Below are 286,071 nucleotides of genomic sequence, written 5' to 3'. Positions count from 1 at the left end.
CTAACTACCATAAGAATGGCACATCAGACTATCACTTGGATGAGCGCCTTCCTCTGCCTCGCGCAAGTTTTCTCGATGCCCATGCCTTGCAAGCTACAACGACATCTTGTGGGAACAACCTACATTCTACTGAGAGACATGGTAGATTTTATAAATTACTTTTGACTTGAGATGTATTATCCAACTATGTTTAACTGAATAGCTCAACGTGAAAAATGTGTTTTCTCCTTCTTTCAGGGGGGTCATTTTCCTCTGGAGTGCCTGCAGGAGAATGTCTTCATGGCATTCCCAGCCACTGCTTTCGCATCCTCCGGGGCGCCACAGGTAAGCGCATGGGCGCATATCCAAGTGTCCTTTACAGCATGAAATAGTATTGGCAACTGTTAGGATTAGAAAGTAGACAGACAACTTTACGATGCCATTTATGTTATTTGAAATTATTGTTGTCCGTTTCAGTTGAGCAGCAGTGCAGCTAAGTCTATATATGAAACATTGAAGAACATCGACACATTGTTTGGAACTGACGAACTGCCGACAATGTGGGACCAACAGAAGTTGGAGTATTTTCAGAACATTATCTACCGTCAGATTGAAGAGAGCGAGTGTGTGAGTACCTACCTAGGCCAATACAGATAGCTTAACTGTTTAAGTGTGTTACATTTGAATTATTTTCTTCTTGTGTCAGATGATGGGGAGTGTGGACACACGTGATTATCTAATCAGGGCAAAGATGCTGAATAACTACTTTAGGAACATCGCGGAAGTCCTAAAAGAAAAAGTAGGGTACAAGCAAATACACTATAATGGAAAACAATGTTTAGATACTATCTCTATGTAAAAAAAAACGACATTTCCTTAACAGTACATTTTTATTTTCACAGAATTTCACTTACTGCGCCTGGGAAGTGGTTCGAAAAGAACTCCTGTACACCCTAGAATTCATTCTGATACACCACTCTGACAGCCTTCTGTGGTCCAACAGAACATGAATTTGAACTTGCAGAACTGATTTATATACTGTACTTGATTCTGATAGTCTACCATTCTACAATTATGTAATGTGCCATGTCAAACTGCAATATAAGACATGTATTTATGTGTCTTTTTAGGTTATATATTTATTTACATATTTATTTATTTGACAATCGTGCCTACTGTTGCTGAAAGGCTGGTCATGGCTCACATCAACACCATTATCCCAGAACCCACTTCAATTTTCATACCGCCCCAACAGATCCACAGATGAGGCAGTCTCTATTGCACTCCACACTGCCCTTTCCCACATGGACAAAAGGAACACCTATGTGAGAAACACCTGTACTCCCTGTTCACTTATGGCTGCACGGCCAGGCACGACTCCAACACCATCATTACATTTGCCGATGACACAACAGTGGTAGGCCTGATCACCAACAACAGCGAGACAGCCTATAGGGAGGAGGTCAGAGACCTGGCCGTGTGGTGCCAGGACAACAACCTCTCCCTCAACATGATCAAGACAAAGGAGATGATTGTGGGCTACAGGAAAAAGAGGACTGAGCACGCCCCCATTCTCATCAACGGAGCTGCAGTGGAGCAGGTTGAGAGCTTCAAGTTTGTTGTTGTCCACATCACCAACGAACTAACATGGACCAAGCACACCATGACAGTTGTGAAGCGGGCAAGACAAAACCTATTCCCCCTCAGGACACTGAAAATATTTTGCATGGGTCCTCAGATCCTCAAAAGGTTCTACAGCTGCACCATCGAGAGCACTGGTTGCATCACTGCCTGGTATGGAAACTGCTCGGCCTCCGACCGTAATGCACTACAGAGGGTAGTGCGAATGGCCCAGTACATCACTGGGGCCAAGCTTCCTGCCATCGACCTCTAGTCATAGACTGTTCTCTCTGCTACCACACGGCAAGCGGTACCGGAGCGCCAAGTCTAGATCCAAGAGGCTTTTAAACAGCTTCTACCCCCAAGCCATAAGACTCCTGAACATCTAGTCAAATGGCTACCCAGACTATTCACATTGCCCCTCCCCTCTCCACACCACTGCCACTCTCTGTTGTCATCTATGCATAGTCACTTTAATTAACTCTAGCTACATATACATACTACCTCAACTAACCGGTGCCCCCGCACATTGACTCTGTACCGGCACCCCACTGTATATATTATTATGTTTTACTGCTCCTCTTTAATTACTTGTTACTTTTATCTCTTATTCTTATCCATATTTATTTTAACTGCACTGTCTGTTAAGGGCTCGTAAGTAAGCATTTCACTGTAAGGTCTACACCTGTTGTATTCGGTGCATGTGACTAATCAAATTTAATTTGATTTGATTTGGATGAGCAATGGCTGAGCGGCATAGGTAAGATGCAATAGATGGTGTAAAATACAGTATATACATATGATATGAGTAATGTAAGATATGTAAACATTATTAAAGTTACATTTTTTTAAAAGTGACTAGTGGTCCATTTATTAATAAAGTGGCTAACGATTTGAGTCTGTATGTAGGCAGCAGCCTCTCTGTGCTAGTGATGGCTGTTTAACAGTCTGATGGCCTTGAGATAGAAGCTGTTTTTCAGTCTCTCGGTCCCAGCTTTGATGCACCTGTACTGACCTCATCTCCTGGATGGTAGCCCCTGGTGATGCGTTGTGCGGACCGCACCACCCACTGGAGAGCCTTGCGGTTGAGGGCGGTGCAGTTGCCGTACCATGCAGTGATACAGCCAACAGGATGCTCTTGATTGTGCATCTGTAGAAGTTTGTGAGGCTTTTAAGTGACAAGCCAAATTTCTTCAACCTCCTGAAGTTGAAGAGGCACTGTTGCGCCTTCTTCACCACACTGTCTGTGTGGGTGGACCATTTCAGTTTGTCAGTGATGTGTACACCGAGGAACTTAAAATGTTCCACCTTCTCCACTACTGTCCCGTCGATGTGGATAGGGGGGTGCTCCCTCTGCTGTTTTCTGAAGTCCATGATCATCTCCTTTGTTTTGCTGACGTTAAGTGAGAGGATGTTTTCCTGACACCACACTCCGAGTGCCCTCACCTCCTCCCTGTAGGCTGTCTCGTCGTTGTTGGTAATCACGCCCACTACTGTTGTGTCGTCTGCAAACTTGGATGAGTTTGAGGCGTGCAAGGCCACGCAGTCACGGGTGAACAGGGAGTAGAGGAGGGGGCTGAGCACGTGCACTTGTGGGGCACCAGTGTTGAGGATCAGCGAAGTCGGGATGTTGTTTCCTACCTTCACCACCTGGGGGTGGTCAGTCAGAAAGTCCAGGGGTTCTCATTTATCAACGTTGCGTAGAAAAGCTTCTAAATTAATTTACATTTTCGCAAATACAAAAAAGTTGGTGTTTATCAATTGCTCATACGCTTGATTTACACACACGTGTAAGTATTTTGCCTTGATAAATCAGACACATTCTAAAATACTGTGCTAGTGCACATGAAGTCTCAATTACATAAAGAACCACCCTAAATGACAATTTATGGTCACAAACCTTCCCCTTAAAGCTGCCAAAAATAAATAAATTGGGAGCAGGTTAGAGCTGTGGTAAATTCTGCCTCATCTGAGTGCAGAACAGTTAATGAAATGAAAAAGAAATGGCTTGATTTGAAATCATAGGGCAGAGTGACTCTTCACTGTTTGCTATGGACCAGCGCATTTACAGCATAATTGGAGAGACCTCAGTGTCTGGCATCATTTTTGATGGTGACACTAAGGACCCTCTCCCAGACCCTGAATACCAGACACACCAACTGATGGTGAGGCAATCTTTATTTTCGCAACCATATTCAGACATGGACCACATCTAAAAAAAATAATAATAATCTTGACAATAAATAACAAATATATGACAAAATAAATGTAACAAAATTAATAAAAATTAAAACATGAAGTCGTCACAGATTTGGGTGATTTGCCTGGCCCCTCAGCCATCCCCAGGCCTTATCAGAGATGAAGGTAAGACCCAGATGCAGACCACGTCGGATAACCAATAGTTTAATAATCCCAGAGGGGCAGGCAAATAGACAGGTCAAGGGTCAATAGTCCAGAGAAGTGGGGGAAAGGCACAGGACGGCTCAGGTAGAGGTCAGTAATCCAGAGGTATGGCAAAGGTACAGGACGGCTCAGGTAGAGGTCAGTAATCCAGAGGTATGGCAAAGGTACAGGACGGCAGATAGGCTCAGGCAGTGTGGTCAGGGCAGGCGGGCCCAGAGATAGGAAATGCAAGGGTGAAAACCAGGAGGGCGAGAAAAGATTGACTGGGAGGAAAAGCAGGAGCTGAGACAAACTGCTGGTAGGCTTGAACAAAGAAGACGATCTGGCACAGATAGACAGAAAACACAGGTATAAATACACAGGGGATAATTGGGAAGATGGGCGACACCTGGAGGGGGGTGGAGACAATCACAAAGACAGCTGAAACAGATCAGGGTGTGACAGGACATACCAGAAGGGTGTCCTGGTTGGTCGAGCGCTTCAGCTGCGCTGCATATTTTGACTGACGCAGTCATGAAATAGCAAGAAGAGATCAATACATCAATTCTTGGACCGAAAAAGCATCTGGAGGATGTATGCAACGGCCTGAGAGAGATAAATCAATCATTGAAAGAACTTGTTGATTGTGTCAAACATGTGAGACGATAAAATCTGGTGCCATGTAAATGTGTTTTCCTTGTCGACTTGATTACAATATTTGGAAGAACAGATACTTAAAACCGTTGTATGATATTGACTGGTCCTCCGTGCCAGGGCTACGGGTGGTGGGAAACACTCCCTGTCAGGCATGGGCTCATCGGGTCTGGGTGGATCATTCAGTGGAATGTCATTTTTGATTGCAACGTTGTGGTGCCTTCACAATGTAGCAAACCTAAAAAGGAATTTTCACATTGTATTACATTCATGTAATGGCATTTGAAGGAATGTCATTTCAGAGGCAAACCTTGCTATTGATTTCAGTGTGCTTCGTGTCCCAGACAAGCACAGCCAACGCCCTTTTCAGCAGGCCTATGGTGTGCTCCACTGGGGTTCTTGTGCGTGCGTGCGTGCGTGGGCTTGGTTGTACCTTGAGGGGTTTGTGAGGGGAGCCTTCAGCCATGTTTTTAATGGGTAGCCCCGGTCTCCTGCAGTCTCGAACCCCTTCATTTTTAGAGTGTACTTATTGACTCAAGACATTTTAGCTTTTCATTTTTTATTAATTTGTAAAAAATGTGAAAAACATAATCTACTTTGACATTATGGGGTATTGTGTGTAGGCCAGTGACAAACAAAACATCTAAATGTAATCAATTCAGGCTGTAACACAACAAAATGTGGAATAAGTCAAGGGGTGTGAATACTTCCTGAAGGCACTGTACATGCATGTAACCTATTGCTGTAGTGTTTATGTCAGGTTACAGCTAGGTGTAGTCTGATCAAATGGTGAGGTTTGACTGAGGGCCCGTTGAGCTTATTGAGAATCAAAGGATTTATGTCTAGTGGAACCAGACGGGTAAACAGAATGACACACCGTGCACCGCTCATTATGTAAACCTGAAATAGAAACATGGAGGTGAATCATATTTTATAGTATATGATTCACTGACTTGAGATTGAAACAGACCTATATCAAAACACCACGGTTAATCAACAGGTGCCAAGGTGTTGAAGTGTTATGATTCACCACATAGACGTACATTATCACAGGTCTGATTGTTAAGCACTGCTGGCTAAAACAGAAATATCTCATCTGATTCACAGGGGATTATTACTGTAGAAGTTCATGAAGGGGCTATACATGCTGTGGTACATCTGTATGAGAACTACACCCTTAGAATATGACAAGTTGGATGATGAGAAAAAACATTTAAGAACTTTTGTTTTTGTGATCAGCAATATTCTGTCAAATGTTGACATTTGGCCCTAATTCAGTGTCAGACCCATCCAACTTGTCATATTCTAAGGGTGTAGTTCTCATACAGATGTACCACAGCATGTATAGCCCCTTCATCGGCTCATCGGCTTTTTCTCATCATCACTTACCATTACATTTTGATTGACCATTAAAGATTACATTTAAATTAATAGTCTTGCGCTATTGCAATAGTAACGTTTTAATTTCTTTTTTTAAGTCAAAGTTATGGATTAACCTTAGCACAGCTCATTTGACTCAATCATTCAAATGCTAAAATATATGATTGAGGTGGAAAAACGTTCACAAGGTCAGGAAACAGCATCTGGTTTTGTAAACCTCAGTCTCTTATAGGGGATTTATTCATCTTCTTCTGAGGTCAAGTATTACTCATCATCCTTGGCCCAATAATTATCTTTAAAATTCAACCAGTCTGCCACGTCCACAGAACGTGTGTTATTAGTCGCTATTTAGCAGAACTAGTGCTATGAAGGTAGGTGTGAGCTGTGAAGTGACTCATGGCTTCAGCCCACACCTGTGACACCAACAAGGTAACCCTGGAAGATACCACAGACCTGTGGCTTTAGGCAGCTGACAATAAACCACTTATTTTCTAATCCTCAAATCAAAAAGGTGTTGGCCAATACTATTGTCACCCTTGATAAAATTGAGCAAAAAAGACTGCATATAAAATACAGTAAATAATATAAATACTGAGCTACAGTGTGCTGTATGCGAAAAGAAAAACGTGGAAATTATATTGTTTTATACTCATACAATTGCTCAGAGAAAGAGATCTGAGAATACGTTGCGAGGGATCTTAGATCATTCCAGACCCTTGATCTCCTTTGTCTGCTCTGATGGACTGCCGCCTCAGGTTTGAGGTATAATGTAGGTATGAGGTACTTTTCTACATATGCTTCCATTTTTCGGTGCCAAAGAGCTCTATTTTTATGTCATCTGACCATCTGGAGTTTTATAAACGGCATTGACACTTTGATTGGAACCGGTGCTATGGTCAGATGACAATAACATTTGAGCTCTTTGACCTTGAAAATGACCTTACCTCCCGGGTGGCGCAGTGGTTAAGGGCGCTGTACGGCAGCGGCAAATGTGCCATCAGAGACTCTGGGTTCGCGCCCAGGCTCTGTGGTAACCGGCCGCGACCGGGAGGTCCGTGGGGCGACGCACAATTGGGTTAGGGAGGGTTTGGCCGGTAGGGAATTCCTTGTCTCATCGCACACCAGCGACTCCCGTGGCGGGCTGGGCGCAGTGCGCGCAAACCAAGGTTGCCAGGTGCACAGTGTTTCCTCCGACACATTGGTGCTTCTGGGTTGGATGGCGCTGTGTTAAGAAGCAGTGCGGCTTGGTTGGGTTGTGTATCAGAGGATGCATGACTTTCAACCTTCGTCTCTCCGGAGCCCGTACGGGAGTTGTAGCGATGAGACAAGATAGTAGCTACTAAAACAATTGGATACCATGAAATTGGGGAGAAAAAGGGGTAAAGAAAACCTTTTTTTTTAAAGAAAATTACCTTATACCTACACTAAAATATGGTGGTGGATCTTTGATGTTATTTGGATTCCACTGGTCCTGGAGCCCTTGTTAATTGACCACAAAATCAACATTTTGCAATGCCCATCTCAGTCTCTGTACTTGAACCCCATTGAAAACTTGTGATTTGAATTGAAGATGGCAGTCCATTCTGAGCAGAAGAAGGAAAGATCTGGAAAGATTTTGTGTGGAGGAATAGTCTAAGCTCCCTCCCAACATCCAATCTCATAAAACATGTAACCAAAAAGGCTCACTGTTGTTATCCTAGAGTATTGAAAACAGTGCCAATAATGTTAACCCCCCCCCCCCATCTTCAACAAAGACAAACGCTACTTGTTAAACAAAATCTGTTTCTCTGAGCAATTGTATTAGTATAAAATTATATAATTTCCCATTTTATTTCTGAGCACACAACATAAGCTCAGTATTTTTATACAGTATTTTTGCTCATGTCTATCAAGGGTATCAATAACTATGAACCTGACTGTAAGTCTTCTCCCAAACCATCCATGGTTGTCTGGTTATTCTTCATCATACCCGTGTGGTTAAGTCTGAAGTCTAATGCTGACTAATATAGATTACTGTAAACTTTACAGACAACAGATTGAAACTCCAACTTTTGACACATCCCTCCCATATTGGGCTGCCAAAATGGGTGGATGGTTGCCTGGTTACATCTCCTCATTGGATTCCAATACTAGGGCTATTGCTCATCATACCGGAGTGTGGAAAAGCTATGATACAAGTCTAATGCTGACTAACACACATTCCTGTACACTTCATGCCAACAAATTGAAACGTTCTATACCTGGTGTTTGGCTGTCAATCACTAAAACCTGCTAATCAGGAGGGAAAACGTACTACTACTGGATGTGGCACTGACTGCACTTCGTTGTAATTCAAGACCAAAACCATGACAACTTCAAAAAAAAATGTTTACACTTTCATCCAACAGTAACAGACGGTAAAATGACAGATCCGCCACAGTGACTTCCAGTCAAACAGTCTGCCGTGCACTCATACACTTCTGATGACGCAGAGGCAGATTAGAATAGGGAGGGGTTTGGTATCCATGGCTGCAGATGTTTAGATTAGAAAACGAATACCAATGAAAGGAAAAAAACTAAATGAAAGAAGAAAACTCCCTTTGATACATTGTGATATGATCTCGTGGCATGGCATACAGGAAATAGTGCTGGTGAGACTGGGGGGGAGGGGGGTCACACACACACGAGCCAATGCTCAGTGCCTGCTGGCGGATTGTGACTCCTTTACTGCCTCATTGTCATAAATCATCCACTTAGATGATTAAGCACATTTTACCACAAAACATAAACACACTGACTGGCTGCTCTAGTTCTCTCTCTCTCTCTCTAAGAGACACAAACACTTGAACATAATAAAAGGAAAGAACCACTTGTGCTTTCAATAAGACATTGAATTGTCTAAAGTTCATAAACATTTACAGAATTTCAAAAGCATGTTATATGCAGTAGTAGTACGTCAAGATATACCGTTTTACAAAACATTCCATACAATTTTTCCAGGTACATTCTTTAAAAAGTAACAGGAAATGTCAAGTTGTTGTTTGGCACCAACTTGAACACAGTAAGTGCAGGTGAACACAGGTGAATTGTCTCCAGGTACATGCCACATGTTGACACTGAGTTCCCACGGTATATCCTCATTTTCCTCCTGGCCGTCAGGGTCAAATTGACTCCAGGGTATGTCATTCACCTGACAAAGAAATAAAAAGAAAAGATGTTGATTCCTGAGATCAGATTTGATTTAGATTTCATTAACGCTTGAGTTCAACAAGGCTGCGTTATGCAGAATACACAATAACATAAGCAGTCACATAAAGTCATAAAGTAGAATACTAAAGTTAATATTACATACATTTTACACCAGTGACTGTCCAGTGAAGTTGCCAATAATGTAAACTGCACTGGCAATTTTTGTAAATACTACAATGGCCAAAATACATAGACTAAGCAACCCATGTGGGTAGAAAACATTTAAAAGAATACAATGGCAATCGAATGTGTGGAATGATTGCTGTAAGAGAACAGTGTGGTACGAGTTCTTCCAGATCATCATCCTGTAGGACATAATCTCACTCCATCCTGTAGTTTCCAACTACAACTTTCCCATTGCCTGGAAGATAGATTTTTTTGTGTGATTACATTTGTATTCCCTTATGGCAGAGAATATCCCTGCCTATGCCTCTACTGTGCACCTAGAAGACATGAAAATATGCTGAGCTGATATCTTCAAAATGATTCCAATGATAAGTTCACTTAGAGTTCAGGGCCTTGTTTCCCAGAGCCTTTGTAGCGTTAAATCCTTTTTTAGAACCATCTTTAGTAGCCAATCTGTTTCACCAGAGCCTTCGTTAGTAACGATCTTATTAAAAACCAGACCACCTGATCCAGACCACTCGTAGAGTAGCCAAAGTGCATCGTTAGATGTTTTTTGCCCTTCCACGTCACTTTATTCACAGAAGATCTCTGCTAAACATAGAATCAAGATGCTGAGGCTAGTCATCTGTCTGACATTGACCACCAATCACTTCAGAATGAAGTTAACTACAAATACAAAGTTGCCAAAGTATTTCCAATTGAAAGATAAAACCATCGACAGGGCTGTAGTGGAGCGGGTCGGGAGTTTCAAATTCCTTGGTGTCCACATCACCAACGAACTATCATGGTCCAAACATACCAAGACAGTCGTGAAGTGGGCACGACAAAACCTTTACCCCCTCAGGAGACTGAAAAGATTTGGCATGGGTCCCGAGATGCTCCGGCATCTGACAGTAAGGCGCTACAGAGGTTAGCGTGAACGGTCCAGTACATCACTGGGGCCAAGCTTCTGGCCATGCAGGACCTATATCATAGGCGGTGTCAGAGGAAAGCCCATAAAATTGTCAGAGACTCCAGTCACCCAAGTTAGACTTTTTTCTCTGCTACCGCACAGCAAGCGATTCCGGAGCACCAGGTCTAGGACCAAAAGGCTCCTCAACAGCTTCCACCCCCAAGCCATAAGACTGCAGAACAATTAATTAAATCGCCACCGGACAATTTACATTGACGACTTCCCCCCTTCGTTTTGTACACTGCTGCATGTTTGTTACCTATGCATAGTCATTTTCCCCCCACCTACATGTACAGATTACCTCAACTAGTCTGTACCCCTGCACACTGACTCGGTACCGGTGCCCCCAGTATATAGCCTCGTTATTGTTATTCTTTTTGTGTTACTTTTTATTATAACTTTTTATTTTAGTCTACTTGGTAAATATTTTATTCATCTTGAACTGCACTGTTGGTTAAGCGCTTGTAAGTAAACATTTCGCGGTGAAGTCTACACTTGTTGTATTTGGAGCATGTGACAAATAAAGTTTGATTTGAAAACCGAGATGACTGCATTAAAAGTTAAATAGGCTTCATGGGTAGGGTTGGGTATGGTTAAGATTTTAACTACTCTTACCGATACTGCTTATCGATCCGGTACTTTTAACAGTATTCTTATCGATTCTTTTATTTTTTATTAAAAAAAGGAAACAAATTATGAACAAAGTTAACATTGCTTTATTTTCTGAAAAGTTAAATAAATAAAATTAACAATTTACAGTAAAAGAAACAGCATTGTTTTGAACAAATCACTATTATAGACTAATGTTGTGATGGAAATGTAAAACAAATGAAATAAACTATTTTCCTGCAGAAGACAATACAGTGGTATAGAGCAACACGGGTGGGGCCTGCAGGTGGGCTGCAGAAGACAATCCAGTGGTATAGAGCAACACGGATGGGGCCTGCAGGTGGGCTGCAGAAGACAATACAGTGGTATAGAGCAACACGGGTGGGGCCTGCAGGTGGGCTGCAGAAGACAATACAGTGGTATAGAGCAACACGGATGGGGCCTGCAGGTAGGCTGCAGAAGACAATACAGTGGTATAGAGCAACACGGGTGGGGCCAGCAGGTAGGCTGCAGAAGACAATACAGTGGTATAGAGCAACACGGGTGGGGCCAGCAGGTGGGCTGCAGAAGACAATACAGTGGTATAGAGCAACACGGGTGGGGCCTGCAGGTGGGCTGCAGAAGACAATACAGTGGTATAGAGCAACACGGGTGGGGCCTGCAGGTGGGCTGCAGAAGACAATACAGTGGTATAGAGCAACACGGGTGGGGCATGCAGGTGTGCTGCAGAAGACAATACAGTGGTATAGAGCAACACGGGTGGGGCATGCAGGTGGGCTGCAGAAGACAATACAGTGGTATAGAGCAACACGGGTGGGGCCTGCAGGTGGGCTGCAGAAGACAATACAGTGGTATAGAGCAACACAGGTGGGGCATGCAGGTGGGCTGCAGAAGACAATACAGTGGTATAGAGCAACACAGGTGGGGCCTGCAGGTGGGCTGCAGAAGACAATACAGTGGTATAGAGCAACACGGGTGGGGGATGCAGGTGGGCTGCAGAAGACAATACAGTGGTATAGAGCAACACGGGTGGGGATGCAGGTGGGCTGCAGAAGACAATACAGTGGTATAGAGCAACACAGGTGGGGCATGCAGGTGGGCTGCAGAAGACAATACAGTGGAATAGAGCAACACGGGGGGGGATGCAGGTGGGCTGCAGAAGACAATACAGTGGTATAGAGCAACACGGGTGGGGGATGCAGGTGGGCTGCAGAAGACAATACAGTGGTATAGAGCAACACAGGTGGGGCATGCAGGTGGGCTGCAGAAGACAATACAGTGGAATAGAGCAACACGGGTGGGGCATGCAGGTGGGCTGCAGAAGACAATACAGTGGTATAGAGCAACACGGGTGGGGGGCCTGCAGAAGACAATACAGTGGTATAGAGCAACACGGGTGGGGCCAGGTGGGATGCAGAAGACAATACAGTGGTATAGAGCAACACGGGTGGGACATGCAGGTGGGCTGCAGAAGACAATACAGTGGTATAGAGCAACACGGGTGGGGCCTGCAGGTGGGCTGCAGAAGACAATACAGTGGTATAGAGCAACACAGGTGGGGCCTGGGCATGCAGGTGGGCTGCAGAAGACAATACAGTGGTATAGAGCAACACGGGTGGGAATGCCTGGGCTGCAGAAGACAATACAGTGGTATAGAGCAACACGGGTGGGGCCTGCAGGTGGGCTGCAGAAGACAATACAGTGGTATAGAGCAACACAGGTGGGGCATGCAGGTGGGCTGCAGAAGACAATACAGTGGTATAGAGCAACACGGGTGGGGAATGCAGGTGGGCTGCAGAAGACAATACAGTGGTATAGAGCAACACGGGTGGGGCATGCAGGTGGGCTGCAGAAGACAATACAGTGGTATAGAGCAACACGGGTGGGGCATGCAGGTGGGCTGCAGAAGACAATACAGTGGTATAGAGCAACACGGGTGGGGCCTGCAGGTGGGCTGCAGAAGACAATACAGTGGTATAGAGCAACATGGGTGGGGCATGCAGGTGGGCTGCAGAAGACAATACAGTGGTATAGAGCAACACGGGTGGGGCATGCAGGTGGGATGCAGAAGACAATACAGTGGTATAGAGCAACACGGGTGGGGCCTGCAGGTGGGCTGCAGAAGACAATACAGTGGTATAGAGCAACATGGGTGGGGCATGCAGGTGGGCTGCAGAAGACAATACAGTGGTATAGAGCAACACAGGTGGGGCATGCAGGTAGGCTGCAGAAGACAATACAGTGGTATAGAGCAACACAGGTGGGGGATGCAGGTGGGCTGCAGAAGACAATACAGTGGTATAGAGCAACACGGGTGGGGCATGCAGGTAGGCTGCAGAAGACAATACAGTGGTATAGAGCAACACGGGTGGGGCATGCAGGTAGGCTGCAGAAGGACTAACAGTTCTTAGCAGTTCTTCTGGAGAAAGTTCAACATATTTACCTTCTCTGGCAGAAGTCAGGACCTCTCCTGGCTTATTGTGTTCCCTGCAGTCGAAAATACCCTCTCACTAGGGGTGGTGGAGACTTGAGCACAGAGGTAGCTTGCTGCAATGTTCGTGAGGAGGGGCAGAGTAGCTCTTTTCTCCCACCACCACATCACAGGATCTTCAGCCATGGGGATGGGAGGCAGGCATTTGTAGAGCTTGACCTCTAGCCCAACATGCTCGCTGAGGGACGAGGTGTCCTGTTAGATTGTCAACCTCAACTCCCTCTCAACTCTGAGAACATCTCCTCCAAGACACTGGTTGTTTTGTACAATGGAGGGACTGTCTCCTCCATTTCCTCTCCTTCAGACTCCTCCTCCTGTTGCTGGTGCTCTGTTTTTATCTGATCCGGCTCCTCTGACAGCCCTGGTGTTGCTCCTGTCACATTGGCCTCAACAGTTGCCTTCCTCAACCTGTCCCAGGTGGCGTGACTCACCGGCCTACCTTTAAATCTGGGGACCATTGCTGTGGCCTCATGCAGGAAGGCTTGAATGTCCTCATCCTGATAGCGCTCGGAGAGATTCTCCCACACCTTCTGTTTGATAGTTGCCACAAACGTTGTATCTTCATGCTTCACAGGGAAGTGCTCTTCCAGTTTTTAGAGGATGGGTTTGATCTGTCCACAGGTGGTATTCTTTTCACATGACACAGTGTAGACGTGTAGAGGATTCTCATGAGCTGGACAAACTACTCAGCCTTATGGAAGTCCTCGTCCTTCAGACGGTCCAGGTTGTCCTTGGTCATTGCTGTTCGCAGTCGTGGGTCCAAGGCTGCTGCTTGGTTCTCTGAATACTGCTCCATGAATCTCTCATTACATAGTGAGTTCCATTTGGTCTTGACATCAGGGCTGCTGCTTGGTTCTCTGAATACTGCTCCATGAATCTCTCATTACATAGTGAGTTCCATTTGGTCTTGACATCAGGGCTGCTGCTTGGTTCTCTGAATACTGCTCCATGAGTCGCTCATTAGATAGAGTTCCATCTGGTCTTGACATCAAGGATGAGTGAATGTTGCACAAGGCCTGAAACAACATATATTACCGCACACAATTACCGCACACATGAATATTGAATTAAATAGTTAAACGTGGGAATTTCTAAATAATACTTTAATAGATTGAACTGGCTTCTTACCAAGGAGATGCTGCTTTTCCTTCTAGACTGTTTTGGACATCAAGGATGTCTTGAACCACACGATCACTGCTCTGATTCGGGCTGCCCATTTATCAATGGAAGTCATTTTGTAGATTTTCTGTGCTGCCAGATTCAATTATTCAATTATTATTTTTAGGATGCGTAGCCTCTTGATGGCAACATCCAGATTGCCAGCATTATCAACAGTCATAGCTACAATCTTGGTCGGCTATATCTCCTCTGCCTCTACTCAACCAGTTTACGATTTGTACACTGCCCTGGTGTGGAGGACCTTCTGTTTTACACTGCCCTGGTGTGGAGGACCTTCTGTTTTACACTGCCCTGGTGTGGAGGACCTTCTGTTTTACACTGCCCTGGTGTGGAGGAGCCTTCTGTTTTACACTGCCCTGGTGTGGAGGACCTTCTGTTTTACACTGCCCTGGTGTGGAGGACCTTCTGTTTTACACTGCCCTGGTGTGGAGGACCTTCTGTTTTACACTGCCCTGGTGTGGTGGACCTTCTGTTTTACACTGCCCTGGCTTGTGTAGTGCACTGTAACAGTGAGATAGTGGTCCTGACAGAGGCTGGTACACCCATCTCATGTGATTGCCAGCTTTGGCACGTCCTTCAGCTCAGTGATCACATTGGCCTTTTCTACACCATACTAGGTAGGAATTAATGTGTCACTGAGGTAACTCCTGGAGGGAGGACTGTTGAGTGCCTTGCTCATCTCCCTACAGTAAAGAAAATATAGTTTTCATGCGTTGAATTATCATGATTGAATTAGTGTTGTTGTGTATTGTATTGTGGAGAGATGGGACTAACATGCAACCCTTTTATACTACTATATCCTAAAAAGTAATACAACTCAATATATATACTGACAGACTGTTACCTAAAGCCCTTGGACTCCACTGTTGCAAAGGGGTGTAGGCCTTTCACTATGAACTTGGTCATGGCTAGGTGGCACTCATTCACCCTCTCCTCAGTCATCCTCCCACTAGCTGACAGCGTGAAGGGGCTTTGGGCTTGTCTTTGCCTTGGACCAGTGGTATTAGAGGGAGGAGTGGGATGGATCATTGCAACTGCAACTTTAACAAAAAAGTTGCAAAATCTTTACATGGGTGATTAAATTTATGAACGCACCCATAGCTAAACAATCAGCTGGCTAATGGTTACTTTTGATCATGAACCCATGTTCGCATAAATGTTTTTAACTCCGTGTGTGGGCTCTAGGCTGCTAGCATACATACATAACGTAGACCGGGAAACGAGAGATGAACTACGAGCTAGGCAGTCGAAATAGTGCATTTCTCTGTCTGTACATGGACAGATTGCTTGTAAGGGCGGAAACACGAGCAAAAGTCTTGTTGCACTTGTGGCAACGAGCATTGTCAGCATCGTCTCTGGTGAAGTGTAACCACACTTTAACGTGTAGCTCTCTCCACCATCGTCACTGATTAAGAGCAGCGTGCTGTGACGTGTGAGAGACGCGTAAGAGTGAGCTCTCTTCTGGGTTGGGAATAGCGAAAATGCATCATAGACGAATGTCTTAATTTTATTGCAAATTAGAAACGGTTGGTGAGATACAATGTGCAAGATAACGTTTATGTAGCAATAAGAAATGGGAAATGTATTTTCTTAATGTATCCAGTACCGAAAGCAGAACCGATAACGTCGAAGCTTATCGATACTACACGGCCTTTCATAATTTAGCCCCGGGGCCCGTTTAATACCTGGTTTCGGTGTCATCCCTATTCCCGAACCTATATATTGAAATCATATTGAGTGTTATTTTGCCACTAGAATATGATCACATTTTTGCCTCAATGTGTCACGAATGACACGATGTGCCCAATCGGCCGTATGGGAAAATACTCAAGTGGTGGTGGGACCTTGGACTATCGTTTTTTACAAAAAATAATTAAAATGTCTTGCTCACACAAAGCTAACTAGCTGGCTACACCCACCTAACCAAACACATATTGTATCTGTTGTATCATAATATAACATTGTATTGGAACATAAAAGAGATCAATCTGGGGGCATTGCTGCTCCTTACTGTAACAATGTGGGTGCGCCATCCATTAAATCCCATGAAGTGATTGGCAAAGTCCTGACACTTGCTATGGCTCAGTGGCTTGGAGTTGTGAAGGAAGTTTGGGTACTGCTTTGTGCTCAGCTTTACCTGGAGAACAGACAGGGAATGTACAATCAGTTGTAAATGTCAATCATTACAATGGTTATAACTTCACCGTGAACAGTGTTTAGGGCAGAAAGTGCAGCAGAGCAGAGTCAACCAGCAAGAGGCCGGTCTACAAATCATCATGGAGTGGTAAAACATTGCCATCTACAGGTCAAGGTCTGGTATTAGTTATTGGTCAAGTGTTAATGTGATGGTTCACAGCAGTTTATGAGAAAAAGTCTACTCAGGGGCCTCGAAGTTGTTTTAAAATGGGGAAAAAAGTGCTTGGTTGAAAATATACACATATGTCACATAACAATGGTCTTATGAAATAACACAATTTAATCAAATCAATTTGGAGAGTATTTTGATATCTCTTTGGAATTTATGTTTGATAATCCGTGCTTCTACACCTGCATTGCTTGCTGTTTGGGGTTTTAGGCTGTGTTTCTGTACAGCACTTTGAGATATCAGCTGATGTAAGAAGGGCAATATAAATAAATTTGATTTGATGAGAACTACAAGCACTAAATTGTACAATAGAGTACCGCAGTATGAGTCAATACTCATGACACAAAGTGGTAAACAAGGAATCGTTTTCCCACCAATTTCTCCCATATGGGAGAAATATGGGATTTTAGAAACACTTCAAATAAGGGCTGTTTCGTGTAAGCTTACCCTGGCAAGACAATTTGATAACCGTGTCAATCTCTCTAGGACAAGGTGACTTTTATCAATATACCTGCCTGTATTTAACCCCCCAAAATGAAATGCTAATTAGCTGCTAATGTGGCTATCATAAAGAACTACAAATGATCTGGACAAGACTGACTTATTTTAAGGGTTTCTAAAATCCACTATGGGAAAAACGAACAGTGGAGAAACCATTTTCCCGTTTGACCGCTAGGTTTTATGGGTATTATGACACCTCCATTGTGGGGCTGTATAGTCTACAGCATGTGAGTAAGTTTCTCTTGGTTCCTTTACCTTCAAAGGAGAGCTCTGTAAAAAGCCTCTTCCGTGTGTGGCTCTCTGTGCTTTAGATGCCTGGGCTGCAGAAAAGTACTTGACTGGAGCATAAAACCCTGGCTCGACCAAGGCAGCATTGGGACACACTTTACCAGATACAGTGGTCCAAAGTTACAGAAGATGCATATAACGCACCCACAAGCTACAGGTGGCTGAAAACACAACCATAGAACGAGTGACAAATTTCCGGCCAAGGGTGGTCCGTTTAAAAAAACATTCCTTCCTCCCTCGCGCTTTTGTTTTTTATTTGTATTTTTTTATTCATAATACATAAATCAACAACTTACATTGCTACAACAAACATGTCTAACAAAACAAAACACAGGTATTAACAAGAAACAAATATCAATAAAATAATTTCTATAAAATTTAAAATTCTAGTTGTATTCACTGTAAAAAAAATCTCATTATAATGATTCAGGAAGATGTTATTCTTGTTTTTGTTCATTAGGGATAGTGTCTTAACAAGATCATTAAATTCGATCAAAAATTTGTAATTTTGGTATAGAATTCTGGAATTTTTGTTTGTGTATAAAGTATTTGGCAACAAGAATAAAATCACAATCATTTTAATGGTGTTGTTATCATTGCAAAAGTAACATTATATCCTTCATGTCAAAAACATGGGTAATGTTCATTATGGTAAATTCTGCTCCCTGGTCCGGGTGATTCCGTGATCATAGCTAATACAATTGTTAACAATTGTTTAAAAAAAAAATGTAGTAACTACACACAACATACATTAGCCCAGATCAGTGGGCAAATAAAGGCACAACAGTCACTGTATTGACGTCTTTAGTGAGGCTTGGATATTCCGCCTACTGTTGTCTTTCTGTCGTGTTCTTTCCATTCAACTTGACAAAAACAAACTCTAAACTTGTTCTATGTCGCTAACACAAGTCGTTAGTTTCTTTCAACATTGATAGCCAATATTAGACTGTTAACCACCTAACCTTCAATGTTGCTTTGACGAGCGAGAAAACACTCCCTCACAGCAACGCCATCTTGGCTCCCCTCCCTCGCCCCTTGCCCTGCAAGTGTATACTCGTCAGACGTCATGAAACGTCAACAGAAGTGTCCACTTAATTTGAGGCCTGAGAGTGTGTCTTTTAAGTGTTTGGACCGCATCCCTAGGTATTCTACCTTGCTCTCCTATCAAAGATGTTGTATCAAAGTTGCATTAGTGTTCTGCAAGTTAATTGTAAAATGGAGATGTGTCCAAAACAACGTCTTAGATTGCTTTAATGTCACTGTATGTAATGATGACAAATGAAACACTCGTCTCATTCGTTTTTTTTCTGAATTAAAAGTGTGGCGATTCTCAAAAGTCATCAACTAAGCTAGATAACTACTGTATTAATCACTAGCAATTCATCAATGAGACTTACGTAAATAAAAGCTTCTGAAAATGTGGATAGAATATTCCAGACAAAAGTGTTTTGATATTTTCAATAGGTACCCTGAACTCTTACGTCCATCTCGAGCGCCATTGCAGTAGTGAATTCTGGCTAGAGCAACATTACTGTAGGCTACTACTATTCTCTGCCAACAGTGTTGCACGAAATGTTGCAGGTTGGTGTTAATACCCCCCAAGTCAAGTCTTTTCGGGAGGATATTATGAATCAATCTATTGCAGACGCTTTGATATGACGTTCATGTTTACGATGACTTCAGCACAAGAGCCTCTGATTTCCCCGCGCTGAAAACGTAATTTGTTACGCAGTAGATTTTCTTCTTCTTCTATGCTATTATGGCGGTCCGCAAACACACAGTAGAGGTGCATGCCGCCACCCACTGTATGGGGTGAAAACTGGGGAACTTTTATGCAGCAAATGAAAGGTAGAAAAAAAACAATGTTTCCGCCGTGAAGTCCTGAAGATCCAATAACCTTTTTGCCGCTTTCACAATGATATCCAGTTTCTTCTATTTTTTTATTAGTTTGTCCTGTACAATTAATCACCTGCACAATGAATGGAACAAAAATCCACCTTCTTCACCATTAGTATTTCAGGATCTTTTATCTGATGAATGATATCAACAGGCCATCCACTGCCAAAGCTTCATCATCTCTACTCTCTCCTTCAACAATGTTCACTGTTTCCACATAGGAGACCTGATTGACAGCCTTGAGCCTCGCTACTTTGACCTCCTTCACCCTAACAGGGCACTCAGGGAACTCTGGAAAATGCTTTCCATCACATTTGCAGCATTGTGTATCCCCAGACTCTTCAACACTTATATTCCATCTGCAAATACTTGACACGTGGCCAAAGATTTGCATGCATGACATTGCTGTTACTTTTGTACATACATTGGCACCGCACATCTCATGTATCACAGCTTTACATGGGTCAGGAGAGACTCTTCATCGAACAGACTTCTCCTCCTTCTTTCCTTTCACAATAAGGGTTAAGTGATGTGAAGCCTCGATATCCAGCGAGATGACACCTTTCTTCGGTGCCCTTCTCTTGAAAATCACAACTCTCCACTTCGTATGTTGACAGTTTATAGAGCCACAGAGCTGTCTCCCTTTTGCTGTTTTGATACACATGAAATCACCATCATACCGCTCCTGGTCACTCTGACTGACTCCGCCTTTCTCAATTTGTCCTTTACCATCTTCGTAATCGCAAACAGGTCTCCCAAAAATAGACATTATTATTCATGAATGGTACTCCAACCAGAAACTGCTGTTCATTTTTCAGCTTTAGCTCTTTTAGCTCAATTCTTCTTTATTACCGTGGTCCAGTCATTCTTACCAACCTTACTCGCGCCAACAGAATCAAACATTGCATCAGCTTCTGCCCTTGCACGACCTGTCACCACCGGGCCAGATTCAAGTTTGTCCATCCACCTTCCATATTCCTCTACTCCGGAAACCCTCATCCTTCTCGTCCTCTCGTTGTATCTATCTAGCATCTCCATTCCGTCCAATATTGTCCTCACTTGGAGCATCCAACAAAATAGTTTGACCACCGAACAGTTGATATAGCTGTAAATGTCAATGTTAAACAACAGTTTACTAATTGAAGAATTTGAGAAAGCTCTGACTTTACTCCTACAGCAGATTTTCTGTACCCAACACGACCAATGAGCTCGAGCACGGGGCAGTGCTTACAGCTGCGTAACCAATGAAATTGCGAATGCTGGGACACACCTTCATCTGGTTAAAGTTTGTTGGGGCCACCAAAGGGTTTGGAGTTGCCCATGATCGAAGACCTGAGGAAAGTAAAATAATCGAATCGTTTTAGCTCACAATTGAAGTCCCTTAAATACCTGTAGGACCATAATTGACTCAATATATTCAGAGGTTGGTAGGCTAATTGTCTGTTGGCAACAAGGTCAAATGTTCCTGTGGTAAAAATGTTAACATTAGCATCGCATTCTATTTCCCGCCCCCTGGCTTTGCAATTGGTCTTGCTCGTACCTTGCAGGGGAGCCTCGTGAATCCACTGTACGCCACTGTTCATGGCATTGACGTTAACGATGAATGGTAAATTATAACACAGCTACTAGTACTGAAGGTAAGTCCATAGATTTAGTTATGGTGGGAGTTGATGTGAGGTGGTGTGGTGCTTTTGTAAATATAAGATTCTGGTACTACTAAGACTCAACTCACTTCATATAACACTGAAATGTTCATTATGTTTAATGCATGGAACTTGTTATTCATGATGCACCGACGCTATCCCTCTGACATCCTCAGCGCGCAAAACTCCATTGCCAAAACCTGAAAGCTAGGTTCACATCCACTGTGTGTCATGAATGTTGAATAAAATTCCATTTGAACTTACTCTGACAATTGTCCATGGGTTTGGTTTTTGTATAGCGTGGAATTTGAGACAAAATATCTGAAGGAACATGTCAATAAAGAGGTCTGCTGCAATACCCATCTTCCTCTCTGTCAAAATAAGTCTGGCACAAGTTATCGCTTGCTTGCACTTGCAGGACTTTTGTTTTGACATGAGGTGTTTTGACATGAGGTGTTTTGACATATTAGGCACCTGCAGGAGACCAGCCTTTGTATGTATGTTCCTTTGGATATCTTTTCTCAAATTCCCGAGCTATATAACAACCAACTCTATGGACAATCAGCAGACAAAGTTCAAATTGAGCTTTATTCAACATTCGCAACAGACAGGGGATATTGATGTACAATACGAATGTACGTGACTATGGGCTGTTTTCAATCTGTATTGCCGAAGAACAGCGTAACATCTTTAAGGTCATTTCCCGAACGAGCCTGACATATGCAGCGTTTACGGTGAATGCCGTCTCCACGAACGCAGGGAACATTGCCTTTACATTTCAATGGAGCGTCTGCGATACGAATTGAATCCAGCCTTAAGTTGTCCAAGGGACACAATAGGAATGCTGGGGCTAGAAACTTGTAAAAAAAAAATTGATTTGAAAGATAGCAAATAGTAGCCAAGAGATCATGTACCGCAGAGAAGTTTATTGAAAACAAATCACTATTCGTTTCCAACAGTAAGATAAAGGAATGAAAATACTTCAAGGAAATGACTCTAAAATATATTATCCATCTGTGGACATACCTAAAGATTGGAGCTCTACATGTTCCCATTTCACCCCTAAATATTAATGTATACATAAATGGCACCACCACCTTGAATCATATATCTAAATAAGACATATTTATAAACCGTTTCTATAAATGTACTAATCTAAAATGTCCATGGATCAGTGGTAGCTCCGAGTAATGGAGTGAATATCATAGAAAGTTGATTTCAGAGAACAAAATGCAAAATGCTTGAAAACCCCTGGAGCCAGGCTCTACCAGATCCAAATGAAATCTACTCTAGACTAAAAAAACATGCCTAATAGAGAATCTCAATTGAACATGCTCTTCAGTGCAGGGCAAGGTCTCATCTGTATCTGGGGAACCGAACCCTGGAGACAGGCTCTTGCTGGCTGCCGCTCCGGCCCACGTTTACAGAGTGCAGTTGGCCTCCAGTGACTTCCTGCACTTAGCGACGGTCAGGTAGGTCTCAACCTTGGGACAAGAAGAATAGGTTATAGTGACACATTTTAATGTGCATGTTCTAAGTCACCAGGACTTTCTCGAGACCAGTCTTGATCAATAAACAATAATAGTAATAACATATGGGTTGAAGACCCAAAGATACTTCACAATAGAGATTACAAAAAAAACAATGCACCGTAGAAAATATAGGAAGGCACATGCAATTGAAGGCAACATGATCTTCCACCTTATGCATGTCCTTCTTGAAGCAGGCCAACAGTTCGTAGTTCCTCCTGACGTTGCCGTCGCCCCCCAGGTTCTGGTAGTAGTTCCCGTAGGGGGGCAGATGCAGAGAGTCATTGTCATCCAGGCTCAGTACGCCATCCTGGCTCCCCTGTGGGAGACAGAGAGAGATGCATGGTGGGGTGGATGTGTGCATATCAATACTCGTTTATTTGGCCATTCTACAAGCACATATAGCAAAAGACACATGCATAAATGTCATTGAATGGGCCAATATTCAGTCATTGAATGGGGTGTTACTGATATAGTCACTATTAGTGATGATCAATGAGGTGAGTTACCCCATCACAATGTAAAGCGCTGAAAGATCTGCTGAGAAGAGGCATACGTGGTCCTACACTATGCTTTCTAACTAGGAAAGCATAGTTGTATTTCACTTTCATGTCAGTGGAAGTTAATAACCACATTGTAAACCCCAATGTGCTGTCATTACTCAAAACTTTTGAGGAAACCGTTGCACTTAATATACAGAATCTGACTACAGTCATTTAAAGTGATTTTTATAGTCATTACTCAAACCTATAGAGTCGCCCTGTAGAGGGTTGAGATTTGAGTGGTATCAGCTTGACATTTTTTAGTAATGCCCCCACTAAGCCATGTCTCCAATATAATTTCCAAGTGTGCCTTGCCTTTTGAGTGAATTGTAGAGTTATCATGTTTGTTGTCATTAATTTTCAGTCCTGTGGCCTTCAAGTGATTTTCCAGGCAAATATTATCATTATAGTTAAACTCTTTATAACAATATATTACATATCTTATAAGGCCTTCTTTTGAGGTGTAGCTTTACCCAAATACAGTGGCCTGAAACTCATGGTTTACAGGCCACATCAGGCCTGCAAGTAGGTTTGCAAAATTCCGGTACCTTGTATGTTATTTATCTTTGTGAAAATGTAGAAAAATGTACGTTATATATCTGTGTGTAGCATAAGATCAATCAATCACTCAATGTACTGTACATGCAAAAACACAGATATTAAAAACAATTCCAAAAAATCTACCTGTAGTAGAGCATGCTGGGTAAAAAGTTCATTTGTTATAACTTTAAAAAATTGCATTGATGTGACTCATTTAGATTTGAGCCAGTACCACATAGACATTTGAAGTAATAATGACTTTTCATTGACTGACTTCAACTTACTAGAAGTATTTGAGTTAAAAATGCACAAAGTGCGGCACCACAAATGGTAATTGACCATTACCTTGATGAGCAGGTTGATGCCCACTTTGAGGTCGCTGAGCTTCTCGGAGATCTGGTTGTAGTTTCTGACCATTAGGCTGTTGGAGATGGTCAGGGTCTGGCTAGGGTACTCCCAGGATTCAATCAGGCGGAAAGAGATATGGAGCAGCTTCAGGACCTGTGTGTGTAGATGTAGAGAAACCACAGATGATTAGAAAATGAAGTTGAGTTGTAATTGTACAGCTTGAGATGCCATATCATTTACATGATACATTGCTGGAGAATGTAGACGTAGAGAAACCGCCGATTAGAGAGTGATGGGTTTTACTTACAAGGACTGTGATATGTGGTTGTTTTTACCTACCTTAGTTGAAGGCACTGAGGTATAGCAACATTTTACTGCTGATTTTAAGTGTACAATTTAAAACTTCCTGTCATGGCTAGATTTAATTTCCACCATGCAAGATGCTGGTTCTGCTTATCTACAGTATATATTTACCCATGGAGTTTAGACAATCGGGGATCTGCTTGCCCAATAACTAATGACTTGTTCAAATTGAGATGCCCTATTATTCATGTTGGAATTGTGCATCATGGAGGATTGTCTCAGCCAGGTAACTTACTGAACTCTTCTGAGTCTCCTGCTTGTCGATTGGGCTCACGATGGAGTCAGAGTTACAGAAGTCCACCAGGAATATCTTGTTCAGCTGTCTGCGTTCATCAGACAACAGGGTGCCTTCCTGCACAAAATCACAAAGACAGGAGAGAGAATGTTTTGCCGCTCGGTTTGCGTGAAGAGGACACTTGTCTACAAAGAAGAGGAACCACCTCTGAAACATTATCCGCTGTGTCAAAAGAAGATTCAAAAGCTGTCTTACAAAGTCGTTGAACATTTTCTGAGCCAAAAGGTGGAGGTGTTGCACCCGGTTGACCGCGATGTTGAAGAGCCGTTGGTTTTCCATCGCCGCCCCTTGACTCAGGAAACAACTGACCAGTAAGACTGGCATCAGCAGAAACACTAAAAGAGAGATGAAAGAAAATAAGAAATGTATAAAAACGAGTAAGTCAAATTATGTTGCGACATGTTAGTAAGATATTCTCAATAGTAAGATATTCTCAATTTGCTATCTTTCTCAATAGCCTAGCGATTAAGAGCGTTGGAGAGCTGAGCTGACTAGGTGAAAAATCTGTTGATGTGCCCTTGAGCTAGGCACTTAACCCTAATTGCTCCTGGAAGTCGCTCTGGATAAGAGTCTCTGCTAAATAACTCAAATGTAAAACTAATAGATCATCTGGTTAGGTTGTTAAAGGAAGTGGTTCTGTGTAAGTAGATTATACCCTCATGGCAGTACATTACTTGTTCACTCTTTCTCTGCCTTCTTGGCCCCTGCCTCAGTAACTAAATGTTAAAGTTAAATGGTATTAAATGGTACACTGACTTCCCACTTAAAAAAATAAAATAAAAGCTGGTTTACCTTGTCCCATTTCTTCTCTTAATTGCCAAGGATGATTACTTCACTTGAAAGTGTGGTGGTCGGTTCAGTATGTTGCCGCTTGTTTGGGGCCCCTGTTTTTATAGATGGAGAACACATGTTTTAATGTATCAACAGGAGGAAACATGAGATTTTCTCCATGTACCACCTCTCGCCGATGGGACCGGTTTTTGTATGTGACGATGGAACAATCAGTATGATGTGTCAAATCAATCATTCATTTTTCCATGAGTTCGGGAAGAGGTGACTCCTAAAAACAAAAACGTACCCGATGACATGACAAATGAGGGTCAAAACACATACGTCACAAACCTCTGTTGTCTAGGACATAATGAATGAACAAAAGTTACACTCAGTCACACAGAGAGACACAACCCCTGTAACTTGACAACAACGCCGGTTATTCTGCCATCCCGCTGTGGTACTGTAGATAACAGGCATTATTTGACAAATATATTATATTGCTTCTTTATTAGCAACAATATTTGATTGTTTAATGTCAATTGAATGTCCTATGGTATTAGCACAGACCTCAAGGTAGACACACAGAGAAGGACCTATCAAGGACTTGAGACGCACATCTTACAAAGTATGTCTTTTGTTCGTTTACATAACATAAACAGCCACTTGATCAATACCCGCTTTGTCTTTTTGTGTGAGAGCCTTTGTTATACCCGACGAAGCCCAATAAAAGCGATCTGTTGGAGCAAGTGTGTAGGCCCTACTTCATTGATTGATTGATTGATTTTGGGGTAAAAAAAATCGATGTGCCTTTAATGATTTTTTTTAAGTACACATCTCAGTGGATAACACGTGAATGCTTGCAGCCTAGCAGCATGTGCGCTTGACTACACAATGCTACTAGCCCAAAGCCTTCACTCTGTTTGTGCCGCACAACCTTGCTGTGTTGAGTTGATGCAACACAGGTAGGTGTAGGTGTACTGTGTCTTGACACCTACAAAGGTTACCTGGTCAATAGTCATGACAGTAATGAGATCATGGTTGATGCGTGTCATTGTGGCATACGGGGAGAAGACTGATCCGGTGTGAACATATTCAACAGACGTTGTGAACGAGGTCCATATTCAGTGTTCAGGACACGGAGACGTGTTGAATGTCAGGCTAGGCCCAGCACTGTCCTAATCCCTTCCTGGCGAAAAACAGAAATCGATCTGTTAACCTGCATCACTTTGGAAGGGCGGCTGCGAGTGTATTTACTGTCCACATTACCTTGTTGAATATGTGATAGCTGGCATTCAAAAGAGCATTATACAATGGGTAGTTTTGGCCATGCTATTTGACTGGATGTAGTGATGACTTGTTTTTGATAGTCCAGCAAATCAAAAATACTGTATGTACAGCATGTATCAATAAAGATTTTATTCCATCAACCAACATCTCATCATCTGGCCCCGTTGTGGGATATGTATTGCCTGTAGCAAAATGTCAGAAATCACTCAAAATGTTCAGTTGTTGTTTAGGTTTAGTCATACTGCATCATAGTGGTTCCTAAACTTCTCTTTCCTTCATACCCTTATTGACCCTTATGCAACATCCACACGGGGCGGCAGGGCAGCCTAGTAACCTGAAGTTGCAAGTTCAAACCCCCGAGCTGACAAGGTACAAATCTGTCGTTCTGCCCCTGAACAGGCAGTTAACCCACTGTTCCTAGGCCGTCATTGAAAATAAGAATTTGGTCTTAACTGACTTGCCTGCTTAAATAAAGGTAAAATAAAAAATGTAATCCCTTGCGAAGTGTTCCAAAAACACATGTGATCACATGATCTTATGGGAAGTTAATGTGATAACACGCGACAGCATGTAAAGTAATATGTGTGAAGTGTTCCAAAAACATATGATTTATTTTCAACGTGTGAAATCACGTGTTCTTTCTCTAAGGGGAGCCTCACCAACTCTCTCCGTTATGTTATTTTACTCAGTCGGCTGTATGGCCTCATACCCATTTATGTTTTAACATGTTTCAAATGATCTGGAAATTATTCTTGAACGTTATTATCACGCTATAGAAGAAAGATACTCTATATTCCAGAAAATGTCCTGCATGTGTAATGTGTGATACTGTTTTGAGCAATACATACAGTTGAAGTCGGAAGTTTATATACACTTAGGTTGGAGTCATTAAAACTTGTTTTTTCAACCACTCCACAAATTTCTTGTTAACAAACTATAGTTTTGGCAAGTCAGTTTGGACATCTACTTTGTGCATGACACAAGTCATTTTTCCAACAATTGTTAACAGACAGATTATTCCACTCATAATTCCAGTGGGTCAGAAGTTTACACACACTAAGTTGACTGTGCTTTTAAACAGCTTGAAAAATTCCAGAAAATGACGTCATGGCTTTAGAAGCTTCTGATAGGCTAATTGACATAATTTGAGTCAATTGGAGGTGTATCTGTGAATGTATTTCAAGGCCTACCTTCAAACTCAGTGCATCTTTGCTTGACATCATGGGAAAATCAAACAAAATTGTAGACCTCCACAAGTCTGGTTCATCCTTAGGAGGAATTTCCAAACGCCTGAAGGTACCATGTTCATCTGTACATACCATAGTACGCAAGTATACACACCATGGGACCAGGCAGCCGTCATACCGCTCAGGAAGGAGACGCGTTCTGTCTCCTAGAGATGAACGTACTTTGGTACGAAAAGTACAAATCAATCCCAGAACAACAGCAAAGGACTTTGTGAAGATGCTGGAGGAAACAGGTACAAACGTATCTATATCCACAGTAAAAATGAGTCCTATATCGACATAACCTGAAGACCGCTCAGCAAGGAAGAAGCCACTGCTCCAAAACCGTTTGGCCATAACGACCATCATCATGTTTGGAGGAAAAAGGGGGAGACTTGCAAACCGAAGAACACCATCCCAACTGTGATGCACGGGAGTGGCAGCATCATGTTGTGGGGGTGCTTTGCTGCAGGAGGGTCTGAGGCACTTCACAAATAGATGGCATCATGGGGCAGGAAAATGATGTGGATATATTGAAGCAACGTCTCAAGACATCAGTCAGGAAGTTAAAGCTTGGTCGCAAATGGGTCTTCCAAATGGACAATGACCCCAAACATACTTCCAAATTTGTGGCAAAATGGCTTAAGGACAACAAAGTCAAGGTATTGAAGTGGCCATCACAAAGCCCTGACCTCAATCCTATAGAACATTTGAGGTCAGAACTGAAAAAGCGTGTGTGGGCAAGGAGGCCTACAAACCTAACTCAGTTACACCAGCTCTGTCAGGAGGAATGGGCAAAAATTCACCTAACTTATTGTGGGAAGCTTGTGGAAGGCTACCTGAAAAGTTGGCACAAGTTAAACAATTTAAAGGCAATGCTACCAAATACTAATTGAGTGCATGTAAACTTCTGACCCACTGGGAATGTGATGAAAGAAATAAAAGCTGAAATAAATAATTCTCTCTACTATTATTCTGATATTTCACATTCTTAAAATAAAGTGGTGATCCTAACTGACCTGAGACAGTGAACTTTTACTATGATTGAAATGTTAGGAATTGTGGAAAAACTGAGTTTAAATGTATTTGGCTAAGGTGTATGTAAACTTCCGACTTCAACTGTATATTATTGATTTACGTCTATAACACAACATGTAGGGAAGTGTTCTACCCATCAAGGTTCCCTTGGCTTAAACCTACCAAATTCTTTGAACACGTGTGTCATGACTGAGTGTTAATTTTCATGTTAAATGAGTGTGTGCTCCTTTAAGAGTGCACAATATTTATAGGCTAAGGGAGAGATAACCAGAGCAAGAAATGGAACATACAATGTGAGACTATGGGACAGAATGTAAATAAACAAGCCCAGGATTCACATATTCCTCACACTGGATTCCCCTCTTATTACTAAGAACAGCTACACTAAGTGCAGTGTGTCTATGTACAGCAGCATGTGCTTATGGGGTTATCACAAATCACAGGTGTGATGTGGTTGTAACTCACTCCAACTCTGCCTGGGCCTCTGTGCCACATCACACTGACCTTATAAGTAGGAAGTGTAATGGCACACTATAATACCTCTCTGTGAAATGAAATTACGCTGAACCAACCTGAACTAGAAGTTGAACTGACGTCTGTGCCCACTGGGTTGTCTTGTTACACTTACCGAGATATAGCGCTTGTATTTAATCAAGGGGATAGAGGTGAGCTACCTCTACACTGTTCTATGGAATAAAACTGCAGCCAGGTGCCAGTGGGTGATTATATCACTCAGTTCAGCCTCAGCTGCTCAACACCAATGAGCGAGGTACACGACCCACCGCCACTCTGTGTCAAACAAGCCTGAGACCCTGAAGCAATCAAAGGTGATATGCACATCCGAAACTTGAACCTCAAACCCTGACAATGACTTGGAGCGGAAAAGCCCATGGCCCCCGTAGCAAACACCAATACTCCCCCACCCTCGCATCCCTTGGCAAAGAGCGGTCCTCCCTGGCCCCTAGAGTCTCTCAGTGTTTGGTTCCAGGCCAAGATGTCTTCATGCCTTCTATGCTATTCAGTCCCCTGTGCCAGAGACTGTAGCAGGAGCTACATGAAGGAGAGAGAGAGAGGATAAGTGCATGGTCAGCAGGCAGGGTTTTGCCTTGTGAGTACTCTTATGTAAATCAAATGTCAGCTCCTGATATTGATTTGTAGTTTCTGTTCTTGACATATTGAGTTGTTCAGTATTTGTATACACTACATGGCCTAAAGTATGGGAACACCTGCTCGTCGAGCATCTCACTACAGAATCATATGGAGTTGGTCCTCTCTTTGCTACTATAACAGCCTCCACTCTTCTGGGAAGGCTTTCCATTAGATGTTGGAACATTGCTGCAGGGACTTGCTTCCATTCAGCCACAAGAGCATTAATCGGTCACTGATGTTGGGCGATTAGGCCTGGCTCACAGTCGGCGTTCCAATAAATCCCAAAGGTGTTAATTGGGGTTGAGGTCAGGTCTCTGTGTAGGCCAGTCAAGTTCTTCCTGACCGATCTCGACAAAAAATGTCTGTACATTCCTCGCCTTGTGCACAGGGGCATTGCCATGCTGAAACAGGAAAGGGCCTTCCACAAACTGTTGCAACAAAGTTGGAAGCACAGAATCGTCTAGAATGTCATTGTATACTGTAGCGTTAAGATTTCCCTTCATTGGAACTAAGGGGCCTAGCCGGAACCATGAAAAACAGCCCCAGACCATTATTCCTCCTCCACCAAACTTTACAGATGGAACTATGCTTTGGGGCATGTAGCGTTCTCCAAACCCAGATTTGTCCGCCGGACTGCCAGATTAGGGAAGCATGATTCATCACTCCACAGAACATATTTCTATTGATCCAATGGCGGCTTGCTTTACACCACTTCAGCTAATACTTAGCATTGTGCATGGTGATTTTAGGCTTGTGTGTGGCTGCTCGGCCATGGAAGCCTACCACTTCGCGGCTGATCCGTTGTTGCTCCTAGAGGTTTCCACTTCACAATAACAGCATTTACAGTTGACTGGGGCAGCTCTAGCAGGGCGGAAATTTGACAAACTGACTTATTGGAAAGGTGGCATCCTATGACAGTGCCACGTTGAAAGTCACTGAGCTCTTCAGTACAGGCCATTCTAATGCCGATGTTTGTCTATGGAGATTGCATGGCGGTGTGCTCGACTTTATACGCATGCAACGGGTGTGGCTGAACTAGCCTAATCCACTAACTTGAAGGGGTGTCCACATACTTTTGACCATCTATTAGCCTAAATCATAAGATTTGTTTTCATCCTGATCAAATGTAGCCTATTAAACATTCTAATCCAAAGAGTGAATGTCAAAGATAATGTCCAACCTGAATATAGATTCTTCACAACAGTGGTGATTTTAGCATGTAAATCTTGGTGGGGCAAACACCTTTTTTGGGAGGGGGGGGGCAAAGCCATTATACAACACAACACTAAACAATACATTAATTGCACTATATTTTCTCAATGTACAATTCTGAGTTGGAGGAAAGTTCAAAACATATTTTACTGTTGTAGCTCGTTTTTCCCGAGTTCCCAGTTGTCTTGAACTCACTCAAGTCAGATTTTGCAGTTCCAAGTTAACAGTTATTCTGAGAGCGGTACAAATCATGCTTCATTGACAGCATGGACAATGTTGATTGTTTATCATTTTAAGGAAGGAGACCCTTAATCTTAGATCTGGGACCACACAGCCACTCCACTGAATAGCAGGCTAATGATTGCTTTACAATGCTTGCAGTTAGCCACTGATTCCTTCTGTCACGTTCTGACCTTAGTTCCTTTTTTATGTCTCTGTTTTAGTTTGGTCAGGGCGTGAGTTGGGGTGGGCATTCTATGTTTTTGTTCTAGGTTATGTATTTCTGTGTTTGGCCTGGTTCCCAATCAGAGGCAGCTGTCGATCGTTGTCTCTGATTGAGAACCATATTTAGGCAGCCTGTTTTCCCACTATGATTTGTGGGTAGTTGTTTTCTGTTGTGTGTCTGCTCCAGCCAGAACTGTTTTGGTTGTTCTCTTTGTTATTGCTGTGTTCATTAAATAAATATGGACACATACCCCGCTGCACCTTGGTCCCCTCCTTCTTCCACCTACGACGATCGTTACAGAACTACCCACCACCAAAGGACCAAGCAGCGTGAGAAGGAGGAGAAGCGCTATCTGGAGGAACAGACATGGGAGGAGATTTTGGACGGGAAGGGACCCTGGGCACAGGCTGGGAAGAGCTGGAGGCAGTTAAAGCCGAGTGGCGGCGATATGAGGAGTTAGCACGGCAGCGCAACAGGCACGAGAGGCAGCCCCAAAGATTTCTTGGGGGGTGGCACACAGGGAGTGTGGCTAAGTCAGGTAGAAGACCTGAGCCAACTCCCCGTGCTTACCGTGGCGAGGTTGACAGCATGGCAGCGTGTTATGCGGTGAGGCGCACTGTGTCCCCAGTGTGCACGCATAGCCCGGTGCGCTCCATCGCCGCTCCTCGAATCGGCCGGGCTAGAGTGGGCATCGAGCCAACAGGAATGAAGCCGGCTCAGCGCATCTGGTCTCCTCGGCCCGGGTTATATGGCACCAGCCCTACGCACGGTGTCCCTGGTTCGCCAGCACAGCCCAGTGCGGTCTTTCCCACCCCGCCGCACTTGCCGGGCTACAGGGGGTATCCAGCCAGGACAGGTTGTGCAGGCTTGGTACTCGAGACCGCCAGTGCGCCTCCACGGCCCGGTGTATCCGGTGCCTCCTCCACGCACCAGGCTGTCTCTCCATCTCCTTCCTCCAGAGCCTCCCTCCTGTCCGGCGGTTCCAGAGCCTCCCTCCTGTCCGGCGGTTCCGGAGCCTCCCTCCTGTCCGGCGGTTCCGGAGCCTCCCTCCTGTCCGGCGCTTCCGGAGCCTCCCGCCTGTCCGGGGCTGCCGGAGTCTCCCGTCTATTCGGGGCCCACTGCAAGGTTCCCCAGTCCGAGGTCGGCGGCGAGAGTCGCTGCTCCAAAGGCGCCACTTAAGTGGGCCAAGACTAAGGTGGAGTGGGGTCCCCGTCCCGCGCCAGAGCCGCCACCGCGGACAGATGCCCACCCAGACCCTCCCCTATGGGTTTAGGTTTTGGGGTGGGCATTCTATGTTTTTGTTCTAGGTTTTGTATTTCTGTGTTTGGCCTGGTATGGTTCCCAATCAGAGGCAGCTGTCGATCGTTGTCTCTGATTGAGAACCATACTTAGGTAGCCTGTTTTCCCACTATGATTTGCGGGTAGTTGTTTTCTGTGTCTGCACCAGCCAGAACTGTTTCGGTCATTCTCTTTGTTATTTTTGTTGTTGTGTTCATGAAATAAATATGGACACATACCCCACTGCACCTTGGTCCTCTCCTTCCAACAGCTGTTACACCTTCCAAACCACTCATTGTTGAATTTGCGATTTCCAACTTCTTGTAATGTTAATGGCCAATGAGCACTGATACGTTTTATAAGTGTTTTTTCTCCATTATTTCTCTTCATATGACAATGATTAAAAAGGATTTTCCAGTAGATTGTCAACTTGATTCATGATGTCCAATCAAAGCTATTGTTGACATAATTTTATGTATTTTTATCTGTGGCCAATGACCTTGAGCCTTCTTGGATGGGTACTTCTAATGTAACTCTATGCAGCACCCAAGGGGCTTGAATTTTCTAGCTCTAGCCTTAGACTTGGCGGTGACGTAGTGTCCTCATGAGTGACAGAACACTGAGCCAATCACGGCGCAACGCTCTGTATTTTCTGGTGACTTGCCCTACCACCACAGAAAGCACTGAGCTAGGCTGAAACACCTACATTTTGGAGCTGCCTTAAGAAAACAAAAAAAGAGGCCATGTTTGTATGCGGTACAATGATATATAAAACAATTTTACATTGTTTGCAAACTGATATGTGACACGTATTAATGCCAAACATAACATGAAAAATACGCAAGCCCCCAAAATTGCTAAAAATACGGGGCTCAAAACAGGTGAGGCTTTGTACCACCTGACCTGACGGGTCGCCACTGCTTCACAACCACTATCACCACCTTACGTCTTGAACTTTGATTAAGATCTTTCAGCAGAATAGAATATGAGGATGTGATACTATAGAATCCCCTATCGAAATCTAGACAGAGAGCTGAGGAGCAGCAAGTCAAGCAGTAGGTCATTAAAATTACAAGATCTATATAGAGACGCCTGTCAGAGAATATGCTTCCGCTGCTCAGTGCTCACTGTCACCCTCTGCATCCTAAGCGAGGATACCATTCAAGGGCGTATTTAAGTTTGGGAAGACTACCAGGCTTCGGTATTTGCTGGCACATGTCCAATGTCTTCCAGAGTGTTCTGCAGGTCCCAGTGAATGTGCTGTGATACCCTGCGAGGTCTCCTGTCCCCATACTCTGTTATCCAATCAATAAACATGTTGGTTGGTTGATGGACAGGAACGCTACCAGGACTGGGCTTTTGGGGCTTTAGCCCTGAATTATTTTTAGTCCGTCCCAAATCTTTTGCGCTGCTGCTGAAAAAAAAATATATATATATTTACTGAATGTGTTGCTTAGTTCATAGAACCATGGTTACGTGAAACTCCCAAAGTCATCCAATCGTTATAATAAATGTAAAGCAATTGCCGTGTGTGGTCAACTAGATGGTAAGTAGATGGTTTGATTGAGACAAGCATGGGAGTTCGCCTTTATAAATCAATCAAAGACAACAACAACAAAAAATCACTGAATCTCCGTTTGGATATTTGGTTAGAGTTAGGCCGGGAAATGTTAGCTAAGTTGAGTACTCATGGTCATTCGTCTAGCAAATAGAAAGTAATGCAGCTCTTCTCTACACACACAATTAGGCCTATATAGCCTACTTGATGAGCTTCCCTAATGTTTTCCTGAACATTCCAATATTTTTCTGATGCATTTCAGTCACAGCCAGTTTCGAAAACACATTTGTACACTTTTCCCATTGGCTATTCAAGTCATTTGTCATCTTTTCTTATTAGCCTTAGGAACATAGCAACCAGTGGTGTAAAGTACTTAAGTAAAACATACTTTTCATTACTACTTAAGTGTTTTGGGGGGGTATCTGTACTTTACTTTACTATTTATATTTTTGGCAACTTTTACTTTTACTCCACTACATTCCTAAATATAGTAATGTACTTTTTACTCCTTGCATTTTCCCTGAGACACAAAAGTACTCATTACATTTAGAATGCTCAAGCAGGACAAAAATATGGCACCTGTCAGTATAACACTTATCCCTACTGCCTCTGATCTGGCAGAGTCACAAAACACAACTACTGAGTTTGGAAATTATGTCTAAGTGTTGGAGTGTGCCCCTTTCTGTCCATAATTAAAAAAATAATACAAAATAGTGCTCTCTAGTTTGCTTAATATAAGGAATTTGATGTATATTATTTACTTTTACTTTGTATGACAATTTAGTACATTTTCTACCACTGTACTTAAGTACATTTAAAACCAGATACTTTTAGACTTTAACTCAAGTAGTATTTTACTGGGTAACTTTTACTTTTATTTTCTGTTAATTAAGATATGTTTACTTTTACTCAAGTATGAAAATTGAGTACTTTTCCCACCACTGATAGAAACTGTGTTACCATGGTTAAAAAGTTCATAAGGCCTACATCGTTTCTATAACGATATAGCCGAAGCCACTATTGGCTCAACAGGAAAAAACAGTGATTAGATAAAAACATTTGTTCATTTATTTACTGAAATTGTAGGCTGCTTGCTGATAGACTATTTTAAATATTATTGTAACAGTACTGTAGGTCCGCCTATGCAATAACCTCATATTTCGTTACTGACCACAATCCATTGAATTAATACCAAGTGCTGAGTATTTTGCATTGGGTAGTGTTACATCTGCGCCTGCCACGCCCTCTACTGCTCATCCTGTGTCTCCCTAACCTGCTGCCACTCCCCCATTGTGTGTGTGTGTGTGTGTGGATGGAGACAGGAGTGCTGGAGGCAGAGCAGATCCCCACCAGCTGCAACCTGTTCTATAATCAAGACCTCTACAAATACTCAGCCCTGCCACTTCCACGCTGCCAGATCGTAACCTCTGCTCAGTCAGTCTCCGGTTTTAGCCATTTGCTCCTGCATAGATTCGGTTTTCTTGGTGTGCCTGTTTTCCCTTGCCTGACGCTGTTTTCCTCTCCGGATTCCTCTCCAGACCTGCTTTCCCAGCCCCAACTCCCCTCACTCCAGCCTCAGCCTCAGCCTCAGCACCTGGCTCCCTGTAACCCGCCCAAGCTTTCCCTGGCCTGCACCCCATCTTCCCCCTGTTTTTCAATAAATACCGTGGTTACCTTATCCCAGTCTCCTTGTCTGAGTCTGCTCTTGGGTTCACCTGCTCCGCACCTCGTAACAGGTAGAGAACAACGCATGGAAGAAAACATATCTGTGGTAAGGGGTTCTAGAAGTGCTGCAGATACATTATATAAATGTTCCTAATTATATAATTACTCCTGTCTGTACAGAAATAAATGAAATCATTTAAAACACTACACCAAAGAGCATAATTTAGCCACATATGATCAATAACTTTTTTTTTCAAATGCTGTTGATTGTGTTTTGTTTTATCATCAGCGCATAAAAGCCTACAGTTGGGAATCCAGCAATTAGGCAGCCTGCGGGAAATATCAAACACCTGATTGTTGATTTGTGGCTGTCAATGTGACTGTCAATGAACAGAAGGCAGCAGTTAAAAGGTCTTTCACAATATTTCAAAAACTGTATGAGTGAGTGCCACTGGAAAGTTGGTGGACTATAATTTCCTCATATTGTACAATCTGTGCCTCTATTTTCCCTTCGCCTATATGCTATTGGTTGCATTTAAGACAGGGCTGTTCGTTTTATTGATCTCAGTATGTCAGAGTGGCCTGTCATTTTGATCATTTGTGTGATATTTAAAAACACACTTTTAATGTCTCCATGTCATGTAAAATGATGTAGAATTGCATGAAATTATTTTAAAAAATGCAATTTTTCTCGAACCTGCAAATACAATGATATGCAAGGACTGAGCCCCGAATGTTATGAAACTCTGACGCCACTGTTGGTGGAGCTGGGTGTGAGTCAGTCACGTGGTAGAGTAGGAAGCTAGCTAGATAATCACCCAGGCATTTCCTTAACAAGTAATGGGGATTGCAAAGCAGCGGGAAGAGTTCAGTGTCATTCCACGTTAATGAATGGTTATGTTTCCCTTACCACACCACAGGGGTGCGTTTTTCTAACTCATTCTATGAATAGGAAAGGGGGGCGTGGGGAGGGGTAGAGTTGAATGATCCCGATTCCAGTTGTCTCTATTACATGCACCATCACCCACCCATCTGCCCACCTTCTCCTGAAAGTGCAAAGTTAATGTATAGTGCCATGTCGTGTCCTTTTTAGAAGTGACTCCAATAACTATTTTAGACAACTATCAAGTATCTCTCCTATTAACATTTGAGACTGTTAATTTCACTCCTGCTGCTCCTGACATCTGAACAAAAAAAACCATAACAATTCGGGGTTGATGTTGGAAAAAGGAAATGGCGTCTGGTGTTGTCTATCAGCAAACAGATCTTAGTTTGCCATCCAGTGTCACTTCTGGAAAGGTTTCATCTGCTCCCGGTGGACCATACATATCCAAAGCTGCCGCAAATAGGCCTAGGATATACAGATATTATGAATTAGATCAACATAAAAAGTTAGTTGTTACTTAAAGTTGTTTTCTTAAACAACCTCTTAAGGATCGGACCATTTCTTTCAATTTTTCCCTAAAATGACATACCCAAATCTAACTGCCTGTAGCTCAGGACCTGAAGCAAGGATATGCTTGATACCATTTGAAAGGAAACACTTTGAAGTTTGTGGAAATGTGAAATTAATGTAGGAGAACATAACACATTAAATCTGGTAAAAGATAATACAAACCAAAAAAACATGTGTTTTCACATTTTTTTCATCATCTTTGAAATGCAAAAGAAAGGCCATAATATATTGCAGTTTAGGCGCAATTTAGTTTCCGGCCACTAGATGGTAGCAGTGTGTGTGCAAAGTTTCAGATTGATCCAGTGAAGCGTTGCAATACTGGACAACATTTTGTATCAGGTCTGCCCAAATGTGCCGAATTGGTCAATTTATACATTTTCAAGTAAATATAGAGAACAATTTTTTTTTATATGGTAATACAAAATTTAAGTTTACACACTCCCAGGAATGTCATATATGATGGATCATTAGCTTATACACTAACTTTCACACATCTAGATGGCCGGGCAGGGTGGGTGTGGAGCCAGAGACAGCAGGGGTTCAAACTGTAGATCCCAGTTCCTACATTTGTAAATAAAAATGGATTTTTTCAAACAAAACTATGCTACATTTTATCTCTGGGACCCTCAGGATGACAAGTCAGAGCAAGATTACTGAATGTAAGTACATTATTTACCTCAGAGGTGAATGTATCAAACCAGTTGCCATGATAAAAGTGTTTTGTTGTTGTCTCCTCAAACAATAGCCTGGTAGTTTTTCACTGTAATAGCTACAGTAAATTGGACAGTGCAGTTAGATTAACAAGAATTTGATTTTTTTGCCAATATAAGACATGTCTATGTCCTGGAAAGTTTGCTGATACTTACAACGTCATGCTAATCACATTAGTGCACATTAGCTCAACCGGCCCGGTAGAGGGACACAGACCCGTAGAGGTTTTAAGCTAAAACATTTTGAAGTAGCTTACATTTTTGCTACATTTGTAACATCTGTCCCCTACACTAGAACAAGTTGTGACTCGAGAAACCCTGGAGATCCTCAATGAATCTCTGGAGTTCGTAAAGGAACCATTGTTAGTAAATGGTTCATATTTGCGCCTTTGTTTAGTTGAGGGGTTCTTGGGAGGAACCTTTAATGGTTCAATGTAACAATGGGTGTCTGGAGGAACCCTGGAGTGGGGGAGTGGCTTAGTAAGGGTGTGGATTTTTGGGGGGGAGCACCCGTTAGAGTAAATGTCATTTCTGTTCATCTGTTCAGTTGTATTGTCATCACATGTTAAGGTTGAACACTGACAACTTTGTAGCTTCAATAAGTTCCTCAAGAGCCAATGCAAATCCCAAAGTTGTAATAGTTACCACTTTATTACTGTATGCAATCATCAATGTTAATATTATTCATGTTATATCACAATATGTAACATGCATAAATATTCAAGGAACATTTACATTTGCAGTGTACAAACTTAATATGATGAACAGGAATGACATTTACGCGGGCGATGATAAATAATTATCTGAAAGCCCGCCTCCAATCTGATAAGAGGCCACCTCTACAATAAATGATTAAAAAGGAAAACATTTTTACCCCTCCCATCACTAAACCCAAAAGTTTCTTCCAGGCACTTTTACTTCTAAGAGTGAGTGTAAGGTATTTCATAGCTTCACTCCACAAAGTCAATTGTTACTGCACTGTAAGTATTTTATACTTTCTATATATTTTTTATATTTGCCCCTAATTCGTAGTAGACATGTGGTTGGGTTTTAAATGGTGTCATGTTTTATGGCTGCCATTTTTACGTCTCATCAGAGCGGCGGAATGGTACCTACAGTGTGTACCATGCACTAGCTGGTTGACTTCTGACCCTAATTGCCATCGGAGATCTAGGACTGGGCACCAGCTGGTCCCAGAGGGGACATACCCTCGTACCCTCTCACCCCTCCTCACTAACACCCCCCCCCACCCTCTCTCTCTCTCTCCCTCCTGACTATAACTCACATTAGAACGCTTGATCCCTTTCTCTTTCCCTCTCCACACGCTAACCTTCCTCCCACTGGTCTGCCCCCTTCCTCGTTCCCTCCCCCTCAGTCTTACATCAAAACACCTGTCTCCTCTCATGTTGCGACTCCCAGGAAGCTGCTGGGACTCTGGTTTGAAGAAGATTCCACGTGTTGACAGGACAAGCCCTGCCAGTGCTTCACTAGTCTCACTACATTGGGCGAAATCCACGGCACTCTCTGGCTATCCTACCCCCCCCCAATCACACACACACAAGCATGTATGCACACTTACACACACACACACACACACTTACACGTCAGCGTAACGCTATAAAAACGTAAAGTACATTGGTGGGGCCGTGCTCCCACCCATCCAGGAGATCTACTAAAACAGTGCCATAGGAAGTCCCGCAGCATCATCAAGGACCCCACACACCCCAACCACAAGCTGTTCACTCCCTTATCCTCAGGGAGATGGTATCAGAGCATGAGGTCTGATACCGACAGGCTTAGAGACATTTTTATCCACAAGCCATCAGACTGTTGAACACTTGAACTGACCATCTGTACTCACTCTCCGCACCCTTAGCACACAATGCAATAACTCGCACACGCATCACAATTGTGGTTACCAACCTCTTCTATTGCACAGACTCAGATTTAATACTGCACAATTTAAACATTTCCCCCCCAAATCCCTTCCTTCTCTCATACATGTGTAAATATTGTACTGTAATTTGTGCATTCCTGTATTATACTTACGCTAAAATATTTATTATTTTCTACTGAGCCATTTACTTTATGTTCGTATTCTTGTCTTTTATTATTTCTTATTCTTGTTACATTGTCAAGAAGGAACCTGGCCATAAGCATTTCGTTGGATGGTGTATACCATGTTTATTCTGCACAAACCACTAATAAAACTTGAAACTAAGCCTTGTCCTAAGTGAGTGTAAGGAAGAGTCTCACAGCTCAGTGACTGTGAAGTGAAAACATGTAGACTACACAAACAAAAGTTACACTGAAATGGCTTTCTCTAACCCTTTATAGAGCACTTATACATGACATATCTTGCAATAGATTCTTTAAATTAAATGATAACATGATAATGGCACCATTTTTTTGAATTTTGAAACACATTTATGACACTATCAGATAGTTAGACTAGTAAGTTATATTAGCTGGCAGGTGTGATGTGATAGAATTTGAGTGAGCCTCTATTTTGCTCATTATGGTCACCACACCCAAGCCCCTTCCCTCCAGTCATCACAAGCATGTAGATAACATCTGTAGCTAATCTCTTTGACCTCCTGGTCAGTCATAGGGCCAAGCTCGGCATGTGTACCAGGGATTGGTCGGCCAGTGTGAGGAGTGAATGGGTGTAACATTATAGTCGTGGTCCCACTCCTGGTCTTGCAAACTAAAGAGAGACATGTGGAACACACAGACCCTCGCTGTCTTAAGGTCGTTACGCACCGATGACCCCTGACTTGTGCTGTATGCTTGGAACTCGGAGAGGAATAGTCCGGCAGACACTTCCAGCCAGAGGCCCCATTGCCCCCACCAGTCTCCTAAAGAAAGGGCCTGGTTAGAGAGAGAGACCAAAAGAGAGAGTGTGTGTGTGTGTTTGTGCGCTTGTACATGTGTCTGGGGAAGAGGGGAGGGCAACTGCTCCAAACCCAACGGGTTCTGATTACAGTACTGCTGCTGCTGCAGTCATATGCCTGCTGGGTGAGACGTCCTGAAGGCACGGCTTAATGTTTTTCATGTGAAGTGAACACAACCAGAGATCAGCACTTGGAACACAGAGTTCTATTTTGTTTTTGAAACGTAATGCTGCATTGATAGTGTTGGCAGGAAACCACATTCATTATACATTCATCATATGCATAAGGGATTTTTACAACATTTAGTGCATCCCGTATACTGTAAGTCTTTTACAATGACAGATAAAGCTATGGTATGGCTGTGAGAACTATCTAATCAATGTCTTTGAGGCACGATAATAAGGTGAGAGTATTTATGGACTGTATACTGTAAGTCTTTTACAACACTATAGGTTTAAATAGATATCTGACTGCTGGTTAAGCACTGCCCACAGGAAATAGAGAAATTAACTAAATCTACAATTACATATATTCTTGTACTCCAGAGGAAAAACGTCACATCTGGAAATTGCTACTGATCGTAACCGGGAACAAAGATGTCGTGACTCGTAAAAGTGAGATAACTGAAAGCTACTCATGTCATGCAGTCAAGTTGTGACATGCATAGCTCTCCAGCAGATGGCATATACAGTGTGCCTGTGAACAAAGACATCATTAAGATCCCTCCCAAAATATTTTAGAAATACAATGCAAGTGGCAGAGCACCCAAACCCATATTTCTTTTTTTATTTGAAATGTATTAGAATTGTTAGAAAGTAAAGCTTTAAAGCACAATATGTACCGCTGTGTATTTGCATTTATAGTTTATCATTACATGAATTAAATGCTCTTTATGTCGATAATACAATCTACAAAAAACTCCACAATTGAGCATTGAACATACAATATTTACAGGCAACGCTGACAGCACGCATTCAGCCTCAGGAAGAAAAAAATACAATATGACATCCTTCTCTATTTCTTTCACACAGTATTAGTTTTTGTAAACAATGGTGCATGATATATATGTCATTTACATTTCACAATTCCAAGGTCCTCTGCTTGAATGTTCACACTGTGCATAGAACCTGATTTAGAGGCAAACCCCTCTCACCTGTGGATGAACTGCTGTTGTAGGTAGCACTGACATATAGGCACACTTGGCTTAACAAACATGGAAGAGCTTGTACAAAATGTAAGCAGTTGCTAACTTAGTATGTGTCCTTAATTCAAACTCAAGACCCCCTTGTAATGAAGTGCTAATTGGTTAGAATTATTGGATCACTGAAATAAATAGAACATGTATATATGTGATCTAAATTGTCCTCCACACGCTGTTTTCAAAACGCAAACGGACACACATTTGATGGTGCAGTTAGGAATTGTAGTACTAAATCAAGCTGGTTCCATGCATGTGTAATTCATCCATGTGTTTCTCATACAAGTCTCCAAAGAAATCGCAGTGTGCTTGATTGCGCTAATCGGAGTGTATTAGTATCAATAGTCAAATGTGCCTCTCCGAACAGAGATTGTGTAAGATACTGTACACACATTTAGGTGAGATTGATATTAAAATATCATTAAAAAGTAGTTAACATGACACTTTTTAATGAATAAACTGCATTCCTAACAAGGCTTCATTCTATAGTACAAATGATGTTGCAAGGTGCTGTCCTACTGCATTCCCATGATTAAGACATTTCTGTGTTAAGACTTGTATGGTCATTTTAGCTGAAGATTTTATCCGGAGCGACTCAGTTAACACATATGGTATGTGCCCCTTGTGAAAATCAAAACAACAACTCTGGTGTTACAAAGCCCCATGTTCCAATAAACAGACCAGTACATTTTCAGCATGTGCACCTATTGTGAAGATATGTAATTATTCATTTCTATCATCATACTGCTTAATACCATAAATAATTGCAGATTAAAAATCAAACACTGTTAGTAGTACTTGTGTTAGGTTACTTGTGTTACTACAATGAGAAAAAATAAAGTAAATTACCTTAAAAATCAAATCAAAGGAAATATACAGAAAATTAAGAAATTCGACAATAAAAGAAAAATGACCTTGTAAAAATCTGACAAATGAAGTGTTATTCAGCAGAATTAGTTGATTATTGCAAATGCTAATTATTTCTCCATCTGTTTTCTAAACCTTCATTAATTAAAGTGTTTTCTCATTTAATATGTTAAAGGCACAGGTCATATTTATTATTAAATATATTTTGGGTAAAAAAAAATATAAAATACTTTGTATATACTGTACATCCCAGTGTGAGTATTTGCTTTAATACCTTAAAATTAACACACAAAAGTGTTGGCCAAATACTTCAAACCAAACAAATAATAACTTTTGAAAATACAATTGTATTCACTGAAAAATATATATTTAACATTTTTATTTGACATTCTTGTACAGGTATTTGGGAAATGATAGGGCAGAAATAAAAGTTTCGGTTAAAATGACAGAGGTACCAAAAGTCATAATTTCATATGAAAAAACTACAATACATTTTGAGAATCCTGTTTTTGGAGTCATATTTCAACTTTGAAGATACAGCTGAGAACATTGTTCGCCTTTTTCTGTTGCAATTGAACACTGCAAAGTGCAGATTTGATTGGAAGAATACATCTTGAATTAAAAAAAGGCATTAAAATACGAAAAGGAACATATTTATGAAATTACTTTCAGGGGACTGAAAGGTATATTTTTGCGAGACGGAGTTTTATTGACTTATTGTTATCTTACACATTGCTACCTATCTCTTAGGCTATTTCATTCTCAATTGATCTCAACTATATATTACAAGGGGTCTGCTTCCACAACTGGGCTTACATCCATAAATGGGCCCAAAACCTTCAGCTCAGGCTTTGGTGATTGTCTTGCCAACAATAGCTATGCTTTCTCAGTCAACACATTCCAGGTTATCATCATCAACATCAATTAAATTGACTGCTATATTCGTTCTATCGTCATCTCTTTGATTCAGTGGGCTGGGCTCAATGTGTCCCTCAGAGTCTTAGTTAGCGAGAACCCTGTCTCTGACCCAAGCCAAACATACCAAAGTTGGACTTTGGAGATGAACAAGCAGTCTCATCGTCAAAGACAGAAGACCACGATGATGCAGTGTTTATCGATTGGTTGCACTAGCTATTCAAACATCGGACTCTTTCAGCTGTGAGATACGGATTGAGGCCGGGATGACAAAGGGGGCAGAGTGCAAGATGATCTCGTTCTGAAGCTCCACAGGCAGTGGCTCTTCAGTAGTCTCCACAGGAGGTTGTGTCTCTGTCAGTTCTTTGCTCTCCCGTTTTTCATGAGAATCCATATCTACAACTGTTTCATCCACTCCGAGTGATTGTTGGCTTCCATACAGTTTGTTCATCCTGATGGCAATCATTCCCTCCGTCTCTGGCGGCGCTTCGTCCTCTTTGGTTAACGCTTTCTTCTCGCGGTACTTGTAGGAAGCGAGTTTCAATGAACGTCTCAGCAGATGCTTACGATAGGCTCTCTGAATAACAACAGCTGCTACCTCCTCCTGCTTTCGCCTCAGGGTGGTGGTGATTGGCTCGTATGACACTTTAGAGGGGTTGTTGGCCATGAACTTCTCCTCCATGCTTTCTTTCATGGCATCCATCTCCGCTGACTCTCCCAGCACCTCTGTGGTCAGCGCCAGCAGGATGTCCAGACAGTGGATCTTATCCCCAGGGACAATGGGAAGGTCCATGGTGATCAGCTTGATTGCGTTGGGTTTGGGGATCCTGAGCGGGTCTTTAAGCGTGTCACAGAACTCCGACAAAATGTCGTAGGCGATGAATTGTGACGCGTCAGGGTCGAACTTCTCCCAGGTCTCGTAGAACATCTCGAAGTCTTCCTCACACAGAGGGTCACCACTCTCCTCTGTGGCCACATTGAAGTTCTCGAGGATAATGGCAATGTACATGTTGACCACAACAAGGAAACACATGATGATGTAGCTGCAGAAAAAACAAATTCCCAAACCAGGGCTGCCGCAGTTGCCTCTTACATCTGTGCCGGGATTTTCCACATCCGGGTCACAGTCCGGAGCTCTACTATTTAGAATGGGTGAGAGGAGACCATCCCAACCGGCTGAGGTTGTGATCATGAACAGACAAATTATACTGTTGCCAAAAGTTTCAAAATTGAACATATCGTCTATTCCGGCCTCCTTCTTGACATACGCAAAGTTGGACATTCCGAAAATGGAGAAGATAAACATGATAAGGAAGAGCAGGAGCCCAATGTTGAAGAGAGCAGGAAGTGACATCATCAGGGCAAACAACAGTGTCCGGATGCCTTTAGCTCCTCGGATGAGTCTCAGAACTCGACCAATCCTGGCCAGTCTTATGACACGGAAAAGGGTAGGTGAGACAAAATACTTCTCTATGAGGTCCGCCAGCAGTAAACCTGGAACGGAAAGGAAATAACAACATTTTAGTTTTCACTGTAATTACTATGTTCTTCAATCATGTTTCGTTTCAGAAAAAAATAAAGAATTCTGTAGCTACATGACTAATGAATACAATCATTTCTTCATATTTACCAACAATGGAGAGAATGACGACGACAAAATCAAAAATATTCCATCCGACAGAAAAAAAATATTGTCGCAGTCCAATCAACTTAAGGATACACTCTGTGGTGAAGACGATGATAAACACCAGGTTGATGAGGAAGAGTATATCCTCCTTCTCCTTGCTCTGGCCGTCCGTCTCCACCATCATCGTTACCATGTTGAGGCAGATCAGCACCATGATGAAGATGTCGAAGAATTGTTGGGTGATCAGGTCGAAAATAAGGCCTGCAAATTTGTTCTTCAACCACCAATCAATAGAGATCAAGTGAAGGAGAGGGTAAAACAGACTGAATTAGAGGTATGTTAGGTCAATGACATGCACATGAAAATAACAGTATGTCTCTATACTTTGGAAGGAAAGATATTGTCATGGGGGAGGAACAGAAGCGGACAAGAGCAGACAGTGATCAAGTCTGGGCAATACCTTCTCACTGTATTTAGCTGAATGTTGTCCTCTTCAACATTGGTGATGATACACTTGTATTTGAACTAAGAATACTGTCAATGAAATGATGTGTAGGGGCGGGTCACGTACAGTAGTACAGTAGATGCTATGGAATATACATGATTTTGTTCTTAAGGCAATTAGCCAGTAGCCCAAGCAGGTGCTTACCTGGGGTCTAGGAATGGGTTTCTGTGGCTTCTTGGAACCAAGCTTTTTCATGGCATTGTAGTATTTCTTCTGTTCCTCTGTCATGAAAATGTCTTTCCCTCCAAAGTATAGAGACATACAGTTATTTTCATGTGCATGTCATTGACCTAAAATATTAGTGATTTATACGTGCATCGTATTGTTGTGGTAATGTGTTTTAGAAATGTATTTCATGCTGCGTTTGGTATTTAGTGATATTAGGCTGTAGGACAGCTACTTATCTTCTTTTTTTGTTGGTTGAAGTTGTCGATAATGACACCAATGAAGAGATTCAGTGTGAAGAAGGACCCAAAGATGATGAATATGACAAAGTAGATGTACATGTAAACATTATCCTCATATATGGGCTGGTCTTCCACCTTGTTGGAACAGAGAGTATACAATCATAATAAATTAGTTGGTTTTCATACTCCTTTCAAAGTGTATAATTATTATTACAGGATTAAGAAGGAAGTGTCTTACAAAACGTGAATCCACAGCGCCATACATTATATCCATCCATCCTTTAAACGTTGCCTGGACATGGGAAAAAAATGTATGCTGTAAGAAACCGAGGTGGTGTAAAGTACTTTAGTAAAAATACTTGAAAGTACTACTTAAGTCATTTTTTGGGGTATCTGTACTTTACTCTACTATTTATATTTTTGACAACTTTTACTTCTACTTCACTACATTCCTAAAGAAAAGTATGTACTTTTTACTCCATACATTTTCCATGACACCCAAATGTACTTGTTACATTTTGAATACTTAGCAGGACAGGACAACGGTTCAATTTGTGCACTTATCAAGAGAACATCCCTGGTCATCCCTACCGCCTCTGATCTGGCAGACTCACTAAACACAAATGCATCTTTTATAAATGATGTCTGAGTGTTAGAGTGTGCCCCTGGCTATCTGTAATTTTAAAAAACAAGAAAATGGTGCAGACTGCTTTGCTTAATATAAGGAATTTGAAATGATTTATACTTTGACTTTTGATACTTCAGTATATTTAGAACCAAATACTTTTAGACTTTTACTCAAGTAGTATTTTACTGGGTGACAGCAGCTTTTACTTGAGTAACGTTCTATTAAGGCATCTATACTTTTACTCAAGTATGAGAATTGGGTACCTTTTCCACCACTGAGAAACAGTAGGTTATGTACAGTGAGGGAAAAAAAGTTGATCCCCTGCTGATTTTGTACGTTTGCCCACTGACAAAGAAATGATCCATTTATAATTTTAATGGTAGGTTTATTTGAACAGTGAGAGACAGAATAACAACAAAAAATCAAGAAAAAACGCATGTCAAAAATGTTATAAATTCATTTGCATTTTAATGAAGGAAATACGTATTTGACCCCTCTGCAAAACATGACTTAGTCTTGGTGGCAAAACCCTTGTTGGCAATCACAGAGGTCAGACGTTTCTTGTAGTTGGCCACCAGGTTTGCACACATCTCAGGAGGGATTTTGTCCTTACTCCTCTTTGCAGATCTTCTCCAAGTCATTAAGGTTTCGAGGCTGATGTTTGTCAACTCGAACCTTCAGCTCCCTCCACAGATTTTCTATGGGATTAAGGTCTGGAGACTGGCTAGGCCACTCCAGGACCTTAATGTGCTTCTTCTTGAGCCACTCCTTTGTTGCCGTGTGTTTTGGGTCATTGTCATGCTGAAATACCCATCCACAACCCATTTTCAATGCCCTGGCTGAGGGAAGGAGGTTCTCACCTCCGGACTGTTTGGGTCCTGTGTTTGGGCCGGTCAGTTTTATGCACCTAGTGTATTGGCGTGACTGTTTGTACCGGAATAAAATACGATGGAACGGCGGCTGGGTGCCAGGGGTTCCTACTATAGCTGGAGCTGTACCTGGCTACCGTTTGTCCGACTCCCTCGGGGGAGGAGAGCATGAGCCCTGGAGTGGGCCAACGCAGTGTGGAATGGCCCAGAGTTCTCCCGCCAGTTCCAGGCCGCGTTCGACCACCCACCGGAAGGCCGAGTGGCGGGTGAACGGCTGTTTCACCTGCGACAGGAGACGAGGAGCGCACAGGACTTTGCACTGGAGTTCCGGACCTTGGCCGCCGGGGCGGGTTGGAACCACAGGGCCCTGATGGACCACTATCGCTGTAGCCTCAGGGAGGATGTCCGCAGGGAGCTAGCTTGTTGGGACACCACCCTCTCCTTCGACGAACGTATTGACATGTCCATCCGACTGGACAACCTACTGGCTGCCCGTGGGCATCCAGAACGGGCCCTGTTGGTTCCACATCCAGGCCCTCCCGTGCCAATCCCCATGGAGTTAGGGGGGGGCCGCATCAAGGGGGACCTGAGGAGGAGGCTCCTCCTGCACCAGGTGTGGTCAGAGAGGACACACTGCCGATCGTTGCTGGAGGAGCTCGTCTGGGAATCGGGATGGTAGGCAGAGCACTCCTCGTTCACCCCAGGTGAGTCAGCACCAGACTCACCCAGAGCTCCCTGTTGGTCATATGTTCTTACTCATTTATTTTTCTCCCTCTCTACAGCATAAGGCGCTAGTCGATTCAGGCGCAGCTGGGAACTTTATGGATTGTGTGCTCGCGTTAAGGCTTGAGATTCCCCTGGTGTCGTTAGACCAACCTTTCCCTGTGCACTCCTAAGATAGCTGACCATTAGGGTCAGGACTGGTCGGGGAGGCCACGGTTCCACTGGACATGGTAACGCAGGGGGTTCATAAGGAGCGGATTAGTCTCTTCCTTATTGAATCACCTGCGTTTCCAGTGGTGTTGGGGATTCCCTGGCTGGCTAATCACAATCCTGAGATTTCTTGAATTTCCTGGCGTGCTAATCACAATCCTGAGATTTCATTGGCTCTCCGAGGGTGGTCAGAGGAGTGTTCAGGCAGGTGCATAGGAGTTTCCATCGGTGCGACGACGGTGGAGAGTCCAGACCAGGTTTCCACTGTGCACATTCCCTCTGAATATGCCGATTTGGCTATCACCTTCTGTAAGAAGAGGGCACCCCAATTACCACCTCATCAACGAGGGGATTGCGAGATAAACCTCCTGGTAAACGCTGCACTTCCCAGGAGTCACGTGTACCCGTTGTCCCAGGAGGAGACAGTGGCTATGGAGACATACGTCACTGAATCTCTGGGACAGGGGTACATTCAGCACTCCACGTCACCCGTCTCCTCGAGCTTCTTTTTTGTGAAGAAAAAGGAGGGAGGTCTGCGTCCGTGCATTGATTATAGAGGTCTAAATTCCTTCCCAGTGGGGTTTAGTTTCCCGCTACCTCTCATCGCCACGGCGGTGGAATCATTTCACGGGGCGCGTTTCTTCGCAAAACTGGACCTTAGGAGTACGTATAATTTGGTGCGTATCCGGGAGGGAGATGAGTGGAAGACTGCGTTTAGTACCACATCTGGCTATTATGAGTACCATGTCATGCCGTATGGGTTGAAGAATGCTCCAGCCATTTTCAAATCTTTCTTAGACGAGATTCTCAGAGACCTGCACGGGCAGGGTGTGGTAGTGTATATACTGATCTACACTGCCACACGCGCTGCGCACGTGTCTCTGGTGCGTAGGGTACTGGGGCGACTGCTGGAGCATGACCTGTACGTCAAGGTTGAGAAATGTATGTTCTCCAAACAAGCCTTTTCCTTCCTGGGTTATCACATTTCCACCTCTGGGGTGGTGATGGAGTGTGACCGTATAGCCGTGCGTAATTGGCCGACTCCGACCACGGTAAAGGAGGTGCAGCGGTTTTTAGGGTTTGCCAATTGCTACCGGAGGTTTATCCAGAGTTTTGGTCAGGTGGCTGCTCCCATTAGCTCACTGCTGAAGGGGGGGCTGGCACGCTTGCGCTGGTCAACAGAGGCGGGCAGAGCTTTCAGTCGCCTGAAGGAGCTGTTCACCGACGTTCCCGTGCTGGCTCATCTGGACCCCTTTTTGGCGTTTTACGATTTCCTATCGACCAGGCTCCCTCAATACGAAGGCCGACCCGCTGTCCCGCCTATATGACACCGAGGAGCGGCCCTTCGATCCGACTCCCATCCTCCCAGCTTCATGTCTGGTAGCACCGGTGGTATGGGAGGTGGACGCGGTGTCACACCCTGGCCATAGAGAGGCTTTTTATTCTTTTTTTCTGGTTAGGCCAGGGTGTGACTAGGGTGGACGTTCTATGTTCTTTTTTCTATGTTTTTGTATTTCTTTGTTTTTGGCCAGGTATGGTTCTCAATCAGGGACAGCTGTCTGTCGTTGTCTCTGATTGAGAACCATACTTAGGTAGCTCTTGCCCACATGGGTTTGGTGGGTAGTTGTTTTCTGTTTTGTTTTGCTGCACCTTTCAGGACTGTTTCGTTTTTTTTATTGTTTCTGTTCCTAATAAATAACATGAGCACTTACCACGCTGCGCGTTGGTCCGATCCTCGTCAGAAGAGGAGGAAAATCGTTAAACGCGGAGATCGAGCGGGTGTTACGGTTGGAACCTGCACCTCCTCAGTGTCCAGCAGGTGTTCAGTACATGCCGCTTGGTGTCCGTGATCGGTTGATTCGATGGGCCCATACACTACCCTCTTTGGGTCAATTTGGTATTGAGAGGACAGTGCGGAGTCTTAGGGGGAGGTACTGGTGGCCCACTTTGGTCAAGGATGTGAGGTTTGATGTCTCCTCCTGCTCGGTGTGCGCTCAGCAAAGCTCCTCGACACCTGCCTAGAGGGAAGTTACAGCCCTTCCCCGTTCCACAACGGCCGGGGTCGCATTTGTCGGTGGATTTTTCTCACCGACCTTCCCCCGTCTCAGGGAAACACCACGATCCTGGTTGTTGTGGATCGGTTTTCTGCCATCTCATCCCATTGCCCGGTCTCCCTATGGCCCTACAGACTGCGGAGGCTCTGTTTTCCCATGTCTTCCAGCACTACGGGTTGCCTAAGGACATTGTTTCTGATCGGTGTCCCCAGTTCACGTCCAGAGTTTGGAGGGCGTTCATGGAATGGCTGGGGGTCTCGGTCAGCCTGACCTCGGGTTGGTAGGTTTCTGCGGTCGTATTGCCGGGACCGGCCTGGTGAATGGGCGAGGTACGTCCCATGGGCGGAGGTGGCTCAGAATTCCCTCCGCCACTCCTCTACTAACATGTCACCGTTCCAGTGCATGTGGCATCAGAGCCGGATCGAGGCTCCTGCGGTGGAGGAATGCGTGCAGCGCTCGAAGGACACCTGGAGAGCCGTCCAGGAATCATTAAAACAAGCTAGTGGAAGGCAGAAGAGGAGCGCTGACCAGCACCGCAGTGAGGCCCCCGTGTTCACACCGGGGGACCGGGTCTGGCACTCGACCCGAAACCTGCCCCGCCGCCTGCCCTGCCGGATGCTGGGGCCGCAGTGTGTGGGGCCATGTAAAGTCCTGAGGAGGATAAACGAGGTGTGTTATAGGTTACAGCTTCCTCCTTACTATCGTATTAACCCCTCGTTTCATGTGTCTCTCCTCAGGCCGGTGGTGGCTGGTCTCCTGCAGGAAGGTGAGATGCCGGAGGTCCCTCCGCCCCCTCTGAACATCGAGGGGTCCTTCCTGTTGGAGAGGCACTCGGCGCTCGTCGTCGCCGGTCTACTAGCCGCCACCGATCCCTTTTTCCTTTTCTGTTTGTTTGGTTGCACCTGTCTCTTATTTTGTTTCTTGATTTACGTCTATTTAAACCTGTTAGGCCCGACCTATGTTTGTGCGGGATTGTTCCTCTGTTAGTTTGTGGATGTGTATTTGTATTTTATTTTCTCCGGACTGTTGGGGTCCTGTGTTTGGGCCGGTTAGTTTTATGCGCCTAGTGTTTTGGCGTGATCGTTTGTACCGGAATAAAATATGATTGTCCGAACCCTCTGCTCTCTGCGCCTGACTCCAACCCACTACTCCTAGAAGACGTGACAGCTGCCTTGAGATCATTGACAAGATCCTCCCGTGTATTTCTGGGCTGATTCTTCACAGCTCTCATGATCATTGCAACTCCACGAGGTGAGATCTTGCATGGAGCCCCAGGCCGAGGGAGATTGACAGTTCTTTTGTGTTTCTTCCATTTGCGAATAATCGCACCAACTGTTGTCACCTTCTCACCAAGCTGCTTGGCGATGGGCTTGTAGCCCATTCCAGCCTAGTGTAGGTCTACAATCTTGTCCCTGACATCCTTGGAGAGCTCTTTGGTCTTGGCCATGGTGGAGAGTTTGGAATGTGATTGACTGATTGCTTCTGTGGACAGGTGTATTTTATACAGGTAACAAACTGAGATTAGGAGCACTCCCTTTAAGAGTGTGCTCCTAATCTCAGCTCGTTACTTGTATAAAAGACACCTGGGAGCCAGAAATCTTTCTGATTGAGAGGGGGTCAAATACTTATTTCCCTCATTAAAATGCAAATCAATTTATACAAATTTTGACATGCGTTTTTCTGGATTTTTGTTGTTGTTATTCTGTCTCTCACTGTTCAAATAAACCTACCATTAAAATTATAGACTGATCATTTCTTTGTCAGTGGGCAAATGTACAAAATCAGCAGGGGATCAAATACTTATTTTCCCTCACTGTACATGTAAACACAGGCCAACACCTGTGTTACCACTTTAAACAACTTCAACTATAGAACGGTAGCAACCTGTTTTGAAACTCACTATTTGCAGGAGGGAGAGGTAGCCCATGGCCACGTTGTCATAGTTGACCTTTGCATTCATCCAGCGCACGTCATCATTACCCTCCATTAGTTGATAGCATTCGGTCTTGTTATTCACAACGTCAGCAGAGAACCTCTCCTCAGACGTGGTGTTGAAGCAGTAGTAGTACTTCCCAGCAAACAGGTTTACACCCATGATGCTGAAGATGAGCCAGAAGATGAGGCACACTAGAAGCACGTTGAAGATGGAAGGAATAGCCCCTACCAGAGCATTCACCACCACCTGTGGAAAGGGTTAGGGTTCATTTTAGAAAACCTACACATTTGAGGAAACCTACAAGTCAAATCCCTAGTAAAAGAAGAGCTTGTACAGTATGTGAAAGGGGATTCATGTTGAACGGATGAGACCCATTGGAGTGAAATACTCTTTGGATTGTTGATCCATTCTCGAAAATGTATCAGCAAATGCATTTCATTTCTAGGGCCACAGATTTACATGTTTGGGACTCGTCAAATACACCAGCTCTCTTGTTTCGGTTTTCTCGACTTAGGAAAGACTACTCACTCACCCTCATTCCCTCAAATCTGGACAGGGCGCGGAGGGGCCGCAAGGCCCTTAAAGTTCGAAGAGATTTGATTGGTCCAAGTTCAGAATAGCCCAGGATGTTAGCCGTTAAGCTAATCAAAGACACCTAGGAGATTTGGGACGCGACAACAACATGTGAAGATTAGCTTTCTCAAATGAACTGAAATATTGCTCATTTATATTGATTAAATATGACATATACATGTTGATAAAAATAAAATATAGCTTATTATGACGAGGATGCACTACACAGATGGGCTGGGGTTAATACTTTGACTTACATCCACAATGAGGAAGTCCAGCCAGCACCATGCGTTTGTGAAGTAGGCCTGGAATCCGTAAGCCACCCACTTCAGGAGCATCTCAATAATGAACACGTAGGTGAAGACTTGATCAGCATATTCCAGGATGATTTTTATGGTCCTGCGCTGCTCAATGTATATGTCTTCAAAAGCCTGTGGAGCAAAAGATTATGGACAGCTGTTTCAAAATACCGTATGTCGGTTATTTGCGTTGCACTGATAGAAGGCATCACAAGATCTCACCAAAGCACCGCTGCTCATCAGGATCATGAAGATGATGAAGGTCTCAAAGTAGTTGTGCTCCACAATGAGGAAGCATGTCTTCCTGAAGTTCCACCAAGTCTTTCCTTTGCCCGAGGTGATGTCAAAATCAAGGCACGGGCATCGTCCAATGCATTCTACCAGAGATTTGAGGAAGGAGAACATATTAGTAAGAATAGGCAAAACAATCCTCGCACCCCATCTACCAGTACTATCCACATTGGTCAAGTCAGGGATTTCAGAACTACAATCAGTGCAGGTGAAAAAACACATTTAATTAAAGGAGATGAGTGGGGTGCTAATGAATTCATATTCACTTCAAGTATTTTCTACCATTTGAACCATACAGGGAACCTCCATTTAAATAGGCAGTATAGCCATTGTCATATCAACCAGGGAAACGCAACATGACTCAAACAAATCTACACTAAGTAAGCGAGCCCTGCTCTCTCTCCCTCCCTCCTCCTGAACAACTAAGTCAATCATTGGAGGCTGATGTAGCTGAACTACAGTATGTTGAACAAAAATAGAAACGTAACATGGAACAATTTCTAAGATTTTACTGAGTTACAGTTCATATAAGATTAACGGCACGGCAATGGGCCTCAGGATCTCGTCACGGTGTCTCTGTGCATTAAATTGCCATCGATAAAATGCAATTGTGTTCGTTGCCGTAGTTTATGCCTGCCCATACCATAACCCCACCGCCACCATGGGGCACTCTGTTCACAACGTTGACATCAGAAAACCGCTCGCCCACATTATGCCATACACGTGGTCTGCGGTTGTGAGGCCAGTTGGACAATTTCTCTAAAATGACATTGGAGGCAGTTTATGGCAGAGAAATTAACATTCAGTTCTCTGGTAACAGCTCTGGTAGACAGTCCTGGAGCCAGTATGCCAATTGAAAGCTCCCTCAAAACTTGAGACATCTGTGGCATTGTGTTGTGCGACAAAACTGCACACTTTAGAGTGGCCTTTTATTGTCCATGTATTGTCCACAGCATAAGGTGCATCTGTGTAATGATCATGCTGTTTAATCAGCTTCTTTATATGCCACACCTGTCAGGTGGATGGATTATCTTGGAAAATGAGAAATACTCACTAACAGGGACATAAACAAATTTATGCACAACATTTTAGAGAAATGTGTTTTTTTTGCATATGGAACATTTCTGGGATCTTTTATTTCAGCTCATGGAACATGGGAACAACACTTTACATGTTGCGTTTATATTTTTGTTCAGTGGATATTGACTCCCATGGCAGCATCAAGCCTGTAAGAGGGAGATACTCTTACTCTCGGTCCAGCAGTTCTCAGGGTTGGTGGTGTCTGCCTCTTCTTCCTCCTCTTCTTCCACTTCAGGGGGATTGTCCACTGTGCTGCATATTGAAGAGGCATTGTCCGGTGCAATAGGTTTCTTTAACTGTAGTGGGAGAGACATCTGTATTAGATAATATGCGATATCCCATATGTAGCTAATCTTATAGCAAAAAAATAAATAAAAAACATAAAATGTGAACAATCCGTTTAAATAAATTGTGTCTTGAAATCCGAGGTTAATCATGCCCACTGGGTTGGATTGAGAGACATGAAATGTAATTCTATATCATCAACTTAGTAAGTGACCTTTATGACCTTTAGTTACTGTTTTGAGCAGATTGTATAAAGATCGAGACGCTTTTGCTGAGGCACAGCACAAAATGATTTGGTTTAGTAAGAGGAGGAATGACTTAAGTTACCTATGTGTCTATAACTCTTTGCCCAGTCACAGATTCATATGGTATCTCTCTTTCACATACAGTGCCGCTTGTCACATTAGACTAATGAGTAAACACACTGTGGGAAAGAAGTAGGACATAGCAACTGTCGCCCTACAGTCTCTTTAAAGTTTGTAAACATGTCAGCTCCAAAGAATTATTCAACCCCTGCACTTGAGAACATAAAATGTAACTCAAAACGGAAAAAAGACTGGCTTTGTTTATTTATACCGTGCGTCAATATGCACTGTCTGATAATTTGACAGGATGTGGTGTCTTATTTCATGTTTTGTTTATGTGATCAAACGATTTATTTACCCTTTTATAATTTATTTACACCATATTCTGAGAAATGGGTCTCAGCTGGGGTAGCTAAAGCAGAGGTCAGAGTTGAAATGCCATGGGTTTAGCCGTAAGCGGAGCTGTCATGTGAAACATGTCATTTGATCCATTTTAGAGGCACGCCAAAGGTATGCATTACTCAATCGTTCAGGCTTTAGCTCCTGAATGAAACAAATGTTATATGATTTGGCCTGCTGAGGAACTGACAAAGGCATGCTCTGTATTTACAAGACACTAAAACAAATATATGAGGTATATATATATATATATATATATATATATATATATTTACCTCATATAATTATATACAGTACCAGTCAAAAGTTTGGACACACCTACTCATTCAAGGGTTTTTCTTTATTTTTACTATTTTCTACATTGTAGAATTATAGTGAAGAAATCAAAACTATGAAATAACACATATGGAATCAAATACAGTACATTATATATTTGAGATTTTTCAAATTAGCCACCCTTTGCCTTGATGACAGCTTTGCACACTCTTGGCATTCTCTCAACAAACTTCATGAGGAATGCTTTTCCAACAGTCTTGAAGGAGTTCCCACATATGCTGAGCACTTGTTGGCTGCTTTTCCTTCACTCTGCGGTCCAACTCATCCCAAACCATCTCAATTGGATTGCGATCATGTGATTGTGGAGGCCAGGTCATCTGATGCAGCACTCCATCACTCTCCTTGGTCAAATAGCCCTTACACAGGCTGGAGGTGTGATTTGGGTTATTGTCCTGTTGAAAAACATATGATAATCCCACTAAACCCAAACCAGATGGGATGACGTATCACTGCAGAATGCTGTGGTAGCCATGCTGGTTAAGTGTGCCTTGAATTCTAAATACATCACCGACAGTGTCACCAGCAAAGCACCCCCACACCATCACCCCTCCTCCTCCATGCTATCATGTGGGAACCACACATGCGGAGATCATCCGTTCACCTACTCTGCGTCTCACAAAGACACGGCGGTTGGAACAAAAAATCTCAGATTTGGACTCATCCGACTAAAGGACAGATTTTCACCGGGTTACTGTACATTGCTCGTGTTTCTTGACCCCAGGAAGTCTCTTCTACCTATTGTTGTCCTTTAGGTTTCTTTGCAGCAATTAGACCATGAAGGCCTGATTCCCGCAGTCTCCTCTGAACAGTTGATGTTGAGATGTGTCTGTTACTTGAACTCTGTGAAGCATTTATTTGGGCTGCAATCTTAGGTACAGTAAACTCCAATGAACTTATCCTCTGCAGCAGAGGTAACTCTTGGTCTTCCATTCCTGTGGCGGTCTTCATGAGAGACAGTTTCATCATAGCGCTTGATGGTTTTTGCGACTGCACTTGAAGAAACGTTCAAAGTTATTGAAATGTCTTAAAGTAATGATGGACTGTCATTTCTCTTTGCTTAAGTCATATCAACTCCACCTTACATCATATCACCTCCACCTTACCGGCCACCCTAGACCCACTTCAATTTGCATGCTGCCCAAACAGGTCCACAGACTATGCAATCGCCATCACACTGCACACTGCCCTATCCTATCTGTACAAGAGGAATACCTATGTAAGAATGCTGTTCATTGACTATAGCTCAGCATTTTATTCTTTATTTTTTCACCTTTATTTAACCAGGTAGGCTAGTTGAGAACAAGTTCTCATTTGCAACTGCGACCTGGCCAAGATAAAGCGTAGAAATTCGACACATACAACAACACAGAGTTACACATGGAATAAACAAAACATACAGTCAATAATACAGTAGAACAAAAGAAAACGTCTATAAAAGTATATATACAGTGAGTGCAAATGAGGTAAGTTAAGGCAAAAAATAGCCCATGGTGGCGAAGTAATTACAATATAGCAATTAAACACTGGAATGGTAGATATGCAGAAGATGAATGTGCAAGTAGAGATACTGGGGTGCAAAGGAGCAAGATAAATAAATAAATACAGTATAGGGATGAGGTAGGTAGATAGATGGGCTGTTTACAGATGGGCTATGTACAGGTGCAGTGATCTGTGAGCTGCTCTGACAGCTGGTGCTTAAAGCTAGTAAGGGAGATTTGAGTCTCCAGCTTCAGAGATTTTTGCAGTTCGTTCCAGGTATTGGCAGCAGAGAACTGTAAGGAAAGATGACCAAAGGAGGAATTGGCTTTGGGGGTGACCAGTGACAGATACCTGCTGGAGTGTGTGCTACAAGTGGGTGCTGCTATGGTGAGCAGTGAGCTGAGATAAGGCGGGGCTCTACCTAGCAGAGATGTGTAGATAACCTGTAGCCAGTGGGATTGGTGAAGAGTATGAAGCGAGGGCCAACCAACGAGAGCGTACAGGTCGCAATGGTGGGTAGTGTATGGGGCTTTGGTGACAAAACAGATGGCACTGTGATAGACTGCATCCAGTTTGTTGAGTAGAGTGTTGGAGGCTATTTTATAGATGACGTCACCGAAGTCGAGGATCGGTAGGATGATCAGTTTTACGAGGGTATGTTTGACAGCATGAGTGAAGGATGCTTTGTTGCGATATATAAGAAGCCGATTCTAGATTTAATTTTGGATTGGAGCTGCTTAATGTGAGTCTGGAAGGAGAGTTTACAGTCTAACCAGACACCCAGGTAGTTGTCCACATATTCTAAGTCAGAGCCGTCCAGAGTAGTGATGCTGGACGGGCGAGTAGGTGTGGGCAGTGATCGATTGAATAGCATGCATTTAGTTTTACTTGCGTTTAAGAGCAGTTGGAGGCCACGGAAGGAGAGTTGTATGGCATTGAAGCTCGTCTGGAGGTTAGTTAACAGTGTCCAAAGAGGGGCCAGAAGTATACAGAATGGTGTCGTCTGCGTAGAGGTGGATCAGGGAATCACCAGCAGCAAGAGCAACATCATTGATGTATACAGAGAAGAGAGTCGGCCCGAGAATTGAACCCTGTGGCACACCCATAGAGACTGTCAGAGGTCCGGACAACAGGCCCTCCGATTTGACACACTGAACTCTATCAGAGAAGTAGTTGGTAAACCAGGCGAGGCAATCATTTGAGAAACCAAGGCTGTCGAGTCTGCCAATAAGAATGTGGTGATTGACAGAGTCGAAAGCCTTGGCCAGGTCGATGAATATGGCTGCACAGTAATGTCTCTTATCGATGGCGGTTATGATGACGTTTAGGACCTTGAGCGTGGCTGAGGTGCACCCATGACCAGCCCTGAAAGCAGATTGGATAGCGGAGAAGGTACGGTGGGATTCGAAATGGTCAGTAATCTGTTTGTTACTTGGCTTTCGAAGACCTTAGAAAGACAGAGTAGGATAGATATAGGTCTGTAGCAGTTTGGGTCTAGAGTGTCACCCCCTTTGAAGAGGGGGATGCCGCGGCAGCTTTCCAATCTTTGGGAATCTCAGACGATGCGAAAGAGAATTTGAACAGGCTAGTAATAGGGGTTGAAACAATTTTGGTAGATAATTTTAGAAAGAGAGGGTCCAGATTGTCTAGCCCGGCTGATTTGTATGGGTCCAGATTTAGCTCTTTCAGAACATCAGGTATCTGGATTTGGGTGAAGGAGAAATGGTGGGGGCTTGGGCGGGTTGCTGTGGAGGGTGCAGGGCAGTAGGGGTAGCCAGGTGGAAAGCATGGCCAGCCGTAGAGAAATGCTTATTGATATTCTCAATTATAGTGGATTTATCGGTGTTAACAGGGTTTCCTAGCCTCAGAGCAGTGGGCAGCTGGGAGGTGTTCTTATTCTCCATGGACACTTTACCAGAACTTTTTTTGAGTTAGTACTACACGATGCAAATTTCTGTTTGAAAAAGCTAGCCTTAGCTTTTCTAACTGCCTGTGTATTTGTTCCTAACTTCCCTGAAAAGTTGCATATCACCACAGTACCCTCCAAGCTCATCATCAAGCTGGAGGTCCTGGGCATCAACCCCGCCCTGTGCAATTAGTTCCTAGACTTCCTGATGGACCGCCCCCAGGTAGGAAACAACATCTCCCCCTCGCTGAGCTTTAACACTGGGGCCCCACAAGGGTGAGTGTTCAGCCCCCTCCTGTACTCCCTGTTCACCCACGACTGAGTGGCCATGCACGCTCCAACTCAATCATCAAGTTTGCAGACGACACAACAGTAGTGGGCTTGATTAACAACGACAAGACAGCCTACAGGGAGGAGGTGAGGGCACTCGGAGTGTTGTGTCCTCAAAACAACCTCTCACTCAACGTCAAAAAAACAAAGGAGAATGATCGTGGACTTCATGAAACAGCAGAGAGAACACACCCCTATCTACATTGAAGGGACAGCAGTGGAGAAAGTGGAAAGTTCTTAGTTCCTCGGCGTTAACATCAACAACAAACTGAAATGGTCCACCCATACAGACAGTGTGGTGAAGAAGGCGCAACAGTGCCTCTTCAATCTCAGGAGGCTGAAGAAATGTGGCTTGTCACCCAAAACCCTGACTAACTTTTACAGATCCACAATCGAGAGCATCCTGTCGGGCTGTATCACAGCCTGGTATGGCAACTCATCCGCCCTCAACCGCAAGGCTCTCCAGAGGGTGGTGCGGTCTGCACAACGCATCACTGGGGGCAAATGTCCTGCCCTCCATGACACCTACCTCACCCGATGTCAGAGGCAGGCAAAAAAAGATAATGAAAGACAACAACCACCCGAGCCCCTGCCTGTTCACACCGCTATCATCCAGAAGGTGAGGTCAGTACAGGTGCATCAAAGCTGGGAAGAAGAACAGCTTCTATCTCAAGGCCATCAGACTGCTAAACAGCCATCACTAACTAGAGAGGCTGCTGCCTACATGGAGAACAAATCACTGGCCACTTTAACAAATGGATCACTAGTCACTTTAAACAACATCACTTTAAATAATGCCACTTTAATAATGTTTACATATCTTATATTACTCATATCATATGTACAGTATATACCTGTCACGTCCTGACCTTAGTTCCTTTTTTTATGTCTCTATTTTAGATTGGTAAGGGCGTGAGTTGGGGTGGGCATTCTATGTTTTGTTCTTGTGTTTATCTTGTGTTTCTATGTGTTTGGCCTGGTATGGTTCCCAATCAGAGGCAGCTGTCTATCGTTGTCTCTGATTGAGAACCATACTTAGGCAGCCTGTTTTCGCCTTTGAGTTGTGGGTAGTTGTTTTCTGTTTCGTATCTGTACCAGACAGAACTGTTTCAGTTTTGTTTGTTCACGTTGTTGTTTTTGTATTTTTCAGTGTTCTATTAAAATAATTATGAACACGTACCACGCTGCACCTTGGTCCTCACCTTCTTCCACCAACAACAACCGTTATAATACTGTATTTTCTACCATCTATTGCACCTTGCCTATGCCGCTCGGCTATCGCTCACCCATATATTTCTATGTACATGTTCTCATTCACCTCTTTTAGATGTGTGTGTATTATGTAGTTCTTGGGGAATTGTTAGATTACTTGTTAGATATTACTGCACTGTCCGAACCAGAAGCACCTGCATTAAGCTACACTCGCATTAACATTTGCTAACCATGTGTTTGTGACCAATAACATTTGATTTGATTTGAGCTGTTCTTGCCATAATATGGACTTGGTATTTTACCAAATAGGGCTATCTTCTGTATACCACCGCTATCTTGTCACAACACAACTGATTGGTTTAAACGCATTAAGATGGAAAGAGATTCCACAAATGAACTTTTAACAAGGCACACCTGTTGACTACCTCATGAAGCTAGTTGAAAGAATGCCAAAAGTGTGCAAAGCTGTCATCAAAGCTACTATGAAGAATCTCAAATCTCAAATATACACTGCTCAAAAAAATAAAGGGAACACTTAAACAACACAATGTAACTCCAAGTCAATCACACTTCTGTGAAATCAAACTGTCCACTTAGGAAGCAACACTGATTGACAATAAATTTCACATGCTGTTGTGCAAATGGAATAGACACCAGGTGGAAATTATAGGCAATTAGCAAGACACCCCCAATAAAGGAGTGGTTCTGCAGGTGGTGACCACAGACTACTTCTCAGTTCCTATGCTTCCTGGCTGATGTTTTGGTCACTTTTGAATGCTGGCGGTGCTTTCACTCTAGTGGTAGCATGACGTTTGGCATTTGCCAGAGAACACCAAGATTGGCAAATTCGCCACTGGCGCCCTGTGCTCTTCACAGATGAAAGCAGGTTCACACTGAGCATGTGACAGAGTCTGGAGACGCCGTGGAGAACGTTCTGCTGCCTGCAACATCCTCCAGCATGACCGGTTTGGCGGTGGGTCAGTCATGGTGTGGGGTGGCATTTCTTTGGGGGGCCGCACAGCCCTCCATGTGCTCGCCAGACGTAGCCTGACTGCCATTAGGTACCAAGATGAGATCCTCAGACCCCTTGTGAGACCATATGCTGGTGCGGTTGGCCCTGGGTTCCTCCTAATGCAAGACAATGCTAGACCTCATGTGGCTGGAGTGTGTCAGCAGTTCCTGCAAGAGGAAGGCATTGATGCTATGTACTGGCCCGCCCGTTCCCCAGACCTGAATCCAATTGAGCACATCTGGGACATCATGTCTCACTCCATCCACCATCCATTGCACCACAGACTGTCCAGGAGTTGGCGGATGCTTTAGTCCAGGTCTGGGAGGAGATCCCTCAGGAGACCATCCGCCACCTCATCAGAAGCATGCCCAGGCGTTGTAGGGAGGTCATACAGGCACGTGGAGGCCACACACACTACTGAGCCTCATTTTGACTTGTTTTAAGGACATTACATTACATTACAAGGACATTTAAGGACATCAAAGTTGGATCAGCCTGTAGTGTGGTTTTCCACTTTAATTGTGAGTGTGACTCCAAATCCAGACCTCCATGGGTTGATAAATTTGATTTCCATTGATAATTTTTGTGTGATTTTTGTTGTCAGCACCTTCAACTATGTAAAGAAAAAGGATTTTAATTTTGAATAAGAATATTTCATTCATACAGATATAGGATGTGTTATTTTAGTGTTCCCTTTATTTTTTTGAGCAGTGTATTTTGATTTGTTCAACACTTTTTTGGTTACTACATGATTCAATATGTGTTATTTCATAGTTTGGATTTCTTCACTACTATTCTACAATATAGAAAAAATAAAGAAAAACCCTGGAATGAGTAGGTGTGTCCAAACTTTTGACTGGTACTGCATATACAAGCATAAAAATATCTAGCTTTCACGGATTTTTATTTGTACCCCGACACAGTAAGAGTATGAGTGGTGTGAAGTGTTTCCTTTAGGAGTGTGTGTGAGTATGCAGGTAGCTGTGTGTGTGTCAGGTTTGCTAAACATGCTGCGCTGGTCTTCTTTCCCACGCTCCGTCTTACAGTCACATGGTCTCTCCTCTCTTTGCAACCAGACGATCAGAGATAGATGTTCTCTCTGTAGCAGAGGCAGTATGTGATCTTTATGAGCTTCTATCTGGGTCTGATGACACTGATCCCAGTAAATTGTTTTGCAGTCTTTACAGCAGTATTCACTGAAGTGTTTTTGTGGAGCAAAGTCTGCTGAAACTATACAGTGAATACTGTAGTGTATGCAGTTAACTATAGTATAATTAATGTAGTTAAAGAAAACTGTAGTATATAGTATAGTAATTTAATGTAGTGTTTTTGCGGATTGTAGTATACTGTAGTATTTACCGTAGTGTTTTTGATGACTGTAGTATACTGTAATATTTACTGTAGTGTTTTACATTTATCTTTAACATAGAAGTGAAGGCTTTCTCCTTGAGGAAACCTACTGGAGAAATACTAAAAGAGCTAATTTTCCATAACCTGCAGGTAGGACTGGGGTCTGAATGGATAGTTCAGAGCTTCTGCTCTTTTCTATAACTTATAGGGAACATAATATATGACCTATACTTGGCATGTAGGTTTCTCACTTGTCACAAATTGGGATATGGGGGAGGGGAATGGGTAGGGTATATGCAAATTAAATACTGTAGTATTTACAATAGTCGTGTTTTTGCGGACTGTACTGTTTTTGAGAACATGACTGGAGTATTTACTATTTGGGATCCACGGTATATCGGTGAACATATCGGAATCGGACGATATTAGCTAAAAATGCCAACATCGGTATCGGCTGTTGTCTAGTTCAACGGCAAAGTTAGAAACCTATGTCAAAGCTACCATGCATTCCTATATGACGTAGATACATGACGTAATAACGCCACATAGAATTTGGCGCTACACATGCAACACAGCATTCCTAACCTAGCCCACACAATGCCTGCTGTGCGGATCGAGCAGTCAACAAGCGAGACAAGTCAAAGGCGAAATCCATTAAAGATAAGATAATGGAATTCATTGCCCTTGAACGGCAACCATTCTCTGTCGTGGGTGATGTTGGCTTTCGCCGACTGGTCGAGCACCGGTACACAGTACCAAGTGCGCTATTTTTTAAATGTTGCCGTATCGGAGTTTCACAATAATAGCGTCACTGCTATTAGCTTCACGACATACATACTATGGAATGCCGTTTGGGTCTTTGCATGTCAAACAAAATACAGTAGCACTGTCAAAGCTGTACAAAAAAAGTCTGCAAACAATCAAACACCGGCCACGAACAATGTGTTTACAATACCGCTTTGGTAATAAAGCATCATTTGTTCGACCGCAACTTCTGGGGTACCTAGCTTTAGCTTGGTACCTAGCTAGCACTAATACAACCAGCCTGAAAACAATGACCAGTAGAAACTGCAGTCATTTTGATTATTCTTAGCAATGATTTAGGAATCTTTGTGAGTAATATTAGCTAGGTTGCCACTTGTTGTTCGCCTATTGAAATTGAACTTCAGTTCATGAAAATAAATTGCTAGCCAGCTACTTAACCGACGCTAACATTATAAGCAGCCAGCTAGCTTCATCTGGCTAGTGAGGCTCAACCAGACAGGGTTATGTGTTGTGAAGCTAGCCGCAATAATGATTAGGCACAGAGTGGAATTTGCAGTTTGCCTTCAAAATGAAAGAATGTCATTGACAGTGATGCAAATAAATACAAATAGTAGAATTATGCCATACTTTTATTTTGAAGGCTAATAGATGGGACCGACCACCATTAATCAAATAAGAACTGTCTTATAAATTAGGGTTATTTTAGATGATGACACATATCTATATAGTTAGCTAGCTAACTAAAGCTACTGAAACAGATGCCGTGTCATTTGACAAGTCAAAAACTGTTATTTAACGTGTATCTTTTTTGACACGGAAAGACCCAAACGGCGTTCCATAGAAATCCTGGTTGAGAATGAAAAGACTGAACAAATGAACAATGAAGCAGCACAGCAAGTAAGTGAAAGAAATTGGTTTTGATTATGTTTTACTGGTAATGGGGAAACACGCAAATGCCTCAAAAATATCTTCTTGGTCATGTGGTGTGTGCGTGTATGTGTGTGTGTGTGTGACCTTTATTTAACTAGTCAAGTCAGTTAAGAACAAATTATTATTTACAATGACAGCAGGACGATGCTGGGCCAAATGTGCGCCGCCCTATGGGACTCCCAATCACAGCCGAATGTGAAACAGCCTGGATTCGAAACAGGGACTGTAGTGACGCCTCTTGCACTGAGATGCAGAGCCTTATACTGCTGCGTCCATGTGTGTGTTAACTATTTCACTGTACTAGAATGCTTAAAAGGCCGCAAAAATTTTAAATATCGGTTATCGTAATCGTTTTTTTTTTGGCAAGGCAAATATTGGATTTCGGTATCGGCCAAAAATGTCATATCGGTGCATCGCTATTTACTATAGTATTTTTTGGTGGATAATATTGTAGTATTTACTATAGTATTCTACAGTATACAGTGCCACAACATTCTATAGTAAGTACTACACATGATCGAGGGATACTACAGTGTGCAGTACAGTATTCAACAGTATAATACATATTACTACATAATTCTATAGTAAGTACTGTAGTATTATATAGTAAACTGTAGGATTTTTTTATGTGGGTAGTCTACCCTGCATGTCAGCAGCAGACAGAATTATTTTGATTGTCACAGCAGAACAAAAATACTGTAGTTTGCTTAAGTGGTTTGGCTATAAGAAACCAAAGACCCCATAAAACGTACCAAAAGGAAAATGTTCTTTATCTTATCCGCATTACAATAATACTGATATTGAATAGAATAATACTAGTACTAATAAAATTGGCAATTGATAACAATATATGATGTGCATGTGCTTGTATATTGGTTATTTCTCTTGTCAGTATGAAGCCTTAGTCTTGATAACTCTCTATATTGCTTGTAATAAACGCTCAAAATATAACCCCACTGGGCACAGACATCAATTCAACATCTATTCCACGTTGGATCAACGGAATTTCATTGAATGGACATGGAAACAATGTTGATTCAACCAGTGTGTGTCCAGTGGGAACGGATGTCTGTGTCATGTTTTACTCATCAATAATGCCAAGGTCTTACCTCAGTATCCTCTTTAGCATCTCCATTTGCACCTTCTCCTTCTTCCTCTTCAGAGATGTCATCCTCATCATCATCCGACTCCATTTTGGCAATAGGTACATCCAGGGTCAAATTGTCATTTGTAAGAAATCCACTTGGGTTGACATCGTCTATCCAAACGTCAAGCATTGCGAGCTCCAAATCAGTCTTTGGGTTGTCACTGGAGATTATATTTTTCAAAGCCAAGCTGCCCTTTGGGAGGCCGTCCACATCCCCATTACTACCCCCATTACCGTCAGCCCCGTCTCCATCCTCCTTAGGCTGCTTCCCTATGATAATGCAGAACTGCTGGATGATGTAGGCCTTGGCCCAGTCGATGCCTCTGGTGATCCTGCCGGTGGCGATCTGCAGGTTGTTCATCTCCCCGTCCTCCTCTGGAGCCGCCAGGTTGTCACCGCTGAATGAGCTCAGCAGCAAGGCCAAGAAGAGGTTCAACACCTGGATGGATAGTTAGAACAACTGGATTTTTTAGCACACAGTATTTGTTATTATTGTCCCCCAAACCAGGGTAGTGAAATGATAATTTACCAAATTCTTTTCTGGTTAATATTGTCAAAAGTTTTCTAAAACGTTTTCCAGAATTCAGTCAGACAGTGACTGTGTAACTTTACCTCTCAATAGTATCTAACAGTGGTATTGGACTGACCTCAAACGCCTGTTACATCATCAGTAGACTTAAGGCTGCCCCCTCCATGATTCCTGTAAGCCCTCTGCTATTTTCTCTATGCCACCTGCCCCAGTGGATCCCCAAACACCCCAAGGTCAGAACTGCTGGCGAATATCATGGAGCTAATAATAGCCCCTCCATTGAGTGAATGGTGTGTATCCTATTCGATGCCCCTGTTAGTCTATGGGATTCTCCCGGGAGTTCAGACAGAAAGCCCTGTTTGTCTTTGGCACATCGTTTGTTGTCAGGCTTTCGCTACCTCAACTGACATAGCTATTTCCTCTCTTTGTCCTATGAATAACCAAAGAGGAAACACAACCAGTTTCGTTTACAGTGAAGTACCGCCTGGTATCCATCAAAAGAATGGAGCTGGCATAATCGACTCAACATCTCACAGCAACATAAGCGCTGCATCTGTGGTATGTGCACTGTACGCATGGAGCGCTCCACCGAACACGCTCCCTGATCTCTCATTGTGTGTATATTACACCTTTTGAGAAATCCATGAATTAACTAAACACCAAAATAGTTCAATGCCCACCCTCCAGTGCCCACATCCCATGGTTCAATGCATCACTCACCACTAGGTTACCGATGACCATGACCATCATGAAGACAACGAGACACATGCCCTGTCCGGCCACCTCCATGCACTCCCACATGGTCTCGATCCACTCTCCGCACAGCACCCGGAAGATGATGAGAAAAGCATGAAAGAAGTCATGCATGTGCCAGCGGGGCAGCTCGCAGTCCAAGGAGATCTTGCAGACACACTCTTTGTAGCTCTTGCCGAAGAGCTGCATGCCCACCACGGCGAAGATGAAGACGATGATGGCCAGAACCAGGGTGAGGTTACCCAGTGCGCCCACTGAATTACCGATGATCTTGATTAGCATGTTGAGTGTGGGCCAGGATTTGGCCAGCTTGAAAACACGCATCTGCCCCCAAAACAATCAGAGACATTATTAGGTTACATCGGGCTGGTTTCCCAGAAACTTGATTTTCCATTGAGCTGTGTCCAGAAAACTGGCCAATAATTAGGTTTGTAGAGTTAGTATCACTGCCTAATGTGATGTTAATCTTGCATAGGGTTGCAAAAGGGAGGGCATATTACGGGTCACTTTTAAAGTTTACCAGTAAACGACCAACGTTTTTTGTAACTTTCTAGTTGAATTTTTTTTTTTTAAATCACATGACATCTAGTGATCTTTTTGGGTACTTCAGATTATCACAGATGTCTGGAATTATCTATGGCCCTCTGTGTGCCTTTATCACATGTAAACTATTTACTGAACAAAAATATAAACGCAACATGTAGTGTCGGTCCCATGTTTCATAAGATCATATAAAAGATCCCAGAAATGTTCCATACGCACAGATTTTGTGCACAAACTTGTTTACATTCCTTTTAGAGAGTGTTACTCCTTTGGCAAGATAATCCAACAACCTGGCAGGTGTGGCACATCAAGAAGCTGATTAAACAGCATTATCATTACACAGGTGCACATTGTGCTGAGGACAATAAAAAGCCACTCTAAAATGTGCAGTTTGGTCACACAACACAACGTCACAGATGTCTCAAGTTTTGACGGAGCATGCACTTGGCATGCTGACTGCAGGAAAGTCCGCCAGAGCTGTTGCCAGAGAATTTCTCAACCATAAACCACCTCCGATGTCGTTTTAGAGAATTTGTCAGTACCACCAACCAGCCTCACAACCGCAGACCACGTGTAACCATGCCAGCCCAGGAGCTCAACATCCTTCATTCTTCCTCTGTGAGATGGTCTGAGACCAGCTACCTGGAGAGCTGATTAAACTGAGAAGTATTTCTGTCTGTATGTAATAAAGCCCTTTTGTGGGTAAAACCTCATTCTGATTGGCTGGCCTGGCTCCCCAGTGGGTAGGCCTATGGCCTTCCAGGCCCACCGATGGATGCGCCCCTGCCCAGTCAATGTGAAATCCATAGATTAGGGCCTAATTAATTAATTTAAATTGAATGATTTCCTTATATGAACTGTAATTCAGTAAAATCATTGAAATTGTTGCATGTTGCATTTATATATATATATATATATTTTTTTTTTACAGAATATTTAAAACATGCAATATACCTGCAATGAAGCCTCTCAACAACTACATCACATTAGTAATCTAACAGACTCACATCCAGAGCGACACACAGAAGCAACCAGGGTCAACTCCCTGCTCAAGGGCACGTCGACAGATCTCCCAAAAGGTCAAAAACGGGCACCCGAACCAGCGATCCATCAGCAACCAGCCCAAGCTCCCAACCGCCAAGGTCACCAGCCCGTTCATATATTTTTTAGTATATATAAAATAATAAATAAGATGCTTTATAAAATAAAAAATGTAATGACAAAGTTGCAAAACATTATCCTAAATATAAACCATCAACTTAGTGAATGCAACTGGTGTTTGATATGAGTGTCACGAACCTCGCCGAAGATGGTGCCTCTTCCTGTTCGGGCGGTGCTCGGCGGTCGTCGTCACCGGCCTATTAGCTGCCATCGATTCCCTTTCCGTTTGTTTTTGGTTATTGGGTAATTGGGTACACCTGTTTTGTATTAGGGTTTGTTTGTAGGTTATTTAAGGGCACTAGGCCCGCTGGGTATTTGTGGGGGCTTGTTTCTTGTTACTCTGTGTTTGATGGTGTTATTTGTTCGTGTCTTTATTCTCCAGACTATTTTTGTCCTGTTGTTTGGACTGGCAACTTGTATACGCCCTGTGTGTTGGCGTGACCGTTTTGTTGCGCTGGTGAATAAATTTGACAAACGACTGAACCCTGCTCTCTGCGCCTTATTCCACCCACCACTCCTAGTTTACCGTAACAATGAGGGTGTCAATATGTTTACAAAAAGATTTTCACACCTATTTATTTGACTATGTCAATACATAGTGTTTTACTATGTCTTTATTGTAAATGTTGTAGCGTCAAACTGATGGCAGTTGTGAAAAAAAGGTCAATAGTTGGAAGTGTTGCAGAGTTGACAAAAAATAATGCCATTGTTAATTAGACGCTTCTTTCATTAATTAGGCTCTTTTCTATTCAACCATATAGTCTATCCACTAGACATTCATGGACAGTATGGACACAGATATACAAAATGAGTCATATGAATACATAATATACATGCTATTCAAGTATAAATGACCCAAGTTACCACAGATTGCCATAGATGACCCAAATTATTATTAAATTACCCAAATTACAGAAGATTCCCGTAACTATGGTAAATTACCCAGCAGTTTGCAACCCTACTCTTGCAACTATTTTATGAAAATGCTTTGATCTATCGGGATCCATTCTCACTGCACAGTTACACTGAGAGAGTATGTTCTAAACTTTGGGTGGAGTTACTCTCACCAGACGGAAGGAACGTAGCACGGATAGACCTTCGACGTTGGCCAGCCCCAGCTCCACCAGGCTCATTGTCACAATGATGCTGTCGAAGATGTTCCACCCGACCTGGAAGTAGTAGTACGGATCCATGGCGATGAGCTTCAGCACCATCTCTGCTGTGAAGATTCCTGTGAAGACCTGTACAAGAGATGAGAGAGGGGAGCCTCGTGACCTATATTGAAAACTGTGCCATGTGTAGATATGCAGATTCTGCACTGTGAACCTGCATTTTTAACATGATCATTTTGAGCGAGAGATATCTAAGGTATCCCTGTCATGGCTTCAGAAGAGGTGAAGTGGAAGAGCATCATTAAGGAAGGTGACTCACCAAGTTCCCCACACTCAGCACTTCTTCAAACTCTGGCGTCATGGGGTAGTGCTCCATGGCCATGAACATGGTGTTGAGTACAATGCAGATGGTGATACCCAAGTCCACGAATGGGTCCATCACTATGAAGTACATCCACTTCTTGAAAGTCACCCAGGGCACACAGCAGTTCCATTTCAGGAAGATGTCTGAACACTTGTACCAGCAAGGCGGACAAGGTCTCAGTTCCTCCTCTAAATCTGTTGGAATGAGGGTAAAGGAGGAGGGTGTTAGTTATTTTGTACACAACCCTTCACGATAAGGATTTTTTTAATGGGTTCATGATTTGTTTTCAACCTTTATTTATTGTTTGCAGCACCTAAAGTTAAAAAATATTATTAAAGTCTATGTAGGTCTTGAAAGGTATTACTTATCTTGAGCACCTAAAGTTAAAACGTGTAAGGCCTTGGGTTGTAGGACTTATAGCTGAAGAAGCTGACACAATACGCCATCAGTGCATTAGATGGGAAACTTTGATGCTGAAACTCTGCATAACTCATAAAATAATATAAAAGAAGCCCTTGCTCTAACACAGTGGCCAATTGGAACATGGGTGTTGGTGGATATCACAGTCCTATACATCACATTCCAGTCCCACACAAGGATTCCTTAGGACATTTCATTTCTCGTATACAGATCCATTGCCATTTGTGACAGTTACCGTCCATGTCATCTTGGCTGTAGACACTGGATGAACTGGGTGTCTTCTTCTGCAGGCCTACTACTTCCAGCTGGTCCTTACTCCCCTTGGGTCCACTGGCCCTCTTCAACACAACAGCAGACTGTAGAACAAAGAGAAACAAGACACACTTATCCATCAGGCGCATAGCAACACACTTAAAAAAAAATATCTGTGTTTTACCCCCTTTTTCCCCCCACAATTTCAACCTTGTCTCATCGCTGCAACTCCTCAACAGGCTTGGGAGGCGAAGGTTGCGTCATGCGTCCTCCGAAACATGACAAACCACGCTTCTTAACACTCGCCCGCTTAACCCGGAAGCCGGCCGCACAAATGTGTCGGAGGACCTGACGACCGAGGTCAGCTTGCAGGCACCCGGCCCGCCCCAAGGAGTCTTTAGAGCGCAATGAGCCAAGAAAGCCCCCCCGGCCGAACCCTCCCCTAACCCGGATGACGCTGGGCCAATTGTGCACCGCCCTATGGGACTCCCGATCACGGCCGGTTGTGATACACCCCGGGATCGAACACGATACAGTGCCTTAGACACTGCTGTGCCACTCGGGAGGCCAGCAACCCACTTTTTCAGAGCCAAACCGAACCTCACCAAACCAAACTGTACTGAGTTGGTTACGCATTCATTGATTATGCATTCATCATTGTTCCTGAAACCGCCCTGAAAAGGAAAATGTGAATAAACAATATCCGAGCCAGCGCAGTTTGGTTCAGGTCGGCACATTAGTGTGAAAAAGGTCATAACATCAAGAGCACAGCAACCCATCTGAGCCATGCAGCTCACCTCCTGGTCTGTCAGGACCTTGTTGGCGTTGGCACTGATCATGAGGCCTCCATTGGAGTCCTTTATAGCCTCGCTATAAAGGCTGGAGGACGTACACGCCTCATCATCAGCAACCTCTTCATCTGCCTTTTCACCTTTCTCTTTCTTAGATGTTCTACTGGACAGTGACGTCTGACTGCCAGCAATTTCAGCGTGTTCATGGTGTTCATGATGCCTGTCATGTCTCTGTCAGTCAAATAACCAGAATCAAACAAACCAAGGACGAGAACGACCAACATGAGCAATAATCTGCCAATTAACACTTAGTATGATTACTAGGTATTTTTTGAATTCATCAAGTTCGTCAGACATTTGAATTGACTAACGAAATCTTTCTCTATCAACCGTCATCTGATCAAAGAGTGCAATTTATTGTTTGTTGATTGGATTTATATATAGGGCCTTTTCTTCCCAGATGCTCAAAGCACTTTACATACATAGTAAGTTGATCACACCTCTTTGACCTCTGCTTCTCTCCTTTCCTTCAGCTGCACCATGATCATGGCATACTCCTCCTCCTTCTCCTTGGCCTCGGCCATGGTGGCCTCGTTCTGCTCGGCATACGCCATGGCCACCACAGCCAGGATCAGGTTGATCAGGTAGAACGAGCCCAGGAAGATCACCACCACAAAGAAAATCATATAGGTTTTCCCTGCTGAGCGAAGAGTCTATGGGTAAGGGGGGGAGGGGGGGGGGACGGCCAGTTAACTCAACAGGAAACCGAGTGAGTACTCTTTCTGTATCAATATCCCTGATGACACATAAGATTGCAATCTCTCAAATTCAATCCTGGTCTACCGGCTGATGTTACAGATGTAATTTTCAGGAAATGTCAGGAGCAAATACAGCTCTATGTCGTTGTCATCGAAGCACATGACGTATACGCACCAGCTGGAATAGATTTTCCCAGAAGTCCTGTGTCATGAGCCGAAATAGGGCAAGATAGGCCCATCCAAAACTGTCGTAGCTTGTGTAGCCATAGTTGGGATTCCCTCCGGCCTTCATACACGTGTATCCTTCAGGGCAATTTCTGTCAAAATGCCAAGGAAGTGGCACAACAAATTGAATGGGACTTATGATCTTCAGCATTCAAAGATATGTTATATTTGAACTATGTTGAAATAATTTGCACCATATATTGCATTATCAATATAGAGACAAGGCAAGACTATAAAGCTACCCATATGCTCAACTCTGATATCCCAAAAAACCTACCCAGCATCAGAAGCGTTTCCACAAAGAAGAGGGTCTAACATTCCAGGAAGGAAGTAATGGTTCACTGGGGTAAAACAGAGAAGGGACCTCCATTAGAAAGTGCACCAAGTTGATATACAGTGCATTCGGAAAGTATTCAGCCTCTTTGACTTTTTCCACATTTTGTTAATTAACTTACAGCCTTATTCTAAAATTGATTAAATAGTTTTTTCCCTCATCAATCTACACACAATATCCCATAATGATGAAGCAAAAACAGATTTTTAGATTTTTTTGCTAATTTATACAAATTTAAAAAATAGATCACATTTACATAAGTATTCAGACCCTTTACTTTGTTGAAGGCCCTTTAGCAGCAATCACAGCCCTGAGTCTACTTGGGTATGATGCTACAAGCTTGGCACACCTGTATTTGGGGAGTTTCTCCCATTCTTCTCTGCAGATCCTCTCTAGCTCTGTCAGGTTGGATGGGCAGCGTTAAATGCACAGCTATTTTCAGGTCTCTCCAGAGATGTTCGATCGGGTTCAAGTCCGGGCTCTGGCTGGGCCACTCAAGGACATTCAGAGACTGGTCCCGAAGCCACTCCTGCGTTGTCTTGGCTGTGTGCTTAGGGTCGTTGTTCTGTTGGAAGGTGAACCTTCGCTCCAGTCTGAGGTTCTGAGCACTCTGGAGCAGGTTTTCATCAAGGATCTCTCTGTACTTTGCTCAGTTCATCTCTGCCTCGATTCTGACTAATCTCCCAGTCCCTGCCGCTGAAAAACATCCCCACAGTATGATGCTGCCACCACCATGCTTCACCGTAGGGATGGTGCCAAGTTTACTCCAGACATGATGCTTGGCATTCAGGCCAAAGAGTTTAATCTTGGTTTCATCAGACCAGAGAATCTTGTTTCTCATGGTCTGACAGTCTTTAGGTGCCCTTTGGCAAACTCCAAGCGGGCTGTCATGTGTCTTCTACTGAGGAGTGGCTTCCGTCTGGCTACTCTAGCATAAAGGCCTGATTGGTGGAGTGCTGCAGAGATGGTTGTCCTTCTTACAGTTTCTCCCATCTCCACATAGGAACTCTGGAGCTCTGTCAGAGTGATCATCGGGTTATTGATCACCTCCCTGACCAAAGCTCTTCTCCCCCAATTGCTCAGTTTGGCCGGGCGGCCAGCTCTAGCAAGAGTCTTGGTGATTCCAAACTTCTTCCATTTAAGAATGATGGAGGCCACTGTGTTCTTGGGGACCTTGAATACAGCATAAAGGTTTTGGTACACTTCCCCAGATCTGTGCCTCGGCACAATCCTGTCTCGGAGCTCTACACACAATTCCTTCGACCTCATGGCTTGGTTTTTGCTCTGACATGCACTGTCAACTGTGGGACCTTATATAGACAGGTGTGTGACTTTCCAAATCATGTAATCATGTAATCAAATCATCAGAGCAGCTCACAGATCACTGGACCTGTACATAGCCCATCTGTAAATAGCACATCCAATTACCTCATCCCCATACTGTATTTCTTATTCAAATGTGTATACTACTTATAGAAATATATATACTTATACAGATTTACATACTTATTTAAAACTATCATACAGTAAGTGCCATGATAAAATTCCCAATTAATATAATGTAATGGTTCATTAGGCCACTATCAACTCCCCTTCCACACATCAATGTGCCATCAAAAACCTGTCAATACCTTTATCGTCGATGTATGCCTTGAAGTCCCACGTACTGTTGCTGCTGTTTGTGCCATTGTAGTCCATAACGTCATTAAAACCACTGGTGTCGTTGAAGGCCATAGTGATGTTGTCCATGTTGGTAGAGTTTAAACGCCATTCCACAGGGGGCCAGTAAACACACTTCTGCTTCAGGTTTCCCATGAACAGTTGAAGGCCGACCAGAGCGAACACAGCCAGGCAGAACACTGTTAGGATCATCACATCAGCCAGCTTCTTCACTGACTGGATCAAAGCGCCCACAATGGTTTTCAGACCTTAAAATAACCCCAAAAAAGCATTCAAATAATCTGTGATCTGAAAACTATTTGTCGAAGAATGAATAACATATCGTTGAGAATATTTGATTGTGCTTGATATCCTTGTTCTCTGTATGGTGTCATTAATAACCCATTTTTTATTGTGTAGCTTGCAGAGCATTGTGCTTATAATATAATAATAACAGATGCAATTTAGCAGATGCCTTTTTTCAAGGTGACTTACAGTACAAAACAGTGCGGGAATACAACCCAAAACAACCCTAGGGTTGCTAGCACCACACACTTACCAACTGAGCTACACAGGACCCAAAGCAGGTGTTCAAAAGCAGGTGGTGCAGTAAACAAACACACCCCAGTGGGATTTTGGACCTTCTTATGTGACACGTACCGGGAATTACAGTGATTGTTTTAAGGGCTCGGAGCACACGGAACGTCCTGAGGGCAGACACGTTGCCCAGGTCAACGAACTCTGTGAGGTACCTGCCGAGCACAAGACATGACAACACAACCAGCACATTAGAATAGAGGAGTTGACAGTTGATGTGTCAGTTGAACAAAAAAATCTGTTCAGATTCATGGACTTTAAATGTACATTTAATTCAATACCATTGGCTCAGTTGTTATTCTAACATAGAGGATCAGAGGGTTGCTATGGTAAAAGATATGGTGTAGCGGAGGATATGTTTAGCTCGGGGTAACTGTCCACTTCTAGAGCCAAATGGCAGTGTTATCTGTAAACTGACTGCAGAAGGCAGGCGTGCGACTAGACCAGTAAGACACCACATGGAGATTTAGTTATGAAGTGGCATACGTCATGATGTGGCTGGGACTCACCAGCAAAAGTTTCAATGTTTGAAGAAGGATGACACTTACAAAAATACATTTGAAAGAAACTAGATCACATTGGGCTCCAGAGAAACAAGCTCTGTTTCAGATTTTGATAGCAGGATCCTTAACCCACTTCTATGTACGGTAACTCAAATATTTGTAATCTTTATTTACATGATTGAAACTAGCTGGATGAACTGTATGGTGTTACTTTTCATCGGGGCTCCAAGGCCATATATAGTACAGTCACAGTGCAGCATTTTGGACCGCCACAGAACTTCAGCCATTTGGTACTGGGACAAACAAAGCCCGGGAAGGAGGTGAACACCTATAAATAGACCCAGAGTGTGGTGTGTGACCGTCCTTTGCAAGTGGACAAATATTTTCATTCATTTGGGGCTCCATGATAAAGCGAGGCAAGTGGTGTAGAAGGGCATTATGGAGAGAGAAAGGGGTGGAGAGATATATTTTATATTTATATTTGAGTCATTTTGCAGACGGTCTTATCCAGAGCCATTTATAATTAGAACTCCTTAGCCAAACAAAATGAAAACTTAGCTGCTTCAAAGAAAAGGAAATACATGCACGCTTTTTACTGTTTACAAAAGACTAGTCGATCTGAGTCACAGAGTTCACACTTTTAGCAAACTTCTGACCCTGGACGAGACACGGGGCAGGGAACATGTCCACAATAATGACAGGGAAGTGTCATGGTGGCAGAGAGTTCCATTTCAGTCCAGTCAATTCAGGAAATGGATTGACATTCCCGTCATGAATTAAACGTTTCCCAATATTTCAACTTTGGTGAATAATGAATTTCACCTCACATTCTGAATCGACTGAGTTGAAATAGGACTCGACCTAAGGTGAGTGTACAGGTGTGAGGATCGGAGGCAGGGGGGACTAGCCCTTTCTAGGTGGTTTTGAGCGAATAAAGTTGTATTCTAGGTGGTTTTGACCAGGTCGTGGACGTGGAAGTCATCATCGTCGTATTTGATGTGGTAGACAGAGGGTTTAGAGAGGGAGTGAATGGGGAGAGAGAAAGAGTACATGGGGTGCTGGGTCCTGGGGGGAGGAGAGATAAGGAAGCAGACAAGGCCAAGGTCAAACTCATTAAGCCATTGGAGATGTCCTTTGACCTTCCTGACCTTTGACCTTACTCCTTCACTCATGCACACAAAGAAACACAAATACACACACACTCTAACACCTACCCCCGTGTCTAATGGTACTGCACTGACGACTGACGGCAATCACTCTCCAAATACTCACGCCATGCTGATCACCATAAAATCCAGCCAGTTCCATGGATCTCGAAGGAATGTGAAATCTCCAACACAGAAGCCTCTGGACAACACTTTAATTGTTGCCTCAAAGGTATAGATACCAGTGAAAACATATCTGTAATGCAAAAAAAAGGGGAAGAGAGAGAAGCTTTATAAAATAGCCTTTGGTGAAACTTTGTAGTGGTCAAAATGGCTCTCAATAATGTTATGACCAACCTTTTAAATAATTACAAAAAATCACTGATATTTATATTAACATTTACATGTTTTTTTTTTTAAGTGCCCCCACCCCAAAACATGAATAATCTTCTACGTAGGTTTGAAACTTACTCAACAGTTTTACTCCATGCCGGAGGGTCACTCATCGTCATGAACACACAGTTGGACATGATTGTTAACATGATGAACATGCTAAATAATGTACCCATATTAAGGAAATAACATGGCATTATAATGGTATTCAAATCTAATTCTATGGACCAATTTAATTAGTACATTTTTTAATAACAATTTTTATTTGATTTACATCTTTGATTCATATGAATATAGTAATCGGTAGTCGCTAATGGGTGACATACTGGATTGTAAAAATCTTTAATATTACTAAAATCACATTATAAAATCACTACCATTTCCCATTGAATGGCAGCTTCTTATACCAGTAGGGGGAGAGGTATGTTTCCTCATCAACAATTCACGGTGTTCCCGAAATTGAAAGCATCTCGAGCTCCTGTTCACCGGACCGGTAGTTTCTGATGCTAAAACTCATTCTAATTAGAACAATTAGGTGTGTTGCAACTGTTGCCAAATAATGACATTAACATATATTGCTAAGGACGTGTGAGTAGGGTGACTTGCCTAGGTCTCAAACCCAAGCCACCAGCGCCAATGACGAACACCCTAACCACTGTCCCAAGAAGGGATATCTCTAAGGCATGTGCTTATTGGGCCAGTATAGTTAGGCCCTGTCCAGAACAAACCCTAACCCCTCCTCCCTACGTAGATCTGAAAGAACTTAATATGCATAAATAATAAGGTGAATGCACTTTGAAGTAAATCTCATCTCTGTTAAAAGTACACCCAAGACAAACTTTCATTGATCCTAGTGATTCCAGAGTATCCTTAAAACAGGTCAATATTCCCCACCAACATCAGACAGCTATGCAGAAAACCCTTACATTTTGAAATAAGTCAATCAAATCAATAATGAGAGAATAGTCAAATTAACTGATAACTGACACAGACATGATGGTGTAGCAGGAATATCTGAATGCCGTGAACCATGAGGTTATGAGTTCAAATTCCAGGTGTTGAATAATAATTACTGTATACACTGAGTGTACAAAACATTATGGACACCTGCTCTTTCCATGACATAGTCTGTCCAGGTGAAAGCTATGATCACTTATTGATGTCACTAGTTAAATCCCCTTCAATCAGTGTAGATTAAGCGGAGGAGACAGGTTAAAGGAGTTTTAAGCCTTGACAATTGCGACATGGATTGTGTATGTGTGCCATTCAGACAGTGAATGGGCAAGACAAAATATTTAAGTGACATTGAACAGGATATGGTAGTAGGTGCCAGGCACACCAGCTTGTGTCAAGAACTGCAACGCTGCTGGGTTTTTCACACTCACACTTTCCTGTGTGTATCAAGAATGGTCCAGCACCCAACATACATCCAGCCAACTTGACACTGGGACAATTGTGGGAAGCATTGGAGTCAACATGGGCCAGCATCGATGTTGAATGCTTTGGACACCCTGTAGAGCCCATGCCCTGATGAATTGAGGCTGTTCTGAGGGCAAAGGGGCATTCCCATGAAACGTGTCTAGAACATTAATATTGTATATACCATGGCATTGTTCAATACTCCTTTCTGGTTGGCTTGAAGGACATTCTAGAGCATTTATTATTTCCCTATAACGCACTGTATATTTGCACGGTAGAATTCAATGGCTATAGTTCATTCTTACATGTTCTATTTTTGAGCTGCTTTTGAAAGCAAAAGTCAAACTGAAAACTGTATTGGTATTGTTGAATTAGATGTTCATAATAATAAGCTAGGACTGATTGTTTGGTTAGCTAAACTAGCAAGTCTGTTCGGTTACCACGCAACAATTGCAGCTATCTAGTTGACTTGCTAGCTACTTCAGTGAATGTTGAACACATTTCCAGTGGCAAATCTGTTCAAATATAGCCAGGGTATAAAAGGGATAATCAACTCGGGGCTTGATGCATTGTCTAGAAAATAATGTAACTCCGTGGAGTATGTTTTGTGTGACATTGATGGAAAATTCTCCCAACCCTCAGAAAACTGGACACTCAAACACTATGGGAACATTAAGGGTAACATTTCAAACACGGTCTTTCTCCCTAGTATTGTAAACTGGGATGTAAATCAAAAATATCTATGATAAGTACAAAGCCATCCCCCTTCCCCACTTCAGCCAATTAGATCACGTCTCTCTGTTCCTACTCCCTGACCTACAAGCAGCAACTCAAGAGGGAGATACCAACACAGAGAATAGTGGGGCACTGGACAGTAGAGGCAGACTCAATGCTGCAGGACTGTTTTGAGAATGCTGATTAGAATATATTCAAAGATTCATCCACTCAGGACTCATCCACTGACATTGAGGAATATACACTGCCTACTCAGTCAAGGGTTTTTCATTATTTTTACTATTTTCTACATTGTAGAATAATAGTGAAGACATCAAAACTATTAAATAACACATATGGAATCATGTAGTAACCAAAAAAGTGTTAAACAAATCAAAATATATTTTATATTTGAGATTCTTCAAATAGCCACTCTTTGCCTTGATGGCAAATTTGCACACTCTTGACATTCTCTCAACCAGCTTTATGAGATAGTCACCTGTAACGCATTTCAATTAACAGATGTGCCTTCTTAAAAGTTCATTTGAGGAATTTCTTTCCTTCTTAATGTGTTCGAGCAATCAGTTGTGTTGTGACAAAGTAGGGAGGTATACAGAAGATAGCCCTATTTGGTAAAAGTTCATATTATGGCAAGAAAAGCTCAAATAAGCAAAGAGAAATTACAGTCCATCATTGCTTTAAGACATGAAGGTCACTCAATCCAGAAAATGTAAAGAACTTTGAACGTTTCTTCAAGTGCAGTCGCAAAAACCATCAAGCGCTATGATGAAACTGGCTCTCATGAAGACCGCCACAGGAATGGAAGTTCCCTCTGGCGAAGATGATAAGTTCATTAGAGTTACCAGCCTCAGAAATTGCAGCCCAAATAAATGCTTCACAGAGTTCAAGTAACAAACACATCTCAACGTCAACTGTTCAAAGGAGACTGCGTGAATCAGGCATTCATGGTCAAATTGCTGCAAAGAAACCACTACTAAAAGACACCAATAAGAAGAAGAGACTTGCTTGGGCCTAGAAACACGAGCAATGGACATTAGACCAGTGGAAATCTGTCCTTTCGTCTGGGGTCAAAATCTGAGATTCTTTGTTCCAACTTATGTGTCTTTGTGAGATGTGGTGTGGGTTTATGAATGATCTCCGCATATATATATTTCCCACCGTAAAGCATGGAGGAGGAGGTGTGATGGTGTGGGGGTGCTTTGCTCGTGACACTCTCTGTGATTTATTTAGAATTCAAGGCACACTTAACCAGCATGACTACCACACCATTCTGCAGCGATATGCCATCCCATCTGGTTTGGGCTTAGTGGGACTATCATTTGTTTTTCAATAGGACAATGAGCCAACACACCTCCAGGCTGTGTAAGGGCTATTTTATCAAGAAGGAGAGTGATGGAGTGCTGCATCAGATGACATAGCCTCCTCAATCCCCCGCCGTCAGAGTGAAGGAAAAGCAGCCAATAAGTGCTCAGCATATGTGGGAACTCCTTCAAGACTGTTGGAAAAGCATTCCAGGTGAAGCTTGTTGAGAGAATGCCAAGAGTGTGCAAAGCTGTCATCAAGGCAAAGGGTGGCTATTTGAAGAATCTCAAATAGTTTTGATGTCGTCAGTATTATTCTACAATGTAGAAAATAGTAAAAATAAAGAAAAACCATTGAATGAGTAGGCAGTGTATATTCCTCAATGTCAGTGGATGAGTCCTGAGTGGATGAATCTTTGAATATATTCTAATCAGCATTCTCAAAACAGTCCTGCAGCATTGAGTCTGCATCTACTGTCTACTGAGTGTCCGTACTGCAGAATTCAATGTCAGCAGAACAAACCCAGATGACTTGGTGGCTTTCGACACGTACAAGGCAAGAAGATAAGAGCTCCGCAAATCCATTAGGGAAGCAAAATAGACAATACAGAATCAAAATGGAATTGATGCTTGACAACTCAGACTCGTGAAACATGTGACAAGGACTAGACTATCACGGACTACAAAGGCAAATCCAGCAGTGTGGTGCCCACCGAAGCCTTCCTCCCAGATGAGATGAACACATTCTATGCTTGCTTTGAGACAGACAATACCGATCCATCCAGGAAGAGTCTAGCTGCTCCGGACGACCAGGTGCTTTTGCTCTCCGAGGCTGACGTGAGGAAAACTCTCAAAAGAGTGAATATTCTGGCCCAGATGGCATTCCTGGGAGTGTGTGCTGACCAGTTGGTGGGTGTCTTTTCTGACATCTTTAATCTGTCCCTGTCCCAGGCTGTAGTCCCCACCTGCTTCAAAGATAATTCCATCATCCCAGTGCCCAAGAAAAACAAGATAAAATGCCCAAATGACTATAGCCCCATCAGGCTCACCCCGGTCGTCATGAAGTGCTTCGAGAGGCTGGTCATGGACCGCATCAAGGCCAGCATGCTAGGCACAGTGGGCCCACTCCAATTTGCCTACCGTTCCAACAGATCAACAGAAGATGCCATTTCCATAGCTATTCACACGGCCTTAACACATCTGAACAAAAGGAACACCTATGTGAGGATGCTGTTCATTGACTACAGTTCAGCATTCAACACTGTTGTTCCATCCAAACTTAACACCAACCTCAAAACTCTGCGTCTGGATACCACTCTCTGCACTGGATGCTGGACTTCCTGACGGGCAGACCACAGACTGTGAGGATTGGCAACAACACCTCCTCCACACTGACTCTTAACACAGGGGCCCCCCAGGGGTGTGTCCTCAGCCCTCTGCTGTACTCCCTGTTCACACACGACTGTGTGGCTTTGTACGACACTCCATCATCAAGGTTGTAAGCCTGAACCAACAACGACAAGTCAGCATATAGGGAGGAGGTAAGTGAACTGGCATTGCGGTGCCAGGACAACAACCACTGCCTCAAAGTCAGTAAAACAAAATAGTTGATTATTGACTTCAGGAAGCAGAGGAGTGAACATGTCCGATCCACATCAACAGGACTGCAGTAGAGAGACTCAGCAGTTTTCAGTTCCTCAGTGTTCACATCACCAAAGACATGACATGGACCAACAACCCCACCACTCTTGTCAAGAGGGCGCAACAGTCTCTCTACTTCCTAAGGTGGCTGAAGAAATTCACAATGCCACCCGGGTCCTCTTCCTATACTACTGCTACACCATCGAGAGCATCCTGACTAGTTGCATCACGGCCTGATACAGGAATTGCTCCATCCATGACTGCAAGGCCCTCCAGTGAGTGGTGAAGATGGCTCAGTGCCCCCACACATCCAGGACATCTACTCAAAATGGTGAAGAGGCCAGCAGCATCATCAAGGACCCCACACACCCCAGCTTCGAGCTGTTCACTCCCTTACTGTCGGGCACATGGTATCGGATCATGAGGTCTGATAACAACAGGCTCAGAGACAGTTTCTATCTACAGGACATCAGACTGCTGAACACTGCTGAACTGGACTAACTACCTGCTCTGACTCTCAACACCTTTGCACACATGCACACACACACACACACACACACACACACACACACACACCGTAGCACATTTCTTGGACTCTGAACATTCAGCAGGATCCTAAGTTATATTTATGTATAATGTAGATCAGTGAGATATTTGTATTGAAAGGATATGAATGTATGAGAATTTTGATGGATCCTCTCCTGAGAATACTGAAGGGTGTTAGAATATAGCAGGCAGGCTCAGCATTGAACCTGAAGATTGTATTCCCTTTGGTGATGACGATAAAGGTCTGAAAAACAAGAAGTAAAGATCAGTGAAGAAATATTTGAAGTCCAATATTATCTGTACTTTAATCGAATGTATTGATGTTTGTCTCAAGGATATTAGCAAAATAGAGTGTGTAGTAATTGTTGTAAATCAGAGGGCATTTACCCTCTGAAAAATAACAATATAGTAATATTACTTGGAATGTGTAAATCCACCTCTGATTTGAGCTTAGTGTAAAGGAAATTACTTTGTGATGATGTCTGGTTATGTGGACACTCAGCCCTCAGGCCACTAAGGGACATGGGCTGCAGTGCTCACTTTGTGTGATTTGTAGAAAGGATCCAGTTCCTCCAGAGGCGTGTTGAACAGCTCAGGTGGCGGGTCTCCGTAGATGAATGGCAGGGCCTTGCCGGCCTCCAGGTCGACGGCTGGCTTTGGCAGGTCCTCCTCTGCCACCTCCGGAAAGGTTTGAAATAAAAATGAATACAAACACTTTACCATTTCTTACGAGCACTGATTTTGCGGATAGCTGCTATTTTGAAAGCAAGTTTAACTTGCAATGGCTTGACTGTGATATATGGACATTTGAATTACCTTACTTAAATCCACCGATTGTGAAGTCAACTCTGGAATCTGGATAAGTGTCTGCAAAATGACTGAAATGTTAAATGTACCTCAATGTTCAGGGCCTTTTTTCTCTCCTGCTCCTCTGCTTCCTCGGCCATCCGCCTCTCGATCTCCGCCAGCGACTCAAGGGTGAAGCGGCGAAACACTTCGGTGCCTGTGGGAGGGAGCAGGGCGACCATCTTGGCATTCTGCTGGGCGAGAAATGCAACCACACCGGGGTCTCTCAGCAGGTTTTTTTAAAATTAAATGTAACCTTTATTTAACTAATGTGCTGTGAGTTGGAGGGATGGATCAGGAAGATGAAAAGATATTAGGCATGAAAATGGAAGGTGAAAAAATACATCTTTAAAATGCATTATTTAAAACATGTTTTGGCATATTGTTTCATTAGGGTATTTCATGGAGAGGGACAGGTACAAAGAGAAAAGACTGGGTGAGGACACTGTGCGGCAGCTTCAGCTGAAATGTGAACTCAGACATGTGGGTCCTTTTCTGTGTTTTTGAGCAGCCAAGCCTTCATCTGCACTTTTTACAACAATCCGTAGCCTTGAAACCACTTTACAGAATCCTCTTCCCTTTCGTCAACGGAAACTCCTTTACAATGACAAGACAACTTCTAAATAATATTATTTTGACCGTACCAAGGCAGTGTGGCTGGTGGCTCCACAGGCATGCATGCCAGCGGTAACCAGTCATTCAGGGCAGGACGGGCTTTGAGTCCCATGTTTTTTGCTAAATGTTTCCCCCCCCAAAAAATATAGACATTCTTTTTTGGGGGGGGCTTGCCTGTTTTGCATGTTATTTTGGCATTCATCCGTGTCAAATATCAGTTTGCAAACAATGTAAAAGATATATACAGTGGGGCAAAAAAGTATTTAGTCAGCCACCAATTGTGCAAGTTCTCTCACTTAAAAAGATGAGAGAGGCCTGTAATTTTCATCATAGGTACACTTCAACTATGACAGACAAAATGAGAAAAAAAATTCCAGAAAATCATATTGTAGGATTTTTTATGAATTTATTTGCAAATTATGGTGGAAAATAAGTATTTGGTCAAAAACAAAAGTTTATCTCAATACTTTGTTATATACCCTTTGTTGGCAATGACAGAGGTCAAACGTTTTCTGTAAGTCTTCACAAGGTTTTCACACACTGTTGCTGGTATTTTGGCCCATTCCGCCATGCAGATCTCCTCTAGAGCAGTGATGTTTTGGGGCTGTTGCTGGGCAACTTTCAACTCCATACAAAGAATTTCTATGGGGTTGAGATCTGGAGACTGGCTAGGCCACTACAGGACCTTGAAAAGCTTCTTGCGAAGCCACTCCTTCGTTGCCCGGGCGGTGTGTTTGGGATCAATGTCATGCTGAAAGACCAAGCCATGTTTCATCTTCAATGGCCTTGCTGATGGAAGGAGGTTTTCACTCAAAATCTCATGATACATGGCCATTCATTCTTTCCTTTACACGGATCAGTTGTCCTGGTCCCTTTGCAGAAAAACAGCCCCAAAGCATGATGTTTCCACCCCCATGCTTCACAGTAGGTATGGTTTTCTTTGGATGCAACTCAGCCTTCTTTGTCCTCCAAACACGACGAGTTGAGTTTTTACCAAAAAGTTATATTTTGGTTTCATCTGACCATATGAGATTCTCCCAATCTTCTTCTGGATCATCCAAATGCTCTCTAGCAAACTTCAGACGGGCCTGGACATGTACTGACTTAAGTAGGGGGACACGTCTGGCACTGCAGGATTTGAGTCCCTGGCGGCGTAGTGTGTTACTGATGGTAGGCTTTGTTACTTTGGTCCCAGCTCTCTGCAGGTCATTCACTAGGTCCCCCCATGTGGTTCTGGGATTTTTGCTCACCGTTCTTGTGATCATTTTGACCCCACGGGTGAGATCTTGCGTGGAGCCCCAGATCGAGGGAGATTATCAGTGGTCTTGTATGTCTTCCATTTCCTAATAATTGCTCCCACAGTTGATTTCTTCAAACCAAGCTGCTTACCTATTGCAGATTTCGTCTTCCAAGCCTAGTGCAGGTCTACAATTTTGTTTCTGGTGTCCTTTGACAGCTCTTTGGTCTTGGACATAGTGGAGTCTGGAGTGTGACTGTTTGAGGTTGTGGACAGGTGTCTTTTATACTGATAACAAGTTCAAACAGGTGCCATTAATACATGTAATGAGTGGAGGACAGATGAGCCTCTTAAAGAAGAATTTACAGGTCTGTGAGAGCCAGAAATCTTGCTTGTTTGTAGGTGACCAATTATTTTCCACCATAATTTGCAAATAAAAAAATAAAAAATCCTACAATGTGATTTTCTGGATTTTTCCCCCTCATTTTGTCTGACATAGTTGAAGTGTACCTATGATGAAAATTACAGGCCTCTCTCATCTTTTTAAGTAGGAGAACTTGCACAATTGTTGGCTGACCAAATACTTTTTTGCCCCATTGTATATGCAGTGCCTTGCGAAAGTATTCGGCCCCCTTGAACTTTGCGACCTTTTGCCACATTTCAGTCTTCAAAGATAAAGATATAAAACTGTATTTTTTTGTGAAGAATCAACAACAAGTGGGACACAATCATGAAGTGGAACGACATTTATTGGATATTTCAAACTTTTTTAACAAATCAAAAACTGAAAAATTGGGCGTGCAAAATTATTCAGCCCCTTTACTTTCAGTGCAGCAAACTCTCTCCAGAAGTTCAGTGAGGATCTCTGAATGATCCAATGTTGACCTAAATGACTAATGATGATAAATACAATCCACCTGTGTGTAATCAAGTCTCCGTATAAATGCACCTGCACTGTGATAGTCTCAGAGGTCCGTTAAAAGCGCAGAGAGCATCATGAAGAACAAGGAACACACCAGGCAGGTCCGAAATACTGTTGTGAAGAAGTTTAAAGCCGGATTTGGATACAAAAAGATTTCCCAAGCTTTAAACATCCCAAGGAGCACTGTGCAAGCGATAATATTGAAATGGAAGGAGTATCAGACCACTGCAAATCTACCAAGACCTGGCCGTCCCTCTAAACTTTCAGCTCATACAAGGAGAAGACTGATCAGAGATGCAGCCAAGAGGCCCATGATCACTCTGGATGAACTGCAGAGATCTACAGCTAAGGTGGGAGACTCTGTCCATAGGACAACAATCAGTCTTATATTGCACAAATCTGGCCTTTATGGAAGAGTGGCAAGAAGAAAGCCATTTCTTAAAGATATCCATAAAAAGTGTTGTTTAAAGTTTGCCACAAGCCACCTGGGAGACACACCAAACATGTGGAAGAAGGTGCTCTGGTCAGATGAAACCAAAATTGAACTTTTTGGCAACAATGCAAAACGTTATGTTTGGCGTAAAAGCAACACAGCTCATCACCCTGGACACCATCCCCACTGTCAAACATGGTGGTGGCAGCATCATGGTTTGGGCCTGCTTTTCTTCAGCAGGGACAGGGAAGATGGTTAAAATTGATGGGAAGATGGATGGAGCCAAATACAGGACCATTCTGGAAGAAAACCTGATGGAGTCTGCAAAAGACCTGAGACTGGGACGGAGATTTGTCTTCCAACAAGACAATGATCCAAAACATAAAGCAAAATCTACAATGGAATGGTTCAAAAATAAACATATCCAGGTGTTAGAATGGCCAAGTCAAAGTCCAGACCTGAATCCAATCGAGAATCTGTGGAAAGAATTGAAAACTGCTGTTCACAAATGCTCTCCATCCAACCTCACTGAGATCGAGCTGTTTTGCAAGGAGGAATGGGGAAAAATTTCAGTCTCTCGATGTGCAAAACTAATAGAGACATACCCCAAGCGACTTACAGCTGTAATCGCAGCAAAAGGTGGCGCTACAAAGTATTAACTTAAGGGGGCTGAATAATTTTGCACACCCAATTTTTCAGTTTTTGATTTGTTAAAAAAGTTTGAAATATCCAATAAATGTCTTTCCACTTCATGATTGTGTCCCACTTGTTGTTGATTCTTCACAAAAAAATACAGTTTTATATCTTTATGTTTGAAGCCTGAAATGTGGCAAAAGGTCGCAAAGTTCAAGGAGGCCGAATACTTTCGCAAGGCACTGTATATATATATATATATCATTGAGTTAATAAAGCCGCATACCAACATGGTCTCTTTTTTGTTTTCTTGAGTAAGGCAGCTCCAAAATGCAGGTTTCAGCCTAGCTCAGTGCTTTCTGTGGTGGTGGGGCAAGCCAGCAGAAAACATGGAGCGTTTTTGGCTCAGTGTTCTGTCACTCATGGAGATACTACGTCACTGCCAGGTCTAAGGGTAGACCTAGAAAATTAAAGCCACTTGGGTTCTGCCATAGAGTTACTTTAGAAGTGCCAATCCAAGAAGGCTCAAAGTCATTGGCCACAGATAAAATGACGTCAAATCACATTACATGTACAGTAGCTTTGATTGGACTGATCATGTCAACATCATACTTTCAAAATCTTAGCTATCACTCATCATTATGAATCAAGTTGACAATCTACTGGCAAATCCTTTTTATTCCTTGTCATATGAAGATAAATAATTAAGAGAAATTATAGATAAAACATATCGGTGCTCATCGGCCATTGGGCATAAACACTGCACAACAACTCGGAAATCTCTAATTCAACAATGAGTGGTTTGGAAGGAATCAGTGACAGTGGCTAATTCGGCAAGTATTGCAAAGTAATCACTAGCCTGCAATGCAGTGGAGTGGCTGTGTGGTCCCAAATCTGGGATTAAGGGGCTCTTTTCCAAGTTTAAAATTATAAACATTTAACATTGTTTAACAACTGTTAACACGGAACTGCGAAAACTTGACTTCAGTGAGTTCAAGACAAATGACAAGTCAGGAATAAACAAGCTCCGACTGGGAAAATACGTTTTGAACGGTCATCCAACTCGAAATTGTAAATCTGGCATCTTTCTAGAGCTACAACCTGAAGATCAATGACGTCATCATGATTGGCCCTTGTTTTTTTCAGAGTTCCCAGTTGTTTTGAAACCACCGTAAATCCAGAGAATGATAGACTTTAATGACAAAATTTGCCCACGAAGGACCGCCACGAAGGTGACTCCAAAAATGTATTGTATGCTGCTGAATAAATTATGTAATATACCAGGGAGATATGTATACTGTAGCCAAGAAAGTAATACTAGGTGTATGTGTAGTACGCTGTTAGTAGCCCATGTGCCTCACCCTAATAATTTGGTCTATTTTCACCTTTTATTTTGCCTACTGTTTTGACTTGGTGGTGCACATGTAGCCTATAACCTGTTTTAGAGAAATATAATCATTGAATATTGTAAGAGCTTTCATAGTCTGTTTATATGCCCCCTTTATTTATCCTACAGTTCTGACTTGTACAGGGAGAACACTGTAAGAACAGCCCATGTTCTGAATTCTGTCGCTGTACAGTTCAAAAGTGCTAAACAAATAGTTATATATTGTCCGTCCTAGCTCGCTCATTAATGTCTTAATCGAAATGATGGATTTCCTCTTATTCGCTTGTTGTCCCGTTATGCCATAGTTTGTACATCTCAATTGTCATTAGAAACCACATTTGTTTAAACAAGTCAGCCATACCTGCAATGTTTTTTTAAAAGGCAGTAAATGTGGCTGAATGAAGTGTTTCGCTGCCAGACAAGGCTCCGCTGATAGCCAGGTTTAACAGTAGTGAGATGTTGGGACTGCTGTTGGGACACCTTTATGTAGGCCCTAGCTGTTTGTGGGTATTGTTTGTCACTGTTATAGTGCCATTAATGTATTGATTAGTCTTGTGTTGTGGCTTTGCTGGCATGCATCCCACTTTTATTTTTTATTATTTGCTCCACCAAGATTTACAGTTGAAGTCGGAAGTTTACTTACACCTTAGCCAAAACATTTAAACTCAGTTTTTCACAATTCCTGACATTTAATCATAGTAAAAAATTCAGTCTTTGGTCAGTTAGGATCACCACTTTATTTTAATAATGTGAAATGTCAGAATAATAGTAGAGAGAATGATTTATTTCAGCTTTGAATTCTTTCATCACATTCCCAGTGGGTCAGAAGTTTAAATACACTCAATTACTATTTGGTAGCATTGCTTTTAAATGGTTTGACTTGGGTCAAATGTTTCGGGTAGCCTTCCACAAGCTTCCCACAAAAAGTTGGGTACATTTTGGCCAGTTCCTCCTGACAGAGCTGGTGTAACTGAGTCAGGTTTGTAGGCCTCCTTGCTCGCACACACTTTTTCAGTTCTGCCCACAAAGTTTCAATGGGTTTGAGGTCTAGGCTTGGTGATGGCCACTCCAATACCTTGACTTTGTTGTCCTTAAGCCATTTTGCCACAACTTTGGAAGTATGCTTGGAGTCATTGTCCCTTTGGAAGACCCATTTGTGACCAAGCTTTAACTTCTTGACTGATGTCTTGAGATGTTGCTTCAATATATCCACATCATTTTCCTTCTTATTTTGTGCACCAGTCCCTTCTGCAGCAAAGCAACCCCACAACATGATGCTGCCACCCCCATGCTTCAGAGTTGGGATGGTGTTCTTCGGATTGCAAGCCTCCCCATTTTAACTCCAAACACAAAGATGGTCATTATGGCCAAACAGTTCTATTTTTGTTTCATTAGACCAGAGGACATTTCTCAAAAAAGTATGATCCTTGTCCCCACGTGCGGTTGCAAACCGAAGTCTGTCTTTTTTTTGGGGATGAGTGGCTTCTTCCTTGCCGAGCGGCCTTTCAGGTTATGTCAATATAGGACTCGTTTTACTGTGAATATAGATACGTTTGTACCTGTTTCCTCCAGCATCTTCACAAGGTCCTTTGTTGTTGTTCTGGGATTGACTTGCACTTTTCGCACCAAAGTACATTCACCTCTAGAAGAAAGAAGGCGTCTCCTTCCTGAGCGGGATGACAGCTGCGTGGTCCCATGGTGTTTATACTTGCGTACTATTGTTTGTACAGATGAACGTGGTACATTCAGGCGTTTGGAAATTGCTCCCAAGATTGAACCAGACTCTTGGCGGTATACAATACTTTTTCTGAGGTCTTGGCTGATTTCTTTAGATTTTCCCATGATGTCAATCAAAGAGGCACTGACTGTGAAGGTAGGCCTTGAAATACATCCACAGCTACAGCTCCAATTGACTCTAAGGATGTCAATTAGCATATCAGAAGCTTCTAAAGCCATGACATCATTTTCTGCAATTTTCCAAGCTGTTTAAAGGCACAGTCAACTTAGTGTATGTGAATTTCTGACCCACTGGAATTGTGATACATTGAATTATAAGTGAAATAATCTGTCTGTAAACAATTGTTGAAAAAATTACTTGTGTCATGCACAAAGAAGATGTCCTAACCGACTTGTCAAAACTATAGTTTGTTAACAATACATTTGTGGAGTAGTTTAAAAACTAGTTTTAATGACTCCAAGTGTATGTAAACTTCCAACTTCAACTGTACATGCTAAAATCTCCACTGATGCACGCACACACACAGACGTCACGCTAGGTTACTGAACAACTAATTTAAAAAAATTAAAAAGTTATGTTCCAGTTGATTAATCAAGGAAATACAAATTTGTATCATATAATTTCTCAAAATTCCAGTTGCAATAATTGTAAAATAATGAGTTAAAGATTGTAAAATAATGTGTTAAAGATGGTAGAATAATGTGTTAAAGATGGTAAAATAATGTGTTAAAGATGGTAGAATAATGTGTTAAAGATTGTAAAATAATGTGTTAAAGATGGTAGAATAATGTGTTAAAGATGGTAAAATAATGTGTTAAAGATGGTAGAATAATGTGTTAAAGATTGTAGAATAATGTGTTAAAGATTGTAGAATAATGTGTTAAAGATTGTAAAATAATGTGTTAATTAAAGATGGTAGAATAATGTGTTAAAGATTGTAAAATAATGTGTTAAAGATTGTAAAATAATGTGTTAAAGATGGTAGAATAATGTGTTAAAGATTGTAAAATAATGTGTTAAAGATTGTAAAATAATGTGTTAAAGATGGTAGAATAATGTGTTAAAGATTGTAAAATAATGTGTTAAAGATGGTAGAATAATGTGTTAAAGATTGTAAAATAATGTGTTAAAGATGGTAGAATAATGTGTTAAAGATGGTAAAATAATGTGTTAAAGATGGTAGAATAATGTGTTAAAGATTGTAGAATAATGTGTTAAAGATTGTAAAATAATGTGTTAAAGATGGTAGAATAATGTGTTAAAGATGGTAAAATAATGTGTTAAAGATTGTAAAATAATGTGTTAAAGATGGTAGAATAATGTGTTAAAGATGGTAAAATAATGTGTTAAAGATGGTAGAATAATGTGTTAAAGATTGTAGAATAATGTGTTAAAGATTGTAAAATAATGTGTTAAAGATGGTAAAATAATGTGTTAAAGATGGTAGAATAATGTGTTAAAGATTGTAGAATAATGTGTTAAAGATTGTAAAATAATGTGTTAAAGATGGTAGAATAATGTGTTAAAGATGGTAAAATAATGTGTTAAAGATGGTAGAATAATGTGTTAAAGATTGTAGAATAATGTGTTAAAGATTGTAAAATAATGTGTTAAAGATGGTAGAATAATGTGTTAAAGATTGTAAAATAATGTGTTAAAGATGGTAGAATAATGTGTTAAAGATGGTAGAATAATGTGTTAAAGATTGTAAAATAATGTGTTAAAGATGGTAAAAAAAATGTGTTAAAGATTGTAAAATAATGTGTTAAAGATTGTAAAATAATGTGTTAAAGATGGTAGAATAATGTGTTAAAGATTGTAAAATAATGTGTTAAAGATGGTAAAATAATGTGTTAAAATTGTAAAATAATGCGTTGAATATCTGCTTTGCTGTACTCATCACAAAATATTGACAAAATCCAGGATAAAATCATCACAATAGAATATATGTAGATAAAATGTTACGTAGTACAACAAAACCTGTCGACTTTGGCTGAGAATCAAACCCATTCCCTCTTGCATACAACGACCAATGTGGTTCATTCAATTTAGGACATTATTATTTTATTAAAGTTATTTTCTGAGTGTACCAACCATGTCGATAATCGAGCACTGACTACCATCACATCTTTAAGGACAAACAGAGAACTTCTAACTCGCAACCTAACATTGAGACTGTGGATCCCCAATCACCACCCTCCTCCTTAAAAGTGAATATCCACAAGGGCATCTTTCAGGTCTTTAGCTTTCTTCCTCAGAAAGGTCCTGTGCCTCTCCCAGGCTTCCAGTAGTGTTACCTTTCGGGACAGCATGACTGCAGAGCCCTCCGCTATACGTTCACTCTATGGTTGTGCCTTTCTTTACACATAGACCGGTTCTGAAGGAACCCCTTTTTAGACTGCTGGACATTTTGCTGGATTAAGACAAAAGTTCCACCTCCAGCCCCATGCAGGTCGGAAAAAAAGTTCACATTCTTGTTGCACACCCGCCCCCATAGTCTAACTTCTCTACCCGTGTGGATGTGTCGTAGCAGGGGGCACAGGGACATTGTTCTACTGAATGGAGCCACTTCATGATGGGTAGTTCTTAGAGAAATCAAGGCCAGTGGATCACTGGGTTCCATTCAAGTCACTGAACAGACACGGTCTGGAATGTAAAGAGTGAATTGTTGCAGAAAGCTTCCTATATTATGGCTAGTTAAGTTGTCTTTGATGTTTATTACTGCAATTACTATTTATGTTAATTGCAGCTGCAAGACTTATTGGACATGGCAACAAAATGTGTATAAAATCTCAATATTATCTAGTTCAAGGGAAACTACATGTTCACGACCGCAGCACTTCGAGGTGACTGTATGAGAAGTAATTACAGAGCTGTCAGACTGTCCCATATTGTCCACAACTCGAGGACAGTGATTTTGTCCTTACTTGGACTGTCCCTAATACTTCCTATCGACTTCACAAGTACGTGATTCTATCCACACAAGGGCTGTGCTCAGTGTAAAAGCCTGCTCTGCGCCAAGCTCAGCTTTGGATCACAGGAGGATCAGAGATCAGAATTGCAACACTATTGGACATGAGGGATTGCCTCGATGAGTTAAATCAGTCAGGTAATTATTTTATGCAGTTTGCATAGCTATAATGACGGATGATGAGCTTGTTCTACATCATTATTCTAATAGTTGTTACATGTATAATCTTTAGACTACAGACTGATCATTTGATTATCTCCCCAAATCTATTTACCAGTAAGCATGTTAGGAAGATAACAATTGTGTGAGGTTAAATCCAAAGCCCCAAGTCTTTGCAGAAAACCTCAATAATAAGATTCTGTCCCTCTGCAACAGGGAGGCTCATGGTTCTCCCCCCTCCATCGATTTACACAGTAATTATTAAAACCTTCCCGGAGGACGTCCAGCAACCTATCAGAGCTTTTACAGGATGAACTGACATGTTATCCACCCAATCAAAGGATCAGAGAATGTCTAGTACTGACAGCATAAGATAAAGCTAGCTAGTACTGCAATGCATAACATGTTGTGAGTAGTTGACTCAAACAGAGAGAAAGACAATAGTTTTGAACAAATTCATTTCTTCCAAAATTAAGGTGAAGCAAAAGAGAGAGAGATAGAGAGCTAGCTATATTTCGTAGTATATATACACTACCGGTCAAAAATTTTAGAACACCTACTCATTCAAAGGTTTTTCTTCTACATTGTAGAATAATAGTGAAGACCTCAAAACTATGAAATAACACACATGGAATCATGTAGTAACCAAAAAAGTGCTAAACAAATCAAAATATATTTTACATTTGAGGTTCTTCAAATATCTAGCCTTTGCCTTGATGACAACTTTGCTTACACTTGGCATTCTCTCAACCAGCTTCACCTGGAATGCATTTCAATTAACAGGTGTCCCTTCTTAAAAGTACATTTGTGGATTTTCTTTCCTTCTTAATGCGTTTCAGCCAATCAGTTGTGTTGTGACAAGGTGGGGGTGATAGAGAAGGTAGTCCTATTTGGTAAAATACCAAGTTCATATTATGGCAAGAAAGGCTCAAATACACAAAGAGAAACGACAGTCCATCATTACTTTAAGACATGAAGGTCAGTCAATACGGAACATTTCAAGAACTTTGAAAGTTTCTTCAAATGCAGTTGCAAGAACCATCAAGCGAGATGATAAAACTGGTTCTCATGAGGACCGCCACAGGAAAGGAAGACCCAGAGTTACCTCTGCTGCAGAGGATAAGTTCATTAGAGTTACCAGCCACAGAAATTGCAGCCCAAATAAATGCTTCACAAAGTTCAAGTAACAGACACATCTCAACATCAACTGTTCAGAGGAGACTGTGTCAATCAGGCCTTCATGGTCAAATTGCAGCAAAGAAACCACTACTACAGGACACCAATAAGTAGAAGAGACTTGCTTGGGCTAAAAAAACATGAGCAATGGACATTAGACCTGTGTAAATTTGTCCTTTGTTCTGGAGTCCATATTGGAGATTTTTGGTTCCAATGGGAAAATTCAAGCATTGAGCTGGGTGAATGCAATATGAATGACAGTCATCCAATATGCTGTAATAGAAACAGCACGGACCACCAATGGTTGGGATGTTGTCATGATGAGGGTGAGTGACTATCCAGATTTGCATGATTTTTTACCCCTGAGGTCAACGTAGGGACCTCACGTTAGAGGATGGAGTGGGCCTGCCTGGATCATATCATGGCTGGCCTAGGAAAGTAAATGGTTCCAGGGGAGTGTGGTTCTTGTACCAGTACCCCTCTCTACATGGTGGCTGCCCAGCTGCTACAGACAATCATGGTAAGGCGTCGGGTTACAGTACCGGCGATGACTCTGCTCATTCCTAGCTCCTCACCCGCTAGCCCTCCGCTCCCTCCCTGCCTTACATCGTGCCGATAAACAGGCCGTTGGCATTCCGGCTCAGAGCTTTCTGACAGCTCAGAACTCTGCCACATTCTATTTTGCATGGGGTTAAAATCCTATCCACTCTGTTTACACGTTCTAGCCCCCTCCACCCCCCATTTACCCCTGCCCCTCTCCTAGCACTTGACTGCTTCCTTCAACACACACACATGCCAACCCCTCCCTCCTTAATGTATGTGCCCGGCCTGTGACAACCCCTCTATCCTCCCCTCCCCTCCTCCTTCCAACATGTCGCTCCCAGTTTGTCTTGCGTTTATCCTGGCAGAGATGGATGGCTGCCTCTGGTTTCCCACAACTATTAGGCTACACTCTCCATTCTGGTCCTGGTCTACTGCTATGAAACAGGCCACTTCCAGATCATTCACTCCTGTGAAGTCTGCAGCACGCACCCAGCACAACAACAAGACATTTAACATAATCAAATCAAACATGCTTTCTAAAAGAGTCCTATTGGTCTGTGGTTCTGTCTGTCTGCTTGCCACCCTGTCTGTCTCTGTTTGATTCTGTCTGTCTGTCGTTCTTCCTTTCTGTCTGTCATTCTATGGAGCCTACAACACACACTCTGCACCCAACCAGACCTTTAAATAATTCAAATTCTGTTTGCTTAAAGAGGTCTGTCTGTCCACCTGCCTGTCTGTCTGTCCGTCTGTTCATCTGAGAATGAGCAGTGCTGATGTAAATCGTGTGAATGTTTTCCCAGTCCCACGAATACCGCAACGATGCACCTATGCAAAGCCCTCACTCTGTCACTCAGATACGTATTCCAGTGTCTGCCTGCCAGCTGAAAATCTTTTCCAGCATGTGTGATTGTGTAGGCTACCTGCACCTCCCAACCTCTCTCGCTCTCTTCCCACCCACCAAAGTTCAGCCGCATCTGCGCCCTGCACTTTCTTTCCAAAGCATGTGAACATCTATAGCTTGCAAGCTCCATAGCAAGCTGCTCGAAGTAATTCATTGTCAAGCTAAATGTAAAACAAAAAAAAAGTTTAAAAAGGAACAGAGAGGAACAATATAAACCATAACTTTTTTTTGGTTTGAACCAGTTCAGAACTTCTTTTTACTGGTCGGAACATCGAAACAAAAAATATATATAATTTTGGTTCCAACCCCTACTACAAAGTATTACTTTTGACCAGAGCCCTATGAGCCCTTTCTGTGTCAGGAGGCCTCCTTCGCGGAGTTGTTAACATGTGTAACTACCCTTTAGTTGTAAAGCCCTGGGCCCCAATGTGTGACCTGCAGCCCAGAGTGCCAGGGGAAGGGGTGGGGGGCAGCAGATGAAACTGAAGTCATCCAAACTGGGCACTATTTGATACCACAACATTTGATACTGTATATGTAACAGCCGAGCAACAGGCAATAAGACAAACAGTGCAAAAACGTCTCTGCCGGGCAGCATCAGTTATCTGGGGCCGTCAGCATATGCTATAACAGGAAGAACAGGCACCTTATCGAGAGCTTAGACTTTGTGTTCTACAGGGTGGTATTTATGCTTGAGTCAGCCCAGTACTCCAGAGATGCGCTTGTATGAAGTGTTGTGTCTCACTTGTTGTGAGGAGTGTTTTGTCCTATATTTATATATATATATTTTTTTTTTTTTAAATCTCCTGCGGAGAATTTGTTCTTAACTGACTTGCCTAGTTAAATAAAGGTTAAATAAATAAAATGAATTAAGGGAGATGTTTACACCGTTAGCCAAACGCTTGCATGCTCTCCATATAGTCCTTCAAATAGACTCAAGATTACAGAAACCAATTTTCCATCCAACTATTTAATGCGATCAAATTACCTGACGCATGAAAAAAGTCATGACCGGGCCGAAGAAACTATTTTATAAATGCTGACAGACAATTTGTTCCTTCGACATGGTGGGATCTTTTTGTGTCGGTAAAATGTATTACACGAGAAATGGCGTGGAAACACCTTTCTACGCAAATATTGATATAATAACCATCAGAGTCACGCGATGATATGTTGTGTGGTCCTCCCACTACGGCTCGGGAAACCATGCAGTTTATTAGGATACAGATTAAATAAGTTATGATGCACTTCATAGGGTGGTGAATGTGCAAAGTGATGAGCTTAATGCTCCTTTCCAATAAATATCGAGGGTCATATTCTGCTGACATGACGATGGACGCTTGGCTGCCATTTGACAAATAAAAATAATATTGCTTTTATCCATAATAATCTCATAATGTACATAGCCTACTCGCACTGTATCTGCGAGCTGTTGGCTAGAGCACATGTGGCAAGTCCAGAGTGGGCACGTTTGCTATATAACGCAATAGTGTTGGTAGTTTACTGGTAAACGTCAACGGTTTCCAGTAATATACCCTCCCTTTGCAACCCTAGCTGCATACAATGTGGCCTATAAACTACTTTCAAGCTAAGAAAATGTACGTAAATGTGTAATTTGAATATCACCCCTTTAAGATAAACTGTCTAAACGTCATCTCAAGCATGGGCTAAGCACGGAAGTTTGCCTAAGCTATTATATAAACTTCATCTCAAGCATGGGGCTAAGCAGTAAGCACGGAAGTGCTCTATACGTTGTGCATGTCAACATGCCGCGGTCTACAGGACTATTCTGACAAGAGACATACCAGAGGGATAGAAGCGGGTGGAAGACAGGATACAGAGACCCGATGTGTGTTACACTAGCCAGCCAGGGAATGCAGAGTGATGGTATTCCTATCCGGAAACTAAGTTACACAGCTTTAGGCTTCTGGCTCCTGCGCAAAGATAATTTGGTAGACATTAAAGGCTGCCGGCGCTGACATGCAAGAGCGACAGGGGTGGGGGAGAGTGGGGGAGGCGCTCTGGAAGGACTGGGTACATATCCATGTTTCTGAGGCACGGGAATCAGGGTCAACTTCAACCATGTCCAGAAATATCATCCACCAGCCAAAAAAGTGTGATGTTTTCCTCAGGAGCAGCGCCAGTGACTGACCCCTTTACCCCCTTGGACCAAATGCATAAGACACTCTCCTAGATTTTGTTTGTCCCTCCTACCTGTCAAGCGCCAAGTCATCTCATGGCACCCACTCCAGACCCACAAGCCCTCGCCACGCCAGATAACGCATGTGAACTCCATGAGATCATGTCGTCCCCGTTGTTCCACCGCGTGATATGAAATACAGCAGGACCGTCATCTCCCAGGGAGCCACTCGTCACCGACATGTCAGAAATCCACTTATCGCTGCGATAAGGGACGCCACACACCATGCCGGGGAGCGTGTCGTGTCGGCCCAGGCTGTAAAGGACACAAACACTGGGAACTATGTTCCTTCTCTCTGTCCCCATGGCTGGCTGGCAGTACTCCCCCCAGAGGGTACACAGCACAGGGGTGGCGTTTCCTGATTCCCCCCCCATCCTGTGAGTTTCTCTTTCTTTTCTCCTGCTCTCATGGGGAGCCATATCTCATACCTCTCGTCCCTCTCTTCAACGCCCTGTCACCCACTAGTCAACCCCACTCAGCCTCCTCACCCAGCAGAATGTGTTCATCTAGACTAGATGTAGCTGAACTACCAGCTCCAGCACACTCAGGCCAGAGGACACTGAGGCAGCTGCGTGCATTCTCGAAGCCCTTGCCTACCAGGGATTTTAAGTCCCTTCTGGCCACTTTAATAATGCTGTACTGTACTGTATAGTAATACCTGAACTGTTCTGTGCTGGTTCAGACATTATCTTTTCACATTTGCCTTTCCAGCCCGTTTCCAGCAAATCTGACGCCTGTAAAAATGTGTAATAACATAACCCTCAAACAGGTATCACAGTCATAAACAGAACATACACACATCAAAAAGAATAATGAGAATAGCACATGGTTGAGTTTGCAAAGTAGAGCCATGATGTGTGTGTAGTGCACATTATACTGAAGGAGGAGCCATTCATAAATAGGTACAGTAGGTGTGAGGTTTAGACCTCATCTTCAGTTGGTAAACCAATTCTCAGATTCCCCTTTTTCTATGGGGAGCTGACCAGAAGAGAAAACTGATTCCCTAACAAACTCACACACACTCTGGGTCCAAGTGTACATGAGGCATCTGCCACTCTCCATGGCGCCTGCCTGCCTCTCCCGTTACCCCCTCTGACCCTCATCCTCCACCCAGGGGACACACCCTGTTCCCACTACTGAGCTGAGCCAAACCAAGCTGTACTGCACCAGCCTGGTTATGCATCTACCATAGTTGCTGGAACCATGCTGGAAAGGACAATGTGAAAGAAAATATAATCAAGCCAGCACAGTATTGGTTTGGATTGCCATTGAAAGCACGAATTGCGTAAGTATCTTTTCTACTCTATCCCACAACAGAGATCAACAGCTATAGGAACCTTAGAAACACATCAGGTTATCCCCAAAACCCAAGTACCCCATATCAGGTTATCCCCAAAACCCAAGTACCCCATACCAGCACAAGTCAGATGGCCTTCTTTAACTGTCACACACAGCCCACACTCAACAGAGAACAAAAAAGTCCCCCTTGGCCCTCCTCGACTCCACAAGTGCCAAATAGTTTTCCCTTACAAACTGACCAAAAACGGATCCTCTAGTCTCCGCCAGTGACCTCCAACAGGAAAGCCGCCAAATGACAAAACTATGTGTTTTTGCCAACATCGTCCCCTGGAGGGAAGGCGAACAGGAGGATGGCGCAACACAAGAGGCAAGGCCGTAGGACAAGGCCCAAGGCCTCTCCACCAGCAATGTGACTTCAACGGAGGGGACTGTGCTGACAGTTAATAATACAGAAAAAGAGTTACAACCTGATCTACTGTACATGTCTAATGAGGGCAATCGAGGAGCAGCGCAAGGCCCCCGGAGACGTGCCTCCTCTGTCTGTCTTGGACGCCAGAGGCTCCGATTTGCATGGTTTGGCATAGAGGGCTGGAGGAGCAGCGGTCAAAGCTTAGACACACGTATGCAGCATCTCTTCACCCCCCTCCCCTTGTGGCTGGAAATGAAGCCATCATCTCTATAAATAAGACAACTGGGCCTAGAGGGGCAGGTGAGACAGGAGCCAAGCTGGGGGAGACAGGTGCAGGTGTCCTCTAGGCCCCCCCAACCCCCTCAACACCTCCTCCTCTCCATCACATGTACCTGTTTGTGGGGGCATCCCGCCAAGCACCAGAGACTTCTGAGAAGATCTTACTCACCCATACCAACTTTTGACACTGTCATACTCACTCATACCGCACGCAGACATTTTGTGCGTTTTCATCTTTGAACAGACACACACACGCTCATGCATGCACACACACACACACACACACACACACACACACACACACACACACACACACACACACACACACAGACAGACAGACAGACAGACAGACAGACAGACAGACAGACAGACAGACAGACAGACAGACAGACAGACAGACAGACAGACAGACAGACAGACAGACAGACAGACAGACAGACAGACAGACAGACAGACAGACAGACAGACAGACAGACAGACAGACAGACAGACAGACAGACAGACAGACAGACAGACAGACAGACAGACAGACAGACAGACTCTAGCCCCATACGCTTAACTTTCACATCTAACTCTTCTAACCTGTTGCACTGGCAAAGAATCACTCTCAATTTCACTTGCTGTTATCACTCTAAGCCATTGCTGTCAAAATCACTCAAACCCCCACACATATCTTCTGCCTGTAACAGAAGTACTGCACAGCACTAACACACAAACACAGTCTAATATGTGCCTCCCTCTGACACCGATGCGATGCACCAGCACGGCAGCACGGTGGGCCGCAACACAAAACCAAACCACAGAATGCCCGGCAAACAAAGCCAGCTGAGAGGCATTTCCCCTGATGCAAATAGCACCACTGAGATGGACAGAGATTGGATACAGGGTTGTCAGGATATAATGGTATCATTATCAAAGGGAATTCCCCTCCAACCACACACACACACAGTGAGATCCTCCAGCGAGATGAGATACAGTGTTCTGTGCTTTTAGTGCGCTCCTCTCCCTTCTAATCTGAGAACACACATACACACACACACACACACACACAGACAGACAGACAGACAGACAGACAGACAGACAGACAGACAGACAGACAGACAGACAGACAGACAGACAGACAGACAGACAGACAGACAGACAGACAGACAGACAGACAGACAGACAGACAGAGCCGGACATGTCTCCTTCTCCTCCAGTCTGAGATAAAAATAATAATAATAATAAATCTGATGGAGCACCTACGCAAATAAAGCCCAGCTAGCTGCCTACTGCAATAGGATGAGGTGTTAAAGACTTCAAACGACGGACTCTGTGTTCTAATGTTCAGCTTCTGATTCCATCTTTCACATTGCAGAAAGAAACGCGCATGTGACAAATTGGGATTATGCTGTGTCCTTTGACTCCTGACCTGTGAATTTGATAAGACCTTGATTGTTTTGATAGAGGCTCCCGGCCTGGGATGTGTCATTGAATTCAAGTAGAGGAGATTGAAAAGGAAGTAGACATTTTACATCCATTTTGATGATCTATACCAGGGGTATACCCTATGAGGCCCGGAGCCTGCTAGTCTTCCGCTGATAATTAATTGCACCCACCTGGCGTCCCAAGTCTAAATCTGTCCCTGATTAGAGGGGAACAATGACAAAAATGAGTTGGAACTGGCTTCGAGGTCCAGAGTTGAGTTTGAGGGATCTATACTATACTGGAAGTTCCGAATCACAATGTGGCATGCACTCATCCATCATCTATGACGTACTCTGTAAAACAAAGGTGAAAACCTAACAAACGGTACGTGCTCACCATATGCAAGTTAAGATGCGCTCTAAATTGAGCACGGCTGGCCAGACAAGTTTCCACCATTGCCTGCTCTACATCACGTTAAAGGGAAAGTTCTGGTTATTCACTGACGCCAATCTTGATGCTTTTCACACACATACCAGTAGTAAACGCCTAATTCATTTTCTGTAAGGGACATACACAGTTGTCCCCTGTGTCACAGCAGTGGCTATTGCGTAAACGCCGTGCTATGTCCATGGCATGTTAACCTGCTGAGCATGCCATTTCTACAAATCACATCTCACAGCAGCCAGTACAGTACTTGTGTTATGGTATCGATACTTTGATCCAAGTTAAGACGTCCCCCATGAGTGTGAGTGTGTGTGTTGCTGTATGTTTACATCCAAAGGGAGATTTGTCTTCCTGGTAAATGAGAGAAACTGCAACAGATTCTCAAATAACGGATGACTTACGGAACTGACAGAGAAAGATGGTTCGTTCATGCAATTACCAGCAATTGTAGGCTATTGCTGGAAATTCTTGGCTAAATCCAAAAACCTCTGAACGTTGTGCCATTTGGCTTATAGAGAGAACTGTGTGTTGTATTTTTGAGAACACAGTCAACTATGACACATGTTGAGAGAAAAAAACACGATCAAGGATATATCATACTCTTAATCTTTGTTGATATCCACGCAAGTGGGGTCAGACCAAAAATGTCCATATATCCAGTGTACAAATCGGTGTTGGGAGGACCTCCTGATGACAGCTGAAATACTATGAAATACATCAGAAGACTATGAAATGACATCACAGAGCAAACTTATACTCCATAAAGTCCAATAGTGTTTCAACCCATGCTTATAAACTTGTGTTCACGATATCCCATAATTAACCAGCAACTGCAGCAACATGGTTAGGCTGCATCTGGGAAAGTAATGACCCGTGGATGACTCCTAACGTCTTTAGGAAGCTTAATAATATACATTTTCTATATAAATGACCAATGTGTCAGTACTTTAAATCATGATATCATAGAACTGGATCACAAGACGAGTAAACTAATCGACTGTAGCCTTTCTTGGGTGAGACAGGTGTAGGCTTGGTTATGTAGGAAACCGGCAATAGCCAAGGCACTACACTTGTTTCTATAGATAGGCTATAAAAATAACTTCAAGATGTCAGTGATTCAATTATTTACTTGGCAGGAATAAATTCAATCTTGTAAAGCCACCGGCCATGTTGTCATGATCGCACCACACTGTAAACATAGCAAGAAGATTATGTGAAGTTCAAAGCCCCAACTGACAGACTGACTTCAAAAAGTCCAACGCAAACGAACCGCTCAAGTGCCCCACCGCGGCGCTAAAAGATTACGGACAGCTCGGTGTTTTTGTTTACCCAACCTGGTTTACCTTGTCCTGTCAACAACAACAACAAAAAAAAATGTATTCCCACAAAAGCCAAGTAACCCGGTGGTAAGTCTTCTTTCAAGCCTTCGCTGATAACCTTTCCTCCTTCTCAGAGACCGTCCACGCTGCAGGACAGCTGTTGCTGACGCATGGTGTGTCTTGAATGAAACCCGAGAGTTCGTTCAGGTAGGATCATCACTTAGTCCAAACTTCTCACACTTTTTAACCGCGGCTCGTTTCTCGTGCTTTAGTAAAGATAGGCTAATGCACTACGAAACGTTAATTTTAGTAATTTTATATACAATTGAGGACATGACAGCAACATTTACTACAGGAATAGTGAAATAGTAATGCAGTCATGACTTGAGGAGTGTTTTAGCCCGCTCTTCCAAAACGTTGTGGGATGCAAGAGAACATTCAAGACTATCCATTTCTGAGGTCGTCATTTAAATATACTTTTAAAAAAAAACTCTACAGGCGAGGAATATGCTGCTGCCTACCACTCTGACTGGCCTGTTCTGCTTTTCCTCTAGAGTGGCCTAGATAGATTGTCAATGCCAGTTTTCAAGTGGTAGTCTTTCTAACGCTCTTTTTTATTTAATTTAAATGGTGTTATACAATTTAAGGGTAATTTGAGTGCCTGGCACTTGAGTTAATGCAATGTTATAACCTACACATGCATGCATATAGGCTACCTGCACTCTAACATATAAAAAATAGCACATGCAGTCAATCACTGCATCCCACATTACACAAATATTATAGAGATTTCGTAAAATGTTATTCATTTTAAGAAGGCATTATATAACTTTGAGAACGGTGTAAGAACTAAAACTCTTCAAACGAGGGAGCACTTGTACAGGCATCTCCCCGTAGTTGCTATCTGAAAGAACGACTGTCTTGTTGTGAAGTGTGTCTGCCTGGCTGGGTGCACAGTTGGAGTATAAGCCAGGCCTAAATTAATACAACTTTACACTCTGAACTTGCTTCAGATGGCTTTCATTAAATCTGAAGGATAGCTTTAGTTCCCAGGTTTTGTATAGCACACATTTTGAGTAATCATCTTAAATTGTAGTTAATTATATCAATTACTGCATGTCACATTGTGCATAAACACATGTTTGACTGTATGAATTTACATAAAGTTGCTCTATAAATGTACTCAAAATGTCATCAAAGTCTTGATGAATTATTATTATTTATTTTTTTGTCTATTGCACAAGCATGTTTTTCCATATTGCTAGCATGGTAAATGAGTAGTTTGAAGATGCAGTCTTTTTCTGTGCAAACAGATAGTATTTAATCTCGCGACAAGACAAAGTCACATTGTAACATAGCAATTATCACCAAGCGATCCAAAAATTATGACATAATAATCTTAAACCAGAAATCTAAGCACAATATTTATTTGGATCGAGTTGATTTATAAGGAGTCTATTTGTGGATATGTTATTTGGCTTACATAAATCCTTCTGGTTTGTCAATAACCAACAACTATTCCCTTGGTCAGTACAACTCCAGTAATATGATCTACCAACATTCGGGTGAGAACATACCCAGTTTCTCACCCAAGAGCAAGACAGAACAAAACCAATGGACCAAGGTCAATGGACCTTATAAAAGAAAGCAGTCCAGATACATAAACATCAATGACACATTTTTATTCCATTTAGTAATGGGTCATGACTGTCCATATTTGCCCTTAACGTGTACTGTGTCAGTACTGCGCCAGTATTCATCCCATTATCATTCTCCTTGTGGATAAAAACAGGAATGAGACAATTAGTATGAGAGAATAGGGTGCATTGTAAATGGACTGAATGAATTCCTTCACACGGATAACATGTATAACCCATGTATCATGCATCGAATCAGAACAGGGTGCCTCATCTTGTTTTCTCTTCCAACTGAAAAGTCTTTGAAGGTCAAATGTTTTCTGCATCTCACTATCTTTTAATGTAATTCTCTCTCTCTCTCTCTCTCTCTCTCTCTCTCTCTCTCTCTCTGTCTCTGTCTCTCTCTCTCTCTCTCTCTCTCTCTCTCTCTCTCTCTCTCTCTCTCTCTCTGTCTCTCTCTCTCTCTCTCTCTCTCTCTCTCTCTCTCTCTCTCTCTCTCTCTCAGAATCTTTGAGAGTGCCAGAATCTTCCCCGGCTCCTGCTACAGATAAAGCAGCTGAGCAGAAACGTAATCCTGCCCACCATCTCTCCACATCTGATAATGTTGCCATATCGTAACATAATGAGCACACATATTCTCAGAAGGCCTGGAGCGTTCCTGCATTGACACTTGCTCCTGAAAAGACAGACTCTCTGTGTGTGTGTGTGTGTGTGTGTGTGTGTGTGTGTGTGTGTGTGTGTGTGTGTGTGTGTGTGTGTGTGTGTGTGTGTGTGTGTGTGTGTGTGTGTGTGTGTGCGTGTGTGCGTGTGCGGGTGTGTGTGTGTGTGTGTCTGCTGACTCTCTGCCTCTCTCTGGTTGCACAAAGCTGCTGCAGGCATCATGTTCCGAAGAGTAACCGTCTGGCGTCGTGTTGGATACAGACCCATGTATTAGATACAGGCAGACATGTCCACAGGAATTGTGAAGCTGTCACACTACTAGCTGAGGGGTGGTGATTGCAGAGATTTATAGAAAACAATTTTAAATATTATGCCTATTGCTTTAAGTTAGGAACATGACTAACAAGTCAATCTGGTTATGCTACATGTGTGTTAATCTCATTCAAAGTTGCATCATTGCAATAGGGAAACTTGTTAGAGCAGTTTACAGCACAGACAGAGCATACTCAAAATAGCACAACTCACTGGTGACATTGTAAAGTGCCCTCAGAAAATATTCCTATCAAAGCAGAGAGAAGATTTTTCTCCCTATAAATTTCAAAGTCTCGAACTTTCAGTTGCATCAGATCCAATAGCTTAGTCATACAGATATTTTCTGACTCACTATTACAGGTAATAGATTTAAGCCTTTACATTTAAACCTGATTTCCTACCTCCTGTTCATAGCATATATTTCTTTCTGGTTTAGAAAGTAATTTAAGTCATATAAAAGTCATTGTATACATCCCTTTCCTGCTGTCGATCGCCCTCTAGTGGCCTCATAGGTGGAATGTTATTCATATTTTTCAGAATTAATAAACTATGTCGAACTGTTGTGTTATATTTCAGTCTTCTGGGATGTATATAAAGTATACTTTTGGGATGCAAACTCAACATTTAATACATTTCAACTCTATATCTGACATGGTACAGGTGTCTTCTTGTTTTAAACCCATAACCATGTGTGTGAGATGTATACTTTTGTTTCAAAGTAGATTTGCTTAAGACTACCAAGGAACACTCTGTATGACCCTGATTTAGCCCACTGCAGTAAAAGGTTTAACCAACTTTAATCCATTAACTCTGATGGAACAAACATGTCGCCCGGATAAACACTGGCCCATGGTGGGTTGAAGCATGGGGCTGGGCCCGGTGGGAGATTTATGGAAATTTACGGTGAATCACATTGCTTGGTGTCTCCTGGGATGGCCCGACACGTCCGCCCCGTTACTGGCCTGTTACCTGGAGCTGATCCCAGAACCAGCTGGAGGGCCAGATCTGACACAGAGCCCACATGCCAGGACCCCAGGAGCCAAACAGAGGCTGAGTCTCAAATAGCACACTATTCCCTACATAGTGAACTAAAAGTAGTGCACTATATAGGGAATAGGGTGCCATTTGGGATTCACAGAGAGTGGCAACTGGTGCACCCCGACCCTGCAAGCCGGATAAACAGATGGCTGGATCTCTCACACCTTCCATCCCAGCGGGTCAAGCAGACACGCACACAACCTTTAAAGAGAGCAGAGAGCGGAGATCAGCTCTGTCCCAAACATCATGCAATGAGAGGAAACCATTTAAGAGTATTGGCAGGATGGTAGTCATAGTTTATAACGATCATGTAAGATATTTAGGAGCCACGAATGGAACAAATTCCATATTGAGTGTAGTATCCCTTACGGGAAAACCACATGAATTTCACGTGATCACATGACAACATGTAAAAGCACATGTGAAAGTGCAAATTCGATTTTCACGTGATCGTTTTTCACAGAGGAAAATGCAATTCCACAGGAGAGTTAGGTTTTCACGTGAAAGTTCAATATTTAAATTCAATATTCATGTGAAAATTGTTCACGTGACACTGCAAATTCCATGTGAGTCTGCAATTCATGTGAGGTGAAAACATGTTATTCTTCTCACATGAAAATTGTGGTGTTAACATGTGAACTCTAGATTGAATACATGTCAGGGTTTACCAGAATTGGACCCAGAAGCAGACCAGGACAAGGTGAGTAAGAAGATGGTGTGTATTTATTAATTAATGAGAACGTGGAGGTAGATAGTTCCGGGTGGAGGAGCGGGCAGCGGAGGTGGGTTGATGGGAGTGGGTAGGCAGATCCAATGGATAACAACACACTGGCGACGAGCAGACATGGATGGGGTATGGGTTCCGGGTGAATGGCTGTAGACAAAACAAACGGCGGTAAGTTAAAGGCAAGCAAGACGTACAAAACAATAAAACAAAACAAACTCTATAAACTGGAGGCTGGTTCGTGGGCACAACATACTGTTCATGGCTAACGATCCGGCAGGGAATGGATGTCAGGTCAGAGCTTTTGAAGGGGAGAGGTGATGATCAGGACAGGTGTGCAGATTACTGATGGGATACAGGTGCGGGTGAACATGATCTCCCAACAAGCTAATTCGCCCGGCAACCAGACAGGGTGCGTTCCAGGACACCGGAAACACACTCCAGGACAGAAACACAGGCAAACACAGACTCAGGAAGCGGGATTCGTGACAATACATGTGAACACGGTTTAACATGTGTAAAGATATAATGGCGCCAGAGGGGATGGCTGCCGATTTATGGGCTCTTAAACAACCGTGCTATTTTGTTTGTTTTTTCACATTGTTTGTAACTTATTTTGTAGATAATGTTGCTGCTACCGTCTCTTATGACTGAAAACAGCTTCTGAACATCAGAACAGCGACTACTCACCTTGAATTGGAGGAAGAATTTTGATTTAATGAGTCGGAAGAGAGGGATTTACTCCAGACACCCGACGAGGCCCTCATCCCCAGCATTCGCAGGAGAAAAATACGGAGATATCGCGGAAGGAGATCGGGGTGCCTTGTAAGGATCCGGCAACGAGTGGCTAATCTGCCTTCGCCATCAGTACTATTTGCCAACATACAATCGCTGGTTAATAAAGTGGACGAACTACAAGCACGTATATCCTACCAACGGGACATTAAAACGTTAATATCTTATGTTTCACCGAGTCGTGGCTAAACGACGACATGAATAACATACAGCTGGCGGGTTACACGCTGTATCGGCAGGATATATCTAAGGAAGTCTCAAGGTTTTGCTCGCCTGAGGTAGAGTATCTCATGATAAACAGTAGACCACACTAATCTACCAAGAAAGTTTTCATCTGCAGTTGAAGTCGGAAGTTTACATACACTTAGGTTGGAGTCATTAAAACTTGTTTTTCAACAACTCCACAAATGTCTTGTGAACAAACTATAGTTTTGGCAAGTCGGTTAGGACATGTACATTGTGTATGACACAAGTCATTTTTCCAACATTGTTTACAGACAAAAGTCAGCAAAGACCTCAGAAAAATAATTGTCGACCTCCATAGGTCTGGTTCATCCTTGGGAGCAATTTCAAAACACCTGAAGGTACCACGTTCATCTGTACACACAATAGTACGCAAGTATAAATACCATGGGACCACGCAGCCGTCAATCAATCCCAGAACAACAGCAAAGGACCTTGTGAAGATGCTGGAGGAAACAGGTACTATATCGACATAACCTGAAAGGCCGCTCAGCAAGGAGGAAGCCACTGCTCCAAAACTGCCATAAAAAGCCAGACTACGGTTTGCAACTGCACATGGGGACAAAGATCATACTTTTTGGACAAATGTCCTCTGGTCTGATGAAACAAAAATAGAACTGTTTGGCCATAATAACCATCGCTATGTTTGGAGGAAAAAGGGGGAGGCTTGCAAGCCGAAGAACACCATCCCAACCGTGAAGCACGGGGGTGGCAGCATCATGTTGTGGGGTTGCTTTGCTGCAGGAGGGACTGGTGCACTTCACAAAATAGACGGCATCATGAGGCAGGAAAATTATGTGGATATATTGAAGCAACATCTCAACACATCAGTCAGGAAGTTAAAGCATGGTCGCAAATAGGTCTTCCAAATGGACAATGACTCCAAGCATACTTCCAAAGTTATGGCAAAATGCCTTAAGGACAACAAAGTCAGGGTATTGAATTGACCATCACAAAGCCCTGACGTCAATCCTATAGAAAATTTGTGGCCATAACTGAAAAAGTGTGTGTGAGCAAGGAGGCCTACAAACCTGACTCAGTTACACCAGCTCTGTCAGGAGGAATGGGCCAAAATTCACCCAACTTATTGTGTGAAGCTTGTGGAAGGCTACCCAAAACATTTCACCCAAGTTAAACAATTTAAAGGCAATGCTACCAAATACTAATTGAGTGTATGTAAAGTTCTGACCCACTGGGAATGTGATGAAAGAAATAAAAGCTGAAATAAATAATTCTCTCTACTATTATTCTGACTTTTCACATTCTTAAATAAAGTGGTGATCCTAACTGACAGGTTTTTTACTAGGATTAAATGTCAGGAATTGTGAAAACTGAGTTTAAATGTATTTGGCTAAGGTATATGTATACGGTATACGCTCAAGGTCCTAAACAATATCTTAACTGCCATCAATAAGAAACATTACTGTGCAGCCGTATTCATTGATCTGGCCAAGGCTTTCGACTCTGTCAATCATCACATCCTCATCGGCAGACTCGACAGCCTTGGTTTCTCAAATGATTGCTTCGCCTGGTTCACCAACTACTTCTCTGATAGAGTTCAGTGTGTCAAATCGGAGGGTCTGCTGTCCGGACCTCTGGCAGTCTCTATGGGGGTGCCACAGGGTTCAATTCTTGGACCGACTCTCTTCTATGTATACATCAATGAGGTCGCTCTTGCTGCTGGTGAGTCTCTGATCCACCTCTACGCAGACGACACCATTCTGTATACTTCTGGCCCTTCTCTGGACACTGTGTTAACAACCCTCCAGGCAAGCTTCAATGTCATACAACTCTCCTTCCGTGGCCTCCAATTGCTCTTAAATACAAGTAAAACTAAATGCATGCTCTTCAACCGATCGCTACCTGCACCTGCCCGCCTGTCCAACATCACTACTCTGGACGGCTCTGACTTAGAATACGTGGACAACTACAAATACTTAGGTGTCTGGTTAGACTGTAAACTCTCCTTCCAGACCCATATCAAACATCTCCAATCCAAAGTTAAATCTAGAATTGGCTTCCTATTTCGCAACAAAGCATCCTTCACTCATGCTGCCAAACATACCCTTGTAAAACTGACCATCCTACCAATCCTCGACTTTGGCGATGTCATTTACAAAATAGCCTCCAATACCCTACTCAACAAATTGGATGCAGTCTATCACAGTGCAATCCGTTTTGTCACCAAAGCCCCATATACTACCCACCATTGCGACCTGTACGCTCTCATTTCCTGGCCCTCGCTTCGTACTCATCGCCAAACCCACTGGCTCCATGTCATCTACAAGACCCTGCTAGGTAAAGTCCCCCCTTATCTCAGCTCGCTGGTCACCATAGCATCTCCCACCTGTAGCACACGCTCCAGCAGGTATATCTCTCTAGTCACCCCCAAAACCAATTCTTTCTTTGGCCGCCTCTCCTTCCAGTTCTCTGCTGCCAATGACTGGAACGAACTACAAAAATCTCTGAAACTGGAAACACTTATCTCCCTCACTAGCTTTAAGCACCAACTGTCAGAGCAGCTCACAGATTACTGCACCTGTACATTGCCCACCTATAATTTAGCCCAAACAACTACCTCTTTCCCTACTGTATTTAAATTATTTATTTATTTTGCTCCTTTGCACCCCATTATTTTTATTTCTACTTTGCACATTCTTCCATTGCAAATCTACCATTCCAGTGTTTTACTTGCTATATTGTATTTACTTTGCCACCATGGCCTTTTTTTGCCTTTACCTCCCTTATCTCAACTCATTTGCTCACATCGTATATAGACTTGTTTATACTGTATTATTGACTGTATGTTTGTTTTACTCCATGTGTAACTCTGTGTCGTTGTATGCGTCGAACTGCTTTGCTTTATCTTGGCCAGGTCGCAATTGTAAATGAGAACTTGTTCTCAACTTGCCTACCTGGTTAAATAAAGGTGAAATAAAATAAATAAATAAATGTAAACTCAACTGTATTCTTCATTGCTGTCTATTTACCACCACAAACCGAAGCTGACACTAAGACCGCACTCAATGAGCTGTATACGGCCATATGAAAACAGGAAAACGCTCATCCAGAGGCGGCACTCCTTGTGGCCGGGGACTTTAATGCAGGGAAACTTAAATCCGTTTTACCTCATTTCCACCAGCATGTGAAATGTGCGACATTAAGGGAAAAATGCTCTCCCTCGCCCTCCATTTGGAAAATCTTACCATAATTCTATCCTCCTGATTCCCGCTGACAAGCCAAAACTAGAGCTAGAGTGACTCAATCGATAAAAAACTGGTCAGATGAAGCAGATGCTAAACTACAGGACTGTTTTGCTAGCACAGACTGGAATATGTTTCAGGATTCTTCCGATGGCATTGAGGAGTACACCACATCAGTCACTGGCTTCATCAATAAGTGCATCGATGACTTCATCCCCACAGTGACTGTACGTACATACCCCAAACAGAAGACATGGATTACAGTGTTGTGTCTTTGGCTATGCCGGATTAAGTGATATGACATGATATTCTATCAAATCATTTCTCCTTAATTAATATTACCTGATTGAGCTAATCATGTAAATGTAATTAACTAGAGAGTCGGGCACCACAAAATAATATTTATAGAGCTGTTATCTTCCGAATAAACTCTTAAAGACCTCGTAGTATTTTACACCAATAGCAGTCAATATTAATCGTCATCTTAATTCAGTCTCATCTGAAAGTTGTAAATTCTTGGTTATCTGCACGAACCCTGGCTAACAATTTGAATCAGCAATACAAAATTGGGTTTAATCATTTATTTACTAAATACCTAAGTAATCGCACAGAATTACACATACACGTAATTAAATCATAACTTGATTACAAATTACGTCATAAAGGAAAACGTCCCTAGCGGACGGAACAGATATGACAGCTTGTTACACAAAAGAAAAGGGGCTGGGTTTGAGTGAAGGAGCGGGAAGACTGAGGAACAAAGGGTGAAGCTGTGCTATCGTAAATACAGTATCTTATGCATTTTAAATTACCGTGCATTTGGAAAAGGAAAATGCAATAAATATTTACTCTGAGTTGCGCTTCGGTAGGTTGGTGGTAGATGGAAGGCCGTGTTGCCCAACCGAGTCCTTTGAAGAATGTCTCTGGTGTTCAATTGGGTACGTTGTAGTAACGTCGTTGTGTGGATACTCTGTCTGTTCCTTCCTAACCTGTGTTTGCAGCTGCTGTTGCTAACTCAACGGCTAGGAGGTATCACTTCTGTAGTGAATAAGAGTTCAAAGTTCATACCATTCGCAACCAAAGTTTACGCTGATGTTGGCTTCATTCTGTAGTTATTATCTGAACCATTCTGACATCGGACCGTCGTCTTACATCCTCGGAACAGGAGGTTAGATTGTCGTCAAGGCTTTATATAGGAAGGGAGAGGAGGGAATGTTTGAAAAGTTTTATAGCCCATATCCCTTCACAGGGGCGGGCCACTGATTGAGCAGAGCCCTATCTTATGAAAACCCAAATCTCACATTTTATAAGCTAAAATCACATTTCATCCCATCACGAATAATTTCATATTCAAACATTTAAAATGAACAACAATTCCATGTGAATCCGATAACTCTGATGTGTAGACTTTCCACTGTAGAGTGTATGTCATCTTATCATTGATGAGAATGTCTCAGATGACAACTGAACTGACATCATATTCATTAAGTACCACCGCATATGTTCAGTTGGTCAGATTACCAGAATATAGTTCATTTCCCCCCACCTTCTGATGTTCCCAGAATCTCTATGTTAATAACCAAGGGTTTTGCAAATGTAACATCAGTAGGGTAGAGAGAGGAAAAAGGGGGGAAGAGGTATTTATGACTGTCATAAACCTACCCCCCAGGCCAACGTCATGACAACAGGCAACATCTGCGTTAAAGGGTATAGCTGCCGCTTTCAAGGAGCGGGACTCTAACCCGGAATCTGATAAGAAATGCTTTTATGCCATTTGACAAACCATCAAACAGGCAAAGCATCAATACAGGACTAAGATGCAATCGTACTACACCGGCTCAGACGCTCGTCGGCTGTGGCAGGGCTTTCAAACTATTACAGACTACAAAGGGAAGCACAGCCACTAGCTGCCCAGTGACACGAGCCTACCAGATGAGCTAAATTACTTCTAAGCTCCCGTTGAGGCAAGTAACACTGAAACATGCATGAGAGCATCAGCTGTTCCGGATGACTGTGTGATCATGCTCTCCGTAGCCAATGTGAGTTTTAAACAGGTCAACATTCACAAGGCCACAAGGCTAGATGGATTATCAGGACGTGTACTCCGAGCATGCGCTGACCAACTGTCAAGTGTCTTCACTGACATTTTCAACCTCTTCCTGTCTGAGTCTGTAATAGCAACATGTTTCAAGCAGACCACCATGTTACTTTTATTTATTTTGTTGTTGTATTTTTCTTAAAACTGCATTGTTGGTCAAGGGCTTGTAAGTAAGCATTTCCACTGTAACCTGTTGTGTTCGGCGCGTGTGACAAATACAATTTGATTTGTGAATCTGCAAATTTCACATCTTTTTTTTGTAAGGGAAGTGATGTAATGGTATGTCCGTGTAAGGTAAGTGGTACGCTGTTCAGCTAAAATGTTTGTTTTTTTGGAAAGTGTGGAAATCTTTCATCAATATGATCCCTTAGTACTGACAATATGGCTGCATCTGGAATTTGAACTCACAACCTCTGGATTTTGATTACAGTGATATTACTGCTGCACCACAAAGTCTGTAGAATTTCCAGAAGTCCCCTACAGATGTTTAACTGATAAAGATTTTTTTTTAAAGAGTGACATGTGCACTGCTATTTTAGTCTTCAGTTTAATGAACTATTTTCTCATTATTGGTTAGATTGAGTTATCTCAGCAATTTGAGGGTTTTCTGTATACTTGTCTAATGTTGGTGGGGCATATAATTCTGTTTTAATGTTACTCCTGAATCACTATGATACACATAATATTTTTTCTTGAGCGTATTTCTACAAAGATAAGATTTACTTTGAAGTCCAAAGTGTAGGAATACAGGTGAACCAGTAATCAACACAGCCATGGTGGTGTAGCAGGAAGATCAGAATGCCCTGAACCAAGAGGTTATGAGTTCAAATCCCATATGAGAACATATTGAATAATTACTGTATAAATAAATGTGCATAATGTGAAATATGTAAGTGGACAACACTGTGGATGTTTTGTGACATTAAGGGGACATCCTAACGACTTCTTGATTGCAGGGAATCATGTGACAATTTGTATCCACATGTGAAATGTTATGTGATTACGTGAAGTGTTCCAAAACCCAATTTTACGTGACAGGTTGTGATCACGTGAAAATCAAAATGGTTTTGGAACACTTCACATGTGATGATATTTCACGTGTACAAAACATATGGACATTTCACATGTGAAATCATGTGATTTTCCACATGTGAAATCATGTGTTTTTTTTCTGTACGAGAGGGAATAGTTCCATAGGTGACAGGCCTTGCAAAACGAGACATTGTTGTATTTCAACAAATACAACTGGTTTCAGTGATGCCCTGATAACAATAAAACAAAACCAGATTCAGTGATATTCAGGTTTATGCATGAATATTTGTTTCACCTGTTTTATTTTGTATTATTAAAATAATTATGTCACTTCAAGGGATCTAGTTAGTAAGCAGTCTAAAGACCAAGGTTACTCCAGATAGCTTTGCTCTATAACTGGGTAACACTGTTCCTCACCAAGGTGCTGGAAAATGCTTCTACCAGGCATCACTTTCCTTGAACCTTTACTCCAATTAACATCTCATACAAAATGACAGAATGTTGAGTTTCTTATCGATCCTCACACAGCAGCCTCCCACCTAGAGGGCAGAAACAAAACATGAATCAATGTGAAATATTGGTCTACAGCACCCCCTTGTGATGAAAGATGTTCAGTCCAAAAACGAATGCGCCAACATAAAGTGTCTTAATTAGGGTGTTGGGCCACCACGAGCCTCCAGAAAAGCTTCAATGTGCCTTGGCATATATTCTACTTAGTGTCTGTAACTATTGGAGGGATGCGACACCATTCTTCTATGAGAAATTCCATAAATGTTCAACTGGATGTTAATTGTTTGTTTAATTAACTCATGAACCACACCTGTGTGGAAGCACCTGCTTGCAATATATACTTTGTATCCCTCATTTACTCAAGTGTTTCCTTTATTTTGCCAGAACCTGTACATTGTACTTGAAGATCTTCGAGTTGTACAAATACAGTGAGCTCCAAAAGTATTGGGACAGTGACAACTTGTTTTGTTTGTTTTGGCTCTGTACTCCAGCTCTTTGGATGAAATGATAATGACCATGGAGGATAAAGTGCAGACTCAGCTTCAGTTGAAGGTATTTTCCTCTATATCGGGTGAACCATTTAGAAATTACAGCACTTTTTGTACATCCTCCCCCCCATTTTAGGGGACCAAAAGTATTGGACAAATTCACTTATATGTGTATTAAAGTAGTCAAAAGTTTAGTATTTGGTCCCATATTCCTAGCACGCAATTATTACATTAAGCTTGTGAATCGACAAAACCTGTTGGATGCATTTGCTGTTTGTTTTGGTTGTGTTTCAGGTTATTTTGCGCCCAATAGAAATGAATGTTAAATAACTTAATGTCAAATTAGAGTCAGTTTTATTGTAAATAAGAATAAAATATGTTTCTAAACATTCTATGTGGATGCTACCATGATTAAGGGTTATGGATAGGGTAAGGGTAGGTGTTAACATTAGGGTTTAGGGTAGTGACTTCCCAAGGACCTGTATAACACTGACCCTAACACATGGGCTGACAGGAGTTTATAGTTACTATGAACACTCTACTGGTAGCATACTTTCTAGTTTCTATGCACTTGGTGAACTTAAGTGACTCAATTTAGAATCAGCTGTGTACCGCAAGACCACAGACCCTTTCTCAATCCTCTAAACATGAGCATACCACAGAGAAAACAGTAGGTATAAAAGTCAACTGTTCTCTCTCACCATAAAGGTTAGAGGTCAGATATCAGAGTGATGCTGTCCCCCTGTCCATCAAAGCTGCCACAAGAACACTGTATTGAGTAATGCCATTCTAGATAACAGACTAGTTATAATCTACAAACCTGATTGCTTGGACAGTGAATGGGGATTCCAAGACCTTCACATTCTCTCCAAATGGTGAACTCAAAGCCTGTTGGATTTTCACCCAGATGGCAAGAACACAGCCTTTTGGGCCGGGGGCATGGGAGTGGGAGTGGAAATTATTTTTGTCTTTGAATTGTATTGTTTCAATAAAATAATCGTGTTAATAATAGAATCAACGCAGCCCTGAACAATGCATGGGTTTAGAGCTGAGACTCTAGGTGTCACGTCCTGACCTTTTTATGTCTCTATTTTAGTTTGGTCAGGGCGTGAGTTGGGAGCGTTCGTGAATTCACTCTGGCTAACTACTCCGATTTCAGGGCACTCTCTTCTGAGTGTGCCAGAGTGCAGAGTAACTGATGAATTTACCAACGCTCAACACGGGTTGAATATGGCCGGTGTCAGTAAATGTCGGCAAAAAAAACGTAATTACATTGTTGCCAGCAGCACGGTTTACAGTCACCAACGCTCTGGATAACATGATAACAGCGTTTGTTTTGATATTTCAACCTGAGTGTCCTGGTGGTGTCTGGTTTGGGTGGACAAAATCAACATGAGCGCAAGCGGTCTGGTCATTATGTGTAAGGATCAACTGTCATAACAGGCTGCCTCTTACTGCCAAGTCTCGACCGCTAACATTATAGCTAACGTACAATGGTCGTGAGAAGCCACTGGTTGGGGTGTAGAGAGCGGAGCTAATAGTTTGAATGGTAGGAGAATGCTACATTTCTATCAAAATGTTTAAAATATATACAGTTGAAGTCAGAAGTTTACATACACTTAGGTTGGAGTCATTAAAACTCATTTTTCAACCACTCCACAAATTTCTTGTCAACATACTATAGTTTTGGCAAGTTGGTTAGGATATCTACTTTGTGTATGACACAAGTAATTTTTACAACAATTGTTTACAGACAGATTATTTCACTTATAATTCACTGTATCACAATTCCAGTGGGTCAGAAGTTTACATACACTAAATTGACTGTCTTTAAACAGCTTGGAAAATTCCAGAAAATAATGTCATGGCTTTAGAAGCTTCTGATAGGTAATTGACATCCTTTGAGTCAATTGGAGGTGTACCTGTGGATGTATTTCAAGGCCTACCTTCAAACTCAGTGCCTATTTGCTTGACATTATGGGAAAATCAAAAGAAATCAACCAAGACCTCAGAATTTATTTTTTTAGACTTCCACAAGTCTGGTTCATCCTTGGGAGCAATTTCCAAACACCTGAAGGTACCACATTCATCTGTACAAACAATAGTACGCAAGTATAAACACCATGGGACCACGCAGCCGTCTTACCGCTCAGGAAGGAGACACGTTCTGTCTCCTAGAGATGAACATACTTTGATGCGGAAGGTGCAAATCAATCCCAGAGCAACAGCAAAGGACCCTGTGAAGATGCTGGAGGAAACAGGTACAAAAGTATCTATATCCACAGTAAAACGAGTCCTATATTGACATAACCTAAAAGGTCGCTCAGCAAGGAAGAAGCCACTGCTCCAAAACTGCCATAAAAAAAAGCCAGACTAAGGTTTACAACTGCACATGGAGACAAATATCATACTTTTTGGAGAAATGTCCTCTGGTCTGATGAAACAAAAATAGAACTGTTTGGCCTACAAACCTGACTCAGTTACACCAGTTCTGTCAGGAGGAATGGGCCAAAATTCACCCAACTTATTGTGGGAAGCTTGTGGAAGGCTACCTGAAACGTTTGACCCAAGTTAAACAATTTAAAGGCAATGCTACCAAGTACTAATTGAGTGTATGTAAAGTTCTGACCCACTGGGAATGTGATGAAAGAAATAAAAGCTGAAATAAATCATTCTCTCTACTATTATTCTCATCATTGGTTAGACATTTCACATTATTAAAATTAAGTGGTGATCCTAAATGACCTAAGACAGTGAATTACGAGGATTAAATGTCAGGAATTGTGAAAACTGAGTTTCAATGTATTTGGCTAAACTGTATGTAAACTTCCGACATCAACTGTAAGTAGTGAGTCACAAACAAAAGACGTGCTATGCAAATATAGAATGCAACTTTTAAATAAACTCAGTCTGTAAATATGCCCATATAGTTTCACAAACACATGCCATGATCCAAAAGCAAAAGTGTCCTCATTAATAGATGTTACTGGTTCCTTAGCATAAACATAACAATAAATGTGAATAATACTTTTTTAATGTACATGTGCAAATACATTTTATAATGTCACTATTACTATTGTACATAGTCCCCCCCCATTTTGCGTAATTTAAAGTTATGTAACTCTCTCACCAGTGTAAATAAATGTAAATATATATGACATTTAGTTAAGGATCCCTGATCACCGTAAGGACAGCGAGGAATTTGTTGCTTTGTTACTTTCTCGGACTGAGAGGATCAACTGTCATCAACCGGCTGCCCCTTTCTGCCAAGTCTCAACCGCTAAAGTTATAGCTACAGCAGTCGTGAGTAGCTACAGTACTGCTTGTGCTTGTGGTAAAGAGAGAGGAGCTACTAGTTCAAACTAGTTCAGAAACCCCCATCTGTCTGCTCTCCGCTCCAACTCTCTCAGCAGAGCTGACTTGAAGTGTCAAGGTTTCGGACCCTACATTTGCATGGGAGAGACGTTTCAAATGTTCTGGCCTAACCAGACAAAGGAATGATTTCCCGTGCCTGTAAAATGGAAGAGTCTAGAGGATGCAACAATAGTAGTTTCATCTCGCTGTGGTTTTCATAGACAGAATTTTCACAGCCAGCTAGAGCTCTCAACATAAAAAATAGTTGATCATTTCGTAGAATTGAAACGAACACTTTATCTTGGTCACTGACAGACAGAATCACAATATGCTTAAAGCTTCAAGCTGAAGTTGTAACAAGTTTGAATGACATCTCTGCATCACTCAGCAATGTTAGGGAGACATTTCTCTGTCATCAATTATATGAAATAGTGCCAATATTTCATGTTTATTTACAATTATAAGACAGGGGATATCTTATAGTAAGTTGTTTGAAGCTGAAGAAATTCGGCTTGGCAACCTAAGACCCTCACAAATGTCTACAGATGCACCATTGAGAGCATCCCATATAAGCCTACAGCGCACCAAGACCCATATAAGCCTACAGCGCACCAAGACCCATATAAGCCTACAGCGCACCAAGACCCATATAAGCCTACAGCGCATTTTATTATTCAAAGACATGACAAAACACTGTGTAACACAGTACGTTTATGAGAGTCAAAATATTTACTGTGTATTTACAGTAACTGTAGAGTTTAAATCATTCAAATGTTTATGCTTCGGTGCCTACCAGGCCAAGAGCTCAGTCAGTTCATTTCAGATCACTGAGCACACGGCCAGGCCATTCCTTCACTCATCATCAGTGTCTCCCTCCTCTGTCCTTAGTCAGCTGTTCAGACTCTGCATCTGCCCTCCCACAATTCTTCCCCCTCTCCAACCCCAAACAGTCCCATCAGGCCTCTCCCCCCATCTCTCTCTCTCTCTCCCTCTCTCTCTCGCTCTCTCTTTCTCTCTATTGGGAGTTGTGGGCAACTAAGTTAAGAGAGAAAGATAGTTTAAACATCTTTAAAAAAGACCCCTTCCTCCATACTCCCTTGAGTAATGTCTTGCTTCTCTAATTGTAGCTAAGCCACTGCCCCTCCATACCCGACAAACGTACTGAGAGGGAAATAATACGTATTACCCAACAAAGTCCTTAACCAGACATGTCACAACTGATGTGCTAAATAGTTACGCGTTGACTGGGACCCGAGTACTGATAATATTGGCCATTATGAGAGAGGAACCCCTGTTGATGTCTTAGTAGCCATGTAGATGACTGCGAAGATGAATTCCATGCCACAGGTTCTTCAGGGAAGTCTTGTGAAGTTCTATCCTCAAAAGACTGTCTTTTTACCCTTCCATAGAATGCGATCCTGGCTCATGTGGGCTAAGCCCACCCTTCTGTCTCAGTGGGGACCCCCAAGCTGGGTATATAACTCTTCTAGAGATGGTCCTCTCTCAGCCTCCACCTCGACACACACACACTCTCGCTTACACACTCCCCCGTCCAGGACAATGGCCCCCAAGAAGCCCGAGCCGAAGAAGGAGGCGGCAAAATTGAACCCACCAGCTTTGGAGCCAGAGGAGCCCAGGGAGCCCGAATTTGACCCCAAAAGCATTGCGGTGAGTGTCCAACTCGTAGAAATAGAATGCATGTTGTAATTTTATGGTCTAACCTCTCTGTGAGTCTTTGCTGCCATCTCCTCTCATCCACCTGTGTTTGTAGTAGAACTTATGACGGTAAGTATGAGAGAAGGGGATGCTATCCTTAGCTGATGAGTTAGTGCTGTGTTAGTTCTACAGGGATGTCTGTCAAAAGTTGAGGAATTTGCCTTGTGAAAAATCCCATTGTTGTATTAGTTTGCAAAGTTCTATTGGCAACATTTCTTGGCGTGGCTATCCTCTGAAAATAATTTCACATTTTCAGTGATGTATTAACATTTCAGGTTAGTTATGTTCAGATCATTAAACCGTCTCTGCTTTGTACAGCATTACATGGGCTTGTTCCGATTTGGGCCTGCCGTACATACCTACATGTACGCTACGGTCACAAGACGCAGGCCTCCTTACTGTCTCTAGAATTTCTAAGCAAACAGCTGGAGGCAGGGCTTTCTCCTACAGAGCTCCATTATTATGGAATGGTCTGCCTATCCATGTGAGAGATGTAGACTCGGTCTCCACCTTTAAGTCTTTATTGAAGACTCATCGCTTCCGTAGGTCCTATGATTGAATGTAGTCTGGCCCAGGGGTGTGAAGGTGAACAGAAAGGCATTGGATCGACGAACCGCCCTTGCTGTCTCTGCCTGGCCGGATCCCCTCTTTCCACTGGGATGCTCTGCCTCTAACCCTATTACGGGGGATGAGTAACTGGTGTTCTTCCATCCCATCCCTAGGAGGGGTGCGTCACTTGAGTGGGTTGAGTCAATGACGTGATCTTCCTGGAGTATTTATCATGCCTGATGACTCCTTGCTGTCCCCAGTCCACATGGTCATGCTGCTGCTCCAGTTTCAACTGTTCTACCTGCGGCTATGGAACACCTGTTCACCGGACGTTCTACCTTGTCCCGGACCTGCTGTTTTCGACTCTCTCACTCTATCTCACCTGCTGTCTCTAACTCTGAATGATCAGCTATAAAAAGCCAACTGACATTTACTCCTGAGGTGCTGACCTGTTGCACCCTCTACAACCACTGTGATTATTATTATTTGACCCTGCTGGTCATCTATGAACTTTTGAACATCTTGGCCATATACTGTTATAATCTCCAACCGGCACAGCCAGAAGAGGACTGGCCACACCTCAGAACCTGGTTCCTCTCTAGGTTTCTTCCTATATTCCTGCCTTTCTAGGGAGTTTTTCCTAGCCACAGTGTTTCTACATCTGCATTGCTTGCTGCTTGGGGTTTTAGGCTGGGTTTCTGTACAGCACTTTGTGACATTGGCTGATGTAAAAAAGGCTTTATGAATACATTTGAAATGTGATTGATTGTTGAAGATAACATCTGAATGAGGTTATGTAGGAGGTACATCAAAGTATATTATAAGCGTTCCTAATCAATTACGTTTTTCTTTTTCATTTTCTGTTCCTTTTGGCCTTGGCAAACTGGCCTTCACCGTGCGCTCAAAGACTTGTTGGCGTAGCAGTACACATCCAACAAAACTTTCTAGACACAAATGGGGTGTCCACAGCTGACCTTGTAGGTCTTCAAAGAACTCCCCCCATGTCATGTACATAGGATGCGCCTTGGATGCACCTCATCCTTCACAGTAGAATTGTTCAAATGTGCTTACAATGATGAGCTGGGCAAAACCAGTAGCAATATTCCCACTATTGAAGTGTTCTTGTTTTCTATTTCAGATTGAGTTTACTGCAGACCAAATTGACGGTAAACTGATCTTGCTTTAAAAATCCAATATCTTTTGATGTCAATTTTACTATTTGTTATGGGGAAAGTTTATTGGATGACCTGACCTGTTGATGGCTTGCTAGTTTCCCCAGCTAACCCTAATGATCTGTGTGTTTCCCCAGAGTTCAACGGGGCCTTCATGTTTTTCGACAGGACCCCCAAAAGCGAGATGAAGATATCTTACGCCCAGTGTGGTGACGTGATGAGGGCTCTGGGCCAGAACCCCTCCATCAAAGAGGTCATGAGAGTTCTAGGGAAACCCAAGAGCAAAAAAGTAAACAAAACAATATGGGGATGAGGTAGGTAGATTGGATGGGCTATTTACAGATGGGCTGTGCACAGCTGCAGTGATCGGTTAGCTTATTTTCACATGTGAATTATCTTCACATGAGATTTCACAAGGGATGCCCTGCAAACAAAAATCAGTCGTTAGGATGTCCCGGGAAAGTCACACATTGTTTTTGACTTACATGTTTGGCACACTTTTGCATACATTATTATAAGATTTATTTATCAGGTAATTATTACTCAACATGTCCTCACCTGGGATTTGAACTCACAACCTCTTGGTTCACAGCATTCAGATCTTCTTGCTTTTCCACCATTTCTGCATCAATGACTGACTTCACCTGTATTCCTAAACTTTGGACTTCAAAGGAAATCGTTAAAAATACACGTTAAAAATACACAAGAAAAACGATTATATTTATAATAGTGATTGAGGAGTAACGTTAAAACAAAATAATATTGCACCAACATTAGACTATGCAGAAAACCCTCTAACTGCTGAAGTTCTGAGCAGGTTATAGACTTCGTGGCAAAAAAGATCAGCACAACCTAAATCCAGAGGTTCTGTGTTCAAATCCCAGGTGGGGTCATATTGAAAGGTCAGTACAAAGTAATCATGTCAAATGGGTTCATATTGTCATTGGTTAAAGACTTTTACACTATTTTTAGCTGAACAGCGTACCACTTAAGAACCCCACACCATTTAATTACTTCCCTTACAAAAAAACATGTGAAATCTGCAGTTTCACATGTGAAATAGCTGTTTTCACATGTTGAGCTGAATTGTTCACATATGAAAGCAAAAGAGACACATATAAGGTCAGTTGTTCACTTGTATTAAATGTAGAGTTTACATGTTAACACCCCATTTTCATACTAGAGATTTTCACATTTGAAAACTGTCACATTTGAAAAACATTTCACGTGAAAATCTAATTTGCAGTTTTACATGTAGTTTCATGGTTTCACATGTTGAAATGTTGCATCCTCGTGTTGTCACATTTATTTTACGTGAGATCATGTTTTCACGTGTAGTTTCATGTTATCACATGTTTCTTTTACATATTGTCACATTATCACATAAGTACACGTGATCATGTTATGTTAACAGGTGTGCCTTCTTAGAAGTTAATTTGTGGAATTGATTTCCTCAACATCAGTTGTGTTGTAACAAGGCATGGGTGGTATACAGAAGATATCCTTATTATTTAAAGACCAAGTCCATATTATGGCAAGAATAGCTCAAATAAGCAAAGAGAAATAACAGTCCATCATTGCTTTAAGACAATGAAGGTCAGTCAATCTGGAAACTTTCAAGAAATTTGAACGTTTCTTCAAGTGCAGTCGCAAAAACCATGATGAAACTGGCTCTCATGAGGACCGCCACAGGAAAGGAAGACCCAGAGTTACCTCTGCTGTAGAGGATAAGTTCATAGAGTTACCAGCCTCAGAAATTGCAGCCCAAACAAATGCTTCACATTTTCAAGTAACACATCTCAACATCAACTGTTCAGAGGAGACTGTGTGAATCAGGCCTTCGTGGTTGAATTGCTGCAAAGAAACCACTACTACAGGACACCAATAACAAGAAGAGACTTTCTTGGGCAAAGAAACACGAGCAATAGACATTAGACCGGTGGAAATCTGTCCTTTGCCTGATGAGTCTAAATTGGAGATTTTTGGTTCCAACTGCTGTGTCTTTGTGAGAAGCAGAGTAGGTGAATGGATGATCTCCACATGTGTGGTTCCCACCGTGAATCATGGAGGAGGAGGTGTGATGGTGTGAGGATGCTTTGCTGGTGACACTGTCTGTGATTTATTTAGAATTCAAGGCACACTTAACCAGCATGGCTTCTACACCATCCCATGTGGTTTGAGCTTTGTGGGACTATCATTTGTTTTTCAACAGGACAATGACCCAACAGACCTCCAGGCTGTGTAAGGGCTATTTGACCAAGAAGGAGAGTGGTGGAGTGCGGCATCAGATGACCTGGCCTCCACAATCACCCGACCTCAACCCAATTGAGATGGTTTGGGATGAGTTGGACTGTAGAGTGAAGGAAAAGCAGCCAACAAGTGCTCAGAATTTGTGGGAACTCCTTTAAGACGGTTTGAAAAGCATTCCAGGTGAAGCTGGTTGAGAGAATGCCAAGCGTGTGCAAAGCTGTCAACAAGAAAAGGGTGGCTACTTTGAAGAATCTAAAATCTTTGTTTAACACTTTTTTTGGTTACTACATGATTCCATATGTGTTATTTCATAGTGTTGATATCTTCACTATTATTCTACAATGTAGAAAATAGTAAAAATAAAGAAAGAACCTTCAAGGCACAGCAGTTGTGTTCAAACTTTTGACTGGTACCGTATGATCACTTGAAATTAGTGTTTTTTTCCAAAAGGGATGTGTCTGAGGATTGTTTAACACCATTTGAAATGTCTCACACCCCTCTGTTACACCTACAAATAGAGAAGATGAAAGAGAAGGAGGTCGAGGAAGTGATGGAAGGACAAGAGGACGGCAATGGCTGCATTAACTACGAAGGTGCGGAAAATAGACTACTTTATGCAGTGTGCTGTGGGCACCTATTGTTCATACATTTTCTGTTGCTATCGCTCTATTTCACACATCATGGCTGGGTGAATGATCAAGTGAGTACAGCGTTTTAACCCTAAAGTACATGACCTTTTTGCCTGCACCCTGAGTCCTGCATCAAAATGTTCGAACTGATGTTAATGACAGGCGTCTCTCTCTGTTGCAGAATTCAAGATGTCGCTGACCTGAATCTTTCTTTTGTTCCTCTCCCCTTTTGTTCAAATCTTTGTCCTCAATGTGTGTTACTCATTCTGTCTATGTGTGTGTGAGCGGATGTGTGTGTCACAACGTTTTTGACAATGAAAATAAATGTTCAGGGTCAAACATCTAGGTCCAAAGCAATGTTAATCTTTATTTCCATGGTGTGGTTGAGTGACTGTTGCAAAGTGACAATATTGAGAGATGGTAACTATGTCCTATATGGTGTGCACTTCCTCTGAAATAGGAGTGCGGTGTAATCCCTAAAGTGGGGGAGATCCTCTCCTTCTTTGGTGGTCCCATTGAAATCCATTACGTAATGGGTCTCTAGTGCATTCTTAGGTTTCACATGTCAAAAGCCTGCGTCTGTCACGTACGCATATTTAGACTAGCTAATGGAGCGATGACGTGATGACATTCCAAACAGGTGAGTGACAACTGTGCTTCTGTTTGTTAACTCCATATCTGTGAGGGTTGAGGATTTAGAGGGCGGGAGGGAGGGAGAACAGCCTATTATGTTGCTAAGTAACTGTTTTCTACTGGTTGAACATTTAAATAGAAACAATTACTTTGTATCTATGTAAATTCAGTCATATTAGCATGATATGTTATGGGACCTAATTTAAACTAAGCACAATTCATAACACTGAAACCATGAATGGTAATGCGAACTGGCACCAGAACAGTTAAAGGGTGTAGCTACTGTAAGTCAAAGTAAATCAAATCAAATCAAATTTTATTTGTCACATACACATGGTTAGCAGATGTTAATGCGAGTGTAGCGAAATGCTTGTGCTTCTAGTTCCGACAATGCAGTAATAACCAACAAGTAATCTAACTAACAATTCCAAAACTACTGTCTTATACACAGTGTAAGGGGATAAAGAATATGTACATAAGGATATATGAATGAGTGATGGTACAGAGCAGCATAGGCAAGATACAGTAGCTGATATCGAGTACAGTATATACATATGAGATGAGTATGTAAACAAAGTGGCATAGTTAAAGTGGCTAGTGATACATGTATTACATAAGGATGCAGTCGATGATATAGAGTACAGTATATACGTATGCATATGAGATGAATAATGTAGGGTAAGTAACATTATATGAGGTAGCATTGTTTATATATTTACATCATTTCCCATCAATTCCCATTATTAAAGTGGCTGGAGTTGAGTCAGTGTCATTGTCAGTGTGTTGGCAGCAGCCACTCAATGTTAGTGGTGGCTGTTTAACAGTCTGATGGCCTTGAGATAGAAGCTGTTTTTCAGTCTCTCGGTCCCAGCTTTGATGCACCTGTACTGACCTCGCCTTCTGGATGATAGCGGGGTGAACAGGCAGTGGCTCGGGTGGTTGATGTCCTTGATGATCTTTATGGCCTTCCTGTAACATCGGGTGGTGTAGGTGTCCTGGAGGGCAGGTAGTTTGCCCCCGGTGATGCGTTGTGCAGACCTCACTACCCTCTGGAGAGCCTTACGGTTGAGAGCGGAGCAGTTGCCGTACCAGGCGGTGATACAGCCCGCCAGGATGCTCTCGATTGTGCATCTGTAGAAGTTTGTGAGTGCTTTTGGTGACAAGCCGAATTTCTTCAGCCTCCTGAGGTTGAAGAGGCGCTGCTGCGCCTTCTTCACGATGCTGTCTGTGTGAGTGGACCAATTCAGTTTGTCTGTGATGTGTATGCCGAGGAACTTAAAACTTGCTACCCTCTCCACTACTACCCTCTCCACTACCACTAAGTCCACAATCATCTCCTTAGTTTTGTTGACGTTGAGTGTGAGGTTATTTTCCTGACACCACACTCCGAGGGCCCTCACCTCCTCCCTGTAGGCCGTCTCGTCGTTGTTGGTAATCAAGCCTACCACTGTTGTACAGGAGAGGGCTCAGAACGCACCCTTGTGGGGCCCCAGTGTTGAGGATCAGCGGGGAAATGTTGTTGCCTACCCTCACCACCTTTTGAAAATTGCCTGATTTTTATCTGACCCTATACACTGAGAAAAGCTCTCCCTATTCAGAGCAGAGCCACCTGTTGACCAGCTTTGCTGACTTAACATCAAGTATAAGGATGCCCAGCCCTATAGACTTGTTTTTTCTAACTCTATTAAATTGACTGTATGTTGGTTTGTTTTGCCTTTTTCATGACAGTAGCTAATCCACATCAGCTGTTGTTTTCTCTTTGTAACTCTAGGGTTGTTGTTGTGAGTAAGATGTGTCAACCTTTACCCTTTGCATAGAAGAGGAATTATCTTGTTTTACTTGCTATTTACTTCGCCATGGCCTTTTTTTGTTGCCTTTAATTGTAAATTTGAGAACTTGTTTTCTCATTGACTGTATGTTTGTTTTGCCTACCTGGTTAAATAAAGGTGAAATAAAAAAATAAATTTAAAAAAAAAGTCTATCATTGGTTGCCAGATAATCTTCAGGGACAATAGCCTTGGCCGGTAAACAGTCCAACAGCCGCATCATCTGCCCACCCAAAATACACCCTTGACCTCTCCCTGAAGACTGGGCTAGGCTTGGGCCGGGAAAGGAGAAGATAGACATCTTCCAAGCATGGCTAGTCAGTTGGTGTAGCATTCTCTGATTTTTTGTTTGTTTGTTTTATAGCAGAAAAGATGATGGGATGATGTGAAGAGTTTAAGTCACTGACCAGTAGGACTTCAATGCAGTAAAAATGCTAGTGCAAAGTATTGAGTGTCACTAATACACTATGGTTAGTATGCATCAATGCATGTAACTGTGGTAAACCACACAAAATACTATACGAATACTCTACAACTGTATGTTGTTTAGTACATTAATTTATCAATTATCAAAAGTTACAGTAAATGCATGATTATAATAATTCATCATTGATGACATTATCCCTTGATAGTATGCATATCATTTAAACACATTCCTCATCCTTACATATGGGACAGCCCCCCTCTGACACATTGCACAGAAAAATGGTTCAGGATAATGAAGATGTCCATCTCTCTCATCCTTTGTACACCACTTGCAACGCCTTCCTTTACTACGACAAGGTTTGAACAGCCTCATAACCATTAGAGTCAGGTGCTGGGCCAAAGATAGGAAAAACTTTATTTAATTTAAGTCAGTTAAGAACAGAGTGTTATTCTATATGACTGCCTAGGAACAGTGGGTCAACTGCCTGTTCAGGGGTAGAATGACAGCTTTGTACCTTGTCAGCTCGGGGATTTGAACTTCCAACCTTTCGGTTACTAGTCCAATGCTCTAACCACTAGGCTAGCCTGCCGCCCCAAGATAGTCATGACAAGCATATCCTCCTAACTCCATATAGGCAGTTTGGTTTCCAAAAGGACAGTGAAGTGGTCCTCCAAGAGCATTGCATGCTTTTCCATATGTATCTGTATATTGTCCAGGAGCCCCAGTTTTGTACGCATTGAGTAAGTCTGTACTGAGGGATGTTATCCAGAGAAAGAATGCCACCCTGTGGCAAAAAAAATCAAGGAGCTTTTTCTCTGTTCCTACTTGACTGCCTTTAGTTGAAATCTAACACAAATCTGTCTCACGTGCCTAAAACCAAACTAGAACAGACTGACCTATTCTGTCTTCTTACAGTATATTGACCCTGTGATAGACTAGTGTCTTGTCCAAGCTGCCTCACGCTATAGAAACAGCCAAGGCTAATGCAAGGCTACTTACTTACTTACACTAATATGGCAATTAAATATTGCAATTAAATGAACAGTGCCGTACCATAGCCTACACACTATTATGCAAAGCTATATGGCATAGACAGAACTATTTCAAACCACAGAACTGCAGATGGGATTTATCTTATTGTGTTTGGCTTTGAAAGACCTTAACCAGTAGTAAAATATTAAGATTTATTTCAAGGTATGTTAAGACCAATTGTTATATATCGTTTACAGTTTAAAATGAGGAACAATGTCAAATCACCTACGATAAAATGCAGACCAAACACACCATAGTAATTTCAGACGTGTACCATCTGCCTCTTTCTCCCCCTCTCCCTCCTTTGTCCCTAACTGCAGAATAAAATGCATGCTTTTTCTCAAGTGGTCTGGTTGCTAAGCAACTCCAGGGGCTAACCTCAACCCTGCCTCATGGTTAAGACTTTTTCTATAAAATGTATGACACAATGCAATGCTTTCTGGCAGCACTCTGTATGCAACATGTATTACACATGCAAACCCTTGCTTTGCAAAATATCAGTGTGTGTTTCTAGGAGGCTCTCTGTCCTAATAAACATACCAGACCCAGGGTGAAATATGCCAAATATGTTCATATAATAAACTTGAGGTGTGCTTGATTTAGCTTGGGGTTTGCACTTTGGGGACTATTCCATTGGTTCCATAAGGAAACAAATTATATTCCATACACTGTACGTGTATGTGTAGTCGAGTTACACGTAATTACACCATTGTAACCAATTACTGCCCTCTATGGTTGGTTTAGTATGGAGGAGTGTTAGATCAGTCAGTCTGCCAGATCAGTAAAGGCCTATAGATGTTTAGAGGTCACTAACAGTGGCAAGCACAGTGCTTCCCTTGTTATACCCCAGCCACAGGTTTTACGGCAAGGGGGGGTATTGCCACTCCAGATCCCTCTAAGCAGATTTTACAGTAATTCTTATGTAATCATTGGTAAATTGACACTAAGCCAGGCCTAGAGGAATGGAAATTCAAATATATTAGATTAGACGTTGGCATTGGCTTAATGTGAGAAAATAACAAAAGGTGGCCTATTGGTAAGAATTGTGTCTGTCACCTATTACATAGGGCAGAAGGCTATTTAACAAGTTAGGTCTACCATTGTGTCATTCGGTTGGGTAAGCATTGTAGATCATCTCTGAAGACCTGCAATTTGTTTATATCAGCTAAACTAGTTTTAATGTCATTATCTTCTAACACCATCTTATCAACAGATCAGACAGAGGGGGCTGGTGGGAGGAGCTATAGGAGGACGGGCTCATTGAAATGACTGGAGTTGAATAAATGGAAAAGGTATAAAACACATCAAACATATGGAAACCACATGTTTGACTCCGTTCCATGAATTCCATTCCAGCCATTACAATGAGCCCGTCCTCCTATAGCTCCTCCCACCAGCCTCCTCTGAGATCAGTGTCGGCCTACCTACACACAAACCTCTTTAATTCCAAGCATCAGTGCAGAACGCTCAGGAAGAATTTCAGAACAATCTCTGTCTGTACTCTGGCGCCCTCCTCCCCTTAAGGCCGCCTAGCGAACTACTCGTCTCTGTCGGGTGTCCACTGAGTGACTGCAGCTGGAGAGACAATAACTGTCTGCCACACAGGTAAGAGAGAAAGACGCTTTATCTATTTATAGCAAACCTAGTACATTCCGCAAGTCATTGCTCCTAGGTGTCTTCGAATGATGAAGAATTCGAGCAGTTGGCTTTTTTTTTCCGGGGCAAAACAAAAGCGCCATTCATGCTTGTCATGTAGCTTTGAGGCACCGAGCGTATCCTTTTTTTTCTTCCGTTGCCTACTGTAGGTCTGGGTGTGAGGAGAGGTTGGGCCTGGGTACTGTCTTGCCTTGGCAAGCAAATTCATCGCACCAGGCAGGAGCCCCAAACAAGCCATGTGGATAATTGGATCAGAAGTGGCTAAATGGATTTGTCCATGAACACGCACTTTGTAGTTTAATGTTATATATTTTGACTTTTACATTCGTTATTAAAATATGACAGTTGTCATGATGCGTAAACTGAGGCTAAGCTAACTAATTGATGTAGCCAAGGGGTGTAACTTAGCTTGCAAGCTACAAATGATCTAGCTAGCTACCAAACCTATTAGCTGACCGTTAGCTATCTAAACTCGCCAATTATTATCGCCACGGATTTTTAGCTATGATTTTAAGATAGTGGTGCCCTTCTGATTTCCTTACTTGGGGCCTGTCTTTACTTTGGGAAATAAGAAATCACACAGTGTTCCTTACAGGATAGTTAAAAAAAAAAAGCTTTTATATCGTATATGTTTTGATCCATGTACAGACGGTAGCAAACTTTCATAGCTACATCGACACTTGTGTGTCAGTTAGATTTTTGTGCTGAATCATAGGCAAGTAGCATTGCCTATGAAATTGGATTTCCGCAGCTGTGCTTTCCGCTGTCAGTGGTGCTGATGTTGGCTTATCAGCTCACCACTTGCACCTTATCACCAGGCCACTTATTGTCAGTGGCTTGCCTGGCTGTAGTTACTTGCTGTCCCACTATATAAATCCAAAAGTAGACTGTGAAATGTTATTTCACCTGCGTATTACCTCATTTGCTAACTAGCTAATTATTCATATTTCAGGAATGATTTGTAGCCGCACCTCCCTTTCCAGGGATTGCATGCGATGTAAAGTATTGCTATTGCAACTTTGTAATCAAGTAGTAGGCCGGGTATTCTTTTTAAGCCACTTTGTTAGAAAAATGTAGGCCTCTATATCTGGGCTCAAAGTCCAATCTAATTTTTGAGGAGATGCATTCCGCGTGCCCTTGCCATGTGGTGCTTTGTCTGAAACAAATCGATTCACTGTATCATCGATACACCTTTTTCCCGTACTATTTCGATATTATTCAGCACACTTGTAAATTTCATATTGAGGTCTATTTTTGCCAAACTGAGTCATAACATGATGGCGTTTTTTTTGTCGGTGTTTTCTATATTGCAGACACGCCTCATTCTCGCTCTGCTCTCCGCATTATTTCTTAGCTCTTGTCCTTTGAGTTGCAGTGAGAGATGAGCATGCATGATCTCACTCCGGTTTCGCTACTTGCCGATAGGTCTGTACATTTGTTAGATGAATCAACACTCTCCATTATCCCTCGACTATTTTTGCTCGAGGCCGAAAATCATAGGCAGAGTCCATTTCAAAGGAATATCAAGGGACAAAGGCTTATCTCCATCTCTCTCCTATCCAATTCCTCCTCCACGCCCATCTTGTTAAATGTGTCCTGGAGAATGCTGTAAGAATTGTTCTTCCCTGATCTCATACGTTGGAAATATGTAGAAATGATGTTGTCCTGTTTGAGTAACACTTCGAGAACTAGACCTAATTTTCATTAACATTGTATTCTATGCTCATTAGTATTGGGATATAGCCTGACTTAAGAAAATAAGGTTTATTCCTAGCCATCATTTTATGTTTTTTTTTTAATACAAAAAAATGCTGACAAATGAGCCTCTGCTCTCTGACAAACCTTTTAGTTTTCAAATTTACATGTATAATTTGATTGGACCGCCCAATTAGGGAGCTCTGTAAAACATGTCTAAAGCCTAATTGGATGAGCTGGTCTGCAGGCTACATGCTACTGCAGTGTAGTATGATAGTCATACTATAATTTATGGCGGTGAATTGTTCTGTGTTCTTGGCAGGGAATTTACATCTGCACTCATCCATGTTGACCTCACTGAATGGGATCAGCGGCAGGGACCATAATTCAGTTAGCCCTAGTTCTACAACGTAGCCCCAGTAACAATGCTTTTAGGGTTCATTTTCAAGTTAAGATTAAAGACTAAACTAAATTGACAATCGCATAACTCTTTATATAAACAATATGCACAAAACTAGAGTGCATCATTGTGATTGGATGACGAAAAAGAGATCCTAGCCAACACTAATTGGCATTGGTCCAATATTTAGCCAAGGCACTCCTTAGTTTCTGCAGTTCTACACGTCAGGGTGCACTATGAATCAAAGAGTTGTCTCGGAGACCCATGCTGAGTGCGTTAGCATAGCCTGGCGTAAGCTGCTGCTGGACCCCAGCTGTAGAGAATAGGGTGCCATTTGGGACGCTGTCTGTCTGCCTGCCCTGCCACAAGCAGCTGTACACATGCCTTTGTGCAGTCATCAGCGGTCCATGCCAGCAGATGTCTCTCACACTCAACCCCTGGCCAGATGAACAGGACATGACTCGTTAACGTAACGTGATCGCTCGCACCCGTGAAATAAACCTGAAATCTCAAACACGCCAGTCCATTATTCTTAAAAGGACATTGGCTGTAGAGGAGACCAATGTTACCAAGTATGTCATGATTGACAACTCTTACGAGCTCTGTTGGTTGCCTTTGAAGGTATGATTAAGGGACTTGGTTTCAAAGCTGTCTATGTCCTTGCTTTCTCTCTTGCACTCTGTTATAAGATGTACCTACGTATAGGATTAGTATCCCACGTTGCTGTTATTTTTCCTCGGGGACATTTGCAGTACAGGATATAGGTAAATGCCAGACATTCTTTGAGGGCCACTCTCACTGATTCGCTGCGCCATGAGCCTCTGACATCTTAGCATGTAAATACAGAATTACTTGCATGTGCTAGCGAGGGCTGGGCGATATGACGATATATATTGTGTGACGATATGAAAAACGTCTATCGTTTTCACATTATGCTCTATCGTTTATTTCGTTGTGTCGCAAATCACACTCTTTACGGCGATATTTTTCGTCAATTGGACGTTGCTTTGCGTTCTTCCACACGTGCCGTGTGGAAGGAAATTTGCAACACAAACAAACATGGAGGAGAGCATAGAGATCGTACCTAAAAGAGGGGCTACTTCTGTCGCATGGACGTGGTTTGGGTATGAAAAGTCTGACAAGGACCAGAAAACCGTGCTCTGCAAAATATGCCGCAGGCCGGTCCTGAACAACAGGCTCAAACACCACTAACCTCTTTTACCACCTACGCAAGAATCTTGTGAAACAGTACGGAGAGAGTCTACGGATGAGAACCCAAAAAGTATAGTTGAGTGCTCAAAACAAACCCCCGACTCAGACGTTGCACAAGGCTTTTGCCCGCGGCACAGCATATGGCAAAGAATCCCGAAGATGGAAGGAGATAACAGCTGCCGTTACAACTTAACATATGCAGAGACAATGCCCCATTTTACACGGTCCAGAAACGGGTGTTTTGTGAGTTGGTGCTAACACTTGACCCAAGGTACCAAATGCAAATTGATATGTGACACATATTATTGCCAAAATAACATGCAAAACAGGCAAGCACCCCCCCTCAAAAAAAATTAATAATAATAATGTGTATATATAGATATTTTTCGGACTATATTTATTTTGTTTGCAACTATAGTTGACGTGTTTTCTATTTACCTTTTTTTTGTTGATTTTATACATTATTTTATATTTTGTTACATGCTTAGTTGAAAATTTGCACAAAGGTTCAAAATCAAAGGAGAAATAATAAAATATGAGTAAGTACCTTTTATTTGTTGTGTATAATTCAAAATGTTATAAGAAATAATAATTTTTAAAAATGACGTGGTCATTTTATCTGAACTATTTATTTATTGAATTTACAGAAAATTTGCTATATCGTTATCGGGATATGAAATGACTTGTATCGGGATATGAGATTTTGACCATATCGCCCAGCCGTAGTGCTAGCTATAAACAAACTGGAAAAGCAGGTCCACCCTTATTTATACAGTCTTTAGATTCACCTAACGTTTGAGAAAGAATAGGCTACACACATTGTAGCCTGCATTTAATGTGGAATACAAAAACCTAGCAATAATATTGACTCAAGTACTTGAGGATACCTTTAGCCTAATTAATGAACCTATGCCTCATGCAGGTAGGTGATCTCCAGAGCAGATGCTAGGTCTTGTCCTGACTCTCTGTCAGATCTCAAGGCCACGCATACTCTACTGTAGCACAGGAGGTTAGTGGCACCTTTAATTTGGGAGGACAAGCTCGTTGTAATGACTGCAGCGGATTAAGTGGAATGGTATCAAACACACAGCTTCCATGTGATTGATGCCATTCCATTCACCCCATTCCAGCCATTATTATGAGCCGTCCTCCCCTCAGCAGCCTCCACTGTACTTTAGTGTGCTGTAGTGTAAGGGTGGTATAGGTAGCAAGGTCACTGAGCCACAGCACTGCAAAGAGAGAGCCCAGATGAGCTTCCTTTGGTTTGGCTGGCTCTCTACTAATCTGGGATGTCTTGGCCTTGTTGTCATGCTGATTCTTTGAGTTGTGGTTAAACTCTGCCTGCCGGGATGTTAGGCTGCCTAGCCTATTTCCTCTTAGTTGTTTTGAGTGAAAATACTGAACTAAGCCTAATGTTATTCGACGGTATTCATTCTCCATCACCACTCAGCCAGTGTGTGCATTGAGGAGATTAACACCTCCTAACGGTAGGATCAAACACACCCATGAGTAGAGTTCGCCCGATTAATCGGAATGGCCGATTTAATTAGGGCTGATTTTCAAGTTTTCATAACAATCAGAAATCTGTATTTTTGGACACCGATTTGGCCACTTTTTATTTATTTAGTTAACTAGGCAAGTCAGTTAAGAACACATTCTTATTTTCAATGAAGGCCTAGGAACGGTGGGTTAACTGCCTTGTTTAGAGGCAGAACAACAGATTTTTACCTTGTCAGCTTGGGGATTCGTTTTTGCAACCTCCCGGTTACTAGTCCAATGCTCTAACCACCAGCCTTACATTGCACTCCACGAGGAGCCTGCGTGGCAGGCTGACTACCTGTTACGCGAGGGCAGCAAGAAGCCAAGGTAAGTTGCTAGCTAGCATTAAACTTATCTTATAAAAAACAATCAATCTTAACAAAATCACTAGTTATCTACACATGGTTGATATTAGTTTATCTAGCATGTCCTGCGTTGCATATAATCGATGCGGTGCCTGTTAATTTCTCATCGAATCACAGCCTACTTCGCCAAACGGGTGATGATTTAGCACTGTCGTTGCACCAAACCTAACCATAAACATCAATGCCTTTCTTTAAAATCAATACAGAAGTATATATTTTTAAACCTGCATCTTTAGTTAATATTTCCTGCTAACATGAATTTCTTACAATTAGGGAAATTGTGTCACTTCTCTTGCGTTCCGTGCAAGCAGTCAGGGTATATGCAGCAGTTTGGGCCACCTGGCTCATTGCGAACTGTGTGAAGTCCATTTATTCCTAACAAAGACTGTAATTAATTTGCCAGAATTGTACATCATTATGACATAACATTGAAGGTTGTACAATGTAACAGCAATATTTAGACTTAGGGATGCCACCCGTTAGATAAAATACTGAACGGTTCCGTATTTCACTGAAAGAATTAAACGTTTTGTTTTCGAAATGATAGTTTCCGGATTCGACCATATCAATGACCAAAGGCTCGTATTTCTGTGTGTTATTATGTTATAATTAAGTCTATGATTTGATATTTGTTAGAGCAGTCTGACTGAGCGATGGAAGGCAGCAGCAGGCTCGTAAGCATTCATTCAAACAGCACATTTGTGCGTTTGCCAGCAGCTCTTCGCAATGCTTCAAGCATTGAGCTGTTTTTGACTTCAAGCCTATCAACTCCTGAGATTAGGCTGGTGTAACCGATGTGAAATGGCTAGCTAGTTAGTGGGATGCGCGCTAATAGCGTTTCAATCGGTGACGTCACTCGCTCTGAGACTTGGAGTAGTTGTTTCCCTTGCTCTGCGGCTTTTGTGGAGCGATGGGTACGATGCTTTGAGGGTGGCTGTTGTCGATGTGTTCCTGGTTCGAGCCCAGGTAGGGGCGAGGATAGGGACGGAAGCTATACTGTTACACTGGCAATACTAAAGTGCCTATAAGAACATCCAATAGTCTTAAGGTTAATGAAATACAAATGGTATAGAGAGAAATAGTCCTATAATAACTACAACCTAAAACTTCTTACCTGGGAATATTAAAGACTCATGTTAAAAGGAACCACCAGCTTTCATATGTTCTCATGTTCTGAGCAAGGAACTTAAACGTTAGCTTTCTTACATGGCACATATTGAAATGTTACTTTCTTCTCCAACACTTTGTTTTTGCATTATTTAATCCAAATTGAACATGTTTCATTATTTATTTGAGGCTAAATTGATTTTATTGATGTATTATATTAAGTTAAAATAAGTGTTCATTCAGTATTGTTGTAATTGTCATTATTACAAATACATTTTTTTCCGGTCGACCTCTAACCATGAGTCCTGATTCAGCACTGGGCTAACCCTGGGCGTCTGGGCAGGAACAAGGTCAATGTTTCTCATGTATTTTTGAACCTTGGGACTAGCTGGTTCTCTAGCTCTGAGGAGTGGTAGCCTAATGCTGCACGCATGAGCGGTTTGTAAATCCATTTGCAGTGGCACTCGGAGAGCATCTCTGATAAGTCGGCAGCACCAGCTCTCTTTCTCACTCTCTCTCTTTTACTTCCCCCCCTCCCTCTCTCTCTTCCTCATACTCTCTCTCATCATGCTGCACTGAGCAAAGAGCGCTGTGCTGCAGAGAGCTGCCTATAGATTGCCTGCTCTGCCCTGGTCTGGCCTCCGAGGCACCCAGTGCTTTCCTTGCTTCCACCGACACGTCTGTAGTATGAGACCAATGTTCATGGTCCACACGTATGCCGTTAGAGACAGAGAGGGGAAATAAAGGGAGAGAATGATAGAGACAGAGAGAGAAAAGGGAGAGAGAGTGTGGTGAAGTACTGCCTCTATCCCATCCATCCCTAATAGCAGGGACTGACTGTGGAAACTAGGTCAGATCCACTGACTGAGGCAGCCAACTGTGAGTGGAGCGGGCAGGCAGGACTCCTGGAGTGGGTGACCCTCTGTCTGTAAAGACGAGCACATACAGAACACACACACACACACACACAGTCCCGTAACCCACTAGCCAAAACCTCAACTATAAACATAAACGACTCTATGATCTTGTTTTTACCGTCATCTTTGCTCTTACAACATAATTGAGCTGATTCATGGTTACTCGCAGTCTTAAGTCGCATATATTGACGTCATGCAGCCTTACTCTGTTTGCAGACTCAGCACGGTAACAATGTTTCTTAACATGTCTCTGGGTCTTGGGCTGTTAACTGCGTAATGGAGAGGCTGCTTGTTCTATCTGTAACAGACTCTACACCTGTCGCAGACTGGCCAATTAATTATGGTTAGCCTGGGCTTAAACGTGCTGACATGTCAAGGTGTGTTTATTGGTCAATATGCTGAGTAGAAGATTCAGACCCAGCGGGCAAAACTGGTTGCGATGATATCATTCCAATGACTTCATAATGACGCAGCTGCAACCAGCTTTGCCCGCTAGGGAGTAGTTAGTTTCTCTTGTACTGTGAGGGTGTCCAGGCGTTTTGGCTAAATGGGTGCTGCTATATTTTTTTTGGGGGGGTGATGATTACTACCTTGAAATAGATGGTTCACTTTGAGCCCATGAATGTCAATGGACTCGCCGGAGCCCTCCGTTTATTTATGGTCGATACTCTGTCACGTCATGGTTGACTTGACTGCGCCCTAGTTATCCACCTCCTCGGGGATTGAATGATAGCTAAACTTTTTTAGGAATCAGAATGAAGTTCAAAAAGGAAGGAACCCTTGTCAATTTGTGTGTTAGTAATGTTGCCTAATCCCAGGAAATTCAACCGATTGCATAAACCAGGCTGAATGGAAAGCAGCTACCTTGATGATTTCTTCTCTGTCTGCGTCCTTAACAGATTCCTTTCATGTCCTAATCTACTGTCGACAGAGAGCACACCGGCCTGGGCCTTGTTTGAAACATGTAATATGTATGTTTGAGGTTATTATTGCTTATTGTAATACATTGCAATGTAATATATTGTAATACAGTGTGGTAATGATACTCAATATCACTCTCAATAGTATTCATGTTACATCAATTTCCCACGTTTTCATTTCGGCATACCCAGAAAGTGACCAAAACAAGGTTAAAAATAGAGCTGGGATGATAGACGGAAAATGACCGACATTGCCTTTTATCTTCCCGAAACTTTTAGCTTACGTTAGTAATTCTAAGTGATTTTGCTACACAACGTTCCTGTAGGTCAAGGGTACTCAAATACTATTTAAGAAGGTTCGGTCAAACACATTTTCTAGGTGGCAAAGGTCTGGATTGATAATACAATTTATTTCCTGCAATTCTACACGTTTTGCATGGGGACTTTTTGTTGTTGCGGTTTTAAGGGAAGTTCCTGCAATTCTACGCATTCGTCCATGTCTTATGTATGTTTATATAAAACCAGGGGTCGAAGCCCGACCGAGTAAGAAAATAAAATCCAAATATATATATATTTTGAGAGGGGGACCCGCGGTCTGTATTGACCCTGTTCTGTGTCTGTGTCTGTATCCGATTCGCGGTCAGCCATTGAGTATGGGAGCTGTAAGATTGTTCTAAATGATTTGGTCAACAGTAATAGCCTATGCATTATGTTGATTCCTGCTATGAAAATATCTTCATGTTTCGCTGTCGGCTGATGACTTACTCCCACTCCCCACTGTGCGCACTTTTTTAAAATCCTTTGGCTTCCAACTCAGTTGCCTCACTTGAACAAATTTTGTCTACAGCCCTGTCGCTAATGTAAGGTCCTAACGCTAACTGTCCATTATTCTTATTTTTTTAAACATTTGTTGTATTTGTTGTTATCAGGAATAATACTTAGATTTATCGCGATATGACTTTTTGTCCATATCGCCCAGCTCTAGCAGCCCCCAAAAAAAAAAAACAATTTTATTGCAGATTTATCATTATCGCAAACAATGGGTCAATTTATCGCACTATGGATATTTTTCTATATCGCCCAGCTCCAGTTCAAAACCACGTAGCACAAACAGGTCCTCCAACCAGCTACCAGCTAATATGAGAACATATGAAAGCTGGTGGTTCCTTTTAACATGAGTCTTCAATATTCCCAAGCAAGACGTTTTAGGTTGTAGTTATTATAGGACTATTTCTCTCTATACCATTTGTATTTCATATACATTTGACTATTGGATGTTCTTATAGGCACTATAGTATTGCCAGCCTAATCTCAGGAGTTGATAGGCTTGAAGTCATAAACAGTGCAATGCTTGAAGCACAGCGAAGAGCTGTTGGAAAACGCAGGAAAGTGCTGTTTGAATTAATGCTTATGAGCCTGCTGCTGCCTACCACCGCTCAGACTGCTCTATCAAATCAGACTTAATTATAATATAATAACACACAAGAGCTCACAGATTAAGACCGTGCCCCTTGTAGAAGATACAAGACCTAGCCTACTTTTGGGTATGCGCGTCATCATCCACTCCTGAGTCACTGAAAATAATACTGTGACTAAGTTAGTATTGTGACGAATGATGGGCACTCTGTGTCGGGTCAGTAGGTCTGAGTTCATGGGGTATTTTTATGCCTCCGTCAGTGGCAGCAGGTCTGTTGCCGTAAATTAAAGGGGCAGTTCACCAGAAATTACATATTGGTTTCCTTACCCTGTAAGCAGTCTGTTGACAAGGTATGACCACAATCCATGCTTTGGTTTAGCTTCCCTAGCACTGTTTCCAAATGCTACAGTTTTAGCATATGTGACACAAATCCCAGTCAAGTCATGGTATCGATATTAGCATTTTTCGTGCATCTACATAGACTGCTTACAGGGTTGTAGTGGGGTAATATTTGACATATGCATATTATACACTGCTCAAAAAAATAAAGGGAACACTTAAACAACACAATGTAACTCCAAGTCAATCACACTTCTGTGAAATCAAACTATCCGCTTAGGAAGCAACACTGATTGACAGTAAATTTCACATGCTGTTGTGCAAATGGAATAGACAACAGTTGGAAATTATAGGCAATTAGCAAGACACCCCCAATAAAGGAGTGGTTCTGCAGGTGGTGACCACAGACCACTTCTCAGTTCCTATGCTTCCTGGCTGATGTTTTGGTCACTTTTGAATGCTGGCGGTGCTTTCACTCTAGTGGTAGCATGAGACTGAGTCTACAACCCACACAAGTGGCTCAGGTAGTACAGCTCATCCAGGATGGAACAACAATGCGAGCTGTGGCAAGAAGGTTTGCTGTGTCTGTCACTGTAGTGTCCAGAGCATGGAGGCGCTACCAGGAGACAGGCCAGTGCATCAGGAGACGTGGAGGAGGCCCTAGGAGGGCAACAACCCAGCAGCAGGACCGCTACCTCCGCCTTTGTGCAAGGAGGAGCAGGAGGAGCACTGCCAGAGCCCTGCAAAATGACCTCCAGCAGGTCACAAATGTGCATGTCTGCTCAAACGGTCAGAAACAGACTCCATGAGGTTGGTATGAGGGCCCAACGTCCACAGGTGGGGGTTGTGCTTACAGCCCAACACCGTACATGACGTTTGGCATTTGCCAGAGAACACCAAGATTGGCAAATTCGCCACTGGCGCCCTGTGCTCTTCACAGATGAAAGCAGGTTCACACTGAGCACATATGACAGACGTGACAGAGTCTGGAGACGCCGTGGAGAACGTTCTGCTGCCTGCAACATCCTCCAGCATGACTGGTTTGGCGGTGGGTCAGTCATGGTGTGGGGTGGCATTTCTTTGGGGGGCTGCACAGCCCTGCATGTGCTCACCAGAGGTAGCCTGACTGCCATTAGGTACCGAGATGAGATCCTCAGACCCCTTGTGAGACCATATGCTGGTGCGGTTGGCCCTGGGTTCCTCCTAATGCAAGACAATGCTAGACCTCATGTGGCTGGAGTGTGTCAGCAGGTTCTGCAAGAGGAAGGCATTGATGCTATGGACTGGCCCGGACATCATGTCTCGCTCCATCCACCAATGCCACGTTGCACCACAGACTGTCCAGGATTTGGCGGATGCTTTAGTCCAGGTCTGGGAGGAGATCCCTCAGGAGACCATCCACCACCTCATCAGGAGCATGCCCAGGCGTTGTAGGGAGTTCATACAGGCACGTGGAGGCCACACACACTACTGAGCCTCATTTTGACTTGTTTTAAGGACATCAAAGTTGGATCAGCCTGTAGTGTGGTTTTCCACTTTAATTTTGAGTGTGACTCCAAATCCAGACCTCCCATGGGTTGATAAATTTGATTTCCATTGATAATTTGTGTGATTTTGTTGTCAGCACATTCAACTATGTAAAGAAAAAAGTATTTAATAAGAATATTTAATTCATTCAGATCTAGGATGTGTTACTTTAGTGTTCCCTTTATTTTTTTGAGCAGTGTATATACCTCACGAGGGTCGTAATAAGACGAAGCAATTAGCCTATTAAAATGTTTTTCTGAGTCCATAAAATATAGTTAGACCATGTGCAATCAAGTATTATGTGTTTTGCTGACTAAGATCAAGGAATGGTCATGAGGAGCAAGTATTATTTAATAATGTTGTCAAACGATTGGACTCACATACAAGGCAGAAAGCTTAGGTACAAGGCAATACTAACATTAACAAAGCATAATTCTAGACATAAACACTTAGTGTACGAAACATTAAAGGACACTTGCTCTTTCCTTGACATAGCTTTCACCTGGTCAGTCTATGATCCCTTATTGATGTCACTTGTTAAATCCACTTCAATCAGTGTAGACGAAGGGGAGGAGAAAGGTTAAAGATGGATTTTTCAGCCTTGAGACAATTGAGACATGGATTGTGTGTGTGTGTGCCATTCAGAGGGTGAATGGGCAAGACTAAACATTTAAGCGCCTTTGAATTGGGTATGGTAGTAGGTGCACCGGTTTGTGTCAACCCCAGCAGCGTTGCAGTTCTTTTCACGCTAAACAGTTTCCTGTGTGTATCAAGAATGGTCCACCATCCAATGGACATCCAGCTAACTTGACACAACTGTGGGAAGCATTGCAGTCAAAATGGACCAGCATCCCTGTGGAAGTCTTTCGACACCTTGTAGAGTCCATGCCCCGACGAATTGAGGCTGTTCAGAGGGCAAAATCCATGTCTCAATTGTCTCGAGGCTTAAAAAGCAATCTTTAACCTGTCTCTTCCCCTCATCTACACTGATTTGAAGTGGATTTAACAAGTGACATCAATAAGGGATCAAAGCTTTCACCATTACAGGCAGAACCGGATTGAGATTATGACGTCATTTCAACCAGTTTTGCCCAGTATTTCCCCGCTGGGTCTGGGTTCATGATCCGCATTATCCGCAAACAATACCGGCTTCTCATCGAGTCAGGATAATGCCTGCCTTAGTTGCACAAACGGCATCAACATTTTCATTCAGGCATCTGAAAATAGAGCCAACGTTAGGGGATTTTGTTTCCGATCACCAGAAACCTTGTTTTGAATTTAGCCTAATCTTCTCTGTAATTACAAGAAAGAAGGCCGTGGTTCCCTCTTTGGGGAGAAATCAATGCAAGGCTCTTGTGAACTAAATTGTGTAATACTGTGGGGTAATTTCAGAACAAACCTTTCTTCTGTTTTACATAAAACCGGTCTGCTTTCCCCTTAGCCTTGCAGCTTCACCCTCTCGACCCTCCCAAGAGGGCAGTCTTCCGGGGCTGAGTCACATCACAGCTACTGTACAGACGGCCCCGGGCGGAGCCAAACAGTGGCAATGACACTCCGAAGGAGGGCCCCAGAGAGGGCAAGGTGGATGCATTGCTGTAGCCTTTCTGGGCTCTTTTTTTCTTCCTCTGGTATTTTCTGGGACAGTGAAAGCAGGAAACCCCCAGTACAGCACATTGGAAAGAAACATCCCACTGTTCCATATTGTAGCAGCTTGTTTTCCTGTTTCTGCATTCCATCTCTGTCCCACACGATGCTCTACCCATTCTCCTCCTGACTCTCCCCCTCTGTTTCTCAGAGTGAATCGGCTGAACCAGCTGTATTTGTCAAACGTTCCTTGTCATTCTGTGCGTCCCAAATGGCACCATATTCACTATGGGCACTGCTTTGGGACCCTGGTCCAAAGTAGTGCGCTATATAGGGAATAGGGTCCCATTTGAGACGTTGTGTGGATCTGCATGGATGGGCAGCGAACACTCCGAGCCTCAGACTACAACCGTTCTCCCTCTCTCCTCTTTAAAATTCTGTCTGACTGTGTCCTGTGGTCCAGCTGCAGACCTTGAATGACACCTCGAACTTTACGGTTACACAACAGTCAGGTGGACTTCTCTTAGTCGGCACGTTCTGCTTTACTCTGTTGTCACACAGAGGAGAAAGTGAATGTCGAGGAAGTGGAAAGGACTGCTTTCAACGCAGTCCGGCCTGGAGTCGCCAGTATTCACTAATCAGGTTCAACAATAGTCTTGCAAGAGTTTAGTTGGTTAGGGTTACGTAAAGGGAGGAGAAAACTGTTTGTTTTGAAAGGGTTTAGCTTTAATCAAACCCCAAATCAGATCATTAAGATCATCTCATAAGGTTCGCCCCCCCCAGAAACAGCTCCTAAAAATATTCTCATATATGGCATGTGTTATGCCCAAATCGCCCACGTACTTGCCTCTGGCCTAATTCCACATGGATTTACATGGTATGCTGAAACCAATTCAAGTGAAAAACTGAAGGCTGCGTCTAGCCTAATCTGAGAGGAAAGCGTCTAGGCTATTCTGCAAAAAATTGTTATTGGAAACGACACCGGAGGAGAAATGTCTCTATTTCATGTCTAAAATGTCTCTATTTCATGTCTAAAATGTCTCTCGTTCATCTCTAAAATGTCTCCCGTTCATCTCTAAAATGTCTCTATTTTATCACTGTATCTACCGTCTGACATTGGGGATGCAGGCTAGATTGAGAGCCAAGCATTAGAAGACTGAGGAGAGTTCCTCCATTTCTTCTCTTTTGGATTCTGCTGTATCATGCCGCTGCATTGGGCTGGGCGTGTGTCCCCCGGTCTGAGCATGCGCCAGCTTTCTTTCTGCAAGGACCAGAGGCTTTGCAGGCGCACCTTCCCTCTCCCTCCCTCCCTTCCTTCCTTCCTTTCCCTCTCCCTCCCTTACCCCTTTAGCCTCTCCTCTCGCTCTCTTTCCCTCTTCCAGCAACAGTCTCATTCCCCTTGTCCCCTTCCTCTCTAACAGTCTCCTTCTCTCTCTACCTACCTGTCAGTATCGATCTATGTCTTCTATTCTTTCACTCCCATTCCCCCTCCATCTTTTTTTCTCCCCCTCGCCCTTTACCGCCCCTCATCCCCCCCTTAGACACAGTCCCCCTGTCTCGTTCTCGTTGTGTCGTCTGCTTTCCTTCTCTCCCCGCTCTTTCTCCTTCTCTTTCTCTTTCTCCTCTCCATCGTTGATAAACTGAAGGAACCTTTCAGGATTCGTGCAAGACAAAGAACAAACAACAGTATTATCAGAAAGCTTTGAGAATGTTTTTTTATAGGTGAATTTACAAGAACTGCAGATGATATGATCTCCGACTGCGCTCAAGGCTTTCAAATATCTCACATGGCTAAATCCCACGCTGCATACTTTGTCCTTGCTGTGTTCTATCTGCTGCTCTGATACATTCTCCCTTTAGCTTTAACATGCCTTTCTTACAGCAAGGCAGTGGAGTTAAGGGCTGGGTCGTCTCTGACGCGATCGTGTTTAGAGTGGAACCCCCCCCTCCTCTCCCTCAGATTGCCCCTCTCTCTTTCCTTCTCTCTGCTTGCTGCAGCGACTACTGATGAATGTTAAAGAGGAGCGAGAGAGAGAGAGAGAGAGAGAGAGAGAGAGAGAGAGAGGCTTCCTTTGGGCGCTGCCTGGCCATTCAGCAGGCTGGCAGCTCTCTCTGAATGCAGCGCTGTTCTAGCTCCGCCCACCACCCCCTTCCCTGTCTGCTGATGTATAGTTGTGTGTGTGTGTTAGAGAGAAGTCCTATTCAGCGAGTAGCTCTCCAGGCTGACAGAGCTCCAAATCATCTCAGCCATTGTATTCCTCCCGCTCTTTAAAACTGCAATATGTAACTTTTTGGGCAACTCGGACCGATTTCACAAATAAATGTGAGTTCTTGATCTGTCATTCTCATTGAAAGCAAGTCTAAGAAGCGGTAGATCTTTTCTTATGTGCCCTATTTCTTGCCTTCCCGTTCTTAAGTTTAGTTTTTGCACACTAGCTTCAAACGGCTGAAAATACAATATTTTAGATTGTATAATAAATCTGCATTTTTTTTTTCACAAACGGAGGACAAAAACACGGTGACACTAAGCAAGAGCAGTGTGGGTGTTCCTTCTTTTTTCTCATCTTATTCAACTGTTACCAGGCACCTGCAAAGAAAGGATAGCTCAGATGTGCAAGTGCCTCTTGAATTTTGTCACATAAACTGAAATTTATGGGGAACTTTTAGAATTTTAGCAACCAGGACATGGCGTACCAACTTTTGCATATTGCACCTTTGAAGTATTACAGAAAGACAATCCACAGAGGAGAAGACATGGGATGAGAGACTGGGGAGTTTTTAGGTGACTGTCTAACATGCTCTGAGATTTGACCACTTTCAGGCTATGTCCTGGACAAATAGAGACATTGGTTAACACGTCTTGTCCCGATGCTTGGGTGTAAAACAATAATCAGGACCAACAAATCAACAGTCACATAAACGGGGTGTAGGCTAGGCTCATCGTGTCAAACATGGAGAAAATGTTTATCCAGGCCTAGTGCTTTGCCTTTGATGACATGTTCCTTGACTAGGGGTGTGAACGCTTAAAACGTTTTAAACGAAATTGGGATGAATTCCGAAAGGAAAAACTATGTTTATTTTGTTGGGGTTTTCTTCTCCACAAAACTTCAATCACAGTGCAGCCTGGGTAGCTTGCTCTTTCTCTTCGCTAATGATGCGAGACCAGTGCGTTCAGTCTTCGGTCTGTTGTGTGTAGAATATCCTAGCCTATTCATTGATGATTGGCCCTGCTTTACACAGTTGTGTGTGTGTGTGTGTGTGTGTGTGTGTGTGTGTGTGTTGGCCTGGTGTTGGAGGGTGCTCAGCTAAGTGCGGGACAAAGATTAGGTGTAAACGCCTGTGGGATGTTCAAAAAAGAGGATTAACATGAGCATCCATCTGCCCCTCTGGCATTTCAGATCCAAAATCATATCACCAATTTGGTCTCCTCTCTCCCTCCGGTTTTTGGGTAGTTGCCTCCTTTCTTTGTATCTCTCCAACTAGCTGAATGGAGGCATTCAGTTGTACAACTGACTAGGTATCCCCCTTTCCCTTAAATGGGGCCCTGCTCCCTCCTCTTTAGTAACTGAGTGAGCCTATTTGCAGTTAGCCTACGTCTTTCCCCGCACCTCTTTGTTCGAGCCCGAAGGTAGCCTAATTGCAGTAGATTGACAGTGCATAAGGAGGGCTGTGGTTCTGGTACACACCGGGCTGTGATGTGATGCTCTTTGTGACTGCTCTGTCTGTGTCTCTCTCAGTCTCACTCTCTCTCACACACACACAGGTTTGGGGGCTTGACCAGAACACTGATCCAGGACATAGGCTAGCTAACAGTTGCCAAGTGCTCCGATCTCACAGATCTCACAGTGGCCAGATCTCAACCTCCTTACTATTGGCCCATGCCTATTCCGAGTGAGGTGAGGTCCTCTAGAAAAAAATACTCTAAGATCAAGTTAAGATGTGGTTAGCTTTTTTTCGCCAGTACAGGGGTCTGAAGCAGGTCCGATGCAGGTCTGAAGCTGATTGCATTTTGGTCAGAAAGCCATCCTCTGTGCGGCATCGCTAAATGACGCAGTTCTACAGTCTTGGAAAGGCAGTCCAGAAAATGCACACATGGAAGAAGCCCACGTCGTCAAGTGACCCCCAAGCATGACAGAACACAATCACCCTCTTAATAATAAACACAAAAACACGCCTCTCATAACCCCAACCAAACCGCTGGACTTAAAAGATAACAGAAACAGGATACGCCTGGCAGGCTGCCGTGTGTATTTTGAGAGGGACTTCCCCTTCGAGAAGACAGGAGGAACCCCTCCCCCCGCATTAATAGGACCCTATTATTGGTGCATCTGATCTTGTAGTCTCTATGAGTTGCAGTGCAAAGCTGGTTTCTGCAGGAAGAGGGGCACGCGCGTGTGTGTCCTTGTGCGTGTGTGTAGTCTCTGAGCTGCTGTTTCTGCAAGAGCAGGAGAGGAGCCCTCATGGTTGGCCAGTGTTTATCTTGGCCACTTCCACCATCTTGCTTCATAACAAATAGAAGCATGCTCGCATTACAGTACACCAACCCTGACATGATGACATCCGTTACAGGGTAGTAGCTCATACTTGTAGCTCAATGTCACATGTAACATGAATCATGATTATCTAAGCTTAGCTGAGGAAGAGGAGGATTGCCTCGAGTCTGTAGAGTAACTCGAAACGTTCGAATAGCCTAGGTGTCGTCTCTCTACACTCGCTATTGAGGTGACGGCTTTGCTTGGGGACTCGAATCAGGGAGGAAACAGGCTAGGTCAAGCGACGTTGAGACGTTAGGCCCACGTTTCTTTGGTACGTCCTTCGGTACCACATTAGACATGATGGAACTTTAGACCCTACCTAGCAAAAACCTGAAGAAACAAAAGACACCGAGCCGAGGCCATTCAAATCATGATCACTGAGAAAGGGCGTCAGACAAATGTTTTTGGAATTTCATCTTCCCCTAGCCGCCAGTCCGTTGTTGCACCACGTCTGCCTGCGTTAGCAAAGCCGACTGCCCTTTCAGCTCCTAAAGTCCTTTGATTACATAACGCTTATATAAAGTGAGGGGGAGACAAAGGGAAAAAGTCCCGATTGTCCCCATCAGTCCCTAATGAGGGGGCGACATAGAAATCGCAGTGTTGCAGCCCGTTGGTGTGACAATGGCAATAGGAGATCTGGGATCAACAAATCTGGGATCAGGCTAGGGCTGCCTGGGATGAGTGGACAAATCCGTTGCGGTTCTTGTATGAAGGGTCTGGGTTGGTGACTAAGACCTTTGGGCCGGAATACACTGCACAATAAAACTGTGGGAGAATTCAACAGTGCGCTGGTATCGGTCTGTCTAGCTCTGCAGCCATATCCCTCTCTGTGGGGAACAGCAGAGGCCCAACAATGCCGGGTGTCGATTTGGAGTAGTTGTCAATGACTTCCCGTTCACCTTTGACATTGTAGCCTATTACGGAGATCCCAACAACTTTGGTTGGTTCTCTCAGGCCTCTGCTCCTCTGACACACTTTTGAAGTAAGCCGAACCTCTCGGTTCAGTCCGTGTTCCGTGCAGTCTGAAAATGCGGAGGCCCCCCATCTAATTTTTCAAGACATCTATTGAAAGCAGCAATGATCTGTCTCCACCTGCCAAAGTAGCTTGTGTGAATGACATCAAAATGAAGGTCTCCAAACTGAATGGAGCGTTAACTAACCTTGTCTTTTTTCTTCTTCCTTCCCTCTCCTCTCTCCCAGCCTGAACTCGCTTCGCCATGGATCAGCATCAGGACTTCAACTCGAGCATGGACGGCCACGCCGCCCTGCAATTCAACTCTGGGGAGACCACGGCCTCGGCTGCCCTGGCCAACATGACCCTGAAGGAACCCCTGGACCAGCGGGAGGTTAAGAAGCCTAACGGGATGCCAGACGCACACATGGGACCTGGGGACATGAAAGGTCAGTGATGGACTAGGTCACTACGACTGTAGATTTTGACAGCGGGTGGGTTATGGAAAAGAGAGAGCAACAGATACATATTCTTGGAAAATAAGTTTCTTAGAATCTGGTCAATCTGTTTTAGGATTTCTTGTAGACCTTAATAGTAAAAAGCAGACTGTGGCGATCTGTTTCATCCAGACAGATAGAGGTCAAGGATGTTATTGTTGGCTGTTCTCTGCAGTACCCTTCCTGAAATTGCATGGTTAAATAACCCTACAAATGTGTGTGTGTGTGTGTGTGTTTACAGTAATCCAGGCATTTGGGTCAATCTCTCCTCAGACAGACATTCTATCCTGTATTATACAGACCCGACACTCTCTTCCAGAAAACAGGATTCAGATGGTGAAACAAATCATCCTGACAGGCCACAAGAGCAGGGAGAGGGAAGCATTTTGGTTTTTACTGTCATCTACAGAGGATCTTAAAGGGATTCGAGGTTCTGGCAATTAGTCCCTTTTCTACGTACCCAGTCAGACGAACTCGTGGATACCATTTGCATGTCTCTGCGTGCAGTATGAAGGAAGTTAGAGGTAGTTTCAACCAGCCAATGCTAACTGTCGTTAGCGCAATGACTGGAAGTCTACAGGTACAGTAGCATACGCCCGAATTTCAGAGTGTCCCTCTAACGTACAGAGTTTTGCCCAGTTCTATTGGATGACATGCACCAGCTGTCTCAGCTTTTTAGGTTTTGGTTACTGTACTGTAGGCCGACAGTATGTCAGCAACCACTTGAGGCTTAAATATTACAATGATGGAGTCTATCTAGGATGTTGCTTGAAGTTCTCCATTCGGGTATTTTTAGCCTCCGTATTTCGCTTCATGTAGAATATTTCCTCTTTAGGGCGCAGAAGGGCATTTCTACCACTCGTATTGTACAGCTTACACTACACCACTGAAGAACAAAAGGAACAACTTCTAAAGCAAGGCGTCTTGTGTTTTGAGTTGGAAATGTAGGGCAAACTGGGACTGGGGGCTGTTCTTTTTTCCAAAATATATTCCACTGTACATCTTAACTGCCTCACTGCATCCTCAATATGTTCACCTACCTCAAAAATATAGGCTAGCCCGCTCTTTTGTTCCAACTAACCTGATGTGATGCCCCCTTTTTTGTTTCTCTCTCTCTCTCTCTCTCTCTCTCTCTCTCTCTCACTAACTAATAATCTTGCCTCTGTCTCACGTAGAAGATTTGCTGGAGCTGTCACCTGAACTGAAATCACAGCCTCGAGCACCAGTGTCAGAGGTGTCTGTGTCTAAGAGCGACCTCTCGGGTATGCCGCTCCTCACATCCAAACCCCTTTTTTTTCTATTAGGGGCTGTGTGAGCTGCAGGGTTGGGCTCAATTCCATTTTGTTTAGTGTCCATTCACGATGTGTTTCAGGAATTGACTCATGAATCAGAAATACTTCATAAACGAATCATAAATTGATCATTGTGAAATGGAATTGAGTACACTGCTGGTTGTGATTGTGCCTCTTGTTTGTGGCTTCAAAAGCAATTTGCTCATTTGGTTCCATTTTGCCTCTGCCTCTTCGCGAATCATCATCCAGCTTCTTGTCACAACCTCAACAATGCATTTGTTTTTAGCGTCTTGCTTCACAGCTGCCTGCTTCACTTTTCACAGATAACCCCGTAACACCTGGATTCTGAGTGCCTTTTGTATCCCCCAAAATAATGTGCTGCTGACCTCTCTTTTCCCCCTCTCTTTTCCTCTCTTCTCCTCCTCTATTTTCCTCTCTTCTCCTCCTCTATTTTCCTCTCTTCTCCCCCCCTCTTTTCCTCTCTTCTCCCCCTCTTTTCCTCTCTTCTCCCCCTCTTTTCCTCTCTTCTCCCCCTCTTTTCCTCTCTTCTCCCCCTCTTTTCCTCTCTTCTCCCCCTCTTTTCCTCTCTTCTCCCCCTCTTTTCCTCTCTTCTCCTCCTCTATTTTCCTGTTTCTTCCTCCAGTTTTCAGTTTACGTAATCGGCACCAGTGCTTCTTTTTAATTATTTGCAGCGACCAATGCTTCTTTTGAATTAGTTTCCTCTCTGTCTGTAGGAATGAGAGAGAGGTCAGTTCTTCAGAGGGCGTCTGCCTTTCCTTCCTAATGCATTTTAATGAAATCTCCTGTCGGGATTTGAGGATGATTCCGCTGTTCCCCTGTTGCTGGCCTCGCAACAATCCATGATATTTCCTGCTTCTCTTCATAAATTGCATAAAATTTTAAAAAAAGGATGAATTATTAATATTATGCCATGCTTCTGAGTTCTGTTCTGAGTTCTGTTCTGTGTGGGTGAACCATCTTGTTGTTTGTAGCTTTTCAGAGCACTTTTCATTCAGGTCACACTGATCGAAAAAGCCAACCCCACCCAGATTGTAAGCATCGTGCATCAGGCCTGGAGTTGTGGCTCTCGTATTCACGATTGGGATGTCAGCATCCCAACTGTTAGCATGAAGTGTTAGGCTCTCGTCAGGACAAAGCTGGTGAACGTAAGCTTCCTGTATTTATAGACAATTGTCCCGTCGGCGGTCAGTCAGTTAAGAACCGTTGTGGTTTTGAATCCTGAGAACAGCGTTGCGTAAGTGGCACTCTGCAGTAACATGCTCTCTCAACAGTCACGGCCAACAGGTGGTGCCATGGTAACAGAAGGCTGAACCTCACGGTCAGAGCATTTAAACTTGGTCTGGCATTATCGTAGGGTTGATGTCACAGTGCTTCGGGTCAGCACGGTGGTGCCATGGTAACAGAAGGCTTCGGAGCTAATGGGTCAATATAGTCCCCACTTAACCGGGGCTGTGGCCTTGGTCAGCACGGTGGTGCCATGGTAACAGAAGGCTGAACCTCACGGTCCATATAGAGCCATAGCTAGTCACCCCCAGAGCATTTTAAACCTGGCTCGTAGGGTTGATGTCATGGACTTCATTCATCCGGAGACGGAGAACTGTTAATGGTTGACATGGAGAAATCATCAAGCTGTCCTGAAATCAAAAATTGCTGATAAGCGTTCCTTATTAACACCTATGCTACCCCCCCCCCTAACCCCAGAAAATGTTAGGTACAATGCCTTTGTGAAGTAATACTCCTTGATTTATTCCACATTGTGTTATGTTACAGCCTAAATTCATTCCTCTACACACAATAGCTCATAATGACAGTGAATTTCTTTTGTTGGATTTTTTTTGCAAACTGATTGAGAATGAAATACAAAAATATCTATTTTTTTACCTTTATTTTACTAGGCAAGTCAGTTAAGAACAAATTCATATTTTCAATGACAGCCTAGGAACAGTGGGTTAACTGCCTGTTCAAGGGCAGAACAACAGATTTTGTACCTTGTCAGCTCAGGGATTTGAACTTGCAACCTTTCGGTTACTAGTCCAATGCTCTAACCACTAGGCTACACTGCCGCCCCAACAGTATAAGTAAGTCTCTAATAGCTTTCCACACCAGGATTGTGCAATATTTGCCTATTATTATTATTTTAAAAATTATTCAAGCTCTGTCAAAGTGGTTGTTGATCATTGCTAGACAATGTCACTCAGGAACATTCACTGTCTTCTTGGTAAGCAACTCCAGTGTAGATTTGGCATTGTGTTTTATGTTATTGTCCTGCTGAAATGTGAATTCATCTCCCAGTATCTGGTGGAAAGCAGACTGAACCAGGTTTTCCTCTAGAATTTTGCCTGTGATCCATTCTGTTTATTTTTATCCTGAAAAACTCCTCAGTCCTTAAAGATTACAAGCATACCCATAACATGATGCAGCCACCACTATGCTTAAAATATTGAAAGTTGTACTCTGTAGTATGTTTGGGGCAAATCCAATAAAACACAATACTTTGTATTCAGGTTAAAAAAAAACATGCATTTGCCACATTTTATGCAGTATTAGGTCTACTTTAGTACCTTGTTGCAAACAGGATAAATGCTTTTGTAATATTTTTATTTTTTACAGACTTCCTTCTTTTCACTCTGTCAATTAGGTTAGTATTGTGGAGTAACTACATGCGAGTTCATGCAATGTATGAAGTGACTTGTCATGCACATTTTTACTCCAGAACTTATTTAGGCTTGCTCCAGAACTTATTTAGGCTTGCTCCAGAACTTATTTAGGCTTGCTCCAGAACTTATTTAGGCTTGCTCCAGAACTTATTTAGGCTTGCTCCAGAAGTTATTTAGGCTTGCTCCAGAACTTATTTAGGCTTGCCATAACAAAGTGGTTAAATACTTATTGACTCAAGACATTTCAGCTTTGAATTTTATTGAATTTATAAACATTTTGAAAAAACATAATTCCACTTTGAGATTATGGGCTATTGTGTGTAGGCCAGTGACAAAACAATCTCAAATGAATCCATTTAAAAATTGAGGCTGTAAATGCGGGAAGAGTCAAGGGGTGTGAATACTTTCCGAACACAATGTAGATCAACAGATAGACCGTGTGGGCAGTCGTGCCCCTTCATTGCCCACACTTGGGCACGACCGAGAGCAAGTTAGTGGTTTTAGCGAGCTTTAGACTAGAGGATTTATTTCAGCAGGCGGCGTATGTGTGTGCTTGGTTAAGTTTGATCATAATTGTGTGAGTGCTCGCTGAATGTTGGGAGATCAGCTTACCGGTGTACCTGTAGAAAGTCTAATGAAGTCCTCCTTTTCTCCTCTTCCTCTCCCATCGAACCCTGGACCGTGTGCAGCTACCGGAGGGACGACCGCTACAGGTCAAGGTATGACTACAATACCCATCTGACATCTCTCTTCCTCAGACTACACGTAGCCATGAGGAAGTAGAGTTTCTGAGACCAACTACCGTCCATGCATATCCATATCAAATCATCCTCAACGTCTCTATTTTCAACTATTCATCCCAGTTGCTCATATATACCTAGTGGAACCAAGGTTGGGTTTACCATTGAGTGTAATGGACAAACTTCTGCATTGATTTGAACCACAACTCATCTCAATCCCCATTATAGTAGTACCACGGCGTGTGCATTATAGAACAGAGGACACTGTCTGATTGTAATCCGTTTCACTATATAGATTCACAATTGTATATTGATCCCTTGAAATGTATTTATCTTAAGTGGGTAAATGGAGTTTGATTTCAAGAGCAAAGTTGATCCTTTTCAAGGATGTCAGAATTGATCTTACGCTGAGTTGTTACCACACCATAACTCTAGTTATAACCATGTTTTGTTTACATGTAATTTGTTTAACGTTACAAACATTGGAGTTAAAACAAGCTTATTTTGGGTTCTGATGGGATATGACTGTCGAACTAGATCTCGAAGGCAAAAGTTATATTCTTCAAGAATCAATGAATGCATATCATTCATTTCTAAGTTATATTCTTCAGGAATCAATGGGTACATATCATTCATTTCTAAGTTATATTCTTCAAGAATCAATGAATGCATATCATTCATTTCGAAGTCCAGAAATGGACGTAGCAACTGCAGATTTCCCCTTTTTAAAAGGAAGAGAACCATGATGTACTCGTAAGTGAGGCTAGCAGCCAGAAAACCCACTGCAAAGCCCATTTGCAAATTGGACAGTGCGACATTGATTCATCGCCATTGCAATTTCATTTATCACGTGGCTTTTCACAACAATCCACGAGAGAGAAAAATACAGCGCTGTTGCATCATTGTGAGTACTGTGTTGAATGAGACCGTTTTCGGTGTGGACGTGATACGGCTTGGCTTTGATTTCTGCTGTGAATTTGGTTGATGGCAGAAGTTGATGGTTTAGTGTTTGAGCTGTAAGGTGCTTTTTATGAACCCATATTTGCGTACATAGTTCATGGCTCTCATTGCATATAGTCTACCCATCTTTTCTGCTATAAACATGGAAGCAAAATGTTTGCAACTGCAAACTGAGCTTCTTATAAAAATAAAAAAAACCTACAGCTCTCAACGTTTTAGGTACAAAAACGATCCAGATAATTGTAGTTTATGCATTTTGATGTTTCATTGTTGTTCCTGTTGATGCCAGCAAAAAAAAAAGGTTCCTTTGCCCTTTGTTTTGTGTACCTTCTCCTTCAGTGGTTCTTTTCTTTCCTTTCCATTCTTTCTTTTCCTTTATTTCTGTTCCTTTTGTTGGGTGTTGAATGTATGTCTCTGAGGAGGAGGTAAGTGTCTCTAACACCACAGTCCTGCTGTGGATCTATCCCTCTGTCCCTTATCGTTCTGCTTCCCGGTTCCCACCACACCAGAGGAGCTCACCGCATCGCTCAGCCCCACGCCAGGAGGCCTCAGTCCTGCCACAGAGAGCGGCCGCAGCAGCAGGTCCGGCTTTGCCGACGGTGGGAGTGAAGATGGGGAGAGAGCTGGGTCGGTGAGCCCCCGGGCGTCTCCTTCAGCCCCTGAAGCCCCAATCGAGAGGGACACTGCAAGGCTCTTCTCCCCAGACTCGCTGGGGTCTGAGCTGAAGAGGAGCCCGTCTGACAAGGTCTCTGATGTCTCTGTGGGCCACAGCTTGAGCGGCTCTGGGTCTGAGGACGAGGATAAGAAGGACGTATGTGAGAGCAAGGAGGCTCCTACCTCGGCCTATGAAGACATGATCAGTCCTGAGAAGCCTCAGAGCCCTCTTTTCACAGAAAAGGAGGGGACGAAAGAGCAGGAGGATGAAGAAAAAGAGGAGGATAGCGACGAGGAAGAGGATGAAGAAGAGGAAGAGAGAACCGAGGTGTCAACAATCCGCAGGAGGCCACGGCGTGAAGCCAGCTCAGAAGAGGAAGAGCAGGAGAAAGATGAAGGTCGCGCCCCTGTCATTCCTGTTGCCATGACTCCGGAGGAAGCCAAGCAGCGCGTCCTATCCTTTGACTACACAGAGCCTGAGGGACACCCCCCTGGTCAGGGCATCCCTTCAGGGTGGCAGAACGGAGCAGACAAGAGCCCCCCAGGGAGCAAGAGTCCTGACTCCAACAGGGCCGACCCTGGATCTCCCTTCTCCCCTAGCACCGCAGCCGACCAGACCCAGGACGAGTCTCCTCTCATCGAGCATCAGCCAGAAGCCCTTGACGAGGTGGAGCAGGTGACTGAGGAGGAGGTGCAGGAGGAAGAAGAGGTGCAGGAGAAGGTAGCTAGTCCCCTGCCCATGATTGCTGTGCCCCAGATGGAGGTTGAGCCCGTCCAGAAGGATGACGAGCCTGTGAAGACCTCAAAGGACACTCAAGGCCAATACCTGGAGTCTGCAGACGAGGCCGGCATCGCAGCGGTGACAACAGCTCAGTCGGTGATCAAAGCCAAACCTGCAGAAGCCAAACCTGCAGAAACGAAGCCTAAGGCTGGCAAGCCTGCTAGTGGCCTCAAAGGAGATGCCAAAGGAGGTGCTCCCACAGCAGCCAAAGGCCCGGTCAGGAAAGATAAGAAAGTGACCACTACTGCTGTTGCCCCTCCCACCGCCGGTAAAGCTCAGAAAGCACCCCCAAAAGATGCCGCCCCACCGGGCAGAAAAGCAAATGTTCCAGGTGCCCAGCTCAAAGGTCTGTTTTCTGTTCTAGTTTATCAATCCCACCTCTCCACCACCTCCTTTCTTTTCTCTCACAGATCCTTTTTTTCTTACTTGAGCAACACAATAAAGCAGCACCCTTTCTGAAAAACACGCACAAAACGCAAAACATGAACGTGTTCGGTTGATGAAACGGACTGCTTGTAGCCACCACCACCACCGGTTTCTTTCTTGTGTCTCTTTGTTCACTTCGTTCTCTTTCGAGCTTTATCTTCTCTGTGTTTGTGGTCTGTGTTCTGTCTGTGTTTCCAGCCCCTGTTTATGTCACTAACCCTCCTGTGCCCAAATTATTTTTGCTGGCAATGTTTTCCACTGGTCAGCCCCTTTTGCATGTCACTTGCATGTTTGTTGGGTGTGCAACATCACATCATCGTGACTGTGTATTTATGGGTCACCTTCCCTTCCACCTCCCGTCTTCTGAAACACACACACATACACACATATACACACACACACACACACACACACACACACACGTACACACACACACACACACACATATATATATATACACACACACACACACACACACACCACACTCTGACTACTGTTTCCTATCTATCTATCATATTACCAGAAAAGTGTAAGTCAGCACAGTTTGTCAGTGTACATGGATGCTTACATTAAACCGACCTCCCCCATCAGTAGTGGTATTTGTTACACACTACCACTACTAATCAATAGATGGTTCACTGGTTCTCTTAATGCTAATCAGGTTGCCTAAATTGCCAATTACCAATTATCAATAATCATGTGCTGATAAGCACATGATATGATAACAAAATGATTCCCGTTTCAAATGGTGCATTTTCTGTAAAAGCTTTTTTTAAATGATTACTGGACTCCCAAGAGTCTAAATAATGAATCAGTTGAATGGGAACCACCCACTCTATCAATACAGCCCTGTCACTCACTCAGGGTCCTAGTTGGACTAATGGGGTCGTCTATTGATAGGAGAGAAACATTACTGCCTGCCTAACTAACCATTTGCAAGCATCACAGTCACCACGGAGACCCAATTTCGTGCTTATCCAATAACACGCAGGCTTGACGTTAAATAAAAAGGACGGTTTTTAAGCTGTTGTCTGTACCACATTCATTGGCCCTAAAACTAATTTAGTTCCCCCCTCAAATGATTAGCTTAGTCCCAGACAGTGTATTATGTTCTCTGGGATTCTCTGAGTGGACTGATTAGGGGGATAGAAATCAGGCCAAGAGGCTTGAAGTCATTTTTGAGAGTCTAGTTTTTAATATAGATGACTTCATGTGCTAAAACCTCCCCATGCAGTGTAATGTCAATACACAGATTAATTGCGAATCTGGGGCAAGTTTCAAATTAAAGTTCAATAAGAGTTTATGACAAATTTACTTTCTGGCAATTCATTTCATGCTGTTGACAATTACTATGAAATCCAAAAGCAACTTTAAAGCATCCGGATACAGCAACTAGAGTAGTTAACAACACGCATTGCCTGTTAGCATTTTCATGCCTGGCATGAATAGGCAATTTAGCATCAGAGAGTTAGCCTAGCCTAGCACAGCGAGGTATCAAAGTTGCTGATGAGACAGGACTATGATATTAGCACTGACTCAGTCCCGTTGTTTGACCCTCTCTTGCAGCCAAGGCCGGTGCAGGGGCTGGGAAAGAAGCAGCTGAGAAAAAGGTAGGTGATAACTGATGTGTGGACCAGAGGTCTGACCTCTGGAGTGACCTTGCGATACACAGCAGGCATCGATATATCTCAGTGCTTTACTTTACAGCTGCAAAGGACGTTCCAAACATGTCGGCTCAAATTTTACATAAACCTTTGCATCAACCATCTGTCTTCAACTGAATGCCCTAAAAACGGTTTTGCTCTGCAATTGCAGTACAGCACATCTGCATGTAAAGCCATTCACCAATCACAAACAGTATTTGACATTTGATTGATTTTAAGATTTTTACTGTTTACATTTTTTTTAATTGCTTAAATTGGTTTTAATTGTTTAAGTCTATATCGCTTATAGCTTTTTGTTAAGTTCCACCATCGTAATGCATTTCTTTAAATGTTTGTTTTCACTTTTGTCTTTTCCTTTGTGTTTCATAACACTTTTTTACCACCTTTGGTCACAAGACACCCAACGCCACCACACCTGCCAAAGCATCCACCCCCAAACGACCCTCCTCAGTCCAAACCACCCCCAGCAAAAAGCCTTGGTCCTCTTCCTCTGCCCCAGCCTGCAACACTAGCAGGCCCAGCTCAATATTTAAACCCAGTCCAGGCAGTGCAGGATCCAGAGAACCCAGGCCAAGGGTAAGTGACACATGGACAGGCCTCAACTTTGATCACTATCCCAGACCCAGGCCAACTTATCCATAGGCTCATAATGGTCAATGGCATTATGACTCGAATACTTCAAAGTTCCATGGTGTTTGAGGATCTTATGCAATGCCTCTCCTAAACCCGAAACACTCAGTCAGTTCTTTCCCAAATGAGTCAGGAGTCTTTTGGTTCAACACAGGTTCATCGCTTGTTGTGTAGTTTCTAGTTTTTCCCATTCTAGAAGTAACCGTGCTGTTTGGTTTCCAGACTGGAGATGGGAAGAGCACCAGGACACCAGGTGCTAAACCCCAGGGTGCTGGGACCAGGATGCAGACCAAGACCACTGCTGGAGGTCAGTCAGTACTCAGGGCATGTTCAACAGATGGTCAACTCTCAATGTGTTCCTTTATCTAAACTCGTACAGCAGCACCTACAACGCGAACAGATGCAATCACCATTAATCCATTGAGAGTTCCCCAATTCGAGAGAGGTTAACAAATGGAGTGTGAACAGAGATGAGAGAGCATGATAAGGATATGGTCAGACTCCATATCCCCATTGAAAAAGGTTCACCTACATTTGCCATCTCCAACACGTGGCAGCTTGACTACATTTACATCCCCAGCACGTTAGATGGTGTTGCCGCTGTTTGCTGTGCTCTCTTTGGAATGGAGTGATGGAGAGGAAAATGTCCCTAGAAGAGCAAAACACCTAGTTCAAATAATTTAACTTTTGCAGGTCTTGTTCCTGAAAACTTATTCTCAGGAGTACAACATAGATTGGAATAACCTCCATCCAAGATTATGTTTCTCCTAACCTTGTAGTGGATTCCCCCAAGACGCCCCAGAATCGTAGTGGCTACAGCAGCCCCAGCACACCCAAGTCCCCCGCCAGCCGGGAGGTGAAGAAGGTGGCGGTGGTGCGGACCCCTCCTAAATCCCCTGGGTCCATGAGGGGGCGCAGTCCGGTGCCCCTGGCCGCCCCCATGCCCGACCTGAAGAACGTCCGGTCAAAGATTGGCTCCACGGAGAACATCAAGCACTCGCCTGGTGGAGGACGGGTAAGGGCTTGAAACCATTTTCTTTCGTTTTTATGATATGTAGGGTTGAAGAATTCCAGAAACCTTCCCAAAGTGTGCAGGTTTTTCAGAAACCCAGGTAAGAGGGGAGGGAATCTGCCAACAGAAAATCCTCCAACCAGGATTTCTGAAAAACCCAGGAACTTCTGAAAAGTGGCCTGAAATGTACAACCCTAGTGCTGTTTTTCTTAGCTATCTTTCCCCCAAGCTTAAGTTGTTTATCACAGGCCGGAATCCACGTACTACTCCTTAACTCCAGTAATTGGCCTTTCAAAGCTTTTGTTCGAGTTGTGATCACAAATGGCTTTACGGTATATGTTGAATATGTCCAGAACAATAAAAAAAATGGTTTGTTCTGTATTAGTTCCTTGGATGTTGTAAGGACAACGCTTTCTCCCTCCTGACTCTTTCAGGTGCAAATAGTTGAGAAGAAGATGGATTTAAGTAACGTTCAGTCAAAGTGTGACTCCAAAGCCAATCTCAAGTATACCCCAGGAGGTGGCAATGTGAGTAACGCAGACGGCATGGCGGTCAAGAGACTGCAGACAGAGACATTACCCATTTCAGGACTCCTACAGTACACAAACCACAAACTTCCATAAAGACTGGTCACTTGATCATTGATCTGTAACTATTTTGAGATCAGTGCATGTCAGATATCCCTGACCTGTAAAATAAGGACATTGCCTCACGCCTGTAACTTCTGAGTGTGAGAAATCTAGCTATTGAATTGGTACCTGCAGTGCAGACACCAACCATGAACGCTGAGGCTGTCTTGTAGATAATCTGGTCTAAGTAAATTGTAAAATAGTAGTCAGCAGCATGGTCCACATCGCAGCCTTGCAGCTGCTGCAGCAACCTGCCAGAAAGATAATGTTGTTTTCGCCTCTCCTCTTCCAGATGCAAATTTGACATAAGAAGATCGAAGTGTCTAGTGTTCAGTCTAGGTGTGGCTCCAAAGATAATCTCAAGCATGTCCCCGGAGGTGGTAACGTGAGTAACTTGGGGATGAACTCATGGCTTGGTCTTGAGTCTTCCTGCAATTAGGACCAGATCATGGCTTTGGCCAGGACATAAAGGCTATTCCTCCTCCACTCTCCGCTCCTCCTATACTTAAAGGAAATGAGGACTTCAGTAGTTTATAGCTAGATAAGTAACTATCATTCTGTAAACTTAAGTTTGAGGAGTTTACAGGCTGATAGGTTAAGTTTGTTTTCTTCATTTTTGTTCAATTTACTCTCCAAAATAGAAGAGTAGCATCTGAGGCTAAATCTTACTTGCATCAACTTTCTGTAGAGGGCAACAACAAAAAACACCCAGAAGGCCAAGATAAAGACCTAACCAATCTCTTTAAAAAAACGTTGATTTCATTAAACTGCAATGGGACACTGGTTTAAGGTTAGGACGTGGCAGGGACAGGTGCGTCGTACCTCGGCCCCTTTGAGTCCCTGAAAACGGATGCATGAGTAAGGCATTACAGGGGGCAGGGCATCCTTGCCTGGAGATGCCGTTGCCAAGTTTGTGTTTTTGGTCTGTCTGCCCTAGATCTGTCTCCTCAAATGTGTCTCCAATAACCCGTTTGATGCACCCCAATGGCTCTTGTAGTCTCAAAATCCAATATACGGTTCAGCGTCTTGAGCTGAAAACCTCGACATCAGTGCTGTTGTTACCTTGCATGACATGGATGACTTGAATGCAGTAGTGATGTGACAAAGTAGAATGTTATTGTCGTCGGTGTGTCCGTCCATTGACTTATAATGGTGGCATGGTTCTCCAGGTTGGTGTATGACCGTGAGCATGCAGTCTCAGCGGGCAAAATTTGGGACGGTAAATCCAAATTACGTCATTCTCTGGTTCTAAAAATGTCTGATTACAGCCAGTTAAAATCATCTCGTTCATGACAATATCAAGATGTCTGGGAAAGAGGTCATATTTTGGTTATCTGGTCAGATAATCCATTAAATGCATCTTTTAGCTAAAAAAAGATGTCTACACACATTATTATAATCAGAATACAACCTGACCATGATGTCACAAAAGACAGAATGACGTTGACCATTACAACCAGTTTTGCCCGTTGGGCTCAACCTGAATCCTGTCAATTGTGATATTAACCTCCAACTCATTGTCCCCTCCGCCACCACCCATCAACATCTGTCAATCAATACTGTCTATACTATATAATCTACAAATCAAGACAGCATGGCATTAGGAAAACCACTGTATAACTATGATGTATTTGTTTATATAGGCCATAACTAGTGAGCTCTGTAATACATTGTTGGTGCCGTCTAAGTAGATATGTAAGATTCAACTCTTACAACAGTAATGATGAGGCCAGTTTGTTTATAGTGGTACGGGTAAGTGGCTAGTGATTGGGCTGCACTGAGTTGGATGTGGCTGCAGCGTTGCAGTCCTGCTGTCGTTGTGTCTGCTTGGAGAAACAGGGCTGGGCTTCTGTTCAGTGTAGATAATAATGTGATGAAAGCCTGGCTCTCTATGCAGCAATGGCACCACCATGTGTCTGTACTGTGTAAATACATGTTCAAACTGCATACCAGAAAATAGCTGCATGTTTGGATGTGTATATGTTTGGGTATGCAGACAAGTGGGGTATGGTTGAAAAAAAAAAACAGAAATATTAATAAAAAAAATATAGGCATATTGTTTATTTTATTCAAGAGTTTCGCTTTGGGGATTTGATTTTGTCTAGATTGTTGTGTAGACTTGTTTTAAATCATGGATGGGGTGATTTTATGAGAGCTCTGGTCATTTTAATTTCATATTCATGTATATTTCTTGTATTATTTAGCCATTTACTTCTATAAACATTGGCTCAAATTATAACATTGTTGTTTTCATGAATGCCATTCATTTTGTGATTACCTTCATCCTCCTGATAATCAGGTATCCTGCCTCGTTTCTCAGGAAGAAATAAGTGGGGGAATGTGTAGTAGAGAATATTCCTGTGAAAAATCGAATGGAAAAAAAAAAGGTGAAGGCCTGGTAATCCAATCACCTAATCAAATATTTATCCTTACTTACAAGACGTGGGTTAAACTGGGTTAGAAAACAGCATTGTATCGTCATAGTTTCTAGGGATGTAACGAAACATCTCTGCAATGTTCCCAAGAGGGCCTTTGCATCCAAATTTGAGACCAAGTTCTCTCATTTAGATTCAAATTTCATATGGCGGGATTTTTGATAAAGCTGACTGAATTCCCTGAAATATTCTAGCTATCTTTTCATTTTTAAGGAATTTCTCATGTGTGGGTGCAATCGAATAACCCCTCTTTCCCTTTTCCAACCAACATCTATTAAGGACAATGCTAGAAGCAAGTCTATTCAGGAAGCCATTCATGGCAGTGTCCTTGCATGTGACTGATGCTGACTCATTCTATTCTGTCTCCTCGCATCGCCCAACAATGACCACTCCTCTGGTCTAATTCTATCAGTGGTCTGATGATCTCCTTTGTTGTTTCTCCCCATTGCCATATCTAGGTTCAAATTACTCACAAAAAGATTGACCTAAGCAACGTACAGTCAAAGTGTGGATCGAAGGCCAACATTCACCACAAACCAGGTAACTTACGTACAAAATACAACCTTTAGTGACTGAAATGAAAAAACATGCAACAGATGGTCTATACTCAGCCATATCGAGAAATATATAAAATAATTGTTTTATGTGCTCCCTGACGAATGTGAAATACAGGAAAATGTGTTGAAAATACCCTTTGTCAATCTTTACCACTGCAATGGTCTTCATTAGGTGGAGGCAATGTGGAGATCAAATCTGAGAAGTTGGACTTCAAGGTTCAGTCTAAGATTGGATCAATGGACAACGTTGGTCATGTGGCTGGAGGTGGCGGGAGGAAGGTAAACAAACAGACTCACTATCTCTAATGTCCGAATTGACACACACTTATTTCAAAACAATACTTTCCTGTTTCAATCTTTAAAAAAACAACTGTACAAACCTATAACAATCAATTACTAATTTCTATTCTGAAATACTGAATTATTCTGCCGAATTCTGGAGTCCGCACTCTCTCTGTCTTCAAATCTCGTAAATCTAAACTAAATGATCAAACTCCTCTCGCTTGGCAAACTGAGCATGCTGTGAGACTTGCTTGTAAACATTTCTAAAATGTGATGCAAAAGAGCGATTAACACAGGGTCACATTGACTACTAAGTAGGCCTGTCTCTCTGCATTGCCAATAGGCATACGCCTAAGTTTGTCATTTACTTGTCATGTACTTACAAAAAGTTTATTTACAAACATTTTTTAATATAAAGCATAACAATAGATCATAAATATATTTGATTGCAAATAGACTTCCCTCAAGGTAACTGATCCCTGTTTAAAAAAACAAAACTCAACCTCACATAGTACATGAAGGCCAATTTTAAAGTCAATACAGTAAAAAGCTGAGGTAGTATTTTCCCTAATCTTGGTACCCAGACCCAAATGAGATGCTCAATATTTTAATTGTTAAGCCTATGACAAGAGATGATATTTTCCCAACTCTGGCAACCCATTCTCCTGCTCTCCTTCCTCTTCTCTTTGCCCAGCATGTTTGGGTGGCAGCAGCTCTTCTCATTTAGCCTGTGAACCAGTCTCTTTAGCTAATACACTCCATGTTATGTGCCAAAAGAGTGGCCTTTCTGCCATATTCAAATATGATCATTCTATCATTAATGAGCTCGAGGAAAACGGAGGATTTGATCCTGATTCGTTCACCCTCAGAGCTATCCTCCAATCACAACTATTGTGCAAATATTTTAACTTTTTTTTCTCCACAGAACACGTGAGTAGGGTCTATCTGCAGACTGGGTACTACATGCCACGCCCACTACATGCTGCGCCCACAACGCCCCACTTACTACATGCCACGCCCACTGCCATTAAGGCGGTTGCTAGCTAGCTAGGAGACCGGCAGTTGAGAGGAACACGCTTGTTAGAAATAGAAAAGCATCCTGGTAGCTATTGCTGAAGAAAAACATCAAGACAAAGTAGCTGCTTTACAAGTGGGATGCACTGTTGAGCACTACATCCCGAGGGGTTTGTGCTGATTGTACGGAGATTATGACAGCCGGTTAAATGGCGTCCCTTGACAAGGCAAGAACAAGATGTCAGGAGAAGTGCACTATTGTCATAAGGAGATAATATGGAGCAGGAATGGAGGGAAAAAGAGAGGCAGAGGAGAGAGGGAGGAAGAGGGTGACCTTGAGTTGTTTAAAAATGGCAGGAAAAAGGAGAAGTTGGTTAAAGAAAAAAGTTAGAAAGTGTAAGCAGAGTGAGTTGAAGACCGGATGAGAAATGGAAGTGAATGAGGGCAAAGTATCGGAGGTGGTAGGTGTGATTTAGGTTCTCAGAGCCCAAGGCTTGCACCGAGGGTCAGGATAAAGATGAGTCTGTGACAGTAGGAGTGAAGTATTTGTTGTAATTTTTTATTTTATTTTTGAGAGAAAAATAAATTCAGCTGAGTATAAGGGAATTATACCCCAGTCTAGTAGGTGGCGTTAATGCAACATTTATTGGATGCCAACCAGCAGTTATTTTAACATTATGGCGAGGATAATCACTACCCGGTAGTGCTTGGCAAGTGGGGGAGAATGACACTGTACCAGTGTTCTAGCTAGCTACTTCCCTCACCATATCGTAAACTGAACTGGTGGAAAGCAGTGCTCGGCAGGCGGGGTCGAAGGACAGTGTACCGGCCCCCTTCTTAGGTGGGGGTTTCCGGCGGACGGCATCCAACATTGATGCATTACCGCCACCTACTGTGCTGAAGTGTGTGCCAGTGACAGCGTTAGCAGCCGCAGTGGGCGTGGCATGTAGTAACCTCAGTCTGCTGATAGACACTATTGGAACACATTGGTATCCGGTTGTTTGTCCAGACGAAACTAGTCAGTCAAAAGTTGCTAGCTCATGTCTAAATTCTCAAACTAAGTACTGCAATTCCAACCACAAAATAGATTTTAATCTTCAAATTACAACAACTTGCCTAGCTAACAGCTAAATATTTGTTTTTGTTATTAAATTATATTTTTGAGGATCCCCATGTTCTTATGGAAAATATTATTTCCAACAACTAATGAGCAACTCCGCCGTAAATCTAGCGCATATTTGAATGTTGAGATTGCCGAAAGGCGGGTCTCTTTGGCAATGAGAGTGCCAAGGAGTGGAATGTTAGCTAAAGAGACTGATACTCAGACTACCTCTCTCTCTCTGATTCCAAGTTGGCACTGCAGACCAATCACTTGCTCAGCTCATTCAACTACAATTTTTCTTTTTAGTTTAAAGAACTTGCATGTATTTTTTTTTTTTGTACAGACTCTTTCTTTCTATATAAATATATATATATATATATATTACACACACACACACAGTTGGAAGTCGGAAGTTTACTTACTCCTTAGCCAAATACATTTAAACTCAGTTTCACAATTCCTGACATTTAATCCTCGTAAAAATTCCCTGTCTTAGGCCAGTTAGGATCATCACTTTATTTTAAGAATGTGAAATGTCAGAATAATAGCAGAGAGAATGATTTATTTCAGCTTTTATTTCTTTCATCACATTCCCAGTGGGTCAGAAGTTTATATACACTCAATTAGTACTTGGTAACATTGCCTTTAAATTGTTTAACTTGGGTCAAATGTTTCAGGTAGTCTTCCACAAACTTCCCACAATAAGTTGGGTGAATTCTGGCCCATTCCTCCTGACAGAGTTAGTGTAACTGAGTCAGGTTTGTAAGGTCTCCTTGCTCGCACACGCTTTTTCAAATCTGCCCACAAATGTTCCATAGGATTGAGGTCAGGTCTTTGTGATGGCCACTCTAATACCTTGACTCTGTTGTCCTTAAGCCATTTTGCCACAACTTTGGAAGTATGCTTGGGGTCATTTGGAAGACCCATTTGCGACCAACCTTTAACTTCCTGGCTGATGTCTTGAGATGTGGCTCCAATATATCCACAATTTTCCTGCCTTCATTGAAATGAAGGCCTAAATTCCCCTTTAAAAACATGCATGCACCCACACATGCACCCAAATACACAGCATGTCCATAGGACTCCACACACTATCAAGAGGGAGATTTGTATATCTTTAACCAGAAGAGGGCATTAACACAAAGTCAAGAGCCTTTCAAACAACAGCATCACTGGTCCTGTGTTCAGTCATATCCACATCCTCTGTTCGCCATACTACATTATGATGTCATCACATAGAAAGTACAATACTGGATTTGTTCTGATTTGACTTCCACTCATCCCAGATGCAGATTAAGCCTAGTCCTTGACTAGAATACATTTTTAATGGAAATTCTCCATTTAGAATACATTTTATTCCATGACTAAGCTTAATTAACGGGAAACTTGGCCCTGAAGGTTTACACACATACAATCCATGAATGATGCATAATTACACATGGAAGATTTCGCTCATCACTCCAGGTGCCCATGACTGGCATTCACACCTAATGTATCACTCCTGCAGATTGAAAGCCACAAATTGAGTTTCCGTGAGACGGCGAAGGCCCGCACCGACCACGGAGCGGAGATTGTCCCCGTGGAGATCATCACAGGCGGCTCACCCGCCCATCTTCTCAGCAACGTGTCGTCCCCCGGAAGCCAGAACATGACAGAGACGCCGCCGCTATCCATGCTTGCAGACCAGGTCTCCGCCTCCCTCGCCAAGCAAGGCCTGTGATTCGACAACGACCCTCCCTGAAAAAAAAGCATTGTAGGATACCAAGGGAACCAACCGCCAGATAAAAAAAGAGAAACGAAGAGAAAAAGAAGCACCTCACTCAGTCTCTCCCTTCTTCCTCGAAATTCAAATTCGCTCGCAGGATTTTGCCGACATGGGATATCAGTCAGGGCAAAGTGCTCCGTTTAATGAACAGCTGTTTATGGTCTTGATAGTTAGGTAGACACAGGTCATGAAAACATATACGTGAAAGAAAAGCAACATTATTATTATTATATACCCATAAACTCGCAGCCCGGTCTTCTTATAAAAGACATTTGCCCTACTTTCCATTTAACAGTGCAATTAATTGGGCTGCTCATTTTGAACGCAAAGGTTCGCATGAAAATATTGCGCATTGCCACCCTGTGGATGTTTGAATATGCTAATTTAGGCCTTCAAAATGTGAAGTAGCCAAAGACTCGACTCTTTTTTTCAACTAGAAAAGGTCAGCTAAATTAAAGTGACACCGTACTATACCATTCAAACGATGTCAAGTGCCAAAAAGACCGCTGCCCTTTCGTGCTTAAATCACTCTGATATTCCCCAGTTGAGAAATCCGCGAAGATTTATTTACGGCATTCTGAAATACGAACGTTGTCGTAAACAGTTGCTGTGATGTAATGAATGGCGTGTAAGTAAGGCACATTGACTCTGCCTTTGAGATGATTAAAATAGACATCGTTTGTGAAATTATAAAATAAACTGTTTATGAGAAAACACCCAAAGTATTTGACTTGGAGTTAAAGCCCATGTCCTGTTCAAAACATTTCAAGGATCCCATTGCTGAGCAATTGAAAGCAATGAAGGAATCAATTAATTATGATTTAATGGAGTAATTGGGCTACATGGTGCATACAACGTCAATCAATTGGATAAGATTGCTAATTTTGAAGTTTTTTATGTTTGTATGGTATAGTCTACGTGCTGGTATGTTGGTGGTATATCATCAATCCTAGGTTTGAGAAATGTATAAATGCCTATTGGGAATATATGGACTGATTCCTTATCATAAACAGATCAAATTTGCCACACAGTTGAAAAAAAAGTGCCTAGCAATGGCTTATAAATTCACTGCTCATATCTAGTCAACAGAATAGTTAACGGTACATCCATACATCCATAACAATTACGGAACATTAATAACAAATTGTGATTATAGTATTTAATGAATGCATAAGAAATGCTTGCCTGGCTACCCAAACTCCTTGCTCCTGCCAAACATCATGCCCATGGACATTAGTTTCTTCTCAGCAGTGAGTCTGTATTTGAGTAACTCCCCTCCGATTTCTAGAATGGAAATCCATTCTAGACCATCTGATTGGGCAAGAGCCAAAACACACCTGGGTATAGGGTCATTTTGAAGATTCGTCATTGGCTTTGATACTCTGATTGGTTAGAGATGACCCAATCGCTGATGACTTTGTTTTGTACAACACCTCTGATTTTGTCACCACAAACGACTTGAATGATGGCTGTCTCTGACTGACATATGTAGGAACTATAGAGCAGAGGAAGAATTCAGTTTGAGTGGTCAGGCAGTAGAAATGCCACTGCATACCCACAACACACATGCCTAGACAATAGTCTTGATTTTCCCTGCATGAAATTCTAAAGCCGGACATAGGTTGCGTTCCAAACCTCTACCCTACTCCCGAAGTGTGCACTTGCACACTCTCTCTCTCTTGTCAGAGATGATCATCCCCTACCTACCCACAGCGCACCACTTACGTAGCGAATTTTAACTAAAGTAAATATTTCTTCGCAATGATCGAGCACCATTTTTTTTAGTAGATCAAAACTTATGTTGCGCACTTTCTTTCCTACTAGTAGCCCTATTATGTGGATGTAAGACATATTAAAATGATATTTACGAATGCTTGTAGATGCACCTGCTGACACCCCCTGTTATTCTTTTATTTTAATTTTTTACTCCAGACCCTCACGATGCATTCTTGTTTTTGCAAGGTAGTTTTTACACACTGAAGTTCTCAAGTTGACCACTACTACATGTGTGGCAATGATAACTGGATGGCTTTCCTCCTCATTCCTCATGGTCAACATGAACAATATGTACTGTGCTGAACACATATAAAGTGTGTTAAGCGGATTATATTAATTGTTACGATTGAACAAATCTGTTCAAAGTAAGATATGTTTGCATATTAGCCCAAAAATACTCAAATCAAATGTTATTTGTCACATACTTCATAAACAGGTGTAGACTAACAGTGAAATGCTTACTTATGAGCCCTTCCCAGAAAAATAATAAGGAATAAACACACAATGAGTAACGATAACTTGACTATATACACAGGGTACCAGTACCGAGTTGATGTGCAGGGGTACAAGGAAATTGAGGTAGATTTGTACATGTAGGTAGGGATACTAAGACTGATATTCACGTTAGTCCACATATCCTTTTAGACGATTGTAGAAAAGCTACCATAAAACAACCCTATGCTCTTTGTGTGTGGTGAATGATGTTACGCAAAAGTGTGAGGCTGTTTTTTCCCAAATGGGTCTTATTTCGAAGCGTCATATCACTCTTCTAGTTTTTCCAAGTAACCGCAAGTGACTCTGAAGGAGTGGTTTACTCCTGAAAGGACGGCATAACCTCAAGTTTATAACTCATTAAACGTTTTCTTAAAAATGACTGACATTTTAAGCAAACTGATAATTGTACTGTAGTTAAATATGCCGTGACAAGAGGGGGAGAAAGTTGGTGCAAAGGGTGTTGTAGGCCTAGGACTTAATGTCATTTAACTTAAGGGAAAGGAAAGAACGTGGAAAAGACAGGGTAATTTGGGGCTTTTTCAGTGCAGTAAAAAAAGGGAGCAATGATACAAGTTATCTAGCTTCTCTCCATGATCCCATGTCCTGTTTTTGTTTCTCCTTCTCTGCTGAGTTTGCAGTTTTATCTTGACAGTTGTGATTGTCCTTATTGTGATGTGCATTTTATTAATATTTGGTTTACACTGATAACTTGTTGCTGTAAATGTTGGATTAGGAAATAAAGTCAGTATTGGAAGAGCAATGTTAAAGGTTTCTTCTTTCCATTACATTTGTGAAGACACTAAGGAGTGATGGTGATTCAAAGAATGACAGGGGTATTTCCTGTCAAACTGACCTCGTTTGTGAAATATGCGAGGGCTTTCCACATGTCGAATTTACAAGATCATAGGGAACACAAGGACACAGTTGATACAATATAATTCACTTTTATTTTGAGAAGCACAAACGCTGCCTGCCCGTCGGATTCATCAAACATACACTTTTTTTGTTTGTTGCCTCTGCATAAAGAAAAGTTCAATATTTTGTACTTGTCGTGTCTTCTCCCTATACAATCAGGACAGCTACAGCCTGAACGTCAAACAGTTAAGTTATTTACAAAATATACTTTTTGTACAAACTATTACATGCTAAAGGATATACCAGACTCACCCACCCCCACACACCACGTTGGAAAGTATGAAAATAGCCCAGACAATACAATATCTGTTTAACGCTAGTCAAACCTTCTTGTACATCGAAACAGTTTCTGGTGGGTCCTCTGATCCCCACTCGCAGACAAACCATAGTTGATCATGATTCATGACGGGGACTTCTGTGAGGAGAAATAAGGGATAGGGACAGGCATCGATGGTCCCTAGAAATTGAGTCAGGTTTGTCTTTTGGTCAGTCTGTCTGGACCGACCAAGAGCACAGACTCTTATGGGAGAATGATTCAAAGGATTCACCAGTGAAGACCTCACATTACCTCCTCGCAATGACAGACAGCAGAATCAAGGAAACGTGTGGAGACAATAAAGGCTCAAATGAACAGTGATCTGAAGGATTTCCCCCCGCCCACACACTTATTTTTTTTCTTAGACTCAAACATGACATGATTAGCAGTAATTGGAACAAGAGCAGGGTATTGGTTGGGGCTAACATGTGGTTTTAACTTAGTGACCCAGTAGAAACGGCCAGGCGGAGGGAGGGTTGGTGAGATGGGCATGGTCAAAGTGACTCCACAACTGATAAATCCCGACATAGCCTCCTGTGTGTGTGATGGCCACAGCCTTCTGACTTAAAGTGATTCAAAAATAAAAAGCCTTTTTAGATGGAGAGATTCGTCTAGAGGCTTTCTGTACAATGCTCCACTTCATCTGCTGGGAGGGACACAGCAGGGGGTGCTGGGAACTAGGGCAGCCGACTGGGCCGTGTTCAGTATGCACCAAACGGAATATAACGGGCAGGGACTACCTGGACTTTAAAAAAAATCCATTACACAACATTTTCCATTTGTCTGCTCTAATGAACAACCCAAACTTGGGAGTTTTCTTTTGCATTGTTACATGAAAAGCATGTGACATTTGAACTCCCAAAAAGATTTTAATCCAATTGTGGAACTGCATTGACAATCCAACATTGACATTATCTGCCTTGTGCAATTCCAAAAAACAGTGACACAGGAAGGAGATTAATTAGGTACATTTACATATTTTTCCCTAATTTGTCTCACGTTCTCTTTTACTATACCAAGTGACATGCAAATTGCATGGCAATTATGCATTACAAGCTGGAAACGTTGCATCGGATGTGAACTACGCCAACCCGTGTCAATAGCTAGGATACAGAAATTTAAAATAGAGAGAATAATGAAGGGCCTTGAGTCAAGATAAAGCCAAAATACTACATTCAAAAACATAGGAGCTTTCTTTGTAATTGGAACCTGACTGCACGCTTTAGTGATTTCTTGCACATTCTCCAAACCAATCAGAAAAGCGTGAAATAACCGCACGCACACCACAAAGAAAATGAAGACAGAAATTCAATATGCACACAGTTGAACACTCATATCAACTCCATTTCTATAGAATCATTCCTATGTAGGAGAGGTGATGCATTTTTTTTCCTGTCGTTAAATTAGTTCACATGCCCCACATGATTATTTGTTTCACTTTGGTTTATTTGATTGAATGATTTATTCAAACTCGTGTAATATCATATTGAGGGCGGTGTTACTTGCCGTGCTAAAATGATTTTATACACCGACCACAACCACTTGTTCCATCAGTCTATGTGACGGGGTTGAAAGGAAATATCTTATTAAACCTATATGTATAAAACAACTATACCAATGCAGACAAACAGATGAACGAAAAGCAGACAGACATCAAGGAAAATGGCAAACAGATTACTACAACAGCTCTGTGAAACAAGTGCTGAAAGGAACATTGCAGGTTCACGCCAATTCTCTGGGGAGGGACAAATATTAGGTTGATTTAAGGTGACACAACATAACAAGCTATGACAACAAGGCATTGCTGTTTTTTGTTTTACTCCATTTTAAAACTGACACGGGGAAGGGGAAAAGAAAGCTACAAAGGTACACACACTGCCTGAGTGGCTGCTTAGCCCTCAGCCCATTGGCCCAGAAACAGGAAGCAACTCTATATGCCCTGCTTATCACAAATTTTACTTTCAGTTTAATTGCTCTCCTTTTTTCATTCACTTTTATATATATTTATTCATTTCAGTGAGCAAGAAAAGAACAAAACGGATTTCTGACGGGGGGCTCGGTCTATGTTCACTAAAAACTGTGAAAGAATTTGACTGATGTTTGAATATCAAACAACAGGAGTCCATTATTCCATTGTTGATGTAGTTCTTGTTTTGAGTCTTGTGAAAGAAAAAAAGTGTTGAGTCCTTTATGCAGTGAGAGCCTTCATTCATCGGTGGGAGGGTCTGGTGAGAGTGGTGGTGAGGGTGGTGGTGGAGGGGGCTTTCTGCTTGCTGCTGTCGTCAGGGGGAAGGAGCGGCGAGGGGGGACCCCCGGTGTCGGACTCGGACCTGGACGAGCCCGTCTTGCAACCGGAGATGTGGCGCATGGTTCTATAGGGGCGCTCCTCGGCGTTCCCTGGCTGCTCCTCGGGCTCCAGAGGCGGGTCGCTCTCCAGGGGGAAGCTCCTCCGGTCCCACGGGTGTACTGGGATGGGAACCTGGAGAGGGAGAGAGGAAACTTCCGTCAGAGACCACACCACTTAACACAGGGCTATCACCCACTTATCACAAAGATTAAATCGGTCTTGTCTGTGTACATTTATCCCCAAAAGGCCAGGTGTCTTCTCATATATCCTCTACAATCTGCCACGGTATTCACAAAGACGGCATACACACTGATTAAACAGCTGAAGTGTGTGAACGCGTGTATAGTACGGAAGTGTTTGCGGTATTGGGAGCCTACCAGTTCTTCGTAGGTGCCTTCAGGTGTGGAGCAGCGTGTGTCTTCGTTGGAGAGCAGGCGGTGGGAGTCCCTGGAGCCTATAGGGGTGTAGGAGTACCCTCCCGCTGTGTAACACCCTGGGGTGTAAGGGTAGGATAGCAGGTCGGGGCTGGCCGGGGAGCAGGGGGAGGCGGCACTGCCGTAGTCCTGCAGGGCGTGGAAGTGGGCTGTGTCTGGGGAGGAGGGCTGCGGCGTGGAAGGGTTGGTGCTGCTCAGTAGGGGAGTAGTGCGACCATCCAACCGTCCACTGACATACGAACTGGAAGGGGTTTGGGGGGAGAGAGGGGAGTTAACTTGACATGGAGAACAGAAACGAAGTCTTCAGCTAGACCTCAATTGAACAGAAAGGAGAATAGCCTTAAGTAGAGAAACCTATCATCTAGATTCTAGAAGGCCAAAGGTCAAATAGGTGCGGATAATATTTTTCCTGTTTCACCTAATGTACAAGTGGGTAACCTGTATGAGTGTATGAATTAATTTTTTTTATGCATATCCCAACTCCGAGACACCCTAGGAGAGTGGGGTCAAGGCCAGGGATCACGGCGACGCTCAAGGGCACATCGTCAGATGTTTCTCCTAATCCGCTCGGGGATCTGAGTACCAGCGACCTGGCCCAGCACTCTTAACCGCTAGGCTATTTGCCAAGGTGTTCCCTGTGCTGCACTGCAGTATAACGTGCTGGATCTGGCTATTCTAGGTAGAAACGACAGTGCAAGAATGTCAAGTTTCCGAGATAAGAGAATCACAATCAATATGCAGCTCAGAACCTCATCTCTGCTACAGATCACACCAAAAAGACTGGTTCGTGGATTAATAAACAAATGAGAAAAACCTCCACATACACTGCTTCTTGGAAAAACTATGGGGAGTGGGTGGATTGGGGCAGACCTTTGGGGGGGTCTTGAATTGGGGCAGCCCATTTTGCAGGGGTGTCTTCTTGCAACTCATAATGTGGGTAGGGTGTTTTGGTGTGTGTTACTGACCGGCTGCCTCTCCTCTTGGCGATGGCGCTGGCCGTCCAGCTCCAGCGGGAACGCTCCTGGTCCTCGCAGGGCTGGTGCAGCTGGGAGAACGCAGTGTCTGTCAGGTCCTCAATCTGGGAGGGAAGAAGGGAGAGAGAGAGATCAGCACTCCAAGTTAGTGCTGTAACACTTGATGAATGCGGCTTGCGGTCAAACGTTGGTTTGGTTATTACCGTTAAATGTATTGCATCAGAGCTATACGGTGAAAAGGGAGCAGTTATTTGGGGGTTGGTGGCAGCTCTACCTAGATGTTTGACATCTTTGGACAACACTGTGCAACTCAATCATACTTCTGGTCTGCATCGGTAAACTACGCCAATTGAGATTCTGAAAAGGTCATACCAAGAGAAAATCTTTTTTACCTCCTCAATGTCAGCCTCCTCAGCGATAGGCTTAGCACAAATGTCAACCTCCTTCCAACTGCAAAATGGAAGCCAGATAATTAATACATCAGTAATTCACCACCCACGTGTGTGTGTGTGTGTGTGTGTGTGTGTGTGTGTGTGTGTGTGTTCAAGTGAGAGTACAGCTGATGTGTGTAGCTCTGGGCATTCTCTCTTAGGCACAGATTTCGGATCAGCTTACAGACCCCCAAATCATATCCTAACAATTGCTATTTGCCCTTCTGGACATATCTAGGATCAGCATTACAGTCCCATATCCTAACCGTTATTAATCTATTAGATGGGGGAAATACCCAAACTATCTCTGGATTTGTGATTCGTTTCCTGACTCGAGGCAACTTCCTCATGCCGAGGTAGGCATGGCGGCCATTTTGTGTCTTGCGTACCTGGGGGTGAGGATCTCCTTGTACTGCAGCTTCTCCACGCGGGTGGTGGCAGCCACAGACATGGGGATGACGATGTTGTTGATGTCAAAGGAGCTCTCTCCCCTCCTCCTGCGGATGGGCTGATGCTGTACGGGGTAGAAGGGGAGCAGGGTCAGTCACCGTCAATCCAACTTCTAAAGGACTTCTACAGACTACTTCACCATTACTGTTCCAATGAATCACACAGTACACACATGCGCGCACAGTTTTAAAACCAGATGTGTGTGTGTGTCATACCGGGGCGCTGTTGTCCCTCAGGCTGCTGTTGAAGGAGGTGAAGTGCACGGAGCAGGTCTCTGAGGAGGCTGACAGCTGTCGGAGCAGGGAGCTGTGGGCGGGGAGCCCAGCAGATAGAGACGGGCACAGACTGCCCCCATCCAGGTACAGCTTAGGGGTGTCTGAGAGAGAGAGAGTACGGGGGAAGAGAGCGAGAGAGAGAGTAGAGGAAATCCTATTAAATACACCTGGAATCCTCCAGATTGATTGATATACATCCATCTGTCAAGCATTCGAGCCTTAAAAATTCAGTAACTGACACGGGATAAAAAGGATAGGGAAAATAAAGATGGACCTTCTAAAAAGTTTAAGTGATATGGAAAGGGTCAAAGGTAGAGTGAAAAAACGATGGAAGCGGTGTGACAATTACCCCTCAGAACTCATTTGAGCTGCTCAAGCTATGAGACAGGTGCTGAGGGCGGAAGAGGGAAAGATAGAGGCAGAAAGAGAGAGAGGAAAATAAATAGACTGTAGGCAACTTTACTGTCCATACTGTCCAGCGACAGCGAGTGTTCTCGGGGCCTCTTGCGTGCGTGGCTCTTGTCGTAGGGCCCGTGCCCCTGCTCCCCTCGGTAGTGGGGGCGGCCCTCCAGCTTGGTGGACCCCAGCAGGCTGTCCAGCTGCTGCCTGTGTAGCTTCTCTGAACGCACCTTGTGGTGGGACAGGCCTGGGGAGTGGGTAGAGCAACATGGGGGGGTTAGGCAGTGTGTATCTTTTGCGCACACACACATATTTCTGATTTTGTCCAACAGTGTTAATTGGCTGTAAAAAAAATCGACACTAAAGCGGTCATATTTTTGGCAAGGTCTGTGAGCGAGTGGGTCTGCGTGAGAGTAAAAATGCGAACAAAACTGGCTTAGAGATGTACATTTTAACATTGTGCTGCAGAACTCTGGAGAGCACCGAGCGTCGTAATTAAATTATTATCGGTGTATCACGCTCCATCCATCCGTCTGTGCTCTCTGAATAGGGTCCATGCATTCGAAGCAGAAAACTACCTAGGCTTCTTTATCAATCACACTGAGAGGAAAGCGCTTTGTCATTTAGACAGCTGAGTCACTGTATTTACCAGGAAACGCTGGGCCACACACTCACACCTGAATACTACAGAGTACACCAAACAAAAGAAGCGCTTGTTAATGTAGGGCTGTGAAATTTCAGGCTGGTGGGGCCTCGTACGTTTGCGCGTTGTTACACGAGTATATGAACCGCCAATACTGATCATATCTCTAAGAGCTTTGCAAAACTAAGAGATCCTTCCTATACGTCACCTTACAGTGTACATTTGGGTCTGTTGCGTTACACAACATTTAAGGTGTAGAAAATGAGCATGCTTAGGAACAAATGGCTATACGAGCCTTCCCTACTGGGAGGCAATACCCCATTGCCTGGCTTAAAGTCTAAGGCTTTTAGAGGTGATGAGCCTTTATCTACAGACTGTGGAGAGGAGGGAGTTGGTCATCTTGTGTTTGTCTTTGGAGGTGAAGGAGGCTTTACTTACGGACTGTGGAGAGGAGGGAGTTGGTCATCTTGTGTTTGTCTTTGGAGGTGAAGGAGGTGGAGGGGTCGTGAGGGCGTCCCACGGAGAGCTTGTGTTTCAGGGCGAGCTTCTTCAGGGGTTTCATCTTCTCCAGGGGCCGGCTGTTCCAGTGGGACTTCAGGACGCGCTGCAGGTGCAGACTCATCGTCACGTCTGCATAAACACATGGGGGGGGTTGTGGTTAGCAGCAGATAATAACGTTGTTTTTTCCCGAATCATCTTTATAAGCTATTGGCAAGAGCTCTCAAACTATGCTGTTTATGACTTATGCTTTATTGATAATTCATTGTTCATATAGTTCGGCTGATCATTGTGTTTTACATTGTATGACATCAAATGTTATGTTTGTTTCTGCAAATGTACCAAGATGTTCAAATAAACCTACACCTAAACAGAGCACATTGGCCCGGCAAAATAGAAACAAAGCACCGGTCAGGTATCGAGAACTGTATAGGTGTAGATTCTAGAGGAACTACAGATCAGATCAAACTTCGAAAAACGGCAAACCCCATCAACCGTGCACTATTAAAAAGGCCAACGCCATTGTGTGTTCCAGCTACAGCATGGTCATAGACTGACTGCATTGCCTTTTCAACCGCCAAACATCCCCTCTCTCACCAGTTGACCTACTTGACTGCACCATCCATCTCCAGCCAGTCCTTTATACCTCATTACGCTGCAGACTTTTGAAGCTTTCACATCTCTCAGGCCTAGCTAGCTAGCTCCTCTCATGTGGAAAAGGCACATCTGGGACTGTGAGAGAGGGGGAGGGTGGATGCATTGAGCAGCAGTGCTTTGACAGAGCGTCAGAGTGAATTTCTCACTCAATCCACCAGGGGGAGGACTTCAGCAAGTCCAGAATGGAAGCTCTAGAAGCCCTTCCACCCCTGCTGACCCCCCTGAGGATTTGGCGTGCTTTCATCCTTCTATCTACATCCTACTGACAGGCCCACATTACAGGCCCAGCCACAGGCCTTTACTAAAGCAGTAGAGAAGTGTGGGAGGGAGCCCACTGGTGGAAATCAGAGTCATAATGAAATACACGCTACATGATATGTATGGAATAATGACCCTTGATTGGATTGAAGCTGGTGGTGCTGCAAGTTGTTGATACGACAAAGCTACAGCTCAAATTCTGCCTAGAAAATAGTCTATATAGTATTCCATACTGGATCTTTATCACTTATAAACCAACTATGCTGCTCCACTACCCAGCAAGCACAGGATGGCACAGCAACCCCTGTCCCTTGTTAGCCAACCCTTGACCCAGGGCATGACGAGGTAGGAGCTACTTACAACTGTGAGAGAAAAGATGTGGTGCACGTAGCTACTAGGCTTACCCTGTTTTAATGCAAACGTTGTCTCCGGCTGGAGCGGGTGTGAACGCTCAAATTAATTCAAATCAATCCATCAACCAACCAATCAATCTTACCGTCTGAGAGGGAGAGGATGGGGTGCACGCAGGGGTCGAACTGGGACAGCCTCTCCAGTAGAGGGCGCTCGTACTGGACGTCAGAGGAGGAGAGGGTGCGGCCGCCACACGTCATACACTGGGGGTTGACCTCGCAGCCGCAGCGAGGACCCTGTTCGCACAGCCTCTGGCCCTGGAGAAGAGAGAGAGGGAGGGAGGGAGGGGGAAGGAGAGTGGGATGATTCTTTCAACATATTTAACCAGGTAGGCCTGAGTAATCGAGTCGGAGTACAAATTCTCAATGCAATAACAAGCGTGTAATATCCAGACACAAGGGGGAACATGTAAACAACAGAGGGAAACAGTCTCTGACGGAGCTCGGATAGAACTAGTCATCCTATTTCTGTTCCAACAACAACATACTGTTGCACAACAGCAACACTTGCTTCTAAAGTCTCCAAAAAAATGAAACCGCCGCAAACATGGGTACTTTCTACAACACCTGCCTTCTTGTAAAGGGAAAATCAAAAATCGGACTAGGTTCAAATTGTTTCAGAAATAAAAACATGCATAGATCGCACCATTAGCTTAGCTCTGACTGCCATAGCATAGGCGAAGCCTTTGAAACTGCGGCTGTGCTGGTTTAATAAGCTACGCCAGAGTTCCTGTTTAGTTTATGGCTTTAACAACGATCTGAAATACTAGGGGCTGAGAGGACAGCTTGTTCACAGCGGGTTCCCGTTATGGCCGCGTTTCCTGTTACTGAACAGAGTAGGAGTGTTGATCTAGGATAAGTCCGTCCCCACCCCGTCCCCGTCCAGCCAAACCTTTTTGAATTGTGGGTTTCTGTCAGCCAGCTCCTCCTAGTCGGGAAATATAACAACACGTCTGCTTTTAATAGAACACGAGGCAGCAGCACTCAGCCCTACCTGTGTTGTTGGAAACTAGCCACCTGTTCCAAGGCCACTTCGCATGAAGGAGTCGACCTCTTTGGAGAATGCAGAGGTAGAAGACATGTAGACGAAATACACACACCGAGGGTATGAGAGTTCTAATGCAGATCCTTAAAATGTACTGGCGTGGTAGGCTGGTGGTCACTCATCACAAACCCATATGCTGTAGTTTGTTAATGTACTAACACGTGCACTCCCCACATGTAATCACACTTACTGCTCGTACAAACACAGATGCTCGCGTGTCCTTTCACACTTGTAACTCAAGACACACACAGACCGGCATACATTCGCTGTTTTTTTGTTGTTGCCACTTGTCCTTTGGACAAGGTAAGACTGATTTTGTGCTTATCTGAAAGCTCAAGTCACTTGTCCCCCAAATAATGATGGTCTGTAACACCATGGGCCAAAAGGGTGACTTGATGCAAAGGAATCACTTTACAAAATACAATTACCATTATTATTACCACACAGAGAATCACAAAAATGTAGGCTACCCTCTGCCAACAGGCTTATTTGCATATTCAAGCCTGTCTGAAAATAGAACACTGCCCCTTTAAGGCTCTCCTGGAGGATGGTTGGCCTTAAACATACTACAACTAAACACTTTGTCTTTATAACATACTTTACTAATTTAATGAATCAGGGATCAAACGGCTAAGGTTGGCTACCTAAAAGCAAGGTAACTAACAAATACATGTTTATCTGCATTGTAAGGCTAAAATATTCAGGTTTGAGTAGAGATCTATTGACAGCATTGGGAATAATTTGTCATTTGGGCTAGGTCAAATCATACAAATACTTTAACGCTGTCAGAATGACATGGCCAATGCTTAATATAGCTTTTCAAATGTGTCAAGATTTATTTCTCAACTCCCAATGTCGAGTGCTTGAGAGGCGGTTTCACAACAGGAGTATTATACCCGTTATAATAACGACTAGTGCTGGTGGAAAGTTTTTGTTTTTTTAGGACGTCGGACATGACAATGACATAGATGTAATAGATGTAGCTTTTAGATCAATATTTAACTGCTGAGATAACTAGCCCGGCAACACGATATGTTTTGAATTGGCTCTCTAGTTTAATTGGTTGTCTATCGTTATTTTATAGGCCTACCTGCTGCAATGTCTCTCTCCTCAGGCCCAATCAAACAGGCACAAAGCAGGTGATGCCCCCGCCATGACTTTTCAAGGATTTTCATGACCATACGAACCCTGTTTGCGGACCAAAAACGAGCTATACCTGGGCAAATAACTCACTAACTAGCAAGGGATACGAAGAAATGCGCAAACGTGGCTACATGCGGCTCTGATCTCAAAAGTGATTGACATACCCCGCCGTTCAATGCAATATAATCATATTCTGATGTGCTCTGCATAAATTGGGAGAACAGTGCACAACAACGCATGTGGAGGATACTCTGGTCCAATTCTGATGTGAGTAATTGCTTGATACTGTGTTACTTGATACTTTTTTACTTGTCCATCCGGACAACATACAGTATTCTATACTCTGCTCGTCTCACATACCGGACAAACGGACAAGCGTTAATGTCGAGCCGTGAACAAATATACACACACACCAATCCACCACCCATGTGTAAAAGGACACGCATTGCAGATAGCATATCCATATAAACACACACATAATATATAGGCTATACACAGACAAAAATCGGCCAACCACTCTGTAGTCCAAGGACACTGACAGTCATCCTAGCAAACAATACACTACCCAATGCACTACCCACTACCCAGTAAACAACAAAAACAGCTGAAAACACACAGAATGACAATGTAGCAGTGAAAGTGTACCAACACAAAGACATTACAACACAAGCACACACAAACCTTGCGGTTGAGGTTGGTGACGGTGCTCGGCCTGACGAGGCGTCGTCTCTTGCAGCTGAGGAGGGGGCGTGTGCGGGCCGCCACACACGTGTCGTCCTGAGGGGAGCGCGGTAGCTGGGGCTGGGACGAGGGCAGGCTCTGCTGCTGCTTCCTCAGCTGCTTCTCCAGGTCACAACACTCTGGAGAGCCAGGCCGCAGGCTGGAGGGAGGGACAGTCACTCATCAATACTACGCTACACGAAGATGCTCTCTATATCCCCTCACAATCTCGCATTCTTCTGCCTCTTCCCGAGCAGGCATAAAAGAAACCGAGACCGGACAAGTAGACGTACAATGGATTATGCTCATTGTAGTTAATTACCATGTTTTATGAGCTAAACTACGTAGAATATTGGCCTGTTGGAAACGACAACTCCCTACTACGTCGCACGGTTTAGGCTGGATCTGATTTATCTCTAGAGAAAACAGTGCAATGTGCACATTGAGCTCACAGAATAAAACTGAACAAAATGGAATTCAAATAATTGAATCGATGTCGGTCAACTAGTTTAAAAACCGAAAAATAACAGAACATTTGGTTAGTCGCTCAGCACTAATAAATATGGACAATCTATGTCTATGACATAAGCTGGAGGGAAGATCGCTCATCAACACTGCAATACATTACTATATATTACTACTACTACTACGACTGATAATATTCATAATGATAATTCTGGATTTGTGTTTTGACTGTCCATTGATTGGCTTATTTGGTAGGTCTCAATGTAACAGTATGGGGGAAAACTCCGATCCTATTTATAATGAGTATGAATACGTATTACTCGGTGACAGAATGATTATTCCATTCACAGTTCTGCATTCCACTAGAGGAAAACAGAGGTTGCAGCATGAACACATGTACGTACAAGTTTGTACAGTGCTGCGTGTACAAACCCTGTAGTATGTTTGGGAAGAAGAGTGAGCAGCTGCAATTCCCACATGGATCATGTCCCCTCACACACACACCCCCCTTTGTTCAGATGGAGTGGTTGGCATAGAGGCCGCCTTGCTGAAAGGACACACACCTACTGGACGGGTAAAGAGGGATCATTCCATTGCGTCGTACCTGTTGATGATCCCGTTGACCCGTCTCCCGGACGCGCAACCTTTCCTCTGGCCCGTTTCCACGGAGACCGTTCCGGGACCTTCGGCCCCACCGTCTGAGCCGCACTCCTGGAACCAAAGACAAGGTTGGCACGGCTAACATGGAACCCCTTCAAAACTCTTCCAACCCACCCTCCTCAACTCCATTCCACTACAGCCATGCCCAGAACAGTTGAATGACCTCCTAGTGAATTCCTCGGGCCACAACTGAATGGATAGAAAGGTCAACACGACTTGGCATGACAAAACAAAGACCACCACTGTTTTGGGACCTCCCCCTCCTCTTCCCGAGATAGTAGTCCCTCCCTCTCCCCTCCCTCCCTCCCTCGTCCCGAGGGCTGGTTGGGGTTCTGTGGGCGAGTCTTGTTCCCTTCTTTCTATTTTGGGCACAGTGCCAGGGTGCCATGTTGAGCGGTGTCTTCTCTCCCCCCCTCTTCTCTTTCTCCCCTGAACTGGTAGGGAGGCACCACACTAAGTGGAAAAGTCACATTTGATTCTTTCTCTATGAAAACAGCACATCATACTACATGACTTAAGAGGATGTCAGCACTAATTGAATTGTGAACCTATTCATCTAAAATTAGGGCATGTTTAGGATACGCGAGTTGATGTCTAAGAAATGAAGACACCGGCTTGTTGAGGATCTGATTGGACAGTTACATCGTCAGACTCATTTACCTGTATTACCGGGCAACCAACAGGCTCCGCCTTCACCTCCCCGTCCTCAGGTGACACGTCAAAGGGGGAGGTCTCTGCCAGCATTAGGGAACCCTACGAGAGCGCAGATATGCCAGGGTGAGCTCTTCAGTCCTTCTGATTCATAACACCAGAGGTAACAGTGGCTAGGCACCAAAGTAACTGGCTTTGGTGTAGCCACAGACAGGGGTAAGGGGCACCATGAACAAGCTACACATTTTTACCAGGAAGGCTATGATATTCCACTGGGAAATGATGGATGAAGTGAGAGAAAGAAAGAAATAAAAAAGTGGGAGAAGCAGAGGATAAGAGTGGGGAAGAAAATGAGGGCTAAAAGCAGACAGACATGTCAGATGTATCGAGGCAACATACTCTTGATAAGAACAGAATAGAAAAGCGCTCCCACTCTTCCCATCCGTAGTTGAGGCATGAGATAAGCTACCTTGAGCGTGGGGATCGAGCGGCACATTAGGTCACGTGACCTGCTTCTACATCCCCATCGACCAATGACACGGCTTTCAACCGGTCCGCCCCTTCCCTTCCACTCGTGAACTAGTTGCCAGGGCCACCCAGGTGGCTGAGACTGAGGGTGCAGTGTTGTGTGTATGGTGTGGTGGCGGTGCTGACCTTGTTGGAGCGGAGCTGGCGGTAGATGTCCGTCTGCTGGCGGATGCGGTACTCCAGGTCAGACACGTGGGCCTGCAGCCAGTTCCAGTGGCTGACTATGGAGGCCCTATCCACCGCGTAGCGCCCCTCCGCGCGTCTCCATCTGTCGGGCAGAGTGAGGAGGAGGAGGACAGGGTCAGAGCAGAGGCAGGCGAGAAGGGAGTGTGCTCGTCGGTGTGAGAGAGCGATCGTGTGTGGGAAGTGTGACTGCTTGTTTGGAGGATGGTCCGTGAGGGCTCCGAGGTCAGCGACAATGACTTTTGGAATGAAGTAAAAAAAAGGGGCGTCACACAAATAACACTAATGGAGGGGGCTCAAAAACATCCACCCGCCTTCATTCACAACACTAGCCACAGAATTTTGTTATTACATCTAAGCCACCACACACACACGGGATGGGTGTGGTTATTCGAACAGGCATTAGTATTTGGTTACTTACATGTTCATAAAAAAATATATGTAAAAGGCTTGGTCTAAAATCTGATTTAATTATCTGTGACATTGCTTCATTCTAGGACCAACCTTGCCACTCGAAATGTTTATGTAACAACAGTTCTGACCAATATGCCCCATAAAAAAGACGCACCGGTAGCCTAGACACTTTTCACACGTCTAGCTCGCTATTGTCGGTCAATCAATCAGCGAAGCTTTACAGGCAGAGGCTCCATGTGTAGCAAGTGAATTGGGACATTTCTAACCGATGGAAAATCCCCCTCTCTCTCCAACAAGCAAAGTGCACCACCTCTCCTGAGTCACATGAGCAAGTTGCCATTGAAGTAAATATATATATACTCATTATTTGAATAGTAAAATCAAATGCCCATGCTTAACACACACACTTCCAGTCCCCCAGTAACTGATGACCTTTAGACTAATCAAATCGACACTTTCTCTTGGCTCCGCGAGCTGCTCGACTTTGTTTGTGTTTCTTACGTTTTAATAGCAGTACAAAACTGTAGTTGCCACCTTTCCACTGAATCCCCTTCTCATGTGTTCTACACCTGCATGCCTAGTAGTTGTGTTCAAGCCAAGACTTCGACATGATGGCTCTGTGAGCGAAGGACATTTTGGGTAGGAAGAGGTCTCTGTGAAATGACTCAAGATTGTCTCTCTCTCTCTCTGACAGAGGGTAGAGAGACAGAGAGAGAGAGAGAAACAAGGGTGGGAGGGGCGACAGAGAAGACAGGGACAATGAGGGCAAGAAATCAGTGCAACGGGGGTAAAAGAGAGGGTAGGGAAAAGAGATGATCAGAAATGGAGAAAGTGAAGAGAGCGAGAGAGAAAAAGAGAGGGCTGCTATGTTCTTTCTGTAGAGCCAACATTACATAACCCACTTTCCTAGCAGTCTGGTGAGATGGCTGGAGACCAGTGAGGCCTCTGCTGCTTACAGGCCCTCCTCCTCCTCCTTCCCCACCCCCTCATCTACTCTGACTGGAATTTAGAGGACAACCTCTCAACACACACTATGTGTGCGTCCCGCATGGCACACTATTCCCGATTTAGGGCACTCATTTTGACCGTGACCCATAGGGCTCTGGTGAAAAGGAGTCGACTATATAGGGGATAGGGTATCATTTGGGACAGGACCGCAGGTTCAAGACTCGCCCAAACACCCATCCCCCTACGGCTCTCATTCTCACTCATTCTCTTTACAGCTATCAACAATAAGTACAGACCAACCGAACAAGGTCACTTTTGGCTCAGAAGGGGCCGTGTTCTCTCTTTCAGAATCTCTTAAACCGACAGAGACTAACTAGTATAGCAAAACATGCTGTTTTCAGAACGTGGCAATGTAAAATAGAAAATGTCTTTCCAAGAGTCCGAGATTTTATGTCACACATTCAGAAGAAGTTTCCAAAGTTGCGCCTGTCTACACGGGCACAAACACACACTGTTTCATGACGGCTGGATATAAATACACCCTTCTCTTCACAGTTCCCTTTCGGAAAAAGACATGATAAAATGGATGTGCACGAGAACATGCATGTATAATCCCTCTCTTTAGCACAATCACACATGCAGACTAATTAACACACACACAAAACTGTAGGAAAAGGCAGCCTCCCATTTCCATTGGTAGTGTGATATAGGAAAAGGAGAGTGACGTGGCCAGTTCCATGAAGGTAGCCAGTGAGCAACAACATATGGGAGGACTTCAGAAGACTGAATAGTCAGCTACTCAGAGATGGTGTATTTTATATTCTGATGAGTTAAAAAGGACACACGGACTTATAAAACAAGGCCGTGGTGGGGAGAGAAACAATTAACTCCTCATGTCTAACCAAACAAACACAAATCTGAACCAGGACCCTTGAATCCAGTTTTTCCTGTTCATTATAAATTAACAGTGTTGTTTTCTACCCCTAATCTTCTTTTTTTTCAGTTAAAAAAAATTCCACATGGGATGTGGTGTGTGGGGGAGGGGCAGTACTGTAGTAGGCCGAGTACTGCAGCACTACAGTCAACCATCGGGGGCAGTGGATGGGCAAGCGACTGAACCATGTGTTGTAGGGCTATGGCGAGGAGGTAGGAGGGCTGTGTGTAGGAGGGCTGTGGAGAATGAGGGTGAGAGAGAGGAAGGGACAGAGGGAGGAGTTTTGGCTGCTGCAGGGACACAATGAGTCCCCCCCCGCTCCTCTCTGTGATCCACACAGGAACAGGAAGCAGGCAAACAGGAAGTAGCCACAATCACAGACAGACAAGACACAGACACACAGACAAGACACAGACAGACAGACAGACAGACAGACAGACAGACAGACAGACAGACAGACAGACAGACAGACAGACAGACAGACAGACAGGACAGTCTTGAATGATGTAGAGGTCTTAGTGTCACACTCCAGATGGAAACAATTACACTAGAGCTACCATTAAAATAAAACACTGACGACCTACTGGTGTAGGGGTTTGTCTCAGTGGAAAAGCACCAGTACAGGGAAAACCAATAACACTGACGTTCACAGAAACACCCACACAGGAAAACACACAATCTAAAAAACAAATGCCAGGACAGGAGCTCCGACAAGAAGTCGCTCTCACACAAAACATGAAGTGCGTGTGTATAATAACAACACTCTCACAGAGGGCACGTGAAGTGCCCCTGCTGACTTTCAGAAATCCAGATGAGGTTCTTTAGAAATAACAAGACATTTAATACATTTTACATTTTAAATAAGTGCTCAGAGGGCGTTTGGCAAAAACAGGCCTCTTCCTTGACTTTCTGACAATACCATAATACAATTCTCTGTGGGAGTGTGACGGCCATCGGGAAAAACCACAGCCACTCTTCATCTCTGACTAGTGCAGTGTAGCTGATATTCACTAAACACACACCGTGGATTTAATAGCTGCCAAACTGAGTCAGTCGCTTTTCTCTTTCGACTTTTAGCTGACATTCTCAGTTGCGTGCACGCGGTCTCCAACTTGTCAGGGAGAGGTTAAGTGGCTATGTGCCATCCTCTCTGGCGAGGCTCCCTCATAGATCCATCCACCACACACTATCTGCATTGACCCTTTTTGCTAACTTTTAAATTTTTTAGACTCATCACTTACTCTGTTTCTACTGTTTATTATCTATCATGTTGCCTAGTCAATTTATTCCTAGTTATGTGTACATATCTACCTCATACACCTACACATCGACTCGGTACTGGTACCCTGTGCATATAGCCAAGTTATCATTATGTGTCATACTCATTGTGTGTTTATTATTACGTGCTATTACTAGTCTATTATTTCTCTCTGCATTGTTGGGAAGGGCCCGTAAGTAAGCATTTCAGTTAGACTAGACCTGTTGTTTACAAATCACGTGAAGAATACAATTGGATTCCTGTGTCTCTGTGAGAGGCCTGACTTCAGCGACACATAAAGAAGGGTCACCGAGCTATTGAAACAAGCCCTGGTGGAAATATAGGGATACACTGCCTGGCATTGAGAAGAAATCCAGAGTAACGTCAGTAAGGAGTATTACTGGCTTTGTGGTAGGAAAGTAAGTGTGTGTGTGTGTGTGTGTGTATGTGACCTTGAAGCGTGGGGTCCTGTCCTCTCACCAGGGATGAGTCATTCACACCTGTCTCTACTCTCACCTAGGAATGGGAGCTGTTTTGCGGGGCCGAGACGATACCAGTATCAAGATAGTAGTTAGTATTGTTGCAAGGAAACAAAACACAACATGGATTTCACTTCTGTAAGAGACCAGCACCAATGTTGGAAACAAACATCATTAGATGGTTATCCATAGTGACTTTTATATATTTTACATACAGCAGGTTTTTAAAAAGGACCAAAGAGTGTGATCTGCATCGCATTATCATTTTTGGCATGGACATAATATTGCGCTACTGGTATCGTCACAGCCCTACTGTTTTGTAGTGTGTGTGTGTGTAGCTAGACAGTAGTAATGTCCATAGTAAAGGAATACCAGACCACAAGATGATGGCTGGCTGGTAAACGACAGAGAGAAATAAAACGGAATCTTATGCTCAATATAGCACTGATAACATCAACCTAGCCCACCACTCCAACGTCAAACCACGTGCCTTATGATTTATGTAAAAATCTACCACTTTGATTAATATTCCAGATATTTTCAGAAGTCAGTCAGTAGTGTACACATACACACAAATGAGAAACCCGCCCAACCAGGAAATGAACGCTGCGAGCAGTGAGGCAAAACAAAAACACAGGATATAAAAGGCTGGGTGGTAATCGTCATGGTCGCTGAGGTAACAGGGACTGAACCATCAGAGGGAAATAACATCGGACTAAAATCATCCACCCTTCTTTAAAATACATGAGCATATCTAAATGCCATTAGCAGTGTGGGATGAGCCAGGAGCCTCATGCTGCTTTTAGCAGCAACAAAAGAGCGAGGGAGGGTGGAAAGATAGGAAGAGAGAGTAGCTCCTCCAGTCAGCCCTTGTGTGTGTGTGTGTGTGTGTGTGTGTGTGTGTGTGTGTGTGTGTGTGTGTGTGTGTGTCTGTCTATGGGCGGGGTTTAGTGGAGAACAAAGGGTTTGATGTGCTGTGAGAGAGAAAAAATAACGATCCCACCCACCTCCCGTCACATGACTAGCCTTCATGGCGCAGCAAAGACGGCACGAGTGAGAGAGACGAGTGAGAAGGCGGGAGTGAAAGAGAGGCGAGAGAGGAGAGGCGGAAACAAGAGGCGGAAACAATTGAAGGAGAGGGGAGTGAGGAGCCGAGAGAGAAGCTGGTGAAAGAGAAGAGGGCGAGGAATGGAGAAGTCTGGGAAGGACATTTACAAACCCATTCCATTCCTGCTGGAAAAATACAGGGAGCTAATCGGGGCTCTTCTGAATGGTCTGACTCCAACCCCATTATTGAGTTTGCAGATGACACGGCGGTGGTAGGCCTGATCACCGATGACGATGAGAGCCTACAGGGAGGTTGTCAGAGACCTGGCAGTGTTGTGCCCGGACAAAAACCTCTCCCTCAATGTCAGCAAGACAAAAGGAGCTGATCATAGACTACAGGAAACGAAAGTAAGAGCACGCCCCCATCCACAGGGCTGTAGTGGAGCAGGTCCAGAGCTTCAAGTTCCTCGCTGTCCACATCACCAGGAAATGAATTATCATGGTCCACACACACCAACACAGTCGTGAAGAGGGCATTACAACGGCCTCTTCCCCCCCCAGGAGGCTGTAAAAAATTTGTTATGGACCTTCAGATCCTCCAAAAGTTACACAGCTGCACCATTGAGAGTTATCTTGACTGGTTGCATCACCGCTTGGTATGGCAACTGCTTGGCATCGAGCCACAAGACGCTACATAGGGTAGTGCGTACGGCCCGGTATATCAATGGGCCGAGCTTCCTGCCATCCAGGATCTCTATACCAGACTAAAAATTGTCAAACTCCAGCAACCCAAAGTCATAGACTGTTCTCTCTGGTACTGCACATCAAGCGGGAGTGATGCATCACGTCTGGAACCAACAGGACCCTGAACAGCTTCTACCCCTAAGACATAAGACATACATTTCGTTTGGCTGACCGACTGAGACCAATATGCCATAAGCACTGATAGGGAAACATGGTTTAAAGGGGCAATATGTGTTTTAAATTAATGATATAGGCCTACATCCATTAAAACAGTGGTGGGGTGACCTGCATTGTTGTTTGAATCCCAGATTGCCACTTCAAACCTTGTTTTATAATGACGCCAGATCAAGGGTGGGCCAATCCTCTACGATTCCTCTACCATAGTCCTTATGTAAAAGTTTAGACCAAGTGATGGAGGACAGATATCAAAGGCCCTCGCTAAATGCTACTATTAAAGATGAAAGATTATGTCACCGGACTACAATTCATTAAAATTGAAAAGCTGAAATGTCAGTAAGTATTCAAAACCCCTTTGTTTTGGCATGCCTAAATAAGATCAGGAGCAAAAATGTGATAAACAACTCGCATAATAAGTTAATGTTGTAGTGTGCAATAGTAGTGTTTAACATGATTTTGGAATGACTACCTCATCTCTGTACCCCACATATAAAATCGGTAAGGTCCCTCAGTCGAGCAGTGAATTTCAAACACAGATTCAACACCTCGCAAAGGGCACCCATTGGTAGATGTGTGTGTGTACAGTGGGGCAAACAGTATTTAGTCAGCCACCAATTGTGCAAGTTCTCCCACTTAAAAAGATGAGAGAGGCCTGTAATTTTCATCATCGGTACACTTCAACTATGACAGACAAAATGAGAAAAAAATCCAGAAAATCACATTGTAGGATTTTTTATGAATTTATTTGTAAAGAAAAAAGTATTTAACAAGATTTCATTCATTCAGATCTAGGATGTGTTATTTTAGTGTTCACTTTATAAAAAAATAAAGGGAACACTAAAATGGCCTGTCTCCTGGTAGCGCCTCCATGCTCTGGACACTACGCTGACAGACACAGCAAACCTTCTTGCCACAGCTCGCATTGATGTGCCATCCTGGATGAGCTGCACTACCTGAGCCACTTGTGTGGGTTGTAGACTCCGTCTCATGCTACCACTAGAGTGAAAGCACCGCCAGCATTCAAGTGACCCAAACATCAGCCAGGAAGCATAGGAACTGAGAAGTAGTCTGTGGTCACCACCTGCATAACCACTTTTATTGGGGGTGTCTTGCTAATTGCCTATAATTTCCACCTGTTGTCTATTCCATTTGCATAACAGCATGTGAAATGTATTGTCAATCAGTGTTGCTTCCTAAGTGGACAGTTTGATTTCACAGAAGTGTAATTGACTTGGAGTTACATTGTGTTGTTTAAGTGTTCCCTTTATTTTTTTGAGCAGTATATATATATATATATATATATATATATATAAAAAGTTATACATGTAAACTATTTTTTACATTGATTATCCCTTTGACCATGGTGACGTTATTAATAACACTTTGGATGGTGTATCAATACACCTAGTCACTACAAAGATACAGGAGTCCTTCCTAACTGCCAGAGAGGAAGGAAACCGCTCAAGGATTTCATCATGAGGCCAATGGCGACTTTAAAACAGTTAGAGTTTAATGGCTGTGATAGAAAACTGAGGATGGATCAACAACATTGTAGTTACTCCACAATACTAACCTAATTGACAGAGTGAAAAGAAAGCTTGTACAAAATCATATATTCAGAGCACTAACGCAATACTGCAAGAAATGTGCAAAGCAATTAACTTTTCGTCCTGAACACAGGGTGTTGTATTGGATTTGCCCGAAATATTACTGAGTACCACTCTCCATATTTTCAAGCATAGTGGTGGCTGTCGCAGTCGCAAAAACCATCAAGCACTATGATTAAACTGGCTCTCATGAGGACTGCCACAGGAATGGAAGACCCAGAGTTACCTCTGCTACAGAGAAGTTCATTAGAGTTAACTGCACCTCAGATTGTGAAGCATTTATTTGGGCTGCAGAGTTAAAGTAACAGACATCTCAACAACTGTTCAGAGGAGACTACGTGAATCAAGCCTTCAGGGTCAAATTGCTGCAAAGAAACCACTACTAAAAGGACACCATTAAGAAGAGACTTGCTTGGGCCAAGAAACACATTAGACCCGGAGGAAATCTGTTCTTTGGTCCAAATGTGAGATTTTTGGTTCCAACCGCCACGTCTTTGTGATTCGCAGAGTAGGTGAACGGATGATCTCTGCATGTGTGGTTCGCACCATGAAGCATGGAGGAGGTGGTGTGTTGGTGCTTTGCTGGTGACACTGTCAGTGATTTATTTAGAATTCAAGGCACTTAACCAGCAAGGCTACCACAGCATTCTGCAGCGATACACCATCCCATCTGGTTTGCGCTTAGTGGGACTATCATTTGTGTTTCAACAAGACAATGCCCCAACACACTTCCAGGCTGTGTAAGGGCTATTTGCCAAGAAGGAGAGTGATGGAGTGCTGCATCAGATGACCTGGCCTCCACAATCACCAGACCTCAACCCAATTGAGATGGTTTATTATGAGTTGGACCACAGATTGAAGGAAAAGCATCCAACAAGTTCTCAGCTTATGTGGGAACTCCTTCAAGACCGTCGGAAAAGCATTCCTCATGAAGCTGGTTGAGAGAATGCCAAGAATGTGCAAAGCTGTCATCAAGGCAAAGGGTGGCTACTCTGAAGAACCTAAAATATATTTTGATTTGTTTAACACTTTTTTGGTTACTACATGATTCCATATGTGTTATTTCATAGATTTGATGTCAATGTAGAAAATAGTAAAAATAAAGAAAAACCCTTGAATGAATAGTTGTGTTCAAACTTTTGACTGGTTCTGTATAAACAATGTTTTGATGAAAATAAATAAAATGACTTCTTATAGCCCATACAAACACATTGAATAACAGAATCATGACATGGAACAACAAATCGTCCCCAAAAAAAGCTTCTCTCAAATTTTGTGCACAAATTTGTTTACATCCCTGTTAGTGAGCATTTTTTTTTTTTTTTCCTTTGCAAAGATAATCCATCCACCAGTTTTCAGCTCATGAAACATGGGACCAACACTTTATATTTTAGTTCAGTGTAGTTTGTAGGCCATACCGTTTTTGTGCGGATGCGGTGGATTGAGACACATCCAATTACAAAAAAACCTGACTTGTATGAGGATTTCTTTTATTATGCCAATTAGACATCGATCTAAGGGCATTAATCCCACTTTGTAACAACAAAATGTGGGAAAAGTTCATACTTTCTGAAGGCACTGTGTGATTAAGACTGTCTGTGAATCAGAAGGGGTTTATGTGAGAACGGTAAACTCGTGTCCTGCATACTGCAGCTTCTTGTCATTTCAGCTTCTCTACAAGGACAATAATGTCCACAATCGAAATGCAATCATACAGTGGCATTGTCTACATTTCAACAGAAATATGTCTACATTTCCCCCACACTTGATATTTCCCCCTCCCCATCCCTCCCCCATTCTACTCTATCCCCTCCCACCGTCCTCTATCCCCTTCCACAATACTTCTTTCCCCTAACCCAGCCTCCACCCCCCACTATTAGCCCACTGGCGTGGGAGATAAGGCAGTAGAACCCAGTAAATCACACCTGTTGAATGATGGTGGCCGGCCGGCCAGGCTGAAAGGCTCCTCTCCGGGTCCCCCGATAACATACCTGATTCTATAGACACCATGAGAGACGTAATCACCAGCCAGCCAAAAACCTGATCTGCATCCCAAATGACATACTTTTGACATTAATAGTAGTACACTATCAAGTGATAGGGTGGCATTTGAGATGCAACCCTGGCCCAGTACATTCCACAGGTTCTAAACATGGCCGGATGGGAGAGGAGGAGTGACTGGTGTCATTCTTGACCTCGCTACAATGAAGGTCAATGTCTCGCAGAGAGGAGATAAGTCGGGAAGAATAGCAGAGTCCTGCATTTGGAAGTCTTATAAACAATTGTGGATGTTTTAACTGGGGGCACAGACCCAGACAAAAACAACAAGGCTTGGTTTTACAACCCTACCAAAAAGGTAGAACACATCTGGTTTACATATTTGCTAGGTTCATAACACACAATTCTTTGATTATTCAGACAATGGTTTTTGCATATGATTTCCTTTTTTTGCACACTGTTTGGGGGCTGACCTCCACTGGAAAATAACATCTTTGTTACAGAACTAGGTTGAGGATTCCTTCCTATCTGAGGAAGGAGATACATCTAACCCCTGAAGGTCACCCCCCTCCTGTCTGTTCTGCTGTAACCAGGCAGCTGAGGAATGCTGGAACACAGATTTAAAACTCATGGTTCTGGAATATGTTGTCAGGATTCTGTAATATGGGGCAACAGGCAAGGGTCTTGTGTTTCCAGCGAGAGTTACTTTGGAAAAATTCTAGAAAGGAACAGGAAACTAAGATTGACAAGACATGATGTCGAAACCCAATTTTTCATGTTTGTGTTTATGTTTGTCTTTTAGCGCCTGGCTTCCTGGAAAGTATTTACCCTCGTTCTCTGCTAATAAAACACACATGGAAGCTTCAATCCATACAAAGAGAAGCACAGCTGCTTTCCAGGGGGGAAAAAAATACCGATAACTCGATGCAATACCCTGGCAACACCCACAGCGTTCTTTGAAAGGGGTAGGACTATACTGCAATACATTTGGGCCACAGATGATTCAAAGCAAACGGTTCAATGGGTGCAGACCAGACGGGGATAAAAGACTGTAGGCCTGTATTCCCGGGGCCTTCTCTGTGCTCTGTGACATCCCCGGCCGGCGTCTTGTTTCTAGGTGAACGGAGACACAGAATGTGTGCTAATGGGACGCCAGACCAGACTGTGGGGGGGTCCTAAAGCCCTGCTGCTGAGACTTTAACAGGGTTAAGTGGGGCTGGAATGTTGGAGTCATTACATAAAGACAAAATAATGAGCTAGAGAGAAGGAGTAGGGGAGAGTGAAAGTAGAAGAAAGAGGAAGTAGTAGTAGAGATATGTATTAGTAGAGATATGAATTAGGGTGAGAGTTGAAGAGGGAGAACAGAGTGTGAATAAAGAGTGTGTGTTATGAAATTGTTGTGGGTTGGTATTGGGAAGGATACCCGGGTGGGAGGATGGGAAAGGGGAAAATTACGTGTTAGTAATAATATTGCATGTCCGATTGCACAACCCACAGGGGTTAGGCAGGAACTCCGATACCGGTTTGAGGCTCCACTCCCCTGCATGTTCCAATTCCACACGTCCCTATTGGCTCAGGCTTGTCCAGAGAAACATCACCATGCTGTCCAGAGATGGCCGAATAAGAGATCATGAGGGGCATTTAAATCCAGTCCGGATGAAAATATTGAGCTAAATAATATATTCTGTTTACAAAAAAAAAGACCAGAATAATCAGGATCTATCCTTTTTTGACACTGGGTGTTAGGCCAGGGATGTTAGCCGCAGACGCACCAGGGTTGGGGCCAATTCCATTTCAATTCAGAAAGTAAACCAAATTCCATTTAATTCCACATGTTCCTCATTTAATACCATTTTTATTGAGTTTTAGTGTACTTCCTGAATTGACTAGATTTTATCTGGAATATCCCCCAACATTGCACACCACTCTTTTTTTGTCCTAATCCACAGCATATTCCTTCATGGGTTCCCACAGGGAGGCTGGGCAGCTGCATGTTATGATGAATCTTTCCTTAGCAATGCAACACCTTCGTAGAGTGGTGCCAGCCAGCAACAGAGGAAGACATCTTGCCTTTAGCTGGTGATAGGTGGACCAGGAAGAGTTTCAGGTTCGGCTCCATGTGAACGTATTTCAGTGCCAACGACTTCAAACTACTTGTCCTGACAGCACACTGCTCTCTCTCTGCACCGGCTTCGATAGGGCTGTGACAGCCTGGCACCTATAATTAGGCTGTTTTACCTTTCGTTCATCTTCAACCTATCACATTGGAGCTACCATCGTTGTTTTCCTGTCATCTCCCGTCAACAGACTTCTCATTAATCAAACCATGTAAGTCTTACGTATTGTGACATTTCAGTTTTGTTGAATGCTGTAACATTTACAATCAAATAATTAAGAGAGAATTGATATACTGATGTATACTACTGTTGATGGGTGGTAAAATCAAGTAGGCTGTCAATCTAAGTCATGATGGGTGGAAAGGTGACCCTCTAGATTACTGCACAAGGGAGGTTTCAAGCCAGTGTTGCATGCTCTACCATTCACCTTTGGCCCATATAGGTCAATGAAAGCAAAAAAAAAGGACAATTTGAATATTCAAATCGAAAAGCTAGATTCATGAACTCTCAATACAACTACCACCGAAGGCCAAATGCTCTCTGTTCCTTGGCAACCGGACGTATTAATACTTTAATCGCAATAGGAATTTGCTTGACAAAAACTCCCTCCTCCCAGGCACTGTTCATAGCAAGCACTCGACACTTGACAGCAGGGTCGTATTCAACCTAGGTTACATGCTGCTTCATAAAAACATTATAGGTGTAATTGAGAGTAAGGCTTAGTATAGCCTATCTACCTGCATAGAATTACAACCCAAACATTACTCAAAAGACTCGGACAGTACACAGGCCTTGAAAACCAGCCTTGGGCTACCTACAGTGTACCATACTCCCATTGTTCACCTCCTGCCTGTCTGTCTGTCAGAGAATATAACAACAACAAAAAACATGACCCAGACAGAGCTGAGCAGAGCAGGGTAGAGAAGACACCGTGCTCCGGTGAGGGGTAGTTGTGTGCTACTAGCTTAATTACCACAGTGACGCTGGTGACAAGATGGGGCCAGCGACAGGGACGGTGACGTCACCCAGCAGAGCGGTGACTCTGTTGAACGGGAGGGGGGAGGGGAAGGCTGTGCATATTACAACAACAGATGGGAGCAGCGATCAAAGCAAGCCACATCAAAGTAAGCCAAGGCTCCTAGTCTATGCTTAGACAACAAACGCCGTACACAACACAAAGTCTATACTGGCCATATAAGTAGACAGACGCAGGGACGTCGGCCCTATTCACATACAACCTTGAAATATAGACGTCAACACAAAGAAATACATAGGCCTAGATGGGTCAAAAAGAGGTGGTGTACGAATCAATCTTACCAGCCATCCTTTATTTGTTGTATGAAAAGGATGACAGAGCTTACAGAACTAAATCTGTTACGGACATTAAAATAGTGGCTCACACAATAATCCATTATAGATTTTCAGAAGGACAAAACAACCTTGCGGTGGAGTTAATATCAGAATCAGTAATACAAATTGCCTCCATAGGTTGTAAGCTATGACTCGGCTAGCCTACCCTTTGAACATCTTTTGCCACGCAAACCAAGCGCCTATTCCAGTTCGTGGAAGGCCTACACATTACATAAATGTCAATAGAAGCGGGAGCTGTGAGGGCTGGGCTGCTGTCTCACAGACGGGCGCTAGGCTCCACTCCTCCTCCAGACTACTGCACCATCTGACCGGCAGCAGCTCTCCTCTATGTATTATTGAGCAGGCCAGACAAGGCAGGCTGTTGGGCTGCAGCTAGCTCACCGCAAGGTCCGGGCTGGGCCCTCCCTCACTCTAGGCTTAGCACCAGCCCTGGAGGAGACCGGCTCAATGTACCAATCCTAGCCTAGCCTCCTCTCTGTGTCGTCTGGTTTTGTGTTTGATTTTGGCAAGGGAGATGACCAATTGTTTGTTGCCTGGGCTTGTATCAGTTGCCAATGTAAAAAAGTGTGGACAAAGACGAGCACATTACAATCACATAAAGGGAAAGAGTTGTGTACCGATGAAATAGAATGATCGAGAATAAAACATGTTTTAATTTTTTTTTTTAAGGCAATTCAGCTGCTGAAAGGACTGCGGTTGAAATAAGGATTGGGGATTAAATGTAAATGAAACTAACCCTATATCAGCAGCATTCCAAATGGCATCCCATTTCCTATATAGTGCATTACTTTAGCCGTGGACTTTTGCCATAGGACCAACAGGGAAGTGAGAAACCCAAGATGACTCTTAGTGTTTCTAATGGCATCCCATTCGCCACCGCAGACTCTGGTAAAAGGTAGTGCACTATATAGGGAATAGGGTGCCATTTGTTAAGTAGCCTTTGGCTGTTGCCTGGATATAACATCAGTCTGACTGCCGGGGAGTCTCAATCAGCTGATTGGGTTAGTTAGCCTAGTGGATCATGTGAACTGCCAGTATTCTACTCGGCCAATCTGGTTGGCTGTTGATGCTGAAACAGGAAGAGGAAACAGAGCGGCCTGTGTGCGTGCACGCGTATGTGATGAATGAGTCTCAGGCCTTGGTAGAAGACTAGGAGTGGGCGTTGTGAATGAAAGAAATGAGTTTCTGTGTAACAATTGGAAAAAGTGTATGGGTGTCGATGTTCTCATGCCTTGTTTTGTGTGTGTGGGAAAGAAAGGTACGTATCCATGCATTTTGATTTTGGCCTATGCATGCACCATGTCCAGTACCCACGCTGACTAATATACTCGTAACAAGTTGTCAGTAGTTCCAGTTGATTTTGCATGAGTAGACCTAGCCAATACCAAATGTGTGTGTCTTCTTATTCCACCTCTGAGCATCCAGTCCACTTTCTAGGCTGTTGAATGAGAAGGGACAAGGGGGTCGAGGAGCCCGAGAGTCTGAGCTTCTGGCAGGGCCAAATCCTTACCACGGCAGCGTTAGGGCAGGAATCCTCTTTCCAAACAAACCCTGAGCAGAGCCCAGTAGACTTCTCTCTGCCCCGACTCCCAGCATCTGTCCTGCCTGCCGGAAAATAAACTCAACAAGAACCCAGTGGCTTCCTCCATGGCACAGCCCACCGGTCCAGGAATGTGTATTGTTGTCCACAGACAATGTCAGAAAACAACAAGATTATCTCCAACGCATTAGTGCCTCCTTGGAATTAACACAAACACATACTCAGTGGAAAGTGTATTAGGTACACCACACCGTTCACGGAAATGGTTTGCTCCTACAGTCAAGTGGCCATGGCTTGCTATATATCTATATTTCTATTATAGCAGGCAGACAGGCATCAAGGCATTCAGTTACTGTTCGATTGAACGCTAGAATGGGCAAAACGAGTGACTTAAATAACTTTTGGGGCGGTATAATTGGCGGTTCCAGTATCTGCGAAAGGTCCAGCCACCTGGGCTTTTCACATACGACAGTGTCTAGGGTTTACCAAGAATGGTGCAAACAAACAAAGAACATCCAGTCATTGGCAGTCCTGTGGGTGAAAACAGTTTGTTGTTGAGATATCGAAGGAGAACGGCAAGAATTGTGCAAGCTAACAAGCAGGCCTCAAAACGGACAAATAACAGTTGTGTTCAGAAAGGCATCTCGGAACGCACAAATGGTCGATCCTTGTCACGGATGGACTGTTGTATGGTGGATCCACCAAGGCTATGACTCACTCCCTGGGTTCCACTTCTATCAGCTACAAACAAGAAGCGGCTCCAGTGGGCACGTGGTCATCAACACTGGACAATTGAGGAGTGGAAAAACATTGCCTGGTCCGACGAATCCCGGTTCCTGTTGCGTCATGCTGATGGCAGAGTCAGGATTTGGCGTAAACAGCATGAGTCCATGGCCCCACCTTGCCTGGTGTCAACGGTACAGACTGGTGGCAGTGGTATAATGGTGTACGGAACGTTTACCTGGCACACATTATTTTCCTTGATATCAATTGAGAAATGTTTCCATACCCTGAAGAGTTCAGACTGTTCTGGAGGCATAGGGGGGTCCGACACAATACTAGCTGGGTGTACCTAATAAACTGTGTGTACATATAGGCCTAAGCACGCGACAGGGGAAGGAGGCTCACGCAGGGAGCATCAGGGCTTGTAGCCTTTAAAGCGCTTTCAACAGGTTTAGGATTACATGAGAATCTTAAGTAAAGCCTATTTCACAGACAGATTGATACACTACCCCCGACCCCACTGAGGAAATATGCTAATATTGAGTTATCTGCGGCCCCATGACTGATGATGTCATGCTAATATGGTTAACATACATGGTTTCTGTTGACTTCCCTTTTCTCCGTAAAATGTCATGCTACTTCAAATGTAGTCACGAGTTGTTGTTAAACATACAATGGTCTGAGAGAAACCACGTGAGGGTGTCAACTTGAGGAAAACATAGCGAGACGTCTTAAAATCTGATGCCAAAATCCTGTCCACTTACACGTGTAACCTTTGAATTACACCATTTATAATGACATTTTAATAGTTGTATTGTGTAGCAGTGTGTAGGCCTTTAGTTTAGTGTATATTTTAGTGTATCAAATCTGCCAACCTCCAAGTTTGGAGGGCACAGATGTCTAGCATGCAAAAATCAATTGGTTTACGGCCTGGTCTTAAAAAAAAGGACTCAATAGCATTGTAATTCCTTGGTCACAGCGCCCGCCTGCCCCCATTTTGTAATAAACCCACTCCTAGCTGTGAGGTACAATTACGGGGGTAGTAGCCTACAGCAAATAAAAATCCACTGCAATATGAGGATGTTGTGTTTCTAGAGGATTCGAGCCTGGGGTGGTACAGTTTAGTGGACCATCGCGGTGCAGTCCCCAGTGGTCCTGAGGCAGCAGATAGCCTGAGCCCCAACCAGCCTGTCTTCTCCTCGCTCTCTGCCCTGTAATCTCATTTTCCATCCAGCAGACCTTTCTTCCACAGAGCAGCAGAAACAGGACTCATTTGGCCCAGGGATGAAGCATGCTCCTGGTGGACTGAGAACGCCACCCCTCCCCCTTAACCATAATAATACTTGAGACTAAGCGATATGGAGACCAAATTAATAGCAGCGTCATCTCTTTTATTTTTAGATCATTGTAACAGTCAGTTCCTCAACCCCCACCATTTCCAACTGAAACTGAGTAAGTTATTAAAAGTCAGAGTTTTCTAAAACAACAAAGGAGGGAACAAGTACATTAGACATTAAAATGAAACAGGCCAAGACCACCATGCGCAGCGGAAGACAATACATACACAAACCTTGCACACAAACCTTGCAAACTACACCCATTCACAAGCAATCAGGAAAGTGCCATATAGGCATGCGAGCACAAACACACTAGGCACATTAGCCTTATTCACACTGCCACCCACACACTGGAGCCCTTTCATTATGGGCCCGGCTCTGCCAGTTACAGATGATGGGGTGTGAGAGAGAGAGAGAGAGGAGGGGGGGATAGATGGGACTATAGGAGGAGGGAGGGACTCTGCTGCAGGTACTGAGGCAGCACACAGAGACGGGATGAGAAGAGCTCTTCACACACACCGAGCTCGGGCTAAGCCTATTGGGATAGGGGGAGGAGAAGGAGGCGGCGCAGCAGCACTCTCTAAATGAAACCAAGGGTGTGTTGCAGCTACCAAGAACTGACCAGGAACTGATGAGCATACTAGCTCACACCTCCGCTGTGCCTCCAAGCACTTTATTACTAAGGTAGGCAACAGTAGCCGAAATGTTGACCGCATCCAACCCTATCCAGTACATCCATACAAACAAGCACGTGCTCCATTGAACCGTAGGCCGTCTCAAATAGGCCTCGCTACTCAACGTCGCTGCTCGCTATTCAACGGAATAAATTGTCGTAGAGCTTGATCAGCAGAAGATCACTTTGACGAACGCCATGCAAAGGGTAGGGAGACAAAGCCCAAGGCTGCTAGGTTCTGAAAGACTGAAAAATGGCAACCTTGATATAGAGCATCCAAATGTCATATTCCATCAACCCTTTGTCTCGCAAAAGGTCAGAGGAGTTCTTGCCAATAAAGCGTTAATCAGACTGATGTCCCAAAGTAATTCTGTCATTCTGAGGAAGGACCTGAAGAATCCGACAAGCAGAGCAAGAGAGGACATGCTGCTTGGCCCGAAATAGAAAATCCACATCCTTTTTTAAATTAATTTTTTATAATAATAATAGAATAATAGAGGTTGATTGACTAATAAAGGGTCCATTTTGTATTAGTTGGTAGCACTGTCCCTGGTTAGCTTATCTATGCTCGTTTTTTAAAAGTTTTTTTTTTACCAAGGTGCATTGGGTAGTCCAATGGGTATACGCTGTGAGTCACATAGGCCTTTATTAGCCTGGGGTGAAGAAATATTATCATAGATGATCACGTTACTATAAAATGCTCCCACTAGACTAGTAAGGCCTAATAAAAACAGAATATCCAAACACAGAAAGAAACCAAGCGAGCGTAACAAGGAGGAGAGAGGCGCAGGTCAACAAGAAATCTAACCCTATGGGTAATGATACACCACAGTTCACAATGGCGGCACTCCTTCCTTTTCTCAGCTCCCAGACACACAAACTGGTCTGTCAGCCACCTTAGCTCGACTGGAGTGTGATGCACAACAGGAAACACATCGCCACACACACGCACACGCATACCCACTTCCTGTATCTGTTAAAGAGCGGGAGGAGAAACTGAGAAGGCGATGCGACATCTGGTTTGTTGAACGAACAAAGCTCGCTTGGTCTCTGCGCCTCTGACTCAAAAACACACTGCCCACATGTCGCACAAAAACACACGGCGACACAAAGTGGCTCACATTGACAGCTCCGGAGTAGTGCACAGAGGGAGCTGCCCTTTAAAACAAGTCACTCTCCTCTCTCTGCTGCAGGCAACAGGATACCTGAGCAGCCAATCTATTCTATTTACACTGAATACCACAGCTACTTCTCACACACAGGCTCTATTATGTACCGTGTATGAGGGAGGCTTCACTTTACTTGGTTAGAACTTTTCTTTCTCCATAACATGTTGCTACAGCATCACACGTTAGCCAGTTCATCCAAACCAGACACTAAACACGCCTAACCTTTCATACACACAAAAGAGAATATGAGCTGTGGTATTTGTGTTACAATAGAGCCGAGACCAGCTACGCTGTTATCTTGTTCCTGATACTGTGACAGATGTTTTACATGTGTGACCTGCTCCCCTCTAGCCGACCCCTCCTCTTGAGCACACACGCCATCTAAGGGTTCTTCAATTCCTTCTCGAGCAGCAGCGGAACTCATTTCACAGTGACATGACCAGGTTTTATAACCACTAACCAGTTCCCCTGCAGCCCCCAGCATCTAACTGTAGACCTAGCAGCTCCTCTTAAAAGGGAGGTAGGGTAGTAACCACATGTTAATATAAGTAGGTGGGGGTGGGGAAACCATCCACAGTCCACACTTCCCTTTAAATTGTCCAGCAGAGGGACATTTGGCCAAACAAATGGCTTAGAGGTCATTTATATGCAGAATGCAGACTCAGGCAAGGTGTTCACCTGCAGCCACAATGAATAAAGCGCTCAACCATGAAGGAACACACACGTTTATTTTGAAAAGAAGCACTGTCCACTAGAAATGCAATCCAGGTTATAACCTCTGAAGGGGAAAGAAACTGGCCAGGTTCGGATTACTTATTTCTAACACATGCAGGTGTGGATGAGACACTGGCACACACACACGCACATAAGCACGCAGGCACAGAGTGATGGGAAGTTCTGCTGATCTTTTCTGCTGATCTTTTCGACTTGTTCAGTCAAAATAACTAATCTTTCGACTCATTTAGTTCATTTGAGTAAGTAATACCCAGAGCACGTGGGACCCCCCTACCGGTGAACGATGAACAGAAAACTCACAAACCTCTTGGTCACAATAAGGGGATTGTTCGAGCTGTAATATGAAACAGACTTGTAAAAGCGTATGCTTAAACAATTAACATTTGTTGATTGCTAGGCATAAAAATAAGAGCATTTCTTGGTACATTTGAAACACGGTCTAATTATGGCCGCAACCAGACGAGTTTGTGAACAACTGTTGGCGGATGCATTGCTTGACTGCCGTGAGGGTGATGGGCACAATATGGTCTGCGAACTGCAGCACCTCAGAGGTTGTTGAGCAGAGGTGGTGTATGTTTTCGTTCTACAAAGCTGTGTCCATTGTAAAATTCAATAATCAATTAATTGAATTCATTCTTGCGCCACCAAAACAATTATCAGTTTTAAACATGTATTTGTTTGTCTGTGCTGCCTGCAGTATTATCTATATTGCCTGTGCGCATATGGGTCTTTCTATAAACTAGGGTACCAGTGAGGATTTAATACGCTGGACAACTTGTTACAACTGTTGATAAGTTATTGGTAATAATCTGCCTTTTTTTTTTTTTTTTACAATTCGGAGTTGATTTAAAACCTGTTCAACCCTTCCTCATGGTTGGCGTCTTGATGGATTTGTCCAGAATTGTGTGACATTAAACATAGATTTTCTGTCCATCCATTTATGGCAGTGTAAGTTGTCGTTATATCATTTATTAAGCTGTTAGACATGGAACTTGTCCAAAATAATTTATGTGATTGAAAAATCAAACCAAAAGAGTCACCTTAAAATAGACACTTAAAACCTAAATAGATACGGTCATTACCGTTTCTCTTCAATAATTATGGATAATACTTGTTTGATGTGCATTTGGTGTCGAGCTGTTTAATTACGCCGTGATAATTTCATATACAGTGGGGCAAAATAATATTTAGTCAGCCACCAATTGTGCAAGTTCTCCCACTTAAAAAGATGAGGCCTGTAATTTTCATAGGTACACTTCAACTATGACAGACAAAATGGAGAAAAAAAAATCCAGAAAATTACATTGTAGAATTTTTAATTAATTAATTTGCAAATTATAGTGGAAAATAAGAATTTGGTCAATAACAAAAGTTTCTCTCAATACTTTGTTATATACCCTTTGTTGGCAATGACAGAGGTCAAATGTTTTCTGTAAGTCTCCAGATTTTTTTTCTAATTTTGTCTGTCATAGTTGAAGTGTACCTATGATGAAAATTACAGAACTCTCTCATCTTTTTAAGTGGGAGAACTTGCACAATTGGTGGCTGACTAAATACTGTTTTGCCCCACTGTGTGTGTGTGTGTGTGTGTGTGTGTGTGTGTGTGTGTGTGTATATATATATATATATATATTTTTTTTACCTTTACCTAGGCAAATAAACAGAGATAGACCATAATGAGTGGGCTGGACATGCAGAGAGGTAAGTTTGGATTGATCTGCCATATAGCACGCATCTGTCTATTTGAGCTGGTCAGTATGTCTAGGTAATCATGTCAAACGTGTTTTTTTCCCCCCTCAAATGTATCGCGTAGTAAAACTGCATAAACTTAATGTCAAGTTAAAGTGTACTGTTAGCTAGCTAACGTTAGCTGGCTGGCTCGCTAGCTAACGTTATGTGTATGCTCTCCACTTTCTGGAGGACAGAGTTTTGAAATCAGTGGAATTCAAGAATGATAGCTAAGAAGATGGAGAAACACCTGTCTGGATTACATCGTCAAAGGGCAACCACGCATGGCATCAGACAGGAGACAGGCGTCCAACCATGACGTATCCTGGTAAGATAGTCTAGCTAGCTACATTTTTAGATATTTAAACATTTCAATTTAGACAGAAACTGGTTCATTTCAAGTGTGCTGTTAGCTAGCTAATGTTAGCTGGCTGGGTCGCTAGCTAAGGTTATTTGTATGATCTTCTTCGTATCTCAGACACATTTACTTGACTAGTCATAACCAGGTTCTATGGCTAGTTTGCTACCTGCAGATTCATGCATGGTAATAACATCATGAGTTGTGATTATGGTCCATTGTTTAGCTAGCTAGCTACAGGTCTTCTACATAACTTCTTATGGCTGCAGGGGCAGTACTGAGTAGCTTGGATGAAAGGTACCCAGAGTAAACGGCCTGCGCCTCAGTCTCAGTTGCAAATATATGCACATTATTTTTTTTCTCCCAAAAAAGGTAGAAATGTCATGTTTTAGGTCATTAAAATGTACTGCGACTGTTGTTTCTCCTAATTGAACTTTTTTTCACTGATTCTCTGTTTGAGAGAACGGGAGGTTTTACCAACATAGCACAGCCCACATGGACATTTAATAATATAGATAACATGGGTGGTGGTGCGCATAATGTCATTAATTTGGAACTGTTTTCCTGTATGTGGGTGGCAGAAATATTCACACACACATCCTATTGTTACACTGTGCACATCCTCTGCATTTATAGCTACCATTTGGAAGAGGGCGTAAAAGAGCCTGGCTGATTTTCTTTTGTGGCTGGACCAATTCCTTTTGGCATGAACCAATTTATCGCGTAAATAAAACATGCCAGTGTTTCTTGACAGCATCTCCCACTTTCGTGAGTTCAAAGTGTATGTAGTTATGAACATTACAGTGTCCTTTAGCAGGTCTATTTTTTAGAAGTTCATCTCGTGTTTTCCCCAATGCCAAATTAAGAGCTTCATCCACACATTGTGGAGAATAGCCTATTGGGGAGGAAGGGGGGTTTTCACACCTAGCTCGGAAATGTGACAATTCTTTAGTAAAGGTTGAATTGTCTATTGTTCAGCTAATAGCCCATCCTGCTACGCTTGTGAAAAACTAATAATAATACTTTTCCCCCTTTCCACTTGTTAAAGATTCCAATTGATAGTGTTTTAGCCACAATCAGCCCCAACCCCAATTAATACCTTTGGGCACAGTCGATAGCGTGCTGGACTTCGGGCTAGAAAGTTGAGGGTACAAAACCTGGAGGCCAGGTCATTTGATGCAGCACTCCATCACTCTCCTTGGTCAAATAGCCCTTACACAGCTTGAAGGTGTGTTTGGGTCATTGTCCTGTTGAAAACAATTGATACTCCCACTAAGCACAAACCAGATGGGATGGCGTATCTCGGAAGAATGCTGTGGTAGCCATGCTGGTTCCGTGTGCCTTGAATTCTAAATAAATCACAGACCATGTCACCAGCAAAGCACCCCCACACCTCCATGATTCACGGTGGGAACCACACATGCGGAGATCATCTGTTCACCTTCTCTGCGTCTCACAAAGACACAGCAGTTGGAACCAAAAATCTCCAATTTGGACTCAGACCAAAGGACAGACTTCCACCCGTCCAATGTTCATTGCTCGTGTTTCTTGGCCCAAGCAAGTCTTTTTATTGGTGTCCTTTAGATGTGGTTTCTTTGCAGAAATTCAACTATGAAGGCCTGATTCACGTAGTTTCCTCTGAACAGTTGATGTTGAGATGTGTCTGTTACATGAACTCTGAAGCATTTATTTGGGCTGCAATTTCTGAGGCTGGTAACTCTAATTAACTTATCCTCTGCAGCAGAGGTAACTCTGGGACTTCCTTTCCTGTAGCGGTCCTTACGAGAGCCAGTTTCATCATAGCGCTTGATGGTATTTGCGACTGCACTTGAAGAACCATTCAAAGTTCTTGAAATTTTCCGGATTGACTGACCTTCACGTCTTAAAGTAATGATGGACTGTTCTTTCTCTTTGCTTATTTGAGCTGTTCTTGCCATAATATGAACTTGGTATTTTACCAATATCTTCTACCATCCATACCTTGTCACAACAACTGATTGGCTCAAACGCATTGAGGAATGAAATTCCACCAATTAATTTTTAACAAGGCACAGCTGTTAATTGAAATGCAATCCAGGTGACTACCTCATGAAGCTGGTCAAATCAAATCAAATTTTATTTGTCACATACACATGGTTAGCAGATGTTAATGCGAGTGTAGCGAAATGCTTGTGCTTCTAGTTCCGACAATGCAGTAATAATCCAACAAGTAATCTAACTAACAATTCCCCCCAAAAACTACTGTCTTATACACAGTGTAAGGGGATAAAGAATATGTACATAAAGATATATGAATGAGTGATGGTACAGAGCAGCTTAGGCAAGATACAGTAGATGGTATCGAGTACAGTATATACATATGAGATGAGTATGTAAACAAAGTGGCATAGTTAAAGTGGCTAGTGATACATGTATTAGATAAGGATGCAGTAGATGATATAGAGTACAGTATATACGTATACATATGAGATGAATACTCAATGTTAGTGGTGGCTGTTTAACAGTCTGATGGCCTTGAGATAGAAGCTGTTTTTCAGTCTCTCGGTCCCAGCTTTGATGCACCTGTACTGACCTCGCCTTCTGGATGATAGCGGGGTGAACAGGCAGTGGCTCGGGTGGTTGTTGTCCTTGATGATCTTTATGGCCTTCCTGTAACATCGGGTGGTGTAGGTGTCCTGGAGGGCAGGTAGTTTGCCCCCGGTGATGCGTTGTGCAGACCTCACTACCCTCTGGAGAGCCTTACGGTAGTGGGCGGAGCAGTTGCCGTACCAGGCGGTGATACAGCCCGCCAGGATGCTCTCGATTGTGCATCTGTAGAAGTTTGAGTGCTTTTGGTGACAAGCCGAATTTCTTCAGCCTCCTGAGGTTGAAGAGGCGCTGCTGCGCCTTCTTCACGATGCGGTCTGTGTGAGTGGACCAATTCAGTTTGTCTGTGATGTGTATGCCGAGGAACTTAAAACTTACTACCCTCTCCACTACTGTTCCATCGATGTGGATAGGGGGGTGTTCCCTCTGCTGTTTCCTGAAGTCCACAATCATCTCCTTAGTTTTGTTGACGTTGAGTGTGAGGTTATTTTCCTGACACCACACTCCGAGGGCCCTCACCTCCTCCCTGTAGGCAGTCTCGTCATTGTTGGTAATCAAGCCTACCACTGTTGTGTCGTCCGCAAACTTGATGATTGAGTTGGAGGCGTGCGTGGCCACGCAGTCGTGGGTGAACAGGGAGTACAGGAGAGGGCTCAGAACGCACCCTTGTGGGGCCCCAGTGTTGAGGATCAGCGGGGTGGAGATGTTGTTGCCTACCCTCACCACCTGGGGGCGGCCCGTCAGGAAGTCCAGTACCCAGTTGCACAGGGCGGGGTCGAGACCCAGGGTTTTTGATGACATGTTTTCCAATCGCCCTGGATTGTAAATAAGACTGATGTCATATCATATAACATTATATAAACTGAGACTCCCCATTTCATTAATTTCAGAAGACAGTCTAAACCTAGTAGCCTACCATGCCCTGAAACCACACATGAACATGACCGTCTGTACCCCATCCATCTTTCAGGGGTATTCTTCCTAGGCTTTAAGTTATGCTGGTTTTCTAAGAGTGCCTCAATCATCTTTGGACGGGAGGCTCAGAGCCAGTTCGGTTCCCTTGACTCCATTGGTGAAAAGCAAACACAGCGGTGAGAGAGACAGATGGTGAAAGAGAGTGAGAAAGAGGGTGAGGGAGAGAGAACGGCTATGCTTCAAATCATTGCAGTCACATCGCCACAGGCAGAGACGTGTGGTGGTTAACTAGTATTTGTATGGTATTTTCCTACTACCGCAGAGTGTGAATGACTCTGGACAGCACTACTGCATACACAGTGTCATCGTGACTGCAAACACACAGTACGGAGGACTTGACCCCCATACCAATTTGAACATTAATAGATTCATGCATTTTTTTAAAAGGGACTACTGCCAGGTAATATTAAAAAGCCTGGTTACCATCTACCATCCTGATGTGTGCCAAATCCCAAGGGCACATCCCAGGAGTATTCATGAGGCCAACTTTATAACAGACTCCCAAAGTGCACACTGGGAAACCCTTGTTTCAAATGTAACAGAGAACAAAGAGATCCGAGGCCAACCTCCCCGGAGAGCAACAAAAATGACTTAATGCCATTGTCTGCCTATGCATTGCTTGCTCTTTGAAGTTTGAGGCTGGTATCTGTATAGCACTTTCTGACAACCGCAGATGTGAAAAGGGCTCTACACATACATGTGATTCCATTTGAGTAAGAATGAGTCTTACAACTACTTCATCATTTTACTCTGTAGCTATTTCTTCCCATTGTCATTGTGTTGTGCAGCCATGCTGTGGGTGTGTTACATAGCAGGTTCCATTTTCAATGAATCATAGGAAACATTAACGAGCCAAGAACAAGAACAAGACATTTCAATGCCACTTCAGGCGTGTCTTGTACTCGTGAAAGGCCGAGGCCCACCGGCTTATTTAAACTAAACTATCTTTCTGGTGGTTGCCCTAGCGAACTATTCAGTCAATGTGCTTGGAATTGTTTTAGTAGAGCCCAATATAAATTCCCAAACCAGTTATATTGATCTATCTGGTAGCAATGGAAGGCACTAGCATCTTGTCCCCTGGCCCTGGGATAGGCCTAAACTTGGTCAGATGCATTGGCACAGCCTTGCAGTAACATCAGTTGAACCATTCAGCTGGGTTGTGTCCATCAGGCACTAAATGGAAGAAGAGGAAGGGACTACCTGGACTTGTCCAATAAACGCTCATGTTCATTTTCTGTTGCAAAACAACAACAAAAATTACGCTGTGCCCTAAATCAACACAACCCCGATGAGGAAAACACTACCATCCAACCTCCACGGCGTTCATTTTTTGTGTGTGTGGGGGGGGTGAACCATATCCAACTTCTACAATAAGCTACATAAAGCCTTCCTGGGAAGGCAGGCGTGTTGTCATTTCAATCCCAACCCATTAATCTAGTGGTGGTGGTGGGTGTCTGCTAATCCAGCATGCTCGTAATCTCCAGACTGATTAAACAGACAGTCTAATGCACCATGTGCTACCCAACACTGCCTTCTTTTTATATCAAGATTTTGTTGTTGTTGGAAACCTTCTGGTTTGATAAGAATGATGAACAACAAGAATGATCTATAATGAAAAAAATGTGGCAAACAGAAGTATTACTGTTGTGGAAAAAAAATCTATTTTGTCGTGTACCCTTGGTTTGGGGCGAGATAACATGGTCATTACAGATAGACCTGTAGTGTGTGAGAGGAACAGATGAGTGCCATTTGAGAAGCCACATTACAGTTGAGCACTGAGCAGCTAGAATCAGTCCGGGTGGTTTTTTTTCCATTCACTGCCCAGGGGTGCAGCTGAACAACAGGACCCAGGATATGGCGACATGTGGTGCGGACTGCAGAGAGGACACGTTGCAAGGAAACATCTAGAAAAGGGCTAACGGAGCCTGGCGTGAGAGACTGATGGACATACCAAGGTGAATGTATCAACACAAGCCAGGGAAAGAAGAGACAAAAGGAAGGCAGAAATAAGAGAGAACAGACGGGACGGACATAAAGACGAGAAGCACCCACGCAAAGAAATCCAAACCAACCCTCTTGCTTCGAGGATCCTGCGAGCTAACTGGCTCGACTGGAAAGCCAACGTACAGGTCAGCAAGCACGGAGGAGCAAGGACGTAGTGGATCCATTTGCAAATGAGCAGCTCGGGTCCTTAAATCACACGAAGGACTCTTGGCACAGCCCTGTGAAGCACACAGAATAATTGAAGGACAGGGCACATAAGACCAAGCCTGTTGTTCCATAGTTTGGCTAGAAGGAGCTTAGTTCCTCTCACGCTAACTAGCCTAATGTAGGCCTAGGCTACAGTTATGTGCCAAACGGCCATGCAATAAATGAAGCCTAGCGAGCATGACAGAATAAACAAACTGCTACAATTATGGTAATAAAACAAGACAGACTGGGAACCAATCAGGACTAAGCTCTCACACACCAGTAACAGAAGGAAGAGGTCGGTAAGTGCTTGAGGGCTTTACTTATTTAAAACCTTGACACACCTCAAAGTCATCTCTCCCAATTTCCTTGCCATTGTTTTGGTGCAGAAGAATATAAAATACAGTTTTGCACTTAAAGCAAATTGGGATGCCAAAAGTATTGATACAAACAGATCTCACACTCAATTTGCATTAGGTCAACATTCACATGCCCCACCGTCACTCAATATATTTCACACCAAGTTTAACATCAGTTGGAGGAAGGATAAGGACCTATTTCTCCATATTGCATTTGAAGGGATTGAAGGAAGAAAGGTATTGCACCGAGACCATGTGAGAATGAGTTGCAACAGCGACACGACAGTACATTAATACATGAGGCTTTGTGGAGATTCTCCTTAAGATGAAGAGGAGCCTGTGAGAGGTGAGCAGACGAGGAAGAGAGAGAGAAAAAAATAAAACACCACAAAAAATATAAACATCCTGTTAGCAAAGGCAGTGGGTATGCATAATGGATGCTTGGCTAGTCTCAGGCTTTGAGACAGACAGCTGCTACTTGGGCTGATAGGAGGCGCTGGTCTCTGGAAGAGGCCAAAAAAAAAATGGATCGGACAGTGAAATGCACCAGAATAGGCCTATCATTATCCTGAGTCAGTGCACTGCAGCACTAAAGCTGAAGGAGGAGAACATCAGAGCCCATTTCCACAAAGCGTCTTAGAGTAGGGAGTGCTGATCAAGGATCAGTTTTGGCTTGTAGATCATAATGAATAAGATTATATGGACAGATCCTAGATAAGCACTGCTACTCAAGACGCTTTGTGGATAGGGGCCCAGAGCCTACTGGGCCATGTTGATCGGACACTTACCTGCACAGGTGAACTGTCCTGCATTTCAAACATGCTCTCCAGGAGCAAGACAGGTTTGCCTGGGGGTGTTTTGACATGGGGAAGGGGTTCACGGGGAGAAGAAAGGTCACCAGAAAGCACATGATTTCAAAGGAACAGTATTTCACAAACACATTGAGCCTATGAATGAGTAGATATGAATCTAAAAACAACTCCTGTTAGGTAGAATTGAAAGCAATAGAAAATGAACACCGGCCACCTGCCAAACAGGGGTATATTTTGGCACTGGCGGGTAAGAATGTCTAACTCAACAGCCATGTTGGCACGTGGTAACACTTTGGACTCCACAGTGTGAGTGCTACATAAAAACAGTCAAGTATGGGCACAAGTGCGAGTTGTGATTTTTGCAAAATAAATGTTGCAGTAGCAGTTTTCAAAGTATTTCTGTCGTTTGGTTTCATATCTGGTAACGCACAAAGAAATCTTAATCCTAACGTTATAGCTATCCCACCTTGCACAGCAACACTGCCTGTCTGGAGCGTTGTGAGCACTGAAAGATTTGTTTATAGAAGCAATGGGCACAGGCATAAAAGTTGGTCTAATTTACTTAAGTCTACCACTTTGTCCTTGTGTTTCTTGGCTATTTACATAGTTTTGTTCACAAGCTCGGTTGCTTTTCAATGTTTGAGTTTGGTCCCACAGCTAACAAAAAGAGACATCGTTGGCCTCTACTAGTGACATTGTCACAGGCACATGTGATGACTTGAGTGGCCCTGTTACCAAGTTACCCTTAAAGGGGCAGCTAAACATTTGTTAAAATACTCCGGTCACAGAATATTAAATCGAGCAATATACCACATTACTTCTTACTTAAGTAATACATTACTTGTTTTAGAAACATTAAGCATGTTCATCTGTTTTTCTTTGTGTAATTATGGTAAAATGGTGGTTTGGTAAACCGCTACACCCCTAGTGTAATTACGTGTGGGTCAGGACAAACACAGCGTGCAGACAGACATACAAGACACATCACACAAATCAAATTCGTCCTCAGGGGGTTGCTCAGAGCTAAAATGACCTTATTGTGGCTGCATCAACACCACCATAGCGACATCAACTGGTCTGGAAAGAACAAGCTTTCCTTACACAAGACACAACCGACATTCAGACACACACACACACAACATGGTGGTACCATCAACGAGCTTGCCAACCTAAACTATGAAAAGCAGGAATAGGTCTGTCTGTCTGGTGAGTTTAAGTGTTTGCAAACATGTTATATCTGTTCATCATATCCACGTCCATAACATTCTATGAGTCATGTACAAGAAAAAAAAAAAGAAAAACAAAGTCCCCCTCCTTCTCTGCAAGAGGAGTGCCCTGTCACTTCTTAAAGGTGCAGGCGCCCCTATTCTCTTCTCCCACACAAACAGCCAGACAAAGACTGTAAAAAACAGCAGCGGTGTCATCATGCTCCCTCGCTCTCTCTCACTATAATCTGCCTGGAAGTAAGCCTATTTGGTCTTACGCAATTCACCATGTGACCGACCAACTGCCTTCATCGTGCCTGAATGTAGGTTATCCCTCATGCCGTCGGTCCGTCTTTAGCTTTAGTTCACAACATTCAAACAAGGCATCTGTGACTCTGACCCAGTCAGGCTCACGTGGAGTCCCAAATGGCTCCTTATCCTCTACATGGTGCACTACCTTTGATCCTAGCCCTACGGGCCCTGGTCCAAAGTAGTGCACTATATAGATTGATGAGAATGCCCATGGGCCACGCACTACACTCAATAACCAGTGGGCCTTGTGGAGCTGGATTCAGAGGAAAGCTGCAGGGCTGACTATAAAAAGATCCAAACATAGTTGAATAACATGTGGGCACTGAGGATCATAAAGAAAAGGCCAATCCAACTGAATTGGAACATTTGGCATAACCAGCAAAAGCTAGCCAGCGCTATTCAAAAAGTTAACATAGGACCAATACTGAATACTTGAGGGTGAAATGTCAATCTACTCCTACATCATTGCATCTGCATGTAAAAAAAAGAGATTGAAACACCATCTATAGGTTCAAATCTACTCTTGCGTTGATCACATTAAGTGACTCATCCAATGGAGTTAACAAGGCAACAGATCAGCAATATCGGACATAAGATAACAACCGCACTGGAATTAACCTAACCTGGGGCCATGCCAGCTTCTTCTGGATATCTCTGCCTTCACTTCTCTGAAAAAGGTGGTTTCTTTCTCTGGTAAATGCCTTAGATCCAGGCTTATCCCTGAAGACATAAAAAAAGTGTGTTTGAAGCAGAGGACAGCACTGCACCGCAGCATCAGAACACAACAGGGGTTTCTTTCACTTTCATTACCCATCACTTCCATCAGGGTGACCTTCCACACAAAGGAGGGTGCAAGCCACATCCTCATGAACACAGGACCAGGAAGATGTAGCGCACACACACGCGCTTGTATGTAACATGAATGGGCCTGGATTGGGCTTACTTTCAGCAGCAGAGAGTGGTAAACTGGAGATGAACCCTGAAACTGGCAGTGTGTTAATGCTAAAACAAGGCTACAGATCCCCAGTGGCTAACAAACCAAGCCTGGATGGAGTCCCTCCCTGTCACACACTCTAGCATCTTTGTATTTTCCACTACTTCAGTCGCTGACTCACTCTCTGCTTTCTCCCCATCCTAAATTCCAATTTAGTAAACATTCCCCCATTCAAAAAAGCCCATTCCACACTGTCTTTATCCAATTCATTTTCTGTTGAGCTGGAAAAAAATACCTAATAAACATTTTGTCCAGGTATTAGGTACTTACAGAGAGATGTGTCGCTGCTCGATGTCCACCCTGGTGAGCTCGTCCTCCTCCACGTCAGTCTCTCCTCCGGAGCTGCTCTCCGTGGCGTCCGAGTCAAAGGCGCTCTCCGTGGACCTCAGGTTGGTGGTTCCGCTGAGGGACAGGCGCTCCAGCTCCGCCGGTACAGAGCCGTCCTTCAGGAATCGCCCAAGCCCCTCCCTCTCCTGCAGGGTGAGAGGGGCGCCCTGGCCTCCTCGTCTCCCGCCAGTTCGGAGTGCATCCAGTGGCCCCAGTGTGCTCTCCAGGAGCCCCCCCAGCTGCTGTTGGACGTGGTGCTCCACCTGCTTGGCCTGAACCACCTGGAGGCGCTTCCTCAGGCGCCGTAGACGCCCCTCAATCTCGCCCTGCCGGCTCTTGCTCTGCTGAGACCGCTCCTTAACGTCCACTCCAAGGCTGCCCATGCCCAGGGAGGTCTGTCGGTCCGTTGGGGAAAGGGATGATGTGTCTGTGGCCAGCGATGGTGGCCGTTCGGAGGGTTTGCTGTCAGGGCAGTCCATGGGGGTGTTGGTGGAGGCTGCGGGGGGTGCTGGCTGTTCAGGGTTTCCGGCAGGGTTGTAGGACAGTCCTGTGGGCTGCTGGTGCTCCCCTCCCCCATTGAGAGGAGAGTTTCCTCTAGAGGCAGCCGTGTTGGGTTGGGGCACCGGGGAGTCCAGTCCATGTCCAGCAGGAGGCCTGTTATTACCTCCATTGACCGTTGTCATACTGTCCCGGTCCGGCCCGTTTTTGGCAAACTTCTTAGCCACGCCGTTGACTGGTGGCGGTGGGCTTGACAGGGCAGGGGGAACACCTCCTCTGCTGTTACTCATGATGCTCTTGAGCTGCTCCTCTGAGAGCTCCAGTGTCTTGTGTTTCCTGGGCAGGAAGCTGGGCAGAAGGCCGTGTTTCTGCAGCAGGACGCCTTGCAGCTTCAGTGACTCCTTGGTAGAGGGAACGGACGTCACGTCTGAGCACAGGTACGACGCCACCAGCGGCTGTAGTTTCCCAAGAGGTGTGGAAGAAGCCTCGTTGCTTCGCGTCAACTCCTCCTTCCCCTTACCTGTGATGGACCCCCCGTGGGGACCGCGCTCTTCAGAGGCCTTGCGCTTGACAGCACCGTTGCTGGAGACGAGGATGTGACTGGTGCCGCCGTTGCTCTCCACGCCGCTCGGGGAGAGGTTGGAGGAGGGCGGAGCCAGTTTGAAGCGGATGCGGTGAGCTTCGGCCGGCGCGTCGGTTAGAGCGGGCGCCATCGCAGCCATGCAGCACAGGGGGGGAGGGGGGGCGGGCGAGGGGGCCTCTCCCGGTGCCGAGGCCAGCTGCACACCACCCACCTACTGCCTCGCCAGAGGACAGCCTAGGAGAGGGAGGAAGTCAGAGAGAGGGAGAAAGAGAAAGAGGGGTAGAGAGAGTTTGTGTCGGAGATTTACATTAACACAGCACAACATCTGTGCGTTCAACCTTGACAAATCATCATTCACGGTCATCCAAACCAGTCTTACACCACACCAAGATTATTCTGTGTGATGCCTCAAATTTGCCTATAGTAGTCATAATGATCTGGCCCCAATACCACATTACTACTCTGCAAGAAAACCGGTTGCTGAAGCTTTGAATACATATGAACACATATGAATGTTTCTGGAGCATAGAGGAGCAGGTGCGTAGATGAAACCATAGCTGGAGGATAGAGAGTGAAGTGGGGGGGGCATTTACCAGCAGAACTACATTGAGAGGAGCTATGCAGCTTAATTTATGTCTGCATGGGACACAAGAGGCAACAGCTGATCTCACCAAATGTAGGTCAGAGCCCTAGCTGGAGCGAAGGCCTACTGAAACGCATCCAGACAAGGGGGATTCCAGCAGCCAAGCAGTAGACTAATGGTGGGGGGGGGCGTGTGATGGTAATGTACCCTACCAGGGGTCACATCTGTATTTTCAAAGTAGGGGCTTTTAAGACCCTGTAGCAACGCTAAGCTCACCGTTTCAATGTGCAATTTGGTTAAATGTTTGGCAGGCTGCCTGGCTGATGTAATTCAAGAACAAGGGAGGGTACAGACTGAGAAGGCAGGTAAATCCTAATGGTGGAAGGAAAAATATGTAGGTGGCTGGTTAGCTTCACAAGTGCAAATTCTTCTTACATAACTGCTCAATAGAAAAATCTAATATTGCTAAGAAATGTTCAGTCATGAATACAAACAGGCCAGGCTGACAAGACGCTACATGAAATCACTATTCATTTTCTGAGAAGTAAACTAAGAGGGAGCGAGAGAGAGCAGATTGGTGTGTTATTATGCTCTGAAAGGGTGCCGTGCTGTAAAACTGCAGATACGAAGGGTGTGGTGATGGATGACACAGGTGTTGGGTTACATTGTGCAGCTGCATAATAGGATAGGCTACATGCTCCATCATTTCCTATTAGATTAGGGCTAGGCTTAAAAATCACAAAAAAGGCAGTGTTGTGTTCAGCTTCATTACATTTGTCAACAAAGAATGCAATAATGTAAAGAAATGCAATAATGTAGAGAATCACGTAGGCTTGTCTTATGCAATCGTGTAGCCTACGTCTTCATTACAAGGCAAAAACAATGTCCCCATGTTTCATCTTCAAGCTAAATGCAAAGCATTTGCTGGGCTATCGACCCAGTACATCAAAAACCAGACATTCAAACTATTCCTACTTCCTAGATGTTAAATTCCTTTTTCCAATTTGACTCAAAACATATATGTTGCAATAGTGATCGTTTCTCAACGGGGGGGGTTTCTTAACAGTCACAAGTAAATGAGGAAATATTGACCCATCGATGTGTCGCTGAGCAGCTGCAATATTTTAAGCAACAGCGCGAGCAAGCAGAAAGGCAAGAAGTTCCCAAAAAGAAACTGAAAATGCAAATGGCAACACCTTCAAAATAAGGCCAGCTGCTAAGAACTGACGAGGGGGGGAGGGACGTGTCATATTCATCCTAATCTTGTGATAATGTTTTACTCAAAATGCCTTGCGTGTGACAGCCATGGATAGGCTGGGACAAGCTGGGACGAGGAGCTGCTGCAGTAGGGGGGTGGGGAGGTGTGAGGAAGCAAGTTCTTCCCCCTCTGGCCAACCACATCTTATTGACAGCAAAACACTGACAATCAAGCGAAGCTGAATGACAGTCAGTGCAACCAATCAGACATTTCTGCACGATTGGTAGGTGGGGAATGTTGAACAGCAATGCAGATCAGGGCATATCTCCTCACAAAATTGGGGGAAAATGTAAGGGAGAGAAAGAGTAAAAGAGGGGGACGGGAAGGCCCGAGTCATTTGAGTTTATCGAAAGCCATTTCTGGAAGCACTTTTCAGAAATGCTCTTTGGTGAGTTGTTTTCCTAAGGCTGTTCCCCCATGTTGCTGGTTGAGTGGGGAGACGGCTTAAGTAGTGAACAGATTCTAGAACATTCTGGAGGTGTATGTTTACCTGACATGCATGAGAGGTCAACTTAACCGTGCTAATCTGAACCCATCATCTGTGCTGCTGATACCATATGTTGAGGGTCAGGTGGGGATGGAAGGCCCCACTTTAACCTTTTTGGGATAGGGGGCAGCATTTTCACTTTTGGATGAATAGCGTGCCCAGAGTGAACGGCCTCCTACTCTGTCCCAGATGCTAATACAGTGGGGCAAAAAAGTATTTAGTCTTTTGCGCAAGTTCTCCCACTTAAAAAGATGAGGCCTGTAATTTTCATCATAGGTACACTATGACAGACAAAATGAGGGAAAAAAAATCCAGAAAATCACATTGTAAAATGTTTTATGAATTTATTTGCAACTTGCACAATTGGTGGCTGATTAAATACTTTCCCCCCCACTGTATATGCACATTATTAGTAGTATTGGATAGAAAACACTCTGACGTTTCTAAAACTGTTTGAATTATGTCTGTGAGTGTAACAGAACTCCTGAGAAAAATCCAACCAGGAAGTGGGAAATCTGAAGTTTGTAGTTTTTCAACTCAGCCCCCATTGAAGATACAGGGTGATATTAGTTATGTTTCACTTCCCAAGGCTTACACTAGATGTCAACAGTATTTAGAACCTGTTTTGAGGATTCTACTCTAAAGGAGGGGCTCATAAGGGCTCTTTGAGTGAGTGGTCTGGCAGAATGCCACAGCCTCGGTCTGGCGCGCTCACGCGAAAGGTAGCTACGTTCCACTTCATTTGTACAGACGAAGGAATTGTCCGGTTGGAAGATTAATTAAGTTTTATGTTAAAAACATCCTGAAGATTGATTCCAAAGTTAGGTTGGCATGTTTCTACAGGCTGTAACGGAACTTTTGGTCCGACGTTCGGCGCGACCTGAATGCGCTTTTGGATTTGTTTACCAAACGCCCTAACAAAAGAAGATATTTGGACATAACTGATGAACATTATCGAACAAATCAAAACATTTATGGTGTAACTGGGATTCCTGGGAGTGCATTCTGATGAAGATCATCAAAGGTAAGTGAATATTTAAAATGGTATTTCTGAGTAATGTTGACTGCCCAGTATCTTTTTGGCTGCTTTGTTGTCAAAAGGCTGTACTCAGATTATTGCATGGTTTGCTTTCTCCGTAAAGTTTTTTAAAATAAATCTGACACAGCGGTTGCATTAAGGAGAAGTTTATCTAAAAGTTCCATGTATAATAGTCGTATCTTTATCAATGTTTATTATGAGTATTTCTGTAATATCACCGCATGTTTTAGAACTACTGAATGTAACGCGCCAATGTAAACTCAGTTTTTTTTTAAAATATGAACTTTATCAAACAAAACATACATGTAGTATGTAAAATGAAGTCCTATGAGTGTCATCTGATGAAGATCATCAAAGGTTAGTGATTCATTTTCTCTCTATTTCTGCTTTTTGTGACTCCTCTTTGGCTGGGAAAAATGGCTGTGTTTTTCTGTGACTTGGTGGTGACCTAACATAATCGTTTGTGGTGCTTTAATCCTTTTTATATTCAGACACTGTGGCTGGATTAACGAGAATGGTATCTTTAAAATGGTGTAAAATACTTGTATGCTTGAGGAATTTTAATTATGAGTTGTTTTCAATATGGCGCCCTGCACTTTCACTGGCTGTTGCGGGGGGGTTCCGCTAGCTCGCGGAACGAGATTAAAAGGGGGGATGGAGTCACTCCAGTTGTGGACAGGGCCCCAGGTGTTTATTTTTGTATGGCCACCCACACACACACTAGTGGTGCACGGGTCACCCGCACCAGCCGGCAATTGCTAACCCATCCGCAACCGCCCAATTATACGTGACAAGTGAAAATCTGAGGCCTGTGGACTAGTGGGGTGCAGGATTTAGATATGTTTCTGCTTATAATTTCCAACATTTTGGTAGGCCATGTTAGTCAGCTTGTCTATAATTAGATACATATAGTTTCTCTTCTGTCATTACACAGTATGTTGCCCTAGAATACTAAATAAACCATTGCTTACCAGAATATCATAAATCGATAGAGTGAATGCTTCAATCTAGTTAACGTCGGTAAAGTTCTCCGTCATCTCTGATTCTTCCACGGAGCAAAACCGTTTAGGGACCAGTGAGAAAATTAAAATCCAAATGACATCAGTTTGACCGATTGTAAGGAAACAGAAAGCTGTGAAAACAACATGTTTCTGATAAGATTTCAGTTCCTTTTGGATTTTGTAGTTGAAATACTATCAGCTTTATGATGCTGATAAACATAGAGACCGTCTGTAAAGGTGCTAACAGCACATTTTCATTCTCTTAAGATGCTGAATAAAAGAAATCATTTCTCCACTCCTGTTCCCAAGTCAAAATGTAGCCTACATTTGGTGTTTTATTTTACTGCAAGAAATGCCTTATTATGCAGGAATTAATATTAAAGACTATGTGAGAGGTTATAGAGCAACAGTTGGTGTGCAGATTTCAGTTTCCATTTATCCCATCTGAACAGTAGGCTACAACTCCCTTGTCGTGCCATAGGCCTATTTGAAGTCCCTGTCTTGTGCCTGTTGAATTTGTATAGCACCTCACAATCACCACATACCCAAATCGTTCCCAGACATTACATTTCTGCCCCCCCCTCTCTTATTTTCAACTCTCCATTTCACAGCTTCAATGTAGCCTATAGATATAAATTGCACAAGAATAATGCATTTATGGACTTATGGTATTGTTTTCTCTTTATTCAACCCGCCAGCCATCCACCTTGCCCTTCCTCCACACAACATTACATGACCATAAACACGACCGAGCCACAGATGTAATAGCGGGGACTGCGGGTTATGAGTCAACCCAAGCATCTCTTTAAAGAGGAGTGTTACTGTAGCTTGGCATTTAGTCACGTCACACTAGAACCATGCAGCTGTGTCAAATATCAACTGAGACAATAGCCAGAGCCCAGAGCCAATGAAATAGGTGAAGGAAATGATAGAAGATGTTTAATACACGCATGATTACCAAACACACACACTTTCTCTCTCTCTCTCTCTCTCTCTCTCTCTCTGGGGATGGGCACGGCTAATCAAATATCCGGATATCCGTACGGACGGTTCGTATTCGAACAATTGAGAGTATTCCATTTTTGGAGATCATTTTTAGGCCTATTTTAATAATGAAAAAGCTTCATCTAAATGATATTGTCCATGTTACATTGTTACACACAAGGACATACTATGACATTTGAAATGCTTAATCGAATAAAACAAAACTTTATAATGTAGTGTTTACTTAAGGCTCTTTGAGCTACTGCTGCTTCAGACGCAACGTGGTGTTGACAGTCATTGTTTACAGTTGTGCACTGTAAATGTAGCCGACAGTTCTGAGGACTCACAAAGTAATTGCTTTATTTTCAAGCTCATTTTCACTCTTATGGGCTATGGGTTGCATTTTACATGAAAAGGTATTTTTATTATCATAGTGCATGAAGCCTTATGGTCAGCCCTGACAACGGTATGCTATTTTCCCAACTTCAAATAGCAATTAGCCTACAGGCACGCACACCAATGGTGAGTCCTCAAGACCTGCTGGCAGATCAATACAAAAAAATAAAATACAACCAAAAAGAACATCAGACTTCTCTTTCACCTTTGTTGTTAGCCTAGGCTACTCTTAGCCAAAAAACGTGCTGCTATAGCACCCTGGAAACACCTGCGCACTGTCTGAGACATATTTATTACATTATGTTGCAAAACATTTCCTAGATGGAAACAAACGTAACGAAGCGGGAAGGGACCTAGCCGAATTTATCCAATAGAAACTCTTGTTTTGGCTAATTATTAGCTTATGATTACACCTCAGCTGTTTGCATCATTGTGATTGGTCAATTTTTTATATTGTGAATATCAAGGAAAATAAATATTGATAGTATTTGAACAGTGAATTAAATCTCCTGCACAAGTCACCCACAAAATTCAAATCAGTGCAGCCTGCTCTTTCTCTTCGCTAATGATGCGAGTGTGTGTTCAGTCTGCCTGTTGCATGTAGAACATCCTAGCCTATTTAATGACGATAGGCCCTGTTTTACTAAAGTTACGAGGCAAGAAATTGCGAAATACAGCACACCATTGCGAGATACAACTTTGATTGCCGATAGATAGAAACAGAACCCTGCACTATGCCTATCTAAACAGTGCCCCTCCCCTCTCTCACAGTCCCTTGCTAGTTCACTTGTGTTCGTTTGTGTTCTCAGAAGTACAAGTAATCAGTCTCCTCCATTCAAAAAATACAAAATCTTAGGAGTCAATTCCACTGAATGTCTTGGTAAGTCACTGTATTTAACTAACTTTGAGGTACTTTTTTTTTTTTTTTTTTTTAGGAGAGAGCGGTCTGCACAGGCAGCTCAAAATGATTTGATTGACAGTTCTGGTTGTCTAGAGATAGACATGAATTCCTCTTCAGAAGAGGCATTACTTTACAGACAAGTAAAATGCCCTTCGTGTCGGCATTTAAAAAGCTGTAGTGCAACCTTACAAACAAACACGCCGCAGAGCTATCAAGTGTATATGTATAAAAACCTGAGGTAGACATCATTTCATTGCCCGACCCTAGCGGTCAAACATATGCAGTGCTTGACTTGGACTGGAATAGGTGCCAGTACTGTTTATATTTAGGTACAGGAACACCACAATACTCTTGAGATAATATTCTTTAAAAGGTTTTTTTCTTTAAAAAAATAATAATTAATAACTGACCTGCCTAGTTAAATAAAGGTAAGAACACATTCTTATACTCAATGACGGCCTAGGAACGGTGGGTTAACTGCCTTGTTCAGGGGCAGAATGACAGATTTACACCATGTCAGCTCGGGGGATCTAATCTTCCAATCTTACAGTTAACTCGTCCAACGCAATAACGACCTGCCTCTCTCTCGTTGCACTCCACAAGGAGTGTTACGTGAATGCAGTTAGCCAAGGTAAGTTGCTAGCTAGCATTAAACTTATCTTACAAAAAACAATCAATCATAATCACTAGTTAACAACACATGGTTGATGATATTACTAGATATTATCTAGCGTGTACTGCGTTGCATATAATCTGACTGAGCATACAAGTATCTAACTGAGCGGTGGTAGGCAGAAGCAGGCGGGTAAACATTAATTCAAACAGCACTTTCGTGAGTTTTGCCAGCAGCTCTTCGTTGTGTGTCAAGCATTGCACTGTTTATGACTTCAAGCCTATCAACTCCTGAGATGAGGCTGGTGTAACCGAAGTGAAATGGCTGGCTAGTTAGCGCGCGCTAATAGTGTTTCAAACATCACTCGCTCTGAGCCTTCTAGTAGTTGTTCCCCTAGCTCTGCATGGGTAAAGCTGCTTCGATGGTGGCTGTTGTCGTTGTGTTGCTGGTTCGAGCCCAGGGAAGAGCGAGGAGAGGGACGGAAGCTATACTGATACACTGGCAATACTAAAGTGCCTATAAGAACATCCAATAGTCAAAGGTTAATGAAATACAAATGGTATAGAGGGAAATAGACCTATAATTCCAATAATAACTACAACCTAAAACTTCTTACCTGGGAGAAGTTTTAAATTTAAAAATAATAATAAATTGGTATCGGCTTTTTTGGTCCTCCAATAATTGGTATCGGCGTTGAGAAAAATCATAATCGGTCGACCTCTAGTTGAAACATTAAGCAAAATATTAAATTTGTCACATCGCTAGTCAGATCCTTGCTCTGTAAAGTGGTTCCTTCTAAATATGTCCAGGCACACAAACTCAAGAAACATTTACAGTGAAACTCAAAGGATATGCACCGACTGGCACCCTATTTCCTAATGGGTCCTGGTCAAAAGCAGTGCACTGTATAGGGAGTAGGGTACCATTTGGGACCCAGACACAGCCTGTCTGCCTAAAGGAGAAGCTGTGTGTAGGGAGGAGCTAACCCAGCCTCCTGCTAGTAGCACATTACTAATACAGCAGCCAGGTTCAATCTCAGTTCACCAAACCTCAATTAAATAATCCACTACAGTAGAAAACAAGTAGGCTACGGTACAACCCCTCCCTGTTCAATGTATGTGTTCACAATTCCCTAGTAAACGGACGGACGGGGGTGAATGACAGTTTGATTCAGATGCAAATATGGCCCGAGTTACATAGGACAAACCAGATTCATTTTAGCCTAAAACTGTGTGACAAGAACAGCTTGGTACGTAGTCTACCAGAGCTGCCAGTTACCTCTTGTATCAGCTACTGCAGCACAGGGTTTCTTAATGGGTGCTTTCCCAAGTGTCTCTACATAGAAAAGCCTTTCATCAACTTAAGCCTTTGAGAGGCAGCAGGGAGGGACAGAAATTAGGGAGTTAGGCTGTCTGGGGAAGTCCCGTCCTACACTCTCCAAACGAGGTTATAGTTTGGATGTAATCATGATGGAAAGTGAACACCATTTTAAAATAATTGTACGTTGACCAACCTTGACACACACGCACGTGCGAGCGAGCACGCCCACGCGTACGTACACTGAAACAACTTCGCTCAGCTATCGCTCAGCGTCACACTCATAATAACCCAGGAGAGTAAAGATCCAGTGAGGGTTTGGAATGTAAGGTGACCTCCCTTGGGCTGTTGTGTCAGAAAGTGAGATCAGACTGTGGCAATGACTCAGCACTACCTCACTCTACACAAGGCACCAAGTAGACTACAGAGAACATTCTGGAGGATGTTTGATGCAGCCAGGGTCAAAAGTAATGCACTATGGCCTATACTACAGACACAGGGTTCCAGTTCAGACGTAGACCAGGGTTAGGGAGGAGGAACAGAGCAGTCATACACCACTGATTCCAGACACCTCTAGAATGTTTATTCACAAGATCATGTCATAGAGCAGGAGAGAGAGAAACCACGAAACATTCATAGCACACATTTACTCGTGACTTAGGCTACTTCCTTTGCATACAGTATAGCATGTTTTTAAACCTCTGGTCATTTCCATGTAAAAAAAAGGCCCCATGAGCACCAACATGTGAAGTTCATGTCAAATCTGGTGCCAAATGAAAGCTAGGAGTCTGCATTTTTGAGAAATGAAGGCATACATAACTTTAACCATTTTCCATCCTCAAAATTAGGAATAATCAAAGGCTTTGATTTCTGGTCAAACAGACAGAAAAGTCTTAAAATGCATTTGAAATATATCAAAACATAATAATGCAGAAGTAAAGACACTGCCAACTAATATCAACACATATTTTGTTTAATTAACATTGGCCTGTGCCTTAATTTTGTTACCAAAATTCCACATATCTTTAAGATATTTTCTCATTTCTCTCGCTATTGAGGGAGGATAATGAAAGTTCACAGAAGTAACCAGGTAGAAACCATATCTATTTGTTTTCTTAATTATTAAGTGATTAAAACTTGAATTTAACCAAATTGGTAACAGAATTTCCTTAAACTCAGTAAAGGAATTACTGCAATTGAATTGGCTACAATGAGAAGTCAGTAGTCACAAACCAGTCTTCCCTTCCACTGGTATATTATTATGTTAAACGCTGGTGGTCAAAGCTGGCTCTCTCCCTCTCGCAAATACAACTAAACAATCAAAAATGAACAGTAAACTCAAAGGTTTCAAAGGAATAGACATTTAAAAATGTCATATGGCTATGTATAGTGTTATAACAGGCAAATAGTTAATGTATAAAAAGGGAAAATAAATAAGCACAAATATAGGTTGTATTTACAACGGTGTTTGTTCTTCACTGGTTGCCCTTTTCTTGTAGCAACAGGTGACAAAATCTTGCTGCTGTGATGGCACGCTGCGGTATTTCACCCAATATATATAGAAGTTTATAAACATTTGATTTGTTTTCAAAATCTTTGTGGGTCTGTGTAATCAAGGGAAATATATGTCTCTCTTTCCTTAAATTTTGGGTCAGTCACAGTGGTCAGGTTTTCTGCCACTGTGTACTCTCTTTCAGGGCCAAATATCATTCCAGTTTGGAAAGAATTTAACAGAAAACAGAGTAATGTGTCAAGTAATTATCTTTTTGTTTTCTCATGATTTGGTTGGGTCTAATTGTGTTGCTGTCCTGGGGCTCTTTTTGCGAACAGAGCCCCATGACCCACTTGCTTAGGGGATTCTTCCCTAGGGTAATCTCTCTGTAGGTGATGGCTTTGTTATGGAAGGCTTGGGAATCGCTTCCTTTCAAGTTGTTGTAGAATTTAAACGGCTCTTTTCTGGATTTTGATCATTATTGGGTATCGGCCTACTTCTGCTCTGCATGCATTATTTGCCGATGTACGTTGTACACACTTATTTTCCACCATAATTTGCAAATAAATTCATAAAAAATCCTACAATGTGATTTTCTGGATTTTTTCCTTCTCATTTTGTCTGTCATAGTTGAAGTGTACCTATGATGAAAATTACAGGCCTCTCATCTTTTTAAGTGGGAGAACTTGCACAATTGGTGGCTATTTAAATACTTTTTTGCCCCACTGTATTTTTAGACAGATCCTAATTGGGATGTCAAATTTACGTTCCTTTTGATGGCGTAGAAGGCCCTTCTTACCTTGTCTCAGATCGTTCACAGCTTTGTGAAAGTTACCGGTGGTGCTGATGTTTAGGCCTAGGTAGGGGTAGTTTGTGTGCTCAAGGACAACGGTTCCTAGACGGAATTGGTATTTGTGGTCCTGGCAACTGGACCTTTTTTTTTGGAACACCATTATTTTTTGTCTTACTGAGATTTACTGTCAGGGCCCAGGTCTGACAGAAGATCTAGGTGCTGCTGTAGGCACTCTTTGGTGTCTCGCTCACACACATACACAAGCCCCCTCTCTTTCCATTTATTGTAACCCGCATCTAAGCACCAACCAACACCGGACGTCAATGGAAGTTGAAAAGTGAATTAAATTTGGTCAGTCGGCCCTGGCCTTGATTTCAACGTCCAAAGAATACGTTTTTGACAAGATCTGGGCCGGCATTCATTTCAATGTCCACCGATGTTTATTTTTGGTCCAGTCCGGCCTTGATTTGGCCCATACATAGACATCCATGATTGGTTCAAATCTAAACCAATCATAGACGTTTATGTTTTACACGTGTTAAGAGCACCGTACAGTAAAGATATATTTTTTTAAAAGTTGAGTATAGTTCAGTACAGTCCTGTATGGTACAGTACTCTAGAGTTGAGTATACTATAATTTACTGCATTGTACTAATCCATTAACGGCAAGAAACTGGAATTCATTGCCCTTGACAATCAACTGTTCTCTGTCATGGATGATGTTGGCTTTCACCAACTGGTCCAGCACCATGATCCCCAGTACACACAACCAAGTAGGGCGCTATTTTTCAGATGTTGCCCTACCGGATGTTACACAGTATTGTTGAAACGCATATCCATGAGCGTCACTGCTATTAGCTTCACAACTGACATTTGGGCCAGCCATGTCAGCCCCATGTGCATGCGGAGTCTGACAGCACAGTGGGTTGACGAGGATTTTGTACTGAGGAAAGCCGTATAGAATGTGCTGGTTCTCATACCGCTGCTGCCATGTAAATGGCATTTGAGAACATGTTTGAAACATGAACACACTCCTAGCTCCATTCGAACAACTGACTCGAGAAATAAGCTCACCAGCTGCGTCTGCAGCAGACATCATACGCTCTGTCATGGCATTGAAAAGCCTGCTAAACAAAACTGCCGACACAGACCGTCGGGTTAAAACTCGCAAAAGTACTCTACTAGAGGCTCTGAACAAGCGAGTCGGTGGTATTCTCTCTGAGCCTCTTTACTGTGTCGCCACCATGCTTGATGCTATAGGTACAAGGACCGCTACTTCGACACAGACAAGAAACAGGGTTTACGTGAAATGTTACAGACACAGATGGACAAGATGGAAACGGACACAGTGACAGTTGGCACCGAGGAAGAGGACCCATGACAGAAGGGGCAACAGGCAGAGATGAAACTTCACTGCTTGGCATGTATGAGGAAATCCTGGGTGAAAATTAACTGACTGAACCATGAAACAGCACAGCAAGTGAAACAAAAATATTTTGGTCAGTGTGTGTGTTTCAACTATTTAACTGTACTATAATGCCACTCAAATTCTAAATATCAGTTATCGGTATCGTGTTTTTTGGCAAGGAAAATATTGGATATCGGCCAAAAATGTCATATAGGTGCATCCCTACTCCTCACCGTTGAATTTGACACATTTATTCCACCTATACAACCAGGCAAGCAAGAGTGGCTCTCTAACACACATGCGGTCATACAAACAAACCCACATTCTCATGGATGACCCTGAGCCATATTGCTCGCCAGGCATGGCGGTGTGGAGTCGAGCATTGGAAACAGGACTCCTGTTACAGAGCCCTTTAAGACCAACCCTCCCAGTCTAACCAGTTGCAGGCATATAAGAAGCTCCACCCAGCCAGCGATACCCTGTCCAACCAACCGCAGGCTCCGTTTAGGACATGCCACGAATTTCACACAATCACCTTATTCCGATGAGGCCCCTCTCACCTAGTCATGATGCGTATTCTACGCCCATCACCCTATTATGCACAGAAGTAATTAAATTAGGTTAATCTTCGGTGGAGGCAGCCTTCGCAGAGGTAGCACCAGTAAAACCTGAAATGGAACAACCTCCAGTACAGAGGGAAAAATGTAGGCTGTGCTAAAAAATGTTAAAATTAGAAAAACAGGCTAGTAATTTTGTCATAACACAATATACTGTACTTACCATTTATGATGGTTAAGCATAAAGACCTAGGCCTAATGTTGGTCAAAAACATGCTAAGTATGTCACAGGAAGGCCAAAAAGATCATCAAGGACATCAACCACCCGAGCCACTGCCTGTTCACCCCACCATCATCCGTACAGGTCAGTACAGGTGCATCAAAGCTGGGGCCGAGAGACTGAAAAGCAGCTTCTATCTCAAGGCCATCAGACTGTTAAACAGCCATCACTAGCACATTAGAGGCTGCTGCCAAAAGGCATAGACTAGGAATCACTGGCAACTTTAAGGAATGGAACACTCGTCACTTTAGTAATGTTTACATATCTTGCACTACTCATCTCATATGAGTATACAGTATTCAATAGTATTCTATGGTATCTTAGTCACTTAATGTTTATATATCTGGCATTACTCATGTCATTTGTACATACTGTTTTCTATACTATATCTTAATTCGTTCCGCTCTGACATCGCTCGTCCATATGTATATAGTCTTAATTCATTCCTACATAGATGTGTGTGAATATGTTGTGTAATTTCTTAGATATTAATTGTTAGATATTACTGCACTGTCGGAGCTAGAAGCACACACATTTGGCTACATCCACAAAAACATCTGCTAATCACGTGTATGTGACTTATAAAATTTGATTTGAAATAGGGTCTATTGGTAAGAATTATATATACAAGCATACAGTAACAATTCCCTTTCTTAGGTCAGTTTGGATCACCACTGTGAAATAATAGCAGAGAACATTTATTTCAGCTTTTATTTATTTCATCACATTCCCAGTGGGTCAGAAGTTAACATATACTAATTGAGTGTTTGGTAGCATTGCCTTTAAATTGTTTAACTTGGGTTTAGGTAGCCTACCACAAGTGTCCCACAATAGGTTGGGTGAATTTTGGCCCATTCCTCCTTACAGAGCTGGTGTAACTGAGTCAGATTTGTAGGCCGCCTTGCTCGCCCACGCCTTTTCAGTTCTGCCCACAAATTTTCCATAGGATTGAGGTCAGGGCTTTGTGATGGCCACTCCAATACCTTGACTGTGTTGTCCTTAAGCCATTTTGCCACAACTTTGGAAGTATGCTTGGGGTCATTGTCCGTTTGGAAGACACATTTGCGACCAAGCTTTAACTTCCTGACTGATGTCTTGAGATGTTGCTTCAATATATCATTTTCCGTCCTCATGATGCCATCTATTTAGTGAAGTGCACCAGTCCCTCCTGCAGCAAAGAACCCCCACAACATGATGCTGCCACCCCCGTGATTCACCGTTGGGCTGGTGTTCTTCGGCTTGCAAGCCTCCCCCTTTCTCCTTTAAACACAACGATGGTCATTATGGCCAAACAGTTCTAGTTGTGTGTCATCAGACCAGAGGACATTTCTCCAAAAAAGTATGATCTTCGTCCCCATGTGCAGTTGCAAACCATTGTCTGGCATTTTTAATGGCGGTTTTGGAGCAGTGGCTTCTTCCTTGCTGAGCGACCTTTCAGTTTATGGCGATATAGGACTCATTTTACTGTGGATATAGATACTTTTGTACTTGCTTCCTCCAGCATCTTCACAAGGTCCTTTGCTGCGGTTCTTGGATTGCGTTGCACTTTTCGCACCAAAGTACGTTCATCTCTAGGAGACGGAACACATCTCCTTCCTGAGCGGTATGACGGCTACGTGGTCCCATGGTGTTTATACTTGCATACTATTGTCTTGGCTGATTTCTTTTGATTTTCCCACGATGTCAAGCAAAGAGGCACTTAGTTTGAAGGTAGGCCTTGAAATACAGGTACACCTCCAATTGACTCAAATTATGTCACTTAGCCTATCAGAAGCTTCTAAAGCCATGACATCGTTTTCTGGAATTTTCCAAGCTGTTTAAAGGTTCAGTCACCTTAGTGTATGTAAACTTCTAACCCACTGGAATTGTGATTACAGTGAATTATAAGTCAAATAATCTGTCTGTAAACAATTGTTGGAAAAAATACCTGTGTCATGCACAAAGTAGATGTCCTAACAGACTTGCCAAAACTATAGTTTATTAACAAGAAATGTGTGGAGTGGTTGAAAATGAGTTAATGATTCCAACCTAAGTGTATGTAAACTTCCAACTTCAACTGTATATATATATATATATATATACACACACATTTCATTTTTACAACAAAACAATATCCTACCTATTGACTGAGAAATATCAATGACTCTCCCTCACCTGGTCCAGTACCAGGTAAATCCATCAGACTCTGCAGCTACTCGGATTGCAGCTGAAGGTCATAACCTTTATCTATGCCATCCGTGGGAACCATCCACAGACTCACATTAAACCCAGCCCTTGAATGCGATAAGGATTTCTCCAGCATGCAGCAGTTAATGTGTCCGGATCAAAGTTCCCAGGCTACACTGATAATGACTGTGTGTGTGTGTGTGTGTGGAGCAGTTCAGCTGTTGGAAGCTCATGGAGCGATGCGCAATGCTAAAACCTGCTCTGCGGTCAAGAAAGAAAGTAAACTCCCGCTCCAAATCCACACCATTCATTAAAATCACAATTTAACCAACACCCATCTATTTTTGTGACTACCTGGGCCTACCAATTGGTTTAAATATTGAAAACAAACCATACGGATTTGAATGAAAAGTATTTGAATAAACCTGAAATGGTGAATGTAAGAAGCGAACATCATTTCAGATTAAACAGCATATAAAACACTAAATAGGTCAGGAACCAGACAGAGAGCCTAAGGAAGAACAAAAAGGAAGTATTTAAATCATTAGGCTGGACAAAGTTCAACTACTGTTTAACGGATGCCCAGCCTCACTTTTCTCCACACAGAGGGAAAAACATGAAATAAAACTGATGTTCTTTTTTGGCCAATATACGCGGCTATTTGTTTATAATGCACTGTCCGCTCTCCCTTGAGGCTTTCCCAAGTTGATGCCCAAGAGACCAATCAGATCACACGTTCAGATCATGTTCAAGCCTCGGATTGGACAGTGAAACACACACACGCTCGCACCTGCACGCAATGTGCAGTCATGGCTGAAGCCAGCGCAAATTCCTACTATTTATGTGTCCAGGTTAAACCGGGGACATCCCTCATCAAATTCATGGTATTGCATAATTTTCAGATCTATCAGAAGCGATGAATAGACAAAACAACAATGTAATTTATGCACGAAATAATCTGTGAACATATCGGAATCAGACGATATTAGCTAATAATGCCAACATTAGTATCGGCCCCTGTCTAGATTAATGCCGATGTACAAAACCGATGTCAAAGCTTACGTGCATACCTATATACAGTGGGGCAAAAAAGTATTTAGTCAGCCACCAATTGTGCAAGTTCTCCCACTTAAAAAGATGAGGCCTGTAATTTTCATCATAGGTACACTTCAAAAAAATGACGTAATGACGCCATGTAAAAATGTTGTGCTACAAGTGCTGCACAGCATTCCTAACCTAGCCCACAATGTCTGCTATGTGGATTTAGCAGTCAACAAGTTGAGCAGTCATTTGAAAGAGTAAGAAAATTTCAGCGAGACAATGAGAAATCCATCAAAGCCAAGATAATGGAATTCATTGCCCTTGACAATCAACTGTTCTCTGTCGTGGGCGATGTTGGCTTTCGCCAACTGGTCGAGCACCGGTATACATTACCAAGTGTGCCATTTTTCAGATGTTGCCCTGCCGGAGTTACACAGTAATAACGTCACTGCTATTCACGACATACATACTATGGAATGTCGTTTGGGTCTTTGCGTGTCAATAAAGATACAGTAGCACTGTCAAAGCTGTACAAAAAAAGTCTGCAAACAAGCAAACAGCGGACACGATCTATGCGTTTACAATATCGCAATGGTAATAACGCATAATTTGTTTGACCACAACTTCTGGGGTGGCTAGCTTTAGCTTGGTACATAGCTAGCACCAATACAACCAGCCTGGAAACAATGACCAGTAGAAACTGCAGTCATTTTCATTATTCTAGACAATGATTTAGGAATCTGTGTGAGTAAGTATTAGCTAGGTTGCCACTTGTTCGCCTATTGAAATTGAACTTTAGTTCATGAAAATAAATAGCTAGCCAGCTACTTAACCCTGTTGCCCAAAGCTAACGTTATAAGCAGCCAGCTAGCTTCATCTGGCTAGTGAAGCTCGACCGGACCGGGTTATGTGTTGTGAAGCTAGCCACAATAAGGATCAGGCACTAGGGTTGCAGACTTGGAAACTTTCCGGGAAATTTTTGGAAATTTTCCATGGGAAGTTAAGCCTGGGAATTTTGCTTAAATTCATTAAAAAAAAGTTAGCTTATAACAGTGAACCTTTTTTGCGGGATACACAAGGCAATTCTAGGATTTGTGGCATATTTTGGTTAAACTATCCCCAATTCAATGGAATTGCAACCCTCTGCATGCACAGTGCATTTTCCCATCATATGTACAGCTGATTCTCAAGATCTTGCACACCAATGAGATGCTATTGAGCCCTACACTGTCTGAGCCAATGACTACATGCTTTCTGGTAAGTTTTGATTACAATACTGGGTAGGGTGAATATATTTTATATGACATACATGATTTTTTGTTAACTAGTAAATAGTAGCCTACAGCAAAGTGTGTTTAAATCATTTCTAACTTGTTCATTTCTGCTAGTTAGTTTTTGCTACCATGTGGGTTTTAGCTTGCTTGAGCCTGCTAACTGAGGAGTGTTAATTATGTTTCATTTTAAAACATTTATCTTACAAAGGAGTTGTTTAATCTAATTGCTTAACTATTTATCTGTACATGGTATTGTATATGTTTTGACTAAAATCTTTACAGGAAAATGCCACGGGCACTCTCTGATGTGTGGAGACATTTCACTGCAGCTAATGTAGAAGGAAAAGCTGTGCACATTTGCAAATACTGTGCCAAATCATATGTGAAGAATGCAACAAAGATGCAGAATCATCTGGCAAAGTGCATGAAGTTCCCTCAGCGCTCACAACAAGCAACCTCTGACAAAAAGTCCCTCTACCTCTATTCGAGGTGAAAATGATGAATCAGACACCTTATGCATACAGACAGCTGTGTATGTAACTGGTTCACCTCTGATGCTCACAGGCAATGTGTATTGGAAGAGATTTCTGAATGTTCTTTGCCCAGCATACACCCCTCCAAACAGACATGCTTTATCTACTCATTTGCTGGATGCAGAGTTCAACAGAGTTCAAGTGAAGGTCAAGCAAATCATAGAGAAAGCAGACTGTATTGCAATCATCTCTGATGGGTGGTCGAATGTTGTTTGGCAAGGAACAATTAACTACATCATCTTCACCCAACCAGTATTCTACAAGAGCACAAGGGACAACAGACACATCGCAGATGAGCTGAAGGCAGTCATCAATGACCTTGGACCACAGAAGGTATTTGCAATGGTGACAGACAATGCTGCAAACATGAAGGCTGCTTGGTCTAAAGTGCAGGAGTCCTACCCTCACATCACACCCATTAGCTGTGCTGCTCATGCATTGAATCTGCTCCTTGAGGACAACATGGCACTGAAAACAATGGATATACTCTACAAGAGAGCCAAGGAAATAGTTAAGTATGTGAAGGGTCATCAAGTTATAGCGGCAATCTACCTCACCAAGCAAAGCGAGAAGAATATGAGCACCACATTGAAGCTGCCAAGCAACACCTGTTGGGGTGGTGTTGTCATCACGTTTGACAGTCTCCTGGAGGGGAAGGAGTCTCTGCAAGAAATGGCAGACTGATATGGACAGCCCCATCAAGAGGATCCTCCTGGAGGATGTATTTTGGGAGCGTGGTAAGCAGCCTGAAACCTATAGCAGTAGCCATTGCACGGATTGAGGGAGACAATGCCATCCTGTCTGATGTTCAGACTCTGCTTGCGGATGTAAGAGAAGAAATCCGTACTGCCCTTCCCACTTCACTGTTGCTCCAAGCAGAGGAAACTGCAGTTCTGAAATACATCAAAAAGCGTGAAGACTTCTGCCTGAAACCTATACTTTGTGGATCTGTGGCTCTTTCCCTGTTGCCTCCATCATCCTCCAAATCCCACCAACATCAACCGCCTCAGAGTGCAACTGGTCCATGTTTGGGAACACACACCAAAGCATGCAACAGGCTGACCAATACAATGGTTGAAAAATTGGTGGCCATCCAGGCAAATTTGATGGTTTTGGAGCCTGATAATGAGCCATCCTCAACAAGGTTGGAAAGTGACCGTGAATATTAGGCCTCAGAGTCTGATGTTCAAGAGGTGGACATTGAGGAGGTTCAGGAGACGACATGGAAGCCTGAGAGGAGAGCTGTAGTTTAGACTATCATTTTACAAATGTATGTTGAAAACGTTTTTGGGAGATGCGATGGATCATTGGGGATCATTCAATATTCCCTTTCTTTTGTTGTTCAGTGAAATCATCCCATGTGAAGAGTCAACTCATTTATTCAAAAGTTAAATTCGTAACTAAATAGTTTTAAAAATGTATTTTGGGAGGATTTAATAATTTGCAATTATGTCTACTTATGATGAGGTAAAATGTTTATGTATCTGTCTCCATATGACACAATACCACACAATACTCATAAAGCATATTTAGAACTTGTATTATTCAAAAATATACAATACTATCAAAAACCAACACTTTTTTTAATACCGTGATATGATCTTTGGCCATGTCGCCCAACCCTACTTCTACCATGGGCAAATACCTAGGCCTAGATACATTTTTCTTCAAATCAAAAGGGTCAAAAAAGTCAAAAAAGTGATTGAAATCACATGGAATGACCCAGAGAAGGGAAGCATGTAGTTTTGTGCAGTTTTAATTGGGCCATTAGGCCATCAGGGAGCACAGGCCACAGCACACTGAACTTTAGACTATAGGTCGGGTTCAACCCATGGGTATACTCACTCCTCTCCTCATACACAGTACAGCGCACCTGGTTTTGTAAACACTGTGCCAGTGGTTTCTGCCTTTGAAGTCTCTTAATCGTTCAGGTTCCTCCACGACAAGGGAAAAAAGCTACTGAAATACACAACAGAAAATGGGAAAAACACAATTGGGTTTGAAAAGAATTCAGAGTTTCCTCTGTTCCTCTAATCTCAAACGTTGAGATTTCAACCAGCTGTCTGAGGTACTACCAAGCTGGGGCAATTAGTTGACAGTAGGGATGTTGTTTTTTTAAACACAAAAATAAAAGCCAGTGTCTGAATAGGATAACTGGCATAGAGAGAAGTAAAACTCTGAGGAACCAGCAAACCAGTGGTGTGTTTCTGTGTTCCACAATTCACCCAATGATATATGATGCATATGGTTCCACTTCCAGACTGGTTTGGTGGCTTCAGCATAGGAGCGAATGGGGCCCGTGTGTCAGTCGAGCCACTGCCTGCTGAGACTGCCAGTGGTCAGGCTTCCTCTCGACCCTGTCCTAACCTCTAGGATCTGGGCAACTCGCTTGTCTGAAGTTAGGCCTGGAGGGGTGAAACACTTTGGCCTTTAACATCCTACTGAGGAGCCATGACAAGTTCAGGCAGGAGTCTGGTAAATTAGCCCATTGCCCTTGTCCTTAGCCCACCCCCCCCCCTCCCTCCCTTTTTAATCAAAGTTTATTTGGAGATTCGTAAGTAATTTTCTCCTCTGGATTCTCTTCAGGCCATGTACATTGTTGAATGGGGTCGATTTTTCCTGCTTCTCCAATGTGGCTGGCTGGTCCATGTTTATCTTATGTGAGGGGGTGGGGTAAAAAAAAAAACATTCAGGAATGGAGCATTCTGGGAGGAATGTGAACAAAGGTATTGTTTCAGGTGTGTTCCAAGCGAGGTTAAGTTCAGAGGGAGGCACTGCCCCTTGGTTTGAGATGGGGGAGAGATGGATTGAGGTGGAGGGAGGGGATGTTGGCTTGAGGGCATGAAACGGGAGGGTGTGTGCATCTGAGTGTACTTGGCAGACTAGGCCTACACTATCAAAACAGCCAGCAACGGTGTTGTTTTAGTCAGCCAAATGTCACCCTTCAGCTCTTCCTCCAGTCAGGATTCCAGGAAAGAGACTAGTGTGTGTGTGTGTGTCCACATAAGCGACAGCTCAAGTATATGCCAAACCAAGATGTACAATACCTGCAACCCGAAAACCTACAGAAAACCACAATAGCAGATCATTTAGATGTATGAATAAAGCTGTGATTGCTCAGACAGATTTCAAGTGTCTGACTGGAACAGATTATTCATCATGAGCTGAAGTCTTCAGAGAAGCCAGACATTAACCGCCTGAGGGGGTCTGAACAATACAAAGTAATAACATCAGTAATACCAACAGGTTCTGCTTCCATCTCGCCAACTGAATAGTCTGACAGGATAAATCCCAAACCCAGTGCGCCTATGAAAACACTGCAGATCCGTACATATAGATTTGCATAATCATCAGAAATAGGCCTACATTTAGGCCTAACCAGAGAAATGGATGTAGCTTTATGCACATTATGGTCTGTAGCCTACAGCAGTAACCAGCCATACCTCTATTGGTTGTTTCCTGTTTTCCTGGCAACTTGGCCTCTATATTGATTGGTTAGATGCAAAATTAGGACATAGAAGGATCTAGAATATAGGCTGAGAAAATTGCCATATGCTCCAAGTGGCTAGGTGCTAGGACAGCCTAAATCAAGGCCAAAAATGTATACACATACCCTGGTAATAACTTACAGCAGGACTATTTCTTAGTCCACAATATGGTCTTACATAATACAACATTTCCTACTTAAAATGCAACCAGCAAACCATAATCATGTCATACTTTCAGTTGGCACTGGCAGTATCTAACATTTGCAACAATGAGCCAATTTTCTTGGAGTGGAATGCCCTGGAAAACTGATTAAAGTGGGGCACCGTGCCCCTAAAATAAGGTTATCATTGCTGGGAAGGACAAACATCTGAGTGGGTGGCTTTTATCCATTCATGTTATTGAGTACCCTCCTCTGGGTAAACCTCCAAATTCATAAACTAGATAATTGTTGTGTTAGCCTCCTTCTAGGGTTGCGCCAATAACACACACATATGTCTGGAAGGGGGCTGATAGGATTCCACAAAGATCTAAAGGGTCAATGGGGGGAGGGGAGGTCTTGCTTTGTCAATTGTGCGGCATATCAAAACAAATAGGAGTGAAAACAGGCAGTGAGAGGACTCACACTTTCAGTAGCACATTTTCCCAGTCCTACACCATATCATACAGGCTAGAGAGAGGCCATGTACTCTGAGTGAACAGCTCTCCATTAAATTGGGTATAACATGGACCCGGGCCTGAGCTAGCCGAGCCATCGGTCCAACTCAGCAGCAGACGGGGCGCTCATCACCCTCTATTCATAAAATGTCTCTCTGACTCCAACATGTGGGCTGCAATGGGGACAGGGGCGTGGGGGACCCAGTCGGGCCAATATGTGCAATCAGTAGGCTTTTTTCTCTCTACGCTCCACAGTCAGGGCTAGTCCCGCTTGTGTGTATTTAACCTCCTGAAACCATTTCCCAAAAAGCATGTCACCCAGACCCGGAACTCTCTTGAAATTCAGTCAATGGATTTGCAATATGCAGAGGCCCCAGTACAGCAGCAGAGCACAACAGTCAAGGCCTCACTAGCTCAGCTACACCAAGAGTGTACTGTGTAGAGTACCCACCCATAATGACAGCAAACAATCATCAGGAAGATAAACTCCCCCTCACCACAAGACAAACACTGGTGAGATTATTTAATCTTGGAGCAAGTTCACACATCAGAAAATGACAGCATTGAAGTGCTGAGATCACATATGATGCAAGGATATGCAATTTAACACAATATATAATGGAAACCTACAGATCTTGTAACACACTAACCGGGGATTGAGCAGGTTAGTGTGCAATTAAAGGGATTCACATGAACACAGTTCCTTGTTGACAAATGGATGGGACAAAATTACAGTATCTGCACTGACGTTAGACAGTGTACAAGCACATAGGAGACGGTTGAGATCATGGCATGGCAAAACCTTGATGTGTTGATAATGAATACAATGATTATATTGTTCATTGTTTTTTTTCTAGCGGCCTTGTGTATATCGCTAAATCACAATTTAGGCGAAATTAAAATTGTACAATTATTTAGGAAACTAGCTTGGTTGGTTTATGCTAAAGAAAGTACATTATTTTGATGAAACAATTAGTAGAAAACGTCGCGCCTGCAACTGCCAGTGCCTGCGCCATTATGAAAACCTCACCATAAACGACTAAATTGGAAATGTATCAAAAATGATTACAATGTAATCTATGCGACAACGCATTTTCTTGGTTAACGTTGAAGGATTGCGAAAATGGTTCCTCTCTCACACGATTGCGATCATTCGATAGAATTGCCTGGGTGTGTACATTATGCACGATTAAGTTTAGAATGGGGTGGCGCAGAGATGCATTATATAGTGGGCAATACAGCAAGCTTGCAAACTACGTTTTTAGACGGCCTATGCCAGTAGACTGACTAGGGATAATTTGGATACTCAATCAAGAGCTTCGGTGAATAAGGCTTGACATTGACACAATTCTATCTGGTACAGTTAAATGCTATTACCAATGTTTTATGATTTACCCTCGCACTCTCCCATAATTTACGAATATCATGGCTCATCTTGACTGGCTAGTTGTAGATTACTATAATGGTGTACTTGGCAGCAGAACATTCAGCTAATGCAGTAAAAGAGTAGCAAACCTAACGTTACCAACACTGTCTGTAACTGACGTTGGAACTTGGATTTGAAATTAAGGTAGACCCGGCTATGGAACATAAAATAAATAAAAAAATCACAAAAAAATGTTGTGCATTACCACGAATGCGAGATAACTGGTGTGTAGGTTACCGAACAAGTTAAACGTTAAATGATGTTACACGATTTCAAAGTTATTTTTTACTACGGAGTTAAAAGTAACAAAGAAAAAAGGAGGAACCTACCACGTGATGAGGAGCCGAGTCCGGGTAAATTTTTTTTTTTTTAGAAACAAATCCCGCACTTTGATAGTAATTTCATCAAGGAAACAAAATATGTGGGAAAACAAATAATTCGAGAATGCCCCTTCACAAAATCCGTCTCGTGCGTTCAAATTGGGTAACCCCGTGTTGCTCCCGGAATCACGAAATGGGCGAAACAACGAGTAGTTGAGAAACGGAGTCAGCTTGCTCTCTTCTCTTTGCAATTATTAATGCTCAATCTAGTTTATTTCAAAGGCTGTTTTATTCAAATCGAATTGGTCTTGTCATATTTCCCAACGCCATTTATCGACGACGTGTTATGTATTTTCCCCGATAATCCGTTTTTATTGTTGCCGTTTTAGGGAGAGCGTCACACAGAAAATGGCGGCTCGCTCCTCTCCCTCGGATTTCAAGTCTGACAAAACAGAACCCGAGAGCAAAGCCGCGGCGGGAGACATTCCTCACACTCGCCACTAGTGGAACGTCAGCATGTCTCCGCTAGAGGGAGCCAAAGTCAAGCGTTCCATTTTCTACATGTCTGAAACTGGGTTGCTGTGTCTTCCATCATGGCTCAATTAAATCGTGACTTGCAGTTATTACATTTCATGCAAGAGCCGGAATGGATACAGTTTCATTATAACTCCGAATCAAAACATGTGATTCTGGAGGATTGGAGAAAGTGAATGGTTATGGGATCATAACCAGGACAAGGACACACGGTTAGTTATAAATATCTATGATACTACCCTGCAATATGATAGGGGAATGCTTTGACGCACATGCTATGGGAAACACTCTTTTCACACCAATTCGATATCAAAGTGACTTTTTCATAGCAGGTTAGGAGAACTTACACAGCAGGTTAGGATAATTAATGTAGCAGGTTAAGGTTAGGAAAATAGTTTGAGAATATGGTTTCGAAAATCACCTTGTATCTAAGTGTCATTAAAAGAGTGTGTACCATTCCCCCCATAGAGGAAATATATGGGAGTTGTATAGAATTATAATTTAATAATGCCAGGGGGAACCGAAGAACACAACACCATTTCTGCAATGCAACAGAGGGCACAGACGGGCAACATAGCTGACCGATTCTGTTGCAAAACCTTTTGCAACAGAAATTGTTTGCTCCAAACGAAAACTAGAGTTTCTTCTGGAAAAAATCAGGTAGGTCTCTTCCCGTTCGGTTTGGTTCTTAAACAGTAAACAATTTCTGTTGCAAGACAATGAATACACCCCTGCCTTCTCAACAAACCCCAATATGGAACAAAAAAAAAACTTTCCCTGGTCCCGTACCATTTTTGTGTGCAGATGTGAAGGTAACAGATTGGTCACAGTTACACGGGTAGCCTATAGAGAGCAATAATTATGGCATCACTTTGTAGGCACTAACTCTGCCATGGTTCATTGGACAAAATCTGAGTTTTGTAGGGTTTTTGGATAAACCCAGAAAATTAGGTCTGTGGTAGGCTTAGGAGAGCTTATACATTTTGTTCTATGAGAATCTATATAAGCTAACGTCAATTTTTGTGAATTTTGAAGAATTTACGATAATACATTTTTAAAAAGCATAAAAAAGGCTTCATAATTCATAACGGTCATGTTAACTGACTGATATTATCTCATATAACAAAGATCTCCTAAAGCCCGTGTTAACCTCAGACCTTATTTTTAGTGTTTATGTTTATCCCAAAGCCTTGTTCTTTACCCCATAAGAATGGCTGAATGAACCAGAGGTAAATCATTCCCGGGTTTTAGGACTACAAGCTGGCGATCTCTATATAAGCAAATGATGGTCCTGTGACCTCTAGGAAAATCTAATTTACAATCCTTCACTATATTACTTACAAATTCCGTTCCTTTCATTTGGCAAATGCAAAATTACTTACGGTTTCAGACAACAATCAACATCTATATAAGGATGTCATATCCCCTGCCTTATGATCACCGCCATTGATATTCCACCTGTTCTGCAACTGTTCACTCTACTAATGTGCTATTCTGCCATCTAGTGGTCTTTAGTAGAGTTAACACCCCCTATTGGATAAATCACCCCTCCACCTGTGTCAGCATCTGACTCCAGCACCATATTTCTGTAGCAGTCTTTACGTTGCTATGCCAGACAGTGACACAATATTATAGTGATACATCATTTCAGATTATAGTGAAATGTCAACATAGTCATTTATGGAACAATGCACATTTGGCTATCTGTCCAAAGTTATTAAACCAAGCTCTATGCATGATGATGACACATAATCAATACTGTATCATGAAACACATGTTGTGTATACATACCTTGCAATAGCAAAGTTCACCTCCTACCAAATCCATCCTTAGGGGAAAAATATCCACTGTGTATTCCAGGTACAGTGCATTCAGAAAGTATTCAAACCCCTTCACTTTCTCCACATTTTGTTGCATTACAGCCTTATTCTAAAATGTATTAAATCGTCCCCACCCCCTCAGTCTACACACAATACTACATAATGACAAAGCAAAAAAATGTTTTTAGAAACTATTTTTTGGAAGTTTATTTGTATTTTTATACATTTGCAAACATTTCTAAAAACCTGTTTTCGCTTTGTCATTATGGGGTATTGGGTGTAGGTTGAGGGGGGGAAATGATTTAATACATTTTAGAACAAGGCGTAACAAACGTAACAAAATGCAGAAAAAGTGAAGGGGTTTGAATACTTTTCAAATGCACTGTAACTTCCACAAGGTTACCCCTCCAGTTCTTTGTCCAAGGGACCTGTACACACAGACAAATTGCATTATAAATCAATAATATATAATAATATACCTAAAATCATTTGACTGACACAGGCCTACTTGGTATGGCACTACAAAGAATGTCTAAAAACACTTTGTACAGAACATTGATTTATTTTTGTTCTGAGTCTATATGACAATCATATATTTATAGAATGACCTGGCATTGTGCCATATTCTAAAATTATTCTGCAAATTATCTTATTGAATTTTGGTGAACATTTACGTGCAGCTACAGTAACACTAGACTAGGGCACAATCTCCCAGTCTTTTAAATTAAGAATAAACTGTATTGATTTCAGACTCAATACTCTTGTTAGCTTGACTGATTTTATTGTGGAAACGGGCTGTAGCCCATAATCAACTATGTTGGTAGCTAGCGAACTGGCTAACAAACTCCACGGCCCTTGTTCTAAGTAACTTAGCTAGCGCGGCTAGCATAACTTGCTAGCAATCCTTGCGCTAAAATCTATTACTACTTTATAAACGTAGCAAACCATACACAATATCACGCACTGACTTACTGTGCGAAATTATAATGTAAATGTTTCACAATGTTATCACAATTATTATGTACTATATAGTGTATATAATCTTGCAAGTGTGTGTGCCTACTGTACGACACCCGAAGTACGATAGCTAGCTAACGTTAGCTAGATACACTATTTGGCCTGTTGACTGCAACCCCACAGTAACGTTCGCAGTTTTACCTTTGCATTTCAAACTGGATCATTAAATAAATCAATAACATACAAGATAACACACCTCAATCCCATCTCTATTCATTTTATCTTCTAATATAATCCGTTTTGTAAAATTGCCTAAAATAAACTGAGTTTTAACATGACAGAGTCAAGACTTCATGTTCACTTACCTGCACAACGCAACCAGTCTTGAACCGGAATTACCCGCCTGCCTAGCCCTGTGATTCGTCAATTTGGTTATGCAGCGATGGCGATTGGTTTATTTATCTTCTAGTCTGCACGGATGGACGTCCTGTTGAAAGTAAATAAATGGAAGTTTACCAGTTGTTGTCGTCATTAATATACAAGCTCAATAACTGCAATACTTTAAAATAAAATTATTTGGTTAGACTAAATAGTTAGCCAATTACTCTTCAACGTCAATTTGACCAAAATGATCCCGGTCTCCACCAAATCATTTGCCACAAATTACTTTGTATGTAGTCTCAATTTCAACCCATCAATTGGCTATACGGATCATAATTTGTGCCTAGTAATAGCCACTGAGAACAGTCGAAGCTTTTTAAGCAACCTAATACGGTGTTAGATGTGTTGACAAGCCGATGCTGGGTCACAACTGAATCACTGTCATTTGAAGGGGCTTTTCTTCAGGCTGCTGTAGTGTAATATTACATTTGCTGGACTAAAATGGCATTATCCAGAGATAATGGTGCTATCCTATGTGGTTGTATGACTAGCTCCACTCGCAGAGGTCTTTCTGTCCTTCTACATAAGACTAACCTTCCTAACCTACATACACTGGTTCCACAGCAGATGCTCATCCCAGTTATTCTCTGTTCCAGGTCCTCAATTGTGAAAATATCATCCCACTGCCGTCAGAACCACTGAGTTATCTTGCTTCATCTCCTGTCCGGAAACAATCTAGGTTTCCCCCACTTATAAGTCATGAACTAATCATTAGTGTTCAATGCAATTCATTATGAGACTTGTGATATAAATCCATACTTCACATTTTAACTAGGCTATAAACTGTTGTTCAGTCCCCCAATCATTAGCCAATCTGATCAGCATCTACTAAGATACATTGTCTTATCAGGTCTCTGTAAAGGCAGATGCAGCCAATAAGTCTTATATTAACTGACATTCACATTTTGGGGGGAGTACAAGGCAGTCAAATAGAGCACATGTTTAAAGTAGTTTATTCTATCATTTCAAATATCCTTAAAATGAATAGCACATATATACATGAACAGACATTATCCCCAAAGACAGAACACATTTTAAATTAAGACCAACGCACTTGCAAAATGAGAACATAATATTTTGACCTGGCTGTGCAGAGGACACATTTTAAGTCACACGTATCCATACACTATGCCTTAGAAAAAATGATCAGAACTTTAGGAAAGGCATTTCAACTCCTTGATATGGGGCAATATTTCTGAATGTGGCATTGAGATTTTTGCCTTTCCCAACTGTACGTTAAGAAGCACATCAAGAAACATTGTATACATACACACAGAATCAATGTGAAATTCCCCAAACACACGTTTGGATATTTGTGTGATTGATTCTAGGGGATCACATGCATCCAAATATTGAAACTGGGCATCATCATACCTTGTATTAATGTGGTCAGTGAGAACCAACCTGTGTTAGCCTTGTCCCAGATCAGTTTGTGCTCTTTCCAACTCCATTACGGTCATTGTCAAGCCAAACATGTTTGGCACGACGATGAATGACAAGTAGTTGGCATGATGGCACAAACAGACTGGCACCTGTGGATGATTATCATATTTTAGCACATTTGTTTCTAGAAGTATTTCATGATGAATCACATCAAAAGAACCTGCACATTGAATCTTGTTGACAGGTTGGATGAACCACTGGCTTTTCACATCGTTGTCAATGAGAGGCACTTCTAAAACAAACATGGTTAAATATGTCTCTTATATTTATTTATCTGTGATCGAGACATCGGTCATTGCTAGATCAATGAAACTCGCTGGGCCATAGCCATGGTTGGAACACCTTTGACGTCCCAATGCCTCGGAGAAAAGGGGAGAAATGTGCTTGTCCTCAATCCTCTCCCATACATTTACTCACGGACCAATCAGCAGAGAGGAACCAAAGAGTTATAGGCTATAACACAAGTGTTTATTCAGGGTAAAGCTGATTAAAAAAAAAACATTTAAAAAACGAAACATTAAGAAATGAACGTCACTGAATGTTTGTTGTTTATTTTTCTTCCGTGGGCATGAACGCAGTGCTCCAAACCTAAAAGAGAAAATTATGTCTTTCAATGATGAGGGGCAAGACATTCAAAATCAGCACTGATGGGGGGCGGTGGTGCTGATGTGGTATTCTAGGAAAAACAAACCAAAAAATAAAAAAACATCCACACATGGCTGCATGGGACCTGACGATAATGATAAGCCAGTGAGGACTAAGGCATGACAGGAGAAGGACGAGGATGGTGGGAGTTGGGGGTAGAAGAAAACAAAACCAAGAAATAGCAGATTCATTTTTTTTTTTTTTAAACAATCGGAGGTACTGTATTAGCAGCAGTTTGTTTTCCTTTTTTTCCTCTTCCTCTTTAATACTGGAGTCCAGAGGTTGGCTCCAGGTTGGCATGGTTTTTAAGTCCAAAGGAGCGGTCTGTGTGAAGGGGTAGGGTCTGGGGGGGGGGGTTACAGGACCTCATCGCTCTCAGCGGTGTGGAGCTGCGTGTCGTCTGCGTCGGTCATACTGCTCTCCTGCGACTCCTCCACCTCAGCTGCTGGGGACAAGGTGGAGGTCAGAGGTCAAAGCATGGCTCCTGACAGTGACTTTTCAGCTTCCTTCTTGAAGTAACAGACAGAAGCCTGACCATATTTGCATTCTCGCCCTAAAATATGAACTTTAGTGGTAGGCCACACCTTTCTGGAGTGTTTCACATATACTATTCAAATTCAGAAGAATATTAACTCAAAATGACTTAATACCAGTACTCAATGTTTAATTTTAAGGCTGTCAAATACTTTGCATTCATAAATGATCATGAAGCGCATAACAAATGTACAGGTCATTGCTGTCATTAAAAGGGAACTAAATGGTCATAGCTATGTGTCAGTCTGTTATGGCAGTCACAGTGGTTGTACCTGAGTCATAGGGGTAGTCCTCAGTGACAGGCTCCTCGTCATCAGGGAGGTACCTCTTGTCTATGGCCTCTTTGATCTGATTGTTGGCTCCTTTGGGATCCAGGTCCATGGCCCAGGAGAAGTTCATCAATGCCAAGTGTGTCTGGCCCAGCTTCTTATACACCTGAGGGGAGCAATAGGGAGGAAAGCATATGATTAGAGCAGGACACACCATCCATGTGAATACATTCGTAAACTGTCTCAACTTACCCATACACATACTCGGTACCGGTACCCCTTGTATATAGCCTCGTTATTGTGTTACCATCTCTCCTTTATTTAACACATTTCTTACTTTTTAAAAACTCTGCATTGTTTGGTTAAGGGCTTGCAAGTAAGCATTTCACAGTAATACCTGTTGTATTCGGTGCAAGTGACCTAAAAATTGATGTCATAAACATCTCATAGCTATTTAGTGCATTGCACAAAGTCAGACATATGATATTTGAGAGGTGAGTGTAAAGTGGTCTATTATTGAGTATGAATATCAAAGTGACAGTAAATTCTTCACTTATAGTCAACTCCTTTCCTTGTAATTCCCACAAAGAAAATAAAGTTTACGTTTGCTTACCTTTCCTATTAAAAAGTAAACAAGGGACTCTTTGGGCACTATTTGTTTCAGCTCTTCAAGCTCTTGTAGAGCCGCCTGAAAAGGGAACACACAAAAACCTTTTCTTGGACTTAACCAGTAGAAAATGCAGTGAATAATGATATTAATATGGAAGAAGAGGAATTGTGCTGAAAAGTAGGTTAGTCAGTGTTCGCTTGTGAAATGCCATATGGACCTACCTTGTACTTTTCATTAGCGAAGAGGATGGAGGCCCTGTGGAATTTGCATAGAGGGTTCTTGGGGTCTATGTTGATCGCTCTATTCAGGGTTTCCAAAGCATGGTCAGACTTCTTCAGTGCATGCTGAACCTGTGTGGAAACAGGCAACATGGAGCAAGATAGTGTGCCATAAAGAACATTGGAAATATGACTCAAGTACCAAATGTAAAACACTACAGGCTTTGAAAATAGTAACAATAATAATACATATGATTTCTAAAGTATTTTTGTAAGTGAGCTGAAAGAGACAGTGTAGCGGGCCACTCACCACTCCGATGTGGCAGAGGAGCACAGAGCTCTGAGGGTTGATGCTAAGTGCCTTCTTGAAGTGAATCTCTGCCAGGTTGAATTTCTCCTGCTTATAGTAGATCATCCCCAAGCCATACCTGGAGATGGAGGGACGAAGAGAAAACAAAATAAAAAAGATGAGGTAAGTGTCTCCCAAAATCATAAATTATTCAATATCATCAAAATATGAGGTTTTAGCTTTAATTCCTTCGAGACTTTAGATTAAGGTAATACAGTGTTGTGTTCAGGAATACCTAAAGCGCGACCAATTCAAGACCGGATCGAGTCCGAGTCAAGACCAGAGGGGGTCCGAGACAGAGTCAAGACCAGAAAAAAAATGTGAGTCTAATTCAAGACCATGATTGTAATTGTCAAATCATCACCATATGAGGTCAAAATGTCCAGTATTTTGGGGTACATATTTCAGAACATATGGATTCTTTAGACATTCAGAATAGTGAAAAAATGCATGCAGAGGGAAAATTGAGCCACTACAAATTATTACTAACCCAAACACAGTGGGGAGCAACGGGCCTTCTACACCTTCAGAGAAGGCTAAGGATTAATAAAATAATTATAATAATATTTTCAATGGTGTTCTGATTTAAATCGCTTCAGTTTTTGTTGTAAAGAAAAGGGTTAATTAACACTGCCGAGAAAAAAAAAGATCCAACCAGGATCTCTTTGCTGGTCTCTGAGGAGATAAATGTAGCTAACTTAATCAGCCATTGGCTAGGCCATCAGAAGTTAGATAAATGCATCTGCCATTCAACTGTAATAGGGCAAAATTTGGAGTGACAGTAAAATCAACCAATCACATTGACTTAATGAGGTGGGCCCATTTTTACAAAAACATATAGAAACTGCCATTTTTTTAAAGGCCAACAGCAATAGCAAGCAGTAGATTTCCCACGGTCTAGCTAGCTAGCTTTTGTTGTCTAGTTTGCAGCGGCTGCAGCAGGTGTTATATAAGAGGATGTTGTTGTTAATTTGTTAGCTTCTCCCTTTTCAAGAATAACTTAAAACAAGTTACGTTTCAAATAATCATTCTCTGGTGAGTGGAACTGTTTATTGCAGCACACTTGCTGTTAGCCAACTCTTTGAAAATAACTTGTGTTTTTTTATTTATTTAACCAGGTAGGGTAGTTGAGAACAAGTTCTCATTTACAACTGCGACCTGGCCAAGATAAAGCAAAGCAGTGCGACACAAACAAGAGTTACACATGGATTTTTTTATATTTTACCTTTATTTAACTAGGCAAGTCAGTTAAGAACAAATTCTTATTTTCAATGACGGCCTAGGAACTGTGGGTTAACTGCCTGTTCAGGGGCAGAACGACAGATTTGTACCTTGTCAGCTCGGGGGTTTGAACTTGCTCGGGGGTAACCTTCCGGTTACGAGTCCAACGCTCTAACCACTAGGCTAACCACTAGGCTACCCTGCCGCCCCAATAAACAGGAATAAACAAACATACAATCAATAACACAATAGAATAGAAAAGTCTATGTACAGTGTGTGCAAAAGGGAGGTAAGGCAACAAATAGGCTATAGTGGCAAAATCATTATAATTTAGCAATTAAACACAAGAGTGATGTGTGTGCAGAAGATGAATGTGCAAGTAGAGATACTGGGGTGCAAAGGAGCAAAATAATAAAATAAGTAACCGTATGGGGATGGGCTATTTAGAAATGGGCTATGTACAGGTGCAGTGATCTGTGAGCTGCTCTGACAGCTGGTGCTTAAAGTTAGAGAAGGAGATAGCTGGAGACTCCAGCTAAGTGATTTTTGCAATTCGTTCCAGTCATTGGCAGCAGAGAACTGGAAGGAAAGGCGGCCAAAGGCGGAATTGGCATTGGGGGTGACCAGTGAAATATACCTGCTGGAGCGCGTGTTATGGGTGGATGCTGCTATGGTGACCAGCAGTGAGCTGAGATAAGGCGGGGCTTTACCTAGCAAAGATTTATAGATGACCTGGAGCCAGTGGGTTTGGCGACGAATATGTAGCGAGGGCCAGCCAACGAGAGCATACAGGTCGCAGTGGTGTGTAGTATATGGGGCTTTGGTGACAAAACGGATGGCACTGTGATAGACTGCATCCAATTTGCTGAGTAGAGTGTTGGAGGCCATTTTGTAAATGACATCGCCAAGTCAAGGATCGGCAGGATAGTCAGTTTTACGAGGGTAAGGATGCTTTGTTGCGAAATAGGAAGCCAATTCTAGATTTAATTTTGGATTGGAGATGCTTAATGTGAGTCTGGAAGGAGAGTTTACAGTCTAACCAGACACCTAGGCATTTGTAGTTGTCCACATATTCTAACTCAGAACCGTCCAGAGTAGTGATGCTGGATGGGCGGGCAGCGATCGGTTGACGAGCATGCATTTAGTTCTACTTGCATTTAAGAGCAGTTGGAGGCCACGGAAGGAGAGCGTGTGAAACAGTGTTGCATTTAAAGTGGAACTTACAGCATTTTAGCAATATGAAATCTTATACAAATCTGTTCATATACACACCAGGAAGAATGACACTTAAAAAAAACTATTCTGACAATAAATTATTAGAATGTTTGGGAATTACACATACTAAAGGCATTTGTGAAAATTATATAGCAATATAAAGTGGGAAAGCGGCCGTGCATTTAGACAGACCGGTGCGCTATAGCCAATCAGAACTACAGTAGACCTTTATACAAACAAGCCATTTGCCACATGGGCCTGCAATCCTTCACTTTGAACTGGACTGTGTTTACAGGCAGTTGTAACAGAGCAATTTTAGATTAGAACACGTTCGCCAAAAGCCACAAAATACACCTGAATGGATTTCTGCAAATATGTAAAACATCACGGTCATAACGTGGCATTTGGGAACTTTACATTTTTATTGATCAAACAACAATGAAAAGGTAGGCTCTCTCTACCTCAGTTATGCACATCAACAAGAACAACAACTACTGCTAGCCAGAGCAAGATAAAAATCTAACGAAGGAACATTCGATAAACACTCTCAAACCTTTTCAGCTAAACAATGGGGAATTGTGCCCTCGTCCTTCTGCACCTTGCCTGCCAATGCATGCTTGTACCAACCAAGCACCTAAGCACACCTCACTGACCATTTTACTCGACGTAGCAGAGCTGATTACGTGTTATCTAGAGTGTTCTTGACTAACTATTAGAGGTCGACCGATTATGATTTTTCGGCGCCGATACCGATTATTGGAGGGCCAAAAATGTCGATACCGATTAAATCGGCCGGTTAAAATACAATGTATTTGTAATAATGACAATTACAACAATACTGAATTAACACTAATTTTAACTTAATATCAATAAAATCAATTTAGCCTCAAGTAGATAATGAAACATGTTCAATTTGGTTTAAATAATGCAAAAACAAAGTGTTGGAGAAGAACATAAAAGTGCAATATGTGCCATGTAAGAAAGCTAACGTTTCAGTTCCTTGCTCAGAACATGTGAAAGCTGGTGGTTCCTTTTAACATGAGTCTTCAACATTCCCAGGTAAGAAGTTTTAGGTTGTAGTTATTATAGGACTATTTCCCTCTATACCATTTGTATTTCATTAACCTTTGACTATTGGATGTTCTTATAGTCACTTTAGTATTGCCAGTGTAACAGTATAGCTTCCGTCCCACTCCTCGCTCTTCCCTGGGCTCGAACCAGCAACACAACAACAACAGCCACCACATCGAAGCAGATTTACCCATGCAGAGCAAGGGAAACAACCACCCCAAGGCTCAGAGCGAGTGAAGTTTGAAACGCTATTAGCGCTCGCTAACTAGCCAGCCATTTCACTTCGGTCACACCAGCCTCATCTCGGGAGTTGATAGGTTTGAAGTCATAAACAGCGCAATGTTTGACGCACAACGAAGGGCTGCTGGCAAAACTCACGAAAGTGCTGTTTGAATTCATGTTTACGCGCCTGCTTCTGCCTACCACCGCTCAGTCAGATACTTAGATACTTGTATGCTCAGTCAGATTATATGCAACACAGGACACGCTAGATAATATCTAGTAATATCATCAACCATGTGTAGTTAACTAGTGATTATGATTGATTGTTTTTTGTAAGATAAGTTTAATGCTAGCTAGCAACTTACCTTGGCTTACTGCATTTGCGTAACAGGCAGTCTCCTTGTGGAGTGCAACGAGAGAGGCAGGTCGTTATTGCGTTGGACTAGTTAACTGTAAGGTTGCAAGACTGTATCCCCCGAGCTGACAAGGTGAAAATCTGTCTTTCTGCCCCTGAACGAGGCAGTTAACCCACCGTTCCTAGGCCGTCATTGAAAATAAGAATGTGTTCTTAACTGACTTGCCTAGTTAAATAAAGATTAAATAAAAAGGTGTAAAAAAATATATATTTTTTATTAATTCGTTATATCGGCGCCCAAAAATACAGATTGTTATGAAATCGGCCCTAATTAATCGGCCATTCCGATTAATCGGTCGACCTCTACTAACTATGACCTTGTTTTGCCTACGTTTACTGACACCGTTCATATTCATCAGGTGTTGTGCGTTCGTAAATTCAGTTCCGCGCTCTGGCACACTCAGACGAGAGTGCTCTGAAATCGGAGTAGAAAGCCAAGGTGAATTTGCAAATGCAAGAGATATGCTAAGTCGTTCAAGTTCTTGCTAGCTAACCAAAAGACACCTGCATCTCTAGCTTTGTATAGCCACAAAAAAACAATATGAGGGAGAAAAGAATGTCACTCAATCCTCCGATGGCATGACATCCTGCTAGCTAGCTAACTAACTAGCTAGCTAGCGTTCAGCTCCATGTTTTTAGCTTGCTACATAAATAGATACGCTAGCCTATTAGCCACGTTATGAGTGACTTGTGATCCTTGCTGGTTTGATTATATTGACATTCCCAACCTTAGTTACATTCATCCGTTTTCATATTTATTCATTGAAACAATGCATCCCAAATGGAGGAGGCAACCAATGTACCAGGCCAGCTGTGATTTACAGCCTGATAAATATTTTTGGGATTATCAAGAATTGCATTGGTGAATTATATGAATCATGCATTGAACTGTATCCAACTATTCTGCCAACAATGCCTTATTTGACTTAACATTCCATGACGTAAACTATAACATTTTTTAAAACCTCTTATACAGTTGGTTTTGAAGCATAAACTGGGAATTTGATATTTTTGACTGATATGATTGCTTCATATCTGCAAAGTAGTTCAAATGCAGTCAGTCCCCTTTAAAAACTTTAGGTTACCGGTTGGTTACTTTGTGTGCTAAACATGAAATGTTTTTTTTGCAATGGGAAGTAGTTGTTGTAAATTTTGATTGAGAAATGCTTAATGGTTGTGTTTTTGTATTCTTATGATTGGGACCTACTGGCTTATTATGTCCGAGGTTATAGACTGCGACTCCTTTAACATCATGCTGTGTGACTTCTGTCTTTCCATCGGCCCTATGCAGTGTTGTAGTGGTGCCTGGAGAAGTCAGTATACTCCAATTTTGACAAAACGTTCCCAAATGGCCCACCCAGTGAAGGAAAGGCTCCCTGTGTGAATAATCCTGTTTTCCTATAATAGGCCTCTGACAACCCAGGCTCATCCATGTCTACGCGCCCGATGCAAACAATTGCACATCACAAATAGTCAACTAACAAACACTTCAGACTAAAATTTTCAATACCTGGTTTGCATACCCATTGTTGCCTTAGTTAGCATTTACTAGTAGATATGTTGAAACGTCTGTCCTACACTACCGGCTACCAATATCATTCTTCTGTGAGCTACTCCATGCCAAAAGCAGTTGACAGCTTCACACGCTTGCTGCCTACAAATGATATTCCTCTGAAATTTGGCGTGTGCGGCGCGCATGTGAATATATTTCACGTGCTTTGCGATTGTGTAGGCTACTTCTTGCATGATTTCTCTATTGTACTAAGTCTTATATCACCACTACACTACTTTGATACGCATCAGTAGGGATTAAGTAGGGAGTATAAGCAATTCCCACTTAAAAACAACTGGGTATAGGGTTTAAACCTGCCTATACCTTCCACTACACCACTGGCCCTTTGTGTGTACAAAAAGTGCTATAATAATACAGTTGCTGTCCTTTCAGAATCACGAACCTGTCACACACTGAAGGCCTATAGGTTCGCCACTGCTCAAACATGTCTATAATAGATATAAAGGCTGTTAAGATATTAATGTTGGCCTGGCGAAGCGGTTTTATGCGCTGGCTGAACGGAAGCTGATAATTATGTGTTTTACTCTGCTGGTCTTGGGAAGAAATTACAGGTCCACACCGTCCGAGACAAGACCGAGTACAAATGTATTCGACACAAGAACTCAACATGTGGTCTCGAGACCAGACTGGAGTACTACGACACAGAGGGAATAAAATAACATAGTATGGTAATATAATAAACATAAGGGAATTTTCATCTATTACGATTGTAATTCAGATTTCGTCACATCCACTATCACTCCAAGGTTGTCCACTAACTCACCAGGCATTGTAGTGGCGTGTGTTAACTCTGATGGCGTTACGGAAGCAGGCCAGAGCCTTCTCCAGCTCCTCTGTGAGGACAAACTCATGGCCTAGCAGCGTGTAGGCGTAGGCAAAGCCCGGGTTCACCTGGATGGCACGCTGGAAGAACTTAATGGCTATGTCATGCTCCCTCTGCAGACTGAAACAGTTACCAGCCACGCACCATGCCTAAGACAAAAAGAGAGAGTGTTGGGGAGGAGGGAGGGAATATAAGGAGAGAAAAGGGTATGAGTAATGATAGAAATAGGAGCAAAAGGAACAAAATTAGAATCACTTGTTAGCATTTCCCAATGGAAAAGTCTCAATTGAACATACTTTTTAGTCCAGGACTAGACATGTGGATACGGTACATGCAACGGTTTGTCCCAGTGTGTTAGTTAACTATGTACCTCTGGTGAATTCTTGTCCATGTCGGTGAGGTCTTTGGACAACGCCGACAGGGCCACGTCCTTCTGCAAGTGCCACAGGGTGGTGGAGTAAATCTCCATGCCCTCCACCCGGTAGCTCTCGATGCGCCGCACCTCCGAGAAGATCCTCTCCGCCTGCAGGAAGGGGAAAGGTGGCAAAGAGTGAAGTTTCTAATTGAGCCATTGAGAAGTGGCAAAAGCCACCATACACAGCCATCGACCACTCTTTGCATCCAATTGACAATCTTAACCCTGTGAAATTGTAGTAAGGACAGGAGGACATCTAGCTTCAGATGCCCACAATCCGTTTTAGGTATAATAAGAATGGCGCCGAAGGAGATGGCTGCCGTTTTACGATCCCGTAGCCAATTGTGCATGTTTTTTTTTGCGTCATTTGTAACTTATTTTGTACATAATGTTTTTGCCACCGTGTCTTATGACCGAAAAGAGATTATCAGGACAGCGATTACTCACCCCGTACTGGAGGAATATTTTTTCTTCAACGAGTTGGACGGGAAGGATTTACTTCAGACGCCCGACAAAGCCCTCGTCCCAGTCATTTGCAGGAGAAAGAGACGGAGGTATCAAGGACGAAGGTCCGGGTGCCTTGTAAGGATCCGTCGCCGAGAGGGTAATCTACCTTTACCATCAGTCCTATTAGCCAACGTACAATCAATCGATAATAAAATAGACGAACTACAATCACGTATATCCTACCAACGGGACATTAAAAACTAATATCTTATGTTTAACCGAGTAGTGGCTGAACAATGACATAAATAACATACAGCGGGTGGGTTTTAAGCTTTTTCGGCAGGATAGAACAGCGGCCTCTGGTAAAATAGGGGTGGCAGTCTATGTATATTTGTAAACAGCTGGTGCACGAAATCTAAGGAAGTCTTGAGGTTTTGCTCGCCTGAGGTAGAGCATCTCATAAGCTGTAGACCACACTATTTACCAAGAGAGTTTTCATCTGTATTTTTCGTAGCTGTCTATATACCACCACAAACCAATGCTGGCACTAAAACCACACTCAATGAGCTGTATCCAGCCATAAGCAAACAGGAAAATGTTCATCCAGAGACTGCGCTCCTAGTGGCCGGAGACTTTAATGCAGGGAAACTTAAATCCGTTTTGCCTCATTTCTACCAGCATGTTAAATGTGCAACCAGAGGGGATATATTTTTATAACTCTACACCACCTTTACTCCACACACAGAGACACGTACAAAGCTCTCCCTTGCCCCCCACTTGACAAATCTGACCATAATTCTATCCTCCTGATTCCTGCTTACAAGCAAAAACTAAAGCAGGAAGCACCAGTGACTCGGGCAATAAGAAAGTAGTCAGATGAAGCAGATGCTAAGCTACAGAACTGTTTTGCTAGCACAGACTGGAATATGTTCTGGGATTTTCCGATGGCATTGAAGAGTACACCACATCAGTCAATGCATCGATGACGTCATCCTCACAGAAACTGTACCCCACCAAAATGCCATGGATTAAAGGGAAACATCCACACTGAGCTAACAGGTAGAGCTTCCGCTTTCAAGAAGTGGGACGCTAACCCGGAAGCTTATAAGAAATCCCGCTATGCCCTACAACGAAACATCAGAGGCAAAGCGTCAATACAGGACTAAGAAAGGCTTCTTGACAGCTTCTACCCCCAAGCCATAAGACTCCTGAACAGCTAATCAAAGGGCTACCCAGACCCCTCTTTTATGCTGCTGCTTGCTCTCTGTTATTATCTATGCATAGTCACTAACTCTACCTACATGTACATATTACCTCGACTAACTGGTGCCCCCGCACATTGACTCTGTACCGGTACCCGCTGAATATAGCCTCGCTATTGTTATTTTACTGCTGCTGTTTAATTATTTGTTATATATATATATATATATATATTTTTTTTTAACACTTTTTCTTAACTTGTAAGTAAGCATTTCACTGTAAAGGTTGTTGTATTCGGCGCATGTGACAAATAAAATGTGATTTGATTTGAAAAGGTGAACCTAGCAAAAGAGGGTCCTCCCTTACCTGCATGTATTCGGCCAGCTCAAAGTGGGCCCTGCCGATCTGTCCCAGGACCCACCCTGTGTTGTAGTGATGGGAGGGTAGCTGGCTCAGGATGCTGATGGCCTCTTTACAGTTGTAAGAGGAGAGGGCCAGGTACCCCCGGCCGATGTCTCGCATCAGCGACATCAGGCCATCTGGAACACAGAGGGGAAAGAGGGGTTGGAGATGGACTTGTGATGGCATCTTTGTAAGGACATTGTTCCATTGGGTTTGTGTTAGTCATAGCTAAAGTATGACAAGGTGGCTAAGACTATAGAAATGTATTACAATTATAACAGAAACTCAAAAAAAGTCAAAACTACTGCATTACTTTGACATAAATTGTTTAATGGCAGTGTATCCCTACGTCTCAGCTCAACATCTTGATATGGTCAGGTAAAGAAGAATCATTGAATTGAAAGTCAATGTCTGAGAATTCATCCTAACAGTGTCCCAACTCACCTGCAGCAGCCTTCTGCAGACTAAAGGCCTGGAACTGAGGAGTGCCCATATTGACTTTCCCCTCTGTCATGGACGAGTCCAGCTTGAGGATCTCAATGCTCTCGTTCAGGTTGGATGGGGTGATGCCTCCCTTGCCCGTTTTTGACTTGGTCTTCCGGTTGGGGATTTTGGTGGGGAACTTCATTTTCAGCTTCTTGCTGTTCTCCTGTTGAGGAATGCATGTTTGTTTGTGTTTAGCATCTCAAAGACCTCTGCAAACGTCAAATACATGTCTGCCCCCCTCGCTTTTGACATTTAGTACAAGGAAAAAATTACATCTTTGTCAAGTATCTCACCAGCACAGTGCCAGTCTGTTTTGTGTCAAACTCTATTCTATATAGAACAAAATAATACATAACTGCAATCTCTGCTCATAAATATCATTACACTACTTAAATGCTAGACCTGAAAGTGAACTGATGTTTTTGTTTTCCTGGTTAAAAAGATGCACCACAAATCCTACTGTTCATCTCAATCCCAGTATTTGGTTATTTGTTTAAAGGAAAAATCCACTCAAACTATATTTTGGTATTTGTTTCATTAGTCCACTGTTGATAATACCATAATGTTTTGAATATCAGCAGTCAAGTTCTCAAGATATTGGAAAGTGCCACTTGTCAGATCATCATGATGCATTTTGAAATGTAAAAAAAAAAGGCAAATTCCCAAAGGAGTCTTTGCTACGTTACCTTGGCAGTAGAGCTGGCACTGGTGAAGAGTCTGGAGCTCCGTCTGGGCTGCACGTTGGGGGGAGCAGCGATGGTGGGGCTCAGCACTTGAGGCGTAGTACTACAGTAGGCACAGAAAAACAGCAGAACAATGGTCATCAGGTCTTCATACTTAGACAACCATAAGCACAGAGAACACTAACACCATGAGTGACATTTCACGTTTAAAGCACAAGACTTAAAACAAGTATGGATCACAATTTCATTACATTTACACAATTTCACCTTGCATGAATTCTCACTGAAAATGAACCAGTATTGTGAGTACAGCAGTCCTTTTTGGCAACATCTCTGCATTTCCACACTGTAAACATGGGTCCATATGGGCCTTGTAATGAGCACATACCTGGTCTGTGGGGGGGCAGTGGTCTGAGTCTGGTTGAAGGGGATAGGGATGACCTCCCTGCTGTTACCACTCTGTGCAAACACTGACTTCGTCCCCACCTGACTGATTCTCGCTACAGACTGGAGAGAGAAATGGGAACAAACTGTTCAAAAAATGTGCAACAAAACATCTGACCGCCTTCATTGTTCAATCCATCACTGAAATTAAAAGGAATCTCCTCTGAAGTTGATATGTTTTCTATTCAGATTGCATAGATCCATTTTTATACACAGTAGGTTGCTCTTTGATCAGCACTCCAAATAGGAGAGCCACATAAGTTGTCTTCATTATAGCAATGACGCATGCATACCTTCTTTGGTGGGACTCCGGGAGGGGGCGGCTCCATCCCCGAGCCACTGTGAGAGTAGTTCTGAAGATACAAGGGTTCCCCTGGGCTGGGCTCCAGGGGCAAGATTCCAAAACTGGGAATAAGATCAAATGGATTCTCAGTATAAAAATATACATTGTTGACTTATTCAGCTCTGTAGAATTTAGCCCATCATCCAGAAGTCCCCATGGACGCCATTTACATCCAGTTACAGTACCAGAGAAGCCTGTAACAGGTAGAAAAGACCACACAGAACAAAGCCGTCGTAGAGGACAAAGGCTGGAAAGCAGTAATCAAGAAGTCCTCTGAAGCCAGTTATCATTACAGTCTCCCTAATTACAGACTAGTGGACAATGGAGCTGGATGATGAGTAAATGAGAGACCAGTATGTACTGCAGCCAGGTGCACAATGTCAAATTATAGCCTAGATAATGTTACTTGACTACAATTTTCAAAGCCATGGACAAATTACTAGCTGAGTGATCGCTGATAATAGAATAATGTTCTGAGGAGAGTGCCAGTGCATATGCCTCTATAATGTAGGGTGTCCGATTAAAAACGCATATTTTGACCAATGGGTAAAATAACATTAATTGGGCATGTACTCATCTAAGAAAACTAATGCTGCAAAACGCATGTCTCTATCATAATCCATTCCAAAAAGTTATTGGCGTTTTCACCCTTGTAGGTTGGCCAAAATTAAGGTGACTAAATCAATGGAGGCCAGATAAGTGGTCAAAATACAAGAAAATAGCATTGCGTCAGCTAGGCTGGATGCTGTGAGAATGAAGGCAAACTGAAAGACCCCACTGAAAGACTTAGAACATTAATAATCATATTTGTCTTGGTAAAATGTATTTTATATCATAAGTGAAATTTCATCAAAGCGCCTTTTCCCCCCACTCTGGGCAGAGTGGGTGGACACCCTACATAATGACACTGTAAACGTAGTCGAAGAAGGAAACACGTGGGAGTGCCTCAACACAAAGGGAATACACTCAAAATACTGTGCCACACGACACGTATGAGCAGATTGACACAGGCATGCGTCATCTATCCACTTATGATAAAAACAGCCCAACGCAAGTAATAGAGCCTCTACTGAGAAACATCTCATATGTGAGTGTACAGGGTGAGACCACCGGTACCTGGGTGTGAGGGGGCTGAGTGCTGCCGGTCCTCCCAGTAGACTGCGTCCACTCTTGGGTTTGTTATGCACTTGTTTGGATAGCAGGGTGCCGCCTGTCCCCAGAGTCCCTACGGTGTCCGGGGAGATGACGGACGAGTCGATGTAGGACATGGCGGAGTCTGTGTTCAGAGACGAGTACTTGGAGTTGGAAGACTCCAGGTTCAGTCTGTTTAATTCCTACAGGGGAGGGAAAGGGAGCGAGACAAGGGTTGTCAGTTCTTCTGTGCATATTTGGTTAGACAGGTTATTGGGGGATTTAATTGGCTCATCGCGCTCTCGCGATTCCTTGTGGCAGGCCGGGCGCCTGCTGGCTGACCTCGGTCCCCAGGTGAGCGGTGTTTCCTCCGACACATTGGTGTGGCTGGCTTCCGGGTTAAGCGGGCGGAAGACACATGACTCGACCTTTGCCTCCCGAGCCCGTTGGGGAGTTGCAGCGACAAGACAAGATCGAAATTGGAGAGAAACACACACACACACACACTACAAATAAGAATTGGAGGTCCACAACAATGCTTAAACATCAGGAGACATTGTAGAATAATAATAAAAACATCAAAACCATGAAATAACACATATTGAATCATGTAGTAACCAAAAACGTGTTCAACAAATCAAAATACACTGCTCAAAAAAATAAAGGGAACACTAAAATAACACATCCTAGATCTGAATGAATGAAATATTCTTATTAAATACTTTTTTCTTTACATAGTTGAATGTGCTGACAACAAAATCACACAAATTATCAATGGAAATCAAATTTATCAACCCATGGGAGGTCTGGATTTGGAGTCACACTCAAAATTAAAGTGGAAAACCACACTACAGGCTGATCCAACTTTGATGTCCTTAAAACAAGTCAAAATGAGGCTCAGTAGTGTGTGTGGCTTCCACGTGGCTGTATGACCTCCCTACAACGCCTGGGCATGCTCCTGATGAGGTGGCGGATGGTCTCCTGAGGGATCTTCTCCCAGACCTGGACTAAAGCATCCACCAACTCCTGGACAGTCTGTGGTGCAACGTGGCGTTGGTGGATGGAGCGAGACATGATGTCCCAGATGTGCTCAATTGGATTCAGGTCTGGGGAACGGGCGGGCCAGTCCATAGCATCAATGCCTTCCTCTTGCAGGAACTGCTGACACACTCCAGCCACATGTCTTGCATTAGGAGGAACCCAAGGCCAACCGCACCAGCATATGTTCTCACAAGGGGTCTGAGGATCTCATCTCGGTACCTAATGGCAGTCAGGCTACCTCTGGCAAGCACATGGAGGGCTGTGCGGCCCCCCAAAGAAATGCCACCCCACACCATGACTGACCCACCGCCAAACCGGTCATGCTGGAGGATGTTGCAGGCAGCAGTACGTTCTCCACGGCGTCTCCAGACTCTGTCACGTGCTCAGTGTGAACCTGCTTTCATCTGTGAAGAGCACAGGGCACCAGTGGAGAATTTGCCAATCTTGGTGTTCTCTGGCAAATGCCAAACGTCTTGCACAGTGTTGGGCTGTAAGCACAACCCCCACCTGTAGATGTCGGGCCCTCATACCACCCTCATGGAGTCTGTTTCTGACCGTTTGAGCAGACACATGCACATTTGTGGCCTACTGGAGGTCATTTTGCAGGGCTCTGGCAGTGCTCCTCCTTGCACAAAGGCGGAAGTAGCGGTCCTGCTGCTGGGTTGTTGCCCTCCTACGGCCTCCTCCACGTCTCCTGATGTACTGGCCTGTCTCCTGGTAGCACCTCCATGCTCTGGACACTACGCTGACAGACACAGCAAACCTTCTTGCCACAGCTCGCATTGATGTGCCATCCTGGATGAGCTGCACTACCTGAGCCACTTGTGTGGGTTGTAGACTCCGTCTCATGCTACCACTAGAGTGAAAGCACCGCCAGCATTCAAAAGTGACCAAAACATCAGCCAGGAAGCATAGGAACTGAGAAGTGGTCAGTGGATACCCCATGCAGAACCACTCCTTTATTGAGGGTGTCTTGCTAATTGCCTATAATTTCCACCTGTTGTCTATTCCATTTGCACAACAGCATGTGCAATTTATTGTCAATCAGTGTTGCATCCTAAGTGGACAGTTTGATTTCACAGACGTGTGATTGACTTGGAGTTACATTGTGTTGTTTAAGTGTTCCCTTTATTTTTTTGAGCAGTGTATATTTTAGATTCTTCAAACTAGTCACCCTTTGCCTTGTTGACAGCTTTGCACACTCTTGACATTCTCTCAACCAGCTTCGACTGGAATGCTCTTGGAGTTCCCACATATGCTGAGCACTTGTTGGCTGCTTTTCCTTCACTGTGCAGTCTACCTCATCCCAATTGGGTTGAGGTCAGGTGATTATGGGGGCCAGGTCATCTGATGCAGCACTCCATCACTCTCCTTCTTGGTCAAATTGCCCTTACACAGCCTGATGGTGTGTTTTGAGTCATTGTCCTGTTGAAATGAAATGATAGTCCCACTATGCGTATCGCTGCAGAATGCTGTGGTTGCCATGCTGGTTAAGTGTGCCTTGAATTCTAAAATTACTGACAGTGTCATCAGCAAAGCACCCCCACACCTCCTTTTCCATGCTTCACGGTGGGAACCACACAAGCGGAGATCATCCATTCACCTACTCTGCGTCTCACAAAGACATGACGGTTGGAACCAAAAATCTCAAATTTGGACTCATCAGACCAAAAGGACGGATTTCCACCGGTCTAATGTCCATTGCTCGTGTTTCTTGGTCCAATCAAGTCTCTTCTTTTTATTGGTGTCCTTTAGTAGTGGTTTCTTTGCAGCAATTCGACCATGAAGGCCTGATTCACGCAGTTTCCTCTGAACAGTTGATGTTGAGATGTGTTACTTGAAAATGTGAAGCATTTGTTTGAGCTGCAATTTATGAGGCTGGTAACTCTATGAACTTATCCTCTGCAGAAGAGGTAACTCTGGGTCTTCCTTTCCTGTGGTGGACCTCATGAGTCAGTTTCATCATAGAGCTTGATGGTTTTTGCGAATGCACCTGAGAAACTTTTAACGTTCATAATTTTCTTGATTGACTTACAACTGAAATGCATTCCAGGTGACTACCTCATGAAGCTGGCTGAGAGAATGCCAATAGTGTGCAATGCTGTCAAGGCAAAGGGTGGAAGAATCTCAAAATCTATTTTGATTTGTTGAACAATTTTTTGGTTACTACATGATTTTACATGTTATTTCATGGTTTGATGTCTTCACTATTATTCTACAATGTTGAAAATAGTACAAATAAAAGAAAAACCATTGAATGAGTAGGTGTCCAAATTTGACAGGTCCCCATAAGAATAGTTCTACCGTTACACCCCGAGTGTTCACAGATCATATTCTTCCACAGTCCCAACCCCTGACCAAACACCAGATCAAACACTCATCTTGGTACCAATGCAATGCAAGCCATCATTGTAAAGAGAGCCAAACCTGGCTGTAGAAAACTATTGACGACAGGAATACTGGGTTTAAATGGACGGAGGGAGGGAGAGTCGAAGGGACGTACTAAGGTGTCCTGGGGCGTCTCCATGAGCACCGTGTCCACCTGGCGGTGGGGCATGTTGTGGCTTGGCGTGTGGGCGGGGCTGATGGGAAGCAGGGAAGGGGCTCCACTCCCACCGCTGAAACACTGTAGGGACGTCAGTCTGAAGATCTGCTCCGGGTCCGGACGATCGCCTGACAACAAAGATACAGGTTAATATAATCAGCAGGGGAAGGGAATAGAGAGTGGATTTGAGCCTGAGCACTGGTCAGGGAATTAGATTTGGTTCTGCCATCATGCATGGGATTAGGACCCATGTAAATGTCCCTTTTTTGTCTTACTATGACAAGTGAATTAAACTCTATTGTTCATGCAAATACATATTCTATCATCTTCACATGCACTATATAACTAACTACCTCCCCACCGTAGCTGATTGACAGACTCACCGATCTGACAGAGGGACTCAAAGGGAGACCACAGGAAAGGATTCATACTCAGGCTCTTCTGATAACATTCTGAACCTTTGGCCAGACGATCCGTTTTGCTGCACAGACAGGGGAAAAATGATTCTTGATATTGACTGATGCATATGGGTGACAGGCACGCACGTGCAATCACACAACAAAACACATTGCACCTGGTCACGTTAATCTAATTTAGAACATTCCAGCTAATATCTTTGCCAGGATTAGCTTGTTTCTGTACCTCAATTCTAATGTATAAGAGGACGCAACCACCCACTGGGCATTTATGGTTCTATTACAGTTTCCCATGTTAGATACCAGACCAATTACTTTTGCTTAACTGCTACATTGGTTTTCTTGACATCACACAGTAATAATGCAACAGCACTGTGAAATATACCAGAATACCACATTGTTGTTTAGAGTCTGATTTCTGAGATGGTTACACTTTAGAAATTGAGACAACAGCATTTTGATTGTGATTCATGCATGTCTAAATTGTAACATGATGTTCATGACTAAGTGATAAATGCTCAGACATTCTAGCCCACTGGCTGAGCTTACATCATGTTCTAAATACGGTATCTCTGTAGAAAGGGACACATCCTCTGCTTAGGAGGCTGCTGCAGCCCCTTGCTGCATTCAAATAGTCCATTTGAATTGGCCACAGTAACATCCAAATATCATTAACAGACATGCCTCCTCTTCAATTCATTAGCAACACCATGGGAAGCTGAATAAACAAAGTTTTCTTTGGGATACAATAAACGTGTCCATCTCAACAATCAAGGCACTGCTACGCCCAACCCTCTTCACTAGGGTACAACGTCTATCACTCAGTTGCATAGTAAAACATTAGGTATTGCTATGTGATTGCTAGCACACAACAACTCTCAACATTCTCAGGCAATTCTTTAGATTGTTAACCAATGAAGCAATGAACATTGTTATCCTACCAATAGATTTGCCCCAACAGGGATAATGTGAAACAGGCAGAGTCTCCAAACTCTGTGACGATGTCCTCCTGGCTCTTTTGTTTGTTCAGGACACCCCCTGTCAGGATCTGCTCTCCTTCTGCAAGCCTGGGAAAAGAAGAGGACCGGAACACTGATGTGAGCATACTGGGGTCAAAGAGGAGGGGAGCTATCCAGGCCTCTTGTCCTCGGACTGGCCCTCTTTAATCCTTGTTTGAGGAAATATTGTAGTCAATTCTTGCATGACAGAAGAGCAAGACCCTAAATCCATTTGGCTGCAGTATGCAGCATGGCCAAGAAAATAATGTTGGCACACTGGATTCAAAGCATGCACAATATCATAGCTATGAGGTCTAAAACATCAGAAACAAAATAACATCCTTACTTGCTCAGTTCTACACAGCACTTGGCGAGGAGGTATTTGCATTGTGGCGTTGTGCAGCTGTGCCCCTTGAGAAGGCGGTATGCTTTGTAGGCCTTTCCCGAACGATAGTAGCATGTGGCTAACAGAAAGAGGGCCTCCTCTGAATGCACTGTGAGGAGGATAAGAGATGCATCCAAATAACACATAATTTAACATACATACAGATACATACCCTGACACACACAATCTCATTCCCAGATGACTAGGAGTTATACATATAAATGCTATTCATTTGGCTCTGACATTTTCAGACATGCACTGACAGCATTAGATTCCTTTTGGCATGTGTGACAGCATTAGATTCCTTTTGGCATGTGACGAATGTTCATACTTGATGTGTTATTTTGATCGACTCACGTCTACGCTATAGCCTAATAGTCCCCTGCAGTGTTGTGCGTTCCACATTAAAGCAACAGCAGTCGACAGGCTATTCTATAAGAAATGACAATGTCTTTGAAAACCTGTTTTGCATGTGTCAGTCAGGCCCCACAAGCCACCATCATGTCAAAACCTTTTAGGAGTATCTGTATGGATTAAAGAATTCAGATGGAACTGTACAGTTTGTCAGCACAGTAAGCTGGAACATGAGGTGCTCAGGTGTGCTGCAGCATGGACAGGATCTTCTCAAGACAAGATGGATAGATTTCATTACCTTCAGCATAGAGTCTCTCAGCCAGGAACACGGCATCTCGGTAGGCATAGTGGTTTAGTGCATGCCAAACAGCAGCCTAGACACGGGGAGACAAACAAACACATAATGCCATGTCTCCCATTTCCCCTATCTGCATCTCTACATATTGTCACATAGCCTACTGTGATTGTCTGATCTGGTGGTGGCCTAATCAGTCAATAAGCATTGATAAGCATAAGCGTTGATAACATTCGTTGAATACAAAGCTTGCAGCTTATTATAGCAGACTATTCCATATTATGGCTGGCTGTTAGCTAGATGGCTATGAAATGTTGACACAGCAAACAACCATATGCTAGCTACATTCGACTGGCAGGCAATGCTAGTGGGGGGAAAAAATGTCTAGTTCTGGCGATATCCAGTTTTTCGTGGCAAGTGTCAAACATTTAGCTAACGTTATTTCATCGTTCGTAATCAATACCAACATCTGTGGCCATAGGATAACTTAGCAATGTAACTAACTATGTTAGTTGCGGTAACGTTACTTGGCTAGGTCAGATCTGATTATTTAAGGTTACGTTAGCTGGCAAGTGGCTAACGTTAGCTGCATCAAATGTTCAACAAACGCTATGTCAATGCAGGCAGCAGTTATCCATGTAGCTAGCTAGCATTGAGTAGTTAGCGAACGTTAGCCAGTGGTTTTCAATATTTTCAATTCAGCTGTCAAATGACCATTTACTATACAACCTGAAATAACTGTTACACCTTGGATGACATGTTAGCGAACTTACTAGTATCTAACTTAGCTTAACGACTTTAGCGTTAGCTAATGTTATGCTGCAGAGAAAGAACGACATTGGAATAATGTTAAACATCTAGCTGATCAGCTGTAACGTTTAGCTAACTAACTTATTTCATTTAGATGAACGTTATCTGGAAAAACTCACTTTACTGTCATAGTTTAAGTTAGCAAGTTATGTTAGTCTAACCATCTAATAGAGTTTGCCAGTAGCTAACTAGTTTGCTAAAATTAACAAGATAATTCAAAACAAACCTTGCATAACTAACGTTAACTCACTAACGTTAACGTAGATAGTTAGCTAAATATGGCTAATGACTGAGCACCTACTTCAGTTAAGTTACCTGGCATCTACCGCCCTCTAATTTCGGATACCTGGCTGACAGTGGCAGTTCGAAAGAGTACCCCCTGTGTAGTAACGTTATATATTGAATAACAGGCACTAGTTTTTGACAACGAAGCAACTATTCGGGGAATGCTAGCTGGCTAGGCCAAACATTTGTTTTCAGGCCTCGGTGTAGCAGTAGTGGATCTTTCTGGTAGGGAGGGAACAGTGCAAGCCACAATACATCCCTCTTGTCCTGCATGTGACAGTTTTCTTCTTGGTATAGCAAACTGCTTCATTACCTGAACAGGTTCCTGCAGCACCGTCATTCCGTTGTCAGGCTCCTTCTCTCGTCCACTGTTTTGTGTTTCCCTCTTTCTTCAGTTCCTTTCTTAGTTCAGTATCCAGGCCAGAAGTAGTTCTGAAGATTTGAACACAACGACCGTTACCGAGCATGCCGAAAGCTCCCGAAAATACCCGAAACAGATGCGAAAGTATCAGTTTACGAATAGAATCGAAGACAAGCGTACATAACCGAAACAGTCGTTAGCCGAAATAGAAACTCATTTTTATAGCGGTGCCATTGCAACCTTGTGTCAGATCATTTCGTATTATTCTGTAAGTAAAACCGAGGCACTACTTCTAGTATGATATATGTTTCATATGGTATGTATTAATTTGTGATGTCCATCATCCATTTTGTATGTTATGTTAAGAAATGAAAATCCTGCAATATGTCACAAATTGTAAATTTGTAAATGTATGATATGTTATGCATTCCAATTTGTTGTTGCTAACGTTAGCTAGCCTAAGGGTTGGAGTTAAGAGTTAGCTAAAAATGTTAGCTAACATGCTAAGTAGTTGCAAAGTAGCTAAAAAGTCATTGTGAAGTTGCTAAAATTATAAAGTTGTCCATGATGAGATTCGGTCACACAACCTCAAATCAAATGTTATTTGTCACATACACGTGTTTAGCAGATGTTAATGTGGGTGTAGCGAAATGCTTGTACCTTTGGGTTGCTAGACATTCACGTTACCAAACACAGTCCTTTCATTTTTGCCTTAACAGGGCTTGACATTAACTTTTTTAGCCACTTGTATGTAGGACAGATTTTTTACTTGTCTGAATGATCAATTCAAAAAAGTTCTGGCCAAAAAGGTAACTGAAAATTGTGTTGTATGATGCAAGGGACCATTGCACAAAATAACCTTCATTGTTATCACTGGTATTGATAATGGAAGGCTTCTGGTCTATGATACTATGTATTATATTTTCTGCTTGAGCAAGGCATCGAAATCAATACAACAACCCCCGCACACACACACACACACACACACACACACAAAGTAAAATACTGCACGGATAGGCTACTATATAAAACACATGTGGTCCTTCAACCCTCCATCTGGAGAGCTACTTGATGTGCAGGCTTTGTATCCAACCCTGCTCAAACACACCAGATTTAGCTTATCAAGGTACCCGTTTTTTTTTTTACATTTATGTGGTGTATTTTGAGCAGGGCTGGAGCAAAAGCCTGCACTCCCAGCCCTCGTGGACTCCAGGAGGAGGGTTGACCACCTTGCAACATTACAATTACAACCAAATACTTTTAATGTTTTGAAGTCGGAAGTTTACATACACCTTAGCCAAATACATTTAAACTCAGATTCACAATTCCTGACAATTAATCCTAGTAAAAATTCCCTGTCTTAGGTCAGTTAGGATCACCACTTTATTTTATGAATGTGAAATAAATAAATAGTAGAGAATTACTTATTTCAGCTTTTATTTCTTTCATCACATTCCGTCAGAAGTTCACATACACTCAATTAGTATTTGCTAGCATTGCCTTTAAATTGTTTAACTTGGGTCAAACGTTTCAGGTAGCCTTCCACAAGCTTCTCACAATAAGTTGGGTGAATTTTGGCCCATTCCTCCTGACAGAGCTGGTGTAACGGAGTTAGGTTTGTAGGCCTCCTTGCTCTCACACGCTTTTTCAGTTATGCCCACAAACTTTCTATAGGATTGAGGTCAGGGCTTTGTGATTACCACTCCAATACCTTGCCTATGTCTTCCTAAATCTATTTTGCCACAACTTTGGAAGTATGCTTTGGGGTCATTGTCCATTTGGAAGACCCATTTGTGACCAAGCTTTAACTTCCTGACTGATGTCTTGAGATGTTGCTTCGATATATCCACATAATGTTCCTTTCTCGTGTTGCCATCTATTTTGTGAAGTGCACCAGTCTCTCCTGCAGCAAAGCACTCCCACAACATGATGCTGCCACCCCCGTGCTTCATGGTTGGGATGGTGTTCTTTGGCTTGCAAGCCTCCCCCTTTTCCCTCCAAACATAAAGATGGTCATTATGGCCAAACATTAATATTTGTTTCATCAGACCAGAGGACATTTCTCCAAAAATGATCTTTGTCCCCATGTGCAGTTACAAACCGTAGTCTGCCTTTTTTATGGCGGTTTTGGAGCAGTGGCTTCTTCCTTGCTGAGAGGCCTTTCAGGTTATGTCGATATAGGACTTGTTTTACTGTAGATATAGATACTTTTGTACTGGTTTCCTCCAGCATCTCCTTTCTGAGCGGTATGACGGCTGCGTGGTCCCATGGTGTTTACACTTGCGAAATATTGTTTGTACAGATGAACGTGGTACCTTCAGGCGTTTGGAAATTGCTCCCAAGGATGAACCAGACTCTACCATTTTTTTCTGAGGTCTTGGCTGATTTCTTTTGATGTTTCCATGACGTCAAGCGAAGAGGCACTCAGTTTGAAGATAGGCCTTGAAATACATTGTCACAACTTCCGCCGAAGTTGTCTCCCCTGCCTGATCGGGCGGTGCTCGGCGGTCGTCGTCACCAGCCTACTAGCCGCCACCGATCCCTTTTTCGTTGTCCGTTTGTTTTGTCTTATTAGTTGCACCTGTGTCCTTTTGCATGTGCTTGATGGGCTTCCTTATTTAAAGTACGTTTACCCGCCCTTGTTTTTTGTGGGATTAATTTTGTGTTACGTGTGTGCGTTAGTTAGGTGTGTTTGTGTTCTGGACCTGGCACCCTGTGTTTTGGGTGGTCCATATATTTCCGCACCCTGTGTTGTGGGCTTGTTTGTTTGTGCCGGATTAAAGTGCACTTTTTCCCTGTGGAACTCTCTGCGTCTGATTCCTTCCTCACACTACTAGTCCCGCGTGACATACATCCACAGGTACACCTCCAATTGACTCAAATGATGTCAATTAGCCTATCAGAAGCTTCTAAAGCCATGACATCATTTTCTGCAATTTTCCAATCTGTTTAAAGCACGGTCAATTTAGTGTATGTAAACTTCTGACACAGTGTGTTATAAGTTAAATAATCTGTCTATAAACAATTTTTGATCAACTTTGTGTCACGCACAAAGTAGATGTCCTAACTGACTTGCCAAAACTATAGTTTGTTAACAAGAAATTTGTGGAGTGGTTGAAAAACAACTTTTAATGATTCCAAACTAAGTGTATGTAAACTTCTGACTTCAACTGTGTGTGTGTATATATATATTTATATATATATATTTATATATATATATTTATATTATATATATATTTATATATATATATTTATATATATATATTTATATTTATATAGCACAGCAATATATAAGCACTTCAAGGTCCTGGAGTTGCCTAGCCAGTCTCCAGATCTCAACCTCATAGAAAATCTTTGGAGGGAGTTGAAAGTCTGTGTTGCCCAGCAACAGCCCTAAAACATCACTGCTCTAGAGGAGATCTGCATGGAGGAATGGGCCAAAATACCAGCAACAGTGTGTGAAAATCTTGTGAAGACTTACAGAAAACATTTGACCTCTGTCATTGCCAACAAAGGGTCATTTGCAAATAAATTCAATAAAAATCCTACAATGTGATTTTCTGGATTTTTTTTGTTCTCATTTTGTCTGTCATAGTTGAAGTGTACCTATGATGAAAATGACAGGCCTCTCTCATCTTTTTAAGTGGGAGAACTTGCACAATTGGTGGCTGACTAAATACTTTTTTGCCCCACTGTATGTGTATATTTTTTGGGGCAAAAAAAAAATATAGATATATATATACACATACAGTGGGGCAAAAAAGTATTTAGTCAGCCACCAATTGTGCAAATCCCATATATATATATATATATATATATATATATATATATATATATATATATATATATATGTGTATATGTATATATATATCACACACACATATATATATATATATATATATATATATATATATATATATATATATATATATATGTGTATATGTATATATATATCACACACACATACATATATATATATGAGAACACGTATATATATATCACACACACATACATATATATATATGAAGGTGGTTCAATATTCTCAGTTAAGAAGTTTTAAATTGTAGTTATTATAGGAATTATGACGATTTGACTTTCTATACCATTTGTATTTAATATACCTTTGACTATTGGATGTTCTTATAGGCACTAGCATTGCCAGCCCAATCTCGGGAGTTGATAGGCTTGATGTCATAAACAGCGCTGTGCTTCAAGCATTGCTAAGAGCTGCTGGCAAAATGCAGTAAAGTGCTGTTTGAATGAATGCTCACGACCCTGCAGATGCCTACCACCGCTCAGTCAGACTGCTCTATCAAATCATAGACTCTGTAACTGACAGTTAAAATGTAAGTCTATGTCGTTGTTTTTTGTTTTAATTGTTTACGTGTTCGCTATGCGGGGGAAATAATAAGACAAGCGAAACTACGTAGGTAATAACTGTTGTAACGGGGATCATTATTGTACCAACACACCTTTGGAGGGAAGGCAATCCCACGCTGTGTTAGCTAAATGTACATGTCATCGGGTGTAGTTCGTAAAGGTTGAAGTGTGTAGGTTAGGATGGAAACATTATAATAATTAAGGATGAAGTGTGAATAAATGCCAGGAATACTAAGTGTGAAGTTTGATTCAATGTTTTCTATACAGCTGTCAACATTCTACAAGGAAAGAGCCACCTAATCAATTATATAATCATTAACTAAATTACCCCGGATACCAGACGTAGAATGTAGTCATTGAGGAGAATTAATCTAAAAATCTATTGACTTTCAGAATTTACTTTGTTTAGACATCCAGCCTTTATTGTAGTTTCATCACCAGAGGCAAGTCTTCAAATGCACAGTATTTATTTATTCGGGGTGGTACATGCATTCACACAGTCTTGATTTATAGGATCATGCCCACTATATGGTTGATATCTCAAGTGATAAAATCCCAAATGATCAATTACAAGTTTATTGAAAAACTGCACTTGTCCTCATGTGAAAATTACAAATCAAAGTTTATATTTATATAGCACATTTCTTACAACAAATGCATTTCAAGGTGTTCAAAGTCATGCATTGACAGGCATGTGGCACTTAACATCATTCCTCTTGACAAGTCTCAATAGGTAACCAGGGGATTCTCTCTACCACATGTGAATGCCCTCCATGCAACTGCATTGGCTATTTTTGCGGTTCACAATGCCCAACCAGGTGCGGTCATTGGAGGACCTGTACCCAGCCAAAGACTACAACCCTTTGTCCCGAGAGACCACAGGGGAGGCTCTTCCGTGGCAAAGGAACCGTTTATGGAGCAGGTTCAATGGAATGGCATGACAAGGGCATGCAGGCATTCTGGCTGGCATGGCGCTGTCTGTTTTACAGCAGGAGGCTATACGTCAGGCAACAGTTGGATGAATCTTTCCTTGAAGTACTATACACCACTTAATGTTTGGGCACCCCATCTAATATCAATGAATACATCCCAAAGAGCATCTCTACCAAATTGTCTATCTACTGTGTAACGGTTTCATCACTTTTTGATGCTAAGGCCCTGGATATATGGTTAGCTAAAAGAGTTACGGTTAGAGGAAGGATTAGCTAACATGCTAAGTAGCTAAAAAGTAGTAAGTACTTCAAGTTGCTATTTAGCTAAAAAGCTAAAGTTGTCCGTGATGAGATTCAAACCTTTGGGTTGCTAGACGTTCGCGTTATACATCCACCCTGACCAACCACCCTTTTTTCACTGAAAGGTTATGACCCTTTTTTGTTTCAATTTTTGCCTAAAATGACATACGCAAATCTAACTGCCTGTAGCTCAGGACCTGAAGCAAGGATATGCATATTCTTGATACCATTAGAAAGGAAACACTTTTTGTGGAAATGTGAAATTAATGTAGGAGAATAACACATTATATCTGGTCAAATATAATAAAGAAAAAGTGTTAAAAATATATATATATTTGTCCCATCTTTGAAATGGAAGAGAAAGGCCATAATGTACTATTCCAGGTTAGGCGCAATTTAGGTTTTGGCAGCAGTGTATGTGCAAAGTTTTAGACTGATTCAATGAACCATTACATTTCTGTTCAGGGGGGGGGGGCACCGATAGAGGTTCATTTTTAAATTAGCACCACTTCTGGGATGTTTTCATATAACCTGAGGAGTGTTTGTACCAAATTTCATGTTTTTATCCTCTTTGTAACGTTTTTTTTTTTCCTCACTAAGGGCCCGGACTTATCAATACATGTATTTATGGTTGATGACCATTGACCAAAATTATTGATAAAGTAAAGCATGGACTATTTCTAAACATTTTGTATGGCACTGATTAATGTAAACATCTAAACAATGTAAGCATAGAAAGACAGGATGTACAGTTGAAGAAATGTTTAAAGAAGCAGCACAATGGCATTAATTTTCTCCACGAGGCAGTGTATCAGTCATGAAACACTAGATGGCGCCAAAAGACTGTCGAGATTAGAACAATGACGACTACTACTACTGTACCTCTCTCCACTCAACATATGCAGCTTGTATTTCCATGTAGCATTCCTATAGACCTGATTTGGCCCCCTGCTGCTATACACTTTTTTCATATCCAGATAACCACACCCTTGCTCTTCACGTACAAACATAATATCCACATACAGCAACATACATATTATTCTTGAAGTCGTAACTTCTAAATGTGCTTATGACATTCAAAATAGATGAATGATCAGGCCAGAAGAGCAGGGTCCATTGTTCTCTCTTAGCCATCTTGCAGTTATCCCCCAGAGATAACACAACACAAAGGTCACGACATATAGCACACATCAGGCCCATCATATCCTGGCAACATATACTTTCTTCACAGCTGCTGGAGAATAATGCTATAGGGGAATGAGGAATGTTTTTAATAATTGTCCAGTGTCACAGAGTGAAAAGGGTAGCCAAATAATAATCACACTAAGCGTGAGAGGCACATACCGTACTGCTGGACATATATTCTAATGTATGTCCTCTAGATGGTAGAGGAGAGCTATCGCTGTTCAGTTTGAAAACCCATGTCTGAAATTTTTCATGCGTGTTTGACGAAATGAAGAGTCACAAATTACATGATTGTTTCCTCATATTAATGTAATCAATCCATTTTGTGTCACATTGTAGGAAAAACACAGCAGTAAACTAGGATGATTAACATGCCCCAGGTTCATGTTTATTCTGCCAAGAGACATTTCAACAACAACACTTACATCTATGAGTTATGACTAGATGTCAACATTTTTTTTTTAAAGCACACGAACCTGTAATCAAATCCTGTCAAATGAAATCTTCAGAATAGATTCAAATGTCCTAGCTTACACCACATCTTTAAAAAAAAGTGTTGTTCCCCAACTAAAAACTGGGTCATTGTGTGTGCATGCTTCTGGATATGTTTGTTACCAGTAATGCGAGCTTGTCTTTTAATCACAAATCCATTTGCTGTTAGCACAGGGCAGGCTATTTCTGAGGTTTATAAAACTATCCTCAGTTTTCTCACGGTGTGGCTAAAGCACTATAATACCAGCACCAGCAGAGCCACATGGCCTAAGCCAAAGGCACATTAGCCTCGGTTCCTCTCAGACCAGTTAAGGTTCCACATTGTGACATAACCTTCTGGCCCATTGAGGGAGTATTGTTGAATAAGTGAAATGTTGCAGCAAGTGAAGACTGACGGATGACACAGTGTCATGACACAGGCTGCCTCAGTATGTTAGACAATGTACCGTATCTGATGCTGTCTGGACCAAAAGAGTATGGTCATACTATTTCTGGCCAGAACAGCAGATACATGGGTGACATATAGAGGGGGCGGCAGGTAGCCTAGTTAAAGCGTTGGACAAGTAACCGCAAGGTTGCAAGATCGAATCTCCGAGCTGACAAGGTAAAAACCTTCTGCCCCTGAACAAGGCAGTTAACCCACTGTTCCTAGGCCATCATTGAAGATAATAATTTGTTCTTAACTGACTTGCCTAGTTAATAAAAGGTCAAAAATAAATATAGAAGGACGCTGTTTCGCTCGCTCGGGTTCTATCTCTGGTGATATATTTTCTGTAGAGAAGAAGAGGCAAAGCGAGAGGCCAACATCTGTCCAGTATAAGCCCAATGGGTTCCATGGGAATAATATGCTTGTCACTTGCTTTCGGGACAAAGACTCCTATTGTTTGGGTGGAGACATGAGCATCTCGTCATTATATACATATCTCTGGTTTCAGCCTCTTGGGAATTGGAAAGGAAAGTTGGCAGGTGCACAGCGCACTGTAAGGATGTTGGATTTCCCGAAATTAAATTGAAGTTTCGCCAAAATGATATAATTACTGCCGTCTAAATAAAACCATTCAAAATACTTCACCAGGGTGCTTGACTTAGCCACAGAGGATCATTTTTTGCTGTGAATTGTTTCAAATCACAAGTGTGTTTGGGAAGCCCGCAATTTGGGTAGCGCATTTAGAAATGTTATTTTTTTTTAACTAGGCAAGTTAGTTCCACAAATTCTTACTTACAATGACGGCCTACCAAAAGGCAAAACGCCTCCTGCTGGGATTATTTTAAAAAACAATATAGTACAAAAACACACATCACAACACTACATAAAGAGAGACCTAAGACAACAACATAGCATGGCAGCAACACATAACACAGCATGGTAGCAACACCACATGACAATATGGTAGCAACACAACATGGCAGCAGGGATCTCAGATAAGGGGGAGCGAGGCCTAAGAGTTTTTTTTTTTAAAGCATCAACCAGTGGGTCTTGCGACAGGTATACAGAGATGACCAGTTTACAGAGGAGTATAGAGTGCAGTGGTGTGTCCTATAAGGAGCATTGGTGGCAAATCTGATGGCCGAATGGTAAAGAACATCTAGCCACAAGAGCGCACACTTATCTGCCAATCTATAAATTATGTCTCCTTAATATAGCATGGGTATGATGGTCAGCTGAATCAGGGTTAGTTTGGCTACTGGGGTGAAAGAGGAGTCATTACAGAGCAAACCAAGTATAGATTTAACCTTAGCCTGCAGCTTTGATATGTGCTGCCAGAAGGACAGTACCATCTAGCCATACTACCACATACTTGTATGTGGTGACTACCTCAAGCTCTAATCCCTCAGAGGTAGTAATCACTCCTGTGGGGAGATAGGTCATGTGGTTTGGTAAGAAGAATGCCTTTGTTTTGGATGTGTTCAGAACAAGGTTAAGGGCAGAGAAAGCTTGTTGGAAACTAAGAATGGTTTATTGTAGAGCGTTAAACACAAAATCAGGAGAGCTGAGAATAAGACTGTATCATCTGCATATAAATGGATGAGAGAGCTTCCTACTGCCTGAGCTATGTTGTTGATGTAAATTGAGAAGAGTGTGGCCTAGGATCGAGCATTGGGGTTCTCCCTTGGTGACAGGCAGTGGCTGAGACAGCAGATGTTCTGACTTTATACACTACACTCTTTGAAAGAGGTAGTTAGCAAACCAGGCCAAAATACCCCTCAGAGACATCAATACTCCTTAGCTGGCTCACAATAATGGATTGGTCTATCGAATCAAAAGCTTTGGCCAAGTCAATAAAAATAGCCACATTGCTTAGAATCAAGGGCAATGATGACATTTAGGACCTATAAGGTTGCATTGACACATCCATAACCTGAGCAGAAACCAGATTGCATACCAGAGAAAATACTATAGACATCAAGAAAACCAGTCAGTTGATTTTTGGCAAATTATTTTCCAACAGTTTTGATAAACTTGGCCAAATCGAAATTGGCCTTGATCTCCCCCTTTGAATACTGTGGTTGCCTTCCAAGCAATGGAAACCTCCCCAGAGAGGAGAGACAGGTTAAAAAAGGTCAGAGATAGGCTTGGCGATGATAGGATCTAAGACATCTGGTCAAGTTTAAGGAGCTCCTTTAGCACCTCAGACTCAGTGAAGGCCTGCAGGGAGAAACTTTGTATTGGTACAGGGGGAAGAGGGAGGAGCATCGGCCTTATCACGTTAGAAGGGGTGGGATATGAGGAGCTGTTGGACAGGCAATGAGGCATGGCTGAGTCAAATAGAAATCCTGACTTAATGAAGTGGTGATTAAAGAGCTCAGCCATTTGCTCCTTGTCAGTAGCAACCACATCATCAACATTAAGGGACATGGGAAGCTGGGTTTATTCTCCAGGTCTTTTACCATTTTCCAGAAATTCTTGGGGTTAGACCCATAGAGAGAACTGCTCCTTAAAAACCTCTTTAGCGGGATCATTTTGGTCAACATCCGCTGAATTGCAGAGCGCCAAATTCAAATTAAATTACTAAAAATATTATAATTTTCATGAAATCACAAGTGTAATATACCAAAACACAGCGTAGCTTGTTGTTAATCCACCTGGCATGTCAGATTTTAAAAAAACTTTACATTGAAAGCTATCCAAGCGTTTATGTTAGGACAGCTCTCTCAGCAGACAAAACATTACAAGCAGCTAGCAGCAAAGTAGATTGGTCACGAAAGTCAGAAAAGAAATCAAATGAATTGCTTACCTTTGATGATCTTTGAATGTTTGCACTCATGAGACTCCCAGTTACACAATAAATGTTAGTTTTGTTCTATAAAGATTATTTTTATATCCAAAAACCTCCATTTGGTTGGCGCGTTCTGTTCAGTAATCCACAGGCTCGTGCAGGTCACGACGGGCAGACGAAAATTCCAAATAGTATCTGTAAAGTTTGTAGAAACATGTCAAACGTTTTTTTATAATCAATCCTCAGGTTGTTTTTACAATAAACAATCGATAATATTTCAACCGGACGATAGCCTTTTCAATAGGAGGGAGAGAGAAAAGGTCTGCTCGAAGCTGCTCGCGCATGCAAAAATGTAAGGACACCCAGCTTTCCACTGACGCGATGTGATCATTCTCACTCATTTTTCAGAATAAAAGCCTGAAACTATGTCTAAAGACTGTTCACACCATGTGGAAGCCATAGGGAAAGGAATCTGGTTGATGTCCCTTTAAATGGAAGGATGGCATGCAATGGAACAGAGGTTTTAGAAAAACAGCTCTTCCTGGTTGGATTTTCCTCAGGTTTTCGCCTGCAATATCAGTTCTGTAATACTCACAGACAATATTTTGACAGTTTTGGAAACTTTAGAGTGTTTTCTATCCTAATCTGCCAATTAAATGCATATTCTAGGGCCTCAGAAATAGGCAGTTTCATTTGGGTACGTTTTTCATCCAAACATCAAAATACTGCCCCCTAGTCTCAAGAGGTTATTAACTCAGCATGTACACAACACATTTATTCTTTGCCTCACACAAGTCAACAAAGTCTGCTTTTGTAACATCCATTGTGAATTTAAAAATTGTGATTGTAACATTGTGAATGTGACATCCATTGCCTATTTGAAAAATCCTTCCAACACTCCCAGCCTCGATAATCAACTAGCCTTGGTGTGAAAGAGCAAAATATCATGATCTGATGATCCCATATATCCAGTGGAAACGTCCAGTGGAAACGTCCCACCTGGACGAGCCTGATGGGCCGGCCGAGGCACAGGCCGTGGACAAGTCGGTTGGGCGTAACATCCCGACAAACCGGCAGAAGCGTGGGAGCCTGGTGATCTGTCGGAGGCATGAAAGCCTGTCGGTCCCGTTGAGGCATGGGAGCCCGATGAACCGGCTGAGGCGTAGACACCTGACGAGCTGGCTGAGGCGTAAAACCCTGACATTCCGGCTGACGTGGCACGGGCGCCTGCCGAGTCCTAGCCGGGGTATGGAAACCTCTCAAGCCAGCTAGTGTGTGGAAGCCCGACGAGTCAGCTGAAGCACTCCCTGGCTCCATCGGCGGTGGCGCCCGGCGTCAGAACAAGGGGAAACAGAACAACATGACGACAATAAATCCAGAAGCAGGGAACAGAGCTGGGAAACATACAGATATAGGGAGGTAATAACACAGGTGATTGAGTCCAATGATTCGCTGATGCGCGTGACGAGGGAAGCAGGAGTGTGTAATGCTGGTCAGCCAAGCGTCCTCGAGCGCCAGGGAGGGAGAGCAGGAGCAGGTGTGACATGGCTGGACCCTGTGATATTTTGATACAATGTTGAACTTCACTAGCAATAGTTCAAGTCAAGACAGATGGAAAGGGAGGGAGACAGGCGGAGAAGAGAGATGAATGTGATTGAAAGAACCAGAATATATCAGGATATTTTCTACTGTTTTTATTTGTCGGCTTTAGGCCTATGTATTTTACTTAGTTGTTGATGGAAGGTATAGGCCTACTGCTGTATTGGTCTATAGGGTATCTCTGAGTTCTATATGCTCATTTCTTTAGCCGCCAATGGACCAAAGTGTATTAAATGTGGCCATGTGGCAGTGGCTAGTGCTCTCGCCATAGTTTAATTTTCAGCCACAAATACAAACATACACTTTGGCCTGATTCCAGATTTTTTGGTGCAGTCTGTCAACAACCAGTGGAATTGTCTGACTGCACAAACAAATAGGACAAGGCTTACTTTCACCTTCCAAATTCAATGTTGTGTAAGGTAAAGGGGATACCTGCACAACTAACTACATTCAACTGAAATGTGTCTTTTGCAGTTAACACAACCCCTCTGAATCTGAGATGTGTGTGTGTGTGTGGCTGGGGGTAATCGACATCATCAGCGCCCAAGGGCAGTTGTTGGGTGTTAACTGCCTTGCTCAAGGGCAGAACAGCAGATCTTTCCACCTTGCCAGTTCGGGGATTCAAACCGGCAAACTTTTGGTTAACCGCTAGGCTACCTGCCGCTCTATTCTAGATGGCTGACCAATAAATGTGTCACTACACACTCACACAAATTACAAGTTTCACAATGACACTCATTGCTTTTCTGTCAACCTTTGTGCAGCAAGGACACTTCTATTCAATGTCTCACTTCACCTTATGTTAGCTACAGCAGGACATGTTCAAGTGTTTTTTCTGTTATCTCCCCCACAGCTAGTAATCTCATTCAGCACTGTGCATGACATTGGGATCTTGTTGAATATGGTTGAAGTGATTGAGATGAGTGAGATGTAGGACTGAGTGGGTACCCTCTAGCCTGGGTACATTGTCATCAAGTGTCCTTCGAATGTCAACACTGTGTCACTCAAGAGGAGAGAGCTTCAGTTCTCTTTGTCATGCATACACACTCAAATTCAACTCACCTCAGACCACACCCCAGGGCTCACTTCAGTGCCCCCTTATGTTTTTGTATTGGAGGTCAGAGATACCAGCTACCCCTTATCTGCAGAGCAGGGGCCAGCCTGCCAGACAGGAGTGTCTGGTGTGTCAATGGCTGTAGGTCTTTTCACCCCCACACAAACAACCCAGATAGAAAAATACCTCAGGCATGTTAGAGTTGTTTTGACGATGCTATGGTCACTATGCTTATTAGTACAATACGGGTGGTGGCAGGAGAGGTTTCCTTATGTAAGACACTAAATGGATCATCTCCCTCTCCCTCCATATTTTCCCAATTTGTTGAAGTTATCTTCCTATCTTTCTTTCTCTACATGTTTTTTGTTCTTAGTTCTTGTACCCCCCTGTTTAGGGGAAAGGGGAAATACTCACTGAAAGCACCACAGCATAATGGCTGATGATGTTTTACCACAAATCAGTCATAATACACTGAACAAAAATATAAACACAACCTGTAAAGTGCTGGTCCCATGATTCATGAGCTGAAATGCATTTCTCTTTTGCCAAGATAATCCATCCACCTGACAGGTGTGACATATCAAGAAGCTGATTAAACGGCATGATCATTACACAGGTGCAACTTGTGTTGGGGACAATAAAAGGCCACTTTAAAATGTGCAGTTTTGTTGCACAACACAATGACACAGATGTGTCAAGTTGAGGGATCGTGCAAATGGCATGCGGACTGCAGGAATGTCCACCAGAGCTGTTGCCAGAGAATGTTATGTTAATTTCTCTACCATAAGCTGCCTTCAACATCATTTCAGAGAATTTGTCAGTACGTTCAACCGGACTCACAACCGCAGAACACGTGTAACCACACCAGCCCAGGACCTCCACATCCGGCTTCTTCCCTTGTGGGATCGTCTGAGGGGGTGCTGAGGAGTGTTTCTGTCTGTAATAATGCCCTTTTGTGGGGAAAAACTAATTCTGGTTGGCAGTGTGTGGGCCTATGCCCTCCCAGGCCCACCTATGGCTGCACCCCTGTCCAGTCATGCGAAATCCATAGATTAGGGCCTAGTGAATTTATTTGAATCGACTGATTTCCAATTTATGAACTGTAACACAGTAAAATATTTCACATTTTTGGATGTTACATTTATATTTTTGTTCAATATAGAATCAAATGACTGTAGCGGCTCAGGGTTAGAGAATTACACAGTAATATACATACAGTACTATACAATACTGACAATTACTACTCAGTATGTCTTCCTACAGGATAGAACAGCAGCCTCTGGTAAGACACGGGGCGGGGGCCTATGCATATATGTACAGCTGGTGCACAATATCTAAGGAAGTTTCTAAAACCACACTCAATGAGCTGTATCCAGCCATAAGCAAACAGGAAAATGCTCATCCAGATGCGGCGCTCCTAGTGGCTGGGGACTTTAATGCAGGGAAACTTAAATCAGTTTGACCTAATTTCTATCAGCATGTTAAATGTGCAACCAGTGGGCAAAACATTCTAGACCACCTTTTCATGTGCGCCAAATGCGCACATGACAAATAAACTTTGATTTGGTGTTGGAGTCGTGCCTTGCCGTGCAGTCATGAGTGAACAGGGAATACAGGAGGGGACTGAGCATGTACACCTGAAGGGCCCCCGTGTTGAGGATCAGTGTGGCAGATGTG

At 42.9% G+C, this 286,071-nt stretch overlaps 7 protein-coding genes, 1 non-coding gene and 1 pseudogene across 18 annotated transcripts; 3 read left to right on the top strand and 6 right to left on the bottom strand.

Moving 5' to 3' along the window:
• The first annotated feature begins 15 nt into the window (after positions 1 to 15).
• Positions 16 to 1,072, top strand: LOC112225813 (interferon alpha-3-like). The gene is made up of 5 exons (XM_024389905.2): positions 16 to 141; positions 238 to 324; positions 457 to 606; positions 686 to 778; positions 882 to 1,072. The coding sequence occupies exons 1-5, from the start codon at positions 16 to 18 to the stop codon at positions 987 to 989; spliced, it is 564 nt and encodes a 187-aa protein (XP_024245673.1). The 3' UTR covers positions 990 to 1,072.
• A 7,622-nt stretch (positions 1,073 to 8,694) lies between these two features.
• On the bottom strand, positions 8,695 to 21,233 carry LOC112225710 (annotated as a pseudogene).
• Positions 21,234 to 22,204: 971 nt separating this feature from the next.
• Positions 22,205 to 25,810, bottom strand: LOC112225899 (somatotropin-2). Its single transcript, XM_024390029.2, has 6 exons — positions 25,703 to 25,810; positions 25,106 to 25,245; positions 24,851 to 24,967; positions 24,250 to 24,405; positions 22,995 to 23,141; positions 22,205 to 22,777 (listed from the first exon to the last, which is right to left on the bottom strand). The coding sequence occupies exons 1-6, from the start codon at positions 25,710 to 25,712 to the stop codon at positions 22,715 to 22,717; spliced, it is 633 nt and encodes a 210-aa protein (XP_024245797.1). The 5' UTR covers positions 25,713 to 25,810; the 3' UTR covers positions 22,205 to 22,714.
• A 16,563-nt stretch (positions 25,811 to 42,373) lies between these two features.
• Positions 42,374 to 105,473, bottom strand: LOC112225898 (sodium channel protein type 4 subunit alpha B). The gene is made up of 27 exons (XM_042307285.1): positions 105,364 to 105,473; positions 85,318 to 85,458; positions 84,962 to 85,099; positions 84,547 to 84,665; positions 78,858 to 78,947; positions 78,514 to 78,642; positions 76,802 to 76,893; positions 76,114 to 76,410; positions 74,426 to 74,489; positions 74,099 to 74,240; positions 73,666 to 73,878; positions 73,172 to 73,396; positions 72,358 to 72,478; positions 71,658 to 71,896; positions 71,294 to 71,467; positions 68,490 to 68,846; positions 67,203 to 67,679; positions 55,954 to 56,080; positions 54,636 to 54,790; positions 54,372 to 54,545; positions 54,074 to 54,196; positions 53,506 to 53,787; positions 47,360 to 47,413; positions 47,119 to 47,256; positions 46,859 to 46,963; positions 46,213 to 46,483; positions 42,374 to 46,076 (listed from the first exon to the last, which is right to left on the bottom strand). Exons 2-27 carry the CDS (start codon positions 85,447 to 85,449, stop codon positions 44,803 to 44,805), a joined length of 5,712 nt encoding a protein of 1,903 aa, XP_042163219.1. The 5' UTR covers positions 85,450 to 85,458; positions 105,364 to 105,473; the 3' UTR covers positions 42,374 to 44,802.
• LOC112226357 lies at positions 64,482 to 64,536 on the bottom strand. Its single transcript, XR_002949727.1, has one exon. It is a non-coding gene; the product is annotated as a U7 small nuclear RNA (small nuclear RNA).
• A 12,475-nt stretch (positions 105,474 to 117,948) lies between the features above and the next one.
• LOC112225812 (myosin light chain 4-like) lies at positions 117,949 to 128,319 on the top strand. Its single transcript, XM_024389904.2, has 6 exons — positions 117,949 to 118,143; positions 122,843 to 123,101; positions 124,837 to 124,864; positions 125,008 to 125,159; positions 127,639 to 127,713; positions 127,931 to 128,319. Exons 2-5 carry the CDS (start codon positions 122,844 to 122,846, stop codon positions 127,645 to 127,647), a joined length of 447 nt encoding a protein of 148 aa, XP_024245672.1. The 5' UTR covers positions 117,949 to 118,143; position 122,843; the 3' UTR covers positions 127,648 to 127,713; positions 127,931 to 128,319.
• A 4,787-nt stretch (positions 128,320 to 133,106) lies between these two features.
• LOC112225897 (microtubule-associated protein tau) lies at positions 133,107 to 173,977 on the top strand. Of its 7 annotated transcripts, XM_024390022.2 has the most exons (14): positions 148,523 to 148,668; positions 150,109 to 150,241; positions 152,081 to 152,281; positions 153,505 to 153,591; positions 156,989 to 157,018; positions 158,509 to 159,780; positions 161,427 to 161,470; positions 161,921 to 162,100; positions 162,377 to 162,461; positions 162,934 to 163,169; positions 163,601 to 163,693; positions 166,689 to 166,770; positions 166,960 to 167,066; positions 170,693 to 173,977. In XM_024390022.2, exons 3-14 carry the CDS (start codon positions 152,098 to 152,100, stop codon positions 170,903 to 170,905), a joined length of 2,613 nt encoding a protein of 870 aa, XP_024245790.1. In that variant the 5' UTR covers positions 148,523 to 148,668; positions 150,109 to 150,241; positions 152,081 to 152,097; the 3' UTR covers positions 170,906 to 173,977. The 7 variants fall into 7 exon arrangements, with proteins under 7 accessions (XP_024245793.1, XP_024245788.1, XP_024245792.1 ...); XM_024390020.2 differs by lacking the exons at positions 148,523 to 148,668; positions 150,109 to 150,241 and adding an exon at positions 133,108 to 133,272; XM_024390023.2 differs by lacking the exons at positions 148,523 to 148,668; positions 150,109 to 150,241 and adding an exon at positions 136,298 to 136,901.
• Positions 173,978 to 174,149: 172 nt separating this feature from the next.
• On the bottom strand, positions 174,150 to 246,317 carry LOC112225896 (KAT8 regulatory NSL complex subunit 1). 4 transcript variants are annotated; one of them, XM_024390015.2, is made up of 15 exons: positions 246,159 to 246,317; positions 218,684 to 220,055; positions 187,567 to 187,708; positions 186,922 to 187,014; positions 186,206 to 186,312; positions 185,098 to 185,296; positions 182,315 to 182,486; positions 180,844 to 181,035; positions 179,827 to 180,009; positions 179,304 to 179,464; positions 179,028 to 179,152; positions 178,600 to 178,657; positions 178,199 to 178,311; positions 177,177 to 177,474; positions 174,150 to 176,931 (listed from the first exon to the last, which is right to left on the bottom strand). In XM_024390015.2, the coding sequence occupies exons 2-15, from the start codon at positions 219,958 to 219,960 to the stop codon at positions 176,662 to 176,664; spliced, it is 3,390 nt and encodes a 1,129-aa protein (XP_024245783.2). In that variant the 5' UTR covers positions 219,961 to 220,055; positions 246,159 to 246,317; the 3' UTR covers positions 174,150 to 176,661. The 4 variants fall into 4 exon arrangements, with proteins under 4 accessions (XP_024245783.2, XP_024245786.2, XP_024245785.2 ...); XM_024390018.2 differs by having other exon boundaries at positions 179,836 to 180,009; XM_024390017.2 differs by lacking the exon at positions 246,159 to 246,317 and adding an exon at positions 243,843 to 244,285.
• A 2,204-nt stretch (positions 246,318 to 248,521) lies between these two features.
• LOC112225895 (cell division cycle protein 27 homolog) lies at positions 248,522 to 271,426 on the bottom strand. 2 transcript variants are annotated; one of them, XM_024390013.2, is made up of 19 exons: positions 271,187 to 271,426; positions 269,782 to 269,857; positions 269,091 to 269,238; positions 268,688 to 268,813; positions 267,714 to 267,811; positions 267,289 to 267,458; positions 263,730 to 263,947; positions 262,564 to 262,675; positions 262,215 to 262,333; positions 261,830 to 261,929; positions 261,102 to 261,306; positions 260,622 to 260,794; positions 258,564 to 258,716; positions 258,134 to 258,342; positions 251,615 to 251,732; positions 251,308 to 251,436; positions 251,090 to 251,164; positions 250,480 to 250,642; positions 248,522 to 250,118 (listed from the first exon to the last, which is right to left on the bottom strand). In XM_024390013.2, exons 1-19 carry the CDS (start codon positions 271,211 to 271,213, stop codon positions 250,030 to 250,032), a joined length of 2,508 nt encoding a protein of 835 aa, XP_024245781.1. In that variant the 5' UTR covers positions 271,214 to 271,426; the 3' UTR covers positions 248,522 to 250,029. The 2 variants fall into 2 exon arrangements, with proteins under 2 accessions (XP_024245781.1, XP_024245782.1); XM_024390014.2 differs by having other exon boundaries at positions 248,522 to 250,115; positions 271,187 to 271,424.
• Positions 271,427 to 286,071: the final 14,645 nt, after the last annotated feature.

The sequence above is a fragment of the Oncorhynchus tshawytscha genome, linkage group LG27 (genome assembly GCF_018296145.1).
Source record: "Oncorhynchus tshawytscha isolate Ot180627B linkage group LG27, Otsh_v2.0, whole genome shotgun sequence".
Lineage (NCBI taxonomy): Eukaryota > Metazoa > Chordata > Actinopteri > Salmoniformes > Salmonidae > Oncorhynchus > Oncorhynchus tshawytscha.
This window is presented reverse-complemented; position numbering and strand designations above follow the sequence as displayed.

Bases quoted from the DNA above. Each gene is read 5' to 3' on its own strand.
- LOC112225813 (XM_024389905.2), top strand. From the start codon at position 16: ATGGCACATCAGACTATCACTTGGATGAGCGCCTTCCTCTGCCTCGCG. The intron at 142-237 runs GTAGATTTTATA...TCCTTCTTTCAG, and splicing joins ACATTCTACTGAGAGACATG to GGGGGTCATTTTCCTCTGGA. The intron at 325-456 runs GTAAGCGCATGG...TGTCCGTTTCAG, and splicing joins CATCCTCCGGGGCGCCACAG to TTGAGCAGCAGTGCAGCTAA.
- LOC112225899 (XM_024390029.2), bottom strand. The intron at 24,968-25,105 runs GTAAGACAGCTT...GATTTTGTGCAG, and splicing joins AGAAAATGTTCAACGACTTT to GAAGGCACCCTGTTGTCTGA. The intron at 22,778-22,994 runs GTGGAAGATCAT...TCTTGTCCCAAG, and splicing joins TCAAGAAGGACATGCATAAG to GTTGAGACCTACCTGACCGT.
- LOC112225898 (XM_042307285.1), bottom strand. From the start codon at position 85,449: ATGGTCGCCCTGCTCCCTCCCACAGGCACCGAAGTGTTTCGCCGCTTC. The intron at 84,666-84,961 runs GTGAGCACTGCA...CTTGTTTTTCAG, and splicing joins CTTTCTACAAATCACACAAA to ACCTTTATCGTCATCACCAA. The intron at 53,788-54,073 runs GTGAGTGAGTAG...CCCTTTCCACAG, and splicing joins CCAGATTTGAGGGAATGAGG to GTGGTGGTGAATGCTCTGGT.
- LOC112225812 (XM_024389904.2), top strand. From the start codon at position 122,844: ATGCGATCCTGGCTCATGTGGGCTAAGCCCACCCTTCTGTCTCAGTGG. The intron at 123,102-124,836 runs GTGAGTGTCCAA...TTTCTATTTCAG, and splicing joins TTGACCCCAAAAGCATTGCG to ATTGAGTTTACTGCAGACCA. The intron at 124,865-125,007 runs GTAAACTGATCT...GTGTTTCCCCAG, and splicing joins TACTGCAGACCAAATTGACG to AGTTCAACGGGGCCTTCATG.
- LOC112225897 (XM_024390020.2), top strand. From the start codon at position 152,098: ATGGATCAGCATCAGGACTTCAACTCGAGCATGGACGGCCACGCCGCC. The intron at 163,170-163,600 runs GTAAGGGCTTGA...TGACTCTTTCAG, and splicing joins ACTCGCCTGGTGGAGGACGG to GTGCAAATAGTTGAGAAGAA. The intron at 167,067-170,692 runs GTAAACAAACAG...TCACTCCTGCAG, and splicing joins CTGGAGGTGGCGGGAGGAAG to ATTGAAAGCCACAAATTGAG.
- LOC112225896 (XM_024390015.2), bottom strand. From the start codon at position 219,960: ATGGCTGCGATGGCGCCCGCTCTAACCGACGCGCCGGCCGAAGCTCAC. The intron at 181,036-182,314 runs GTAAGATTGATT...GTGTTTATGCAG, and splicing joins CATCCTCTCCCTCTCAGACG to ACGTGACGATGAGTCTGCAC. The intron at 179,465-179,826 runs GTAAAGTTGCCT...TCTCTCTCTCAG, and splicing joins GTCGCTGGACAGTATGGACA to ACACCCCTAAGCTGTACCTG.
- LOC112225895 (XM_024390013.2), bottom strand. From the start codon at position 271,213: ATGACGGTGCTGCAGGAACCTGTTCAG. The intron at 268,814-269,090 runs GTAAGGATGTTA...TTCTTTTCCCAG, and splicing joins TGCTGTGTAGAACTGAGCAA to GCTTGCAGAAGGAGAGCAGA. The intron at 260,795-261,101 runs GTGAGTTGGGAC...TCTGTGTTCCAG, and splicing joins TCTGCAGAAGGCTGCTGCAG to ATGGCCTGATGTCGCTGATG.